Source organism: Gossypium arboreum, chromosome 13 (genome assembly GCF_025698485.1).
Source record: "Gossypium arboreum isolate Shixiya-1 chromosome 13, ASM2569848v2, whole genome shotgun sequence".
NCBI classification, from domain to species: domain Eukaryota; kingdom Viridiplantae; phylum Streptophyta; class Magnoliopsida; order Malvales; family Malvaceae; genus Gossypium; species Gossypium arboreum.
In genome coordinates, this window is record NC_069082.1 from 608,902 (window position 1) to 880,685 (window position 271,784).

The 271,784-nt window shown below is 32.7% G+C and overlaps 30 protein-coding genes, 2 long non-coding RNA genes, 1 other non-coding gene and 3 pseudogenes across 44 annotated transcripts; 21 read left to right on the forward strand and 15 right to left on the reverse strand.

Moving 5' to 3' along the window:
- Window positions 1-13,603: 13,603 nt before the first annotated feature.
- On the forward strand, window positions 13,604-14,693 carry LOC108461784 (uncharacterized). The gene is made up of 2 exons (XR_001867857.2): window positions 13,604-13,930; window positions 14,364-14,693. It is a non-coding gene; the product is annotated as an uncharacterized LOC108461784 (long non-coding RNA).
- A 4,106-nt stretch (window positions 14,694-18,799) lies between these two features.
- Window positions 18,800-20,515, forward strand: LOC108461719 (expansin-A8-like). The gene is made up of 3 exons (XM_017761642.2): window positions 18,800-19,019; window positions 19,279-19,591; window positions 20,003-20,515. Exons 1-3 carry the CDS (start codon window positions 18,872-18,874, stop codon window positions 20,304-20,306), a joined length of 765 nt encoding a protein of 254 aa, XP_017617131.1. The 5' UTR covers window positions 18,800-18,871; the 3' UTR covers window positions 20,307-20,515.
- Window positions 20,516-21,526: 1,011 nt separating this feature from the next.
- On the reverse strand, window positions 21,527-23,949 carry LOC108463064 (uncharacterized). The gene is made up of 4 exons (XM_017763002.2): window positions 23,820-23,949; window positions 23,318-23,710; window positions 22,694-22,810; window positions 21,527-21,752 (listed from the first exon to the last, which is right to left on the reverse strand). Exons 2-4 carry the CDS (start codon window positions 23,663-23,665, stop codon window positions 21,675-21,677), a joined length of 543 nt encoding a protein of 180 aa, XP_017618491.1. The 5' UTR covers window positions 23,666-23,710; window positions 23,820-23,949; the 3' UTR covers window positions 21,527-21,674.
- Window positions 23,950-24,594: 645 nt separating this feature from the next.
- Window positions 24,595-27,357, forward strand: LOC108461832 (uncharacterized). Its single transcript, XM_017761785.2, has 7 exons — window positions 24,595-25,042; window positions 25,834-25,882; window positions 25,979-26,081; window positions 26,158-26,253; window positions 26,340-26,414; window positions 26,903-26,972; window positions 27,091-27,357. The coding sequence occupies exons 1-7, from the start codon at window positions 24,698-24,700 to the stop codon at window positions 27,157-27,159; spliced, it is 807 nt and encodes a 268-aa protein (XP_017617274.1). The 5' UTR covers window positions 24,595-24,697; the 3' UTR covers window positions 27,160-27,357.
- A 1,418-nt stretch (window positions 27,358-28,775) lies between these two features.
- Window positions 28,776-31,234, forward strand: LOC108461715 (40S ribosomal protein S26-3-like). The gene is made up of 5 exons (XM_017761638.2): window positions 28,776-28,923; window positions 29,028-29,120; window positions 29,221-29,305; window positions 29,395-29,528; window positions 30,972-31,234. The coding sequence occupies exons 1-5, from the start codon at window positions 28,921-28,923 to the stop codon at window positions 31,041-31,043; spliced, it is 387 nt and encodes a 128-aa protein (XP_017617127.1). The 5' UTR covers window positions 28,776-28,920; the 3' UTR covers window positions 31,044-31,234.
- Window positions 30,653-30,754, forward strand: LOC128287277 (small nucleolar RNA snoR99). The gene has a single exon (XR_008277974.1). It is a non-coding gene; the product is annotated as a small nucleolar RNA snoR99 (small nucleolar RNA).
- A 1,061-nt stretch (window positions 31,235-32,295) lies between the features above and the next one.
- LOC108462918 (aldose reductase) lies at window positions 32,296-34,016 on the forward strand. The gene is made up of 6 exons (XM_017762831.2): window positions 32,296-32,463; window positions 32,674-32,724; window positions 32,827-32,988; window positions 33,060-33,338; window positions 33,422-33,664; window positions 33,767-34,016. Exons 1-6 carry the CDS (start codon window positions 32,320-32,322, stop codon window positions 33,854-33,856), a joined length of 969 nt encoding a protein of 322 aa, XP_017618320.1. The 5' UTR covers window positions 32,296-32,319; the 3' UTR covers window positions 33,857-34,016.
- Window positions 34,017-35,517: 1,501 nt separating this feature from the next.
- On the forward strand, window positions 35,518-37,885 carry LOC108462358 (uncharacterized). The gene has a single exon (XM_017762315.2). The coding sequence runs from the start codon at window positions 35,717-35,719 to the stop codon at window positions 37,718-37,720; it is 2,004 nt and encodes a 667-aa protein (XP_017617804.1). The 5' UTR covers window positions 35,518-35,716; the 3' UTR covers window positions 37,721-37,885.
- Window positions 37,886-39,477: 1,592 nt separating this feature from the next.
- Window positions 39,478-41,244, forward strand: LOC108462357 (aldose reductase-like; annotated as a pseudogene).
- Window positions 41,245-42,791: 1,547 nt separating this feature from the next.
- On the forward strand, window positions 42,792-45,171 carry LOC108463141 (uncharacterized). The gene is made up of 2 exons (XM_053024659.1): window positions 42,792-44,929; window positions 45,003-45,171. Exons 1-2 carry the CDS (start codon window positions 43,006-43,008, stop codon window positions 45,008-45,010), a joined length of 1,932 nt encoding a protein of 643 aa, XP_052880619.1. The 5' UTR covers window positions 42,792-43,005; the 3' UTR covers window positions 45,011-45,171.
- A 2,091-nt stretch (window positions 45,172-47,262) lies between these two features.
- LOC108462356 (aldose reductase-like) lies at window positions 47,263-49,039 on the forward strand (annotated as a pseudogene).
- Window positions 49,040-50,199: 1,160 nt separating this feature from the next.
- Window positions 50,200-52,485, forward strand: LOC108462355 (uncharacterized). The gene has a single exon (XM_017762314.2). It carries the CDS (start codon window positions 50,329-50,331, stop codon window positions 52,342-52,344), a length of 2,016 nt encoding a protein of 671 aa, XP_017617803.1. The 5' UTR covers window positions 50,200-50,328; the 3' UTR covers window positions 52,345-52,485.
- Window positions 52,486-57,635: 5,150 nt separating this feature from the next.
- On the reverse strand, window positions 57,636-58,372 carry LOC108463570 (uncharacterized). The gene has a single exon (XM_017763494.2). It carries the CDS (start codon window positions 58,308-58,310, stop codon window positions 57,915-57,917), a length of 396 nt encoding a protein of 131 aa, XP_017618983.1. The 5' UTR covers window positions 58,311-58,372; the 3' UTR covers window positions 57,636-57,914.
- A 36,656-nt stretch (window positions 58,373-95,028) lies between these two features.
- LOC108464476 (mini-chromosome maintenance complex-binding protein) lies at window positions 95,029-99,739 on the forward strand. The gene is made up of 12 exons (XM_017764795.2): window positions 95,029-95,589; window positions 95,744-95,860; window positions 96,607-96,651; window positions 97,321-97,437; window positions 97,560-97,718; window positions 97,970-98,044; window positions 98,152-98,265; window positions 98,349-98,551; window positions 98,668-98,803; window positions 98,941-99,168; window positions 99,241-99,308; window positions 99,410-99,739. The coding sequence occupies exons 1-12, from the start codon at window positions 95,185-95,187 to the stop codon at window positions 99,522-99,524; spliced, it is 1,782 nt and encodes a 593-aa protein (XP_017620284.1). The 5' UTR covers window positions 95,029-95,184; the 3' UTR covers window positions 99,525-99,739.
- Window positions 99,740-108,526: 8,787 nt separating this feature from the next.
- On the forward strand, window positions 108,527-109,653 carry LOC108462354 (uncharacterized; annotated as a pseudogene).
- A 3,915-nt stretch (window positions 109,654-113,568) lies between these two features.
- LOC108463357 (WRKY DNA-binding transcription factor 70-like) lies at window positions 113,569-115,892 on the reverse strand. The gene is made up of 3 exons (XM_017763302.2): window positions 115,432-115,892; window positions 115,243-115,344; window positions 113,569-114,083 (listed from the first exon to the last, which is right to left on the reverse strand). The coding sequence occupies exons 1-3, from the start codon at window positions 115,785-115,787 to the stop codon at window positions 113,624-113,626; spliced, it is 918 nt and encodes a 305-aa protein (XP_017618791.1). The 5' UTR covers window positions 115,788-115,892; the 3' UTR covers window positions 113,569-113,623.
- Window positions 115,893-120,082: 4,190 nt separating this feature from the next.
- LOC128286509 (uncharacterized) lies at window positions 120,083-122,448 on the forward strand. The gene is made up of 2 exons (XR_008277091.1): window positions 120,083-120,454; window positions 122,233-122,448. It is a non-coding gene; the product is annotated as an uncharacterized LOC128286509 (long non-coding RNA).
- Window positions 122,449-123,180: 732 nt separating this feature from the next.
- LOC108462353 (protein ENHANCED DISEASE RESISTANCE 4-like) lies at window positions 123,181-125,199 on the reverse strand. The gene has a single exon (XM_017762312.2). It carries the CDS (start codon window positions 125,197-125,199, stop codon window positions 123,529-123,531), a length of 1,671 nt encoding a protein of 556 aa, XP_017617801.2. The 3' UTR covers window positions 123,181-123,528.
- Window positions 125,200-132,903: 7,704 nt separating this feature from the next.
- Window positions 132,904-135,338, reverse strand: LOC108462352 (uncharacterized). Its single transcript, XM_053024715.1, has 2 exons — window positions 134,933-135,338; window positions 132,904-133,729 (listed from the first exon to the last, which is right to left on the reverse strand). The coding sequence occupies exons 1-2, from the start codon at window positions 135,184-135,186 to the stop codon at window positions 133,180-133,182; spliced, it is 804 nt and encodes a 267-aa protein (XP_052880675.1). The 5' UTR covers window positions 135,187-135,338; the 3' UTR covers window positions 132,904-133,179.
- Window positions 135,339-138,185: 2,847 nt separating this feature from the next.
- On the reverse strand, window positions 138,186-140,478 carry LOC108462350 (uncharacterized). The gene has a single exon (XM_017762310.2). It carries the CDS (start codon window positions 140,353-140,355, stop codon window positions 138,358-138,360), a length of 1,998 nt encoding a protein of 665 aa, XP_017617799.1. The 5' UTR covers window positions 140,356-140,478; the 3' UTR covers window positions 138,186-138,357.
- Window positions 140,479-141,028: 550 nt separating this feature from the next.
- Window positions 141,029-144,647, reverse strand: LOC108461294 (protein NETWORKED 4B). Of its 2 annotated transcripts, XM_053023685.1 has the most exons (4): window positions 144,370-144,647; window positions 143,040-143,154; window positions 141,691-142,659; window positions 141,029-141,621 (listed from the first exon to the last, which is right to left on the reverse strand). In XM_053023685.1, the coding sequence occupies exons 2-4, from the start codon at window positions 143,134-143,136 to the stop codon at window positions 141,296-141,298; spliced, it is 1,392 nt and encodes a 463-aa protein (XP_052879645.1). In that variant the 5' UTR covers window positions 143,137-143,154; window positions 144,370-144,647; the 3' UTR covers window positions 141,029-141,295. The 2 variants fall into 2 exon arrangements, with proteins under 2 accessions (XP_052879645.1, XP_017616584.1); XM_017761095.2 differs by having other exon boundaries at window positions 141,029-142,659.
- Window positions 144,648-149,153: 4,506 nt separating this feature from the next.
- On the reverse strand, window positions 149,154-151,143 carry LOC108461592 (cytochrome b-c1 complex subunit 8). Its single transcript, XM_017761476.2, has 2 exons — window positions 150,847-151,143; window positions 149,154-149,423 (listed from the first exon to the last, which is right to left on the reverse strand). Exons 1-2 carry the CDS (start codon window positions 151,014-151,016, stop codon window positions 149,375-149,377), a joined length of 219 nt encoding a protein of 72 aa, XP_017616965.1. The 5' UTR covers window positions 151,017-151,143; the 3' UTR covers window positions 149,154-149,374.
- A 1,032-nt stretch (window positions 151,144-152,175) lies between these two features.
- Window positions 152,176-154,269, forward strand: LOC108462349 (EP1-like glycoprotein 2). The gene has a single exon (XM_053024312.1). It carries the CDS (start codon window positions 152,507-152,509, stop codon window positions 153,947-153,949), a length of 1,443 nt encoding a protein of 480 aa, XP_052880272.1. The 5' UTR covers window positions 152,176-152,506; the 3' UTR covers window positions 153,950-154,269.
- On the forward strand, window positions 153,955-154,932 carry LOC128286682 (G-type lectin S-receptor-like serine/threonine-protein kinase SD2-5). The gene is made up of 3 exons (XM_053024057.1): window positions 153,955-154,136; window positions 154,211-154,519; window positions 154,605-154,932. The coding sequence occupies exons 1-3, from the start codon at window positions 153,955-153,957 to the stop codon at window positions 154,930-154,932; spliced, it is 819 nt and encodes a 272-aa protein (XP_052880017.1).
- Window positions 154,933-154,944: 12 nt separating this feature from the next.
- Window positions 154,945-155,801, reverse strand: LOC108461986 (uncharacterized). The gene is made up of 2 exons (XM_017761990.2): window positions 155,586-155,801; window positions 154,945-155,498 (listed from the first exon to the last, which is right to left on the reverse strand). Exons 1-2 carry the CDS (start codon window positions 155,727-155,729, stop codon window positions 155,055-155,057), a joined length of 588 nt encoding a protein of 195 aa, XP_017617479.2. The 5' UTR covers window positions 155,730-155,801; the 3' UTR covers window positions 154,945-155,054.
- A 1,221-nt stretch (window positions 155,802-157,022) lies between these two features.
- On the reverse strand, window positions 157,023-159,936 carry LOC108463630 (uncharacterized). The gene is made up of 6 exons (XM_017763543.2): window positions 159,552-159,936; window positions 159,368-159,476; window positions 159,034-159,125; window positions 158,503-158,761; window positions 157,767-157,910; window positions 157,023-157,286 (listed from the first exon to the last, which is right to left on the reverse strand). The coding sequence occupies exons 1-6, from the start codon at window positions 159,884-159,886 to the stop codon at window positions 157,191-157,193; spliced, it is 1,035 nt and encodes a 344-aa protein (XP_017619032.1). The 5' UTR covers window positions 159,887-159,936; the 3' UTR covers window positions 157,023-157,190.
- Window positions 159,937-170,881: 10,945 nt separating this feature from the next.
- On the reverse strand, window positions 170,882-174,717 carry LOC108464119 (uncharacterized). Of its 2 annotated transcripts, none has more exons than XM_053023953.1 (6): window positions 174,328-174,717; window positions 174,138-174,246; window positions 173,367-173,458; window positions 172,817-173,054; window positions 172,472-172,605; window positions 170,882-171,736 (listed from the first exon to the last, which is right to left on the reverse strand). In XM_053023953.1, the coding sequence occupies exons 1-5, from the start codon at window positions 174,660-174,662 to the stop codon at window positions 172,510-172,512; spliced, it is 870 nt and encodes a 289-aa protein (XP_052879913.1). In that variant the 5' UTR covers window positions 174,663-174,717; the 3' UTR covers window positions 170,882-171,736; window positions 172,472-172,509. The 2 variants fall into 2 exon arrangements, with proteins under 2 accessions (XP_052879913.1, XP_017619709.1); XM_017764220.2 differs by having other exon boundaries at window positions 172,472-172,615.
- A 342-nt stretch (window positions 174,718-175,059) lies between these two features.
- Window positions 175,060-178,075, forward strand: LOC108464118 (uncharacterized). Its single transcript, XM_017764219.2, has 6 exons — window positions 175,060-175,264; window positions 176,241-176,718; window positions 176,798-177,110; window positions 177,195-177,293; window positions 177,408-177,528; window positions 177,640-178,075. The coding sequence occupies exons 1-6, from the start codon at window positions 175,060-175,062 to the stop codon at window positions 177,852-177,854; spliced, it is 1,431 nt and encodes a 476-aa protein (XP_017619708.1). The 3' UTR covers window positions 177,855-178,075.
- A 2,165-nt stretch (window positions 178,076-180,240) lies between these two features.
- Window positions 180,241-183,806, forward strand: LOC108461169 (uncharacterized). Of its 2 annotated transcripts, XM_017760899.2 has the most exons (8): window positions 180,248-180,985; window positions 181,832-181,979; window positions 182,084-182,234; window positions 182,367-182,492; window positions 182,592-182,672; window positions 182,776-182,968; window positions 183,043-183,313; window positions 183,389-183,806. In XM_017760899.2, the coding sequence occupies exons 1-8, from the start codon at window positions 180,788-180,790 to the stop codon at window positions 183,643-183,645; spliced, it is 1,425 nt and encodes a 474-aa protein (XP_017616388.1). In that variant the 5' UTR covers window positions 180,248-180,787; the 3' UTR covers window positions 183,646-183,806. The 2 variants fall into 2 exon arrangements, with proteins under 2 accessions (XP_017616387.1, XP_017616388.1); XM_017760898.2 differs by having other exon boundaries at window positions 180,241-180,985; window positions 183,043-183,806.
- An 8,455-nt stretch (window positions 183,807-192,261) lies between these two features.
- On the forward strand, window positions 192,262-198,082 carry LOC108463861 (uncharacterized). 4 transcript variants are annotated; one of them, XM_053024205.1, is made up of 12 exons: window positions 192,262-192,391; window positions 192,519-192,617; window positions 192,891-193,091; window positions 193,183-193,294; window positions 193,376-193,409; window positions 193,725-193,762; window positions 193,899-193,933; window positions 194,035-194,187; window positions 194,364-196,882; window positions 197,119-197,196; window positions 197,711-197,804; window positions 197,906-198,082. In XM_053024205.1, exons 2-11 carry the CDS (start codon window positions 192,556-192,558, stop codon window positions 197,761-197,763), a joined length of 3,285 nt encoding a protein of 1,094 aa, XP_052880165.1. In that variant the 5' UTR covers window positions 192,262-192,391; window positions 192,519-192,555; the 3' UTR covers window positions 197,764-197,804; window positions 197,906-198,082. The 4 variants fall into 4 exon arrangements, with proteins under 4 accessions (XP_052880165.1, XP_017619320.1, XP_052880164.1 ...); XM_017763831.2 differs by having other exon boundaries at window positions 197,711-198,082; XM_053024206.1 differs by having other exon boundaries at window positions 192,291-192,617.
- A 379-nt stretch (window positions 198,083-198,461) lies between these two features.
- On the reverse strand, window positions 198,462-206,369 carry LOC108463862 (uncharacterized). Of its 2 annotated transcripts, none has more exons than XM_017763833.2 (14): window positions 205,982-206,369; window positions 205,812-205,898; window positions 205,659-205,730; window positions 205,089-205,284; window positions 204,642-204,748; window positions 203,530-203,862; window positions 203,292-203,426; window positions 202,351-202,494; window positions 200,684-200,839; window positions 200,295-200,522; window positions 199,799-199,965; window positions 199,455-199,569; window positions 199,275-199,355; window positions 198,462-198,823 (listed from the first exon to the last, which is right to left on the reverse strand). In XM_017763833.2, the coding sequence occupies exons 1-14, from the start codon at window positions 206,252-206,254 to the stop codon at window positions 198,611-198,613; spliced, it is 2,307 nt and encodes a 768-aa protein (XP_017619322.1). In that variant the 5' UTR covers window positions 206,255-206,369; the 3' UTR covers window positions 198,462-198,610. The 2 variants fall into 2 exon arrangements, with proteins under 2 accessions (XP_017619322.1, XP_017619321.1); XM_017763832.2 differs by having other exon boundaries at window positions 204,642-204,760.
- A 566-nt stretch (window positions 206,370-206,935) lies between these two features.
- LOC108461582 (protein transport protein SEC23-like) lies at window positions 206,936-217,081 on the reverse strand. Of its 2 annotated transcripts, none has more exons than XM_017761465.2 (13): window positions 216,690-217,081; window positions 215,366-216,122; window positions 215,121-215,294; window positions 214,866-215,027; window positions 214,592-214,734; window positions 214,177-214,252; window positions 213,703-213,878; window positions 213,524-213,605; window positions 212,139-212,216; window positions 210,090-210,251; window positions 209,698-209,961; window positions 208,092-208,196; window positions 206,936-207,317 (listed from the first exon to the last, which is right to left on the reverse strand). In XM_017761465.2, exons 2-13 carry the CDS (start codon window positions 216,086-216,088, stop codon window positions 207,177-207,179), a joined length of 2,286 nt encoding a protein of 761 aa, XP_017616954.1. In that variant the 5' UTR covers window positions 216,089-216,122; window positions 216,690-217,081; the 3' UTR covers window positions 206,936-207,176. The 2 variants fall into 2 exon arrangements, with proteins under 2 accessions (XP_017616954.1, XP_052879738.1); XM_053023778.1 differs by having other exon boundaries at window positions 215,366-216,127.
- A 3,124-nt stretch (window positions 217,082-220,205) lies between these two features.
- LOC108464567 (chaperone protein dnaJ 10-like) lies at window positions 220,206-227,018 on the reverse strand. Its single transcript, XM_017764924.2, has 10 exons — window positions 226,806-227,018; window positions 226,097-226,156; window positions 225,168-225,250; window positions 224,892-225,051; window positions 223,721-223,850; window positions 222,941-223,099; window positions 222,540-222,718; window positions 222,364-222,444; window positions 222,134-222,292; window positions 220,206-221,250 (listed from the first exon to the last, which is right to left on the reverse strand). Exons 1-10 carry the CDS (start codon window positions 226,890-226,892, stop codon window positions 221,149-221,151), a joined length of 1,200 nt encoding a protein of 399 aa, XP_017620413.1. The 5' UTR covers window positions 226,893-227,018; the 3' UTR covers window positions 220,206-221,148.
- Window positions 227,019-228,868: 1,850 nt separating this feature from the next.
- On the forward strand, window positions 228,869-231,831 carry LOC108461605 (uncharacterized). Of its 4 annotated transcripts, none has more exons than XM_017761498.2 (5): window positions 228,914-229,000; window positions 229,077-229,110; window positions 229,241-229,303; window positions 231,336-231,528; window positions 231,611-231,831. In XM_017761498.2, the coding sequence occupies exons 4-5, from the start codon at window positions 231,361-231,363 to the stop codon at window positions 231,677-231,679; spliced, it is 237 nt and encodes a 78-aa protein (XP_017616987.1). In that variant the 5' UTR covers window positions 228,914-229,000; window positions 229,077-229,110; window positions 229,241-229,303; window positions 231,336-231,360; the 3' UTR covers window positions 231,680-231,831. The 4 variants fall into 4 exon arrangements, with proteins under 4 accessions (XP_017616984.1, XP_017616986.1, XP_017616987.1 ...); XM_017761496.2 differs by having other exon boundaries at window positions 228,915-229,000; window positions 231,330-231,528; XM_017761495.2 differs by lacking the exon at window positions 229,077-229,110 and having other exon boundaries at window positions 228,869-229,000; window positions 231,330-231,528.
- An 864-nt stretch (window positions 231,832-232,695) lies between these two features.
- On the forward strand, window positions 232,696-236,131 carry LOC108463057 (uncharacterized). The gene is made up of 7 exons (XM_017762994.2): window positions 232,696-232,923; window positions 233,015-233,090; window positions 235,066-235,149; window positions 235,248-235,287; window positions 235,420-235,488; window positions 235,604-235,713; window positions 235,815-236,131. The coding sequence occupies exons 1-7, from the start codon at window positions 232,806-232,808 to the stop codon at window positions 235,951-235,953; spliced, it is 636 nt and encodes a 211-aa protein (XP_017618483.1). The 5' UTR covers window positions 232,696-232,805; the 3' UTR covers window positions 235,954-236,131.
- Window positions 236,132-257,044: 20,913 nt separating this feature from the next.
- On the reverse strand, window positions 257,045-260,065 carry LOC108461568 (protein SMAX1-LIKE 3-like). Its single transcript, XM_017761441.2, has 3 exons — window positions 258,750-260,065; window positions 258,437-258,620; window positions 257,045-258,355 (listed from the first exon to the last, which is right to left on the reverse strand). Exons 1-3 carry the CDS (start codon window positions 259,901-259,903, stop codon window positions 257,330-257,332), a joined length of 2,364 nt encoding a protein of 787 aa, XP_017616930.1. The 5' UTR covers window positions 259,904-260,065; the 3' UTR covers window positions 257,045-257,329.
- Between the last annotated feature and the right edge of the window lie 11,719 nt (window positions 260,066-271,784).

The following is a 271,784-nucleotide window of genomic DNA, read 5'->3' on the forward strand; positions in this document are numbered from 1 at the left end:
TGATCAAATTGAAAAATATAGACTAAATCTACAACTTTACCCATATGAGGTGTTTGGTTCATGGAACCTTACATTCTCGATGGTAATATAAGGTTCCGAGAATGTAATTACCGTATTTGGATTTCAAACATTCTCATGAGGCAATAATCTCACAATCTCAACAATGCTAACTTTCCAGAATATACAAGTAATCTCAATACCACTTTTTCCTTAGGTAATCTTATATTCTTGGAAAATTCTTAAATTTTTAGACAATTTTAGCTTTTACTTTCATTATTTTAATTGTCGAAACCATTTTTTTTTATTTTTTTTAAAAATGATGGATCGACTTTTTGGAGAGCTAAAATGGAGTCGCCACCAATCTTTTTTGTTTAGGTGTGATCGGATCACCTAGAAATTTGGGTTGTTTTAATAAAACATTTTGGTTTATTAAAACAATGATTTTGGTCTACGAAAATATGAGAAAATAGGCTCGGGAGTCGGTTACGTATGAGGAAGGGTTAGCACCCTCACTACGCCCAAAATTGGTACCAAATTGATTAAATATTGTCCTTATGTCTAAAATTGAAATGTTTTTGAAATGTGGTTTTTTTCTAATAACATTTGAATAACCTGAGTTGGTTACCAAAAATCTTCCTGTTTTGACGTTTGAAAATTTATAATTATAAAATCACAAAAGGATGCTCAACTATTTAGTCCAACGAAAAATCAAAACCCAGCACAGTAGGGCACGATTCCTCGAATTTCCAAACATTGACCATTGCCTTACCTTGGAAAAAACGAGTGAAATTCCAGAGAGATATTCGATCATTTAGGACAAACGAGAGATTGCAGCCCAGCACGATAGGACACTATTCTCAAATCGCCAAATATCGAACATCCTTTGTATTGAAAGGTTTTTAATAAACATGTGTGAAAACCTAAAGGAATATTCGATTGTTTTGAGCAGACGAGGAATTATAACCCAACACGATAGGGCATGATTCCCGAATTGTCAAACGCCAAATATTACATTCGTTTTAAATGATTTTTAGAAGATATGCGTGAAATTTTGAAGGGATATTTGATTATTTTAAGCAAACGAGAAATTGCAACCCAGCACGTTAGGGCACTATTCCGCGAATTGCCAAATATCGAATATCGTCTTTGTTTTAAAGAATTTTTAAAAGGCATGAGTAAAATTTTGAAGGGATATTCGATTATTTTGAGCAAACGCGAAATTGCAACCCAACACGTTAGGGCACTATTCCGCGAATTGCCAAATATCGAGTCTCGTCTTCGTTTTAAAGAATTTTTAATAATAATTATAAACCGGCTTGGAATACACTAATTTAACTTGAATTAGATTTAGAGAATTAGAAATCATAAAGTGATATTTGTAAATCGAAATAAAATAAAAAACGGATAATATACATGAGCATAATAGATGCATTAATATAAAATAAAATAAGAGACGTGAATAACAAAAATTAGCTAACACGAGAAATAATCACAGATCAAATATAATGAAAAGTAAAATAAAAACTTAAGTAAATGATATATACGTAAATAAATAAACAACACGAACAATGATAAAAATAATAATGACAATAATAATAATAATAATAATAATGATAATGCAATGATAATGTAAATATATACAAAAAGAAAATATATAATGTGACAAAATCAATATGAAATTAATTAGTTTAATAATGTGATGATAGCAATAGTGATAATATAATTATAAAGTAAAAATAATAATAATTCATTAATAAGAATAATAATAGTATATTAATAACAATAATAGAAAATAATGACAAGATAGTAATAATAATAATGAACTAAAGAGTACTAATGATGCTAACACTAATATAAATAATAATGAAAACAACAAGAGAAATAATAACAATAACAGAATAAAAATAATGATAATAATAATAGCAATAATAATAAAATTAATAAATAAATATAATTAATCAATTTCAATAATAAAATGGCAAATTAACTAAAAAGGATTAAATTGGATTGAAAACAAAAATTCGGGGCAAATCTGAAATAAAGATAAAGAGGATAGGACCACATCGAACATGCGAATAGTAAGGAGGGACCAAAAGCGCAAAATTATCCAAACTCCTAAATGTAGCACCTGGGCGCGGGCCAAATTGGGACAGTATGCAAATTCCAGGGTAAATTTACAAGAATATAAAATGCGAACTGGGCCAATTTAGAAGCTGGAGCGAAGGAGGGGGACTAAAAGTGCAAATCCTCCATCTAAAGGGACAATGCACATGGCCCAAGCCGCATGCTGACTTTTCCCTTTCCAATGTTGTTTTATTGTGCTATTTAAGATAAAAAAAAACTATTTTAAAATTATTTTTACTTTTGCCACTTTTTTTTAAAAAAAAAAAAATGTAATGCTCTCTAACTCTCCCCATTTCCCCTTTTCTTTTCAGCCGAAAGGCTCATCTCAAGCCCTCAACCACCCTTCAAAATCTGATTGTGACCAACAAAGCAAGACCCTTCGATAGCGAAAACACGATGCAACTCCGGTAAGCCTCTCGTCCTCTCTTATATTTCGTATTTGTGTCGAATGAAAGAAGAAAAATAGAATAAAAAAAAATTGTAACAAGTAATCACCTTAGAAATATTTTTTATTTTATCTTCAAAAATCCATACCGTTTCTCTTGAAAACAAAGGAAAAAGAAAGCCCCTATTTACAAACGGTTCTCCCTAAAATACGATCGATTCTTTTCTCCAAAATCCCCTCAAAATACAATCCCTTCTCCCTCGAAATATCAAAAAATCCCCTCAAAATACAATCCCTTCTCCCTCGAAATATCCGAAAAATCCTCCTTTACAACCGATAGATTTCACTTTTAAAGCCAATGTTTTCCTTGTTCCTTTTGTTTATTATTCCCCATCATTCGCATGCTTCTTCTTGCTCGGTTTTTGTCTCATTGCTGGGTGTGTCGGATGTGGGTGGTCGAGGTGGCATGGCGTGGAGGCAGCGACAAGCGGTGGTAGCATGGGGCGAATGAATCTTGGTGACAAAGGGAGGAGCGGCTGGTTTTTCTTTTTTGTTTCTTGAAAATTAGTTAAGGTTGTGGGCTTTGGGCTTTTAGGGTTTTAATTTTTTGAAATGTAATTGGGTTGGATGGACTATTAATTATTTTTATCTTGGTTTATGGTTTATGGGCCCCGGGCAAAATTTGGGTTCTACAGCTGCCCCTCTTTGCTCATTACTGTGTTAACAAGAATAGAGCAAAGACTATAAAAGGACCAATTTTGCCCGGGCTCACCGAGTCTTGAGTTCTTGATCCTTGATCTTCTTTAAATGGCCTCTTGACAGCTTCAATCTGCTTCACTGCAACTTACGAAGGCGATATTTGCTATCTTTGATCTGCTCTCTATCAATACAGAGACGCCAAATCCGTTATCTTCGATCTGTTCCCTATAAGCATAGGGATGCCAAATCTGCTATTTTTGATCTGCTCTCTACCAACACAGAGACGCCAAATCTGTTTTAATCTACTCTACTGTAACTTTAGAGAGATAAGATCCGTAATTTAGCTTTAATCTATTCCACTGCAACTTCAGGGAAATAAGATTTGCTATCATCAGTCTGCTCCTCTACAACTTCAGGGAGATAAGACTTGTAACTTCGACCTACTCTACTGCAACTTCAGAGAGATAATATCTGTAATTTGATCTTCTTCCGTTGAAACTTCAAGGAGATCTGCTGTGGCTTTTAACCTATTCCACTGCAACTTTAGGGAGATGAGGTTTGTGGCTTTAATATGTTCTTCTACAATTGTAGCTTGACCTGCTCCATTGTAACTTCAAGGAGATAAGATCCGTTGTCTTCAGTCTGCTCCACTGTAATTTCAGGGAGATAAAACTAGTGATTTTCAGCCTATTACCCTATTGCTTATAGGGTTAAGGCTTGGTGGCTTGAATCTGCTTCACTGCAACTTCAGGAAGGCAAGATTTGTAATTTTCAGCCTATTACCCTACTGCTTAAGGGATTAAGGCTTGGTGGCTTGAATCTGCTTCACTGTAACTTCAGGAAGGCAAGATTTACCGTCTTCAATCTGTTCCACTGCAACTTCAGGGAGACAAGATCTGTTTTGATCTGCTCTACTGCAACTTCAGAGAGATAAGATTTGTAATTTAGCTTCAATCCGTTCCACTTCAACTTCAGGGAAATAAGATTTGCTATTTTTAGTCTGTTCCACTGTAACTTTAGAGAGATAAGACTTGTAACTTCGACCTGCTCTACTGCAACTTCAGAGAGATAAGATCTGTAATTTTAGCTTTAATCTGTTCCACTGCAACTTCAGGGAAATAAGATTTGCTATCTTCAGTCTACTCTACTGCAACTTCAGGGAGATAAGACTTGTAACTTCGACCTGCTCTATTGCAACTTCAGAGAGATAAGATCTGTAATTTAGCTTTAATCTGTTCCACTGCAACTTTAGGGAAATAAGATTTGCTATCTTCAATCTGCTCCACTGCAACTTCAGGGAGATAAGACTTGTAATTTCAACCTGCCCCGCAGCAACTTTAGGGAGATAAGGTTTGTTTGGATCTGCTCTACTGCAACTTCAAAGAGATAAGATCTGTGATTTTCAATCTACTCCACTGAAACTTCAAGGAGATCTGCTGTGGCTTTTAGCCGCTCCAACGCCATTTCAGGAAGAAGAGGTTCGCTGAAACTTCAAGGAGATCTACTATGGCTTTTAGCCGCTCCAACGCTATTTCAGGAAGAAAAGATCCTCTGAAACTTCAAGGAGATCTGCTGTGGCTTTTAGCCGCTCCAATGCCATTTCAGGGAAAAAGAAATTTGTAATTTCCAGCCTGTTACCCTACTACTTAGGGGTTTAAGGCCCATCATCTTCGATCTATTTCCCAACTGCTTAAGGGGTTAAGATCTGTAAATTCAGCCTGTTACCCTACTGCTTAGGGGTTTAAGGCCTATCACCTTCGATTTGTTTCCCTACTGCTTAGGGGTTTAAAATCTGTAAATTCAACCTGTTACCCTACTGCTTAGGGGTTTAAGGTCCATCGCCTTCGATCTATTTCCCTACTGCTTAGGGGGTTAAGATCTGTAAATTTAGCCTGTTACCCTACTGCTTAAGGGTTTAAGGCCTATCACCTTCGATCTGTTTCCCTACTGCTTAGAGGTTTAAGGTCCATTGCCTTCGATCTGTTTCCCTACTGCTTAGGGGGTTAAGATCTGTAAATTTAGCCTGTTACCCTACTGCTTAGGGAGATAAGGCTTGTGAATTCAACCTGTTACCCTACTGCTTAGGGGTTTAAGGTGCAGAATTGACTTGTTACCCTACCGCTTAGGGGTTAAAGCCCATCATCTTTGATCTGTTTTCCTCTCGCTTAGGGGGTTAAGATCTTCATCTTTGATCTGTTTCCCTACTGCTTAGGGAGATAAGATCTGCAATTCGGTCTGTTACCCTACTGATTAGGGGTTTAAGACCCTTCGTCTTCAATCTGTTTCCCTACTGCTTAGGGGGTTAAGATCTGTAAATTTTTAGCCTGTTACCCTACTGCTTAGGGGTTTAAGGCTTGTGAATTCACTGATTCTAGGGACATCACCTGTAGAATCAGTTCCATGTATCTATGCTTATGTCAAATGATTAGGATGCTATGATCGAAATGAATCAAATGCTCCTAACTAAATGTGATGTTTTATGTCAACTAATTAGGATGTTATGAAATGAATCAAATGCTCCTAACTAGATGTGTTATTATATGAATGTAGAAATGTCATGAGCCCCTTTTTTTTTAAAAAAGGCTTAAGGTATCATCGTGCGTTGTTCATTAGGACATTATCGCTGACGTATTATGCTGGCATCTTGTTCGGTTGGTATTCTTGACAGAAGAGTCAAAGAAATAATCACATTTTGCTCAGCAAGCTTGCCCCACTGTAACTTCAGAGTCTCTTCCACCGTACCTTTTGGGACATAAAGTTTGTGCCTCCTACTACAATTTCGGAGGAATAACATTTGGTTTCTTCCATCCATTCCGCTGTAACTCAAAGGCATAGGATTTGTATCATCTTCAATCAGTTTGATCTGTTACACTATTCCCTGGGTGTAATGACCAGATGTATATGAATGCAAAGTATCATTTCTTTTCTCAAGAATGACCCTCTTTTACACTTAGGTTGACATTACTCGTCATTTGTCGAGGTTATATCACTTACAAAATGTCTTGTCTTTTGGTTCAACCAATAAAGAGTCCAAAGGGATAATATTTCCAACCCTTAGGCTTGGTGAGTTCTAAACAATAGTCCTGTTTCAGGTTCTTGTATTATTTAGAAACTTCCAGAGTAATATGCAAAACTTCTTTTGTGAAAGTGTTATTGGTCCATTAATCGTTATTTCAATACAAAATGCTTGAAAAATATCAAAACGATGGACAAGAAGGAAATTGATTGGGAGCATAGCTCGAAATGAATAAATTAATCAAAGATTGCAAATGCAATAAGAAGGAAATTAACTCAAAATGAATAAGTTAATTAATAATAGCGATGCAATAAGAAGAAAATTTATTCGGACATATCTTGAAAAAAATCAAAGATAACAAATTCAAGATGGGCAAAATGGAAGCTAGATGCCCCAGATATCGCAGCTTGAGCTTCTCTGTACCAACTTCGAGGACCTTCGAGCTCAATATGTGCTTAGGGGATCCGGAGTACTTTGTCGATGCCCCAAGATGTAGCATACTTCTTCATTGTTAATTCAGGCATGGCAAGACTGCCCCACTTTGATCCAAATTTGAGCCGCCCTTTTCGGGTTTTCAACTCAAATCCCCTTTGGTCTCAAGGCGCCATTTGCTGGCTTTCGCCTTGGCCTCTCCTTTTTTTCTTTTTTTTTTTTTTTTTTTTTGGGAAAATTTTTGATGAACTTGAATTCATGAGATTAGGCAGGTTCTTGCCATCCATCTCAGTTAAAATTAACGCTTCTCGAGAAAAGGCCTTCTCTGCCACATAAGGTCCCTCCCAATTCGGTATCCATTTTCCTCTGAAATCCTAGGATCTTTTTTTAACACTAGGTCTCCCTCGTGCAATTCTCTGGTATGAACCTTCTTGTTATAAGTTTGCATCATTCATTTTTGGTACATTAGACCACAACAGATAGTTTCAACCACTTCAAATTCAACTGGTCCTATCGGAATTGGATCCATTCTGCCTTATCCAACTTCAGCTCTAATAAGACTTGAAGAAAAGAAATATTGTCTTCAAAACTGTTTTATCCCATAGACTAATGAAATATGTTGCCCTGGCAAAGGTCTTGGCCAACGTTCGATGAGCATAGAGGGTAAATGATGACTTCTTACGCTAATCTTTACAAGTCTTAGTTATCTTTCTATGATCCCCTCTTTTTCTTTTTTCTTTTTTTCTTTTTCTTTTCTCTCTTTTTTTTGGATTGAATGATTGGCATATAAAACGACTCTTACCCTCTTGGCAAGGTAATTGATGCCTGCTGGAAGCTTTCGACTAGATTAGCCCAATAACCTCCATGCCCTACATAGAGCAAATTGAAAGAATGAAGGGACACATGAATTTTCTCTCCATACATTTGGCATTTACGGCATACTGATGCAACCTCTTTCTATGATGGACCAGCAGAACCCAAATCCCGTGATTAGCCTGGCCATCGTAAAACCATTAGCATATGTCATTCAAAACCCTACAACATCCTCGTATCTTAGTAGCCAGGCGTATCTTGATACGATCGTGCAAAAAATCTTTAAATTCTTGGAAGTGACTCAATGACGTCTTGCTTTGCCTTTGTGGTGATGCAGACTCCGACGTTTTGCCTCTTTCTCTTGTCCTAGGCTTACTGTCCACTGACTTTTTGTAAGAGAAGATCTGTTTTCATCTTACTCTACCATCTTTAACAAATCAAGGAGTAGTCTACATCTCTGTCATCTTCAAAGTGCTGAGATCCCTTTGGGCCCATATTTCACTCCAAAGAAGACTCGGAGTCAGTGACAGAGTTACTCACATCATTGATATCTGGGGACCCGCTGAAGGCAGGTTCCAAAGAATAAATGATTCCAAGGATGATTATTTGTATGGTATGATCATGAATGAAGTATACATAAATATTTGAAAGAAAGTCTAAAGAACAAATGAATCTAATAACAATTATTTGTACAGTATGAAATGAAATCAAAGAATATTTGCTAAAAAAGATGCATTTTATTGAAATAAAGACTTAGGACACAAGCCTATTTCACAAAAGGAGTTTAATTGCTTCTAGGCTTAAAGCAACAAGCGTGTTTTGAATATTACTCTAGATTAGCTCTAAAAATAAATGAATCTCTTCCACAGTCCCATTGTTCAAAACACTTCCAGGTAATGCAAGGGTTTGGAAACTTTCATTCCCTGATTTCTTCTTCGGATAAGTCATTCAGATTCCCTAATATTCTTTCTAAGCTCTGTTCAAGGCATTGCAACTCTCTTAGCCCCACTTTCAAATCGTATTTACTGCATTGTCAGAGCGATTTGGTTCTGAGGAATCGTCAAACTTTACAACTCCCATTTCAATGAACCTTTCGACCAACCTTTTAAATGTAGTGCAGTTTTCGATTGAGTGTCCTGCTATGCCCGCATGGTACTCGCATTAAGCATTCTCATTATACCATTTTGGGAACGAAGGTTGCACAGGTTCTGAGTAGAACAGAGACACCACATGTACATCAAAGAGATTCTGATACAACTCCTTGTATGACATCGGGATGGGTGTAAACTGGAGCCTTTCTGTATTTGGCCTCGAGTTGGATTCTTGCCTCGGCTGGCCTATGTTGACCAATTTGGGGTACCCTTTGCTCATATTATTCACTTCATTTTCGTTTCTATTTGGGGTTGACCTTTTGGCGTTTTCTCTTGCATCTATCTTCCCGCTTCTGATTGCATTTTCGATCATCTCGCCGGACATTACTATATCTGAGAAGCTCATGGTAGCATTTCCCAACATATGGGTAATGAATGGGGCTTTCAGGGTGTTGACGAAAAGCATCGTAGTTTCTTTCTCTAGAAGAGATGGTTGGACTTGAGTCGCTACCTCTCTCCATCTTTGGGCATATTGCCTGAAGTTCTCACCTTGCTTCTTTTCCATATTCTGTAATGTAATTCTGTCGGGTGTCATGTCTCTCACGTGGCCATATTGTTTCATGAAGGCTTGAGCCAAGTCCTTCCATGAACCAATTTGGGCACGGCTGAGCTGGTTATACCACTTGGCCGCAGATCCGATCAGACTGCCCTAGAAACAGTGGATCAACAGCTGATCATTGTTAACATACCCTGTCATCCTTCGACAGAACATCGTAATATGAGTTTCAGGGCAGCTCGTCCCGTTATATTTTTCGAACTCCGGAGTTTTAAATTTTGGCGGGAGCACCAGATCTGGGACCAAGCTTAAGTCCTTAGCATCAATCCTGCCACAGTAATCAGCAGCTTCCATTGCTTTGAATTTTTCCTCAAGCCATTTGCACTGATTATCGAGTTGTTTTGCCATGTCTACTTTTCCTTCTGCCATGTCCTTAAGGTCCGGGACAAATGGATTAGCTGGATTATCCCCGGGATTAGAGCCTGATCCTATAGGAATGTTTATTGGTGTCGAGGCATTGGCCTGGTATTGCTGGGGCTTAATAGTGACGGATACCGTTCGTGGATGCACCTCCGATCGTGGTTGGGTGTTTATCGGAGCAAAGCCTGGAGGATAGATAGGGTCTTCATTATCGTTCCCCATGGTGCTCTTCCCTTTTTCGCGTTCTCTAGCCAGCAACTGCACCAACTGGCCTATCAGATTATTTTGGGATTCTTCCATTTTTTCCTTCATATCTTGTTGTATCTTAGCCAGTTGCTCTTGCATCTATGCTTGTAATTGCTCTTGCATTTCCCTTTGCATTTGTTCTATTCTCTCTAATCTCTAATCCATTGCTTTGGTTTTACGGCGGGTATAGTGGCTGTGTTCGGTTGCTTGATTCTCGTTGGTTTCCAGATTAACTGAAATAATTTTGTTTAATCAGGGTTCTTTAGTGAAAGTTTAATGCAAATGTTGCAATGTAATGCAAATGTATGGAATGAATGCAAAAGAAAGGAAGATGTTGATCTTGAATTCAATTCCATTAGAATAACTTTTCTAGAAAACATATTTCTTTACATGAAAATAGATTACATATGCGGTATTGCCCTTCATATCCCAAGTAAACGCTGATCTTTTCTTCATGGTCGAATCTTGTAAATTCTCTAAAAGATGCCTTTACTAGTTCCTTGCTGCTTAATCTGAGCCTCGATCTCTTGCTCACTTATCTCCATGATACTCATCAAAAGTGCCGGCTCTTGAATAATCTTCGTTGGCAATTAAATCAAGTCATGTATTCCTTCGTGGACTTCCGGCTTTCTCTCGTCATGCCTTTGTTGGCTTGAATCTCTGGCAATTACATCATGTATTCCTCCGTGAACTACCAGCTTTCTCTCATCGTGTTTACTTGGACTATATTCAGGCGATCGCACTATAATCTACTTTATCAAGAAATTCGTTTCCTTATGACAAACTATTCTATTTAGGAATTGAATTTCGAATCAACACATTCTTTTCTTTGATGTAATGTAATGCAAATGCATGAACGCTAAAAAAAATGAAGGCATTGATTCTAAATTTAATTTCATTAGAACAACTTTTCTAGAAAGCAAATTCTTTTACATAAAACGGACTACATATACGGTTTTTCTCTTGTATTCCAAGTGAAGACACCTATCTTCCTCTTCATATCCAGATCTTGTGGTCGAGTCTGACGAATTCTCCAAGAGATGTCTATATTAACTCCTTTTTTGCTCGATCCAGGCTGCGACTCGTTGCTCACTTATTACTGTGATACTTGTCAGCTCCTTTAAGAAGGTCAAGATGTGACGGCTCTCGAATAATCTTTGTCAGTTTCTGTCTTCAGGCAATGAAGCGAAGTATTATATTTCTTCACGGGCTATCAGTCTTCTTTCATGTGTTCACTTGGATCATATTTAGACAACCGTATTATAATCCACTTTATCAAAAAATTCGTTTTCTTATGACAAACTGTTCTATTTAGCAATCAAATATGAATCAACACCTCCTTCCTAGGATGATGTAATGTAATGCAATTATAAACAAAACAAAAATAAAACACGTTAGTGCAGGATAAATAAATAACAAATAAAGCAATTCGGGTGACCACTAGGGGTTCAGAGTGGCTCTACCTAGGGTGGGCTCCTAGGTCTCTCTATATGTGGTTTGGTTCTAGAGTAAGGGTCCCTGAACCAGCAGATTCCTCGATCCTCACCCATTATAGGCTCATACAGACCGAGTTCAGTTCAGGGGAATACATTTCCTTATGCCCATGCGGAGGTGATAACCTCACGAAGACATAAGTACAGATGTATTCCGGAAGCGATCCCCTAGCCCATGCGGAGGTGAAAACCTCACGAAAGCATAGTTTCTCACTCCCACTTAAAAGGTGTGACCACAACGGTCATGCAATGCAATGCAAAAGTATTCTATAGGACTTGAACCAGAACAGTAAAAGGATCATCTATTAAAAACCAAATTTTAAATTTTCGACAAAAGGACAGTAAATAATCAATTTTGCGGCTTGACTCTCTTATTGTCCCCAGTGGAGTCGCCAAGCTGTCGAAACCATTTTTTTTTATTTTTTTTAAAAATGATGGATCGACTTTTTGGAGAGCTAAAATGGAGTCGCCACCAATCTTTTTTGTTTAGGTGTGATCGGATCACCTAGAAATTTGGGTTGTTTTAATAAAACATTTTGGTTTATTAAAACAATGATTTTGGTCTACGAAAATATGAGAAAATAGGCTCGGGAGTCGGTTACGTATGAGGAAGGGTTAGCACCCTTACTACGCCCAAAATTGGTACCAAATTGATTAAATATTGTCCTTATGTCTAAAATTGAAATGTTTTTGAAATGTGGTTTTTTTCTAATAACATTTGAATAACCTGAGTTGGTTACCAAAAATCTTCCTGTTTTGACGTTTGAAAATTTATAATTATAAAATCACAAAAGGATGCTCAACTATTTAGTCCAACGAAAAATCAAAACCCAGCACAGTAGGGCACGATTCCTCGAATTTCCAAACATTGACCATTGCCTTACCTTGGAAAAAACGAGTGAAATTCCAGAGAGATATTCGATCATTTAGGACAAACGAGAGATTGCAGCCCAGCACGATAGGACACTATTCTCAAATCGCCAAATATCGAACATCCTTTGTATTGAAAGGTTTTTAATAAACATGTGTGAAAACCTAAAGGAATATTCGATTGTTTTGAGCAGACGAGAATTATAACCCAACACGATAGGGCATGATTCCCGAATTGTCAAACGCCAAATATTACATTCGTTTTAAATGATTTTTAGAAGATATCGTGAAATTTTGAAGGGATATTTGATTATTTTAAGCAAACGAGAAATTGTAACCCAAAGACGTTAGGGCACTATTCCATAATTGCCAAATATCGAATATCGTCTTTGTTTTAAAGAATTTTTAAAAGGCATGAGTAAAATTTTGAAGGGATATTCGATTATTTTGAGCAAACGCGAAATTGCAACCCAACACGTTAGGGCACTATTCCGCGAATTGCCAAATATCGAGTCTCGTCTTCGTTTTAAAGAATTTTTAATAATAATTATAAACCGGCTTGGAATACACTAATTTAACTTGAATTAGATTTAGAGAATTAGAAATCATAAAGTGATATTTGTAAATCGAAATAAAATAAAAAAACGGGATAATATACATGAGCATAATAGATGCATTAATATAAAATAAAATAAGAGACGAGAATAACAAAAATTAGCTAACACGAGAAATAATCACAGATCAAATATAATGAAAAGTAAAATAAAAACTTAAGTAAATGATATATACGTAAATAAATAAACAACACGAACAATGATAAAAAATAATAATGACAATAATAATAATAATAATAATAATAATAATGATAATGCAATGATAATGTAAATATATACAAAAGAAAATATATAATGTGACAAAATCAATATGAAATTAATTAGTTTAATAATGTGATGATAGCAATAGTGATAATATAATTATAAAGTAAAAATAATAGTAATTCATTAATAAGAATAATAATAGTATATTAATAACAATAATAGAAAATAATGACAAGATAGTAATAATAATAATGAACTAAAGAGTACTAATGATGCTAACACTAATATAAATAATAATGAAAACAACAAGAGAAATAATAACAATAACAGAATAAAAATAATGATAATAATAATAATAGCAATAATAATAAAATTAGTAAATAAATATAATTAATCAATTTCAATAATAAAATGGCAAATTAACTAAAAAGGATTAAATTGGATTGAAAACAAAAATTCGGGGCAAATCTGAAATAAAGATAAAGAGGATAGGACCACATCGAACATGCGAATAGTAAGGAGGGACCAAAAGCGCAAAATTATCCAAACTCCTAAATGTAGCACCTGGGCGCGGGCCAAATTGGGACAGTATGCAAATTCCAGGGTAAATTTACAAGAACATAAAATGCGAACTGGGCCAATTTAGAAGCTGGAGCGAAGGAGGGGGACTAAAAGTGCAAATCCTCCATCTAAAGGGACAATGCACATGGCCTAAGCCGCATGCTGACTTTCCCCTTTCCAATGTTGTTTTATTGTGCTATTTAAGATAAAAAAAACTGTTTTAAAATTATTTTTACTTTTGCCACTTTTTTTTAAAAAAAAAAAAAATGTAATGCTCTCTAACTCTCCCCATTTCCCCTTTTCTTTTCAGCCGAAAGGCTCATCTCAAGCCCTCAACCACCCTTCAAAATCTGATTGTGACCAACAAAGCAAGACCCTTCGACAGCGAAAACACGATGCAACTCCGGTAAGCCTCTCGTCCTCTCTTATATTTCGTATTTGTGTCGAATGAAAGAAGAAAAATAGAATAAAAAAAAAATTGTAACAAGTAATCACTTTAGAAATATTTTTTTATTTTATCTTCAAAAATCCATACCCGTTTCTCTTGAAAACAAAGGAAAAAATAAAGCCCCCTATTTACAAACGGTTCTCCCCTAAAATACGATCGATTCTTTTCTCCAAAAATCCCCCTCAAAATACAATCCCTTCTCCCCTCGAAATATCAAAAAAAATCCCCCTCAAAATACAATCCCTTCTCCCCTCGAAATATCCAGAAAAATCCTCCCTTTACAACTGATAGATTTCAGCTTTTAAAGCCAATGTTTTCCTTGTTCCTTTTGTTTATTATTCCCCCCATCATTCGCATGCTTCTTCTTGCCTGGTTTTTGTCTCTGTTGCAGGTGTGTCAGATGTGGGTGGTCGAGGTGGCATGCGCGTGGAGGCAGCAAACAGTGGTAGCATGGGGCGACTGAATCTTGGTGACAAAGGGAGGAGCGGCTGGTTTTTTCTTTTTTGTTTGCTGAAAATTAGTTAAGGTTGTGGGCTTTGGGCTTTTAGGGTTTTAATTTTTTTGGGCTGTAATTGGGTTGAATGGACTATTAATTATTTTTATCTTGGTTTATGGTTTATGGGCCCCGGGCAAAATTTGGGTTCTACATTAATTAATTTCTACCTTTTTATGTAAATAATATACAAATCCAATAAAAAAAAGAACAACATCATTTTACCAACATGCAAGTTAATTATTATAATTATGAGTTATAAATTTGTTTAACATTATATATTTATAAATTGTAATAAAAATAAGTAAAATATTTAATAATGTGCTAAGTAATCTTACATTCCAATAATTCTATTATCAAAAGTAATTTTACTTTTTTGAATCAAATACACTCATAGTACAAGATTAATAGTGGAATTTAACCAAACGGATTAAACTGCTACCATTTGGGTTAAGATTAAAATTGACCAATTTGAAATATATAAAGCCTAAATTCATAATTTACACCTAATATAAGGATTAATGTTGGGGATAAACCCGTGTAAGCAATGAATAAAAAAAATTGAAAAATAAAACACACAAATCTTATGTGGAAAAACCCCTCCGAAAAGGATAAGAAACCACGGGTAAAGATAATTTCACTAAATTGGCAAAAGCGAAGAGTTCAAATATGAAGATAAAAATTAAACTTCGAACCCGAAAATAAGAACTCTCAAAACTTAAATACAAAATCTTTGAAAGCTTGTAAAAAATAATACTTAAATGTGTTATGGGTTAATCTTTCTAAGGTAGAAAAGTGCCTATTTATAGTCAAAATTCGTAGGCCAAATAATCTTGAAATAATCTACACTACAAATAATTAGAATTTGACTTGAAGAAGAAAATTAAGAAAATTATATGACACGTCGCCACGTTGTTTCTGCTTCTCTCCTATTTCATTGTAACGACATTACCCTCTATTTGTGTCTTAATTTCACTAGAATGCGAGACATACTCCACAACTAATACTAGAATTCGACCTTTTGAATATAAAAATAATTGCAAAATCAATTAAAGTAATCATCGAATCATCATATTATTGTCCTTTAGTGTATTAATCAACATCTGGCGTTCAAATCCCATATTATGAAATTTTTTATTGCTTTTAAGTGCTTTTTAATTTTTATTTATCTTATTTCAGTATCAGATTACAACTGAAAACCACTCAAATTCATATGAAAATGATGCATAAATACAAAGGGATCATTGCATGTGCTCACTAACATGGTAGGGACCCTTAGTTTGTATTCAAATCTTTTCTTTTTTATCACAAATCTTTAAGCTTTACTTCCTGTTTAACACATGAAGAAAATTTGGTCAAATTGTGCTATTAGTATCTCTACTATATATAAGTTTTGATATATTCTAATTTGGTCAATTTTTGTCATATAATTTTTAAATTTTGAAATTTTAGTTCCGAACCAAATGATAATAGTTAAATTCGTTAGGTCGAATTTTATTATTGGTCTAGTAAATTATGGATTTAGTCATTGTTCTCCAATTTGATCATTTTTAGTTAATATGCTTTTCGAACTTTAAGATTCCAATCTTAACTCAGACAATAACTATTAAATCCGTTAAGTAAAAAAATGTGGTTTTTCTGAGTATTATGTGGAAATAGCAAGTTGGCGTAACATTAGATATGTGATAATAAGTTTGTTGCATAGTATTTTGAAAATAATAGATTTTAACTTACGAGCCAACCTTACTGGTCAACCTTACGAGCCAATGACATATGTAAAGTTAACATCTGCAAGCTCAAGACCTCGTGAGCGCACATCACATGAACAAAATACATTCTACTCATGCATAACATTTATCTATTATCCAAACATGATAGCTCATACCTACAAGAGCATGACATAATTAGGTGAGCTCCAAGGAGTACGAAACCAATGCAGGGACAACATATGACATTTTGAGAATGACCAAAAGTACCCTCTTATAAACTCCACAAAGATCGAAATAGAACAACATATCTCTCTCCTCTCAGTAATCTTAGTTATCTCTTTTTGTTCTCTCAAACTCCAAACTTCTCAAAAAATTCAAATTTCGATTACCTTCAATGACCTACGACTCTCCACCCACCAAATTATCACAAACCTTTATAATCCCAACATTATATCAACAATAAACTAAAAGTAATCAAATTAAAATATAGAAACCGAATCTACAATTTACGCGCATAATATAAAATTAATACCAAATTTTAACATTTTAATTAATTAAATCATTAAAAAACTACAAAATCTCACTATCTAAACAAAAAATCCTCACGTTTGCCAATGATTTAATTAATAATTAATGAGAGAAAATAATTAATATTGTAGACTGATTAATAAATTAATTTTATTAAAGTTACATTAATGATGTATTATTTAATTATTTGTTATAATTGCCGACAAATTATACTTTAAGTCACCATCCATATAACTATGGACGGATCCTCAATTTTATACTAAAAATTTGTTGGCATGTGAACAAAATATATCAAATTATAAAATAATATTTTATAAAGTAATGGTTGTAATTTTATACTATTATAGCTATTTAATTATATTATCAATCGTGTTCTAATTGTGCTAATAAAGTCGGGTGTAATGGTAAGGCATATTACATTTTTAAAGGGACAATGTAGGTTCGAATTTTAGAGAAATATTGTTAAAAATAACTATTACGAGTATTATATATAGATCGTAAAATAGACATGAAAACACCAAATAAAACATAAAATTGAGGTCTTGGGACTTTGTTGTATCAATTTATTGTGTTCTGTTTTTAGTTAATTATAATTAATTGAATATATATTATTTGTGATATGTATCGTGATTATATTTGGACTTTCCTTAAAAAAATGAAGTGAAGGGTTTTGAGGTTCAAATAAAATTATAAAATTTTAAGGATTAAAAAATCATTTTAAATTGAATTTTAAGATCAAAAATGTAATTTTTCTATTAGACGAAGAGTTAAAAAAGCTTACATTTTATACTTAATTGCTAAGAAAGGTTAAATTCGAGATAGTCAGTACTATATCGGTAGACACATCGATTTTGTTTTTGTACCGGTATGTGTCATTGTCTGTGTACCGTCTCAATATTTTTAAATGTTTTTCATACAAATATCTCTCGGTTACAAACATATATATGTGCAAATATAAATCTACTAAGTTGAATAACTTAATTAAACGAATTATAGTTTATTATTAATTATAATTTTAAAATAATTATTTTGAGGAGAGGTCAAACTTTCTCTAAAGAAATATTTTCAATGTATTTGTTCGTTTAAGAGTTGACAAAACCCCTTAAGTTAACGATACTTCAAGGATTTCTCCTAAGTGAGTTCGATTTTCTTTCAACAAGTTGAAAATTAAAAATTAAAAATAATTAAAATTTTGCATTGATAAAAATTGTTACTACTCAAAATTGATTGAAATGCATCAAAATTTTAATTAAAAGATAAGATTGAATAATACATTTCTACGGACTCGAGCTCGATATCGAAACGACACCGACTATCATAGGGGAAGATAAATGCATGTGCAGATGGGGTCGTAAGGCGTAGCGGCTTGTGTTCTCGCGGTCTTTCACCGAAAACATTTGCATGTGCATTAACTTTGATCCTTGTAAAATTATCTTAAAAATATATTTGAGTGGCCCTTCTTTTGCTTTTCAACGTGAGGATTACTTGGGTAAATGTACTTGGTAGGTCACTTAATTATAGAAATAGATCAAATTAGTCCTTCTATTATTAAAAAAATCAAATAAAATATTAAAAAATACCATCTACTATTTAATAGAGTTATGTTTTAAAAGTTTTTTTTATGACTCTGCAAATAAAATCCGGGGCAAAGTCAAAAAAAAATTATGAGGGAACGAAGTTAATTTGTATATTTTACGAGCTAAAATAAAATTTTACTATTTTAATAGTTTATATCTTTTTTATTTTTGTAAAGGACTAAATCAAAATTGTATTATTTTAGGGGTAAATTATAAATTTACCATATACTAACTTAAATTTTATAATTTAGGGTCAAAAATAAGATTTCTCATTTTAGGGGATCGGGGACCTTGCCAACCCCCTAGAATTGTTCCTGGATGAATATTTGTCTGTTCCAATTTAGCTTTATTTGATCCTTTTTCAATAGTATATGAATTAAAGTGATACATTAAAGGACTAATTCGATCTAATCCATATAATAGAGGGACTACATAAATACTTTCACCAAATTGTTTCTCACTTGTTGCTTGTTCTAAGTCAACATCCCACCGCTCCCCTAAACACATACAGTTTCTATATAAACCCCTTTTCTCCCATCCCTATGTCACAACCCCATCAAAGCATTAAACACACCACCACACACCCTTTACAATGGCGCCAAAATCACCATTTTCTACTACTTCTCTTATCCTCTTCATCCTCAACTTTTACCTGAGAACCACCATTGGTGACTATGGTGGAGGATGGCAAGGTGGTCACGCCACCTTCTACGGCGGTGGTGATGCATCCGGCACAATGGGTAAGTTTCAAATGTTCCACATAAAATTTAAGTTGGTAAAACTACTATGAAGGTCCTTTTAATAGTAACTGGTTCTTCAATGAAACTGGTCATTGTACCTCAAAATGAGGTACACCCGACATATCAGGTATAGCTGGCTGGTTAGTTCATTAATCAGTAGAAATGGATAAAAGTTTTAACAAAAAATAAAGTTTGCTGCAATCTAACTCTTCTTATTCTTACAGTGAACTAAGAGTGTTTAATGCTATTATTTTTTCAGGAGGTGCTTGTGGATATGGTAACTTATATAGCCAAGGGTTTGGGACCAACACAGCAGCACTTAGCACTGCATTGTTCAACAATGGGTTGAGCTGTGGTTCTTGTTATGAAATGAGGTGTGATGGTGACCCAAAATGGTGCTTGCCTGCTACCATTATGGTCACTGCCACCAATTTTTGTCCCCCTAATTTTGCTTTGTCCAATGATAATGGTGGGTGGTGCAACCCTCCATTGCAACACTTTGATTTGGCCGAGCCTGCTTTCTTGCAAATAGCTCAATACCGTGCTGGGATTGTACCCGTTTCATTCAGGAGGTAAAAAATAATGGTCAAATTCTATTTTCAGTCCCTTAAATTAACTCTGAGATTTAGTCTTTAGTCTTTACACTAAAAAGAAGTTAAAATTGGTCTAATTACATCCCAGTCCTTGTACTTTTCAGACTTTCGAAATTTAGTCCATCTCCTTTTAATTTTAGGAATTCAATCGCTCTACTTATTAGAAAAGCCAAATTTAACAAAAAATTATTAACAGTGTTATCAATTGGACTTTAATTTTTAAATCAAACAAGTAAAGAAACTAAATTCCTTGAAATAAGAATAGAGGACTAAGTTTCAAAAGTTTGGAAAGTACAGGGACTTAAAAGGCATATTCAAACCTTACTTCTCAATATAATGAGATTTGAAAGTGAACATAGTTTTTATTATTTTAATTTTACTTTAAAACAGAGTCCCATGTATAAAGAAAGGAGGAGTCCGATTCACAATCAACGGCCACTCATACTTCAACTTGGTCCTAATCACTAACGTTGGCGGCGCCGGAGATGTCCACTCGGTGTCGATCAAGGGCTCGAAAACTGGGTGGCAAGCAATGTCAAGGAACTGGGGCCAGAACTGGCAGAGCAACACCTACCTCAACGGCCAAACCTTGTCTTTCCAAGTCACCACAAGCGATGGCAAGACTCTAACCAGCTACAACGTCGTGCCAGCGAACTGGCAGTTCGGACAAACATTCGAAGGTGGTCAGTTTTAGAGGTTCAGCCATTGTTAAGGTTAAAAGAGAAGCTTAGTATTGTTGCTGAGGTGGCTTATTGGCACCCGCTTAAGGCCTTCATGTATTTTTTTTTTACATTATTGAAGGATTGTGTGAGATATAAGTAAAGAGGGGATAGTCCATTGTTTTTGGGTTTTGTTTAATTTTGTAGCCATTAAAGACTATGAATTAAAGATTGCTTTACTTAATTCCAAAGTAACTTTATAGTTTAATAGTTTAGTTTATAGATCCCAAATTGGATCTCTAATTTACCAATGAAATAATTTAAACTATCCCAATGTTAATATTAAATGCAAGAGCGAAATTAGAAATTCTTTTTAAATGTCAAAATTCATTTCAAAGTTAAAGTGTAATTTCATCGCATTAATTCGTAACTTTATAAATCTTGGAGGGTTTGAAGGGCAAAATTCAATACCAAAATTTCACCATATATAAACTCATACCAATTTTGGGGGCCAAAGAGTAAATTTACCCTAAACTCTTTGTGAGAATTATGAATTATGCTATCCCATGCATAAGTCATATACTCAATTAAGCCCAATAGCTTAGTACATTGAGATGTTTTTATCATTGACATATCAAAATATATGAGTAAATACATATGTAGTCATGTTTGCCACGCCAACAAGTCTCGACTTTGTTTCGATGAACTTGGCATAGGTCAATGGGTTTGCCGAAAAATTTTCACCGGCACTTATCTAACTGACGGTAAAAGAACTAATAATTTAGCAGCATTCTGCCTCACACATCAAAGGTTGAGACACACCAATCTTCCTAACAATTTACCAAATACTATTTTTTTTTAACTATATTATTAATCACCCAATTATATATATATTTATCACCAAATTACGAAAAGTTATAAAAATAGACACCCGATTAGTAAATTTCTTTTTTTGTCACTCAATTTTCAATTGTCTTTTTTGATCACCCAACGATCTTGGATTTCTGAGTGTTTCTATTTTTACATTAGCCAGTTGGTGACCAAAAAAAGATAAAATTGAATAGTTGGGTGATATTTTGTAATTTTTTATAATTGAGTGACCAAAACAAAAATTTACTAATATGGATGACCATTTTATAACGTTTTATAACTAGATAACTAAAAAACATAGTTGAGATTAATGTAGTTTTAACTTCTTTTTCTTGTCATTCCATTTTAATTGCAAAATGAAGAATATATAAGATCAACAAGGCAATTAGCAAGTAACAATTCCAGACTTATTTACCTCAAAAAAGAACATGACTTTCTTTACATAATTAATGGTAAGGCATTCAATTTCCATAGACAAAAGTTCTAGACGATGAATACATTACAGTGTCAATGGCAATTTGTGCCTTTTGGCTTCACAAAAAACCATCCCTCTTATCTTGTTCCTCAGCTTCCTTGTTAGCAGCTTGAACTGATTTGAACCAAAGAAATGCCTGAATATGTTGAATCACATTATTACAAGAACTTGGTTAGATTGAGTTAATAAACTTCAATTTATACATTTCATTAGTATTTCATATCAATCACTTTGAAAATGAATTTTGTCACCAAAATCAATGAAAGGACTACTAGATTACAGGATATTCAACAAGTCCGGTATTATCCCTAGTCAAAGTTTTATCTTTCGACTTTGAAGAGCTTGTACATGGATCGTTCCATCTGTTTAAGTACTCCCACTTTGTAAACCCAGAAATGTTCTTGATAGAGTCATGAAGATTAACCCGCAACAAAGAACAAAGTAGGACTTGTTTGAGGGTTCAACCTCTCAACAATATGCATCTGAGTTACACGAATCATATTTCAATGGTAAAAAATCTCTTCAATCCCTCTCAATTTCGAAATTGAGTAAATTAGTTCATCTCAAAAAATTGTTGTAATTTAATCCTTATCAATTTCGAAAGTGAATAACCAAGGATAATTTCCATTTGATATAATAAAAAATTTAACCTTCAATGTTTATATATTATGTCATTTCGGCCTTAAATAAAAAAAATTAACAAATTGAGCCTCAATATTTACACACATATTGAGCGGACCATAACAAATTATTGGTAGTACACACATGTTGAGTAATATATAATTTTGATAGTAAAATTAAATTTTCTATTTCAGCAGACTGAGAACCTTGCCAGCCTTCCCTAACTACACCCCTGACCATATAAAGCCTGAGTTCAGAATGTACCCATACTGGACATGATCTTAAAAATTGCGAGTTCGAAAAGATTTAAATATTTAATGTTCTACTCAATGAATGAAAGGGTTAATCATTCGAGTTGAACATTAAACATATAAACTCCTAAAACCAAAATGGAATACAATTCCATATTCGAAAACAGTGATATCAACGCCAGAAAAAGTAGAGAAACAAACTCACCGAAGTGGGAATTCCGGTAAATGCGAAGAAACCAAGCAAGGGCGCATAGAAAATGCTGTCTGAGTTCAAAACTCCAAAAACAGGCCTTTGGTTGATATACTCAAAAATAGAACCAACCTGCAGGATGAAGAAGAAAAAGGTTTAGCCATCTTAAATTCGAGTGTCTCAAGCCGCTTGGACTTTCATTTTTCTTTAAGTATGAATCTGACACTTATGTCAGACACAATATAATCTTCAAAGACTTTCAAATTGAGAAAAAGATAGCCAAATGAGTTTTAGTTCGGTTGATATTGATATTATTGTTTATATTAAAGGACATGGGAACAAACTTGTTAAAGCTTATTTATCCTCCTATTGAAGCGCATGTTGATTGAACTATTCTCATAGCATATGATTAACGAAAAATAAATATAAGAAACTGAAAAATTTTAATGAAAACTAAACCATTTTAATACAAAATTTTAGCTTTTAAATCTTAAATTTTATAATTTAATCAGTCTAAAACCATTATCTAAGCACATCCACCATCTTAAATTTTAGTTAACTTTTTCGATTAAAAGATTAAGTAATTAGTAAAAACCAGCGCGAAGCATTAGTAATAGAGTAAAGAAGACTTGAAAATACCGCAGCAATGGCGGTCACCGCTGAAGCAAGCAAGTAAACGAAGAAAGGAACCTCAAAACTCTGCTGTGCTGTGGAACTCTTGCCTTCACCTTGAGCCCAAGGTGGAGGTTCGTCGGAATCGGGTTTAGCCCAAGAAGGTATACTTTCTTCGGACTTACTTGAATCGGCTGAACCTTCGGTTGCATTAAGCTGCACAAGCAACCCACCACGAGATAACCTTTTGTTCCGATTCAGAAACCCGTCTCTAACGCTTATAAACAATGGGGGAGATGATGATTCGTTTTCTCTTATGGGAAAACCACGGACTAGAATTGAATTGCAGGGAGACAATAAGGTCGCAACCACCATGGCGATTTCTTCCCTCTTAATCCTTGTTTTATTATTTCGATTTTGCTGGTGGAGACGACAAAAATAAACGTAATTAATAGAGGAGATAACTCAGAATCTGATGACCCAAAGTAGAAACCAATCTTCAAATTAAGTTCAGGGTTTCAAAAATTACCTTACTGGCTGGCAAGGGACTGGAGGAGGAGGACAGGGATAGGGAGGAAATATTTCAAAGGGATAATAAAATAGGCGGGGATGTGTGGAGAAGGTTGAGAGTAGATTGGGAATTTTCAAAAGGAAAGGTCAAATTTATTATTAGTCCCAGTCTTTTTTTAATTCTAAAATTTCAGTCCTAACTCAAGCTAAAACAGTTAAATTCGTTAGGCCAAATTTTAAAAATTGTAGCAAAATCTGATATTTAAATATAATTAATATTTAACTAATTATTTTATATTAATTATAGTTAGGGTTTTTTTTCATATTTATATTTTTATTGAATTATTTTGTATTTGTTGTTTTTTGAGTAATTATTAAGCAAATCGAGATTAACATTAGGCTTAATTAGACTTGCATGTGGGTTAGGCGATTTAGTCTAGCCCAAAGGTTCACTCGAAAAGTGAAAGTATTTTGATAAAAATATAGATCTAAAAATAGACTTAGGTAAAAAGTAAAAGGGTAGTGAAAAACAAGATGGGCCTCAGGTAAAGTCGTTTTTTAGCCTAACCCAACTTGAATTTTAAAAAAATTGTAGTTTTGTTATTGTTTTGTTATCATTTTACTATTGTATTATAACTGTTTTCTAAGTTTTTTTATATAAAAGGTAAATAAAAATTTCAAAACAGATAAATTAGACCGAACTTAAATTTTAATATTTTTATTCGAGTTAAATTTTTAAAAAAAATTAAACCTAATTTTTAAACCGAACCAAATCTAGACGTATCAATGGGTCTAGAATTTTGTTAAGCCCCACATGGAGAACTCTAGGCACATTACTATTTCTGTTTTTCTTTTTGGGGTTCAGATCATCAACCAAATATAAATAAACAAAAATAAATGATTAGCACTTCGATTCTCTCCAGAGGTGGCCGAGGAATAAGGTTCCTACCGTTTCATCGCCATTTAATTCCTGCTACTACTACTACCTGTTCCACTACTACACTTGCCACTCTTTCCTCCCACCCAAACCCCACTTCTTTCAAAATCGCCACTAAAAACCCCGCTCCTCTCCAAAACATCGTGAAATCCTCGTCACCAGTTCCTGGGATTGTTGGGTTTTCAATGATGGCGTCTGCAACTGCTGGAGAAGATGGTCATTTCAAGTTGTCTGAAACTAGTGTGCTTAAAATCAACAAGGGTGATATTACTAAGTGGTTTATTGATGGCTCCTCTGACGCTATTGTTAGTCCTTTCTCTTTAATCTTTAGTTTCTTTCTGTTATAGTTGTTTCTGGGTTTTTGATGATTTGTTTTTGTTTATATTTGTTTATCGTATTTGAAGTATGTTTGTTTTTGGAATTAGTGATCCAAATCTCTGTTTAAGTAGGATAATTGATTAATGTTATGGGCAAATGGAAGGATTGTTGAGTTGGATTTTAAAAAATGGAAGGATTTCTTTAAATCATAACATTTGATCGGGATTTTTCTCTTTACTCCGTCGAGAGAGCTCCAGTGGGGTCACAAAATAGGAGTGTTTTGGGGTGCCTGAATAGGTGAACATGGCAAACGGAAGAGTTTGCGCGTGGTCTGACTCAACCCTGAGTAGGAGAACCATGGCAAACTGAAGGTCTAACTCGATTTTATGACCTATGGCATATAAGTTATTGATGAGGGAGTATGATGAGCTCGTAGTGCTCTAGGTAGAGCCGAGGCATATCAACAAAAATTATGTGTTCTTTATGGATGTGCCACGTGTTGCTTGAACAAGCAAAAATCATTTTCGCTGAAGAGCGAGTGCATAGCTCCCTCGAGATCCTCTATATTGTAGAGGTCTTGAGTTTGAGCCTTGCCGTGAGCTCGCTCTTCAGCGACTATGGCTTTTGCCTGTTCAGACAATACAAGGCACATCAACATCATGCTATATATATATATATATATGTATGTATGTATTGATGGCTATATTTCTTTGATGGGATTCTATGTACATTGATTAAAATCAAGCACGGTGATAGTTCTGATGATAATCACCTGCAGGTTAATCCAGCAAACCCGAGAATGCTCGGAGGTGGTGGCGCTGATGGAGGTAGAATACCTCTGCATATTTTTCTTCTCCTCATTTTGAACCTTGTTGATGTCTTAGAAAACTGAACTTATAATGACCATTGATGAATTTTACTAGCCATACATAGAGCTGCTGGCCCTGAACTTAAAGAAGCATGCTATAAGGTACCAGAAGTTCAACCTGGTATTCGTTGTCCCACCGGAGAAGCAAGGATTACCCCGTAAGTTCTTCGGTTTTTACTGCCGGTTCACCTGAATATTTGCACATTAACGTGCTAACATGTTGAGATTATGCAGAGGATTTAAACTGCCTGCATCTCATGTGATTCACACTGTTGGACCGATTTATGATTCCGACAAGGACCCTAAAGGCTCACTGAGAAATGCATACAAGTATGCTATGATGTTCCTTTTACACCATTCAATTTGTAGTTTAAGTTTATCATTCTCAATAAGATATCCTCTTGAAATTGTTGCAGAAATTGCTTAACTGTGGCTAAAGAGAACAACATTAAATACATCGCGTTTCCTTCCATATCTTGCGGTGTATACAGGTAAGTAATGCAATAGAACCACCAAAGTATTTTGTGGAAAGTTGGCTAAATTATATCTGTTGATGACATGTTCTTTAAGGACTGGTTTTCAATTTGTGATATTTGGAGGTAAAAGTACCATGGAGACCTTTGTACCAAGAGTCAATTTGCATTTTATCTATTGTACGAAAAAATGGGCAAATTTGTGTCTGTATATTAGATTAAAAAATGGGCAATCTGATTCCTATCATTAAGGCTTTGATGGTACTTTTACCAATATTGAATCATTACGTAACTTGTGTAAGTTTCTGGGATTGATTTTGTCAAAGATCATGAACTCATAGACATAGTAGAAATGTTTTTTATCTTTTCACTTTCGGTCATGGAAGACAGTTCTTTTCTGTAAAATTCATTGTTATTTAAGTAACGAATCCGTACCGTGTTCATGGATTTCTTTATTTTTCTACCTTAGATTATATGTTTTCTTTTCTTTTCTGAAAATCTTCCAGGTACCCTTATGAGGAAGCAGCTACAGTTGCTTTATCTACTATCAAAGAATTTGCCAATGACATTAAAGAGGTAAGTTCCCTTTTCAATGTATTTTGAGTGTCCTTGGAGGCTTATATTTTCATACTCATTTTCCAAATATGTGTCGAATACGGAAATTTCGAGAAAAATAAAGAGTTGGTGTTTGCAGGTGCACTTTGTTCTATTTGCTGATGATATCTACGATATTTGGACGAAAAAAGCAAAGGAATTGCTCTAGGTTTAGTGCATGCTAGGAACTAGAATTGAGACCTTCTTCATGCTTGAGGGTGGATTGGATAATAAATGTACCTGAATTGGCATGGACCAATTTACTTTCCTTTGGATTATGTATTGTGAGGGATGCATAGATGCCATATGCCAATATGCTTAAATCTGGATTTTATATATGTTTGGTGCAGTTTTCTTTACATAACAATCTCATTATCGGGGTTGATCATATTTGTTCTTTTTAACAATGTCTAGAATTACCCATAATCACTCCTCAAGGATAATGCTCTTTAGCATATTGGAACTCATGTCCCCCAACATTGATAATAATATCAATGCTCATTGAGCTAAGACTCAATCGACATGGTCAGTGCATTTATGAAGTATTACAAATTGTTGCTATGATGTGTTATATTTTTGAAATTTTATTTTCTTAAAGAATTTAAGTCGTCAATTTTAAATAAAAAAATATTATGTAATGTAACTAAAAAATGATATTGTAGTGACTCTAAATTTAACAAAATAATTTTAATAATGTCAATAGTTGAATCTGAATTTTAAGATTTTAAAATTGTAGAGACTAAATTTTAAATTTATAAAGAGTACAGAGACTTGTGGCATATTTCTTTATCATAAAACTATGTAATTTTGTTAAGATTAGTATAATAAATTTATAATAAAACTATTTAAGTTAATTAATTATTTAATAGGTCAAATGAAAAATTATGTTTCTTCGAAAATTATTTTAAATTATTTAAATGAAATTAATCAAATAACATATAATTATATATTTTTTAAAAATAACATATATGTTATAGAATTAAAATACAATTATTACTATATAAAATAAAATTTTAAACTTAAAATAATGTATAATCGTGTTTGGAATTTGTTTATAATTATCCACTTAATTATTTCAATGCTTAACCTTGAGAGTATAATTAGAGTACTCCAATTACACAAAACTTGCTAATTAACTAATTATTCAAATATGAAACATGTATAATTACGATAATTTACATCCAAATCCAATTGCTAGATTACTTTTCAAATCGTACCTACAATTTTTGTAAAATAAAAGATAAATTTTTGATAAATTAAACTAAAAGAACTAATGTATTAATTCCCCAAAGTAGAGGGATGAAATTTTAATTATTGAACCCCATGTATTGGCTTGATAGTTAGGGTGTTCACCATCCCAAGTGTAATTTGGGTTCGAGTCACACTAGTCGTGTTGTTGTTAGGGCTTTGTCCTCCCCTTGTAATTCAAAAAAAATTAATTATTTATTTGATTATTATTGGTCTAATAGTTGAATCGGTTAAACTGATAGAATTTAAAACCAACGGTGTAACCGGTTCAACCATTGGTTTGATTATTAGAACATTTTATAGCACACTCTAAAAGTATAGCATATTATCACTCGAAAATTTATATAATTTTTAAAATTTTTCTACTTATATTATGGCAGAATCTTAGAGTGTCACGTCATTCAACTATTTTTTTAAAAGTTATCAAATTTTTTTAGTGATAAAAATAAATCTAGTTGCTAAATTCAATAACAAAAGTAGGAAAAAAAAATACATGTACCTGATAAGACCTCTTTGTCAAGTTAAAGGGCCAAAAACTAAATTATCCCATCAATCAAAGAGTTAGGGTTTCAACACTAAAGTCGCCCAAGTATAAAACCATATTTTTTCCCAAAATTTTATTCTTCCTCTCACAAGCCAAAAACCCTAGTTATTAATCGGCGGAAGCAGAAAGCCTCTAGCCATGGTCAGATCTTCATTTCCTCTCCACTTTGGCCTTTTGGTCTTCATCAAAACTTAATCTTTTTCACAAATTTGTGCACTCTGATTATATCTTTTATTTTTTTGTAGACTTTCAAACGTAGGAATGGTGGCCGCAACAAGCATGGCCGTGGCCATGTCAAATTCATCCGCTGTTCTAACTGTGGCAAATGCTGCCCCAAGGTATTTCAAATTTAGCAATCTGTGTTTTTCCTCAGCCGATTCTTTCGCTTCTTCTTTTAATTTATGCTGAATTATTGGGTTTGTTTTTGGAATATAAAAGGATAAGTCAATTAAGAGGTTTCTTGTGAGGAACATTGTGGAACAAGCTGCTGTTAGAGATGTCCAAGAAGCCTGCGTTTATGACAGTAAAGTTTTTTTCTTCATTTATTTAATTTCTTAATTATAGTCGAATTTTTTCATTCTTGTAATCATTGCTTTGGTTAATTATGTGTAGCTTATACTTTGCCTAAGCTGTATGTGAAGATGCAATACTGTGTCTCGTGTGCGATCCACTCCCACGTTGTGAGAGTCCGATCCCGCACCGATAGGAGGAAACGTGACCCACCCGCCCGCTTCATCAGACGCAGGGTACGTGTCTTTTATAACCGGTGATTCAGTGCTTTTCTTGTGTTGCTATGAAGTATTTCAATGATCCATGTTTGATGTGAATATTGATTTGAGTTCTATAAATGTTTTTGTTTAAAGGTATGATTTTTGTTACCATCTAGTGTATAGGGTTTTTAATGGAATTTCAGCTATTGAAAAACCTATGGCTGTCATTAGAATTGTTCTTTGCTTTATGATGTATAGGATGATATTAGGGTATTTTGTTAATTCTCCATGTATGCTTAATAGCCGTTTGATTCACTTTTTCAATTGCCTTTTTTGGTGTCTTATTGAGGTAAAAGTACTATGGAGGCCCTGTACTATGAGTCGGTTTGTATTTTGCCCCTTCTACGATAGATTAAAGAGCAAATTGATCCTTCTCATAAAATTTTTATCCATTTTAGTTTCTAAAAATTGCTCCTTGTACCTCAACATGAGGTACATGTTGCATGTTGCGTGTCACTATCTAGCACTAGTTTTTAATAGTACTAATAGATGAAAGTTTTAATAGAAATGACCAATATGCTCTTTGACCTAATACATAGGGACTAATTTGCGCATTTTTTAGTACAGGGGACAAAATGTAATTTTACTCCAAATACAGGGGCTTCCATGATACTTTTACCGTCTTATTGAGCATTATGGATAGAGAATACCTTGAATCTAGAATATTTGATATATGGAAGTCGTCAGTAAGACTAGTAGAATTTGGTATTATTTTGCTACTTATGATCCGTCACCATCATTAGGATGATTCCCTTTTCTGTGTTATGCATGATGCAATTCTTTAGTGACTTATGGCTGCCTCTTATGCAAAATTTTAATTGCTCTCAGGATGTGAGAGTCCCTCGTATAGTTATTAGACATTTATACCAGACAATTGTTTGTCATTGTGTTGCGTCTCATTTTAGACATGACACAAAAAAATGGAATGCGAACACGACATGAATAAACGTATCAAAACTAACAGACTCGGATCTTTGATCGCTTGGGATGGTAGATATGTCTTAGAACTAATGTAACTAAGATAGTGATTGATGGTCATCACGTAGCAGTACTTTGCATCTTTTGAGGGACCTGTCTGCCCCTTTAGCTGAAATTTTCAAGTGCTCGAGGGATGAACTGGTCCCTCATATCTAACATCCATCTGATCACTTTGTCAGTTGCCTTTCCCAGTGGCATGCTGATCATTATAAGATGGAAAATGTTATGTATATGCATAAAGAATTTAGCTGACTCTTGAATTGAATTATTTGCTTTACGAAGTTATTTTATTTTCTAAAATAAGGAATAATGTGTAAAAATACCATTTAGATCCTTGTACTATGAGTCTGGTTCCAATACGTAATTAAAGCTTTCCTTTTCTTGTTTCTTAAAATTTTGCTTGCAATCAAGAGCTTCATTAATTATATATTAAATTTTCAGGATGATATGCCAAAGCCTGGTCAGCCTGGTCAAGCACCACGTCCAGGTGTTGCAGCTCCAGCTCGTGCTTAAGGCCTGTGAAAGCTTTTAAGATAAATTTTCTATATTTTTATTTTGGTTTTAAATGGTTGCATTAAATTTAAGAACATGGAGACATGTAGGAAGGTTTTGATTGCTTAAAAGTTTAATACCATTTGATACCTTTTTATTATTATTTTGGAAGCCTTGAATGGTTGAGATTTGAGAGTACTTGTTCATCAAAACTGTTGCTTGTGCTTCTACTTATTTCTCATTATTTTGGATAAAAATTAAAAAAAAAAAAGTATGAATTACATATGACATGTTGAATTTGATTTTTGAAGAAGTTGACTAATTTGCATCAAGAATACTATGTATACCTTTAACCTTACCATTACTACTAAAGCATCATTTCAATTTCATGTGTTATAAATTTGGTTATATATTAATATTTTATTAAATTGATATCACGAGACTAGGATGAAAATATTTATCTTAAAAGCATTACACGAGATTATATTTTTGTTATTTTTATAAAAAATAAGAAAAAATAGTAAATTACATTAGTAGTTATTGTATTATTAGTAAATTTTTATTTATCACCCAATTATTTAATTTTATCTTTTTAATTATTAACCGTTAAGATGACGTTATAACTTTTAAAATTGACATGATATTAATTTTAATCGTTAAAATTTGTATATGGTGTTAACTTGTTCTTGATTTTGAAAAACTAACTTTTAATGTTTACACATTAAAATTTAAGATTTTCATTTTCTCTCATTTTAAAGTTTACCCTTAATGCTATGAAAAAATTATAAAAAATAAATAAATTATACAATGTGCAAATGTAGAGGATTAAATTTATTATTACATCAATTTTAAAATTTATCAAGTTATTATCTATGTATACACAATGATTTATCGAGTATTCAATAAATTTTTAGAGTACAATTAAAATACAAATATAAATATATATCAAATAATTAAAAATACCAAACTATTGCAACTCGGACCGAATATAAACGTGTACTTTAAATTAACTAGACTTGTGTCTTGTATCTGAATCCTCAAAATTCAGGACCTCGTCTTTACCAACCGAAGCAAGTTTCGTCTGGCTGTAAACCATTCAATCGGCAGATGAACAGTGATCGGACACGCCATGTTTTGAAGTGTCAGAACCCAAACATACCACAAACTTGGATCACGACATGTTTTCAAAAGTTATTTTTTTCAGTACGTGGCTGACATGCATTACGCCATGTACCCCTCAAACCCCATATATATTATATAGAGTTGCACCTAGAAACAAGTAGAAGCAAAAGCAACAATGGCTCAAGCAACTTTCACAGCCGAAGATCAAAAGATTGAGTCTTTTAGGTTACTAAGTGGCCACAAAATCCCTGCAATTGGGTTAGGCACTTGGAGATCCGGTTCACAAGCCGATAACTCCGTCAAGACCGCCATTGTTGAGGTACTTATATATGCTTGGACTTTCTTTCAAGTATCTTTGTATATATTTGTCTTTGGGAGCTAAGTTATATTTTTATTATTTAACTAAATTTATAATTTTAAAAATCTTGAAGGATTAATTATTTTGAGGAGTCAAGGCCCCTACGTTTCCTCTTGGCGCCGTCCCTGTTCTTTGTATTAAATTTTCATTAACATTTCACAATGGTTGCAGGGTGGTTATAGACATATAGATACAGCTTGGGAATACGGTGTTCAAGAAAGTGTATATATCTCTTCTCCCCCAACAATATGAAAGTTGTAAATTTTCAATTTTCATTAAACAATAATTTTATATTCCATTAAAACTTTTCATTTTATTTATCAGGTTGGCCATGGAGTCAAAGCAGCAATACATGCAGGAGTAGAAAGAAGGGATCTTTTCATTACATCCAAGCTATGGTGCACCGAGTTGAGTCCAGAACGTGTTCGACCTGCTTTATTGAACACCCTCCAAGAACTCCAACTTGAATACCTTGATCTTTACCTGGTAATCTGATCAAAATGTCATTTACATCAACATGTTCGACGATGAAATGCCTGAAAGACTTTTCATTACAGATACATTGGCCATTTAGGCTAGCAGATGGAGCAAGCAGACCACCTAAACCTGGTGACGTACAAGAAATGGACATGGAAGGTGTTTGGAGAGAAATGGAGAGACTTGTAGAAGACAAGCTGGTTAGAGATATTGGTGTGTGTAATTTTACACTGAAGAAGATGAACAAGTTGCTTGGTTTTGCTGAAACTATGCCATCTGTTTGTCAAATGGAAATGCATCCTGGTTGGAGAAATGATAAGATGTTGGAAGCTTGTAAACAGAATGGCATCCATGTCACTGTAACATCTGATCTATCTTATCATATATTTGGAATGAATAAATTAATCATTGGATATTCATGATGATGTTGATGGATTTGCAGGCATATTCACCACTTGGTTCACAAGAAGGTGGTAGGGACCTAATCCATGATGAAACAGTGGATAGAATAGCAAAGAAGCTGAACAAAACACCAGGACAAGTGCTGGTAAAATGGGCTATACAAAGGGGAACAAGTGTCATACCCAAATCAAACAACACTGATAGGATCAAAGAAAACATTAAGGTGTTTGGGTGGGAATTGCCACAAGAGGATTTTCAAGCTCTTTGTAACATCCCTGATCAGGTAATAATAACTACAATACATATCAGTTTAGTTTTGTAATAAATAAAACTTGGTTTGAAGGTTGATTGATGAAAGGGTTTTGTTTTTTTTTTTTTTTTGCAGAAGAGAGTGTTGCATGGAGAACAATTGTTTGTGAACAAGAATGCAGGGCTTTTAAGAAGTGTGGCTGATGTATGGGATCATGAAGATTAGTAATAATATAATCCCATTTTACAATGTTGATGTTCTTATCAATAAATAAGATGATGGGGATGAGGATGAGGATGATGATGATTCCATGTGTGTTTGTAGTGATGATGATATGTTCTTATAAATAAATTATGCTGTTTCTATACAGTAGTTTTTCTAGAAATATTTGGTGGCCAGACCTGGATAGAGTTCTAAGCTGCTAATCACTCTGTCATAGACATCGTTTACAACACTTACAAGAGAACTGGAACTCAGGTGGTATTTGGTTTCTTAGCAACAAAACCAAATTTCTACCTGTCTGAACAACACTTACAAATATTGATATTGTGAACAATAAATATGAATATTTATTTCTTAAAATTAATTAATGAATTAGATACAACATGTTTTTTTTTTAAGTAAATTGTGGTAGTTTTAAATTTGCATAACTCACAAATTAAACTTTCAACATTTACATGGTTTCTCTTTGGTCTTGATATCAAAAATTTGACCTTCAAATATTTTATAATTTGATCCTTATTTCAAACATTTTATAATTTGATCCTTATTTCAAAATGATACTGAATATTAAGAATTAAATTTATTATTATGTCAATTTTAAAATTACCTCTTTTCTAAAATTAGACCAAATTAATAAATTTTATAATATCTAACAAAACTACTTAAATTTGAACTAAAAATAACTTATTTTAGTGTAAGAATTTTAATTTTATCCCTAAAAATTCTCTTAGTTTCAAAATGTGAATACCTTAAAATAAAAAATAAATATAAAGTAAAAGATAAAGAAGGAATGATATAATCTTTGACACCTAGACGTTCACTTGGTATTTGTACTTTTTCTTTATTCACTTTGGTATTTAACAGAGGCCGGCCAAAATTAATTTTAATTTTCATAGATAAATTTTTTTTATTATGTATTAATTTATAATTTCATCATTTTTAAAGAGCTTAAATAGAATTTTTTCATTTTTGGAGGCTAAACTAAATTTTACTTTATATTAATTATAATTTTATATTAATTATAATTTTAAATAAAAATTTTTCATTTTGGGGTTAAAATGCAATTTCACTATCTATTAGTTTATAGTTTATCTATTTATAAGAAGACTAAATTGAAAAAAATCATTTTGGAAGAGACAAGGCCCCTGCCCCCAGAAGATTCGCTTTTGCACATTTGCACCTAGTTCGTTTTGGTATCTAAACTTGAAAATTATTAAAGTTTGATAATGTAACACACTGATATTATGTCACATCATCATGAATATTAATATATATATATATATAATTTTAAGTGATAATATAGTACAATCTCATAATCTCACATTCAATGTTTTAATAACCGAGCTTAAATAGATCGATCACTAATTCTTGGTTCAATCAATTGATTAATACAACCATTAAACCGAAAATAATTACATAAATAACTAAAATTCATAAAAAGTACAAGTATCAAGTTTAACTATCAAAATAAATCTAATTATCAAATTCAAATACCAAAAAAAAAAAAATACTCCAATTCAAATTCAAATATTAAAACACATTCAAATCAACCTTCGTTATCTAATACACAAAGCAAAGGATAAAAGAAAACAAAAAGTAAAACATATATTTTTAGTATCAACTAATATTCTCTTACTTAGAGAACACTCAAACCCATTGCATCCCATTCACAGTAATTATAAAGAAAAAACATGCATAGGTATAGGCAACCCACCGTTGAAGCAAAGTACCATAGCAAGTTCAAATAGACTCCTACAAATAAGCATTTGGAATCTCTCTCTTCTAATTTTCTGCTTTGTTTAGATATTCAATTTCAAATTTTTTTTTCTCTACCACATCGAAAGAGACAGAGAGGAAGGAGAAATGGAAGAGCTAAAGTACCATGGGCATCAACATCCACTGTTGATGTTAAATGAGGAGCAGTTGATTGGCAATGGCAATGGAGTTGTTGATTGCTCAAGGTGTGGGGAGAAGGTGTCAGCTCCATGTTTTAGCTGTGCGGAGTGCTGTGGGTTTTACCTCCATAAGACATGTGCCGAGGCACCTTTGGAGCTTAATCATCCTTTTCATCGCCACCATCCTCTCCTGCTTCTGCAGAATCCACCTTACACTTCTGACACAAGGTGCGTTTGCGATTTCTGCGATGAAACATGTGAGCAGTTCATTTACCGTTGCTCTTGTGACTTGAACTTTCATATTAAATGTGCGTTGTTTACATTTAATATTGCTGAAAGAAATTTGAAAGAGGTTGAGCATGTTGCCCTTGAGGATCCATCGTTTTCCTCTAGAAACGATAGTGGAAACCTGGGTAAGTGCTTTGTGTGTTGGGAACCATTAGCAATTTATACATACTTCTCTCTTGATTGTGGGTTTAACTTGCATAAGAAGTGTGCTGAGCTTTCTCTCAAATTGGATCATTTGTGCCATCGCAAACATCCTCTTGTTTTGCAATTTAATAGTCAACGGCGTGCTTGTAAAGTATGCCAAGTAACTCAACGAAGAGGATTTGTGTATGGTTGTTCACTTTGTGAGTTGGCTATTCACATTGATTGTGCATCGCCATTACCAGTTATCGAAGATAAAAGTCATCAACACCCATTCACCTTGTTTTGGAGACAAATTCCATTCATTTGTGATGCTTGTGGCACTGAAGGACATCATGTTGCCTATACATGTGGTACATGCAGTATTATGGTCCATAAAAAATGCATTTCATTTCCACGCATTATCCAACACGCGTTCCATAGCCATCGTGTTTTTCACACGTATTTCATTCGCAAGGAATATTTTGAAAGTTTGAATTGCATATGGTGCCATGAAGTTGTCAATACAGAGCACGGTAGTTACTTCTGTGCAGATTGCAATGTTATACTCCATGTGAATTGTGCATTGAAAGAAAAAGATTTGTATTGCATAGTTTCACAGGAAAATGAAGATGACAAGTCTCTTGATATACCTGTTAACTCCATCACTAAGGTTCTTGAGACGAATGATGATGGAGAAGCCACAGTAATAGAACATTTCAAGCATAAGCACTACTTGATGTTAAGTGACAACATCAGAGAGCATGGTGATAAATGTTGTGATGGGTGCTTGTTATTGATCTCCGCTAAGTTCTACTATTGCTCGCGCTGTGATTTCTTTCTTCATAAATCTTGTGCTGAATTGCCTAAGATGAAGCTTTTTTCGACACATATTTGTGAAGAAATGGAATATTTTTCTGGATCAAAACCCCACATCCTTACTTCAGACTGCATGTTCAAATGTGATATATGCAGATACTGTTCTAATGGATTTTCTTATAAATGTAATAAATGTGGATTTGACATGTGCCTTCGATGTCTTGATCTATGTCTCCAAGATGCTGTAAAAATTCCAGGGCATAAACACCCTCTTCTTTTCTATTATGATTATGAGGAGCAGTGTAGTGCTTGTGGGAGGGATATCATTCGCGCATTTCGTTGTAAGGATTGTAATTTGGAGTTATGCAATCGGTGTGTTCTGCGACCAATTAGAGTTAAGCACAAATGCGATGAACATCTTCTTACACTCACTTATGACAAGATTAGTGATTATGTAAAATGTCATTATTGTGACATTTGTGAGAAAGAAAGGGATCCAAAGCACTGGTTTTATCATTGCAAAACTTGTGACACTTCTGTTCATGTGGATTGTGTTCTTGGAAAATATTCATTCATCAAACTCGGGAGCACCTACAATGAGGGAAACCATGAACACCCTCTCACTTTTGTCAAGAAGATTTATTACTACCCTGAATGTGTTGAATGTGGTGATCCTTGTGAAGATCTTTCTCTTGAATGTGCAGAATCAGGATGTAACTATATTGCTCATTGGAAATGCAGATAACCAGCAATCCGTGATAGGTCCTAAAAATTGCGGCTTCAGTTTCACAATAAGACAGTGTGTGGTTGTTGTTAATAGTTGCTATTTTTTATTTGTGTGTTTAAATAATGCAATGTTTTTAGGTTTGAAATGTAAATATATGAGAATAAAATTGATATGATTTGCCTATTTCTTCTTTAATTTTCATATAATAATTTTGTTGCATGCTAAGTAAAATCATAATAATAGAATGTTAATTATTATTTTCCTTAGATTCCATGAATAATTAGTCCTTATGTGCTACCTTCCATATTTATATAAGTTGAATATAGTTAGATATAATAAAATTTGTTTACAATCCATTTGTTTCACTGAAACTTTTGTTTAGAATTGATGTAAAATATTTTTATTAATTTGACAATTTTTAAAAATATTTCATAAAAAAATATTTTAAAGAAACAAATATATATATTTCAAAGAATAAAGGGTTGATTTATAAGACGAATATGGACCTTGATTAAATGGTACAATTTAATTTTAGTTTTTCTAAAATATTAAAAATTCAATTTAATCCTTTTTAATTTTTTTGTTAAATGAAAATTTTTCATTTTGATCCTTTCAAAACTTTAATATTTATTTTAATGCAAGAATTTTAGCTTTAACCTCTCAAAAATTCTCTTAATTCTCTTAATTTCAAACTGTGAATACCTTGGGATGAGGGATGAAAATGAGCGCCATTTTATCTTAATTAAATGCCAAGAATTGTAAAAAAATAGAAAATAAAAATGAAAGATAAAGAAGGGATAATATAATTTTTGACCCCTAAACATTCACTTTGGTATTTTTACTTTTTTTTGTTCACTTTGGCGGTAATTTAGAAATTTTTTAACAAGGCGAAATTAATTATAATCTTTCATAGATAAAAAAAAGTTTATTATGTATTAATTTATAATTTCATGATTTTTGAAGGAATTAAACATATTTTTTTCTTTTTAGCGGGCTAAAGAGAAATTTTACTATATATTATTTTATAATTTCTTTATTTATAAAAGGACTGAAATGAATTTTTTCATTTTGGGGGTCCAAAATAAAATTGTACTATACATTAATTTTAAGAATGTCAAATTTAGTGCTTTAATTACCGAACTTGAATAGGTCAGATCATCGATTTTTGATTTGATCAAGACAACTGTTGGACCTACAATAATTAAATAAATAATTAAAATTCATTAAATGTTCAAGTACCAAGTTTAAGTATCAAAATGAATTTAGTTGTCAAATTCAAAGACCAAAGTAAAAAAAAATACAAGTATCAAATTAAATTTAATTATTAAGTTTAAGGGATTTAAAGAGAATTTTCAAAACAAATTGAAGGGTCTTAATTAAAATTCTAAATTTTTTAAGGGTATAATGAAAATTTTCCTAATTTATATATTTACAAAAACTTGCTGATAACCTGCGAACATGAAAAAGGAAGCACATATAAATTTATCTTGAAATGGATTAAATAGAAGTTCTTCTAATTTTGGTGGCTAAAGTGTAATTTTACTATATAAAAAATTATAATTTAATGGTTTTTAAAGGGGTTGAAATGTAATTTTTCATTTTTTGGGGGCGCCTAGGCACTACTTACCCCTTTGCATTCACCCCCTAGTTGTATTAAAAAAAACGTAAAATTCTGCTATTAATCCATGTACTCTAGTAAGTTGTGGATTTAGTCCCTATATTTTAACTTGATTAATTTTAGTTCATTTACTTTTAGAATTGGTCAACTTTAGTCTATGTACTTTCTATATTTTGAAATGTCAGTCCTGACCAAATCGGTATTAGTTAAATCCATGTTGGTTATATTTTTTTATTAGTCCTATACTATACGTAAAGTTATAAATTTAGTCTATATTCTCCAATTAGATCATTTTTAATCCCTGCAATTGGGTTAGTCACTTGGAGATCCGGTTCACAAGCCGATAACTCTGTCAAGACCGCCATTGTTGAGTTGCTTATATATGCTTGTACTTTGTTTCAAGTAATTTTGTAAATATTTGTCTTTGGGAGCTAAATTATATTTTTATTATTTAACTAAATTAATAATTTTAAAAATTTTGAAGGATTAAAATGATAATTATTTTGAGGAGTCAAGGCCCCTACGTTTCCTCTTGGTGCCGTCCCTGTCCTTTGTATTAAAATTTCAATAACATTTCACAATGATTGCAGGGTGGTTATAGACATATAGATACAGCTTGGGAATACGGTGTTCAAGAAAGTGTAGTATCTCTTTCTCCCCCAACAATATGAAAGTTGTAAAATTTCAATTTTCATTAAACAATAATTTTATATTCCATTAAAAATTTTCATTTTATTTATCAGGTTGGCCATGGAGTCAAAGCAGCAATACAAGCAGGAGTAGAAAGAAGGGATCTTTTCATTACATCCAAGCTATGGTGCACCGAGTTGAGTCCAGAACGAGTTTGACCTGCTTTATTGAACACCCTCCAAGAACTCCAACTTGAGTACCTTGATCTTTACCTGGTAATCTGATAAAATGTCATTGACATCAACATATTCGACAATGAAATGCCTGAAAGACTTTTTATTACAGATACATTGGCCATTTAGGCTAGCAGATGGAGCAAGCAGACCACCTAAACCAGGTGACGTACAAGAAATGGACATGGAAGGTGTCTGGAGAGAAATGGAGGGACTTGTAAAAGACAAGCTGGTTAGAGACATTGGTGTGTGTAATTTTACATTGAAGAAGATGAACAAGTTGCTTGGTTTTGCTGAAACTATGCCATCTGTTTGTCAAATGGAAATGCATCCTGGTTGGAGAAATGATAAGACGTTGGAAGCTTGTAAACAGAATGGCATCCATGTCACTGTAAGATCTGATCTATCATATCATATATTTGGAATGAATAAATTAATCATTGGATATTCATGATGACGGTGATGGATTTGCAGGCATATTCACCACTTGGTTCACAAGAAGGTGGTAGAGACCTAATCCATGATGAAACAGTGGATAGAATAGCAAAGAAGCTGAACAAAACACCAGGACAAGTGCTGGCAAAATGGGCTATACAAAGGGGAACCAGTGTCATACCCAAATCAAACAACCCTGATAGGATCAAAGAAAACATTAAGGTGTTTGGGTGGGAATTGCCACAAGAGGATTTTCAAGCTCTTTGTAACATCCCTGATCAGGTAATAATAACAACAATACATATCAGTTTAGTTTTGTAATAATTAAAACTTGGTTTGAAGGTTGATTGATGAAAGGGTCTTGTTTTGTTTTGTTTTTTTGCAGAAGAGAGTGTTGCATGGAGAACAATTGTTTGTGAACAAGAATGCAGGGCCTTTAAGAAGTGTGGCTGATGTATGGGATCATGAAGATTAGTAATAATATAATCCCATTTTACAATGTTGATGTTCTTATCAATAAATAAGATGATGAGGATGATGATGATGATTCCATGTGTGTTTGTAGTGATGATGATATGTTCTTATAAATAAATTGTGCTGTTTCTATACAGTAGTTTTTCTAGAAATATTTGGTGGCCAGACCTGGATAGAGTTCTAAGCTACTAATCACTCTGTCATAGACACCATTTACAACACTTAATAGAGAACTGGAACTCAGGTGGTATTTGGTTTCTTAGCAACAAAACCAAATTTCTACCTGTCTGAAAAACACTTACAGATATTGATATTGTGAACAATAAATATAAATATTTATTTCTTAAAATTAATTAATGAATTAAATAAAACATGTAACTTTTAAGTAAATTGTGGTAGTTTTAAATTTGCATAATTAACAAATTGAACTTTCAATATTTATCAAAAAAAATTGACCTTTAACGTGTAGACATTTTGTAATTGAATCCTCATTTCAAATGATATAATGGGTAAATATTAAGAATTAAATTTATTTTTATGTCAATTTTAAAACTACCGCGTCATCTTACTATTATCCGTTACTGAAATTGGACCAAATGAATAAATTCTATAATATCTAACTAAAACTCCTTAAATTTGAGCTAAAAATAACTTATTTTAGTGTAAGAATTTTAATTTTATCCTCTCACAAATTCTCTTAATTCTCTTAGTTTCAAAACGTGAAGAACTTGGGGATAAGAGATGAAAATAAGCGCCAATTTTCTGTTAATTAAATACCAAAAACTTGTTAAAAATAGAAAATGAAAATGAAAGATAAAGAAGGGATAATATAATTTTTGACTCCTAGACGTTCACCTTGGTATTTACGTTTTTTCTTTATTCACTTTGGTAGGGGAGAATCCAGAAATTTTTAACAGGGATGAAATTAATTTTAATTTTTCATAGATAACAAAAAGTTTATTATGTATTAATTTATAATTTCATCATTTTTAAAGAGCCTAAATAGATTTTTTCCATTTTTGGGGCTAAATTGAATTTTACTTTATATTAATTATAATTTCTATATTTATGAAATGACTTAAATGAAAATCTTTCATTCGGGGTTAAAATGCAATTTCACTAGGTATTGTATTAATTTATAGTTTATCTATTTATAAGAGGACTAAATTGAAAAAAAATCATTTTGGGAGGGTCAAGGCCCATGCCTGCCCCTGCAGATTCGTTTTTGCACATTTGCACCTAAACTTGACAATTAAGTCCACTTTGGTCTCTAAACTTGGAAATTATAAAAGTTTGATAATAACATTAAATATATATATATATAAATTTTCAGGCGATGATGCGATACAATTTCATAATGTCACGTTCATTGTTTTAAAAACTGGGCTTAAATAGATCAAATCACCAATTCTTAGTTTAAACAATTTAATTAATACAACCATTAAACCGACAATAATTACATAAATAATTAAAATTCAAAGTACAAGTATCAAGTTTAACCATTAAAGTAAATCTAATCCTCAAATTCAAATACTAAAATAAACAAAAATAAAAATACACTCAAATTCAAATTCAAATATAAAGACACATTTAAAATCAACATTAGTTATCTAATACATAAAGCAAGGAATAAAGGAAAACAAAAAGTAAAACATATATTTTTAGTATCAACTAATATTCTCTTACTTAGACTACACTCAAACCCATCGCATCCCATTCTTTGTAATTATACAGAAGAAACATATATAGGTATAGGCAACCCACCATTGAAGCGAAAGTACCATAGCAAGTTTAAACAGACTCCTACAAATAAAGATTTGGAATCCTTCCCTTCTAATTTTCTGCTTTGTTTGAGTTATTCAATTTCAATTTTTTTTCTCTACCACGTCGAAAGAGACAGAAAGGCAGGAGAAATGGAAGAGCTAAAGTACTATGGGCATCAACATCCACTGTTGATGTTAAATGAAGAGCAGTTGATTGACAATGGCAATGGAATTGTTGATTGCTCAAGGTGTGGGGAGAAGGTGTCAGCTCCATGTTTTAGCTGTGTGGAGTGCTGTGGGTTTTACCTCCACAAGACATGTGCCGAGGCACCTTTGGAGCTTAATCATCCTTTTCATCGCCACCATCCTCTCGTGCTTTTGCAGAATCCACCATCTTCTTACACAAGGTGCGTTTGCGATTTCTGTAATGAAACATGTGAAAAATTCATTTACCATTGCTCTTGTGGCTTGGACTTTCATATTAAATGTGCTTTGTTTACATTTAATATTGTTGAAAGAAATTTGAAAGAGCTTGAGCATGTTGCCCTTGAGGATCCATCGTTTTCCTCTAAAAACAATGGTGGAAACCTGGGTAAGTGCTTTGGGTGTTGGGAACCATTAGAATTTTATACATACTTCTCTCTTGATTGTGGGTTTAACTTGCATAAGAAGTGTGCTGATCTTCCTCTCAAATTAGATCATTTGTGCCATCGCAAGCATCCTCTTGTTTTGCAATTTAATAGTGAACGGCTTTCTTGCAAAGTATGCCAAGTAACCCAACAAAGAGGAATTGTGTATGGTTGTTCGCCATGTAAGTTGGCTATTCACATTGATTGTGCATCGCCATTACCAGCTATTGAATATAAAAGTCATCAACACCAGTTCACCTTATTTTGGAGACAAAATCCATTCATTTGTGATGCTTGTGGAACTGAAGGACATCATGTTGCCTATACATGTGGTACGTGCAGTATTATGGTCCATAAAAAATGCATTTCATTGCCACGCATTATCCAACACGCGTTGCATATCCATCGTCTTTTTCACAAGTATTTCATTCACAAGGAATATTTTGAAAGTTTGAATTGCAGATGGTGCCATGAAGTTGTTGATACAGAGTACGGTAGTTACTTCTGTGCAGATTGCAACGTTATATTCCATGTGAATTGTGTATTCAAAAAACAGGAGTGGTATTGCATAGTGTCACAGGAAAATGAAGAAGGCAAGTCTCTTGATATACCTGTTAACTCCATCACTAAGGTTCTTGAGAGGAATGATGCTGGAGAAGCCACAGTAATAGAACATTTCAAGCATAAGCACTACTTGATGTTAAGTGACAACATCAGAGAGCATGGTGATAAATGTTGTGATGGGTGCTTGTTATTGATCTCCGCTAAGTTCTATCATTGCTCGCGGTGTGATTTCTTTCTTCATAAATCTTGTGCTGAATTACCTAAGATAAGGCTTTTCTCGGTACATGTTTATTGTGAAGAAGAGCCTTTTTCTGGATCAAAACCCCTCATTCTTACTTCAGACTGCATGTTCAAATGTGACGGATGCGGGTACCTTTCTAATGGATTTTCTTATAAATGTAATAAATGTGGATTTGACATGTGCCTTCGATGTGCAGCTCTAGTTCTCCAAGATGTTGTAAAAATTCCAGGGCATAAACACCCTATTCTTTACTATTATGATTATGAGGGGCAGTGTAGTGCTTGTGGGAGGGGTACCATTTCCGCAATTAGTTGTAAGGATTGTAATTTTGATTTATGCGGTTCGTGTGTTATGCGACCAACTAGAGTTAGACACAAATGCGATGAACATCTTCTTACACTCACTTATGACAAGATTAATGATTATACAAAATATCATTATTGTGACATTTGTGAGAAAGAAAGGGATCCAAAGCACTGGTTTTACTATTGCGAAACTTGTGACACTTCTACTCACGTGGATTGCGTTCTCGGAGGATACCCATTCATCAAACTTGGGAGCACCTACAATGAGAGAAGCCATGAGCACCCTCTCACTTTTGTCAAGAAGATTCATTACTATCCTGAATGTGTTAAATGTGGTAAGCCTTGTGAAGATCTTTCTCTTGAATGTGCAGAACCAGGATGTAACTATATTGCTCACTGGAAATGCAGAAAACTAGCAACTCGTGGTAGGTATTGAAAATTGCGGCTTCAGTTTCACAATAAGATAGTGTATGGTTGTTGTTAATGGTTACTACTTTTTATTTGTGTGTTTAAATAATGTAATGTTTTTATGTTTGAACTCTAAATATATGAGAATAAAATTGATATGATTTGCTTATTTCTTGTTTAATTTTCATATATTAATTTTGTTGCATGCTAACTAAAATCATAATAATAGAATGTTAATTATTATTTTCCTTAGATTCCATGAATAATTAGTCCTTATGTGCTACCTTCCATATTTATATAAGTTGAATATAGTTAGATATAATAAAAATTGTTTACGATCCGTTTGTTTCACTGAAAATTTTGTTTAAAATCAATGTAAAATATTTTCATTAATTTGACAAATTTTCTGAAAATATTTCATAAAAATATTTTCAAAGAAACACATATATATTTCAATGAATAAAGGGTTGATTTATAAGAAGAATATGGACCTTGATTAAATGGAACAATTTAATTTTAGTCTTTCTAAAATATTAAAATTCAATTTAATCCTTTTTAATTTTTTTTTGTTAAATGAAAATTTTTCATTTTGATCCTTTCAAAAGTTTAATATTTATTTTAATGCAAGAATTTTAGCTTTAACGTCTCAAAATTCTCTTAATTCTCTTAATTTCAAACCGTGAATACCTTGGATAAGGGATGAAAATGAATGCCAATTTTCTCTTAATTAAATACCAAAAATTGTATAAAAAAAAAGGAAAAAAAATGAAAGATAAAGAAGGGATAATATAATTTTTGACCCCTAAACATTCACTTTGGTATTTGTACTTTTTTTTTTGTTCACTTTGGAAGGCGAATCTAGAAATCTTTTTAACAAGGCGAAATTAATTATAATTTTTCATAGATAAAAAATAGGTTTATTATGTATTAATTTATAAGTTCATGTTTTTGAAGGAATTAAACATATTTTTTTTCATTTTCAGGGGGCTAAAGAGAAAATTTGCTATATATTAATTTATAATTTTTATTTATAAAAGGATTGAAATGAATTTTTTTTCATTTTGGGGGGCTAAAATAAAATTTTATTACACATTAATTTTAAGAGTGTCAAATTTAGTGTTTTAATAACTGAACTTGAATAGGTCAAATCACTGATTCTCGATTCGACGTTGGACCAACAATAATTAAAAAATTAATTAAAATTCATAAAATATTCAAGTACCAAGTTTAAGGATCAAAATGAATTTAGTTGTCAAATTCAAAGACCAAAGTAAAAAAAAAATAAAAGTATCAAATAAAATTTATTTATTAAGTTTAAGGGCCAAAAACTATATTATCCCAATAAAGAAAGGTAGATAGATTCGTAGGAAGATCTTATTGGGACGGCAATGGCCTTTTTTTACCAAGAAAAATAGGTTTAGACAAATTGCATCAATTTTTTGAGACCTTTTTTGTGGAATGGTCATAAAAAGACTTTGGCCATTCAAATAAAATTGACTTTATGTTTTGTTTGGTACAAAAAATTGACTTTATTCTAATGCAAATTCAATATTCGAATTATATTAGCTTATTGAGTTTTAGCTCGATTGATATGGTATTGTTCCCAATACAGGAGGATAGGGTTTAAGTGCATTGAAGCGCATTATCCCTATATTTATCGGTTGAGAAGGGATATTGGTAGTTCTAGGTATTGTGTCAAAAAGAGTAGAGCAGATATGATCAAAACATTTAATGAGATTGTTAAAAATATATTCAAAATATATTAATAATTTTATTTGATTTTGAAAATATATTTTATTTAAAAACCAATTTTTCAAGAAAATGAAAACGGAAATAGTCTTTATTTATTGAAATCAAATGGAGCTTAAATTCACAATATCACACTTTAGTGTTTTAATTAAGTTCTTTTAAAATAGGGATTTAAAGAGAATTTTTAAAAATTTGAAGGGTCTTAATTAAAAGTTTTAAAATTTTTAAGGGTATAATGAAAATTTTCCTAATTTATATATTTACAAAAACTTGCTGATAACCTGCGAACATGAAAAGGAAGCACATATATACAAGGGCACATATAAATTTATTTTGAAATGGATTAAATAGAAATTTTTTTTTTCATTTTGGTGGCCAAATTTAATGGTTTTTAAAGGGGTTGAAATGTAATTTTTCATTTTTTTGGGGGCGCCTAGGGCACTACTTACCCCTTTGCATTCACCCCTAGTTGTATTAAAAAAAGAGAGTAAAATTATGCTATAATTAATTCATGTACTCTAAGTAAGTTGTGGATTTAGTCATTATATTTTAACTTGATTAATTTTAGTTCTTTTACTTTTAGAATTGATCAACTTTAGTCTATGTACTTTCTATATTTTGAAATGTCAGTCCTAAGCCAAACTGTATTAGTTAAATTCTTGTTGGTTATACGCAAAATTATAAATTTAGTTCATATTCTCCAATTAATTCATTTTTAATCACTGCAATTGGGTTAGTCACTTGGGGATCCGGCTCACAAGCCAATAACTCCGTCAAGACCGCCATTGTTGAGGTACTTGTACTTTGTTTCAAGTATTTTTGTATATATTTGTCTTTGGGAGCTAAATTATATTTTTATTATTTAACTAAATTTATAATTTTAAAAATTTTGAAGGATTAAAATGATAATTATTTTGAGGAGTCAAGGCCCCTACGTTTCCTCTTGGCGCCGTCCCTGTTCTTTGTATTAAAATTTCATTAACATTTCACAATGGTTGCAGGGTGGTTATAGACATATAGATACAGCTTGGGAATACGGTGTTCAAGAAAGTGTATGTATCTCTTTCTCCCCCAACACTATGAAAGTTGTAAATTTTCAATTTTCATGAAACAATAATTTTATATTCCATTAAAACTTTTCATTTTATTTATCAGGTTGGCCATGGAGTCAAAGCAGCAATACATGCAGGAGTAGAAAGAAGGGATCTTTTCATTACATCCAAGCTATGGTGCACCGAGTTGAGTCCAGAGCGAGTTCGACCTGCTTTATTGAACACTCTCCAAGAACTCCAACTTGAATACCTTGATCTTTACCTGGTAATCTGATCAAAATGTCATTTACATCAACATGTTCGACGATGAAATGCCTGAAAGACTTTTCATTACAGATACATTCGCCATTTAGGCTAGCAGATGGAGCAAGCAGACCACCTAAACCAGGTGACGTACAAGAAATGGACATGGAAGGTGTCTGGAGAGAAATGGAGAGACTTGTAAAAGACAAGCTGGTTAGAGACATTGGTGTGTGTAATTTTAGATTGAAGAAGATGAACAAGTTGCTTGGTTTTGCTGAAACTATGCCATCTGTTTGTCAAATGGAAATGCATCCTGGTTGGAGGAATGATAAGATGTCGGAAGCTTGTAAACAGAATGGCATCCATGTCACTGTAAGATCTGATCTATCATATCATATATTTGGAATGAATAAATTAATCATTGGATATTCATGATGATGATGATGGATTTGCAGGCATATTCACCACTTGGTTCACAAGAAGGAGGTAGAGACCTAATCCATGATGAAACAGTGGATAGAATAGCAAAGAAGCTGAACAAAACACCAGGACAAGTGCTGGTAAAATGGGCAATACAAAGGGGAACCAGTGTCATACCCAAATCAAACAACACTGATAGGATCAAAGAAAACATTAAGGTGTTTGGGTGGGAATTGCCACGAGGATTTTCAAGCTCCTTGTAACATCCCTGATCAGGTAATAATAACAACAATACATATAAGTTTAGTTTTGTAATAATTAAAACTTGGTTTGAAGGTTGATTGATGAAAGGTTTTGTTTTGTTTTTTTTTGCAGAAGAGAGTGTTGCATGGAGAACAATTGTTTGTGAACAAGAATGCAGGGCCTTTAAGAAGTGTGGCTGACAATAAATACGATGATGATGATGATGATGATGATGATGATGATTCCATGTGTGTTTGTAGTGATGATGATATGTAACCAAAAATACTTAGATTTGAAATAAAAATAAATAAATCCTGTTTGAGAAAAGAAGGTCCACAGATTTTATAGTCAACGAATAAAGGGTTGATTTGTAAGAAGAATATGGACCTGGCAGGCAGGTAGGCTTTTTGATTAAATGCTACAATTTAATTTTAGTTTTTTTAAATATTAAAAATTCAATTTAATCCTTTTTAATTTTTTTAAATAATTTTTTTTTTCATTTTGACCCTTTCAAAGTTTCAAAACGTGATAAGAGATGAAAATAAGCTCCAATTTTCGCTTAATTAAATACCAAAATTTGTTAAAATAGACAATAAAATGAAAGATATAGAAGGGATAATATAATTTTATCCATAACTAGGTTTATTTTGGTATTTTAAGTTTTTTATTCGGTGAATCCATAAATTTTTTAACAGCGCCAAAATTAATTGTAATTTTTATAAATAATAAAAGTTTATTATGTATTAATTTATAATTCTAACATTTTAAAGGGTTTAAACTGAATTTTTTCATTTTAAGGGTTAAACTGAAAATTTTTATTTATATTAATTATAATTTCTTTATTTATAAAATGACTTAAATGAAAATATTATATTTTGGGGTCAAAATGTAATTTCAATAGGTATTAATTTATAGTTTATCTATTATAGGAGGACTAAATTGAAAAAATCATTTTTGGGGGACAAGGCCCTTGCTTTGCCCCTTCCAGTCCGCTTTTGTACATTTACACATGAACTTAACAACTAAGTCCATTTTGGTGTCTGAACCTAAAAATTATAAATGTTCGATAATGTGACACTTTAATATTATGACATATCAACACTTGAAAATTAAAATATATATGTATATATAAATTTTTAGGTGATGATAGCAGTACAATCTTTCAGTATTTTAATAACTAGGCTTGAATAGGTTAGATCACCAGTTCTCAATTTAATCAATTCGATCAATACAACCATTAAACCAACAATAATTATATAAATAATTAAAATTCATAAAAAATACAAATATCAAGTTTAACTATCAAAATAAATTTAATTATTAAATACAAATATTAAAATAGACAAAAATAAAAATACACTCAAATTTAAATATCAAAACACATCCCACATCAACATTCATTATCTAATACACAAAGCAAGGAATAAAGGAAAACAAAAAGTAAAACATATATAGCTATAGGCAACCCACCATTGAAGCAAAGTACCATAGCAAGTTTAAACAGACTCCTACAAATAAACATTTGGAATCTCTCCCTTCTAATTTTCTGCTTTCTTTTACTTATTCTATTTCAACTTTTTTTTCTCTACCACATCGAAAGAGACTGAGAGGAAGGAGAAATGGAAGAGCTAAAGTACTATGGGCATCAACATCCACTGTTGATGTTAAATGAAGAGCAGTTTGGAGTTGTTGATTGCTCAAGGTGTGGGGAGAAGGTGTCAGCTCCATGTTTTAGCTGTGTGGAGTGCTGTGGGTTTTACCTCCACAAGACATGTGCCGAGGCACCTTTGGAGCTTAATCATCCTTTTCATTGCCACCATCCTCTCGTGCTTTCGCAGAATCCACCTTGCGCTTCTTATGAAAGGTGCGTTTGCGATTTCTGTGATGAAACATGTGAGAAATTCATTTACCATTGCTCTTGTGGCTTGAACTTTCATATTAAATGTGCTTTGTTTACATTTAATATTGCTGAAAGAAATTTGAAAGAGCTCGAGCATGTTGCCCTTGAGGATCCATCGTTTTCCTCTAAAAACGATGGTGGAAACCTGCGTAAGTGCTTTGGGTGTTGGGAACCATTAGCAATTTATACATACTTCTCTCTTGATTGTGGGTTTAATTTGCATAAGAAATGTGCTGAGCTTCCTCTCAAAATGGATCGTTTGTGCCATCGCAAACATCCTCTTGTTTTGCAATTTAATTGTGAACGGCGTGCTTGCAAAGTATGCCAATTAACTCAACGAAGAGGATTTGTGTATGGCTGTTCACCTTGTGAGTTGGCTATTCACATTGATTGTGCATCGCCATTACCAGTTATCGAACATAAAAGTCATCAACACCCATTCACCTTGTTTTGGAGACAAATTCCATTCATTTGTGATGCTTGTGGCACTGACGGACATCATGTTGCCTATATATGTGGTACATGCAGTATTATGATCCATAAAAAATGCATTTCATTGCCACGCATTATCCAACACGCGTTCCATGTCCATCGTGTTTTTCACACGTATTTCATTCGCAAGGAATATTTTGAAAGTTTGAATTGCTTATGGTGTCATGAAGTTGTGGATACAGAACTCGGTAGTTACTTCTGTGCAGATTGCAATGTTATATTCCATGTGAATTGTGCATTGAAAGAAAAGGATTTGTATTGCATAGTTTCACAGGAAAATGAAGATGACAAGTCTCTTGATATACCTGTTAACTCCATCACTAAGGTTCTTGAGACGAATGATGATGGAGAAGCCACAGTAATAGAACATTGCAAGCATAAGCACTACTTGATGTTAAGTGACAACATCAGAGAGCATGGTGATAAATGTTGTGATGGGTGCTTCTTATTTATCTCCCCCAAGTTCTACCATTGCTCGCGATGTGATTTCTTTCTTCATAAATCTTGTGCTGAATTGCCTAAGATGAAGCTTTTTTCGAAACATAATATTTGTGGAGAAACGGAATTTTTTTCTGGATCAAAACCCTTTATCCTTACTTCAGACTGCATGTTCAGTTGTGAATTGTGCGAGTACCTTTCTAATGGATTTTCTTATAAATGTAATGAATGTGGAAGTCAGATATGCCTTCGATGTCTTGATCTATTTCTCCAAGATGCTGTAAAAATTCCAGGGCATAAACACCCTCTTCTTTTCTATTATGATTATGAGGAGCAGTGTTGTGCTTGTGGGAGGGATATCATTCGCGCATTTTGTTGTAAGGATTGCAATTTTCATATATGCAATTTGTGTGTTATACGACCAACTAGAGTTAGACACAAATGCGATGAACATCTTCTTATACTCACTTATGATAAGATTAATGATTATGCAAAATATCATTATTGTGACATTTGTGAGAAAGAAAGGGATCCAAAGCTCTGGTTTTATCATTGCAAAACTTGTGACACTTCAGCTCACGTGGATTGCGTTCTTGGAAAATATTCATTCATCAGACTCGGGAGCACCTACAATGAGGGAAACCATCAACACCCTCTCACTTTTGTCAAGAAGATTCATTACTATCCTGAATGTGTTGAATGTGATAAGCCTTGTGAAGATCTTTCTCTTCAATGTGCAGAACCCAGATGTAACTATATTGCTCACTGGAAATGCAGAAAACTAGCAATCCGTGGTAGGTACTAAAAATTGCGGCTTCAGTTTCACAATAAGACAGTGTATGGTTGTTGTTAATGGTTACTACTTTTTAATTATGTGTTTAAATAATGTAATGTTTTTAAGTTTGAACTCTAAATATATGAGAAAAAAATTAATATGATTTGCTTATTTCTTGTTTAATTTTCATATATTAATTTTGTTGCATGCTAACTAAAATCATAATAATAGAATGTTAATTATTATTTTCCTTAGATTCCATGAATAATTAGTCCTTATGTGCTACCTTCCATATTTATATAAGTTGAATATAGTTAGATGTAAAAATAATTGTTTACAATCCGTTTGTTTCCTGAAAATTTTATTTTGAATTGATGTAAAATATTTTCATTAATTTGATAAATTTTCTGAAAATATTTCATAAAAGATATTTTCAAAGAAACAAATATACTTCAATGAATAAAGAGTTGATTTATAAGACGAATATGGACCTTGATTAAATGGAACAATTTAATTTTAGTCTTTCTAAAATATTAAAAATTCAATTTAATCCTTTTTAATTTTTTTGTTAAATGAAAAGTTTTCATTTTCAATCTTTTCGAAAGTTTAATATTTATTTTAATGCAAGAATTTTAGCTTTAACCTCTCACCATGAATACCTTGATATAATGGATGAAAATGAGCCCCAATTTTCTCTTAATTAAATACCAAAATTGTAAAAAAAAAAATAGAAAATAAAAATGAAAGATATAGAAGGGATAATATAATTTTTGACCACTAAACGTTTACTTTGATATCTGTACTTTTTTTTGTTCACTCTGGCAGGGGCAAATTTAGAAATGTTTTTAACAAGGGCTAAATTAATTATAAATTTTTCATAGATAAAAAAATAAGTTTATTATGTATTAATTTATAATTTCATGATTTTTGAAGGAATTAAACATATTTTTTCATTTTAGTGGGCTAAAGAGAAATTTTACTATATATTAATTTTAATTTCTTTATTTATAAAAGAATTGGGATGAATTTTTTCATTTTGGGGCCAAAATAAAATTTTACTACACATTAATTTTAAGAGTGTCAAATTCAATGTTTTAATTACCGATGTAATGGCCCATTTTCAGTAAAATTGGAATAGTGGTTTCGTGACCACAAATCCGATCTAGAAAGAAAATTTATTCTAATATTGTGGCATAATCTATATTACGATAGGAATATTGCATGAAAATTTTGATAGGAAAATTTTATTGATTATATAGTTAAATTGATAAAAAGAGAAAAGAAAAAAATGCATTCTCGGGACTCCGTTCCAATAAATCGGATTCGTAAATATTTATTATAAATATTTAGGAAGCTAGTTGTGTGTCTAATTAGGTTTTGATTAGGTGAATTCGACTTAATTAGAATTAATTAGGAAAAGGATTAGATTGAAATAAGTATGAAAGTTTAATTATAGATTAAAGAAAATAAAAAAGACTAAATAGGTAAATATGCTATTATTATAAAATGAGGCGGTTTAAGTTAAAAAAAAAATCTAAGATATTTTTGATATAAAATATATATTATATATTATATTAACTTAATATTTAAGTATTAATATATAATATATTATATTATTATATAATATATAATATAATATATAAAACATAAAGTAAAGTAAAGTAAAGAAACAGAATAAAAAGAAGAAACAAAACAGAATAGCAAGGAAGAAATAGAGAAAAGGGAGAAAGAAAAGAAAAGAAAATTTGAGATTTCAAGGGTTCAAATTCAATTTGGTAAATCAATTTAATTCATTTTCTTGTAATTATTGAGTTTTATAATCCTAGAACAAAATACTATTAGGTATATGTTGAAATTTTGAGAGTTAGTAGATTTTTTTATATAGTTTATGTTGAATTTATGGATAAATTAGAGATTGAGCTTATGAAAATTCAAATTAGAGATTGAGAAAAAGATTGAATTGTGAAATAGATTGCAATAAGGAGTAAATTATAAGAAGTTTGAAATTGGGGTTTATTAGTGAAAATTTGGGAGTTAAACTAAGTTTTAAGTAGCATTTAAATAAAAATAAAGTATAGATTGTAATAGAAATGGAAATAATTTTAGTTATGGAATAAATTGAAATGTAAGTTATTGTAAGAAATGATGAATTTATTATATCATACATGTTTATTTTTTTAATAGCATAGGAAAGTCATTTAATTATTTTTCTCTAACATATAAATGTTATATGTTTTATATGAAATTGAAGAGAAAGAAAAGAAAGGAGAGGACCTAATTGAAGAAAAAGGAAAAGAGAAGGCTAAGGAGTGAAGGAAGACATCATCTCAATCTTTTGTTGTAAGTACTACAAGATTTTTTTAAATTAATTTTATTTAGATGTATTGTTGTATAGAATTATTTAGAAATAAAATGTAATATATATGTATATATTTAAATTTATAACTAAATAAATAATAATAATAATAATAATAATAATAATAATAATAATAGATTATGGAATTGTGAAATTATGAAATTTGAAAAGAAAATTATAATTGGAGAATATAAGAAGTTGTATTGTTTGAACATTAAGTAATAATGTTGTGACAAAAGTATATGTGTGAAAAAGATGTGATATTTGTTAATTGTGTAATATGCACTAAATTGTAATGATGAAGAAATGAGAAATCTTTTTCGAGATATTTATGTAATGTATTTAAATGTATGAAATTCAGTTTTAATGCCCAAGTAGATGAGTTTAGAACTACTAGGATATTAGTGGCATGCCATTAAGGAACTCTAGCGCGCTCTCTAATTATTAGCACATTAGTGCTCTCCGTTCTATTATTAGCACGTTAAGTGCTCTCTGTATAGCACTTTAGTGCTCTCTGTTCGCTTGTGCATAATAATATGCACTTCTGTATTTGTTCCGTATATCCAGTGTGTTCTATAAAGTCTACTTTGGGTTAAAGTTATAAGTTGTGAACCAAAGCGAATTATCAATGTACTAAGGTAAGTTTTATAACTTCTATGATAATAAATTAAATTTTGTTAATATAAGATACAACTAAAGAAACTTATATGCATATAAATATATATTGATCAAATTATAATATTTTAATAGGATTTATTTGCCTATTTATTCTTGTAGTGCTTGCTAAGTCTTCACCGGCTTAACGCGTTTAATTTTAACGCGTAGGTACAGTTAGACTCGAAGAGGTAGAGTCGGCTAGAAGATCTCTCATCTCATCACATCCTCAAGAGCTTCATAAGTAGGTACCATATTTTGAATTAAAAGTGGCATGTACATAGGTGTTATTTTGATCACATTAGAATGTTACAAGACTTTTGTTACAAAAAAAAAATGGTATTTAGTATTTTAATGTTTATACTAATGAAATGGTATAAAAGTTTATATAGTATATATATATGGAATTGGTTGTTTTTGGTTTGAACTTGCAGGGGGTTTTATACAAAATAAGCAGAAATGCTGCCGAAATTTAAAAAAAAAATTACGTTCCACTCCTAATACGTATTTTGGGCCTCAAGGGTTTATTATAAAGACTTAAAAGTTAAACTATGCTATGAATATTATTTATTTATGAATTATTTCTAAGTTGTCCAATATGTCCGATAATGCTCCGTAACCCTAATCCGACGATGATTTAGGGTTAAAAGGTGTTACAACCGAACTTGAATAGGTCAGATCACTGATTTTTAATTCAATCAGTACAACCGTTGGACCAATAATAATTAAATAAATAATTAAAATTCATAAAATGTTCAAGTACCAAGTTAAAGGACCAAAATGAATTTAGTTATCAAATTCAAAGACCAAAGTAAAAAAAAATACAAGTATCAAATAAATATTAATTATTAAGTTTAAGGGCCAAAAACTATATTATCCCAATAAAGAAAGGTAGATAGATTCGTGGGAAGATCTTATTGGGACCGCAATGACCTTTTTTTTACCAAGAAAAATAGGTTTAGACAAATTGCATCAATATTTTGAGACCTTTTTGGTGGTATGGTCATAAAAAGACTTTGGCCATTCAAATAAAATTGACTTTATTTTAATGCAACTTCAATATTCGAATTATATTAGTTGATTGAGTTTTAGTTCAATTGGTATGGGTATTAGTTCTAATGCAGGAAGACGTGGGTTTGAGTGCGTTGAAACGCATTATCCTCCTATTTATGGGTTGAGAATGGGCTATGGATAGTTCTAGACATTGTATCAAAAAGAGCAAAGCAGATATGATCAGAATCTATCATGAGATTGTTAAAAATAATATTCAAATTATATTAATAATTTTATTTGTTTTTTGAAAATATTTTTTATTTGAAAACCAGTTTTTCAAGAAAATGAAAATGACAATAGTCTTTATTTATTGAAATCAAACTAAGCCTAAATTCACAATATCACACTTTAGTGTTTTAACATTAAGTTTTGAGGGATTTAATTAAGTTATTTTAAAATTAGGGATTTAAAGAGAATTTTCAAAAATTTGAAGGGTCTTATTTAAAAGGTTTAAAATTTTTAAGGGTATAATAAAATTTTCCTAATTTATATATTTACAAAAACTTGCTGATAACCTGCGAACATGAAAAGGAAGCAAATATATACAAGGGCACATATAAATTTATTTTGAAATGGATTAAATAGAATTTTTTTCATTTTGGTGACTAAAGTGCAATTTTATTATATATAAATTTATAATTTAATGGTTTTTAAAGGGGTTGAAATGTAATTTTTCTTTGTTTTGGGGCGCCTAGAGCACTACTTAGCCCTTTACATTCACCCTTAGTTGTATTAAAATAAATTTTAGTTCCTTTGCTTTTAGAATTGGTCAACTTTAGTCTATGTACTTCCTATATTTTGAAATCTTGATCTAAACGGTATTAGTTAAATCTATATTGGTTATATTTTGCTATTAGTCCTATACTATATGCAAAGTTATAAATTTAGTCTATATTCTCTAATTAGATCATTTTAATCCTATACTTCTAATTTCAAAATTTTAGTATTGACTCCATTAATGGAATTTTTATAAATATTATTTGAAAATAACAAGCTAACATGATATGATACATATGATAATATGTTTGCCACGTAAGATTTCTGAAAAAAACATAACTAAACTTAATGAATTTAACGCTACAGTTTAGTTAATTAAGACTAAAATTTTAAAATTCAAAAATAAAGGGACAAAATACCAAATTATAGTGATATAATCACAACTTATACATAATATAGGGACTAATAGTAAAATATAACCAAAAACCAAATTACAATAAACCCCCAAAAGAAAACAATAAAACAATAAAATGTATGAATATTTCAAAATTTATACATAAGGTGTAAAAATTCTATATATTACCTTAAATAATAACAAATACAACCTTTGGTAATTGTTTTCTGCAAAAATAATGTGAATATATATATATATATTTATTGCTAAAAATCATAAAATTAAAAAACCAGACAGCCTATGATTCTGTAATAATTGTATGTACATTATATAACCATAAAAACTAACTGATCTAAAAATTGGGAAAAATATATATTTTTTTAAATCTATACCAAAAAATGAAGAACAAATTCGTATAAGTGGCAGCTAGTTGTTGATGTCGTTGATTCCTTTGCTAGGTGCCGAAGGTGGTATCGGTACTCCCTTGGGAAGCATGCTGAAGATCATCGGACCATATTTTCCTGCGAGTCTTTGAGTCGGAGACTTAAGGATTCCGACGTGGGGTTTCTTCATGGGAACCATATGAATATCACATGGCTGAGGTTGAGGCTCAGGGTCTTGTTTCGATACGTCGAGAACGACGTCGGTTTTGTGGTCTTCGACTTCGACGAGATCGGCTAAAGCAAGGTCCAAGGTTGTCTCCGTGGTGGACGGCGGCGAGTCGCTCAAGAGCCTGGCGGAAGATGGCGATGTAGAGATGGTGAAGATGAAGAATAAGAGGAGCACGGCCGCGAGGTATTTGGATTTATAGAAGGTAGCCATTAATGGACAATTGTTGGAGGATTAATTTGAAAGTTTTTTTGGGTTTAAAGGGCTTCTTTTTTACGATTAATTTGAAGGGGTTTTGAGGGTTTATATAGCACATGAAATGGAAATTCGCTGTCTTCAGAGTTGACAAAGTCTGTTTGGGTTTCGAGAAAACTATGACAAGTTCACGCGCTTGACATTTCTTTCATTTTCTTGGTAAGCAAGTCACCTAATTTGCTGATTTTTTTCCTTTGGTTAATTGACATGGAAGCCCTTGTATTAAGAGTTGAATTGCATTTTACCTTACTTAAAAAATAGACAAATTAATCCCTATACGTTAGATAAAAGAGCAAACTAGTCATTCTGTTATAATTTCCTTACATTCCTACTATTAAAATTTTATATATGTACGTCAACGTAAATTACAAGTGGCACGTTACATGTTACTATTCAATTATTCCATCGTAACGTCATTTTTTAGCGGTGCAAATTAATGAAATTTTTAATATAAAGGATCAATTTGCTTTTTAGTCTAACATACAAGGACTAATTTGCTCATTTTTTAGTGGAGGGGAAAAATACAATATGGTTCTTAACATAGGCCTCCATGGTACTTTTACTTTACAAAGTATTAATATCTTGTCACAATCAATTTTTTCTGTCAACTTAGCTATTAGCTTGGGTGTTAATTGTCGGCTTAAATCTAACATAGAGTTTATATCGAAACATGTGAATCAAATTATAAATATGTTTATGCCTACTATATAAATAATTTGGATATGATATGTTAAAAAATAACTTTATTAAATTTATTAATATTGCATTTTTTTAACTTGTTATATCTAAGTTGCTTACGTAAGTATACTCATTTTTTAGATATACTCTACGTCAAATTTGAATTGGTATTTAAACCTTAAATTGATGATTAGGCTAACAGAAGGACCTAATTGATGCAAATATTAATACATTGAGAACTCGATTAAAACAGTTTGAAGCATAATGGTTGTTTTAAAATCTATATGATAGTTTGAGGACATTTGGTGGTATAGAGTAATCTAAATATCAAAAGCTACGGAAGATAAATTTTTACTAGTTTCGAAGATACATCACACAAGTCAAGTATTATTTTATGTCAGAGTTTTATCTCTGAATTATACAGAGAGCTCGAATGAGTTCACAAATTAGTAAAAACACTGTAAAATGTTTTGAATAACAAACAAAACCATAGCCATCTAAAAGGTTTTTACATAGTATATAATCAAATTAAAACCTTGAGTGTAAACAATATTTGACATATTGAAGATGATAAAAGTATCATGGAGGTTCTTTTATTAAAAGTTAGATTGCATTTTATCTCTTTTACTCAAAAAAGGAGCAAATCAGCCCCTGTACATTATATTAAAGAACAAACTGGTCGTTTCTATTAAAAGTTCTATCCATTTCTTCTTTTAAAAACTAGTGTGACTGACAGAATAACCAAATAGTTACACATGATATACCATGTATACCTCATTCTAACATATAAAGACCCGTTTTAATTGAAAATACACCCTTCAACAAATATGAACTTATTCTAATTTGACTTTTAACAATAAAATATTTTTAGATTAAATTTAAATTAAGACTTCATTAGAATCCCTAATTAAAAAAATGGTATTAATATTTTTATAAGGCACGACTTGGTTGACATTTATTATGGAGTCAAAAAAAGCAAGTTCAAGGTAATAGACCCCTTGTTTACTGGAAATTAATTGGGGGAGGTGCAGGCGCGTGAAAAAAATTAGAGTGGGGAAAGTAAGAAGAAGAAGAAGAGATGGGAAGACCGTAAGGGAAGACGTCAGGGGTTGACTAATGAGAAACACGCCAGGTTTGGTCCAACCTTGGACTGTCAATGCTACGCGTTCCCCACTGACTTGTCGTCCACGCTATCCGGAACACTTCCTAGTATTTTGCCACTACTTAAATTTGAATTTCCACCGACAACTATAACTAGAGGTGTGATGACCAGGTTGGTCCGAGTTCCGAGATCCGATTTTAAAAAAAATTCAAGTCTAAGTTTATTTTCGGTCCGACCCATATTTATAAATAATTAATTTAAGCTTGTTTTATGCTCATACATATTATTTTTAATTTAATATTTAATGTTTTAGATGATTTTTTTTGTTAAAATTTTAAATTTAGACAATTTAACATATTTTATAATGTTCACGTAGTATTATATTATTATATATAATTTGTTGTGATATAAATGACATAATATATAAAATAAAATAAAAGTATATTACAAAAGTATAAAATGACTTAGTCAGGCTCGAGTATTGACTGTTGAAGCTCAAGCTTGAATCATATTTTAAACAAGCTTAACTTTTTTACCCAAGTCCATTTTTCAAGCCTTGTATTTTTACTTAAGCCTTCCCATATTTCAGGTGGGCTTTTGGGCTTGAGTAAATAACCGGACCCATGAATAGATTTCAGTAAGACTCATCAACCACAGGCTTTGAAGTCGGATTATTCGTCCAAGTCCAAAGATTGACTTAATACTTGAAATGATTTAGATAAAAATACTAGAATTGAAATTGTATTTGGACAAAGAAATATTATTCTTTGTTTAAAATATGAGTTAGCTTCAGGCTCCAATATTCAAAGCCTAAATATATTAGAAATTTATAATGTAATATATTAGAAATTTGACAAAAAAGATAAAATTACTAAATACTAATAAAAATAATAGGAAGGGTCTAAACACTTTACTGAGTTTATACATATAAGTGACTTTAGCAAAATTTGAGAAACACATTATTGAGCTTGAAAAACCGAACTAAATATAATCGATTCAATCCATGAGTACCTCTACTGAATCATAATCTAAAGCTTGTTAATCAAAACAATGTCGTTTTTAGGTCCAACTTCATTAAAGTTTTTATTTATTTATTTATTTATTGATACAATATTAGGGGTAAGAGATAGGGATAAAACAGTTTGAATCCGTACAAAATAAGTGTCTGACAATAATTTTAACCACCATTCTATATAAATTCAGACGAAATTTTTATTTATTTAAATATTTAAAAGAATATTTACTTCATGAATAATTTGAAAAACTCCTTCATACATTTAGGTAAGTGATCTTTTGGTTTAAATTGAGAACCTTTTAAGTAATTTAAAAGCCTTCACATACATCATCACTAATTAAATCTAGAGATGATAATGAAGCGAGATGGGCTGGATGTTGTTAAATTCATCATCTCTTCATAGTTGGCATGTTCTATTCCATCACTTGCCTCGCTTAATTACGAATGTATAATTTTGAAAACCACTATCACATTCTATTACTGTTGGATGCATCCGTCCTCACCTCACACCACTTTTCTTCAATTTATTTTTTGCTACTTATTTATCTTTAATATTTTTTAAAGTCAAGTAAAATTTAAACATAATTATCTTTAAAAAATTAAATATAAAATATACAAAATTTTTCTATAATACATTATGTTAGCAAAAAAGGGCATTGCTGAGAGCAGAAACAACACAACGAAATTAGTGCCTAAGTTGGTGGGCACTTCTCCAGGCACTAAATGAGAAACAAAAAACACACTTAACATAAAAAGATGATTATGCAATTCGGTTTTCCTACATCTACAGAGCCTAGCTCAGTAAGAAATATGTACTCTCTTTAACAATTATAAAGTGAACTTACTCAATCGCACACACCATGATCGTTTCCATTACCTTTGCACTTTAAAGATAAAGTACTCTCACCACTGTGTACATCGAAGTAATACAATATAATAATAACATATAAGATAAATATGGACTCTTGGCAACTCAACATCAAAATCACAATCCATAACCCTCCCCAACCTATAGATAGGAGGATGATACGCTTTAACGCACTCGAACTCATGTCCTCTTGTATTGGCAATAATACCCATACCAATCGAACTAATACATAATCGACTGATTTTATTATCTTTGATTAAATCAAGAATTTGTTGATTAATTTAAAGTTAACTACAAATAGAAAATGCAAACACAGGACAAACAAAATGAAGAAAAAAAATAGGACATTGGATAAGCTTACCACCAACCATATTAAATATCCAGTCACTGCCACGGCTAGAACTGTGTAATAAGATAGATGGGCAAGAAATTGGAAATAAGCCTTTGACATTAACGCGGCCTTTTTTTTTTTTTTTTCTTCATTCAAACTACTCTGTTGTCAAAGATAAAACAGAGGAGCAACCAAAATTGAAAAATACAGCAAGCAAGTTAAGGACACAATCCCACTAACTAACAAAAGCCCTGAGAGATCACCACCAAGCTTTAAACACTTCTGCCCGATTAACACCTGCCATCGCTAAGGAGAAAGTCATATCATTACTATTCTTATCCGCCAAAGAGAAAACGACAAATCCGGCCTTAAGCATAGCAATTTCAATTTTTGAAAAAATTGCATGAAGCGACCAAGGTCTCAAAACTTTGTTAACACACCATGAAAACACCACCAATGATCCTAACGTAGTTTTAATTTTATAAATAAAAAATCTAAGGAAATAATTCTAGAAAAAAAAATCAAAATCCAGTGTAATAATGATAAGAAATTATTACCCGTTAAAAAAATCTTTGGGGTCGTTGGCTACATCATAGTCAACCATCTAAAAAAGCACTTAGCCACAACATACAAGAATTAATGAGAAGCTTGAGTAAAATCCAAAACAATCAATCTTATCAATACCTTTTCTTTATTTTTTTGGTCGAAATCAAGGTGTCCACCGCCGATAGTAATGACTAATCCCCTTGTCATAGGTGCTCTCCAAAGAGGTATCTGGTTAGTTATGAAATGTGCTCTATTCTCATGGGTAGGGATTGAATCCCAACCTCATGGTTAAGAGATGAGGTAAGCAACCACCACATCATAACTTATAGTTTATTAATATACATTTTCCAGACGTTTAATGTAAACTAAAAATTCTTTTCCCATCTTTTTTTTCTGTATTGATTTTGAATTATTATTTTTCATTAAAACACTATCAAATTCAGTACTTGTCTCATTGCTTGATCTTTACATGAAATTTTAGAAACATCATATTGTATTTTTGAGAAACTGTGAACCTTGTTTTGTTAATCTGGGTTCACATCAAATTTTATTCCTGTACTTCTACTCATATGGTTTATTTGTGGTTCTTTTTTCAGCTTCTTGTGCTTAAAATGGGTTCTACAAAATTTCTTTTTAGGTGTTTGAGAATGGGGTATTAATGATTTGTCAGTATTGCTACTAGTTAAGTATAAAGTTGTTTAAATTTGTGTGTTTAGCCGAAGGGTAGGAGAATCAATGGCATTTTATCATAATAATAATAAAAAAACTAAAAGTTTAATTAACAAAATAGGATGCATACAATATTTTAATGATTATTTTTGTACTTTACTCTTATTTTATCTTAATCCTTAACCTAATGCCGTGATCCTAAACCCTAAATTAGAACATTCGATAAATGCTGAGAAAAACTATCTTCTCCACCATATTCAAGTTCAATCCTTTGTCGAGTCAAGGGTTTTGATTGAACTATAACTTCAACCAAAGTCGACAATAACTCTCCTAACTCAAATGTCTTTCATGAGAATAGACTTTCTCAAGCGTTGTAGCATCAACCAAGTACGGAGACATCCTTTAGACAAACCTTAAGTAGGAAGGTTTATGATGAACCATATTTACGGACAGTCTAGAATATTTCTTTATAGTTGAACAATGCTTCAACACATTTAAAAGATCATGGTCACGAAAGCCATCTAAATAAGGAGATTCAAAATTATCTTTGGTTGAAATTCGAGTTGGGTTGAAATCCTCGACCCAACAAGTGATTGTAGCCGAAATAGGTTAGAGGGAAAAATTGATGAGCATTTATCAAATATTTTAATTTAAGTTTTATGGAAATAAGTTAGGATTTAGGATACAAAATGTATCGGTTTAGGGTTAAATTTAACATTCAAATTGAAGTTATTGCACTTGATGATCAATTGGGGACATACATTATTCACATACAATCAAATGGGTAGTTCTCAAATCTAAAAGAGATTCAAGACCTTGCTAAGAATATGGTTGATACAAAAAAGAACATTGTTTATCTTTTGGTATATGGCCTAATTAAGTTTCTATTGATTTTTCGAGTTGTTACAAGTGTGTAAAAGGTATTTTCTGCAATGAAAATTGTGAAAGATCGTTTGAGGAATTGGAACGGAGATTAATAAATGAATGATTGTTTTGTTACATGCGTTGAAAAATATATTTTTAACAGCATTAACAAGACAAACACAACCCAATAGTTTCAACACATGAAAAAGCGTGATAGACAAAGAGTACGACTTATTGAAATTTATTTGATGTGCTTTTTCTTTTAGTTACCATTTTAATTGTCCTATATTTAATCATATTATACACTAGTTTATCAAGTGTTCTAAATACAAAGGAATTTTTTTTTATATAATTCCTACTACTCATAATCTTCAAACTCTTAAACTAGAAGATAATATATGCTTGAGCGCTCTTGAACCCATGTAGATCAACGGTATGAAGTAAGGGTGTGCATTTTTGAATTTTAACCAAATTAGCTAAGCGAACCAAATTAGTTCAGTTAATCGATCATCCATTGAATCTAATTCGGACAAGATCGATTAAAATTTTTTAAAATTTCGATTATCGATTAATTCAATTCAAAATCAAGGAATTAGCCAAAATTATAAATAATATACTATAGGCCCAATATAATAGATAAGTCCAATACATCATATGAGCCTAAAATATATATAATGGGCTTAAAAACTATTATGAAAACAAAAATCATTTGAAAAATAAAATAAAGCTAGAAGTAAACAAAAAGTAATATATATATATATATAATGTTAGTTAATTTCGAAAATTTCATTATATTTTAATGATAACACAATTTTTTAATAGAGAAAATTGATTTAGATGATGGATAATGACGTTGGTCATTTGTTGTTATTTATTTGAATTGGTGGGTCAACGAGGAAGTCTATTCTTCACCTACCAAAACGGTGAGAAATACACCGACTTAAATTAAATTTCCTTAAATTATTTTCCAAAAGAACTAAAATATCAAAATAGTCATTTTTGTTTATTTCAAGTTACATTTTAATCATTTATGTTTGAAATGTTACGTTTTAGTGATTAACGTTATCGTTTTGTTGTAAAATGATCACTTTGCCGTTAAGATCAGTTACCTCCAAAATGGCAGTGCGACATACTAATACTTGAACTAGAAAAAAAAAAAGAACTCTTGGTCTCCTTTTTCTTTTAGCTTTCATTTTCATTTTAACAGAGAAAACCATCCATTTTCATAGTCAACAAATTGTTGAATCGAAACAGTAGAAATCAAATTGAATGTTCTATCAACCAATTGGATTTTTATTCAAAATGGAAGAACAAAAAATTGATTTAATGGAGGGTCCAGGTATGGATTACATTAAGTAATTGGGTTAAGATATTATGGGTTTTCTTTTTGCAAAAAGGTGTTCCATCTTTCCATGTTTTTCTGTATGCACCGTGACAGACAAAAATGACATACTTCATCTTTGTTTATTTGTGTATTGTGGGCAACCACAATAAAAAACATGTATAAAGGCTGGTGTGTCCATTTTTTCTTCTTCTCTTTCGTTCTTCTATTCTTTAATGGTAACAAAAAAAAAAAAACCAATTGTTGCTTCTTTTTAAACCGGAAAAAATTGAGTTTTAAGGTAAAATTTTGTATTCTATTTTTATAAATTTTTTTTAATTTTTCTCATCTCAGTTGGACATCCATATTGGCATTTAAAATCCATTTTAGCTGTCATGTCAATCTATCGTTTGGAAAATAATAGATCTTAACGACAGAGTGATCATTTCATAACAAAATGATAACGTAAGTGACTAAAATATAACCCGAGATAAACAAAAGTAAGTATTTTAATAATTTACTCGAAAAGAAAATCAAATTTCGTTAAATTATTAATAATTATAATGAGTCAAGCCTCACTATTAATGCCTCTAATTCGCTGCATTAAAGCTCACAATACTTCCTACTTACTGGTTAATTTTAAAGCTTTCCTCTTTGCATGTCTTCGACGTACCCCATTTATATACTTTCATAAATAAAAACGTACCATCGTACCCATTATTTATATATCTATATATAAAAGGAAGGTGGTGCTCGTCGTCTTCGTCTTCGTCTTCGTACACGTGTTGGATTCTAATTTTTTTATTATTATAAAATAATAGTAAAACTTCAGTTTGATTACTTTTTTATGTTTATATTTGAGATTTAATTTTTATATTTTAATTTGACATAATTAATATATGAATATTTGTAGTACAAGTGCAAATGTTGTATCAATTGTAATAAAGCTATAAGAGGATATCATCCGCACATGGACCGAATTTTAAGATGCTAAATATTAATTATTCAATTTTATCTAATCTAGATCAAGAAATTTGAATCTAATTACTACTAAAATTAACTAACATAGTATAAAGATTTTGTTAAACTAAAACAATGAAAATCTCTAAATTTCTCGATCAATTTTAAAATCTTGGAACTCTTACTTCATCTATTTTGGTTAATCAATTATCTCTCGTTCAATTGTTCAACCTATGTGATTACTAACGTAGGATTCAATGGTATTAACTAGACCCTTCTGGTATCTAAATTAATCCCTCGTCCTCTCTGACTATATTCCTATGCTAGGCAAGTTGGGGAAGTCACTACAAACAAACCTATCAAGTTAATTAGGGCATCGGGTTTATTTCTATCTTAGCTGCAAATTAACTTGTTCGTCGACGATACTAAAATTAATCTTAATCTATTCAATCTAGATCTAAACCTTAATTTTCCCTTCCAAGATAAATCAAGATTATTAAATTAACACAACTTGGTGATCAAGTAAGCATGTTAAACAAGCACAATAATTAAATAATTAACAAAAATTGAAACAATTGAAGAGAAAATAATTAATCAACTATAAAAGCGATCCATCATTGTTCCAAAAATAAAATAAAATTTTGCTCATAATGATTTGAAAAAACAACACAAAAAGTTCTTCAAACAAGTTTTTTTGTCACAAATTTGAGTGTCTTGGCTTCAAATTTTGCGTTGTTATAGAGTTCTAAGGCGTAACAGTGTCGAGGTTCAAATTTAAGGAGCCAATTTGGATGACATTGGTTAAATGTTGTCAAGAACTCTTCCCGATATATCTTCTATGAATTCCACAGATCCTCTTAAAATCGTGTCTGGACAAGGGCTATGCATCACCCGTTTCTTGTGGTGGTCAATTGTTCTAGCAAGGGCTCAACTTATATTTTATTAATTAATTATAAAGATTATATTTATGATAACTTTTTAAGATTATTTACAAATATTATATTTAACAACTATTGCATGTGTTTGAGCTTTAAACCAGGTAACCGAAAGGTGCAAAGCATTTGGATTAGAAATCCTGTGGGAGGCAAAAGCCATCTTTTAAGCTTAAGGGGATGAAATTAAAAAGATTAAGAAAAGCAAAAAGTGATTGAAGAAAAAAAAAAGATGGTGAATTGGGAAGAGACAAATAAACATATGGTAATGGTGAGTAGGTGATCCTATGGCCCATGCCTTTTGATAACTTTCTTGGTTATCATATTATAATATGCATGTATAGATGTATGTGTGTGTGTTTCCTTTGATCTTATCCTTCAATTACCACCAACTTTTTCAAAGATTGCAATGAATTACTACTATAAATCTTATAATGGCCATGAAAAAGTTACTTCTAATCTTTCTTTTAATTAATGGAATGGTAAAAATTTTGAATTTATTAATAAGTATATCGGAAGATGATATTGTTAAGAGGAGTGTAATTATGAACTTCGAAAGAATTAATTTTCATGAATTGTAAAATAAACATAAAAGATATTTTGGTCATATAAAAAATTATTTTCAAATCTTTAGTTGACATCAGTTTTAGTTTCAATATCGGGATAATTCTTACTTCTTATACCCAAGGGTAGCGGGAAGGGGGTAGACAAGTGCCTTGGCCCCCTTAATATTGGAAAATTGCATTTTTTTACCTTTTAAATATATAAAATTATAAGTTAGTAATGATAAAAATTACATTTTGACTTCCAAAAAATGTTAAGATTTTGATTTAATTATTTAAAAGTTATAAAGGTATTAGCTAATACAATAATGAAATTGCTTTTAACTCTTATTAAAATTTATAACTTAATTCGCCCTCCAAAATTGTTTTCTAACTTTGCTCGTGCTTATTCTTTTAAAAGAAATTATAATTGAATTTTTTTTGCAATTTTTAAATTCACAAACCTTCAAATCTTTTTGTATAATTAATATTTTAATAGTCCAACCGTTGAATTTATCAATATAATCGTACTTATCATCCATTAAAATTTTCAAATCGATTCGATATTTTTATCATGTCAATCTAAAATACTATATATATTAATATTTATTGAACGGTTAAAATTTCTTACATAAAGTAAACAATTAAAAAATTTTGTTTACGCCAAATTTGACATGCATGATCTATATGAATGAAATATAAAATATATATAACAGTTAAATCGTTAAAATATTAATCATATAAAATATATGAAATGGTATTTTTCTTATTAAATATTAAATAACTAAATGAATATATCCAATTAACAAAGCAAAAGTTTAGAAGAATAAAAATAAATATCAAAGCAGAAAGGTCTTAGTGACCCTCAGAGAATCCACATGGCACTAAATTTTATTAAAAGTAGTCTAATTAATGTTTATAAGATTTGGTATTATTTTAGGGTTGAGATCTCTCTTTTTAATCCCTTACTTTTTTAAAGTTTTTAATTTACTATTTTTTTAATATACTAACCACTACCATTCATATGTTATAAGATTCATCTTTAAATTATTTTTAATAGATAAAAATCAGAAATAATTACAATATTATTCCAGTATCATCATGCAAAACCGATCATCTAACCGTAAATGCTCCACGATCGTTTCTAGGGGTTCCTAGAATATTATCGGATCATAAGGGAAAGCTTTCATAATTCTAACCAACGTATGTGTAGCTACATTAACTTCTTTTGGAATCTGCTTTATGACCACTCTCCACTGCCTTTTGCAAAGCTCCTGGATTCTCAAGGTTCGGTCCCTGTACAATTACCCACCTAATTTCTATTAAATATTAATGAACAGAAAATAATAAACGAGAGCTTCACCTAATTTTTACTTGTGCAAATCAATTCGAAAAAGTTGATTTTTTTTTTTGTAATTTTAAGTTATCTAATTGAGTTATTCGTTTTTTTTAATAAACTCAAATAAGTAATTCGATTTTTTGAGTTCAAGTCAAGTTAAATTTTACAACTTTATTAATTGAATAATTCCAATAATAAATTGATATAAATACTCCTTGGGTCCTTGATAGTTTCGAAAATGTGCAAATTGGCCCTCTAAAAATTACAAAATTCAAAATTTTTATAAAATATTTTTCCAAAATTTTATAAATATATATTCGAAAAATTACTAGAAAATATATAAAAAGGCTAAATTATAATTTTTAAAAAATTCCAAACTGATAAATTTGAGGCCTTAAACAAACAAATTATCAAATCAAGTTTATCATACTAATTATCTTCTTTTTATTCTCTTATTTTGTTTTAAAAGACTTTTCAATTATATATAGTATTTTATTTTATTCGACTTGACTCGAATCTCATTTAACTCACCTTAATTGAGATAAAATAAGGTTTGAAATTTAATTTTTGTTATCATGCTAAATTTGTTTCTATTTTGGCATCAAAAATTAGGTAAAAATGGTTATTCTACTAAAAAGATGGTAATTTGAATGAGGTTGCCTGTGTATATTACCAATGTGAGTGATCTAAATCATAAATCATAACTTAGTTTATGGTCCTTTGAAAAAACATAGTTTATGTTTTCCCCCTTTTTAACTTTTGCTTAAATTATTCTTTGTCCTTTGTAAGATTTTCAACACAATGACTTTTTTTTCTCCTACAATTTAGGCTCTTACTTAGGAGTTAGCATTTGCCCATGTTGCCTTTATTTTATATTTCGCTTGTGATGTTTACAATTTTTTTTATACAATTACAGTATCAGAATGGGAAAGGATTGTTGAAACAGTGATGCCACGTTTTAATGTCACATCAACATTTTCATCTTGAAAAAATTCAAATGAAAATGAAAATCTTAAAACTCAGGATGAAATTATTGATATGGTATATTAAACTATTGGAAAAAGATAATATCCATGTTTCATACAATTCTTTCTCTATTAGAATTTGAACTTCGATTCTTGAGGTGTCAACTAGAGAGCCTCATTCTCTGCTTTGAAAAGTAATAACGAGTTGTCTACAATGAAGCATCTGAACTTTATGATTGAAATTTAAGTTGGATCAGCAAAATTCTATTAACAAGCAAGGTCGGCGACAGGAGGGCTGACAAGGGCCTTGACCCCTTAAAATGAAAAATTACACATTTCGCTTTTTAAAATTTATAAAATTACATGTTAGTTCATAGTAAAATTATACTTTTCCCCCAAAATGATAAATTTTTAATTTAATCCTTTAACAATTATAAAACTATAAGCTATTAGAACTGCTAAATTACATTTCAACCCTCATAAAAATATGTAACTTAAGTTCGACCCCCAAATATTTTTTTTGGCTTCATCTCTATTAACATAGCCATATTGGAAGTCACTACTTCTACAAACTTAATCTTTTCACCTTTTACACATAATCCTCAAAAGTTGTCCATGGAAATGAAGTGTTTTCAACTAAATAGCTAATCAAGTGATGAAGTTTCTAGTAGTGTGAATCATTCTCTTGATTAGCTTTTTAAACCATTTCATTTTAGGTAAGTAGATGAATTTAATTTTCTAAAGTTCTAATTGAAATCTTGGGATTTTCCTTTTTCCTTTTGGGACTCATTTTACATTTTCTTATCATTTTCTTTTCTTTGCAAGTGGGAAGGCTCCACTTTTTGAATACTTTTGGAATGAATGTCATGAATGGAGACTTATGTTTATAGTAATTGATTGCTTGCTTTTAACTTGTCAAAATTTTGGCCCTTTTTAGAAAATATCACATTGTTCTTTGTCTTTAATTGACTCTTTCATATGGTGGTCCTTGACATTTTACAGCTACAATGCTAAGTTCTGTATATATTGTCGTCTACATGAGGGATTAGATCTTCAAAAATTGTTGGTATCATGGTTAGGAAAGTATATCAATGAGTCTAGTTCATGCCTTGAATGAACAAATAATCAATTGCAAAGGCTTCAAACCTTTCTTTGTGTTATACTATACGTTGATAATGGTAGTAGGAATGATTGCATAGCAATAGGAAAGAAAAATAATAACACACGGATTTTACGTGAAAAACCTTTATCAGGAAAAACTATGGGTAGAGGAGGAGAAATACACTAATGTTGAAAAACAACCATATAAGACGTTTTTTGCTACATACGTTTTAGGGGTTAAACAACTCTTTTATAATCTACATCTAATAGAAGAAGTATAGTTCTATACGAATTTAACTTGTGTGGCAAGGTCCCCACAGATCCCCAATACTTTTTTACCTATAAATACCTAGATTTTAGGTTGATCCCAAAATTTCAAAATTTCAAAATTTTCTAATTGGGTCCTCAAAGTATTAATATCATATCAACAAAGTTCTTCCATTAGCCTAGTCATTAGTTTAGATGTTTAATGCTAGCTCAAATTTGACATAGCGTATATTTAAAAACATGTAGGTCAAAATGGTAAGCAAATGTCTACAAACACATGAATAACTTGAATTTCACAAGTTTAAAAAGTAAACCTCCTAATTTTAATGGCATTGTCTTTGCTTTTAACACGTATTCTTAAAGCTATCCATCTGATAAGTGATAACACACGTGTTTATAACTTGGTACACATGTTTCATAAATATTTCAAGTTGGATTTAAACTGGCATTTAGCACCCTAAACTGTCGTCTAGGCTAATAAAAAAACTTGATTGATATAATACTAATACTTTGAAGACTCAAGTACAAAATTTTGAAATTTAAGGACCAATTTAAAGTCTAAATAGGGACATCTGATGAAATTTTATTATTAATTTGTTCAAGTAAATGTGATAATATTGAAAGTATTATTCCATAAGAAGTTTATGCAATTGTGCTTTTTGTTTAATTTTTAATGAAAAAACTTCCTTAATTATGTGTTACAAAATAAGTGTTTTTGAATAAATGTTACTGTTATCCACAACAAAGGGACCAACCATATAATAAGGTTGCCAAATCTATACTACATATATAGCTTTGATGATTAAGGCAATATTTCCTGTCTTAAGTAGTATAATGTTTACATCTTTGACCATCAATCTTTCAAAAAGAGTCATTAATTTTGTAATGAAAATATTTATTAAAATATTAAATTTTCAAATATAGTAGCCTGAATAGTAATTTACGTGTACTTTATGCTAATTATTTTTATTTTTATTTGTATAAATTTTAAATTATTTGTTGACCTGACATAGAAGATAAATAGTGTCTACATATCAGCATGAAATACATGTGAACTCCCACGCGAGTTGCCATGCCAACTTTAGCTTTTAAAAAAATAAAGATTAAGGGTGAATTTGGATAGGCTGTGCGTTTTCTTGCTATTAGTTTAAAAATAACGATGACAGTGAAATTAGATACTGTAATGATATAAAATTAAGCTAAACACACTGTACAATTCAAACCCACCCTATATTAAAAAAATTGTAAATGTTAAGAGTTAAATTTACGAGGAATAGGTTGAGCAAGCATTTTGAAAGCCTGTATAAACAAATAGGACTGAAAGGCAACCAAAATGAGACATTAGAGATAGAGATTATGATTAGCTTTGTCACGCCTGCAGCCAGTTTTATCCTATCTTGCCATGAATATCAGCTTTTACGCACCATATATATATATATATATAATGATGTTATCTATATAGCTTTTTGTTTTTAGTAATAGTTATATATCAAATTTGATATCTCTCTGAAGTTAAATTTTGAATAATTCATAATTAAAATGGTACTAAAACTGTTATTTTACCCTTTAATTAAAGGAGTACCAAGATTACTGTTTACCCTTTTAACTATGCCTCTAGTCATTGATGGGAAGTATGGTACTACTTGAGTTAGCTATAGTTCATAGGATCGGTTCAAACTCTTCAATTTATCATGATTTTTTTTATTCAAACATTATGAAATGCTCTCACTCTATTAATTCGTTAAAATTCTTAATAAATTTAGAAGATAAAAATTCGATCGAGAACAATACCAAATTATTGAAAGTAGATTTACAAAATGAAATATGTCGAGTCATTTTTCTCGTGTGTTCTTGAGGTGCACTTATCATGTCATGGATGTGCTGTAGTCAAAAGACAACAAGCACTAATGAGTCATGATAGTAGGCATATGTAATATTTTCCTTCACATAAATTAAATACATATAATTTCACATTTACCAAAAATTAAAAAATATAATAGGGTAAATTATACTTAACGTTACTAAACTGCTAGTAAACTTACATTTTAGTCATTCAATTTCAAAAATTATAAAATAGTTATTAAACCATTCAAAAGTTTTTATTCAATTCATTGAGTTGTTAAGTTTTATTAAAAAAAAATCCATCGACAACTAGAAGAATATACCGTATACCCAAATCAATCTGGCTTTGGTTCACACATTCGTTATGTTCAATGTTGTTTCATGAAAAGAAACCGGACTATAGAAGAGAAAATGAGGGAGAGCTTTCAATTGATGTAGGTGGTGCAAAACAAAAAATGTTGAGTTAAATGAAAACTTTCGAATAGTTTGGTGACCAATTTAAAACTTACTAATAATTTAATAACCGTGAGTGTAATTTACCCAAAAACAAAAAAGCAAAAGTGATACAAAATTCAATTTGATCTTTTATCATTCCATACTCCGACCCTACTTCTTTTCATGAATTCAAAACAAATACTATTTTATAATCTTCATTAACCATAATCATGAGCCTCTCCACCAAGCAATGGTGTGTGCTCCTTATAAAGTCACTGAGTTGGGTATATATATATATATATATATCTCAACTTTCTTCAAAAGCTTGTGAAAATTATGGCGATGAAAGAGCACAAAAAACCCAGTTTTTTGCTGGGTTTTGCATTGTTATTGCTTCTATTGATGATGATGATGATAAGCTCACAATCCATGGCAGATGCTGAGATGATGAAAGTGAAACCCACAAAAGCAAGAACAAGAAAGGTATTGGAGATGGAGCAAGATTACCCAGGTGAAGTGCCAAGCATCCCAAGTGATTATGATTACAATGATTTCTATAGAAGGCAAGGTGATGTTCCAAGCCCAGGGATTGGTCATTGATATATATATATATACACATATGTATGTATATGTAAAGGGTACTGCCATGCATGATTTTCTTCTAATTCATATATATGGTTTATTTATAGAATTTTGTTTTAATCATGTCATATCAGTGAAATATTAGTGAAATTTGAAGTGATATATATATTTATTATATGTGTATGTATAGGGATTATTGTAATTGAATATGCTTTTATGATAGATACATTTATGTGATTTGTGAGGGTGAATGGAATAAATTTGTGGTGAATAGTCGGTTTATTTAGTTTGTATTATTTATTTATATATATATATATATATATATTCATAGGTATCAACGGAAATTGAGAATGAGTGATGTATACTCTTTTATGGGGATGATTGAGACCCTATTTTCGCTCCTTTTTTTCTCTACTTCTTCATCCTTTCCTTTTATCCCATTTACGCTGATATCGTGTATCAACAATATCAATAATTTTTATAAATAATTTCATTAAGTTAATCAACTCAAATTTAGTCTATTAAGTCATTTCCCCTTGTTTCAATGGTTTTCTAAAAAGAAATTAACCTAAAACTATAACTTTTTTTAAATTTGTTAATATAAGTAAAAATATAAAATCCCTTAATTGAAAAATAAGAGGAAGTTTTGGTAATATGAAAAAGTTTAAATTCTACTATTAGTCCCTATATTATACGAAAGTTGTGAATTTAGTCCTTATATTTTTCGAATTTTGAAATTTTAGTGTTAACCTAAACAATATTAATTAAATTCAATTACTAGTATTTGTAGCGACGTAAAAATTTTGTGGATTCGGGTCGCTAAATTGTGGCGATCTAAAAGGTTTGGAAACCGAAGTTCGATTTTGAAATAAAAGGAGTCGCCACGGTCCTTTTTATAGGTGTGATCGGACACCTTATAAATTTATTTTTTGAAATGAAAAGAAATGAATTTAAGTCCACGTTAAAATCCAGAGAAAGATAGGGTTCGGGAGTCAGTTACGCGCGAGGAAGGTATTAGCACCCTCGCAACGCCCAAAATTGGTATCTCATAAACAAGTGTTGTCTTGATTTTCAAAATATGAGTTCAAAGTAATATTCGATCGTGATCCAATTCAAAAGACGAAAACTTTCAATTTTTATTTTGAGAAGGATATACCGTGTTAACACGGGCCTAAAAATTCCATCCAACATAGCGATGAAACTTACGGCCTAATGTCACATCGATATATTGCCTCGCTTATTTAAAAACAAGAATAAGATTTTCGAAATAATGCTAAGCAAATTGATGTGAAATAAAGATAACTAAAGGATCTAGAAATATATTGAGGCGAATAACGAGTGTGACAAGAATATAAGAAAACAACAATAATACATGCAAGATTAAATGTAATAGTAGTATAAGATACGAGAAAACAATAAATATACGTATATATAAAAAAATGATATTAAAAGTATGTACGTAACGTCACGTGAGAAATATACATATATACATAATATATTTAATATGAACATATACAATATACATGAAATAGTAAAGAATACATAACTAATAATATAAAAGATATATACACATACATAAAAATGTATGAATAGTAAAGAAGTATACAATAAAGAACATTAAAAATATATATGTATAATATATAAATATAGAAATATACACATACATTAGAAATAATAATATGAAAGAGAAAACCATTAGTATATTTACAAGCACATACATGCATATATATAAACAACAGTATTAGAAATATATAATATAATATTAGAAACACACATAAAATAGTATATAAAAATATAACTAATAATATTAAAAAATATGTATAACATATAATATAGAAAACTTATATACATAACATATATAAAATATATATAGTATAATATTAAGACATTTACGTAATATACATATTAGGAATAAATAACATCTAATAATATTAATAATAACATAAAAAAATAATGAAATATATAAAACAAATACGATATAACAATAATATTAAAATAAAGTAATTGAAATAGTACCATAGAAATGTATGAATATATACATATATAATATACATATATTAATATTGATAATAATGCTAAAACTAGAAACAACAACCATTAATAATAATAATACTTAAAAAAAAATAATTAATATATTAATAAAAATAATAGTAACAATATTAGTAATATGTAAAAAGGAAAATAAACGAAAAAGGATTAAATCGGAATAAGAACAGAATTTCAGGGCGAATTTAAAAAGGGATAAAGAAATAAAGGACTAAAATGGACACGCGTGAAAACAACAAGGACCAAAAATGCAATATTCTCTATTACCAAAACGCGGCGCAGCACGGAGGGACTAAATTGATGAACGGGCAAAAACTCTGGGGCCAAATTAAAATATTAAAAACCTGATCGTAAAATAGCAAAAATGCGGAAGGGCCGATCGCGCAATTAGCCCTTCAGCTTCAAAAACACGCGGACCCTGGCCGGACGGTTCGGGTCGACCCGACCCGCATCAAAACGGCGTCGTTCTTTTGTTTAAATCTGGGTACCAAAACGGTACCGTTTTACTGGGCTATAAATAGCCTAAAAACCTGAAAAAAAAAATCATTTGAAGGGGAAGAAAGAAAAAAAAAGAAGAGAGAAAAGGAGAGGGGAGAAAGGAGAGAGGGAGAGGGGAGAGGAGAGGGCTCCGGCCGTGGGGGCCGGTCACCGGACGGCCACCGGAGGTCCGCCGGCGCCGGCGGTGGCCGAAAAGGTAAAAATTCTATTTTTTTTATTTTTTTATTTTGTTATTTTTATATATATTTTTTAATATTTTTAAATATTTATGTATGTAGAAACGAAACAGTAGCTAAAATGAAAAAAAAAATTTACCTTAGATTTTTCTTTGCCCTTTTGATTCCTCAATTTCTAGTGTATTCTTGTCTGATCTGGTGATGTTATTGTATTAAGTACTAATAGAAACAAGATTTTCTCAGAATTTGAATGGATCTTTAGTATATTCGATAGAAAAATTTTTCCCAACCCCTTTACATCAGTTTGAATGGCCTTTTATAGCCGAATGTTCCAAAGAATAGTACAAAACTATTGTTTCTTCTATTGGCTCTTGTTCATTCTTCTTTGTTGTTTTATTTTCTTCTTGCAGTCTGAGCATGCCGAGCATGCGCACTGGGTGTGGCGACGAGGACCTGTGGCGGTATGGGATTGTTGTAGTGGGGGGTATGGGGCTTGTTGTAGTGGGGGTATAGGGCTTGCTTCATGGTTGCGGCGCATAACCAAATGGGGGGGCTTAGGGTTTTTTTGTATTATTTGGGTCTTTTAGTTTTAGGTTTGGGCCTTTCAATGTGGAAATTGGGCCTATTTTGATTTTTGGGCTATTGTAAAATGGACTGAATTTTGGTTTTGCTTAGGCCAAAATTGGCCATTCTGTTGCCCTCTTTGCTCATTGTCGTATAGCGGAATGGAGCAAAGACATAATGAAAGGCCAATTTTGCTTGGTCTTCTTGAGTCTTGACTTCATTGGTGCTCTTCTTGTTCAGATAGTCTTCTTCCGGTCCTCGCATCTTGTAGCTTTAGTTCATTCTCGGTGACTTCAAAGAGATAGAAACTTGTATCTTCAATCTACTCGTATCTTTAGGGATGTAAGATCCGTCATGATCTGCTCTTCTGCAATTTCAGAGAGATGAGATCTGATATCTTCAATATGTTCTGCTACAACTTCAGGGAAGTGAGGTTTATGGTCTTTTCTTCTGCAACTTCAGAAAGGCAAGATCTTATATCCTCGATCAGCTTCACTGCAACTTCAGGGAGACCAGACTTGCAGCTTTGACCTGCTTCACTGCACTTTAGGGTGTCCAAATCTGGTGTCTTTCATCATCTCCAATCTTTATTCTTTGCTTGGCATGTGATCCTCTCGCAACATGAGTTGATTTTTGAAACAACAATAATTAAGAATACCTCAGCGTGACCTAAGGCTCGTCTCACTTCTCGCAGTTTGAGTCAAAATTTGAAACATAAACTAAAAGTACTTCAGCGTGTGGCTTGAGGCTCGACTCACCTCTCGCAATATGAGTTGATTTTTGAAAAAAACAAAAAGGTATAACTCAACTCTCGCAATATGAGTTGCTTTTTGAAAAACAGAAATTAAAAGGCTCAACTCACCTCTCGCAATATGAGTTGATTCTTGAAAAACGGGAATTGGAAAATAGAAATTGAAAATACCTCAATGTGTCCCGTGACTCAACTCACCTCTCGCAATATGAGTTGATTCTTTCAAAAACATAATAATGAAAATAGAAATTGAAAATACCTCGGCGTGACCTGAGGCTCAACTCACCTCTCGCAATATGAGCTGATTTTGAAAAAGTAGAAATTAAAAGGTTCAACCCGCCTCTTGCAATATGAGTTGATTTTTTGAAAAACAAAAATCGTGTCCTGAGGCTCAACTCACCTCTTGCAATATGAGTTGAAATTAGAAACATAAACTAAAAGTACTTCAGCGTGCCCCGAGGCTCAACTCACCCCTCGCAATATGAGCTGATTTTTGAAACAAACGGAATTCAAAATACCTCAGCGTGACCTGAGGCTTGACTCACCTCTCGCACTATGAGTCAATTTTTAAAACGTAAACTAAAAAAACACCTCAGCGTGTGACCTGAGGCTTGACTCACCTCTCGCAATATGAGTCAACTTTTTTGAAACATAAATTAAAAATACCTCAGCGTGTGACCTGAGGCTCAACCCATTTCTCGTAATATGAGTTGATTTTTGAAAACATGAATTAAAGATACCTCAGAATACCCAAAACATATCATCTGGTGGAAATCATGTGTCTTTTCCTTTGATTCAATACAACTGTCATCACGTCCTTTGCTCTGTATATGCCATGCACGATGTTATCATGATATGCATGTGTTTGTCTTAAATGCCTTCATGCCTACATGATTATGCAGTGTTCCTTAAGCATGTTTGTCGTATGTCCTTTTCGTCACGATTCTTGTGATGGTCCTCATTCATTACTTCGGCTCTTGACTTTCTCTTTACGCCATGTGTCCGTCTTCAAGTTTCACGAGTAATCGACGTTTCTCCGATAATACTCTTTTTCCTGGTTGAATTTTGTCCTTGCTTTAAGGCTCTTGTACTTATCAAATTTTTATCTAGGTCATGCTTAACCTTTCCTTTTGTTTAGAGCATGTCATCTCACTATTTATCATTAAATAAACACATAATGAGATGCATGAAAATGGTCAGGTAGGGACAAAAAGGATATCTCATATTCCTTTATTTCAAATGTGGCAAACAAAGAAAGTTAACCAATGATAGTACAAATGTGCAAAGAAGAGATCGTATTCACGGATACAAATGCTTTAGATATTCGACACATGAACTCTTCACGTTCCTCAATCAAGAATCTTTTAGAGTCCGGCTCCTTGCGTAGAAGATTTCGAGCTTTCAGAGATGCTTCAAATACTGTAGTCTCACTGTTTGTCGTACAGTTTAAAACGCCTTGCCTTGTAAGCTTCATTAGAACGCCCTCTTGGGTTTTCATCCTAATCTTTTATGTTTAACCAAAGCGCCCTTTTAGGGTTTTCGCTCTGATTCCTCCTTTTTTTTTTTAATTTTTATGATGCCCTTTTCGGGTTTTCATCTCAAGCATAATATTTCTTCACTGCATCTGAGTTTACTGGATTCGGTAGCTCCTTCCCATCCATCTCGGTAAGGATCAGAGCTCCGCCTGAGAATGCCTTTTTTACAACGTATGGTCCTTCCCAATTTGGTGCCCATTTTCCTCGCAGGTCTTTTTGTATTGGGAGAATCTTTCTCAGCACGAGTTCTCCTTCATCGAATTCCCTTGGTCGTACCTTCTTGTCATGGGCTGCGATCATCCTCTTGTCGAACCCATTCTGCTTCTTCTAACTTTGATTCCATCAATACTCACAGAGAGGGGATCTCGACCTCGATAGGTAGCATAGCTTCCATTCCATAGACTAGAGAGAAAGGAGTTGCTCCCGTAGATGTTCGCACAGATGTGCGATATGCAAACAGAGCAAATGGAAGCTTCTCGTGCCAATCTTTATATGTTTCAGTCATTTTCCCAATGATCCTTTTGATATTTTTGTTGGCTGCTTCAACAGACCCGTTCATCTTTAGGCGATAGGCGAGGAATTATGATGCTTTATTTGGGCCGCTTCGCACACTTCTTTCATCATTTTATTGTTGATTCGTGGCATTATCTGAAATGATTTTTCGAGCAAACCATACCGCAAATGATCTCCTTTTTCAAAACTTGCAAACTGCGATCCTCGTCACATTGGCAAATGAAGCGGCTTCTATCCATTTTGTGAAGTAATCGATAACCACAAAATGAATCGATGTCCATTTGATGCTTTTGGAGAAATTGGCCTATAACATCCATGCCCCACATAGAAAAAGGCCACGGAGAAGTCATGACGTGAAGGGCGAAGGGCTACATGAATTTTATCGCCATAGATTTGACATTTGTGGCATTTTCCGCAAAACTAATACTGATCGCTTTCCATCGTCAACCAGTAGTAACCGAGTCTTATAATCTTTCTGGCCATATTGAAACCATTGGCATGTGTCCCACAGATTCCTTCATGGACATCTTCAAGTATCTTTCTGGCTTCGACATCATCCACGCATCTCAAAAGTACTTGATCCTTTCCTCTTTTATACAGGATATCCCCATCAAGAACAAATCCATTGCCATTCTTCTGATTGTTCTTTTGTCGTTCTCATTCGCTTGTTCGGGATAGCTTTGATTCTTGATATATTCTAAGATATCATGGAACCATGGCCGTCCGTCTGCCTCTTTCTCAATGCTACAATAGTGTGCAGGGACCTCGCATATGCTCATGTTGAGGGGCATTATTTCTGCTTCTTTACTCGCTTTGAACATTGAAGCCAAAGTGGCCAGGGCATCGGCCAGTTGGTTCTCTTCTCGTGGGAAGTAATGAAAAGTTATTTTTTTGAATTCCTTGATCAATCTAGCCACTAAATCGCTGTACTTAATCAATTTTGAGTCCCTCACTTCCCATTCTCCACGGATTTGGTAAATCACTTGGGTTGAGTCCCCGTACACCTCCAAGATCTCGATGTTTCGTTCGATAGCTGCACGAAGCCCCATGATACAGGCCTCATATTCTGCGATATTATTGGTACAGAAGAAGTTCAGTCTTGCAGTGAACAGATAATGATTCCCGTCTGGTGATACCAGGATTACTCCAATTCCATGCCCTAGAGCATTTGACGCACTATCAAAGCACATCTTCCATGACTTCTCTTTCGATGACTCGGATTCTGTTTCTGTGATACACATTAGGTCTTCATCTGGGAAATCAAATCTTAAAGACTCATATTCCTCTGTCGTTCGAGTTGCTAAGAAGTCAGCCATTGCACTCCCTTTTATCGACTTCTGATTTACATAGGCAATGTCATATTCCGAAAGGAGGACCTGCCATCGCGCCATTCTTCCTGATAGTGCCGGCGATTCCATCATGTATTTTATTGGGTCCAGCTTTGAAATTAGCCATGTCGTGTGATACAACATATATTGTCTGAGTCTTCTAGCTACCCAAACCAGAGCGCAACAATATTTCTCAATGGACGAATATTTTGCCTCATATTCAGTGAACTTTTTGCTGAGGTAGTAGATCGCTTTTTCTTTCTTTCCGACTCGTCGTGTTGCCCCGAGATGCAACCCATTGAACTTTCGAACACGTTAAATACAATATCAATGGTCTTCCAGGAGTTGGCGGTACTAGCACTGGAGGACTAGACAAATATTGTTTTATCTTATCAAAGGCCACCGGCATTTCTCGTTCCATTCTCCGGGTTATGTTTTGAAGAAGCGAAAGATTGGGTCGCATTGGTTGGTAAGTTCTTGCGATAAATCGGGCGATGTAGTTTAATCTCCCTAAAAATCCTCTAACTTCCTTTTGCGTGCGCGGAGGTGGTAATTCTTGGATGGCTTTTATTTTATCCGGGTCAACTTCGATACCTCTTTTACTGACAATGAAGCCTAGCAACTTTCCTGAGGTAGCCCCAAATGTACATTTGGCTGGATTAAGCTTTAGTTGAAACTTTCTTAGCCTTTCGAACAACTTATTGAGGTTCACTACATGCTCTTCTTCCCCCCGGGATTTGGCAATCATGTCGTCGACGTAGACCTCTATTTCTTTGTGCATCATGTCATGGAATAACGTTACCATAGCCCTCTGATATGTTGCCCCAGCATTCTTTAACCCGAGTGGCATCACTTTGTAGCAGAACGTTCCCCACATTGTTATGAAGGTAGTTTTCTCCATATCCTCAGGGGCCATATTGATCTGATTATACCCCGAGAATCTATCCATGAAAGAAAACAATGAATATTTTGCTGTGTTGTCCACCAACGTGTCAATATGTGGCAAGGGAAAGTTATCTTTTGGGCTTGCTCGATTCAGGTTACGGTAATCCACGCACATTCGTACTTTGCCATCCTTCTTTGGTACCGGAACTATGTTAGCCACCCATTCTGGATATTTGGAGGCTTGTAGGAAGCCAGCATCAAATTGCTTCTTGACTTCCTCTTTTATTTTCAACAGTATTTCGGGTCTCATCCGTCTTAATTTTTGCTAGATGGGCTTGCATTCTGGCTTTAATGGGAGCTTATGGACCACTAAATCTTCGTCTAGCCCTGGCATGTCCTGGTATGACCATGCGAAAACGTCTTTGTACTCGCGGAGTAAAGTGATCAAACTATGTCTGGTACTCTCTGAAATAGAAGTCCCAATCTTCACTTCTTGTTTCCTCTCTTCAGTGCCCAAATTTATTGTTTCTACAGATCCTTCATGAGGTAAAATCTGTTTATCCTCTTGTTCGACCATTCTTAACAATTCAGGAGACGAGACATAATCTTCAGCATTTTCTTCGGCTTCAAATTCTCCTACGCAAACAGCCTTCTCAAAATCAATTTCAAGATTTGTAACGGGCTTATTCATGTCGTCAATATCTGAGCACCTGAAAGTTGAATGGAAAAGGAAGCTATAGAGGGACATCCAAGTTTTGGAAACAACAAACAAAATATTATGTTGTGGCAATGAGGCAAATGTAAGGATAGGCTATGAAATGAGAAAATGATTAGTGATAATGCGAAAATCGTGACAAAATGCATCTCCATTGATATTCATGATAAAGAGCGAATGCAAGCTCTTACAAAAGAATTCTATTATATCTAAAGGACACAATAGAAGGTTAATGTTTAGCATTACTCTGAAAACTTATAAACTACAAGAAGCTCCTCGACAGTCCAATTGTTCAACATGAAACCAGGAGGGCAAGGGCGTATCCTCGAGACATCTTTACTTGCACCAGCCCCTTTGTCAATGACATTTATCTCGACATTCGAAAACCCTTTCAATTAACCCTTGACATGTTTCGTGGATCATCTTGTCCAGGGTACATTATTCCCGCAGATGTAAATGTTTTTGACAAAGGAGGGTACTCTATTGGTTCCCATTCTGGTTCTCGGCCCAAAGTTCTTGCAATTCTTCTCTCTTGATCCTTCTTCCACTGTCTTCTTCTTTGGCGCATGTCAGGTTGGAACCCCAAACCGTATCGGGCCTTGTGATGCACTGGCTTTAAAGCCCTAACTATACCTTGTAGATGTCTCCCTAAACCTCTTCTCGCACGAGCTCCCCTTCCTACGGTCAACTTGACACCCATTTTAGTATTTTTTGACAGTTTTGGCATCGGAATCCTGTTTCCCCCAGCGACAAAAGTGGCATTGACGAATTCAAGGGATCGAAAGGAACATTCCACTGCGTCCTTGCTTACTTCCAGGTATGGCGTATCAGTAGAGATAGATGCAACAATGTCTTCTTCGCCCTCGACTGTGACCAAACAGCCATCCATGATAAATTTCACCTTTTGATGGAGGGATGATGGAACTGCTCCAGCAGAATGGGTCCAAGGTCTTCTCAAAAGACAGTTATAAGAGGGTGTAACGTCCATGACTTGGAACTCGACATCATAAATGTAAGGGCCCACTTCCAAAGGGATTTCAATCTTTCCCATGACTTGGCGCCTCGTCGTCGAATGCCCTTACCGTGGAATGACAGGCCTTAAGTAGGACAAATCCATCGGTATTCGGAAAGCGTGGCCAATGGCATAACATTTAATCTTGACCCATTATCGATGAGTACGTTTGGTATTATGTATCCCTTACAACGAGTCGTGATATGCGCGCTTTCACCAAGCCTCTACCATTTGGCGGTATCTCATCGTCACTAAAAGAGATGAAATTGTCGCATTCAGATTGTTTACCCACCTATCAAGCTTTTCGATGATATGTTGTTGGCCACATAAGCTTGATTTAACACCTCGAGAAAGCATTCGGTGTGGCTCAATTCAACAGATAAAGATAGAATCGAGATTCGCTACCGGTCGCTTGCTCAATTGTTCCACCACACTATACTCATTGTGCTTAATAAATTTCAAGAATTCTTGAGCTTCTTCCTCATTCACGTGCTTTTAGTTTCTTGCATGGGTGGAATTTCTTGCTCGACTTCGACTTCAGTACATCACCGCTTTCCTTTTTGCTTCAAGTCGCTACTTTTCTTCACCAGCCCACTTCTTTAGAATAGCACCAAATCCCTTGCGGGTAAAATGACCTACTTCCCCAATGTCTTGATTGTGGCTTCAAGCTTTTCACCTTTAGGTGTAACGATGTTGACATCGTACTTCCACAGATCTTGTTTTATTGTCCTTATAAGGGAAAGAGGATGGTACTTCAATTATCATTTTGGTTTCACCGGCTCCTTCTTCGCCATAATAGATTATTAACGATTCGATTCGGCGCTATATGGGAAACGATGATTGATTGTCGAGGCACATATTTCTCCACTATCGGCCTCTTTGGCTTTACAAAAAATCCCAATCTCCTTATTGTCCATCATACTTTGCAGTAAACTTCTGAATTCCTCGCAGGACTGAATGTTATGCTCCCCAATACCATGGAGCTTGCAAAAACTGTGACCTTTTGCATCTTTTCCTTTGGATACTCCGTTAAAGCGACAGAGCAACCCTTTCTCACTTAGTATCTCCCAGATTCTCTGCAGAGGTGTTCGTACTTCAGAAACCCATCTTCTATTTTGTTGTTTATCCTCCTCTCCTCTCAAGGCCACATTCCCTTCATTGTGGTTTGGGAATGGATTCCCGGTCATACTGCCAGTACCATCAAATCGCAAAATGCCCGCATCGATGAGCCCTTGAACTCTCCTTTTGAAAGCGAGACAGTTCTCAGTAGAATGCCCTTGGTTCCCCGCATGGTATGCACAACTAGCGTTTGGATCGTACCATTTCGGGTATGGAGGTTTAAGGGGGCCATGTAATGGGAGATATCAATTGTTTCTCCGAAGTTTTGGGTACAATTCTCCATATGATCTGAGAATAGGGGTGAATTGTCTTGTCTCTCGGGATTGGGCCTTGTTGGTCTTGGCTCATTTCTGGGTTGGCTTTGAGTGGGTAGAGTGTTTTGTGGGAATGTGGTGACGGGCCTTTGGTTATTCATGGCGTATACAGGGTAGGAAGGAGGTGATGCTTGGTAGTAAGGGGTTTGAGGAGGAAAATAGAAATTCGGGGGTGGATAATTTCGAGGTCGGGGTTGGTTAGGATACGAATTGGGAATGTAACGACTTCCAGTTCCCACCATGTGGGCTTCTGGCTCTTTCTTCCTTACGGGTGCTGCTTTTCTTGAGCCTTCTGATCCTTTCATTCTACCGCTCTTGACGGCATTTTCTATGAGTTCACCGGATATTACGATATCCAAAAAATCCTTCGTAGCACTTCCCACCAGCTTGTCATAGAATGGTGCTTTCAGAGTATTGATGAAAAGGACTGTTATCTCAGTCTTAGTCAGTGGAGGTTCCACTTGGGCCGAGATATCTCTCCATCTTTGCGCATACTGTCTAAAGGATTCTGCTGGTTTCTTCTCCATCATTTGCAAGGTCATACGATCTGGTACCATCTCCGATACATGCTTGTACTGATCGCAAAATGCTGACGCCAAGTCCTTTCAGGATCGAATCTTTTCTCTACTAAGTTGATTGTACCACCGGAGAGCTGACCCTGTTAGACTATCTTGAAAGCAATGTATGAGTAGTTTATCCTTGTTCACATAACCAGTCATTTTTCGGCAGAACATGACCAGATGCGCCTTTGGACATCTTGTCCCATCATACTTTTCAAAATCAGGCACTTTAAACTTCAGGGGCAAAATCAGATCAGGTACCAAACTGAGTTCTTTGGCACCTAGTCCGGAGAAGACTTCAGTGCCTTCTATCGCTTTGAGTCTTTCCTCTAGACTCCTATATTTTGCGTCATGGTTATCCGATTTCAACTTGGCTACCTCTGCTGGGTCATCCAGATCCGAACTAGTGGATCGGCAGGACTAGCCCCGGTTTGACGCGAATATTCCTTGCCCCAAATTAGCGGGTGGAGCAGGTGGCATAGGTCGATGTTCCAAGCCAGTGGGTTCCCCTTGAGTATACCCTCTTTGTGTTGTATATGCGGCGGTGGAGTGAATCACGGGGATAGAGTGGATCCCGATCGTGGTGAATTCTTGATCGAGATTCCTCAATGTCGAGGGCTCGCATGGGTCCCTTTCCTTTAACTAAAGTCGACATCATCTCCATCATCTTGGCCATTTGATCTCTTTGCTCGAGTGATTCCTCTCGAGATCTCACCATTAGGTCTCTCGTTTCTTGTTGCGATTTGGCCAGTTGCTCTTGCAATTCCTTTTGAGCCCTTTCCAACCTTTCAATTTTCTCATTGAATTCACCTCCATCATTCTAGCTTGTCGGTAGCGTTTTATCTTGATGACGTGGTTCCAGTCTTGTGGTATTACAACTACGAATTATATATTTTGTCTTCAGTGACCGAGTACGGAATATGCAATGTATGGATGAATGCATGAATGAATGCACGAATGTCAAAATGTTAGTTATGCAATGAATGCAAAAAATTGGTGTTAATTTCAAGATAGCCCCATATTTAGGCATTTCATTTATCAACATAGCCTATTACACAAAGTTTCCATTTTTCCAACGGTTACACAAATTTCCTAGCCACATTGCCTTGTTTCTTCACTTGCTCTAAAAACTCTGATATGTTCGATCTTTGGCTCGGAGGGAATTGGCAACTGAGAATTTCGGCTTCATCTGATAACTGAACAACTTGCATAGCCGCTTTGCGAATTTCATTGATCAAGAAGTCGAGTTGCATTTCTTTTTCTTTGAGAGTTCCTTCATACGCGTGAATGTCCCTATCGTACTGCTCACTCTTTTCTTCTAGAGCCTTCAGGAGGTTATCTAATTGTTGTTGACGAGATTGCAGCATATTTTTTAGATCTCGTGTTTTCCTTTTTAATTCCTGATGTTCAGACTGACTATTCGCCAATTCTGCAGTCACTATTTCATACTCGGCGTTTTTCCTTCTTAACTCTATCACGGTATGCAGCCTTTTCCCTCCTCTTTCTTTGCTTTTCCTTCCAAAACTCCATTCTTCCCTTGATATTGCTAATCTCTTCCTTCCATTCTGCTGTCGACTTGCCCAACCCGCTATTCTTTATAGTGTTTCTTAATTTCTTGTTTTCCAAATGAAGGTCCCTTAAATCGTTTCCCACAATCTCGGCTTCTCTTTGTACTTTTTCAGTTCTGGATCTTTCAACCTGAACTTCGATCTTCAGTTGATAGTTTTCTTCTTGAAGGGCACTAAGGTCCCGAGACATCTTGGCCTTTTCTCGTTCGAATTCTTGTCTTGCCATTTCTAGCTCAGACGGCGTTTCCTCCGAGAAAGGATTCTGAATGGTGTAGTTTGTTAACGAGATTTGCTGACTATTTACCCGTTGCTTCCTCCATATGTTGTAATCTTGGGTAAGGGTATCAGCATACAAAGCTAATTCCATGAAATGGATTTCCTTCCAAGACTTTGCAGTGTCTCGGACTCTCTTCATATATCCTTCACCAGTGAAAGTGAACTCGAATCGTGCTAATCCTCCGCTATGGGAGGAATTGTCGCAAGAAAATTGCCTTTGGACCAATAGCGGAGCATATCCAACTCCTCCCCATAACCCAAGTAAAGGTACCCAATCTTGGCTTCCACCTTTGTACAGCAGAATTGAAGGACGGATCCAGGGTGCTCTCCATGTTATATCCTCGGCGCGAAGATTCTGAAAGACTGATACCCAATGTTGCTTGGTGACTTCCTTCGGCCATTCTTTCTTGAGGTAAGCTTCTAGCGGGGAGAATGTTTTAGAAAACATATGAAACGGAGTGCGCTCTACCTTCCAGAAGTGACTCAAAATCCAAACATTGAGCAACTGCGCGCATCCGATAAATCGTCCCTCCCCTTTTCTTCGACAACTACTCAGGGACCTGAAGGTCTCAGCTAGGATGGTCGGGACGGGGTTGATTCCTTGTTTTAACCTTTCGAAGAAATCAACTACTGCAACTTCGAGATGTCCGAGAACTTTTGGGAAAATGACCAAACCATAAATGGTCAAAGCGAATAGATTTACCCTTTTCAACATGTCGGGATGGTTCAGAGTCAAATCTCGTAGGGAGGACCATGGAATGCAAATGGTTTCATTCTTCTTCTTTATCTGTTTTTCAGCCCATGCATCGATCATGTCATCGGTCTCACTAACTTTTTCTTGAAGGTCATCGGCTTAGGCTCCTTCACATATATTTTGTCGAATTGTACATTGTCGATGCGAGTAAAGCAAGATACTCTTCTATGGTTGGAGTCATGTTTTCTTGATTGAAGGTGAAACACTGATAAGCTGGGTCCCAGAACCGAACCATGGCTTGAATCAACTGTTCGTCTACACGGATGGTGATCAGGTGAGCTATATCTCCATACCTCTCAGTGAAAATGTCTCTAGTGTCTGAATCCCACTGATTCCAAATTTGAACCAAATCTTCGAGGTTATTTTGGCGAACATTCACAGTTATTTGTTCGGCAAATTGGCAGCACACCCTTCCACAAGACTATCCCCCTTGTTCCTCTGAGTTTTTAGAGACCAGTCCCGAACCACGGCATTCTTCTCGGTTATTTGTGTAATTGACTCCTCCATCAGAAACCCGTTTTTTGGCAACCAACCTTTAATCAACACCTTCCTAATATGATGCCTATGATGCATGATGAAAATAAAAAATAAAAACAAACAAACTTGGTTAGTAAACACAACAAATATAATTTGAAAAATAAATTAAACTACCCAATCCAATTCTCTTGCATAAAGAGTGTAAATGAAAGGTAAAAGGCATTTTCCCCGTGTACTTATTTTGGTGACTATAAGCGGACGAAGGTTCGGCATGGCTTTGATCGGATAGCTCGTATGGTTCATTATATGCAGTCTCGGTTCTAGACAGGTACTCGAATTGCTCGTGCTATCCTCTGCTAAGATCGACACGAAGCCTCGGTCATAACCCATCACAGGCTCACGAGTTCAATTCGAGGGATTACATTTACTTATGCCTATGCGGAGGGACAAGTTAGCTCACGAAAGCATAAGTCATATGTAACCCGAAAGTATTCACTAGCCTGTGCGGAGGGACGAGTTAACTCACGAAGGCGTAGCGCTTACTTTCACTTAAACGGACAGAGCCCGGGTAGAGAACTCATGTTATGCGAAAATGCAAGTGCACGGTGTGTGGGAAAAACTCATAAACCTTTACGTTTATTGAAAAACTAAACCAAAACTAAAACCACAAAAATTTAAAGCTTAAAAACAACCAGATAAACAAGTTAGAAGAATATGTACAACACGATGCAAATGCATGATTTTTTTGAAAACAAAAATTTGAGGATCACGACTAAATGTTAATTTGAACAATGAACTTTGAAAACTTTGACAACGCGAGTTTAATTCCAGACACGACTCTCAAAAAGGGGTCCCCAGTGGAGTCGCCAGCTGTAGCGACGTAAAAATTTTGTGGATTCGGGTCGCTAAATTGTGGCGATCTAAAAGGTTTGGAAACTGAAGTTCGATTTTGAAATAAAAGGGGAGTCGCCACCGATCCTTTTTATAGGTGTGATCGGACACCTTATAAATTTATTTTTTGAAATGAAAAGAAATGAATTTAAGTCCACGTTAAAATCCAGAGAAAGATAGGGTTCGGGAGTCAGTTACGCGCGAGGAAGGTATTAGCACCCTCGCAATGCCCAAAATTGGTATCTCATAAACAAGTGTTGTCTTGATTTTCAAAATATGAGTTCAAAGTAATATTCGATCGTGATCCAATTCAAAAGACGAAAACTTTCAATTTTTATTTTGAGAAGGATATACCGTATTAACACGGGCCTAAAAATTCCATCCAACATAGCGATGAAACTTAAGGCCTAATGTCACATCGATATATTGCCTCGCTTATTTAAAAACAAGAATAAGATTTTCGAAATAATGCTAAGCAAATTGATGTGAAATAAAGATAACTAAAGGATCTAGAAATATATTGAGGCGAATAACGAGTGTGACAGTAATATAAGAAAACAACAATAATACATGCAAGATTAAATGTAATAGTAGTATAAGATACGAGAAAACAATAAATATACGTATATATAAAAAAATGATATTAAAAGTATGTACGTAACGACGTGAGAAATATACATATATACATAATATATTTAATATGAACATATACAATATACATATATAATAATATACATGAAATAGTAAAGAATACATAACTAATAATATAAAAGATATATACACATACATAAAAATGTATGAATAGTAAAGAAGTATACAATAAAGAACATTAAAAATATATATGTATAATATATAAATATAGAAATATACACATACATTAGAAATAATAATATGAAAGAGAAAACCATTAGTATATTTCAAGCACATACATGCATATATATAAACAACAGTATTAGAAATATATAATATAATATTAGAAACATACATAAAATAGTATATAAAATATAACTAATAATATTAAAAAATATGTATAACATATAATATAGAAAACTTATATACATAACATATATAAAATATATATAGTATAATATTAAGACATTTACGTAATATACATATTAGGAATAAATAACATCTAATAATATTAATAATAACATAAAAAAATAATAATGAAATATATAAAACAAATACGATATAACAATAATATTAAAATAAAGTAATTGAAATAGTACCATATAAATGTATGAATATATACATATATAATATACATATATTAATATTGATAATAATGCTAAAACTAGAAACAACAACCATTAATAATAATAATACTTAAAAAAATAATTAATATATTAATAAAAATAATAGTAACAATATTAGTAATATGTAAAAAAGGAAAATAAACGAAAAAGGATTAAATCGGAATAAGAACAGAATTTCAGGGCGAATTTAAAAAGGGATAAAGAAATAAAGGACTAAAATGGACACGCGTGAAAACAACGAGGACCAAAAATGCAATATTCTCTATTACCAAAAGCGCTAGCGAAGACGGAGGACTAAATTGATGAACGGGCAAAAACTCGGGGCCAAATTAAAATATTAAAACCCGATCGTAAAATAGCAAAAATGCGGAAGGCCGATCGCATAATTAGCCCTTCCGCTTCAAAAACACGAGGACCACTGGTTTGGACGGGTCAGGTGTCGACCGACCCGCATCAAAACGGCGTCGTTCTTTTGTTTAAATCTGGGTACCAAAACGGTACTGTTTCTTCGGGCTATAAATAGCCTAAAACACGAAAAAAAATCATTTGAAGGGAAGAAAAAAAAAAAAAAGAGAGAAAAGGAGAGGGAGAAAGAGAGAGGGAGAGGGAGAGGAGAGGGCTCGGTGGTGGGGGCGATCCACGGACTGACCACCGGAGGTCAGCCGTGGCCATGGTGGTGGCGGAAAGGTAAAAATTCTATTTTTTTATTTTTTTATTTTGTTATTTTATATATATATTTTAATATTTTAAATATTTATGTATGTAGAAACAAACAAGAGCTAAAATGAAAAAAAAAAATTTACCTTAGATTTTTATTTGCCCTTTTGATTCCTCAATTTCTAGTGTATTCTTGTCTGATCTGGTGATGTTATTGTATTAAGTACTAATAGAAACAAGATTTTCTCAGAATTTGAATGGATCTTTAGTATATTCGATAGAAAAAATTTTCCCAACCCCTTTACATCAGTTTGAATGGCCTTTTATAGCCGAATGTTCCAAAGAATAGTACAAAACTATTGTTTCTTCTATTGGCTACTGCTCTGTTGCTGCTGTTGTTTTATTTTCTTCTTGCAGGTACAGAGCATGCCGAGCATGCGCACGGGGTGTGGCGTACGAGGACTGTGGCGGTATGGGATTGTTGTAGTGGGGGGTATGGGGCTTGTTGTAGTGGGGGTATGGGGCTTGCTTCATGGTTGCGGCGCATAACCAAATGGGGGGGCTTAGGGTTTTTTTGTATTATTTGGGTCTTTTAGTTTTAGGTTTGGGCCTTTCAATGTGGAAATTGGGCCTATTTTGATTTTTGGGCTATTGTAAAATGGACCTGAATTTTGGTTTTTGCTTAGGCCAAAAATTGGCCATTACAGTATTGAACTATGTATATAGTTGTAGATTTGGTTCATATTCTCTAATTAGATCATTCTAAGTCCTTATACTTTTTATATTATGAAATTTCAGTATTGAATACAAATTACAGTCGTTAATCTATTAACTGAATTTTTACTGAGTAATATATAGAAATAACAAATTGATATAGCATTACACATAATAATAAATGTTTGGGGTGCCATATTTTAGAAATAACATGACTTAATGAATTTAATAGTTATCATTCGGTAGGGATTGAAATTTCAAAAACCGAAAAGTACATAGATTGAAAATAATCAAATTAAAATATATGAATTAAATCTACAACTTTTGCAAAGTATAGGGACTAATATATGAATAAAGGGCAACTTTACCTTTTGTCTTTTGAGCGGCAAAAAAGACAGTTCCTAAGGACTACAATGCAAAAGAAAATGAAAAGTTGGGTAGGATTTTGATTTGACTTTAGTGGGAATATAGTCAATATTATTGTAATATAGATTAACGGTTTTGATGGTGAGTTCAAATCAATGTTACATCTTTGCACTTGGTTAGTTGTTGAGTTGTCCCTGGTTGATGTTGGAGAAAATTTATATTACGAGTTAGATTGTATTTACTTTCTATACTTGAAAACGAGTAAATTAGTACATGCACATTAGATCAAAAAGTAAATTGGTCCTTTTATTAAAAAATTCATCCATTTCTACTGTTAAAAACTGATCTTTGTACGTCGATATGAGGTAAACGCGGTACGCCACGTGTAATTATATAGTTATTCCGTCAGCCATATCAGTTTTTAATAGTAGAAATGAATGAAAATTTTAACTGAAAGGATTAATGTGCTCTCTAATTTAATGTATAAGGACTATTTGCTCATTTTTTGAGTAAATGGGCAAATGTAATCTGATTGCTAGTAAAAGAGTTTCCATGATATTTTACTTGAATTTACATTTTTAGAAAAGATAGATTATAAAAAATGTATAATATATTTTGATAATTTATATAAGGAATAAAATAAATTTAATCTTTAAATTTGACATTTATAATAATTTTAATATTTTTGTTTTTTTATTTTAGCTATTTTATATAATTTTCTAGCATTTCCGTCATATTTTAATATTTAAAAACATGTATAATTTCTTGAGAATTTTTATATAATCCCTAAAAGACAATTAAGTTCTTCTAAAATAATTAAAAATTAATTAAGCCATTTACATCAATCATCGTGTTATCCGCCCGACACTCGCCATGTCAACATTAATGGTTTGTCGAGGGTCTTAACTGAAATGACAATTTCAAGAGTTCAATTAATTATTACTTTTGAATTAAGAGTTCAGTCGATCGCACTTTTCAACAAAAACTCAATTGATTTTAGAATTTATTTTCGAGCCGATAATATTCTAAAGACATAATAAAAGCTTTAAAGAAAATGTCTTCATACTGGGCGTAAACCCAATTGTCAGCCTATTTTATTTTTAAATAATTAAACCAAAAATCTTATAATAAATATGATACAATAAGTTTAAAAATTAATTACATTGATTGTTAAATCGAAATTTAATTTTTATATTTTATTAAAAAAATAATGATTTTTTAATCCAACCGATTCGAGGATGGCTTGATGATTTGGTTGTAAAAAGATTGTTGAAAATTAAACACAGTGGAATATCCACTAGCCCATCTTCCTTCTTCATTACGTGGGCCAAGCTCCACCAATATTTGGACTGTTATAAACATGGTTTCCCTCAGGCCCTCACTTGCCGAAATGGCGGGAAGAACTGGCGGGAAAACCCACCTACCTTCTCCCTTTTAACGCGGGAACTGAGAATCCCTCAAGCAAATCGGCCAATCAGAGAGAGTGAGAGATAGAGAGATGGGAGGTCCACCGTACGATTGCTTGGCGAATCCCCTAGGAGCCGTCCGATTAACATTCGAGAAGGCAATATGGTCAGAATCGGAGACTCCTCCGATCCATCCCTCCGCCTTTAACGGCAAAGATTGGGGTGCCCTTGAACTCTTCCGCCACTTCCTCTTCCAAGGATCAGGGCTTTCCCAGGTTCCCATCCTTAATCCCAAAACATTAAGATGGGTTCAACCCAACAGTCTTGTACGTTACCGTGGTATGATCCAAGACATGTTGGGAAATGAATTCTATGCCGGCGCTTATAAGGATGGGAATTTATGGCGGACCAACAAATTCATGGATGTTTCTCAATACCCAATGGGTTCCTCTCCTGATATGTGTATTTGGGAACGCCGCTTGCTCTACTGTGTTCCTGTTAGTTCTCTTCTACTTATAACTTTTTTAGGGTTTAGGGTTTTAGGGATTAGTGTTTAAATGTTGATCAATTGGTGGAAAAATCATGGTTTAAAGTTGTTTTATACTCCATTGTTGCATTGTTCATTAGTTGTGATTTTATTCCTTTCTTCAGGTTCCAGGACAGAGTTCATGGACTGAACCTTCTAGTGAAATGGAACCTAATTGGTCATCTCAAACCAGGGAGAAGCGGCGTAGGATGGATGACGAAGATGATGATCCCATGGATTTGGTTGGTCTTTTCATTGTTTCTCATTGTTTTAACTTGTGTTACATGGACTTGGTTGTGAGTGTCGTGTTCAGGTATGTATATGGTCATTGACGAAGCAGGAAGTTATTTTTGGAGGTTCAAAATTAAATTATAAAATTTTAAAGGGGTCAAAGTACAATTTTATCTTTGTATATGCTTGTTATTTTAGAATTTAAGGGATTAAACTATAAATTTTTCATCTTTGGAGAAGGGGTAAAGTGTATTTTTACCAGTAAAGTAACTTATAATTTTAATGGTTCAAGTGACTAAAATAATAATTTTCCATTTGGGAGGAGGGTTCCCCCCCCCCCCCCGACGCTGTCCCTATATCAAGCACATGAATGGTTAGATTTTTCTAAGGTTTTCCATGTTCAGAAATCCTCGGAGTACATATCTCGATGTCAATGATTCGGACAATAGAGTCTAAGCAACATAGCTTGACACAATCATAAGAATAGGCTAGTTTCTATACTATGTGTTCTGAAAATGAGGTGATGATCTTGCCTATAATATGTGTTTGTTTTTGCCCTAAACTAGTTAGGGTTTTGGTTATATACTTGGTTAGGTGAAAATGTTTCTAGTGAAGGGTATGGTATGTTTAAGTAAAGTTGTTTGGTTAGAACATTTAGAACTCCTCAAGAACAATGCCTAGTTATTTGGTTCCTTTAGTACTGGGTTTTAATGTATTTGTAGTTTGCCTACCTAAACTTGGATGCTGTATATTTCAGGTTCCTGATGATGAGATTAAAAGCTCTCCAATTACCAAGAAGATGGTAAGAAACCCAAATATTTAGTTCCATTGTTATCGATATCCAATAAATACTTTAGCTTTTATGATTGAAGACTGTGGGATGATGTTTGATTTTTGGTTGATCATATGAGCTTAAAGATCACTGCCTTCAACAGTATACTGCGTTGTCATTATTGTTGTAGTTGGAGCAGTATGTCTTCTTGGCCCCTTGCTAATTGCCATGGAAATTCACATGATTTTACTGAAGCCATTTCTTGAGAGGTTTAGGAGCATTCGAGAACGTTATCAAACCTCAGTGAATATTCCCTTATCTTACTTGCTTTTCACATTGTTACACAATTTGCTTTTAGGGATTTTTGCAATGTTGAAACATACAAATTTCTTTTATCGGAATTGAGTGACTGAAAGAAAATGGAATAGAATATTAGGTTTTGCCTTTTTGTCTGGTGCTTGACATTAGTTTCTGACATCAGCATATTAAGTGTCTTTGAATTGGACTAAATTTGTGGCTTCAATTACCACATTTAGTAAAACTAGAACCAGAGGCCGAATTTCACATTTCTCGAGAGTACGAGGAGTGTTTTGGAATTGTCAGTTGAATTTTGCTTCTTGTCCCTTTTCTTAATGTTATCTTGCATGCTATTTCAGAGGGAAGATTGTACTTACCAGATTTTTTTTCCATTTTTTTTAGAGAGAAGATGGACTTCCTTCCCCTTCACAATCTATGGATGCTAAAACTACAAGCTCTTCTTCTATCACAAGTACATTTCAATCTGTTGACAAAGATAACCTTCCTTGCCTAGTCAAGGTAAACCACTTCATGTCATATTTTCCATTATACATCCAGATCTACCGAAATGGTCTGTAAATGAATGTTTTTATTCGTCCCTTTTCAACCAAGTTTGATTATTTTCTGTTTTGATAATGCAGATATATGATTCTCCAGAATCAGAATTGAAGCTGAATGATGTTTTTGAATTTATTGGGGTCCTCACTTTTGATTCAGAGCTTGCAGTTGAGAAAGATGACAATGATGAGTTATCAAATAGTTTCTATGATGATGCCCTGGTCCATTTGCCCCCTAATAAGGTATTTATCTGCTCCTAGCTGTTAAATATTTGTGGCTTCATTATCGGCACAGATTGTTTTGGGATCAGTTAATTTTTTTTGGTAATGAAACTGAAGTTTTTTGGACGAATTTATTGCATAAAATGATTACTCAAATAACAATTGTTAGGATATTTGTATCTTGACATGCAGTACAAGTTAATGATGTCTTTTTGTAATAAATTGGTTTGATTTCTGGTCTTGTTCGGTCTTCCCACTTGTTCCTGTTGCAGGTCCCTCGCTTGCACTGTCTTATACATAGGAAGCTTGCAGTGCAGGACTTTCTGCCAGGTTCCCCAATCATAGAGGTAAATTATAGGAGAAATTTATCAATCATGCACTTTCCCTCACGCTGACTAGTTGTAGTTCAGTTGTCTATTGGTTTCTCATGTGCTTTTAATCTTCATTCTTACAGCCAAAGCCACATTTGGTGAAAGAGACAAGGGAAGCTCTGTTCAGGCATCTTACTGCTGTTCTTGGAAATGATGAGGTAGCTGCTCATTTTGTGTTGTTGCATCTTCTGTCCAAGGTAAAAATCTTATGTTTTGTTGAAAACTATTACTTTCAACTCCCATCTTAGATTGCGAGAAAGTGATAAGATTGGTTGTGCAGGTTCATGCTCGAGTAGATGATGTTGCAGTGGGGAAGTTGTCACTCAATCTGACAGGTTTAAACAAAGAAAGTGTATCTGTTTTTGGTACTCGACTTAGCGATACATTCAAAAACCTCCTACCATTCACGAATTGCATGCCTCTCACACTGGAATATCTGAACACTGCCTCGCTTGCCCCAAAAAAGGATTATCAAGCCAACAGGTATCCCTTTATTCATATCCCTACAACTAGGGAAAGTTATTGCCTGCAAGCATTAAGAAAGCAACTAGTAACCATCAAATTTTCAGTATTTATAATAGCTTCACTTTGTGTTTCAGATTGGTTCCTGGAGTTCTTCAGCTACCCGAAGGCTCACACTTGATGGTAGACGAGACCCAACTAGAATCAGGAAGCCTCAATTCTACTGGAATTGAGAATACAAAGTTGCTGAAAAATCTTATCGAGTTTCAAAAAGTAAGTTGCCACTTTGTTTATTGGAAAATGTGTGCATGTTAGGTTTTGATTTTGTTCTATATATTGGAAGTATACCAGAGTAATACTGGTCTGATCTCAGTTTGAAGTGACGCAAAATCAAAATATACGTGTTTCAGGTGGAGTATGACTTTCAGTACTATAAAGTGGAAATGGCAACGGATGTCCAGTTACTTATCTTCTCGGAGGGGAAATCTAATATTGTTCCTGCTGATGTTAGTGTACCTTTTCAACCTTCTTGTCTTGAATCCACTGAAATTCCAGTTGCTGAGGCACTAGAAGCTTGGAGATGGTACTTGGCTACTGTTAGATCGTTACCACATTCCATTGGATCAGAAATACAGAAGGTATGACTTGGTTATGTGCATTTGTTGGCTGAACACTTGCATTACCCTTTCTTATGGATGTTTGGTTTGCAGGTGGTAGAAGATGATTTGGTTGCAGCAAGACAAACGGATAGGAGCTTGGGAAGTCGAGATTTTAGCAGGTAAGAAACAAAGCTTTGATCATGCTGTATTTGCAGCAGACATTATACGTTTTGATGTTGCATTGAACTTAGAATGAGTTGAATATATTTATGATATGTAGATGGTTGACAATGGCTCGGCTCATTTCGTCAAGTTTTGGAGAAACCAGTTTGTCAAAGGAACATTGGGAAATGGTAAAAGAAATGGAGAGGCTAAGGAGGGAGAGACTGAAGTAGAATCCAAAAGTCCACAAGATTTTGAAGCTTTGGTATTTGGTAAATGATTGTTGCCCCAAAGGGTGAAGAAAAAAGCAAAAAAACCAAAATAGCAAACATGGGGATTGTGATGTATGAATGTTGCCCATCACCACTCTTAAATATAATATATCATTGAATTTCTTATGTATTCTAATTGCTGCCAAAGTTGAACTCAAGTTCTTGTGGAAATACAATGCAATCCGAGTCTAAATCCAGTTCATTTTACTGGCAATTGCAGACAAGTGATTCCTTATCTGCAACATCAAAGACCATTTTTTTTTTCATTGTTCTGTCCCTGTAATTTTTGCTTGGAACTGGTGCAACTCATTTTAAAAAAGACACCAAAAAGCAGGCAGCCAACATTTAAATCCCATTTTAATTCAGTAATGAGAGGGTCCACTAAAAGATAAAATTAAACATTGAATCTTTCAAATACTAAAACTAAGTTTATTATTACACTTAGGGACTCATGAAGAGACCTTGTCTTTCATAATTCATGGGAATGATAAAATAAATCTAGGAGAATCTAATGAAAAGAATTTGAGTTAGGTGAAATAATGAAGATTATTTAATCAATTTAAATTTTAAGTTAATTTTTTAACGAATTAAATCAAGTGAAATAAATTTGAATATAATCAAATTAATTAAATTTGTTCAAAATTAAATTATAATAACTTGAGCAAAATTAAATTAAAAATCATATATATTTGAAAAATGTCAAGTAAAATATTTCAAATTTTAATTTTAAAATTGAATAATTTAATTTAATTAACTCAAAAAGAACCAATTTTTCATGCATAAGATGAGGTGATAAAAGGTTGGTTTTGTTTGAATTTGTGGCCTTCCTTTCATAGCTTTGCAGGTGCAGCCAGCTATCCTCTTTACTTTTACAGTTATTAGTGGGGTTTGCAAAAGCAGTGCCCTATTCTGTAGGTTACTTCTTGTCCAAGTTTGGGCTCTAATAATTCACCTCCACTTGCAAATTGTTTCATCTTTTCAATTCTATCCATTTTGTTTTATACCAACAAGTATGTGTCGTCGTTTGTCCTGTCTCACGTAAGATCAAATGCAATACGGATGGCTAAACAATCTGAATTCCATGGTTTTGATTTCATCAACCCCATTGGCATATATATATATTTCATCAATTTAGATATCATTTTTACCAATCGAGTCTTAGCTCGATTGGTATGAGTATTATTGTCAATATAGAAGGATATAGATTTCAGTGCAATAAAGTACAGTATCTTCCTATTTATGAGTTTATTTTCCCTCTCTTCTCACCATCCAATCACCACCAAAATCCAATCACACAAGTTTCAAGTTTTTCCTCTACATAATCCATGGAAACCTGTTTAAGTTATTTTCCTTGTCGAAACTATCCCTCGATTTAAAAATTTTAAATCTAAAAAAGGGGGGAAATCGACTTTGAAAAACAAATGCATGGAGTCGCCACTGATCTTTTTGGTGTGATCGGATCACCTGAGAATTAGGTTAGTTTAATAAAACATTTTTGGTCTACTAAAACAACGATTCTGGTCTATGAAAATATGAGAAAACGGGCTCGGGAGTCAGTTACGTATGAGGAAGGATTAGCACCCTCATTAAGCCCAAAATTGGTACCGAATTGATTAAATACTGTCCTTATGTCTAAGATTTAAAAAAAGTTTTTGAAATGTGGTTCTTTTTTATAACGTTTGAGTAACCCGAGTTGGTTGCCAAAATCTTCTTGTTTCGATGTCCGAAAGTTTATAATTTGAAATTAACAAGAGGATGCCCAACTATTTGGTCCAAAAAATCGAAACCCAGCACAGTAGGGCATGATTCCTTGAACTTCCAAACATCGAACATTGCCTCACCTTAGAAAATATGAGTGAAATTCTAAAGAGATATTCGATTATTTTGGAGAAATGAAAAAGCGCAACCCAACGCGATAGGGCTTGATTCTCAAATTGCCAAACATCGAACATCACCTTTATTTTGAAAGATTTTAGAAAATGTGAGTGAAATTCCGAAGGGATGTTCAATTGTCTCGAACCAATGAAAAAGCGCAACCCAGCACGATAGGGCACGATTCTCAAATCGCCAAACATTGAACATCGTTTGTTTCTAAGAAAATTTTTTTATAAACATGAGTGAAAATATAAAGGAATGTTCGATCGTTTTGAGCAAACGAGAAATCACAACCCAGCACGATAGGGCATGATTCTCGAATTGTCAAATGCCAAATATTGCCTTTGTTTTAAATAATTTTTAGAAGATATGAATGAAATTTTGAAGGGATAGTCGATTATTTTGAGCAAATACGAAATTGCAACCCAACACGTTAGGGCACGATTCCGCGAATTGCCAAATATCGGATCTCGTCTTCGTTTTGAAGAATTTTAAGAGACATGCGTGAAATTTCGAAGTGATATTCGATTATTCGAGCAAACGCGGAATTGCAACCCAACACGTTAGGGCACGATTCCGCGAATTGCCAAACATCGAATCTCGTCTTCGATTTGAATAATTTTTGAATGAATGATTATAAAGCTAGTTTAAGACGTATTAATTCGATTTGAAATAAGGCGAAGTTAATCATAAATCTTGGGTTTTAGAACCACATTTCAAAAATCGAGTGGAAAACAATGAACGGGGTAATATGTACATGCGAGATACAAAGCTTAACGAACGAAAATATTAATCAATTAGCAGAACAAGCAATTAAATATAATTAATCTAAGTTAACCTAATTTCAACCGCGATAATAATAATTGACATATCAACATGATGAATACCATGTGATGATAATGTATATGCCACAATATAGAACAACCGACGAAATATATACAAAGCGGAATAGAATGCCAAAACATTAAATGATATTGGTTTTTAAAAGAAATGAGGATTGATAGTATGAAAATTTTAAAATATGTGTAAAACATATTACAAATAATAATAATAAAATGTATAATATGATATAGTCTGTAAGAAACATAACGGTTCTACAAATTATGTGTATATATAAATAATTTTCAAAAATAACTATTTGTGAAAACACGGAAATACATGCATGCTTAAATGAATGTTTTAAAAAAATAATTTTATATAATGGTTTCAAGAATGTGCTTATATATGTAATAAGGAAAACAACGTAAAATACATAAATTAAATAATATCTATCTAAATCAAACATAAGTATTAACATATACGCATATACATATAATAGAAATAATTTGAGAGATGCGTTTAGAGGATCATATAAAATACGAGGAAAAATAATTGATAATAGTATATATACATATGAAATGAAACCAACTTTAGTACAAAATATACACGTACATAAATAAAATAGGCTAAAACATACTAATGTGTGCAAAGTACATTTATTTTTAATGAAAATATATCTAAGGTTTATATATATATATATGCACGCATGGATTTAAAAGAAAGAATATATGTGTTTAAAGGTAAGTACATGCGAATTTATAGATAATGTATATGCATTGTAATATATACATACGTACATACATAATAATATAAATGAAACCAATATTTAAAATGTACAAAACATAATACTAGGATTGCTACAAGAAACAGTTTACAAATAATAAAATAATGATTACCCAAGGTGGTTTAAAAATTAAAAAACAATTAATTACAGACATAAAGGACTAGGAATTAAGAGGGTTTAATCAAAATTAAACTAAACAAGAAGGGAAAATTAGGAAATAAAAACTATAATAACGGCAGGGACCCATATGTCGTGCGCGCGAAAGGAGAGGGACTAAAACTGGGAATATGCCAAATCTTGAAGTGCTGCGTTTGAGCATGGACCCCATTGCAAATGAGCGCTAAAGACAAGTCTAAATTTAAAGAAATGAAACAAGAATGTGGGTTGATTTAAAGAAGGCGCTAAAAAAAGGGGGGACCGATATTGCAAATCGCCCTCAGTGACCAAACGCGCGGATCTAGACCGTGTGCGGGTCGGGTCATCGGGCCACAACTCCTCAAACACTGTCGTTTTGAGACCATTAGTCTGGCCTAAACGGCGCCGTGCAGAGATCCACTATAACTACCGAAACTAAACCCTAAGACACTAGCAACCATTCACAGAAAAAAAAGGAAAGAACTTAGGGCGCTCTCTCAATTCTCCGCCGACCAACAGCCTTTCAAAGGTCTGTTCCTCTGCCCATCCTTTTGACTCATGTGAGAGTCAATCAAGGCCTCCTTGAGTTGAAGGGCTCATGAGTTTCGTTTGTAGCCCCGAATTGCCACTTAGCTTCAATCATGGTGAAACAAGCATGGATTCAAGGGCCTCAAATGCAGGTGAGCGTCGTTTTCCATTTTTATTTACATTCAATCAAGAAAGGGGCAGATGAGAAGATAAGAGAGAAATAAGGGACGAAGATTGCGAGTAAATCACCTTCTTTTTCGTTTTCTATTGCTTCTGTTTGCGTAAATGCGCTTAACCCGTTACAAGTAATTCTCTTCAGGCTTTATAGCCGAGAGACAAAAGAGAAAAGAAAAGAAAAAAAAGAAAATGAAAAATCATTTCTTTGTTTTCTTACACGTATTTGCTGTTGTGGTTTGTCCTTTTTTTTGGCAGGTACAGGTGTGCGCTGGCGTACGGGGATTGCTAGCTGCTGAGACGCTGGCATCATACGGAGGGCAGGCGTGGCACGACGTGGTTGCTGTTCGTGAAGGCTGCGGCGCGAGGACCCCTTTTTCCCTAGGGTTTGCCGAAGCTTAGCTTGGGTTTCAGGCTGTTTGGGTCTGTTCCAGTTATTGGGCCCTTATATTTGGGCTATGGGGCTACTGGTTTTTTTTGTAATTGGACTAAAGTATTAGTAATAGGGTCATGCAATTGGGCTTATGCTATGTAATTGGACTTTAAGTATTTAAGGGACTGTTATAATTTTATTTATTTTATGATTTTTTTGGTTTATCTGGGCCGGGAAAATTTGGCCCACTACATTCCTCTTCAACCTTTTTGAGTTATTTTCCTTTTCACTTCGGGTTCTTTATCGCTCTTGAAGTTTTTACCTGATCAAGAATGTAAAATTGATTTTTTTTTTTTTTATGTTTGATGCACATGTTTATAGAAAATCTTGAACCCCAAGACAAAATCAATGTTTAAAATAAGATCTTTGAAAACCTTTTTCGAACATTACAAAAACTTGCAAAACAATCAAAAACTATCAGAACGAAAAAATAGAAAGTATTAGAATATCAATCGACTACACAATCTCAGAACAATCTCTGAACAAAAAATAGAAACTCAAAAAATCAACAAAAAATAGAAACAGTATATAAGAATACCAATCGACTACACAATCTCAGAAAAAAAAATAGAAAGTTGCATGCATGTTAAACTTTTGGGGTTTAGGGGATTTTAAGCTCAGTTTTTGAATGACAAAGGGAGGAGGCTCTGGTGATAGTGGCCTCACTTAGGTTTAACCCTTAAGCCGCGAGGAGGCCACCATCTCCATAGATTTGGTGATCCCTAAAAGAAGAGAAAATTTTGGCTATTTAGGTTTCCAAATTTTTCTTGAAAGAGAACAAAATAAAGATTTTTAAGGAGAAAAAAGAACAAAAAGTAGAGGATGGAGAAGAAATAAAATTTTCGAGTAGTTGCTGCTACTGTTGTTATCTTCATCACTAAGTAGCACCAGTTGTTGAGCGGCTACTGCCATGTTTGTACATTGGGAAAAATTTTTGGAGGGGGGTAAGGATGAAAGAAGAATGCAAAATAAGAAAAGAAAAGAAAAAGTGGAAAAGGAAAAAGAGGGAAAAAAACAAAAAAAGAAGGCTAAATAGGATACCACGTAGCGGTGTGCGATTGATCAGCATTGCCACGTCAGCAAAAAAATTAACGCCACTAGTATTATGTACCAAACTAGTGGATGGAAAAAGAGTTCAAGTACCAATCTGGGACAAAAAAAACCATAAATACTAATTTGTAAGAAATGGACAAGTTTGGGTACTAATTTTATATTAAACCCTTTCCAAAACGTATTCGAAAGTCATATAATTTCATCACATAAAGGATTCCTGAGCATAACATGCTCCACGGAAAATGTACTTTTACCCTACGGGGAATAGGAAAATTGTTAGAGAAAGCTCATCCAACTAGACGCGCTTTCCTGCCATGTCAACAGGAAGGCCCCCTCAACAGGGCGAGCTTCCTCTAACAATTTTCCTATTCCTCAGTGTGAAAAGCCTGACGCTTCAAATAATTCAGACGCTTTAAACACGTTTAGAATATTTGGTTTACGTTTGAAGTATTCTTGAGTCATCAGTGATGCGATATCGCTCCAAGCCGAACACATTTCATATATCATACTGAGATGAGATCATTGCCTCCGAAACCTATCTTGGGAAAGTTGGTTTTGGGGTGATTTTACTTTCTACGATTAAAGGTGGAAGTCTACGCGGAGGTCTCAATCGACGACCGTAATACAGTCATGGATCGGGGTATAACGGGGGAGATAGTTGACTGCCGTTATGCGGTCACGAGCTCAAACTTTTCGGATACTCGAAAATGTTGCCTTATAAATACCATACAGAAGTTTGAGGGCATGATCATATGGAAAAACTCTGGGGCTTCCCACTATAATCAGCGTAATTTTTTTCTCCATTTCCAAGCAGTCGGTACCTTTAACCTTTCTTCTTATTCTAAGGTCGGCACCGTGATGAACACAAGAGAACTCTTAAGCGGGGAGAGGCTATTGCAATATAGTAAATGTGATGCTCGTTTCGGGCCTACGATGGTTGTTGTTATTGAACAACCTATTAATAACTACATTCACTGTTGCACCAGCCCAATTCTAAACTCTATTATGTCGGAACATCCGCTTTCCTCCTAAGAGTCCTCTTGTGTCCACTTTAGTTCAGCCTTTGGATAAGAATGAAAGGTTAAAGATACCGACTACTTAGAAATTGAGAAAAAAAATTACGTTGATTGCAACAGAATTCCCTAGAGTTTTTCCATATGCTTATGTCCTTAATCTTATGTACGATATTTATAATGCATCATTTGCAGGTAACCCAAAAACTTGAACTTTTAATTGCGTAACAACCGTCACCGGCCCCAGGTTATACTTGAACCTGTGACCGTATCACGACTATTGATGGGACCTCCACCTAGACTTTGACCCTTGATCGTATCAAGTACTATTGCCCTCAAAACCAGACTTTCCGATGATGGATTTCTCAAGTGATGGTCCTACCCTGTTATGACAAATGAAATGCATGTGTTTTGAGGCACGTTATCACATCCCCAACCCCTCAAAACTACTTAAGAAATTTTATCATTTTAGTCAAAAACCTTAAATAATTTCAAAATACCCTAATCCCCCAAAACTCAAAACCTTGAAAAATAAATTAATCTTAACCTTAAAAATTAAAAAATCCTAACTCTTGAGAGAAAGCGCACCCAATTGGACGTACTTTCACTTTCTATCTCTTAAAAATGATCCATTTTCTTAATTAAAGTTAAAAACAGCTTAAAAGCCTAATTAAAAAAAAGGATATATTTCTCTTATTTAGTCGAAATTCAGAGAAAAATATAAAACACTAAAAAAAAAGGCCACAACAAATATATGGAGAAATAAAAATTCTCCCGCATATCAATTTATAAATTCAACATAGGAAAGTGGGAAACACACTGATCTGTGTAATCCAAACAGCCTTAAAGTGACAGTTGGATTCACCAAAAAAAAAAAAAAAATGGTGACCATTGGAGATCTAAAAAAATCTTCGATTTTGGGGTAGTAACGGATAGGAGAAGAGCCTTGTTGCCCGTTTTCCTCAGTGATGTCTTTTCATATCCTACTTCCTAGTCAATTCTCTCTCTCTCTCTCTCTCGATATTTACTGTCTTTCCACGTCCGACTTCTTCCCCATCAATCTAAAATTAAGTGCTCATTAGATATTTATCTTCCATTCATAAAAATTAGGTTTCATTAACCAAAAAATTGAAGAATTAGCTTTGAATTTCCACTTTAAAAGAATTAACCATAGAAGTTAATAACTTTTTGCAGGAAAAAATTATTGAATTAGTTTCAACTTTATTTAACTAATAAATATAATTTCAAAGCTCAAAAATCAGATCCACCATAACCAAAATATCAGGTTTGATGCAATTTAATCAATTAATAATATCAGTTCAAATTAAAAATTAAAATAATAATTTTAAATATTCATTTCTCTTTATAATTCAAAATTTTAGGTTATTTTCTCTTTTATATTTTTAAATATAAATTTTATTAATTTTCTAACAATAAAATTATTTATAAATTTGCCTTAAAAATATATAGGTAATAACAAATTTGACATTTAATATTTACATTTTTTCAAATTAGTGTTAAATTGTTATTTTTAATAAAAATATTAAAATATTAAACATAACAATTTATATGTATTTTATATTAATTTTTATGATTTATATATATATTTGAATCAGTCAATTAGAAGCAAAAAATTTCACTATAGGCCAAAAACACGCACACAGGACAATAGGAATAGAATTTTCGTGAGAGCAACTGAGTCACTTCAGGTACGAATCTTTACTACAACTTTGTCTTTTCCTTTTCATGTCTTTTTTTAGTTTTCTGATCTATTCTTAGCTACTTCTATTTCAGTGGGTTTTTTTAGGGTTTTCAACTTTAGAACAAGTTTGTCTTTGCCTTTTTCATCTCTGTTTTAGTTTTCAGATCACTGCTTCCTTACTTAATTTTTCAGTGGGCTTTAGTGTCAGAACTCGGTCTGGTTCTTTTTGTTTTAGTGTCATTCATCTTACATTCTTTTCCTAATTATATATACATATATATTTTAATGAAGTCAGGTCTTCCTGGTATTCTAGATGATAGTTTATTTTTAATAGAACTTTGGGTATGCGGTAAATATTTTTGTTTTGGGAATAAATTTTGGTACAGAAATTGCATATTAGTCCAACATTATTGTGTATTCAATTGAATGTGTTTCCATCTTTTTAGTATGTTGCTTATGGATTCCTCGACGAAGATATCTTTCAATCGTTGCATTAGAGATGGAGATTTGATTATTGTTTATGAGAGGCATGATGCTAAAAGCTGTTAAAGTGTGTGAGAATTCGGTTCTTCAAAATCGTTTCGGTGTATTTAAACATTCGGATTGGATCGGGAAGCCATTTGGTTCTAGTTTTCAGCAACAAAGGTGGATTCGTTTACCTATTGGCTCCGACACCGGAGTTATGGACTTTGGTTCTAAGTCATAGGACTCAGATTCTTTATATTGCGGATATTAGCTTTGTGATTATGTACTTGGAAGTAGTTCCGGGTTGTTTGGTTCTTGAATCCGGGACCGGTAGTGGCTCATTAACAACATCGTTTGCAAGGGCTGTGGCTCCAACGGGACATGTGTATACCTTTGATTTCCATGAACAGAGGGCTGCCTCAGCTAGGTAAGTCTTAATGTTTATCATTTGCCAAAGTGCATTGTGATGAAATATGATATAGTAACTGCTTAGGTTGAACTTGAATTCTGGGTAGATTTCAGAAGTCTGTTTAGGTTGATGTATTCTTTGATCGACATTCTGTTGCTTTCATGGAACCTTGCTTAGGACTCATTTATGACGCATATTTTATCCCATTATATGGTTTCTGTTTGTCTAATTGATAATAGAAAGATCCAAGGATGGTTGTTTTTTTTTTTCCTTTGATTCTTCTATGTGTTGGTTTGCGAAAGAAGGAATGTTGTACGATTTTTCACTCCTTCAACAGAAAGGATTTCGAGAGGACTGGAATAAGCACTTTAATCACTGTGGGAGTCCAAAATATTCAGGGTGAGGGATTTCCCGATCAGTTTTTTGGGTTGGCTGATTCCGTATTTTTGGACCTCCCGCAACCTTGGCTAGCCATTAGTTCAGCTCGAAACATGTTGAAACAAGATGGAACTCTGTGTTCCTTCTCACCGTGCATTGAACAAGTGCAACGTTCGTGTGAAATTCTTAGATCTGACTTTACAGGTAACATATTAGAAACGAGTTGTCCTATCTTGTTCAAGCAGTTTTTTTTTAAAGCATCATGAACTTTGCTTGTAATATGCACAGATAGGGTTTTATTGAACTTCCATTGTTAACCAAATAGGGTTTTATTGAGCTTCCATTGTTAACTAAATAGGGTTTTGTTATATACACATGCATAATTGTGCCTACTGAAATGTGACAAGACAAAAAGTCTGCTGCAACTTTGGTGCAATCTACCAGCATACATAGTTGTGAATTGCGATAGATACTTATACTGCAAAGCTTGTTGCAAAACAGGAAGGGCTGGAAGATGGCTTCAGGAAGGGCAAAATTGACTTGTTGATGAGTCTGTTGGCTTCAAACAAATGATAACTTGATTCGAAAATCCCTTAACAAAAATGATCTTTATTTAATTACATGAAATAGGAAAATAGTCATTGTTACAACACACACACCACTTCCATCAAATTCAAATGCATTCACAAAATTCCATTTCGAAATTCCTAAGCTTAATTCCAGTGCAAGAATACACATTCGAGATCATCACATCAGGCTTCGAGCAGTATTCAAACTCCATAAAATCCTTTCACATGGCCGAATCCAAGTTCGTAACATTGCTCGGCATCCCTGACATCTCTTCCTATGTTTCCCGCTTTACGATCGAAGTTGTCAGAGCCAGATTCGAACGTCGATCATTGTGTTGTTTGATCAGGGCCATGCAAGTTTCCCCACATTCGGAATCTGAAATGATCTAAGTAGTTCGTGCAAGTGTAGGCTCCGATGTAAGTGGTTTGATACATCTGGGAGCCATCATCTTCTAATCTTTGAACTTGTTTGGTGAGTGCATATAAAGTAACTCCTGTTTTTAATTGGACCAGAAGGAGTTAGTGAACTTCCTTTAATGTGGGATGTGCTTGGTCTTGAGTAATACATGTCACATGATATTTCCACATGCATTGAATTTTTGCCACTTTTCTATTTCTTTTCTTACTAAAAATTGTATCTTTCACTCCATTTATTTACTTACAAGACAAGATATATTGAGACTTTGTTTACAATCTGACAATTATGAGATATCTAAAAAATTAATTTAAAATTTTTTTATAAAATTTGAAACTTTAAATCTTAAAGCACGGAGAGTTAATATTTAAACTATAAACTTTCTTAATAAGAAGGACAATTTTTTTTTTTGAAAAGAAATAAGAAGGACAATTATTTGATATACGAGAGGTGAAATTTTTGATGAATTACAAGAAGAAAACAAAATCCTAACAACAACATGACTAGCACGACTCGAACTCAAGTCACACCTGGAACGGTGAGCACACTAACCATCAGGCCAGCATATGGGGTTCAAGAGGTGAAATTTTTAATTCCACAAGTAATTTTAAAAATGAGTCATATGTCCTTAATTGATATTTAAAATAAATAATGAATTAAAACAACTTTACCATTAATATATCAAATAATAATACTTAAAAATAGTAATAAATATATATAAAAAAGTCACTCATGATAACTTCTTTTTTAAACATTAATCTTATTATAAGTTCTTAACATATCCACTCTTTTGTGTCTTGAAGTGTTCTTGATGTGTATGTATAACAAGGAAAAAGTTTGAGACTGTTTATAGTCGTTGGGGATAATTTCTTGCCACTGTTGCCACTGGAAGCATTGTAGGTAGACTTGTATTGATACAACCCATAAGATGTATGGGTAGAAGTGGACTTGTATCGATACATTGCACATAATGTATAGGTAAAAGGTCCCCCAGAGTTTCACAATTTTTCTTACTGACTTAGTTGTACCGATACAACTAGATTAGGATATCGATATTACATCCTAGACTTATATAAAATAAGTTTAAAACATTTAAAAATATTTTGGATTGACTCAAAAGAATATAGATAAATTAAAGCACATTCAAAACATGTTTTTAAGTATTTTTACAGTTCTTTGAAATGCTTTAAAAATGTTTAACAAAATTTTCAATAATTATTTTCACCAAATGACTTAGGAAATATATATAAAAATTTATTTTAAATATTGAATATCAAAAGCTTGGAACATCAAAACTAACAGCAACGTGCAACGCAATTGGCATATCTAATTGCTAAATTATGCTCCAAACTCGAACACAAATCTATAATATGATAGCCATCCATATTCTCCAAATCTATCGTAATTCCATCAATGTGAAGTTACTCTAATCATTTCATAATAATTACTTGATTCCAATCTAATGAAAAAAACTTGACAACATAATATATTCATTGAACTCGAGATTTATAAATGTTGAGATATCCTAAAAACACATTATTTTAAGGGGACTTATGTTAATAAATAATAATAAATGGGTAAATTATACCTAATGTCACTAAGTTATTAGTAAGTTTACGTTTTAATCACTTAACTTCAAAAAGTTACAAAATAATCATTAAATGACTTAAAAATTTTATTTAAGTCATTGGGTTGTCAATGAAAATTTTCAAATAATGCAGTAGCATTTTCTAATTTTGACATTAATTACTATATAAATTTACTAATAATTTCATGAAATTCACCTTTAAAAAAATTACTATTTTTAAATTAAAAAAAAACCCAAAAATGTAATACAAATTCACGAACTCCCATGAGATGACATAGAAAAGGTTGGTTCATTTCCTTTAAACTTGTGGCTTGCCTTTCACAACCTTCAATAATTTCCTTATTCCCCCTTTTCGTACGTTTCCATTCCATAGCTTTTGTTTTAGAAAAAAACAAGTCAGGAAAGCACTATCCTATTCTTTGTGCTACTTTGTACAAGTTTGAGCATGCTTTGATTAAATTCGGATTTAGAAAAATCTTTTATTTTAGGGTGGGGCTATTGCGAACATCCTTGGTTCCTCCCTGGGTCCACTCATATTTAAAGATAGCATCAGGCGGGTTAATAAGGGCCTATTCTCTTAAAATAAAAAATTATACTTTTAATCATTCGAAATTGATAAAATTATAAGTTAGTATATGATAAAATTATATTTTTGTCTTAAATGATACAACTTTAATTTAATTAAATTTATAATTAACTCAAACTTTAAATATTAGAAATCCACGTTAATTTGAATGAATATTCATATCTTTTCACATATTTGATAAAATAATTTTAAACTTGGATGAATAAACCGATGTTTAAACTGGTCTAATTCTGCCATCCTCCATCAACATGCAAGCAATGTTTGATCTGTTCAGCTACTATATTGGTTTCTTATGAACAATTAATTTGTCTCTTGTCTTTGTCCCTTGCAACTTGTAATGCCAAATGAACACTGAATCAATGCATTTAGAACACCTCTGACCCACATCTTTTGTTTCTCCAGTAATTTTCTTGCACGTTAAAGTTTGAAAGTTAATGTTTGTCGGGCAGTTACAGCTTTAATTAAATTCAAGCATTTTTTAGGCTGTTCAAATCCACATGTGATGTTTCGATTGACAAATCTTTGGATTGCTTTTATCTTTTTAAGTTTGGTATATTTTTCTCGATTGAAACTTAATTCGGTTGATATGAGTATTATTATTAATATAGAAGGGTTTAGATTCGAGTACGCTGAAATGTATTACCCTTCTATATATGAATTGGAGAGGAATTATAAGTAGTTTTAGGCATTATTAAACAAAATTAATATCATTTTTAATATCATCATAATAAAATTTTTAAAAGAAATTGTTGAGATAAAGTAAAAATCATGACTCACACGATGATAAAGTGATAAAAAGTCGTTAAATCAAGTGGTGGGGTACAGTCTTACACCTTATCAAGCACAAATGTTCATATTTCTTTGATAGGTGGTTGTGCACTAGGCACAAACAACCATTGCTTGAGATGAAGCTAAAAAATTGTTTTAAGAGGGACTAGAAATGACTGCATGCTTCCCCTCCCTTTGCTCGAGTTCTCATCAGAATTAGGAGACAAAACCCCAACTGAGGGCAAAATTGATTTGTTGATGAGTCTGTTGATTTCAGACAAACAACATTTTGAGTCATTTTGAGTCGGAAATCCCTCAACAATAATGATCTTTATTTGATTACATGGAATATGAAAATAAGCATAGTTACAACACACACTCATCACTTCCATCAAATTCAAACCCATTCACAAAATCCATTTCGAAATTTCGAAACTTAATTCCAGTGCAAGAATACACATTCGAGATCATCACATCAGGCTCCGAGTAGCATTCAAACTCCATAAGATCCTTCCACATGGCTGAATCCAAGTCCGTAACATCGCTCGGCGTCCCAGACATCTCTTCCTTCGTTTCCCGCTTTATGACCGGAGTTGTTGGGGCCAAATTTGAAAGTCTATCATCGTGTTGTTTGATCGGGGCCATGCAAGTTCCTCTAGATTCAAAATTTGAAATAATCCGAGGACCATTGAACGAGCGATTCGTGCAAGTGTGGGTTCCGATGTAAGTGGTTCGATACATTTGGGAACCATCATCTTCTAATCTTTGAACTTGTTTGGTGGCTCGACAACCTTGATCATACTTGCGAGTGCATCTAAAGTAACTCCTGTTTTTAGTTGGAGCAGCAAGAGTTAGTGAACTTCCTTTAATGTGGGATGTGCTTTGTCTTGATTAAGACATGTCGCATGATATTTCCACAAGCATTGAGTTTTTGCCACTTTTCTATGTCTTTTCTCACTGAAAACTGTTTCTTTCACTCCATTTATTTACTTACAAGACAAGTTATATTGGGAATTTGTTTACAATCTCTAGAGTTACAGACAATTATGAGATATCTAAAAATAAATTTAATAATTTTTATAAAATTTGAAACTTTAAATCTTAAAACCTAGTTAACATTTAAACTTTCTTATTAAGAAGGATAATTATATGATATACGAGAAGTGAATTTTTGATGAATTACAAGAAGAGGATAAAGTCTTAACAACAACGCTACTAGTGTGACTCGAATCCATGCTACACCTAGGGCGACGAACACCCTAATCATTAGGCCAGCACACAGGGTTTGAGAGGTAAAATTTTAATTTCAGAAGTGATCTTAAAAAGCAGCCATATGTCCTTAATTGGTATTTAAAATAAATAATGAACTAAAACAATTTTACCATTAATATATCAAATAATAATCCTTAAAATAATAGTAGTAATAATGAAAAATATAAAAAAATTCACCCATGCTACTTTTTTTTTAACATTAATCTCATTAGAAATTCTTATCATATTTGTTATTTTTTTTATAAATGCCTAAAGCTACCCATAATCTCTCTCCGGCCATTAACTAGGAGGATAATATGCTGAAACACACTCAAACCCACATCCTCTTGATAACAATAACGATATCAATTAAATTAAAACTAAATCCACAATTTTTTTAATCAATTTTTTTAGTTATATGTGTTGCAATGAAATCTCAAACTCCAAGAACACGAATGATTTAAAAGAAAAAAAATTATAAGTGATGTATTTATATTATCATAAATTAATAATAAATAATTTTAAATATTATTAAAATAAATATCGTTATTACATTTTTTAAACAAACCACCCACTGTAATATTTTTTATTTACCCTCAAAGCATTAATTATAAATTTCATCATTACAAATCCTAACTTTTTAAACTGTCGGTGCATTTGTTTCATTAATTACAAAACAGGGAAATAAAATGAAAAAAATAAAAATAAAAATAAAAATAAAAATAAAATATTACCTTGGGTGTTTCGAATTGAGGATCTCTTTTTGTCCATATTTCCTCCAACCATGACCATCTTGTGTTGTAGCTGAAACAACTGTCCATGCTTCTTCTGCCCTCCTGCAATAAGCCCCATTTCCATTACAATCCATGTAAGAAATTACAATCCAACATTTAAAAACATTAACAAAGGAAAGTAATGTATACTTTCTCTTGTAACAGCCTCTCTTATCCTTAGGTCTCAGCCGGCGGCTCTCACTACAATCTTCAGATTTCACCAGTTGGTCATCGTTAGAACCTGTTTGGTTGTGGGAAGAAGAAACATTAACTGATGTTAACTCAGCAAGTGTTTGGTTGAAAGATGACAAGATCTTGTCTACAAGCTGTGCTTTAGTTGATGAGAGATGATGTTCAGTTTGTTGTTGTTGAGAAGGGTTGTTGTTGTTGTTGTGGAGAAGGATTTGCAGCTGGTTGGCAGAATCTTGGCCTTCAACAAGTTGTTTTATTACCTTTTTCTTCTTCTTGGTTGATAAATTTTCAGACCAAGCTGAAAGTGTACCCATGGTTTGGGCTGCTATTAATGCAGTAAATATATGTGTTTATATATATATATATGCAAGATATCACGAAAATGGAGATAAGGAAGGAAATGAAAGGGGAGGAAAATGTGAGGAATGAGGGCAGAAATTGATGAAAACTTACTTTAAATGGTGACAAAAATTAAAGGTGACGTTTATGCATGATGGAAGCATGATGTCAACATCTCCCCCACTTTTCTTTTGTTAATTTTGGTGTACGGATTTCTTAGGATAAAATTCGAGATTTCTTTTAATTGAATATTAAAAGTTAAAAAGATGATTCAATTATTTAAAATTTTGGACTTTTAAAATTATTGACTTATGGTCTTATATGTTCGTACCGTCTACATCAATTGAAAGTTTTTATTCAATTTTGAATGTTACGAACTTGTAAACTAAAATTTAAACAGCATTCTTCTCCAATTTTCGACATTGATCATCAGATCAACTTATATTTAAATTATATTTTTCTACTTGTAATTGAGTACTGATCAATCGTACCAATCATTAAATCGCCTTAGAGCTTGCTAGTTAGACTTAAAAAAAATACTTAACAATCTAATGACTTAATTAAATAAAAACTTTCACATAATTTAAAGATCATTTTGTAATTTTTTGAAGTTGAGTAACCAAAACGTAAATTTACTAATAATTTAGTGACTTTAGGTACAATTTATCTTTAATATTATAAGAACAAAATCAAATTAGTTCATAAACTATTAAATAAATTAATTTAATTTTGTATTATTAAAAGGAATCAAATAAGGTTAAACTTCAATACGATTAACATTTCTTGTTTAAAATTGTCATTTATTGTTTAACAGAGTTAATATTATTAAAAGGTTTTTTTTTTTATAATTCTGCGATTAAAATTTTTTCTTTGGAGTTAAACTCAAAATTTAATAATAGAGAGACTAATTTAATTCGGTTTATATAATAGAAGAACTTGGCAGGTCCAAACCCGTTTTCAAGATCAACTCTCGACAACCTTTGAATCAAAATCAAATCAAATTCTCACATTTAATAACAAGTCTCAACGATCCATTGAAAGAAATCACATCCTTCCAATGTCAAGTATAAACGACCCTTGGATTGAAACTCAACCGAAGAGAAGAATCAAAAGAATTTTCTTTATAATCAAGAAATATCTAGAGATAATAATTTTGTTCAAAATTGATAAATGAAATTCGATGCAAATCTCCAAGCCAATAATGCACAAAATTATAATATGAGTTTAAAAGCATAGTTTGCAAATGTGATGGTACAATGGTAACGCGTATTATCTTTTCAAGGGGAGACATAGATTTAAACTTTGAAGACAATATTGTTGAGAGGAGTAATCACAGACCCAGAACATAGACCGGAAAACATACATGAAAAATGAAAAAAAAAACTTCAAAAAAGGAAAAGAAAAACAACGTGCTTGTTTTATGAGTAGAAGCCATCGTTTGACCATTAGAAAGAGCGAAGAAAAAAAGTATTTTATGTATGGAAATTTCAAGTTGGGTACCTTAGTTCTCAACTTATCAAAGATTCTTCCTTTATTTTCTATTTTAAAACCTTGTTGTAAGAAACTATTGTTGTTCCAAAGAGAAAAGAGGAAAGAAGACAGAAAGCGACCAATGAATGAAACTGGTCGTGCATCTCGTTGTTGTAAAATAAAATCATCTCCAACTAATATTTTAATTATTTTTTAAACATCAAATTGGAAGATATTTTTATTAAATTATATAATAATCTAAGCATCACATCAATGATTCAATATAAAATCGTGTTAACTATATAATAATATAATTAATTAATATCGCGATAATCTTTTTACTCAGTGATAAGAGTATTATATTATAATTTATTAAAAAAATTAATGAATTTAAAATCTTTTGAGGGATAGTACGTTCACCTGCGACTAGTACAAAAACAACAATGATTGTCTAGAAAAAAAGCTAAACGCATATCCAAAAGACATCCTTAGTTTAAATTGTTATATATATATATATATAAATGGAAATGTCAACCCTAACTAGTTGTAATAACATATTATCCATGACTACTATTATTAGTCATAATCACTATTGTAAAACAGTAGATGGATTAGATCTTGAGGAAATCAATTATTTAATTAATTTTAAGAGAATTATTTATAAAGAAAAATTATTAAAATAATAATTGGTAAATCGGTTTAGCCTACCACAAATAAAGTAATAATATTTAGAATAAGAGTTAGAATTTTTAGTTGACTGATATTCTTCAATATATTTTTGGGTCTAAAAGGTACACAGTAGGATATTTAAGGAATATCTCTTCGATCAATGTCGATCGACTAGTCACCAAGAGATAAAGTGGCCTAGAAGGCTTGGTTCTAGTCAACCTTCTTTTTTCTTTGAAAGGGTCCTAGTCGATCATCCTCGCGAAATAGTCACTTACTTTCTACGAAAAGTTTTCGTTCGGCACCTGCTCTTCTGTACGTGACTCTTTAGGCCACCAAACTCGATGTGGGTCTAATCACTTTGTATCATAGTGTAGAAGGAATGACAGAATACGTTCCATTAGAAAGATACTTACAAGTTCACCACGTTAGTACCATCAAACACAGAACCTCCTCTACGTGTGCCCTTTCTCGCGATGAAGGTAGGATCGACCTTTTAAGCATCGTAGATATTGCTCTCATATCTTTCCTTTGTATTCTCAACTCCTTTGCTTAATTCCTATGGCTCTCCGCTCCCACTAGGTGAACCTGCCAATTCCATTAGCACCACCACATCCTCCTTCATGTCTCCTCCCTTGTTTGATCCCAACATTAAAAATTTTAAATTTCAAGACATGGTTATCGGATTAGAAATTTATTTGAAGGCAATAATAATAAAGGATGGTTAAAAAATTCAAAATACTCGACTGAACTGAACAGAACTCGCCCTTAACTATTAACAATTAAATATGTATTTAATTAATAATTTATTTATATAAATTATTTTTTCACAATTGTCGGCAACTTCTTAATCTAATGACAAACATTATATTGCAAGACATGAGAACTTGAATTCAAACACCGAGCAATTTTATGCCCCATCCCAATTATCAGAAAAGCACAAATACTATATAATTGTAAGAATCATTTAAAAATAATATTTAATATTTAATTTATTTTTAATATAATTTAATATTTAATTTAAGCCTATATACATTGGGGCCTTTCGCTTTTACGTGGGTACTGGACAAATGGGCTTAAAATGAATCTCTTTTACCCAATACACCTAACACTATATCCATTATACATTGCACAACATGTCAACAGTGCTATGGTGTGATCTCTGCTTATTAACCACAAGGTATGGTGCGATGATTATTCACCTTATTGTTTAATTATGTGATCGGAATTATATTTCTTCATGAGAATAAAACACATTTCATAATCAGCTATTTATCTCTTCTGAAAAGATTTATGATAAAGGAATTATCCTTATTGTCGGCGATGGATACCCTAATTATGATAAAAAAAAATTGCTAACCACGAAAATGTTAGAGTTGAGGTAGGTTTAATCAGTTTTATAAAATTTTAAACGGTTTATAATAACTTTTATATGATTTTGGGTTTTGAGTTTTTTCTTTTTGACAAAATGAGATTTGTTTTATATTTCGTTTTATATTATTTAGTAAAGTTTTAAATTTTTTATAAATGTTTTTAAAAATATAAAAATTTCAAATAAATAAATAAAAATCTTATATTATTATTTTACCTTGTAAAAGATTAAATTTAATTATAAATTAAATAAAAATTTGTATTTAGTTCAATTCAAGAAAAGGTATTCATAGGTTGGACTAATATCCAATTCTAAGAAAATTCCAAGACCAATGAAGTTCGAGCCGTCCAAATGACCCGTTTTATTTAAATTTAATATAAAATATATCAATATTAATTTAAAATTTTAAAAATAAAATCAGAAATATAGATTTGATGCGGAAAAGTGTATAATAATAAATTCCATCCTTCTATTTTTCAAAAATAAGTCTTCTATTTTAAATTTTTATAATTTGATCCTTATACTTTATAAATTTTGAATAGTTATTTCAATTAAGTAATATTGTTAAACCTTATTATTAAATCATTGATTAGAGAATTAATAGTTCAACAATTTATATGCAATAAGTTAACGAAACTCAACAATTCAACTTCATGTATTTACTCAACAATTACAAGGACTAAATTTTGATAAATTAAAAGTAAATGGAGTAACATTTCAACTTTTATAAAGTAGAGGGGCAAAATTCAGAATTGAACCCGAAAAAATGATTGAAGAGGTGAGGAGAGCTAATATCGACCGTGGATGAGAAGTGAGAAAACAATCGGAAGGTTCCAAACAATTGCTTATATATAGAAAGAGAAAATAAAAAAACATTGAAATGGCGCATTAAATCAATCAAGAACATTCCACTTTTTAGATAGCAAAAGAATCGAAAGTACGAGAATTCTGTCACAATTTGTTCTTTAAAAAGGTTAGGGTTTCGAAATCGGATTGAAAGGGATCAAAGAAATGGCAGGGGAAGGTTCCATGTTCAAGTTTCTCAAGCCTAGGCTCCGTCCACACCCTATTGACATCCAGGCCGCCGCCGCGTGGGGCGTCGCTGCCACCACCACTGCTCTTTGGCTCATACAGGTAAATTTCTTTCTTTTGAACGGTTATTATTTTATTACTATTAGATCCATATGAAAATCTTTTTGATTTGTTAATTTAAAAATTCTGCCTTGGAATAGATCTTTGATTCAATTGATGTGATTGAACTGTTGATGTTAATGATATGTTATTTAGTTTTTGGCCTATTAACCTTTAATTTTTTAAGACTAGTATCATCTTTGAATGTAGGGTTCAAATCATTATTATGGCTATGCCGATATATAAATTGTTTAATTCTGGTTTTAGTCCCTCTATTATGTTGAAATTTAAATTTTAGTGCTCTATTTTGGTAGAATTTTATCCCTCTCTATGATGTTATTTGTAGCTCCGTACTGATAGCCGTCAAAGTGATCATGTGAAAGTAGAGAGATTGAATCTTAATTTTCAGCATAATTAGGACACTAAAACCATAATTATACCTTATTAATAAGAAAATTTGCATTTTCCTGCGGAACATAGAGACTCAAAAACTTGCATGAAAGAGTTGGTGCTCGGAAATGGTTCCAAAATATGGGCTTTCATGTGGGATAACATTTAATCAATTAGGGGCAAAACCAGAATTTTTTTTTTAAAGGTGGTCGGAATTAAGTTTTATACTTTTATAATAGCTTAAATGCAATTTCACAATGTTAATAGTTTATATCTTTATAAAATTTCAAATATTAATTTAAAATTTTATCATTTTTTGGGACTAAATATAATTTTACCATTTACTAAATTAAAATTTTGTAAAACTTAAAAGGACCAGAAGTAAAATTTTACATTTTAGAGGCAGGCCCCTGTCAGGACCTGGCGCCGCCTCTGAATCAAATGATAAGAAAATAAAATCACCTTTGTATTTTTGGAGTATTTAAAACATTGGCAGGAACTTGTGAAGCTTTGAATGTGGATATGATTTTTGATTAGGGTGTTATTGCAGTTTATTATGGTCATGTTTTGATTCAGAATGATTTAACATCTTTAGAAGCTGAACAGCTTTTGTTTATCAATAAATGGATTCTTACAGTTGTTTTTTTAGGAATAATATGATTTTTGGGCCCTAAACTTGTCAACTAGATTCATTTTGGTCCTTAAACTTGGGTTCTGTTAAGATTTGATTCATTTTGGTCCTTAAACTTGGGTTCTGTTAAGATTTGATGATGTGATCAGTATTCTTGAAACATGGCTGGATGGTTGGTTGGATCGATTGGATTGAGAACCAATCGGTATATTAGTCTAAACAAAGAAATTGAATCAATTGAATTGAAAACTTCTCAAATTTGTAAAAATAAAAAACTGAGACAAAAACCCGTAGTTTATCAGGTTGAACCGGTTTAATAATTTTTTTGAAAACACTTTATGAATTTTTAATTATTTATTCAATTATTGTTGGTATAGCAATTGAATCGATCAAAGTGATTGAATCGAGAACTATTAGTTTGACCAGTTCAACCAATAGTTCGATTATTAGAACATTGCATGTGACACTCTAAAGTTGTGAGAGTGTCACTTCATCAAACTTTTATGATTTTCAAGTTTAAGGATCAAAATAAATCTATTTATGAAATCCAAATACTAAAGTAGACTTAATTGCCAAGTTTAGACACTAAAAATTATATTACCTCTATTTTTAATTTGTTGATAAGGTTTTGATTAAATACTGATAACTGTTTTCCATGATTGATGGAGTCTTTTCATTAGAGATTACAGTTGTTGATTAATTTTTGAATGATTAGCTAATGTATTTGGTATTTACTTTTTTCTATTTTTCCTTTTGCCAGCCATTTGATTGGTTGAAGAGGACCTTTTTGGAGAAACCAGAGTCGGAATAGAGGTGAATGTCTATGTAAATTCTTAGAACGCTTTGAGATTTTGTTTATATTGTCTATGACAGAATGATGAAAAGAGTGAAACTTGAATGATGATAATAATGTAGTATAACTTTGTGGTTTATTGATATGAGAATGTGGTCTCTTTTGGCATCAGTTCCTTGAAAATGAGTACGTTTGAAAGATTACAATTTTTATTATTGGTTTTCATTAGTTCCTAAATTTGGTAACTTTTTTAATTATAGTTTCTGCGATGACTTTATCACTTTGAGATTATTTCGTGGCATCATTTAATTTTTATGTCGGTATAATATCAGAATGTCACATCATCACATTAGCTAAAGTTGGGAAAAATTATCATTGATCAGAAGAAAATTCAGAGATTAAATTAAAATAAATTATCAAATTCAGATATCTATTATTCGTAAAAAAAATTATATATTCATTAATTGCATAATTAAAATATTCATATACATCTGAATCCTGATGTGATTCCTAGTTGTTGTCACTTGTTGCAACCCAAAATAAACTACGGAGCAAGAACACAAACTTTGAAAGTGGTTCGAATCCAATGGAAGATGATATATAAACAATATTAATTTAGTTTTTAATGTTAATGTTAATTTTTTATTTATTAATTAAATTTAATATTCAATCTTTTAAAAGGAGATAAATTATTTTTTTAACGAAAATATTGATAAAAATATTTATTTTTTAATCATATTGACATGACGGTTGACATGATATTTCACGTGTACTTCGTGTTAATAAAATAATATTTATTTTAATATTTATTTTACATGTCACTGGCTTATAATGGAGAGTTAATCATGGTTAGATATTTAACCATTTACTTAACATTTCCATTAAAAACATATAAACCTTAAGAGCTTTAACTACTTATTATTTCAATAAAGAATAGTTAGTAGAAAAGGTAACACAAAACCAATAAAAGGCAAATGAAACAAAAGCAACATTTAGAAACCTTAAAAAGGGTAGCAAAAGACCAAAACTCGTCTTCAACATGGTCAAAACCATTATGCAAGTGCTGTTTGTGAGGAATCATCCAATCCCAGTGTAACCCAAAAACCTGTTTCTAACAATAGAAACAAACAAGGGTTCATTTTTTGTCTTCATGTTTGTATCTATCTATCTATCTATCAATGTCTTGATTTGACATTTTCATTACAGAAGCAACCCAAACTGGTTGTTTTGAAGCACAAATCTGTTCTTGAATGACTACGGTTTTCAACATGCTGGCCGCATCACTGCAGGCCTCGACTTCACTTGGTCGACGTTCCTGCTACCGACTGGTTCGTAAGGAATGATATGAATCCCGTTTCGAAGAGAAAACGTAAGTACCTTTAAACAAGCACCACATCTTAGCTGATGGAACCTCTTTTCGGAAAGTTGAAAATCAGTAGGTAACTCCAATGGTTTGAAGCAATGATAACATGTTACGAAAGGTGCTCCGCCGGCCATGGCCCGACATTGTCGCTTAACTGAATTATGTTTCTCCTTCGGGTACCTCTTCGACTTGTGATCACCGGATATAAATTTGTGGCTCCAACGAGAAAAATCGGACTCGAAATATCTTTGGGGACTAGAGGGGTAATAGTTGTTGCAATTATAACAACTAAGACCGGAGTGATGTCTATAAAATCCCCGGTTATGTCTAAACATCGGAGGAGGCAACTGTTCTGATCTTGGCCATGGTCGAGGATAAAAATTTTCTTCCTCAGGATAGTAATATGTAGGAAAATGCTTTTGCCTACAAGGTATATCGATGGAAGCCCTTCCTCGAGATATTCTTCCGTTCAGATTGCATGTTTTGCTAATTTGATCCTGCAGCTCGTGCACCATTCGTAACAATTTCATGTTCTCGTGTTCACGGTACTCGTGGAACTCATCGTGTGAAGGACCAGCGCTTTCGTAAGCCCTTTGAGAGAAAGGTATTCGAGACCGATATTCATCTCTCACTAGTTTGGTCTGGCTTCTGGGAAGACGCTGATGCATTGCAGGATCTAAGGCTTCATCTCGATGACATTTGCTGGATTTCGTAGTGCCATAACGCTTCTTAGCGGATAAATTTAACGAGCGGTTTCTTGCATTACAAGTCATCAAGCCATTGGCAAGCATTTTATCCCTTTTTAGCGTTTCTACTGGAACAAGGAATTGATCATCCATTCCATCATATGAAGACATACTACCATCATAAGCATGAGAGGTTCTTGTGGCAGTGGATTCCAGATCTGGATCACTGAGCTCCGAACTAGGGCTGAAATAATCCAGGGATCCGAGAGAATCTATAGACCTTACATGGTCAAAACCTCGATGTTCACTACTCCAAGGTTGCTCCATATGTTCATTAGGAGAAGAGAAAAAATTATCTGATGAAGTGACTTCCCCTGCTGCTTCTCGTGCAGCACACGGGTCGTCAAAGCTCGATCCTCGGATGTTGGAAGCGATCTCGTTAGTAGTCTTCAATTCCAAATATGCACCTTCTAACCGCAATGTCTTGTTGTTTTCCTCTGCTTCAATAGAAACTTTGCAATGTTCCGAAGGTTCCAACTTCAACCGCCTGCTTCCATTTTGCAGCCCTTCATTCGATCCATTTTCATCGAGCTTTTCACGTTTATAATCGGTATCACCGGACTTATTTTGATCATTATAATGCCCTCCAGTGGATAAGTTCTCATCAAGTTTCCCACTTCGAGAGCCAACTTCACGACTCAAGTGAACCTCTTGAGGAGACGAGCTGCTAGATTCTCCATCTTCAGACACTTGAACCAATATATCCGAACCAGCAGCTGGTGTTTCTTGCAAGAGGGACGTGTTTTCAACAATAGCTTTTCGATTTTTGGCTGCAAACACGAAGAAACCAAAATAAGGAGCAAAATCAGGAAGGTAATCTTCCATTATCCATGAAAGATAGTCTAGCTATATAAGCCTCTCATTAATGTTTAACCATTCTGCGTAAGTGATAAACATCAAAGCTAAAGCTGAACCTCGAGAGCACGGGTCCAAGTTTGAGATTCAAATACGAGCATTTGTGAGTTCCATATTCCGAAAGATACTTACCTACAAGAATCGTATCGCATCCTCCGCACTTATATACGGGAACATCTTCGACTTCAGGAAGAAGCAACCGACATTTTGGACATTTAACTAATCGAACTCTAGGAGCTGTTCCTCTAGCCATATTGCTCCAGATAACTATTACTTCTGCAACAATCAACTGTGCTTTTGCAATAAACAATAATCTCCCACAGTCTGCAAACAGAAGAAAACAATAAAACATAACATGTATGCCGACCAGATGAAGAATATAATGGAACATATTCAAAGTCATTTCTCAAAGGGTTTTAGTTGCAATTGCCATACAAATGAGCGAGAAGAACAAATGGAAATAAAATCATGGATCCATGACTTTAATGATTACCCAAAAAGGAAAAACAAAACAAAACAAAACACCCATCAATTCTAACATGCATAGTATAATGCTCATATAACAGCAGCTAGAAAAAAAAAATCATGGAAAGAGGTAAAAAGATGGAGATTGAGAGAGTCAACAATAATAACCTTTAGATTCAGATGAAAAGGGCTAAGCCAAAATGGGTTGAAAGAGTGTTAGTTTGAAGACATTAAAGGAAGAAGGAGGGAAGGAAATGAGTAGGGAAATGGAAACAGTGTGTGTATGTCTGTCTATCTGTACGTATGGAGGTGGTCTTTGAGGTCTTTAGTTTTACATGGAAGGAAAAGGGAAAGTTAAAGGTATTTGGTGTTTGGGTCATAATTTCTTGCTGTTTACGGCAAAGGTTTTTAGATTGAGGGTTAGAGAACCATTTATGGTTGTGTCTGGTTTTTTCCACTGGTCTGAACAAAGAAGATGGGAGGGAAAGTGACACTGAACGTGTGTTGTGGTGTTGGTTTTGTCTTTATACGTGGCTACTTTTCATACCCCTCTTGTCTTTATTATATTTGAAAGACAAGAAATCACTCCCGTTTAATTAATAACGCGTGACTAAATTTTTGGTAAATTGCAACAAAAGTCATTAAACTATCAGTAAATTTATCTTTTTGGCCATTCACTTTTAAAAAGTTACAAAATAGTCATTAAACTATTCAGAAGCTTTCATTTAAGTTACTTAACTCTTCGAAAGTTTTTTTAATTTAAGTCATTAGGCTGTTAAGGTTTTTTTTTTTAATTCAGATAGCGAACTCTAAGTAACTATTTGACGATCAATAGGTGGATCAATACCCAACGATAAGTAGAACATACCTTACCTTAGATCAAAGCTAATCTGACGGTCCATATTAGAGATCGGAGAAGAAAATTATTTGGATTTTGGTTTACAAGTTCGTGATGTTCAAAATTTTTTCATTGAAAAAAATGAATTGTAGAAGAGAAGAGAAGAGAAATGAGAATTTTCGATTGGTGCAAGCAGTGCGAACGGAAAATACCATACAACATCAATTTTAATAGCTCAGTGACTTAAATGAAAATTTTTGAATAATTTAGTGATCATTAGTTTTTTTTTTTTTTTGAAGCATGGATTTTTCGAATCAACTCATTATGAATTTAAAATAATTTAAACTTTATTAGTTTTTCTAAATTACAATAATAAGGTAAAGCTTGAACAACAAATATAATTATCGCGACTCGAACCCAGACTACACCTAAAACGGTGAACACTTTTGATCATCAGACAATCACATGAAGTTCAAATTTTAATCGTTTTAAATTTGAATTATTTTTATTTTATGTGAATTCGAATTTGACTTAAATATATTTGAATTATTAATTTTTTATAATTAAATAAATTGAAAATTTGAAGTCAGGTCAAATTGACCGACCAAATTTATTATTGCATTATTTTTCCCTTTTTTTTTGGTGGTACTATTCCTTTTTTGTTTATGAATACTTTTCGAAATTTGCGGCTTGCGTTGCGCTCTCACGTTAAATGTATAAACGAATTGCCGTTTTAAGAGTCAATTTTAATTTTAATTTTATATTTTTCACATTTTATAAATGAAATAAAATACAATCTTACTCTTAATATAAAAATTTTATGATACTTTTATCCCTACAGAACAATAATTTAAAAAAATAATTGGTGCTTAGTGTTTTTGAATGTTATGCTTTGTGGAATGCGATTATCAAGAGAATTATTTTACATCATTTAGTATACATCATAAAATATTGATTAAAATCTAGAAAATTACAGTAACACATTTGATTTAGAATTTATGAAATTACTTTTATTAAATAAAATAAAATATTTATATATTATAATAACTTTTTAATATTAACAATTTTATTAAATAATTAATCATAATATTTAAAAATATCATTTTAATTAACAACAAAAACATTTAAATTGTTAGAGTCTCTTTCAACATTTTCTTTATTTTCTTTCATGGAAAACTTTTTTAGAAAGTATAAAATTTCAAATTTTCTTAAAAATGTAATTAATAAAATATATTTTTCCTATCATACTCAATTCATGTTCCACGTTATATTTATATTATTTTCTTGAATTATTATGTTATGCACTCATAGTTGTACTGCAGCTTTTAAAAATAATATATTTTATTTATTATTAAATATAAATTAAGGATTTTTGAGAAAATTTAAACTTTATCCATTCATGAAATTGAAAATATATATTATCAAAAAATAAATTGATCATTTCTGTTAAAAACCAATATAGTTGACAGAATAACCACAAAGTAACGCGTGGTATACCTCATGCTGACGTACAAATACTAAGTTTTAACAGTAAAAATAGATACAAAGTTTAATAGAAGGGTTACTTTGCTTTTTAATCTAAGGTACAAATAATATAAAATGCAATCTAGCTACTTTTACCTTTTATAGGATTTGAATCGGACCTGACCAACTAAAGTACCCGATCAAAAAATGACTTTAAATTTATTAGAGTAGAAATCGATACAAACTAATTAAACCAGCGAAAAAATTGATTGAACCGATAATCTAACCAATTCCACCACCTATTAAATTCATTTGTTACCGTTGGAAATCCATTCCCCCACCAAATTCCACCATCATGTAACACATAATTTAAATTTAAAATTAAATAATCACAATAAATTATGAAACATATGAGAGATTATTTGAGATATGATTAAAATATATGAAAAACAATTAAAACATGTCTTGTCTTAAAATAATATATGTACACACTAAAAACCACATTATTAGCATTTAAAATTTTATATAAATTTAAAAATATGATTATTTTAGATTCTTCTATTTAAAAATTTTGAAATAACAATTTTTTTTATATCCATTTTACGGTCCATGCTTAAAGTTAATGGCTACCCCTCTTAAATAATGTCGTCTCCAAATTTCGAACTTAAATTCTCCCCTTGAGACTACAATTTACCTTACTATTACATCCTACCACTTGTCTGTTTCTTTTAAAAATATCTCTTAGGTTATTCTCCATTTTTTCAATTAAATAAATTTATCCCTTTTGAAAAAAAAATCATTGTACTTGTTTAGACTTTTATAATATTATAGATTTTTATTTTTAAAAAATAAAAATCAACCAATCATATTTCGACATGTGTCATGTATTAACAAAAATAAGAAAATGTAATTTCATCCTTGTATTGGTTTATATATTGACAATTTTCAAAAGGACTAAATTGAAATTCTAATATTTTTATGAGGCCAAACTATAATTTTACCATATATTAATTTAATATTTTTAAAATTTGAGAGACTAAAGCAACAATTAGAAAGATATAAATTCCAACATTTTAAGCAAATATTTTTCTTTAATTTAAAATTTTGAAACAAATTATAAATAAAAGTTAATTATATTATACTCGAAAGTCTATTCATAGTCATAAATTATTCAACTTTTGCAGCCGACAATATTAAGAAAAAATTGTTCCTCCAACAATCACTTTCTTTTATAATTAAAAATTGAAATTTGATTTTCAAAGCGCTTAATATTCCAAACAATTTGGTGGAAATTTCCAAATCAGCCCTTTATTATAAAGATTTGTTTGAATTAATCTCTATATTATTAAATGAATTGATTTAGTCCATGTACTATTAAAAAGAATTAAATAAGAGAAATTTTTAATTTGGTTCAGTCCCTATAATACAAGGAGCTCACGAAACAAACACAATAAATTTGATGCTAACCTATGAAGTTTTGAAAATTAAAGTATGCAATTATAAAATGATACATGCCTAGTTGACTATGTCAAAATGGGAAGTAAGTGAGATAAATTTTAAAATTATACATGAACTTTGATTCAATATGTAATTGTATACATGAACTTTATTTTGGCGCAATGATGCATGTGTAACACTAATTGTGGTTCGAATGTATATTTAAAATTTTAATTTTGATTTAACCATACACATTTAAAGAAATAACTACATATTTCATTTTATATTGGATAAATATAATTATTTATGTATGCAAGATATAAACATAAAATGATATTATATCAATAATCATGTTAATAATTTACAAGAATTAGATCAAATTAAAATTTCATGTATATAATTGCACATTAAATCATAGTTCATATATAATTTTGAAATTTATTCATAAATAAAATTTTAATTGGATTCAACCTCTCTTTTGTGCATATTATAATTTATTCATAGAGGTTCACAAAAAAGCATGATCGTAATCAAAATCAAGATTATGGAGTTTTAAATGATAAAAGTTTTTTGAAAATCGTGATATTTTAGATTTAAATTTCATCAGTAGTAGGTTTGATGTTTTAAGTCTATTAGTTCATGATACTAACTTGATTAGAAATTTTCACTTGGAACAATTTGTCCACTTCAATTGTACAAACTACTAAAAAAACCCATAAATATATAAATATATATTCAACCATAAATTTATATCGATTCATAGATCAATCGATCCAACCTCTTATTTCGAACTGATACATTAATTAGAAGTGTCCATGGGTCTTGCAATATACATCTTGCAATATACATGGCGTATCTGCACAGCTCACTCCCGATCAAGCAAGCATCGAATTTTTCGAAACCGTGCAGCATTAGTAAGGAGACATTTTTTCAAAGCGAGGCATAAGAACATTCGGATTCTTTGTGGTCCCTCATGCAAGCAACCATAAAGGATAATGTTGCTTCCAAGAGATCTTCCTTAGTTCGTTATATGCACTCTTAACAGTGAAGTCACCATCAAATGATTGCGAAGTAGGTCCCAATTCCATGAGTTATCATCCATTATATAGTGTGCACAACACCGCTAAGTTATGACCTTCATGAAGCAGGGAAAGCGCTATCGAGGGCGGAACTTGAAGGTGTTCTGTTTTTTGTTGAACCTTTTTTGTTTCATGTCAATGGGACCTTACCCAATTGGCAATGGTGGGAAAACAAAGTTTGCCATTTTGATCCATTTGTAAAGGCAAGTCACTTGGCAGTGGGGGTTTCGCAGTTGAGTGGCAAGGGCTATAGAGGAGGAAGCTTCCTTTTGTCTGTATTTTTTTAGTTTTATGTAATTTCGTTGATAGGATAGAATGGTTAAAGTGATATGTTCAGGGTGAGAATCCAACTTGAGTAATTGTTCTCCTGTACTGAATAACTTGTATGATGAATGACGAATGATATAAATTTATCTATGTTGAAAATTTGAGAGTTAATGATATTTGTGAAAATTGTCATTGTTGAGAAATTCAAATTCTTAGTGTTATTTTGTTGGGTTGAAGTTTGATGTTAGATGTATGTATTTGTGTATGTATGTTTTGTATGGTAGATATTGAATATGGTTGATATTTTAAGTTGTATGGAATTTGGCTCTTTTGGAAGTAAATGATTTAGGTCAATTTGTTGAGTTGAAATATGTAGGATATGGCATTTGAAATTTATGATTCCTAATTGTGGAGCAAGATGAATGTATGATTTGATAAAGGTTGAATGCTAATGTTTGAAATGTGGTGTCAATGAGGGCTATATTGGTTAGGCTCTTAGATTGTATGAAATTGACATATTTTGACTTGTTTTGAGGTATATTTGATGACATTTTTAGAGTGGTTATAGGCTTGGTTTGGTAGCCAAGACAGGTGTGAAAATTGCTTTGTTTTGGAAGCAAAAATTGGTGCACATGACTAGGGACACGGGCTATACACAGTCTACCCACACGGGCCTGTGTTTTAATGATTTTAGGTGCAGGGCACACACAGTCTAAGACACAGCCAGCAACATGGTCGTGTGACCCACCATCAAATGCACATACGGGCAGGCACACGGCCGTATGACCTTAATTCGAATATACACACGGGCGGACACACTAGCTAGGACACGGTCATGTGTCTTGACTTCGAATGACCACACGGTCTGGACTGTGACACAAGGCCATGTGTCCTTTGTTTTCAAAATTTTCATCTTTTTCCTAGCTTTTCCATTTTGTTTCAAATTGACCTCAAAATGTTTCCAATTTATTTTTAGGGCCCTGTAAACTCAATTTAAGGCTCGTAAGTGTATGTTTATTGTGATTTAATTAGTTATAATTATACTGAATAATTATTTTTAAGTAGTGTTAAATGTTTGAAATGTTATCGTAATACTCCGTGACTCCAATCCGGTGACAGACATTGGTTAGGGCTGTTACATATTTTTCTTAAGTTTAAATTGTCTTTTATAAATTTTAAATAAATGCATGAAAAAAAAAAAAAACACTCTATAATAATATTTATTAATCATTAAAACTTGGTTTTTTAATACTTTTCTTGATCTAGTTAGTGTCGAGCTAATGTCATGATACTGTCTAAATTCATGACGCCAATTCAATCATACACTTAAATAACATTATAAACGTTATTGTTTATGAAAAGATCAAAATATCAATGTTGAATCCCAAAATGAAATCAACAGTTAAGATTTGAAATATAAGTAGAGATGGTAATGGAGTGGGGCAGAATGGTTTTTTGTCCACCCGACCCGATACAGCTCTAACATAATCCGACTTTGATCCAACTCAAAATAAATATTAATTTACTTATCTTGAACTTGACTCGAAAAAACAAAGTTATAACCAATTTCGATCGATATACCACTACTTTTAATTGTTTTATATATTTTTATTAAAATAGAAAATATTTTTATAAATTTTATTATCATATATTATAATCTAATATTATATATAAATGGTTATTTTGGTAATTACGGGACAAATTTTTTAAATCGGAGAAAGAATTGTATGAAATTGTGATTCCACATCATCTATATCCTTTTTAATCTGAAAATGATAAATCAGAATTTAAGATTTAATCCATATACTTTAAAAGTTAAAATTTCAATTATCCTACTTCTACGATTTAAAAATTCTAGTCCAATTATTATTTTTGTAATTTTTTGTCAAAAATTCAACTTAACATCATATGAAATGTTATATGATGGCAATCTAATCAACATGCCAAATTGGAAGATTTTGATGGAAATTATTAACAATGTTAAAGATTGGAATGATTGGAATGAGATTTTTAAATCAGAAAAGTAAGAGGACTAAATTTCAAATTTTATCTAAGTCAAAGGACTAACAACATATTTTCACAAAAGAAATTGATAGAGTAATTTAGGTTTTAGACTAAGCAAAATTTTCATATCCAACTATATTCAACTTGTATAAATATGGAAGGTAGCATATAAGGATAATAATTTTTCTTGGAATCTAAGGACAAAAATAATTAACAGACTAGTAAGCAAATCATATAGATTTTATTATCATATATTTACAGTTCAAACCTCACAATTTTCAACCTAAAAATATTACATTGTTTAAACACACAATTGAAAAGCCAAATAAAAGTAACAACCATTAACAACAACCACACATTACTTTTTTGTGAAACTGAAGCCGCAATTTTCAGCAACTACCACAGCATTGCTGGTTTTTTGCATTTCCAATGAGCAATATAGTTGCATCCTGGTTCTGCACATTCAAGAGAAAGATCTTCACAAGGCTCACCACATTCACCACATTTAGGGTAGTAAGGAAATTTCTTGGCAAAAGTGAGAGGGTGTGGATGGTCTCCTTCATTGTAGGTGCTGCCTAGTTTGATCAATGGATATTCTCCAAGAACGCAATTCACGTGAGCAGAAGTGTCACAAGTTTCGCAATGGTAAAACCAGTACTTTAGATCCCTTTTTTCCTCACAAATGTCACAATAATGATATTTTTCATAATCATTAATCTTGTGATAAGTGAGTTTAAGAGAATGATCATCGCAATTGTGTCCGACTCTAGTTGGTCGTAGAACACATTGAAGGCATAAACCAAAGTTACAATCCTTACAACGATATGCGCTATTGATATCCGTCCCACAACCATTACACTGCTCCTCATTATCAAAATAGAAAAGAAGAGGGTGTTTATGCCCTGGAATTTTTACATCATATTGGAGAGTCACACATCGAACGCACCTGTGAATTCCACATTCATTACATTTATAAGAAAATCCATTAGAAAGGTAGCTGCATAGATCACATTCGAACATGCAATCTGAAGTAAGGATGAAGGGTTTTAATCCAGAAAAAGGCTCTTCATCACAACGATGATCCAAAATAAGCTCCATCTTAGATAATTCAGCACAAGATTTATGAAGAAAGAAATCACACCGCAAGCAATGGTAGAACTTAGCGGAGATCAATAACAAGCACCCATCACAACATTTATCACCATGCTCGCTGATTTTGTCACTTAACATCAAGTAGTGCTTATGCTTGCAATGTTCTATTAGTGTGGCTTCTCCAGCATCATTCGTCTCAAGAACCTTAGTAATGGAGTTAACAGGTATATCAAGAGACTTTTCATCTTCATTTTCCTGTGATACTATGCAATACCACCCTTTTTCTTTTAATGCACAATTCACATGGAATATAACATTACAATCTGCACAGAAGTAACTACCATGCTCTGTATCGACAACTTCATGGCACCACATGCAATTCAAACTTTCAGTATATTCCTTGTGAATGAAATACGTGTGAAAAACACGATGGTAATGGAACACGTGGTGGATAATGCGTGGCAATGAAATGCATTTTTTATGGACCATAATACTGCATGTACAACATGCATAGGCAACATGATGTCCTTCAGTGCCACAAGCATCACAAATGAATGGAATTTGTCTCCAAAACAAGGTGAATGGGTGTTGATGACTTTTATCTTCAATAACTGGTAATGGCGATAAACAATCAATGTGAATAGCCAAATTACAAGTTGAGCAACCATACACAAATCCTCTCTCTGGAGTTACTTGGCATATCTTGCAAGAAAGCCGTTCACTATTAAATTGCAGAAGAAGAGGATGTTTGCGATGGCACACATGACCCATTTTAGGAGGAAGCTCAGCACATTTCTTATGCAAATTAAACCCACAATCAAGAGAGAAGTATGTATAAATTGCTAATGGTTCCCAACACACAAAGCACTTACCCAGGTTTCCACCATCGTTTTTAGAGGAAAACGATGGATCCTCAAGGGCAACATGCTCAAGCTCTTTCAAATTTCTTTCAGCAATATTAAATGTAAACAAAGCACATTTAATATGAAAGTCCAAGCCACAAGAGCAATGGTAAATGAATTTCTCACATGTTTCATTACAGAAATCGCAAACGCACCCAGAAGTGTAAGGTTGATTCTGCAGAAGCACGAGAGGATGGTGGCGATGAAAAGGATGATTAAGCTCCAAAGGTGCCTCGGCACATGTCTTGTGGAGGTAAAACCCACAGCACTCCACACAGCTAAAACATGGAGCTGAAACCTTCTCCCCACACCTTGAGCAATCAACTACTCCATTGCCATTGCCAATCAACTGCTCCTCATTTAACATCAACAGTGGATGTTGATGCCCATAGTTCTTTAGCTCTTCCATTTCTCCTACCTCTCAGTCTCTTTCGATGTGGTAGACAAAAAAAATGAAATTGAATAACTCAAAGAAAGCAAAAAATTAGAAAGGAGAGATTCCAAATATTTATTTGTAGGAGTCTGTTTAAACTTGCTATGGTACTTTGCTTCAATGGTAGGTTGCCTATACCTATATATGTTCTTCTTTATTTATAATTACTATATGAATGGAAAGCAATGGGTTTGAGTGTATTAGATAATAAATTTTGAGAATTTTTTTCCTTTATTCTTTGCTTTGTGGATTAGATAATAAATATTGATGGCGAAAGTGTTTTGGTATTGTTTGTGTGTGAAGAATAAAATAATATGACGAAAGGTATTTTTAAACCTTACGAATCAATTAAGAATGATATAGAATAATCAAATTATTCTAAAAAATTGAATTAAATCATTTATCTAATTGGAAATTAAAACCTATTTAATTTATTATGGTGATTAGAATAAAATTTTATTGTACTAATAAAATATTGATTTTAGATTACTTTATTAGTTGTTTCCCATTTTTAAAATATTAACTTTATAATAAAAATTAATAATCTAAAGAAAGAATATATCTTCAATCAATTCTTAATCTAACCGACTAGCTCGGCATTCACTATTCTGAAGTACATTGTCTGATTAAAATTGAAAACATGGTTCATATTTGTCCATTGCAATGTTCAGATGTTCAATAATATGCAAAAACAATGGTTGTTTTATATCTTTTATAAGAATGTGTAAAAATATAAAAATACTCTATAATAATATTTATTAATCATTTAAATTTTGAGTTTTAGTACTTTTCTAATTTAGTAGCAACATAAAATGTTTGAAAAAATGGTTATTTGTAAAAAAATAATTTTGAAGACAATTAAATTACATCTCATTATCATTTCTTATAAGTTTTATCTCATTAAAAATTTGACGATCAACCATAATAATAAATGACATGAAAGCTTATTAACCAATGGATATACCCAAAAATTGAGATCCACATAGATCACAATGTGGGTGATAAACAATTTTTTGTAAAAAATAAAGTCATAAAATAAAGATTTAAGATACTTGACACCTTGCGTCTAATTCTTAAGTTTAAATTGTCTTTTATAAATTTTATATAAATGCATGAAAAAGAACACTTAAATAATATTTATTAATCGTTTAAAACTTTATTTTTTTTGTACTTTTCTTGATCGACTTAGTGCCGAACTAACTCGTGATACTGTCTAAATTCATGATGCCAATTCAATCATATACTTAAATAATAGTATAAATGTTATTGTTTATGAAAAGATTAAAATATCAATATTGAATCCCGAAATGAAATCAACAGTTAAGATTTGAAATATAAGTATAGATGTTAATGGAGAGGAGTGGATTGGTTTTTTGCCCACCCGACCCGATATACAATCCGACTTTGATCCAACTCAAAATTAAATATTAAAATACTTATCTTGAACCTGACTTGAAAAATAAAAGTTATACCCAACTTTGACCCTATATACCACTATTTTTAATTGTTTTTATATATTTTTATTAAAATAGAATAATAGTGATGGTAGGGAAAGTATTTTAATAAACTTTTATGATCACATATTTTAATTTAATATTATATATAAATGGTTATTTAGGTAATTACAGGGCAATTTTTTCTAAATCGAAAAAGTGATTTGACTAATTGAAGAATTAAATCCATCCCACCTATCTTGAAATGTTTTTTTTTTTTGTAAGAAAACACGATCCTATTAAATTAAAGAACAAATAAGTAATTCATATCAGAAAATGGATTGTATAAATCAATGATTTCATGTCATCTCTATTCCTTTCTAATACGAGAATGAAAAAATTAGATTTTTTATTCTGGTTTTTAGCATTTTCAGTTAGATTTGAATTTTCTGAGGAGGGAAAATCAGATTTATCATTATCCTATTGAAAAGAAATAGAGATGAAGTGAAATCTAAGTTTTATACAATCCTTCCTCATCCATATTAATTTTATTATCATATATTTACACAAATAAGCAACCCAAATCGCTAAAATCATTACACACAATTGAAAAGCCAAATAAAATTAACAAATATAAATATAGCAAGCATTAAGAAAATAAGTGTGCATTTAAAAATATCATTCCACAATATCAATGTTAAATCCCAAAATGAAATCGACAAATAAGAAATTAAAATGTTGAATCCCAACTTGATATACCTCTAAAAATTAAAACATGCTATTAATTTATGTACTTATTCAAAATTTAAGATTTAATCCATATACTTTAAAAGTTTAAATTTCAATTTTCTTACTTCTACTATTTAAAATTCCAGTCCAATAATTATTATTCTTTGTAATTTTTGTCAAAATTTCAATTTTAACATGTTAATTTTTTTTTATAAATCATATGAAATGTTATATAATGACAGTCTAATCAACATGCCAAATTGGAAGATTTTGATGGAAATTATTAACAATATTAAAGGTTGAAATAAGATTTTTAAATCAAAAAGTAAGGTGATTAAATTTCAAATTTTATCTAAGTCAAGGGACTACCAACACATTTTCACAAAAAGAAAATTTGATAGACTAATTTAGGTTTTAGACTAAGCAAAATTTTCATATCCAACTATATTCAACTTATATAAAAATGGAAGCTGGCTTACAATCGCGGAGCAAAAAGAAAAAAAAATTGGGGGAACTGGAGTTAAATTATATTTTTATTATAAAGAAATATAATTTTATTATTTTAATAACTTATATATTTATAATTTTTAAAAAATTAAATCAAATTTTATCATTTTAAAAGATCAAACTATAATATTATTATTACTAATTTAAAATTTTATAAATTATAAACAACTTAAATTAAAATTTTACTGATAGCTTCCACCATGCTACGCCACTGTTAGCATATAAGGATAATAAATTTTCATGGAATCCAAGGACAAAAAACAACCAACATACTGACTTTAGTTAGCATGCAAGAAAAAGAAGAAATAAGCGATACATATAAATTTTATTATCATGTATTTACACATACAGTCAATTTAAATCTCACAATTTTCATCCTGAAAACATTACATTATTTAAACACACAATTGAAAAGTAGCAAGCTTTAAGAACAACCACACACTGTTTTCCTTAAGAACAACCACTGCATCCCTGATTTTTAGCATTCCCAATGAGCAATATACTTGCATCCTATTTCTGCACATTCAAGCGAAAGATCTTCACAATGCTCACCACATTTAACACATTCAGGATAGTAAGGAAATTTCTTGACAAAAATGAGAGGGTGTGGATGGTCTCCTTCATTGTAGGTGCTCCCGAGTTTGACGAATGGATATTTTCCAAGAATGCAACCCACGTGAGCAGAAGTGTCACAAGTTTTGCAATAGTAAAACCAGTGCTTTGGATCCCTTTTTTCCTCACAAATGTCACAATAATGATATTTTGCATAATCATTAATCTTGTCATAAGTGAGTGCAAGAAGATGTTCATCGCATTTGTGTCTAACTTTAGTCGGTTGCAAAACACAATCAAGGCATAAATGAAAATTACAATCCTTACAACCAAATGTGCCATCAAAATCCGCCCCACAAGCACTACACTGCCCCTTATAATCATAATCGAAAAGAAGACAGTGCTTATGCCCTGGAATTTTTACAGCATCTTGGAGAGTTATACATCGAAGGCATACGTGACTTCCACATTCATTACATTTATAAGAAAATCCATTAGAAATGCACCAGCATGATTCACATTTGAACATGCAGTCTGAAGTAAGGATGAAGGGTTTTAATCCAGAAAATTGCGTTCCTTCACAAATATGATTCGGAGCAAATCTCATCTTAGGTAATTCAGCACAAGATTTGTGAAGAAAGAAATCACACCGCGAGCAATGGTAGAACTTAGCGGAGATCAATAATAAGCACCCATCACAAAATTTATCACCATGCTCTCTGATTTTGTCACTTAGCATCAAGTAGTGCTTATGCTTGAAATATTCTATTACTGTGGCTTCTCCAGCATCATTCCTCTCAAGAACCTCAGTGATGGAGTTAACAGGTATATCAAGAGATTTGTCATCTTCATTTTCCTCTGAAACTATGCAATACCACATCTCTTCTTTCAATGCACAATTCACATGGAATATAACATTGCAATCTGCACAGAAGTAACTACCGTGCTCTGTATCGACAACTTCATGGCACCATATGCAATTCAAACTTTCAAAATATTCCTTGTGAATGAAATACGTGTGAAAAACACGATGGTTATGCCACGCGTGTTGGATAATGCGTGGCAATGAAATGCATTTTTTATGGACCATAATACTGCATGTATCACATGTATTGGCAACATGATGTCCTTCAGTGCCACAAGCATCACAAGTGAATGGAATTTGTCTCCAAAACAAGGTGAATTGGTGTTGATGACTTTTATCTTCAATGTCCGGAAACGGTGATGCACATTCAATGTGAATAGCAAACTTACAAGGTGAACAACTATACAGAAAGCCTCTTCGTTGGGTTACTTGGCATGTCTTGCAAGAAAGTCGTTCACTATTAAATTGCAGAACAAGAGGATGTTTGCGATGGCACAAATGGTTCAATTTGAGAGGAAGCTCAGCACACTTCTTATGCAAATTAAACCCACAATCAAGAGAGAAGTATGTATAAATTGCTAATGGTTCCCAACACACAAAGCACTTACCCAGGTTTCCACCATCGTTTTTAGAGGAAAACGATGGATCCTCAAGGGCAACATGCTCAAGCTCTTTTAAATTTCTTTCAGCAATATTAAATGTAAACAAAGCACATTTAATATGAAAGTCCAAGCCACAAGAGCAATGGTAAATGAATTTCTCACATGTTTCATCACAGAAATCGCAAACGCACCTTGTGTCAGAAGTGTAAGGTGGATTCTGCAGAAGCAGGAGAGGATGGTGACGATGAAAAGGATGATTAAGCTCCAAAGGTGCCTCGGCACATGTCTTGTGGAGGTAAAACCCACAGCACTCCACACAGCTAAAACATGGAGCTGACACGTTCTCCCCACACCTTGAGCAATCAACTACTCCATTGCCATTGCCATTGCCAATCAACTGCTCCTCATTTAACATCAACAGTGGATGTTGATGCCCATAGTTCTTTAGCTCTTCCATTTCTCCTTTCTCTCTTTCGATGTGGTAGAGAAAAAGAAATTGAAATTGAAGAACTAAAAGAAAGCAGAAAATTAGAAGGGAGAGATTCCAAATCTTTATTTGTATGAATCTCTTTTAACTTGCTATGGTACTTTGCTTTGCCTATATATATTTCTTCTTTATAATTACTATGAATGGGATGCAATGGGTTTGAGTGTATTCTAAGTAAATTATCAAAAAAAATTCCTTTATTCTTTGCTTTGTGGATTAGATAATGTATATTGATAGTGAAAGTGTTTTGATATTGTTTGTGTGTAAAAAATATGATAATATCATGTTAACAATCAAATTATTCTAAAAAATTTAAATTAAATCATTTATCTAATCAAAATTAAAATCCTATTTAATATATTATGGTGATTAGAATAAAAATTTTAAACAAAACTAAATAGACTAATTATACAATTACCGAGCCACCAATCGACTCTCTTAAAATAATCTGTTACAGAGACGACTCTAACTCCCTCGGTATTTGCCCAACCACTTCAATCCCAATGGGGTCATCATTCATTAAACTAACCATATAATTATATGTGAACGAGACATCCCTATTATAGGAATGATCCACATTCACTGCGGTACAAACTGAATCTACAAGCTAATGATAGAAACATAAACCAAAATATAGAGTACATTGTTTGATTAAAATTGAAAACATGGTTCATATTTATCCATTGCAATGTTCAGATGTTCAATAACATGCAAAAGATATATATATATATATATAGTCTAATGACAGCTTCAAGTTTATCTAAGCAAATACATATATCACCCAAAACTTCCCACAGAAACTCAAATTTAAGTACTAACAAGTTCATAAAACAAGTTAAACGAAAGATTACATCAAGGGAAAAAGACAATCAAGACAAGTAACTATACCGGTACTCGTATTTAATCGAACTCACAAAGCGATAACCGCGTGTCGTTTGTGCTTGAGGAATGTCTGAAAATCTTTATAACCACTCCTGTAATGGTCCAGACTGAAAGTAAGCTGTCTTATTACCTCTCTTTTCTCTTCAGACACATCTAAGATCATGTTCCTTTGCTTATCCACTTCCTTCTCAAGGTCCTTTATCTTCATTTTCAACTCATCTTCTAGATTCTTTGTTAGCTGCATATGTTCCTTGCTTAATTGTTGTAAATGGTCCTCCATTTGTCTGATCTGTAAATCACGAGAACGAACCTCGGCTACGAGATTGTTTACTGTTGCAGTAACACAATCTTTGTCTGTCATAAGCATATCATATTTCAATTTCATTTTGTCAAGGTTCTTATTCAAAGCTTCTATGTGTATACCTTTCTCATTAAGTTCTGTCCTCAATTGATTGATCTGACCTTGTAAGTTGGTTTCTTGTACGACAAGCAAGCTTTCGATTTCAGATTTTTTGGTCTCACATTGCCTTATTTTTTCCTCCAATACATTTCCATGTAATTCCCATTCCTCGAGTCTTGCTTCTAAGAGAGTCTCTTTTTCTAACAAACCGAAAATTTCGGATTGAAAACTTGCTTTCTGTATAGAGAAATTATCTCTAGCATCACATAATGCACCCTTTAGGTCTTCAACTTCGTGACTGCGGTTCAATAGATTGTTTTCGTACCTCAAAATTTGTGCATTTAACATTACAATCTCTTCTTCTGATGCTTTGATATTTTCTTTACTTGTAGAAAGCTCCTCCATCAACCTCATAACTTCAGAGTTCGAGTTTGAAAAACAAGCTTCGAGCTCAATTATCTGTTTTTGCAACTCCAATTCAAGTGATTCACTCTTCTTGAGTTTTGTATTCAACTTCACAATTTCCTCTTCTGCAAGTAAGAGTTTTAGGTTCGAATCCCTTAACTCTTCTTCATACTTAGTGAGCTTTTCATTCAATTCTTCATACCTTCGGTTTTCCCTCATCTTCGACTTATCAGTATCCATCGCCGAACTCAAGTAAACGTTGACAGATGAGATGAAAGATTCAGAGTCAGAATCTGATGAAAACGAAGATGACTCAGTCCCTTCTTTCTCAGAACTACCACCAACAGAACTGAAAGACGAAGCTTGTTGAACAGGCTTATCAGGTGTAACCATTGGAGAGATTTGATCCAAACCACTATCAGGGCCTTGAGTTTTACGCAGTTCCCCGGTCAAACGATCATACCGCTCGGCCAAATTTCGATAAATACGGTAGAGTTCTTGAACTTGGACAATCACCTCGGATTTAGTCACATCTTCACTGTTGTCTTCCACCAATTTCATTATTTGTTTAACATTCAAGTCCATTTCTGCAAGTCAAGAATCATTTTATCATTTACAAGATACCAACAAGAATCCATAACAACAAGAAGGGTGAAACATGGTAAAAGTACCAAGACCCCTAGGATTCAAATTGCAATTTGCCCTTTTTACTCAAAAAATAGGTAAATTAATCCTTTTTGTGCCACTTCCTCATGCTGACATTCGAGGATCATATTTTAATAGTAAAAATGAATGATATTTTTAACAAACGGATCAGTTTACCTTTTTATCTAATGTGCAAAAAACTAATTTGTCCATTTTTTCAATAGAAAAGACAAAATGCAATCTAAGTCGTGGCATAAAAGCCTCAATTATACTTTTACCTATAAAACATAAATGCAAGAACTTCAAAAGTTAATTGTTTTACCTTTTGAATTTTCAGCTAGCCATTCAGAATTTTCAGGATTGAGATGACTATCCCACCAACATGATTTCAAGTTCTTTGAATCAACTTTGTTCATCATATCTACTTCCTTTTTTGTCTTCAAAACAATATAAACATCGTTGTATAAGATTTCCCAAAAATAAACTCAGTGAAGAACAATTCCAAAAGATGATAGATTAATTATGTTCTTGGTGTCACATTATTGAAACAACAAACACATCTGATAAACCATAAAATGCCTCGAAAAGGAAGAAAAACACAAGTTGGCACCTTAGAAACTTCGAAACATTATAGCAATAATACTCCATAAAAACAGCCATGCTCAATAAGAGAGTAAAATAACAATAACAACGAAAATAAAAAATCGAGCACACTCCTTAGCATCACACCTTAAATGCAAGATCATATCTTAACGTAGACAACATAGAAACTCCGAAACATTATAGCAAGAATACTCCGTAAAAAAAACCAAGCTCAATAATAGAGTAAAACCAAAATAACAACGAACACTCCTTAGCATCACACCTTAACATAGACAACCTAGAAACTCCGAAACATTGTAGCAAAAATACTCCATAAAAACAAAAGAAACACAAAAATTAGAAATCGAGCACACTCCTTAGCATCACTCCTTAAATGTAAGATCATACCTTAACACAGACAACCTAAAAACTCCAAAAAATTGTAGCAAGAATACTCCATAAAAACAAAAGAACGACGAAAATTAAAACGAAAATTAAAAATTGAGCACACTCGTTAGCATCACAAAACATCAGATCCTGTATTTTTTTTCGCAACACTAAAAAGAAATTGCAGAATGCAGACAATACAGTACAGATGCTTGAGCTGACCATAGCCCACGGTATATAAACATGAACAAAAAGCTCAAGGGTTTAGAAGAAAACACCCCCACAATAGTAAATTAGAAACCAAACAAGCAATCTAAATTACAAACTTAAACTTTCACAGAAAAAAAAAAGGCTATAAAGGATTTGTATACAGCTACTTCAATTCATAGATAAGGTGAAAACTTGGAACCTCGTAGAAGATTTGTACTGATGAGTGATGATTATACTTTATCTTAAAGGAAACGATTATAAACCCCAACAAACAAGTATAGCCTTCAGCACAAGCCTTTTTCTTTTTGTTCATACATAGAAAAGAAATCTAACAGAAACCCAGTTTTTGTTTCAGCATTCTCTATATCAACTTCCATAAAATTCAATCGAAGTAACTCAAATAACATGAAATCTAAACTACAATTAGAAAGAAAAAAGAAAACTAATAAGTGTATCATATAGGGAATAGATACCTTAGTGAAAAGAATGAAAGTAAGAGCAGAGCAGAGCAAAAGTGAAAGATAGGCTTAGAACATGGCTTTTGAATTAACTTTGAGAGAATTACAATTATAAAGAAACAAATAAATAACATAAAATGGAGAAAGAGGACAAGGAGATGAAGGGTGTGAGAGAGAACAAAGGCTATTGAAATTGAAAATTGAAAGACAAGCAATTTTGGACTTTTCTTATTTTCCTTTTCTTCACTTTTCAAATTTCCCTCTTCTTTTCCTTTCCTTTCACTCTCTCTTTCTTTTCCAAATTTCAAAACTTCCAATTTGACTATAAATTATTTGCTTTGCTTTTGTCTAAGAATTATTATAATAGTTGATTAAGTCTTTAACTTAATTAGCATCGGCATTATTGTTAGCACAAAAAAAAGTGAATTTTGAATGCGTTAAAACGCATTATTTTCCTATTTGTATTGTATTAAAAAGAACTGATACCTTAAAAACTTATAAATATTAATTTGCAAACAACGATTATTAAAGTTTTTATTAAACACTCATTTGACGTTGGTTTAATCCGTATTACCCATATAACTTAATATAAAAAGAAAGTAGTTAATGAAGTTTTGTCATTACTTACAAAAAGTAAGTTCGAGTTTCATACACAAATCTCATATGTGAGTACCTACTCATTTTATTTTGGGTTTAACTCTTACCATGCATAAATGTTTTCTAAATTTACAATAAGAACAATTACTTTTTTTGGGGGTTTGAAAACTTACAATATCGAATAATCACAATAAATTTAAAGTTCTGTTAAATTTTTAAACGTGATAAATTCTCCCAACGATATTTTCTTTTTCTTTTTTTACAATCTAACACGATTATAAAATCTTTAATTAAATTTAATATGGACAATTAAATATCATCAATTAATTTTAAATAAAATTATATTTGATATATATATTTAAAATAAAATTGAATTAAGTAATAGCCAATAAATTAATTCAAAATTGAAATAATTGGAAATATATATATGTTCAACCAACCCACCACCTAATGAGTTGATTAGAAAAGAAGCGGGAAAATGTAGGGCCCATGTGTTTGATATTTAGCATTTGGAAATATAATAATTACAACTGTAAATGGGCAAATGGACAAATATCCCCATCACTCACCATACAACTAGAATCCTAGGCCTTAGCTTTGAAATTTTCAACTTCACTTTATTACAAACAAATAGTATAGATTGAATGATTAAAATGATTTTTTTTAATAATATTAATAAAATTGTAAAGATTCTTTTGGATAATTAAAATGAAAATATTTTAAAAATTAAATGATTGATTAAGTATTTTATTCTAAAAATATCGTAAAATGGACTAAATCATCGATTTTCAATTCAAATGGTTTTGAAAAAATAGAATCTAGATAATAGTTAAAACCACCATAAAGCAAAAATAAAAAATTATTACCGCTATGTATTTTATCTACTAAAGAGGTTCGACAAGGGTCTTAGTCTCCTTAAAATAAAAAATTGCATGTTTGGCCTTTCAAATTTTATAAAATTATAAGCTAATATATAATAAAATTGTACTTTGCCCTTTAAATAATGAATTCTTAATTTAATCTTTTAAAAATTATAAAGTTATAAGCTAATAAAATGGTAAAATTACAATTTAGCTCTCATAAAAATATATGACTCAAGTTTGGTCCCCTCCCAGAAAAGAAATTTCTAGCTTTGCCCCTGCCACTAAAAGTCGAGATATAAGTGTGAGAGAGAATAGATAATCCCAAAAATCAAATCTTAGAAGCATGGGTAATATAAAGCAAAGAGACGGCAAGAAGCAAATGGTAGCAACTAATGATGAGGACAAGCTAGAAGCAAATGGTAGCATGTTATACCTTGCTAGAAACATATCTTACCCAAAGCACATTTTGCTCACCATAGATATTTTGCCGTATCGATTATACCTTATTAAGGAGTTATGCCTAAGATTGTGCAATTAACATGCTTTGCAAACCTTAAGACTTATGAGCTTCACTTGGCTCCATCAGAATTTACTACTCAAGTAAACATGACCACCCATAGCTATTGAAGATAAGCCTAAAGGACACCATGTCTTATCAAGCCAACGAACTAGAGGACAACTAGCAGAACGGGTACTATTGTAATAGACATAATCTTAGTGTTTGATACAACATGAATTCTAGGATTGATAAACATGCAATTAACATGGCATTAGAGTCTATTTACTCACATTGCCTATCTCATTAGAAAGTCCAACCCAGTTGATTTATTTAGCCAAACCTCTTCATTGGAAAGTTGTGCATGTGACTCACACACGCTATCAACTTTTTGCTTCTTTTATATTCCGACGTGTGAGCACTTTCTTGCCCACTTTCTTCTATTAGCTTTTTTCCGATATCTTACACAATGATTTTAACTCTAGCAAAACCCTCAATTTAGTGTTTTAACTCTTCTTAATTTTTTAGTATTTCTCAACATGCTCGAAATTTTAGGTTTTCTTGGACCTCTATTCTCTACTGTTCTTGGTTCACATGCTATTGCTACCATCAAATAACAAGGTAGCAATAATTATGTTTCTTGGGTCACTTTTATTGGTTTATAGGGCAAGGATACAAGGATCATTTAGAAATAAGATGCTAGTAAAATTAATAAATATAAATGGTTAGGCCAAAATTGATGTACTACCATGTATTTTTATTGTGGAATTCTCTTGAGCCAAAGTTACTTCGTTTCACTCTAACAAAACCTAGTATGAAGTTTAAGCTAAGTCCGAGACTTCATAAACTGATTTTAGTCGGCAAAATTATAAAGTTGTCTCAAATCTTGTTCATTTGCAGCAAAATCAATAGAATATGGCTTGGCATTTGGGTCATGTTGAAACTTTCAAAGATGAATCCAATGTTATCAATGGTGAATCTAGAAATAAATTCAGAAATAAATTCAGAATAGACTGAAATTGAATCATAAATTTTTGAGAGGTGAATACATAATTTTATTATATATTAGTTTATGATTAAATTATTCTTGAAACGGACTAAATATATATTTTTTTCATTTTGAGGATAAAGTATAATTTTGTCATATACAAAATTATTATTTAATAATTTTAAGAGGATTAAAATGTAATTTTTTATTTTAAGAAGAAGAGAAGTCAAAAGCCTCTACCTGCCTCTTTGCAATTGCTCTTGAATATTGTCATGCAATCAACAGGTACATTTTTCAAAAAACAATTGTTCTTCAATCAAAATGTTTCCATTCAAAATTCATCAAATTGCCACCATCATAAAAGAAATAAAAGTGGAAAATGCAAATTGCAAAAGTAGCACTGTTTCGCACTCATGGATACAACCAAACATGGCTTCACTCCTTTCTTTGCTGCACACTTTACAAGGTATTATATACATACACCTCAAATTGAGCAATTAAACAAGCAACATGGTCCACCAGCAAGATGTCGAAACCTAAAGTATGGATACAAAGATGTGACATACATACCAAGTGATATCAATATTATAAAAAAAATTATACAATCTTTAGAATTAAGTATAACCTCTCTCTAAATCTTAAATAAGAAAATAATAACACATCAACGTACTTAAATTTACATCATCTTATATAGAAAACAATATTAATACCAACATTCAATCACCTTACAAATTTTTTATACATTATAATGCTCTTAAAATAAAATGTAAGAAGAAAATATTTTTTTATATAATAGATGTGACATTATTTGAATGAAGTAATAAATATTGGTGTTACAAAACCCGATTGACATGCAACCTCAACAAGTTGTCAGCCTCACATCAAATGCTTTCTTAGGATTCCCAATTAAGATCCTCTTAACAGTTGAACAAAGAAAGCAATTGGCTTGAATAATTTCCAAATCAGTAGCTTTAACATTTAGTGCATGGAAGGCTTCAATGTCTAATCCAATTTTCAGCTTCTATCTTCTTGTTTGTAGGCTTTTCATTTGCATTATTAATTTAACAAGATCATGGCCTGCCTTCCTTTTTGATAACCACCCTAATCTTTATCACTTGCATTTTCAGCCATATATGCAATGGTTTGTAAACTAAATATATATTCTACCAAAAGAATCACACAAAACAATTTCAACTTACTTCATATCTATGTTTGTTACTCCATGTATTTGGCTGATATCCTTATTCCAAGATTGAACAAGTTAATCCTTCTCATAAAAATTGAATCAATTTAAACTAGATCAATTTCGAAACATTAATACTTTTAGTCAATTGCACATAATTTTAATTTGTATAATAATAAACTTAATCCTCAAAACTTACACATTTGGTCAAATTGGTAATGATGTATCAAATGTAGCCTAAAACATTTACATAAAATGTGTAAATAGTGAAGCCAAAGGTTGATTTTTTAAAAATCTAGATCAAATTATACCAATCCAAATTATATACAATTGACTGAAAATATTAATGTCATCCTTAATTGCCCACTTTCAAAATTGACAAGGATTAAATTACTCCGATATTCTTGAGAGGGGCCAATTTGTTCAATTTGAAATTGAGAAGGACAAGAGAGGTCTTTTTACCCATGCATTTCATTATGAAAAACTTTTAAAAAATTCAAAACCCTCACCCGAATCCGAATTTCAATTTACATGAATATAGAAAACATTGATATCCATAACCTATGTTAAGGTTTGCCACAACCGATAGATTAAAAATGTTTCCTTCCTTTCTTCTCACTTTTATTTCTACCAAACAGAAAGATGGTCAGACTGGATACAACATGCACACAATTGAAAGGGTGAATCAACAAATTTATTTTACCGAAAATGGAGACACTGTTCCATATTCATTTATTCCATATGAATAACAAAACACCAACTCAAACAGTCAGATACTAATCAGATCCCAAACAAAAAACATGGTTCATAATTGGACCGAACCACAATAAATTTGCATCTAAAACGTAAAGGCTCAGAGTTACTCTGATAAAAAGGGACGCTTCCTGAGGTTTTTAATACCTGTGTTCCAATTTCTCCTTTTCTTTGAAGTTCTGGACATATCTGCACCCAGTTGCATAAAACATGTAAATTGACTGAGAAGATACGTGAAAGCAGTTATTGTGATTAAATGTGAATGCTATGCATGTAAGTCGGCTCCAACGGAGCTCAACAATCATCATTAAGTATTCTCAGGTCACGCAGAAAATACATGTAAAATGATGCCGAAACTGTTGCCATGCATAAGCAAGAGCAATCCGTTCCATACTACTCAAGAAGACAGAATGGTTCCTACACACTATAACAAGATGTCATCCCATGCTTGCAGACATGTTCCAACAAATGCAGATGGAACTAGAAACAACAAACTAGAAAGTTATTGCTCCACTCTGAAACAACAGCTCTAAAACCATTTCTTTCTTCGTTCTTTAGTTTGAAGAAATCAATGCCTCAAATATAAACAACTATTTACTATAATTAGTAGCAAGAACTAAGTTAGAAATTACTTTTTGTTGCAGTTAAATTAGATATATCTACAGTTACATCATCATTAACCACCTTTTACTTTTTCCTCCACTTTAGTTCCCCCAATAAGAAGACCAACAGCCAAAGAATGTAAAAGCACTTAACACCTTAAGCATGAAAAACATATTTCAATGGAAACTGCCAAAGTTGTGTACAGAAGGCATGTTCCCAAGTTTCAAAAACAAGTGCAGTGGCATCTGCTTGGGTAGAAATTCAGTATACCCCATCAAACTCTTCTCCTGTCCAAAGTCTAAACCCTAAACCAAATGAGAAGCAAACCAAGCAACAAAGTCTACTTATCTTATCCATCAAATAAAACCCTAAAATCAGAAGTCCAAAATTAGACTTTGTACTGACTCCGGATGTTGGTCGAACAAGAATAGAGACAATCTTCTACATATATAAATAAACTAACTAGGTAGACAGCGTTGGGACTGAACCAAATAGAAAGAACATAAACTTGATAGTTATATTCTTCTATAAATAGGTTTGTTGAGCATTACGAACCCTCAACATATCCAGTATTATCCCTTATCAGGGATGGTTTTATTCAAAAGCCCTAGTGGATTCACAGAGTAAGACCCGATGACCAATGGCATATACGGGAGCATGCTACCACTGGTGTGCCTCGGCTCCGCCTAGGGCCATACAGGTTCACAGGCCAAGGAATACATCAACAGGTTCATATTTAACTACGACTTTCTTTTTTCATGAATAATAGCAATTGGGTATGATCGAATTTCAAATATAAGAAATCATCAGAGGCAAAATCATCAAAGAAATCCATAAAACTAATAGATAGATGACAGATCCATAAAGCGATTTGATGAAATGAACCCTAAATGAAATTAAACAAAACGAAAGATATGTTAAAAACCCTAATTTTTTTTAAAATAAAAGAAGAGAGAATGATTATATTACGGTAGTATTCACTCAATAGCAATAGAAAAAGGGAAATTACGTGTAGGTTCCAACGAGAGGAGCAAGGAGAAGAGTAGCGCTGATCCAGTTCTCGGAAACTTTGTGAGAGATCTTGCCCGGCAGATCCTTCCACAGCCCACTCATAATCTTCTGTTGAAACGGCGACAAAGCGTATACCACCGCCCTCATCTTCACCGGCTGTTTCCCCATTTTCCTCTCAAAGTAATTTCACTATTCGATTATGATTTGATCGAAGGCAAAAGTCCAATGGTTCTCAATAAATTCTAGGGAAAATTTGTAAAGGCGTGCGGTGCCTGCTTGTTCTTGGACTTGGTTAATTAACCAAACAAATCATGGGCTTTGGTCTTTGGGTCCAAACCTAAACTAAGGCCGGTGTAAAAGGGTTCATAACGTTGTTGCTGATTTTTTGGATAAAATAAAAATTAGTTACTTTGGTAATTTTTTATTCAGCCCTTTTAATTTTGAAATTGAGTAAATTGGTCCCTCTAAAAAAATCGGAGCAATTTATTCTGTGTTAATTTTGAAAGTTTAGCAATTAAGGATAATTGATCATGGTGTTATTGTTTTCCGTTAGTTGTATATAATTTTAATTGGTATAACAACAAATTTAGTTATTAACATTTACATATTGTTGATTTGGTCTTAGTTCTAAAAAGTTCAACACATTTTAGCCTCGACATTTACACATTTACACAAATTTTGTAGGCTAAATTTGTTAAATAGGGGCCATATAAACCGAATGTCTAAACTTTAAGAGCTAAATTTCTTATTATGCCAATTAAAATTATGTACGATTGATAAAAATCATTAAGATCGAGACTAATTATCCTTAATTTATCACTTTCGAAAATGACATGGATTAAATTGCTTCAATTTTTTTAGATGGACCAATTTGCTCAATATTTAAATTGAGAGGGACTTGAGAGGTCTTTTTACCATAATTTTTTAATTTTGGTCTTTGAATTTTTGTTATCAACGTTAGTATTTCCTAATTTAGTCCTTGCACTTGGATTCCATTAAAGTATGATCACCTAATTTTTAAAATTATTTTTAAATTTTATATAATATTTTTAAATTACTAAGTGATGATGTGTCACAATGTTAAACGTCATGTTCTCAAGTTTAGGGACTAAATTAAAAAAAGATATCAAAATTTGGGATTAATATGAAAAAAATTAGGACTAAATATATATTTTATCTCTTTCTTTGATTAAAGTTATAAATTAAAGAAGAAATTTCAATTATAATCCATCAGTATATTCATGATCGGAATTATTGAACTGATAAACTAGAATTCTTATGGGAAATTATTACTCATGCATAGTGAAATTTGAACTTTTCAAGGCCTCATTAAGTTAAAGTTCCATAAGTGTGTTTTGCTGACTTATACACACTTTAGCCATGGTTAATATATATGTATATATTATACATACATTTATATCTATATACTCTATTTGAAGGGTTGATTGGTTGACTAAAAGTAAACCATTTGCGCATCAAGTATTCAAGTGTTCTATCCCTCACCCTCACCCCCACCACCACACCTCTTTTCTTGGTGATTCCTTAAAAGAACAATAATGAATCTTTTTCCACCAATATGATACCATGAATTCTTTAGTTTGTCGTTGTTGCAGCTAATTTGTTCTTCCCTGCAAAGCCATTGCCTGTCTTACTTTGCAATGATCATGAAGACGAATGTCAGCAGCTACTTTCCGATGATCACACTTTTAATTCTCCTCGTCATTCCGTCGTCATATCTTGGTGACGCTGAAATCATAGGTTATCCATCATTTGTTAATGGCCCCAATTCATGGAGAAACACTCCTTCATCCGACTTTAGTTTCTGGGAATCAGCCGGTGTGAGGCCGATCCTTGTTTATGGGAAGTTTGTCTTTGGCTTCCAATGCAGCTTTGAGGGTGACAACTGCCTAATTGTTGTCTCCATCTTCAAGACCAGTTCTGATGGCAATTCTAGATTTTCTCCACAAGTGGTATGGGCCGCTGGTCGGAACAATCCAGTTGAGATTCAAGCACTGTTGGAGCTTACTTCTCAAGGCCAACTTATCTTGAAAGACGCTAATGATACTTTGGTTTGGTCCCCAAGCACTGCAAGCAAGTCCATTTCAAGGTTAACCTTGGGTTCTGAGGGAAGCCTCAAGTTGTTAGACAAAACCAACCTCACGGTTTGGCAGTCATTTGGCCACCCTACGGATGTTTTATTTCTTGGTCAAAAGTTAGCATCAGGGCAGAAGTTGAGGTCAAGTGTATCGCCATTCGATTCTAGTGAAGGTTTGTTTGCATTTGGTATCATTGATGGTGTATTCACTGCTTATATAGATTCAGATCCTTATCAAATGTATTACAGATCGTTTGTCTCCGAAGATCAATCCTATGCTGAATTCCGAACTGGAGGCTTCGGGAGTTTGATAATGGCAGCCCCAGCTAATTTTATACAGTTGGGAAGTGATGGCCACTTGAAGGCATATGAGTTCAAAGAACAAGGATTGAAGTGGGTGGGGACTGATATGCTCGACATTGATCAATGCAGTTATCCATTGGCATGTGGAAAATATGGCGTTTGTTCAGAAACGGGATGCAGTTGCCCTGATGATGCAAGTGAAAACGAAACAGCTTATTTTAAGCCAAATAATTTTACAGCAGATGATGGATGTCATGCCATTTCACCAATCTCTTGTGAGCTATCTCTTTATCATGGTTTTCTGGAGCTCCGAAGAATCAATACTCGATACTTGGATTATATCTTGTCCTCCAAGACATTACAATTAGAAGATTGTAAGGAAGCCTGTTTAAAGAATTGTTCTTGCAGAGCTATCATGTATAATGGAAGGAACAAATGCCTTCTTCTATCTCAAGTGTTCTCCATTGAGAAGAAAGAAGGTTTTGATTATGCCACAACTTTTATAAAGGTGCAAAGTTCTCCAATATTTTCACAGAGCCCTAGCAGGAATCCTTCATCACCCAATTTCCCTCGAAGGAAAAGGCAAAATACAATAGTTATTGTGGGCTCACTTCTTGGAACCATCTTTGGTGTGTTTCTAATCTTCTCTTTCCTTTTTCTAAATTTAAAAATGGTTTCCAAGAATATGAGGAAGATTATCTAGACAACATGCTGGGAATGCCAAATAGATTCTCTTACGAAGAGTTGAAGAACGTCACCAACAATTTCAGCAACAAGCTTGGCCAAGGTGGATTTGGGTCTGTTTTTCGTGGAATCCTACCTTCAGGTTCTGAAGTTGCGGTGAAGCATCTTGTTGGTTTTGGTCCAGTTAAAAGTCCTTCACAGCTGAAGTTCAGACAATTGGAAGCATCCACCATTTCAATTTGGTAACTTTGGTTGGATTTTGTGCTGAAAAATCCAATAGGCTTTTAGTTTACAAGTACATGGCAAATGGCTCCCTAGATCAATGGATCTTCAACAAAAACCAAGAACCTGCTCTTGGATGGCAAATTAGAAAGAAGATAATTCTAGATATAGCCAAGGGATTGGCCTATCTTCATGAAGAATGCAACCAAAAGATACTTCACTTGGACATCAAATCTCAGAATATTCTTTTAGATGAGAATTTTAATGCTAAAGTTTCAGATTTCGGGTTATCTAAGCTAATTGGAAGAGACCAAAGTCGAGTTGTAACAACTATGAGGGGAACCCCTGGTTACATGGCTCCTGAATGGTTAAGCTCGGTCATAACTGAGAAAGTGCTATAGCTTTGGTATAGTAGTCTTGGAAATTCTGTGTGGGCGTCAAAACTTTCACAGCTCTCAACAAGTGGAAGATAGACATTTAGTCGGACTTTTTAGGAGAAAGCAAGAAATGGGGCAACTTATGGATTTAGTCGACAAGTGCAGCGATGATATGCTATCGAATGCAGCAGAAGTTGTAGAGATGATGAAGGTTACCGCATGGTGTTTACAAACTGAATATGCCAGGAGGCCTTCTATGTCCATAGTTGTGAAGCTTTTTGAGGGCTCAGTTGATGTTGTCAGTAACATGAATGAAGAAGATCTTTTAAATGGATTAACACATGAAGCTATGGAGACCTTTGCTTCAACAGTTCTACCCTCAATGTTATCTGGGCCAAGGTGATGATCATGGAGATGGACATCAATCTTCAAATATATTTCATCCAGATAGGATGTAAGTTAAGGTATGGAAACTCTTAATCAGCTTAGTAAATAAAATTACAAAAAAAAGGACAAATATGAACATTAATCAGCTTCTTGTAAACCACCCAATACAACCGACCCCACAAACAAACCAGCTGCACCGACGACAAGTGCTCCAGCCACCACCACTTGCACCGCCACTAAACCCACCGAATCATCCGGTATGATCACGATCGCTGCCAACGCTGCCACTAAAGCCGGGAGTGCAGCAGAAGCCAACGTCGAAGGGGATACACCGGCCACCTTCTCCAACAAGCTGAGCAACCCAAGCTCCTCTGCTTTAGAGAAAACACCGAGTTTCTCTATCGATGAAAGGGTGAAACCAAGCTCCTCCGCCTTCGATAAAAGCCCAGCTTTTTCAACGTTGCTTAGAACTTTTCTCTTCTCAAGTTTCTTAAACACATCCACTTCAATTTCTTCACTTCCTTCGTAAAAAATCCCTGCTCCGAACCATTGTTTTTCCCATTCTGAGTCGTATTTGTTTACCTGAAAATGAATAAATAAAACCAAATAAAAAAAGAATTGATGGAAAATTTTCTTTATTTTTTTTCTTGGGAACCAAGCGGGGGGTACCTTCTTTTTGGGAGCCATGGAGACGACTGTTAATGGATTTTTGGCGGGAGAAAAGGGGTTAAATTGGAGTTTTTTGGAAGGAAACAGATTGGTGTGTTCGATTCTTGTAAGGTAAGAGACTGGGGATGGTGTAGAGACCGCCATTGATGAATCAAAGGTGACCTGAGTAGGGAAACTTGTTCTTTATTATTTTTTATTGGTGATGGTTATTGCCACGTTGGATGATATATGTAATCTCCACTTATGTCATGTCGGATTCTCGGCCAATCAAAATAGTCTTATCTGGGAAACAAAGATTTTGTCAATTAGGTTAAATATGTCATAGATCCCTATAGTCTTCATAAATTTGAAATTTAGTCCCTGTTTTTTTATTTCTAGGACTTTAGCCTTAGTTTTCAAGTTTCAAAATTCAAGTAAATTTTTCAACACTGTTAAATTTGTTGGTATGAAATAAATTTAACAAAATAAATTTAATAGTATTAATAGTTGTACTTGAATTTTATAATTCAAAAGTAGAGTGACTAATTTTGATATGTACATTAGATTAGAGATGGAAAAAATAGTAAAAAACCTCGGATCCATCTCAATTTTGATATTGAGTAAATTGGTCCCTTTCAAAAAAAATTAAAGCAATTTAATCACAATTTCAAAAATCAGCAATTAAGGCCAATTAATCACAATTAATTGTACATATTTTTATTGATAAAATAACAAATTTAACCCTCAAAATTTATATATTCTATCAATTTAGTCTTAGTTTAACAAATTTAACTCACAACATTTACACATTCTCTCAACGATTACATAAAATACATAAACATCAAGCACTAAATTTATTATTTATACCAATCAAAATTATGTACAATTGACAAATAAATTAGATTAAGGACTAATTCAAAAGTAGAGGGACTAATATTGATATGTACAGTAGATTGGGGATGGAAAAAATTAGTAAAAAACCTATCAAATCCTCTCAATTTTGATATTGAGTAAATTGGCCCTTTCAAAAAAAAATTAAACCAATTTAATCACTATCAATTTCAAATACGAGCAACTAAAGCCAATTAATAACAACATTAATATTTTTTATTGGTAAAATAATAAATTTAGCCCTTAAATTTTATATATTCTATCAATTTAGTCTTGATTTAACAAATTTAACCCACAATATTTACACAAAATTCATAAAATTGTTATTTATACCAATCAAAATTATGTACAATTGACAAATAAACATAAATGTTATGATTAATTGTCTTTAATTGTTTATTTTCAAAATTGACAATTTTTTTATATTGAGTTTCAAGACTAATTTAATTGTAAAACTAACCGAGCCCCATGATAATTATCGGAACACCTTATATGTAATTAATTTATAATATATGATGACAAAATGTATTAAGATTTACTCCGCATAATTATATCTAGAAAATAATTAATAGTATCATTAAAAATAACAACTTGAAGTGACATGAGAGCAAAGTCTTGAACTTGTTTTAATCATTTAATCATCTACATATGATGATTAAAATAAGCTTGCATAATTGTTTCTTACTGAGATCTTTAAGCTTAATACAATCATTGATGGTTGAGTATGTAAATCACTTAAAGCTTAGAACTTGCATTTCCCTTATCATCAAATACAATCATAACTTTTCCCATTGCTTTTCTATCTTTAATTGCTGAGAATGCAAGGTTGGCCTGTCATACACAAGTAATCCATAAGCTTTTGATATTTCGACCCCAAAGTAGAATACTCGAAACTACGCCTCTTGGAACACTAGTAAATGCATATTTTCAGGGTGATGTTTGGTTCAAAATAGTTTCGAGAACTCATCACGATCTATGTTACTCGGACTCTTCATTCTTGTTGAAGTATTTGTGTCTCATAATGATACCGTGTTGGACACAAATTAGTGTATGATACTCACAACTGAATCCGAGTAACGTAGATTAGGACACTGGAAACAACATGGATCCATCTGCCCAAAAATGAACACAAATGAGTGCTACTTCACTTGGATCAAGTTGTAACTCTAATGTGATGAATAGTACTTGGTTGGTCCCAAGGCTCTAAGTAAGTCACTACGTGCAACTCAGCTAGTGTCAGCTTCTTTCACCAAAGAACGAAAGAATAATTCATAAAGGAGGAAAAGGAGAAGACCGGTGGGAGCCCCTCACCTCTGATAGACTGTAAGTATGAGAAACGTGAACGGTAATCAAGCCCTTTTCCATCCAGGAGAATAACTTCCGGACCGAATCCTCAAGCACAGCCGGTTGATGTATTATATAGCTACCCCAATAGAACCCATGGACTGTCCAATTCTGCAGAATAATAAGATAGACGCTTGAGAAGGCTATTAGAAATTGAAAGATTTCGTTGAAATTGTTCGTTTGGAAATTTCCTGAAAAGCTAATCATAGGTTCTTCTCTCCATCGGAGCAATAGGGCTGTTATGCTCATTACTAAACTTGTTGAAGAGATGAAATATAGCCAAGGTATATCTTTTTGATCAGAGGTTGAATCGTCCAATTGTCAAGGATTCTCGACAACTTGGACCACCAAAATCCTCGATGGGTCAGATGTACAAGCAACAATTGATGAGTGACTGTATTGTACAACTAACTCGTTTAACACATTTGCCACCGAGATCTGCTGCATTAAAGCTATAGACTCATTGCTGGTACTCGCGTCTGAATAAGTATCAGACACAGGTAAACATTTAAGAAAACAGGTGACATGCCTTGCCTAAACATTAGCAGACCTATCTTCCTCGTTACTATACCATTCCGTAATAAAGGTACCATATTGGACCAAAAAGTAACACAGTAGAAAAAAGTGTCAAACTTGGGTACCAAATATTAAGCATTTGGAATATGATGCATCAATTTGAGAAAAAAGAGAAAAGGTGAAGTACCTTAACAAGAATAATATTAGTTGGGATGATAGGAATTTCACCGCTGGCGAATCCAATGACAAGAATCTGAGCACCCCAGTTCAAGAGCTTCATAGTTTCTTTAGCAAGGTTGCCACCAACAGGATCATAGAGAACGTCAACCCCTTTGAGGTTCCTTGACTTGAGGAACTCCTTTACACTTGCGGTTACATTTTGATTCATCAAGTCTACCACATGATCAACACCCAAGGACTTTAACAACTGCACCTTTTCAGCTCCCCTGAAAAAAATATGCAGTTTTGATATACCCTTGGCCTACAAATCCGCAAGGCTCTCAGCCAAGCTGAAGCACATTAACTTAAGTGATAGCATGCTCCTCCATCAATAACCTCTATGCCATTGGGTTAGGGATCAAGTCAAACCACGTGCAAACTCTTCAGTTTGCCATGGTTCTGCTTACTCAAGCACTACAAAACATTTATGGGGATCCTATCTCTCAACAGATACCAATGAAGCTAATAATCTAAGGGAGAAAAAAAGAGAAAGAGGCACCTGGCAACAGCAATGACAACTGCACCGCAAATCTTGCCAATTTGAACAGCAGCAAGGCCAACGCCTCCTGCAGCACCAAGAACCAGCAATACCTGCAATAGTTGCTATCTCCTTTAGCAGTAAAACCCAGAATTCTTTTTCGACGTTACAGTTACATTATAGCCTCAATCAAAATCAATCATTACAAGCACTGAACTATCTCTTTCCACAATAAATCCCATGACTTCTTTAAGTTATAACATATCTATAGTTTCAATCAAAATCATTACAAGCATTGAACTAATTAACTTAATAACTAACTAACCAAAAGCAAGTAAGAAAAAGGGGGACATGCCTGAGAAGATGTCAAGTTAGCCCTATGAACAAGAGTTAAATGCGAGGTCACAAAGGCAATAGGGAGTCCAGCAGCAGCCACCAGATCACACCCTTTCGGCACTTCAAACCTAATCAACAATCAACATTAATTAACCATTTTCTTTTTCAAATTAGAAATGAAGCCGAGAAGGGCAGAGACTGACAGTTGGGATTGATCTTGGACGATGAAGGTGGCATAGGAGCCTACGGGGACAAAGGCACAGACGTAGTCTCCAACCTTGAACTTGCTGACGGAAGGGCCAACAGCATCAACAATGCCGGCATAATCAGAGCCTGGGATGAAAGGCAAGGAATGCTTCTCCTGGTACTTGCCTTGTATCTGAAGGTAAGTACCGTAGTTCAAGCTGGTCGCCTTAACTTTGACTCTCACTGCTGTGGGTGAGTCCAACTTTGGGATTGGATGGTTCCTGCTTAACTCAATAGGCGACTCAAATGAGGATGTTGGATCACCCAATCTCTTGCACAACAGAGCTTCCATTTTTTCTTTTTTCTGTTTATTACAGGTATTTTGGTTCCTACAAAGATTTTGACAACAGGGTTGAAAAAAAGGGGAAATATTTTATAAACACAATGAAGTAAATAAAATACTCTAAAAGTATCTCCACTGAATCCAGTTAGTATCTATCTCATCGCCATCAACCTCGGTATATCAGGAATTGTGCCAATGCAAAAATAATTGTTAAAAGTACCATGACAGTCCTTGTACTACACCTTAGATTACATTTTGCTCTCTCTATTGAAAAATAATGGCAAATTAATCTCTATATACTTAAATAAATGAGCAAAATGGTTCTTAATTATCTATGAACAAAAATAAAAAAAAATGGAGTGGCATGCTTGTCTTGATGAATATGAGATGGACAGTGGTTCATGGATGGTAAGCTGAATTTTTTCATGATAAAGATTTTGAGGATGAAATTGAAACTATTTATAAATTTTGAGAGTTATTTTTTAAAATTATTACTAAATTGATATAATATGTAAAAGTTTAGGGCTAAATTGTAACATTCCGAAATAGGGCCTAAACGGAACAGTGGTTGCGAAACCACAAATTCGAGGTAGAAAAAAAATTATTTTATTATTATTTTGAGGTTCATGGTATGATTACATGATTGTGCGAAAATTTCGTGATAAAATTCTATGCATAAAGTGCTTAAATTGAGGTTAGGGACTAAATCGAATAATTTGCAAAACTTGTATTCTAGAAGTTTTAGTATGAAATTATTTTGGAATATTAATTAGGAGATCTTAAATGGTAATTTGACCAATTTTAAGTTCATGGACAAAATTAGGACATGGAAGGAATTTTTGAAAAGTTTAGTAAGGAGGGCATTTTGGTCATTTGGTTATTAACATTAATAAAAGGTAAAAGATGATAAAATTGTATCATCTTCTTCAAGTTACCAGCAGAACCTTACCTCTCTCCATAGCTGGGGTTTCTTCAACTTTCAAGCTTCATAGTAAGTGATTCCAAGCCCGCTTTTAATGATCTTTACGTTTTGAAGTCCCTAGCTCGATAAAGCTTATGCTAGCAATAATTTAAGTTAGGAATCAAATTCGGAAAAATACCCATAGGTGAAATTTGTGTATTTTGATGTTTTATGATGAAATATGAAGTTTTAAATTATGTTAGACAACTTGTGCTACTTGGTTTTAAGTGAAAACGAGTAAAAGGCTTAATCGGTAAAAATACCTAATAGTCATAAGTACATGTTAGTGTGTGAATTTGATGTTGCCATAGAAGGAAAAATGATCAGCATGTCATAAAACATAAGAAAATAGGATGAAGTTTAATTTACGAGCCTTGGGGCAAAAGTGCAAATATGTGAAAGTTTAGGGCAAAATGTAATTTTGCCAAAGTTTGAGTAAAGGGTTGTTTTGATAAATGTTGATATTAAATAAGCTAAATTTGCTATTATAGATCAAGAAGAGCGAAATTCGAGAGTAGATCGGGAAAAGAAAAGTAAAGGACTAAATTGTAAAGTTTAGTCACATGTTGTATCGAGGTAAGTTTACAGTAAATAAATGCAATATTCTTTTATTTTACATTATTATTGTCAATTTCCAGCATTTATATATTTATGTTATGAAAATATTTAAAGTCGAATTTAAGGTGAAGTGACAGAGGAAAAGTGTTAGAAAGCCCGGTTGAACCCTAGGAATGTTAGGATATTAGGGTTGATGTGATGTAACGAAATGAGCCATGTAAGCCCATATTAGAAATATGGCTTTGGAGACAGATTGAGCCATGTAAGTCCATATTATATATGGCATTGGAGCAGAATAATTCATGTAAGTCCATGTCAAAGACATGGCATTGGCGAGATAATATTGATAGACAGAGCGACCCTAGTATCCTTAGTATTCCGAGTGGTTCAACGGGTCAGGATACTGAGTTAAATTACAGTGAATTAACAGCAAGGGAAAAGTAGATTATATTTATGAAAAGGAAAGGTCGTAAGAAAGAAGGTAAGGGAATAAAGAAGAAGATAGAAATTGAGAAGTAAAGAAATTTATGATGTTAGATGATATTATGCATAATTATCCATTATGTTGAATGTTGTGATTTATTTGCTTGTAAGCTTACTAAGCCTAGTGCTTAATCTCTTTATTTTCTTCTTCTTATAGTACTTATCTAGTCACTCGGGGATCGAAGGAAACGTCGGAGGCCGATCACACTATCAAAGAAATAACTCGGTATAATTAGATGTTTTGTTTTGTGTATGGCATGTATAGAAACTTAGCTACTTTTGGTATAATATGAGCAATGAATGATGTGTAAATACTTGCTAGTGATTAGCTAATAAAATAGCCGATGATATACATATTTATTAATATGTATGATTGATTGATGATTATCACATGAAAATTATGAAAAATGTGAAAGTAACCTAAAAACAGATTCAAGTAACAGAAATGATGTAACTTTGAAAATTCACTAAAAATTGTAGAAACATAGTTTGAAGATGAATAATATATGAAATTAAAGCTTATTATGTATATTTTCTTATGGAATAAGCAAAACAGGTAAAGGTATTATATTTTATGAGATATCTGAGTTTTAGTGAAACAGGGTCAGAGTGATTTCTGGATCCCCTGTTTCAACTTTGGAAATTCACCATAAATTGTAAAAAACTAATTAGAAGGTGTAATTTATATGGTTAGAATCCTTATTGAATCTAGTTTTTATAGAAACAAATGGTTTAGTCATATGAATTTTGTACAGGAAGAAACATGGCTCGTAGTAAGAAGAGGTCAGTGTAGTTGAGTTTTGAAACAGGGGAAACTTTAACTAATAAACTGTACTAATTGGCCAAGTCAAAAATTCTATAAAAAAATTAGTAGATAGATATATGAGTCTAGTTTCAGGAAAAATTTACGGATCTTAATTTCGAGTTTCGAAACTCAAAATATGAATTTTAGGCGACTACGACGCAGAATGGCAGCACATTCCGAAATCTTAAATAAATAATTTAAACCTATTTAAGTGATAGATTAAGTTTAGTAATGCCTCGTGCTCGATTCTGGAAACAGTCTCGGGTAAGGAGTGTTACATTTATTGGTATCGAGCAGGTTTAGTCGATTCTCGGAAGCAGTTAGTGTGAGAAAAGTCTAGCTATACATGCCATACTTGTATTTTGATAGTGTGACGACTCGACGATTTTTTAAATATTTTGTTTTATAGTAATGGATCCCGGCAGCCGGTGATGATGATGTAGAAAGTAATGCTACTGCTTCCACTGAAGGCGGCGCCATCCGAGAATAGGCCGTAATAGTTGATCAGGAGGAGTGACTCGAGAAGCTCTCTTCCGAGCTTTGAATGATTTGTTTGCCGAGTTCGCTTAAATGCGAATCCGCGATTAGACCTCCACCCCTCATGATTCTCGGGCTACCCATGTAGCTCAAGCTTCCCGATCCACAGTACAAGTGGTAAGAGAAAAACCACCAGTTGATAGAATCAGAAACAAGGCGTAAGAGTTCCGAGCAACAAAAGATGATGATGCGAAAGAGCGAATTTTGGTTAGAAAATACTATCGAGTCTTTGACGAATTATCTTGTACACCGAGGAATGTATGAAATGTGTAGTATCACTTCTTAGAGACTCAGCCTACTATTGGTGGAAGACACTTGTATCAGTTGTACCGAAAGAGAGGGTCACTTGGGATTTCTTTCAGGAAGAATTTCGTAAAAAGTACATCGATCGAGGTTTATTGACCGAAGAGAAAGGAATTCTGGAATTGAAACAAGGCAATATGATTGGTGACCGATTATGAGCGTGAATTTGTCGAGCTCATAAATATGCTCAAGAATGTGTGTCCACAGAGGCTATCCTATGTAAAAGGTTTGAGGATGGGTTAAATGATGATATCCGACTGTCAGTGGGTGTCCTAGAAATAAAAGAGTTCGTTATTTTAGTTGAGAGAGCCTGTAAGGCAGAGGAGCTATTAAAAAGGAAAGGCAAAGTTGAGACAGAGACACAAGATACAAAGAAGAGACAGATGAGCAGATCATTTGGGCTACATCCAAGAGGCCCAGAGAGTTTTCTACGGATCTAGCTTTTCAGCAGGCAATCTAGTCGAATAGAGGTAGCAGATTTAAGGATCCAAGGCTCGGACCACCTCGACTATGAGTGTAGGTAATGTCGACGGGGTAGATCAGGGTGTCTACGATGTGGTAGACTTCATTATGGTCCTTGTCGGGCAAAGCGAAAATGTTTGCTATAAATGTGGTGCTCCAGATCATTTTGTACGAGAATGTCCGAAGTGGCTAGCCGAGAGGTAACACAGAGTGCTAGATCCTAAATGCTCCTACTAGAGGCGATCACCGAGGCAACCGGAGTAGGAGCAAGTAATGAGGTACCTTTAGAGATTCTACTGTGAGACCGGATGTTAGAGCCCCTGCAAGGACTTATGCTATTCGTGCACGCGAAGAGGCATCCTCCCGATGTGATTACGGTACATTTTCTCTACATGATATTAATGCCATTGCTCGATTGATCCGGTTCGACTCATTCTTATGTTTGTATGAAATTGATGCCTAGTATAAGTATGCCTATAGAATCTCTGAATTTGTGATTAAAGTATCGAATCCATTAGGCAAGCATGTATTAGTAGATAAAGTATGTAGAAATTGTCCTTTAATGATTAGAGGCTCTTGCTTTTCCTACTGATCTCATGCTATTACCATTTGATGAGTTTGATGTGATTCTTGGTATGGATTGGTTGACTACACATGATGTGATAGTGAATTGTGGAAAGAAATTCATTGAGTTGAAGTGTGAAAATGGTGAAATTCTTGGGTTAATTCGGAAGAGTCGATAGTTTATTTCCATAATTTCGTTATGTCCGCTCGTAAATGTTTGAGAAAAGGGTATGAAGCTTATCTTGCTTTTGTGTTAAACACTAAAGATCCAAAATTGAAAATTGAATCGATGCTCGTGGTATGTGAGTTTCCGATGTGTTTAGGAAGAACTACGGTGTTTGCCTCTGTTAGGAAGTTGAGTTTGGTATTGAGTTGATTCGTGTACCACGCCCATTTCTATTGCTCCTTATAGAATGGCTCCATTGGAATTGAAAGAATTGAAAGCTCGATTTGAGAATTAACAGATAAAGGCTTGGTAAGACCCAGAGTTCACCATGGGTGCACCGGTGTTATTTGTGAAAAAGAAAGACGGATCGATGAGATTATGCATAGATTATCGGCAACTTAACAAGGTAACAAGAAAGAACAAGTATCCATTGCCTAGAATTGATGATTTGTTTGATCAATTGAAGGAGCTCTGTGTTTCGAAGATAGATTTGAGATCCGGATACTATCGCCATGAGTTAAAGAGTCGATGTCCTCAAGACGCTTCCGGACTAGGTATGGTCATTATGAGTTCCTTGTGATGCCATTTGGCTTGACTAATGCTCCTGCCATTTTCATGGACTTAATGAACCGAATTTTTAGACCATACTTAGATAAGTTTGTAGTTGTGTTCATTGATGATATTTTGATTTATTCTCATGATGAGACTGAGCATGCAGAGCATTTGAGAACAGTTTTACAAATTCTGAGAGATAATCAGTTGTATGCCAAGTTCAGTAAAAGTGAGTTCTGGTTATGAGAAGTTGGTTTTCTTGGACATATTGTCTCAGGTGAAGGTATTAAGGTTGATACGAGTAAGATTTCAGCCATTGTTGATTGGAAGCCTCCTAGAAATGTATCAGAAGTTAGAAGTTTTCTTGGTCTTGCTGGATATTATAGACGATTTGTAGAGGGATTTTCCATGATAGCTACCCCGTTGACGAGACTGCTACGGAAGGATGTTAAGTTTGAATGGACTGAGAAGTGCCAACAAAGTTTTGATAAGTTAAAGGCATTGTTGACGGAAGCTCCTATCTTAGTACAGCCGGAACCGAGTAAAGAATTTGTGATTTACAGTGATGCATCCTTGAATGGGCTCGGTTGTGTACTCATGCAGGAAGGAAAGGTAATTGCTTATGCCTCTAGACAATTGAAGCCACATGAGAAAAATTATCCGACACATGATTTAGAGCTAGTCGCTATTGTATTTGCATTGAAGATTTGGAGACATTATTTGTATGGTGAAAGGTGCTGGGATATTTACCGATCATAAAAGCTTGAAATACTTGATGACTCAAAAGATTTGAATTTGAGGCAAAGAAGATGGTTGGAATTGCTTAAAGATTATGAGTTAGTGATTGATTATCACCTGTAAGGCAAATGTAGTTCTTGACGCTTTAAGCAGAAACTTTTATTTACATTGCGAGCTTTGAATACCAATTTAGCCATGTCGATGATGGTTCTATTTTAATGAATTTAGAGCTAAACCGGTATTTCTTGAAGAGATTTGTGAAGCTCGAAAGATGATAATGAGTTACAAGCTAAAAGAATTCAATGTGAGAGTCGCATAGAATCGATTTCGGATTGGTTCGATGGTTGTTTGATGTTTAGAGACGAATTTGTGTACCAAAGAATGATGAGCTTATTCGGAAGATTTTACAGGAAGCACATAGCGCTTCTTTATCTATTCATCCAGCAAAGTACAAAAATGTATAATGATTTGAAGAAATTGTATTGGTGGGTAGGAATGAAAAGAGATATTTTGAGTTTGTTTCTAGATGCTTGATTTGTCAACGGTAAAGGCGAACATCGGTACCCTCGGGATTATTGCAACTGTGCTAGTTAGGAATGGAAATGGGACAGAGTTACTATGGATTTTGTGACAGATTGTTAACACTCGAAAAAGAAAGATGCAATATGGGTTGTGATTGATAAGCTAACTAAGTCGGCTCATTTTATCCCAATCAGTATGGATTATTCACTTGACAAGTTGGCCAAGTTATACATTTCAGAGATAGTTAGACTACATGGAGTGCCATTATCGATCATTTCGCATGAGATCCAAGATTTACTTCACGGTTCGGAAGAAGTTACAAGAGGCTTTAGGTGCGAAGTTGAGTTTTAGTACGGCTTTTCACCCTCGAATCGATGGTCGGTCGAGAGAGTTATTCAGTACTTGAAGATATGCTTAGATGTTGTGTATTAGAATTTCAAGGTAGTTGGGAAAAATACTTACCATTGGTAGAGTTTGCCTACAATAATAGTTATCATCAAGTTTGAAGATGGCACCTTATGAAGCTTTGTTTGGACGTAAATGCCGTACACCTTTATATTGGATGAGCTTAAAGAAAGCCGATTACTGGGTTGATCTAGTTAAAGAAACGGAAGAAAAGTGAAAGTTATCGAAATTGTTTAAAAGCGACAGACAGATGTGCGTAAGTCGTATGCGATTTAAAAGAAAAGAGATCGAATATCAAGTTGGTGACAAAGTTTTTTGAAAGTATCCCGTGGAAGAAAGTTCTCGATTTGGCAAGAAAGGCAAACTAAGTCCACGTTTTATTGGACCGCTTGAAGTGATTGAGAGAGTCGGACCATTAGCATATCGGTTAGCTTTGCCGATTGAGTTAGAGAAGATTCATAATGTATTTCATGTGTCTATGCTACGTCGTTATCGTTCAGATCCGTCACATGTGATTTCTCGAGAGAGGTTGAGATTCACCAGACATGACTTACGGTGAAGAACCCAGAAAGATTCTAGCTCGAGAGGTAAAGCAATTAAGGAACAAAAGTATTGTACTTGTGAAAGTACTATGGAATAGACATGGGGTAGATGAGGCTACATGGGAACCCAAGAGGCTATCTGAAAACAGTACCCATATCTCTTCACGGTAAGATTTTGGACGAAAATCCCTAAAGGGGGAGAAATGTAACATTCAAATAGGGCCTAAACGGAACAAAGTGGTTGCGAAACCACAAATTCAGGTAGAAAAAAAATATTTTATTATTATTTTGAGGTTCATGGTATGATTACATGATTGTGCGAAAATTTCGTGATAAAATTCTATGCATAAAGTGCTTAAATTGAGGTTAGGGACTAAATCGAATAATTTGCAAAACTTGTATTCTAGAAGTTTTAGTATGAAATTATTTTGGAATATTAATTAGGAGATCTTAAATGGTAATTTGACCAATTTTAAGTTCATGGACAAAATTAGGACATGGAAGGAATTTTTGAAAAGTTTAGTAAGGAGGGCATTTTGGTCATTTGGTTATTAACATTAATAAAAGGTAAAAGATGATAAAATTGTATCATCTTCTTCAAGTTACCAGCAGAACCTTACCTCTCTCCATAGCTGGGGTTTCTTCAACTTTCAAGCTTCATAGTAAGTGATTCCAAGCCCGCTTTTAATGATCTTTACGTTTTTGAAGTCCCGGTAGCTCGATAAAGCTTATGCTAGCAATAATTTAAGTTAGGAATCAAATTCGGAAAAATACCCATAGGTGAAATTTGTGTATTTTGATGTTTTATGATGAAATATGAAGTTTTAAATTATGTTAGACAACTTGTGCTACTTGGTTTTAAGTGAAAACGAGTAAAAGGCTTAATCGGTAAAAATACCTAATAGTCATAAGTACATGTTAGTGTGTGAATTTGATGTTGCCATAGAAGGAAAAATGATCAGCATGTCATAAAACATAAGAAAATAGGATGAAGTTTAATTTACGAGCCTTGGGGCAAAAGTGCAAATATGTGAAAGTTTAGGGCAAAATGTAATTTTGCCAAAGTTTGAGTAAAGGGTTGTTTTGATAAATGTTGATATTAAATAAGCTAAATTTGCTATTATAGATCAAGAAGAGCGAAATTCGAGAGTAGATCGGGAAAAGAAAAGTAAAGGACTAAATTGTAAAGTTTAGTCACATGTTGTATCGAGGTAAGTTTACAGTAAATAAATGCAATATTCTTTTATTTTACATTATTATTGTCAATTTCCAGCATTTATATATTTATGTTATGAAAATATTTAAAGTCGAATTTAAGGTGAAGTGACAGAGGAAAAGTGTTAGAAAGCCCGGTTGAACCCTAGGAATGTTAGGATATTAGGGTTGACAGGACTGTACAGAAATGAGCCATGTAAGCCCATATTAGAAATATGGCTTTGGAGACAGGATTGAGCCATGTAAGTCCATATTATATATGGCATTGGAGACAAGAATAATTCATGTAAGTCCATGTCAAAGACATGGCATTGGCAGGATAATATTGATAGACAGGAACGACCCTAGTATCCTTAGTATTCCGAGTGGTTCAACGGGTCAGGATACGAGTTAAATTACAGTGAATTAACAGCAAGGAAAAGTAGATTATATTTATGAAAAGGAAAGGTCGTAAGAAAGAAGGTAAGGGAATAAAGAAGAAGATAGAAATTGAGAAGTAAAGAAATTTATGATGTTAGATGATATTATGCATAATTATCCATTATGTTGAATGTTGTGATTTATTTGCTTGTAAGCTTACTAAGCCTAGTGCTTAATCTCTTTATTTTCTTCTTCTTATAGTACTTATCTAGTCACTCGGGATCGAAGGAAACGTCGGAGGCCGATCACACTATCAAAGAAATAACTCGGTATAATTAGATGTTTTGTTTTGTGTATGGCATGTATAGAAACTTAGCTACTTTTGGTATAATATGAGCAATGAATGATGTGTAAATACTTGCTAGTGATTAGCTAATAAAATAGCCGATGATATACATATTTATTAATATGTATGATTGATTGATGATTATCACATGAAAATTATGAAAATGTGAAAGTAACCTAAAACAGATTCAAGTAACATAAATGATGTAACTTTGAAAATTCACTAAAAATTGTAGAAACATAGTTTGAAGATGAATAATATATGAAATTAAAGCTTATTATGTATATTTTCTTATGGAATAAGCAAAACAGGTAAAGGTATTATATTTTATGAGATATCTGAGTTTTAGTGAAACAGGGTCAGAGTGATTTCTGGATCCCCTGTTTCAACTTTGGAAATTCACCATAAATTGTAAAAAACTAATTAGAAGGTGTAATTTATATGGTTAGAATCCTTATTGAATCTAGTTTTTATAGAAACAAATGGTTTAGTCATATGAATTTTGTACAGGAAGAAACATGGCTCGTAGTAAGAAGAGGTCAGTGTAGTTGAGTTTTGAAACAGGGGAAACTTTAACTAATAAACTGTACTAATTGGCCAAGTCAAAAATTCTATAAAAAAATTAGTAGATAGATATATGAGTCTAGTTTCAGGAAAAATTTACGGATCTTAATTTCGAGTTTCGAAACTCAAAATATGAATTTTTAGGCGACTACGACGCAGAATGGCAGCACATTCCGAAATCTTAAATAAATAATTTAAACCTATTTAAGTGATAGATTAAGTTTAGTAATGCCTCGTGCTCGATTCTGGAAACAGTCTCGGGTAAGGAGTGTTACATAAATTTTTTTATTATACCGATTTTTAACCGTCACCTCACCCTTCCTTAAGGGGTTTAATGGTTAAATCTCGAATAATTTGGTGACCAAATTAAAAAAAATGATAATTGGGTGATAAAAAAGAAAAGAGGCAATAATTGGGTTATTTATGGTGTAGCTTACCCAGATATTTTCTTATACCAAAAATATATGAAAATATTTATATATGTACTAGGGTTTATATTCAAAACATGTGGTAATTCCTATCAATAATGTCATCTTCAATATTTGAACTCTTGAAAATACAATAATCACACTATTGCACTCAACGCTTGTTGATAATGTTATCTAATAGAATCATTTTACTTCTTCGTATATGTATAAGACAAATCTATCTATTTTTCAATAAAAGGACTAAAATGCGATTTGTAATATAATGTAGGGATTGCTATGTACTTTTATCGAAATTGTTCAATATTATTATAATTTTACCGCTAGAATGGGTGATGAAATGTGTATTATTAGAGGAATGTTGATGAGTTAGATAGCTCGTCCGACTGGAATTGAATAATGATTTTCATGTTTTTATCCGACTTGGCTTGATTCAAATTTTGGAACCAGCCTGGTAGATGATTATATGAATTTTTTTTAATGAAGAAGATAAGGGTTGTTTAAGGATTGAATATAATTTCTTTCCTTAAAAAAGTATTCTTCTTTCTCTCTAGGAAGTCCCTATACTTCTATCTTGTTTTACAATCTCAAGGTGGAGAGCATCGATGCCGGCATTAGTCAATTCTTCCGGAAAGGGCTCTGTTCCTCTGTTGCTCAAATTTTTGATATTTTGACACTTTTGTTACCTCAAACACCTCTATTTCACTCGCTCTATTGGTTGGAAAGGCCCTCCGGCGACCTGTTGTTGGTTTCTCCATTGCTGCACTGGAGGTTAGCTAGTGACCCACCCTACCATCACTCGGATCTCCAAGCAAAGATCTTGAGTGGTTGAGTCCTCGGGGTTTTAAGCCTTAGTTCTTGATTATTGTTATGGTGGTGGTCAATTCCTTGGCTGTGGAACAACTGACCGCCATCCCCTTGCAACCATGAGCTTCACTTGATGCCGAACTCCAGCCATTTTTTTATAGGATGAAGACTAAGCTTCGGAATAATAATTTTTGTGGTCTAAGTTTGGGTTAAACTTGAATCTTGTGGGGGCTTCACCCTTCCCAGCAGCTAGGAGTGTGGTCATTTGGGGGGCTTGTTTTCCCTCCTATTTTCATTCAAGCACTATTTAACAGCATTTATGGAGAGGTTAGATATACTGAACAAGAACATACGGTATACGCAATTTTTCAAGTTCTTTTTCTTCTTCTAATGTCATATGAACTTACATTTTCTTTTGTACCAAACAGATCTATAAAGGATTATAAACATTAAAGCTTAGATCTTACAGTTCCCAAATCATCAAATACAATCATAACTTTCCCAATTGCTTTTCTATCTTTAATTGCAGAGAATGCAAGGTTGCCTGTCATAGACAAGTAATCAATAAGCTTTGATATATCAACCCGAAGTAGAAAACTTGAAACTATGCCTACAACAGTGAAATTTTCAGATTATCTACTAACTTGGAAGGAAAAAGATAAAATCAATCGAATAAATCAATTAATCCCTTGTAAGCACCCATCATGAGATTAAGCTTATGAGCCTCTGACAAACTACAAGCTTTCATCTTGGAGCACAAGTAAATTATGATAGTTCCAGGAAATCATCAGGACCTATGCTGCTCGGACTGTTCATTCTTTTTTAAGTACTCGTATCGGACACTTGCGTCTAAACTCATGGATACGGAGATATAACCTCCAAGGATCCTCCAAATATATGGACAAACATAGAAAAGCCTAACCATATCTGTTTAGGATACTCACACTCAAGTCCGAGTAATATATATCTGGACGGTTGAAATAAAACCGATCCATCTGCCCCAAAGTGAACAACCCAAATGAATGCTACTTCTTCGCTTGGATCAAGATGTAAATCTAATGTGATGAATGGTACTTTGGTTCGTCCCAAGGCTCTAGTCACTACATGCAACTCTAAGCATTGGTTCAACCGGCTTTCAGCAGAGCTACTAGGCTTGTATCAGCTTTCAGATTTAAGACATCAATTTCGTACTTCCTCTATATCATTTCTATAATTTTCCTTTAAACAAAAGAATAATTCATAAAGGAGGAAAAGGGGAAGACTGGTGAGAGCCCCTCACCTTGGATAGGCTGTAAGTATGAGAAATGTGAACAGTAATCAAGCCCTTTTCCATCCATGAGAGTAACTCCCGGACTGAATCCTCGAGCACAGCCGGTTGATGTATTCTATAGCTACCCCAATAGAACCCATGAACTGTCCAATTCTGAGAAGAATAAGATACACACTTGAAAAGGCTATTCAAGACAAGCAACAATAATGAGTGAGTGTATCGTACTACTAACTCGTTTAACAGGTTTACCACTGAGATCTGCCGCACTAAAGCTATATTTACCGAAAACTAGTAAGGTAGCATAGTTTGGCATGTGATGGATCGATTTGAGAAAAAAGAGAAAAGGTGAAGTACCTTAACAAGAATGATATTAGCTGGGATGAATCCAATGACAAGAATCTGAGCACCCCAATTCAAGAGCTTCCTAGTTTCTTTAGCAAGGTTGCCACCAACAGGATCATAGAGAACATCAACCCCTTTGAGGTTCCTTGACTTGAGGAACTCCTTTATACTCACGGTTACATCTTGATTCATCAAGTCTACCACATGATCGACACCCAAGGACTTTAAAAGCTGAACCTTTTCATCTCCCCTGAAAAAAAAAAATATAGGATTGATGTACCCTCTTCATGTAAAATTGTAGGGCTCTAGGCAAAGCTAAAGAACATTAGTTCATAGGTCAAGGGTCGAGTCAGGTCATACGCAAACTGTTTGGCTTGCCATGGTTTTGTCTACTCAAACACTATCAGAAGCCCTACCTCTATGAACCTATGAGAACTGAAGACAATATCTAACATGTAAAAGGCGCGACCCCTCGACAGATAGCAACACTCAAGTCTTGACATGAAAGAAAAAGTTCAACGCTACTAATAATCTGACAAAGAAAGAAAGAAAAAAGAGGCACCTTGCAACAGCAATGACAACCGCGCCACTAGTCTTGCCGATTTGAACAGCAGCAAGGCCAACGCCTCCAGCGGCACCAAGAACCAGCAATACCTGCTATCTCCTTTAGCAGCAAAACTCAGAATATCCACCAATCAAATCAATCATTATAACTACGAAATAACTCAACTCAATAACTAACTAAGCAATGAAAATGCACACATGAATTCTCGAATTTAGGTGCTCAAAGTCTAATGGCCTCAGTCTTGCAACACAAGCAAAGTCCCATTCATAGGACAAGCAAAATTAAATTTGTTAGGGGGAGGTAGACTCTTTCCGGAAAAGTCTTCAAAATGTCGTTAGTTGGGAGTTGAAAAAACTCCTCAATTACTGGTATTGTTGTCAATTGAGGTTTTGTCTCTCAAATCCACAGAGATCTCCAGGGTCTTGAGAGGCTAATGAGGCTGCTCTCGCTCTATGAACCTAGAGCCGAATATGAGACGGGGCAGGCAGGTGCCTTGGCCCCAGAAATTCAAACTTTCAATTCAATCCTTTTATAAATAGAGAAACTATAAATTAATATATAGTGAAATTGCACTTTGATCCTATAAAATGAAAAATTTTTAATTCAGTCCTCTTATAAATAAAGAAATTATAAATTAAAATATAATAAAATTGCACTTTAGCTCCCCTAAAAATGAAAAAAAAATTATTTAGTCCTTTGAAAATGATGAAATTATAAATTAATACATAATAAACTTATATTTTGATCTATGAAAAATGGGGGGCATGCCTGAGAAGAAGTCAAGTTAGCCCTATGAACAAGGGCTAAATGCGAGGTCCCAAAGGCAACAGGAAGACCAGCAGCTGCCACCAGATCACATCCTTTGGGCACTTCAAACCTAATCAACAGATCAACATTAATTAACCATTTTTTTAAAAAATTCACATTAGGAATGAAGCAAGGAAGGGCCGAGACTTACAGTCGGGACTGGTCTTGGACGATGAAGGAAGCGAAGGAGCCTATGGGGGAAACATCGCAAACATAATCACCAACCTTAAATTTAGTAACGGAAGGGCCAACGGCATCGACAGTGCCGGCATAATCGGAGCCTGGGATGAAAGGCAAGGGATGCTTCTCCTGGTATTTGCCTAGTATCTTAAGGTAAGTAGCGAAGGTCAAGCTGGTGGCTTTAATTTTGATTCTTACTGCTGTGGGTGAGTCCAACTTCGGGATCGGATGGTTCTGGGTTAACTCAATTGGTGGCTCAGATGAGGATGTTGGATCACCCAATCTCTTGCACAACAGAGCTTCCATGTATGTACTTGAAACTGGACTCAACCTTTCTTATTAATTTCAATTATTGCACGGTAAAAAATTAGAGTAATTATTGAGTTTTACTTCAACATCATCGAGATTATTGTCAGTCGTGAATTTAAGTGCCACGAAACTTATTATCCATTGACTACAAGTAACTCTATGCATCGTATAAAGAAAAATAATGGATATTAAAAAAAAAGGACACACTCACTGGTAGTTGTGTTCTATTCTGGTTGGTGTTATCAATTATTAGACATCGACGGGTGTTGTTTCGGATTTGGTTCCAGTTTTTTCAGACCCTACAGTTCAGACAACAACAATGGTGGACATGGCTTTCATCTCTTGAATCTTTATAAAAAAATCGGCTTTAAATTGAATTGAAGAACTCAGAATTATGAGTGTAGCAGCAACGGTGTTTCAGTACTACTTTCAACATATACCAAATGGAATCGCCATTAGCAGAAACACCCAAAGTCGTCGAACCTATAATGATTTTTCCCATCCCAGTTCCGGTCACCGGAATCTAACTCTAGCGACCACCGTCCCCCATGCTTTTTCTCTTTCCGGCTCCGGCGCCGGTGCCCAATACTCGTCAGCAGGTACGGTTACTATCCTTTGTTTTCCTCTTTTTTTCCTTAAAGCATGTTGTCATGATACACAGGGAGTGGTTTCGGATTGTTTAAGACAGTTGAGAGGATTTTCAGACAGAGTGAACAGTATGGTATCTTGAGAGTGCTTTCCCATTTCCAGGTTAATTAAAGGGTGAATATACTTGAGAGGTCCCTCTATTATAGAGACTTGATCCAATTAGTCCTCTATAATTAAAAAATCAATTTAGTTCCTATATTATTAAAAAGAATCAGATAAGGATAAATTGGAGTATAATTAACATTTACTATAAAAAATGTCATTTACTTATTCATAGAGTTGATATTTTTAAAGTCTTTATGTTTTTGTAAATATAATCTTTTATTTGAAATTGAAGTGCAACTGAAAAAATAATTTTCATTACATAACTCTGTTACAATTTGGTACAAGAAATTAATCTATTTAATAATAAAGGGACTATTTTGATCCGGTCTCTATAATATAGGAACTTCACGGTGCTTTAACCTTAATTAAAGGTACTTAGTTCTTCATAGCTCCTATGAAACTAGTTAGCTTACTAAGTAGGAGATTTGTTGAGTTATGGTAGTCTATTGACCTGGGGAAGCTAGAAAGGTTTCGGGCGAGAAGTAAAATATAAATGTTTGGAGGGGTTAAAATGAAATTTTATTGCTGTATTAACTTATATTCTTACAATTTCTAAAAGGGTCCTAAAGCTATTTTACTAATTTTGGGAGAGTTCAAGGCTACTACCAGCCTCCTTTAGCTTCGCCACTGCTTTTGACAAGTGTGTTTGAGTTGTCAATAACCACGTAACACGACCCAAACGAGTTGTTTTTAATAAACGAGCTTCTCTGATTAAAGTCGTTGATTTGACGAGAAAAGCAGTTCTTTTGTAACATACAAAGTGTTTATCTTTGTTTGAATTCCTATACTAATGTCTCGGAACGTACCGTTATATATTTGTAGGCGAATTAGTGGATACCGGAAGGAACGAGAGAAAGAAGAGAATTGCAGGCGTTGATCAAGATGAGTTGTTGGATCCAAAACAGTTAGCTGATCCAGACAGTTGCTTTTGTGAATTTCAAGGGGTCGAAATTCATCACAAGCTATATGAACCGGAGTCACGTTCTTTGGATAACTCCTTATATGGCCAACACGAGGCTCAAACACCATCGTTGGAGCTCGGTCTTCCTATGATTCTTCTACACGGTTTTGGAGCTTCTGTTTTCTCGTGGAACAAAGTTATGAAGCGTTTGGCAAGCCTCACAGGCTCCAAAGTTCTTGCCTTTGATAGACCGGCATTCGGCTTAACTTCGAGACACAACACTTTCGAGACTCAATCTAGTGATGCAAAACCTTTGAATCCTTACTCCATGGCATTTTCGGTGTTGGCTACCTTATACTTCATCGATTTCTTGGCTGCTCAAAAGGCAATTCTGGTGGGGTATGTATCGTTCTTGTTCGTTTGTTTCTGTTTTTCAGTTTGAAACTTTCATGAACACTAATACCCTTCGGCGTACCAGGCATTCTGCCGGTTCTCTTGTAGCAGTTGATGCATATTTTGAAGCTCCCGAACGTATTGCTGCTTTGATACTCGTTGCCCCGGCAATATTAGCTCCCCGTGCTATTCCTAAGGTTGTTGACATTAAAGGAGACGGATTGGACTCGAACGATCAGGGGAAGCCGCAGTTCAAACTTTTCGAAATTTTGCACAAGTTCATCAAATATGTCACACAATCAATAGCACAAATGATGAAACGTATGGTGGATATGCTCAATTCTCTTTATAAGAAAGCGCTTTTGTCTGTTCTTCGATCCGCCTTCGCTGTAATGCTGGTATTATGCACCATACTCGAATCACTTACAGGCTTTTGGCTAATGGAAGTGCAATGAAGCTTACTGTATATATTTTCTTTCTAGGTAAGGATGATAATCGATAAATTCGGTGTTGCTGCTGTAAGGACTGCATGGTATGATTCTAAAAAAGTCGATGAACACATCATAGATGGCTATACGAAGGTGATTTATTCTTTATCCCGGGTAGATGGAATGAATGCTTAGATGATTGGTATTATTATTTGCTGTTACGGTCGTCGAATCGTAGCAGTTAAATCTCGATTTTTGTCTATGCAGCCATTGAGAACTAAGGGTTGGGATAAAGCTCTTGTAGAATTCACTGCAGCAATGCTTGCAAAAGGCGAGTCTGAAATGAAGCCACCATTGTCGAAACGACTGCACGAAATCTCCTGCCCTGGTAATATTACTCGAAACCATAAACTCATATACTGCTAATTGTTTCTGTAGTTCGACACAAATGTCCAAATATTACCGGTTTCACTCTTTTTACTATCTGAATGAAACATAGTTCTGATTGTTACGGGCGACACCGATCGAATAGTTCCTTCTTGGAATGCCGAGAGACTTTCACGAGCCATTCCTCATTCGAAGCTCGAAGTAATTAAGAATTGCGGTCACTTGCCTCACGAGGAAAAGGTCGACGAGTTCGTTAGAGTGGTCGAGAAGTTTCTGCAACGAGCTTTCGGTGGTTTAGAGGAACCATCTCTACAAGCAGTAACCTGAAATCTGTATTAGGATAACATCATGTCTCTTAGAATTAGACATCACTGTGTTCATGTTATAGAATACATCATGTATGTAGATGCTGAACATTTTGTAAACAATGGCGGATGGCCATTGAATGAATTCTCTTAACGATAGCATTGTAAAACATAGTAATGGAGGGAAGTATTGTCCCCTACCCATGGATGCCTAAAATAAACTCGAAAAATGAATGATAGAAACCGGCAACAACATCCAGTATATTCGCACTCATATATAATTTACTTTGTAAAACAATGATATTTTAATTATTTCTCAATTGAATTGGTGTAGCTTACAAATATGGTTTATATTTACAATCTTATTTTATTTTGGTTAAATTTTGTAATTAGTCCTTGTGTTTTGTAAAATTGTAGATTTAATCCGTGTTATTTTATTTGGTCATTTTAGTATTTTTACTTTCCAATTTTAAAATTTCATTCCTTATTCCACAATAATTTTAAATTTATTAAGTAAACTTCTGTTATTTTTAAAATTTGAAGTTTTAGACATATTATCATATGTGTAATGTTATGTCTACTTATTATTTTTCGCATATTATTCACTAAAATTCTAGTTAATGGATTAACCACGGTCATTTGCATCAAGACTAACATTTGAAAATTCAAAAAGTATAGAGACTTAGAATGATTCAATCGGAGAAAATGGACTAAATCTATAATTTTACTCGTAGTACAAGATTAGTAATTGAATTTAACCAAATAGATTTAATTGCTATTGTTTGGATCAAGATTAAAATTTCAGAATTTAAAAAGTATAAAAATTAAAAGTTACCGATTCAAAAAGTATAGGAACTAAAATAGATCAAATAAAAGTACACGAACTACGAGCCCGTTCTGCTTAGCTTCTCAGATGAGCTTTTACAATAAAAAGCACTTTTTCCTTAAAATCATTACCAGCCAGACATCATTTGAGAAAATTTTTTAATTTAAAATAAGTACTTATTGACAGATGAAAATTTTAAAATTTTTAACTTTTTCTCAACCAAAAGTGCTTTTGGCTAATATTTACATTTTTAAGCTTATTTTTGTCTTCTTCCAAAAATGTTAGAATACCATGTCTAACTAAATTTAATAGATAATTAATATTAATTACTTAAAATTTTAAAATTAATATTATATATTAAAATATTAACAATAAGTTGTAATAAATTATTTTTATATTCTTGCTAAAATATCATAATACTAACTAATTTGAATATTATTTAAATGTATATTTGTTACTTTATAATATCATGTCTAAATAGACATTTTATTTCTCAAAAGTACTTTTTGACAGCAATACTAAAGATTTAAATTTTAAACCAAACTTCTCAAAATCACTTTTTTCATAGCACTTTTCAAAAGCATTACCAAACTAGCCATATATCTACAACTTTTGCAAAGTACGAAGGCTAATAACAAAATTTTGGACTAAAATTTAATTTTTTTAAAACAATATATTTATTAATTAAAAAACTTGAAACAACATGAAATAAAAATTATAAATTTAGTCGAAGGGTGGTTAATAATTATTTGGAAGTACAATTATCGTTAATTCAGTTCGAAATTGGGTAATTAATTAAATTAACCAAAATTAATGATTAATAATACAAATTATGTGTAGTTTTAATTCACTTAATTCAGATAATTCGTCAAATAAACATTATCAATTTTTTAAAATATGTTTTGTACTTATTTTAACAAAAAAATATAAATTTCGATTAATTCGGTTAACCGACCAAATTAACTGAAATATTTCGATTCAATTATTTTTAAAAAAACATATAAATTTCGATTAACGATTAAATGATTAAAAAATCACTTAATACTAGTTCAATTCAATTAATGTTTGAATATCTCTAATTATTTCAAACTTTAGCTCATTTCGATAAATTATATGTTTGCGACCATAAATACCACCTTCTGCCATCTGGTGATTATTGGAAGTCTATGGTCTGCATAATATAAACGAAATATGAATCTTTATTCATCAACATCTATAATCATTACATTACCAATAAGATGTCGTAGATCGATGAGAATATTTCACATCGATTGAAAATGTACATTTTAGTAACAAGTAACCATAAGACTGTTCATAAATATATGTCTCAACCTCCTTACGTAGATTACTATCAAGGCTTCTCCTTCACATCATTAATGGCGAGATCTGCTAAATTGTCATAGATTGATGAGAGTATTATGTATCGATTGAAAACCTACACTTTAACAGTAAGTATCCTATAAGAGTGTTCATATGTAATTGTTTCAGCCTCCACACGTAGATTGATCTGTCAAGACTTCTTTTTCACATCATTAATGGCTAGACCTGTTAAATCTTCCATTTTTAACCATAAAAAGAGTCTATAAAATAATTATAAGAAGAAAAATAAAAGAGAGAAAAATTAATACAAAGTTAAAATATAATAATAAATTTATCTTAAGATAAAGCAAAATAAAATATAAAAAAAAAAATTGAACTTTTTGTCAAACAAAATTTGAAATTTTAATTTACACATTAACCCATGTAAAAGAATGGCAGCGGCAGTATATTTGAATATAAATATGATTAATTTATTTAGTTTATTCATTTTCCAATTCGAAAATTGAAAAGGAGATCGAAACGGTATGCTAACGGGAATCTGAGAAAGAAGAGAAGATAAGAAGAAAAATTACCTCTTTATCTTCCGGTACGCACTACATAATCGCTTGCTGTACATAATAGTACTAAGCAAGCCCTAGATTTGGAGGTTTTAGGGGGTGGAGGCGGCGGCGGTGGCTGTTAATTTTGATGGGTGCTCAACTGGCAGCACCACCACCAGCAGCGACTATTGGGTGTTTGCTGAATTAGGGTTTTTTGTGTAGACCTTACTTAGATTCGAAGGATAAAACCACAAAAAAAAAGGGAAAGATATGGATGGTGGGCGGAGATTAGCGGTTAGCCCAAGGCCTTGTAGCGGAAGGAGAATAGTCGCATCGAAGAAAAGAGGGAGAGCCGATGGGTTTGTTAATAGCGTCAAGAAGCTTCAACGAAGAGAAATTTGTTCAAAGCGACACCGTGCTTTCTCCATCACCGACGCCCAGGAGCGTTTCCGTAACATCCGCTTGCAGGTTCTTTCTTTTTTCCTTATTTAACCTAACCTTATTACTTAAGTTCTTTTGCTATTGCACAACTTTAGCAATTTAAGCTTGATTCTTTGTGTTCTATTTATATGAAATTAGGTTTTCGAATATAAGATCTCAGTTGAGGTTTTCATGCTTCCAAAGAAATGACCATTTTAATTGTGGTAGGAATAAAGGGAGTAAATCTTTTGCATCATTAGTGTTCAAATTGGTTTAATAAACATAATCTCTGTTTAATAGTGTACGCTCTAATCACAGTCATAGATTTGGTTTATAGTAGATGACTAGATTGGAACGCTACCCTTTCGATTTACCTTATTATTCCTACAAGCCTGATCCAATTTCGTTGTTTTTGAAATTTTGATGCTTTTTATATTTATGGCTGTTTAAGTTTTTAATATGATTAAAAGCAAAAGAAAAAGGCTTGAAACCTTGGAATTTTTGTGTCAAAGGTTCCTGATGTCAATTTTAAAATTTCCTTGAATGATAAAGCTGAATTGAGGAATTTAAGTAATATAAGCTCGAATACTTAAACTTAGATGCTTCGTTTCTATTTGCTGGTATTCAGATAATCATGTTACATTCCTGCTATTTAAACTGGTTCATCTTTGGTTGAACAGTGATCTTTGTATTTATCTCGATATTAAGTAGGAAAGCATAAAAGGGCATTTCTTTCCTTTGTTTTGCTTGAAGTCTATCAAGCAAAAGGATTAATTTCAAAGTCAATGGATGATCTGTTACTTGTGTAGTCATGGGGTAGACCTTTGCAGTGCTGTTCTTATTGAGCTTGCTTAATAAATTCCTGTCGCTGATATGTTGCATATATATTTATAGGAGGAATATGATACTCATGATCCGAAAGGACATTGTTCGATGGTATTACCATTTCTGAGGAAGAGGTCAAAGATTATAGAGATTGTAGCTGCACGAGACATTGTCTTTGCTCTTGCTCAATCTGGTGTTTGTGCAGCATTTAGCCGAGGTGGGAACTGTGCTGTACACTTCTAAACTTGTTTTGGATGGTCTCTTTTCTTTTGCATCAAGAATTAAATTGGAGATCTTTTTATTTATTGTTGTTGGTTGCAGAGACTAATCAAAGAATATGCTTCCTAAATGTCACCGCTGATGAAGTTATACGGAGCTTGTTTTATAATAAAAACAATGACTCACTTATCACGGTCTCAGTTTATGCTTCTGACAATTTCAGCTCCTTGAAATGTAGAAGCACAAGGATCGAGTATGTCTATCTTTTTTAACCTCTTACAAAACCTTTGTCTTATCCTGATTTTATCTAAAAAGAGAAAAAGGGGGAAATTCCTGCATTTGGGGATGTTTTCATTCTGAAACAATACTTCTTATTCCTCGACAGATACATACGGAGAGGTCAACCTGATGCTGGCTTTGCTCTTTTTGAATCTGAGTCACTGAAGTGGCCAGGTTTTGTTGAGTTTGATGATGTAAATGGGAAGGTTCTTACATATTCTGCACAGGATAGGTAAGTACTCACCTATTGAATTTTCTTTTAGGCTAAAATATAACTAGATCTTTAACTAGATTCCTGAGTTTGATACATACTGTTTTTAATTTTTATCAGCATATACAAGGTGTTTGACCTAAAGAATTATACAATGTTATACTCCATATCAGATAGAAATGTTCAAGAGATTAAGATCAGGTAATGCTCCTTTCATGATGGTTATATGCTTTGATGGTGCCGTTTTGCTTTGATAGTGTCACTTTATGTAATTGACTTTATTTCCTTTGTTTATTTTTGACAGTCCAGGGATCATGTTATTGATTTTCACTAAAGTTGGCGGCCATGTTCCTCTTAAGATTCTTTCAATAGAGGATGGTACTGTTCTCAAATCTTTTAGTCATCTTCTTCACCGGAATAAGAAAGTGGATTTCATCGAACAGTTCAATGAAAAGCTTCTTGTGAAGCAGGAAAATGAAAACCTCCAGATTCTCGATGTAAGTATCTTTTGTAACCATTCCAAAAATAGAAAAGCTCGAAAGCTAAAAAAATCTAAACTGCAATCATGCAGGTACGCAATGCTGAGCTAACAGAAGTTCCGAAAGATGAATTCATGACCCCATCAGCATTTATATTTCTGTACGAGAACCAGTTATTCCTTACATTTAGAAATCGGACAGTGGCCGTGTGGAACTTCCGTGGAGAACTTGTAACTTCATTTGAAGATCACCTTTTATGGCATCCTGACTGCAACACTAATAATATATACATCACAAGTGATCAAGATCTTATTATCTCTTACTGCAAGGCTGATTCTGATGATCCATTGTCTGAAGGAAATGGTTCGTATTTTCTTAAATTTGTTTCACCATTATGCGTGCATACAATGAATTTGTTTGACATTCCTCGTGTGACAGGCTCCATTAATATCAGCAATATATTGACCGGGAAATGTCTCGCGAAAATACGAGCAAGCAACAGTTTCCCAGTGGAAGAACAATGCAGCTGCAGTGACAAATGTGGTTGCAGTTCAAAAACGCAGAGCAACGCGTCGAGAATTAGAAGCAGGGTCGCAGAAGCATTGGAAGATATAACTGCACTTTTCTATGACGAAGAACGCAACGAGATATATACGGGTAATAGGTACGGTCTAGTTCATGTGTGGTCTAACTAAGGGTTTGATTTTGGTTAGGATGTTATGTAATATTAGTTGAGTGGTTTGTGAATTGGGGCATTGTGATTCGCATGGAACTGTACCATTATTAACTATTATTTGTATCGAAAATTCATTTAGTTTCTGCTCTAAATGATATTATTATTAGGCTTTATTCACAATTTGGTCCTCTAACTATACCAATTTTCCCAATTTGGTACCTCAGCTTTTTTTTTTGTCCCATTTTGGTATCTAAACTATCATTCCATTAGATATTCTAGTCCAAAATATCAGGTATATATACATTAAATGTTTGAAATTTACTCTATTGTCAACCCCTATCTCTGGCAAAAGCTTTTGTTTATCACTGCGGCACTTGAAGCACAAATGTGCCGGTACTTTATTCAAATTCTAATATTAAACTAGTTCTTCAGTAGAAAAGGTAATAGTGCCTAATATGTTACAAGGATGAGTGGTGTTAAGTTGAATGTAGGTTTCGAGTTTCTATGGCAAACTGTACTGTTTATACGTACATTCTCAAAGATTGGCTGATATGCAAGATGGATTAGATGGGGACATAAACCAGGTGCTAGTGTTTGTTTTTTAATACAAACGACCGCAGCTTCACTTGTTATAGTCATCTTGGGAATCCATCCTTTTCTCCACCTCTTTCTTCACGTTGTGAGAGAACGTGGGGAGGTAGGAGAGAGAGTTAAAAAATTGTTCTATTTTAATTTAATTTAATATTTTTAACAATCATTTGTTCAATTTTCATCAACCGAAATAGTCAAGAGGGTGGTTTAGCCTTGTTGCCTATTCCATTAAGGTAGTTTTTCACAATTAGATTTTCTCAAATTTACTAATTTAATAAATCTTTGATGACAAGACTTAAGCTTACAACTTTTTTAAGATTTTCATCCAAATCTTAAGACACAAGCCTTCTTAAAAGAGCAAACAAAGAAACTATTCTTACAATATTAGAATGTTTGTAAATGAAGTATACAACTAATAAAAACACTTGGGCTAAGAAAATATAATGAATGCTCATAAGTGTTTGTAAGAAAAAGATGAAAAATTTAAGCACAAATGGTTGGCAATAGATTTTTTTTTTATGTTTCTTGATAGCTCTTGATCTCTTATAATCTTTCGTTGTTGTAGAAGCTTTGAAAGCTGGTATTTATAGTCTCTCATTGATTTTCGGCCCTTGGGAATGTTGGAAAAATGAATTGAGTCGTTAGAAGTGTAAAAACTAAAGTATTAATGATTCTTACAACAAAATGTATCGATACATTTAAAGGGTATCGATACTTTGACATTTAATGCCTAAATTTAATTATTGTTAAGTTTATATTTAGTAATTTGACAAATAACATAAATTTAAGAGCTAAAAAAAAAAAAGAAACTAAAACAACTTATTTTTAAATCAAATAGCGTTAATTTGTGGTTATTTATCATAATACTTTTGCCTTTTTAATTAGGTAGAGACAATAGGCCTTTGTGTTATCTTTAATTAACATGGAAGAAGATGTTTATATAAAGATAAAACAATTTATAATTTAGTAAAGGATTTAATAGTTTAATAGATATAACCTCCATATATTAATATATAATAAAGTTATAATATGAAGAAAATAATTCAACAGATGAGGATGAAAATCTAGAAGTCCCTAACCTATGGATACCGATCAAACAGTATCCTTATGGTAAAAGAAAATTAGAATCCATAAGGATCTGATTTCCAATCTTTGATCGTAATCCATAGGTTCGGGACTTCTATATTTTCATCCTCATCTGTTGAAGTATTTTCTTCATCGATTTATAACTAGTTACATTTAAATCTTCTTGATTATCGTAATTACTAGAACTACTACTTTCTCGTAGTATCATAATTTAACATATAGTGATAATTAAACCGAGTAAATAGATCTTTATGTTTTTCATAAAGTTCTTCTATTAATTTTAAGTATTCTATTCTTTCATTTTTATCAAGATTTTAGTAAATTTGACTTTCCAATGTTCTATTAATTTTATAAGATTGGAAATCATATTTTGTTGAGTAATATTTTTCTTCTCTATTTTCAGATTTTTATTTCTATTAATAGTAGAAGATGACTCTTCCAAGAAGTTTCTTCTTCTTCATCCGATAAAGTTAAAATTATATTACTATTACCATAATATAATGGACCTAAATCTATATCTGATTCCATATTATTATTATTAATAACCCGATCCGATTTATTATTGACTTGATAAAATTTCTTTAGATTTGTTGTTCAAATCTAATTTTAATATCTCCCATGTAATTTACTTTTTCTTCTATATTACCGATTTTATTATATATTTTATTATAATATATGGAGGTTATATCCATTAAACTATTAAATCCTTTACTAAGGGTCAAATATTATTTTCTTGTTTAGAATCTATATGCATAATATGATTGCGTGTTTTATCTTTATATAAACAATCTGTTTCTTCCATGTTACTTATCTTTGGTACCTAAATCGCTCATATATTATTTTGTCTTAACACACAAAGGCCTATTGTCTCTCACCTAGACTTAAAAAGGCAAAAGTTAGACAAAATAATGTATATATGGGTTTCAAGATAAATAACCACTTAAATTAATCGGATTATAAATTAAAGATAAGAACTTACAATGAGTATTATGATATGAATTCCTCCAAGAACCGTAACTCCGGAGGCCTTTGATACCAATTACAAGACTATTATATCTGAGTGCGGAAGATGGATATTTTATTAAAAGGAATGATTTTTACAAGGAAAAGTTGTTTACAGAGAGAATACTGAAAGTAAAAGGAAAGACTTCTAAACTATTTTTCGATGATCTGTTTAGGCTTTTTACATTGCTATTTATCGTAAAATTTCTAAACTCTATTTGATTTTTCTTCAATCCCGCACAGTGTTTCTAATAAGGATGAATTTATTGTTGCCTCCACGTATGTTGTCAGTTGCCTTTGTCATATCTTTGATCGTACATGGAGGCCTTGAATTTTTGTTTACCACCAATCTTGAAAATCAGCTTGAAAGTCTTCTTGACTTTCCACATGGTCTTTGTTTTGTCTTTATCCTTCTTGGATGTTGTCCAGGTTTCATGTTTCTATTTCATCCAGGTGTATGGTGATAGTCTTGGTGAATTCCAAGTCTCCCACGTGTTCTTGATTTCTTCAATTATTTTTGAAGGGAAATCGTCTATTTCCATATCTGCTATTTTCTTTAGCAGTTGTATGGATTCTTCATCTCTTGATTTCTGAATCATGCTGTTTTTATCAGCTACTATTCTTCTTCCATCGGTAGATAGTTTGTATGTTTGATCTTGAAGTACATGTCGAGCTGTTGACATTAAATCAATTCCGGCTTGGATTTGAAAATATTTTGGATTATTGTAACACTTGTCAATGGTTTTGGTCAAGTGTTTTTATCTTCTTTGGTGGCGATAAATAAGGACTATCAAACATTCGTTGAATAATCCATATTTGATATGGTTGATAGAATCGCTTTTTCAAAGAATTCCAATAAGACTACTTATTTGGATATAAAATAGTAATAAAATCATCTTGATATACTAAAAGTGACAATATAGCTTTTATAATAGCAAGAAAATCTTTTAATAAGTGAAAAGAAAAGTTTTGTACTACAATTTCTTTAACGAAACCCCATTCAATACTGTTTATATCAAATGGTTCATGATCTAATCTGAATTTTATAGTAGGAATTTCTTCCCCTATATCATTTAGATAGACATATGATTGTAAAAGTTATTCAGAAAAGATTTTTTTATATTGAGTCTGCTGGTTGCAGATAATTTTATTGATTTTTTCAAAAAATTTTGCTGGTAGTATTTTCCTAGCTTTATTATATAAACATATTCTAAACATTTTATTCATAATGGGACTATTTGTTCCTTTATGAATAAAGTATTGAAATATATCAATAAGATTATTTATCTCATTGATATTTGTATACTCTATTTCGAGTTCTTGCCAATCTCAGTATAAAATGACTTTTAATAATAATTCATGTGCTTCATTTTCTTTAGTTGTTTTTCAACTAGAAATTGTGAAAACTTTGTAAGAGCTCGTCTAAAATTTGCTCTTTGTTCTAAAATATGGGTTTTCCATATTTCATTAATATATTTATAAATTTCACTTGGTAATCCCGGATTATAAAAATCTTTTATTTCGGAATTTGTTGTTGTTTCAACAAATTTTCGCTCCTTTATAACTTCGAATAACGGCTTGATATGTCAATTCGGATCTTGAGACCAAGGAGATTGAATTATTCTTTTGAAGGGTATTCGTTTACCATTCTTGATGCATATGATGAAGGAGATCCAGTTGGTTGTCTTACCATTGGATAAGGAACATAATATCCTTGATTAGGATAGAATCGTTAATATAGGAGTAAATCCACGATTGGGAGTCAATCCTTGATTTGGAGTAAATCCTTGATTAGGATTTATCTCGCTTTCTTTTGTTGGGTTTTTATGGACGATGAGTCCATTCCCGACTTGTTCTAGAGGTTTTTACCTCTATCCATAAGGCCTGCTAAGATAATCAAGAATAATATTATCAAGACATTTGACATATAAAACTTCAAAATTGAAACTACATAAATCATTGTACCATCTAATTCTTCTTGGTACACTTTCTAGAATATTATTAGTCAGAAATTGTTTGACTGCCTGGTTGTTAGTTTTTATAATAAAATTTTCAGATGCTAAATATATGAGAAAGGTTTTTATTGCCTTTTTAATAGCTAATAATTCTTTTTCATATATAGCATAATTAACTTCATTTAATTTAAATTTTCCAGAACTATATCCACATATTAGTTCTTTGTTTTTTGCTGTTTTAGCTTTTAAAATACATCCCCAATAATTTTCTGATGCATCGATTTCTAAAATTAATCTATCACCTTGTTTTGGTAAATAGACTTTTGGGATATAATTTATTTCTAATTTTATATTTTTAATAATTTCTGAGTCTTCTTTAGACCAGTTAAAAGTTTTATCCTTTTTAATTTTTCATATAAATCACCTAATTTTTGAGATAAGTTAGGAAAGAAGTTTCTTCCATAATTAACTATTCCTAAAAATTGTTGAAGTTGTTTTTGGTTTTTAATTTCTTCTGGAAATTCTTTTATTTTTACTATAATATGATCTTGTAGTTTAAGACCATCAGCAGATATATTTAAACCTAAAAATTCTATTTCTGTTTTTTCGAATTCTATTTTCTTAGGGCTCAAAATAATTCCATGTTTTATGAATTCTTGAGAGATAATATTTAAATGTTTTCTATGTTTTTCCAGTGTTTCTGAAAATATTAATATATCGTCTATATAAACTACACAAATTTTTTTATATTTATTAAATATAGAATCCATCCATCTTTGGAAGATTTGAGGTGCATTACATAACCCAAATGGCATTACTCTCCATTGATAATGACCATTAGGTGCACTAAAGGCCGTTAATGGTTTAGATTCATCAGTTAGCATTATTTGCCAAAATCCTGATTTACAATCGAATTTACTGAAGTATTTTGCATGTTTAGCTTGATTAATCAAAACATCTTTTCGTGGAATAAAATATTCATAAAAAATAGTGTTTTGGTTTAGTCTTTTATAATTAATTACTATCCTAGCTTTTCCTCTTTTATTTCAAAGATGGTTTCTTACCATAAATCTTTGGACTTGAGTGTGGACTATTAGTTTTTCTATTAATCTTTTTCCAATAATTCTTTAATTTGTATATCAAATTCATCTATATCTTGTTTAGTATAGATCATAGGTTTAATTCTAATTATTTTATTAGGATTCTTTAATTTTATTTCACAATATCTTGGACTATTTTCCCATAATTTTAATGGTTCTTCACTAAAATTATTTTCTAGAATTTTAAACAACCAATGATTTGTTTCTAGTTGTTTAATTTGTTCTTTTCTTATTGGTCTAAATCCTTTATCACATACAAATTTATGGTTTTCTATTAAAGGTATATCTACGAAGTTTTTTCATTGATAATATTACTAAATTTCTATCTATAGTAAACGGTAGATGATGATATATAAAATTATTTCCTAATAATATGTCTCCATGTATTTCAGGAAAACACAATATTTTAGGAATTACAAATCTTACATTATTTATGTAAATTGGTATATTTCTGGCTTTAAATTGGATTATGGTTTCTTTACCATCAATTCCTATAGCTCTGATTGGGTTTTTCATTAATTCTCATTTTTCTACAGAAATGGCATTTTCTCTACAACTACTTGTGGTAGCTCCAGTATCTAATAAAGTATGCAAAGAATATGTTTTATAGTCTCTAAATTGAAGTATAATTTCTATATATGTATAATATTTTCTAGGTTGAAAATTTGAAAATGTAATAATATCATTTTTTCGATTTAATGTAAATATCCACATTTATATATAAATTGATTTAATTCAAATAAATTTATTCAACTCACAAATGAAATTTCTCTTCATTCGAATGAATTTAATAAAATTCAAGAAATTAAAATTTACCGATTAACTCATAATTTCTTACTCAATGCAACTTGATTGGATGAAGTAAATGCACTCAGTTGTGGTGTGAGTTGAACTCGACTTGAGTGTGATGGAAGAATAAGAAGGCAATGGGCCATGCAATGATTATGAAATACCCTCTTCTTCTTTTTTGTTTGTTTGTTGTGTTTTATAACTACTTTACTATATAAATAAATATAAATATAATATAAACAATTAAATATTAAAAATATAAAAGTAATATATATTAAATGTATTTTTGTTAAAAATATTCTTTTTACGTATACCTAGAATTATCAACTCATAAATAAGAGAATAATGCGCTTCAGCATACTCCAATTTACGTTCTCTTATATTAATAATAATATTCATATCAATTAAACTACTACTCAATCAATTTTTAATTTAAATATTAAAATAATAATATATTGTATTAATTATGGTATAAGGTAAAGCTTATTATGAAATCTAAACAAAGGAAAAAGATGGTTGTCGGTGATGAGATATGATGATATAATTGATCAATTATTAATAATAATAATATTATTTTGTTTTTATTTATTGTAATAAAATCACGTGCTTCATCACCTTTTTTCTTTTCATAAAAGTGGTGGTAATAATAACAGAATTTGAAGTTGTTAAAAGATGTATTCAATAAGTTTGGTATTGGAATCCTTGCTAACGCTAATTTTCAGAACAGTTTTAAAAAAAAAAGGTTAAATTTTGATTTCAGTCCTTATATTCTTTGAACTTTTAAACTTTAACATTTACTTGAAAACATGGTTAATGAATTTCTGTTAAACTTTGAATCCAAGTCATTTTAATATTTAAAAATTTAATGAATAACATATATGGTCAACCTTCGTTTTTATAATCTCATTTGTTTGTTAAGATTTTGGCCGTTATAAAGAGATGGATGTTATACAATTATAACTGGTAAAAATAGCATAAAGACTCTTGTAGTAGGAGTCAGATTACATTTTGTCATATCTTTTCAAAAAATGAGTAAATTAATCATTATATGTAATATTAAAGAATAAATTGATCATTCTTTTAAAAATTTTATCTATTTTTTATTGTTAAAAATTGGTCTTTGTACGTAAGTATGACGTACATATGTCACGCCACGTGTTACTATTTGGTTATTCAGTTAGGCACATCAATTTTTAACATTACAGATAAATGGAATTTTTAACAAAAATGAGTAATTTGCTTATTGATATAATGTACAATAGACTAATTTTCCTACTTTTTAAGTAAGGGCAAAATGCAATATGACTACTAGTACAATTGAGATTTAAATTATATTTTGATAGAAATTACAAATATAATTTTATTTATTAGAAAATATTTTCATTTAATAGATTGTGGTTAATATTTTATTTATAAAAAATTAAATATTTTATTGAAATAATATCTTAACTAAAATTTATTATTTATATTTTATTTAGAAATAAAACTAATTTTACTAAAATTTGAGATAAATGATTGTTATAGAAAACTAGTTTTAAAAATAATATAAGCTATTATAAAAGGTAAAAATAAAATATCTAAAATGATAAAAGTATCATGGAGGCTATTGTATTAAGAGTTAGATTATATTTTGTCCATTTACTAAAAAAATTAGGCAAATTAGTCATTTTTATTAAATCAAAGAACAAACTGATCCATCTGTTAAAAATTTCAACCATATCTACTATTAGAAATTAGTTTATGTACGCTAGTATAGGTACTTGTGGCACTCCATGTGCAATTTTTTGGCAATTCTATTAACCATGTCAATTTTTCAACGGTAAGAATGGATGAAATTTTTAATAGAAAAAATTGATTTTCTCTTTGACATAACATATTGGAACTAATTTTCCTATTTTTTGAGCAAAAGGGGTAAAATGCAATATGAATCTAAATGCAAGAACCTCCATGACACTTTTAGCCATAAAAAAGTTCAAAATTCTAAAGAAAACAGGGATTGAGAATAAAATTAAACCAAAAGGCATTTACCCCATCCTTCCTATCCGCGTTTGTTTTGCTTTAAAGTGACTTCGAACTTATTGCATATATTCCCACTTTTACAAGTGAAATACCGATAATGGACATTAATTATTCTCACTATTACAACTATAACACTACTCTCTCTCCCACTCTCACAAAATTAAATTCTAAATTTTCATTTCAAAAAATTCTAATTTTCCACTTCAAAAGCTGAAAGCTGAAGGTGTGAAGAATCTGCATTCTTTTGTTTTCCGATTCTCTTCAGATCTGTTCAGCTTTCAAATCATTCTACGTTTAACCTAATCTAATTCTCGATTTTTACTTATTTTTTTGGGATTTTCTTTTGGTAGAGAAACAAAAAAGAACAAGAAGAAGAACCCATAGGAGATGGACGGAGGAGATGCGATTTTAGATTACGCTACCATTCAGATTCTGCCTTCTCAAAACAGGTTATTTCTCTTTTTTTTTCTTTAAATTTTCTAAAATGTTGCTACTGTTGGTAAGTTGAATCATGGGATCTTAAATGTTCAGTCTCATTATGTAAAAAAGATCGAGTGTAGGCTTGTTAGTTAGTCGAGTTTGGTTAAATTGAGTTAATCTAGTATTTTAGTGCTTGTAACGGTTGATTTCGATAGTTGTCAAATCAAAATCAAAATCAAAATAGAAAATTGTTTTAAATTTTCTGCAATTTTTCAATAAATTTATCTGTTTATTTTTTCAAGGTATGAGGCATATGCATGTCGTGGTAACAATGTAGAGAAACTGGGCGTCGGGGTTCTTCGAAAAATCTTGCCTCATTTGCCCGAGTTAAACAACTTGTACACCCATGGATCCAATTCTAATTCCAATGCTGCTAATTACAAACTGCAACCCCCCAACAATCTCAAATCTCCCACATGGTTTACTCTATCTACCTTCTCCAGGTTCTTATAAATTTTCTTATTCTACAAGTTATGTTGTTGGAAGAGCAATGGGTTCCTTCTTATTTTCCATTCACCCCTTTTACTTTCTCAGATTCCTGTGTTTTGTGGGTTCTATTGATTGTTTGGATACTGCTAAAGTTATTGAAGCTGAGATGTCTCAGTTGGAGGAGGCCAAAAAATTTCATCTTTCTCTATATGCTCAGGTAAATATCCTCTGTCTTTAAGCGTTTGGATTTGTTTATTTTATGTAGGAGATCTCACTTGTTAATCTTTCGTCTTCTCAGGGTCATCAAGATCATAATCGAAGTAGCGAAAATGGTAAAATCTCATGTTCAAGGGAATTTATGGAGAATCCTTGTTCATGACCTTGATATATTCTCTGTTATAATGTTCTTTAAATACTTTGACATAAGAGAAGTACTATTCCTTGTTTTGCTGATTTTTCTTACGTATTCATATAGAAAGTAGACCAGAATCTGCAACTTTAGTTTTTGATTGAGGTTTCTTTTTTAAACTAATTGAGGACAGAAGTAGTCTCCCTTGTTTGTCTTGCCAATCTCCTTAATGTTGTGATGCATCCATGCTATCTAAAAGCCTTGAGAATCTTAACTGTTCTCTTTCCTTGTTCAACAGATTTCCACAACTCAATAGACATGGTTCCAACATCCAAAGTAACCTCCATTCTTCACAACTTTTCTATTTGGTCTATTTTTCCTCTAGGTCCTTTAGGAGGTGATCTTATGATTCTACATTTATTTCACATGATAATTTATTGTGGCCACTAATATATGCATTTGACCTTAGCAGTTTGAAGTCCAGAATTCATCATCAGAAACGTCAAAGTATGTTCTCTCCATTAGTACATATGTGTAATATTTAGTTAATGTGTTTTAGACTTTTAGTTCTCCTGCAAATCCAACCAACCTTTGGCATGCTTTGCTAGGAATGAGCTTTTGCGTGCTATGGACTCGAGACTTGCATCATTAAGAAGTAAGTTAGTTGCAGCTTTTAACCAAGCGGTTGGAGAAACCTGCTCCGATGAAGAAGTCAATCATCTAGCGAAGTTTTCAGAAACTTTTGGGTCAAATGATGTAAAGTAAGTTGCCTCCCAAAAGAGAAGTGCATGGATCCTCTGAATTCTGATTTGCTCAAAGATTTTCCTTTTTTGGATAGATACTCAAAGAATTTTTAAATGCATACATCCCTAAACTTTTGCAACACTTACTGAGATGAATTTTAAGCAACAAATAATCTTGTTAATATCTACTGCAGGAATTTTTTATGCATGATTCTGGAGCTGAGAGACAAGTGCGAAATTGCTAATCCTCTGAATGATGTAAAGTCTTCATGCACTCATGCTTCAGTTAATGGCAGTATAAACAAGACTGATGGAAATAATAAAATTTCAAAGCCAGCAAGTTCAGAAACACCAGTTAAATATGGTGTTTCACCAGCAAAAGTTGCACAGATTGAACGTCAGAGCTCAACAGAAAGTGAGGAATCTTCTGACTCAAGTGACGAGAATCAAATATCTGCAGAAAGAAGTCGAGCTCTTATAAGATCTGCATCTCCTAGACGGTCTGCATCTCCAATGAGAAGGGTTCAAATTGGGAGAACTGGCCCGCGTAGAGCCCCTGCTCTGACAGTAAAGAGCCTTGGTTGCTTTCCTGCTAGAGAAAAGATATCATATCAAAGAGATGTAGCTTCAGCTGATAGTGAAGAGGAAGGATCCGGAAACATTAAGAAACCTGAGAATAATGTGCAGCGTATGAGTGTTCAAGATGCAATAAATCTTTTTGAAAGTAAACAAAGGGATCAGATTACTGATGCTCCAAAAAGGAACTCATTAGCGAACATCTCTCTTGGTCCAACTAAGTCTGCATTGAGAAGATGGAGTGCAAGTATGGGTGAATCAGCCGTCCAATGCCAATCACAAAATGGTTCTGAAGATCCTGTACCAGAGCCTTCTGATAATATCATTGATAATGATATTATGGAAAGGTCAACAGAAGTTAATTTGGAATCTGATACTAGGACTAGAGTGGAAAACATCAACGAAACTATTGATGTGAGGTTAGAAGGGCTGGAAGAGAGCTCATGTAGTCCTATAGATATTCAAGAGGTCACAGATATAATACACGAAGTGGAAGCTAATGAAACGTCAAAAACCGCAGTTGAATGGAGTCAACAGAAGGAAGAGGAGTTGAACCAGATGCATGAAAAAATGATGGTAAATCAGCTTGTTAGCTGTAGGAAGCCTCAATCTAAAGTCAGACAAAATCTGCCTCCAGAGCAGAGAGGTGGATTTTATCACAATTACAAGGAGAAGAGGGATCAAAAACTTAGAGGTGAGAATGCTGGAAAGCATGCTGAGAAAGAAGCAACATTGAGAGCAATGCTAAAAAATCTTGATGAGAGGAAAGCAAGAATGGCTTCCAAAAATGTGAATAATACTGGTAAAAATGAGCCTTCAACAAAAACCCAAATTTCTGTCAAGAATTCCCAAAAGTTACTTAAGAATCCTTCACAGCCTGCTAATACAAGGAAGGAAACCTCAAAACTTTCAATTGCAAAGAAGGCTTCAACTAGAGCATCCCCCTTGCCTGCTGTTCGTAAGTCTTGGCCTTCGACACCATCACCGAGAACAGCAGGGGCATCACCAGCTAGAACTTCTAGTGCAACCTCTTCTGCTGGCACTATGTCAACACGTCGGAAGCCTCAATCAGCGCAACCGGCAGCTCAACTGGGTCCTAAAGTGGAAAGTTCCCTGCCACAACGAAGAAATGCAAAGGCAACCCAGACTGATACACGAGGTTTAGTGGGTGTGAATGAGAAGCAGCAACAAAAATTGATCAAAAGCAGCAAACCAACAAAAAAAAAAATTGCAGCAGCACCTGGGGACTCTTCCAATATGCTTCGGGCAAAGCCTAGTTTGTATAACAAGGTAACGAAGAAAAGTAGTGTAGTTCCATTGGAATCAAAGCCATTTCTCCGTAAAGGTTCAGGATTTACGTCTACAGATCTTGTTAACAAGAGTAAAAATCCTTCTCAGTTGGAGGACTCTTTGAAAAACACTGAAAATTCTATTGATCCTCAAGAGAGTGATGTGATTGCTAATGCTTCTGTCTTGGTGAGTGAGCATCAGGATGCTTCATCACCGGACCATTGTGATGATGCTATTCAGTCAGAAACACAGCCGGATGGCCCTCCGAAATGTGACCTGATTGAGAGTGTTAAAGAACTTGCTCCTGATTTTGATGTTGGCTTAAAAGTTGTTGCCGGCCCTTCCCAATGTGAGGAAGAATCAACCATCTCACCAACTGCGTGGGTGGAAGTAGAAGAGCATCGAGACCTACCAAACCTATCTGATGTGAAAACAGCTGAAATTTCATCTTCAGCTGACATAGCACCCATTGTATCAGCAAGTCCACGTGTGCGCCACTCTCTGTCACAGATGCTGCAAGAAGAAAGTAGCGAAGGTTATATTACTGACTGGGGAAATGCTGAAAGTTTGCCTGCAATGGTCTACCAAAAAGATGCACCCAAGGGATTGAAGAAGCTGTTAAAGTTTGCTCGGAAGAGTAAGGGGGATGCAAATATAACTGGTTGGTCTAGTCCGTCAGTCTTTTCTGAAGGAGAGGATGATGCAGAAGAATCAAAAGTCAATACTAAGAGAAATTCTGATAATCTACTGCGAAAGGCAGCCCTTCACACAAAGAACCATGGGCAAGAAAAGACATTGTTGTCTGATGGCTTTGATCGTAATTTGAATTCTCATGAGCTTCCATCTGGTATATTTTCTCTTTATGATAATTACATGCTTATTTTCTGTCAAACTGTTTTCAGTTTTTCTCATATAGGTAGAATCTAGATGGTTATAGGTCAAAAGCATATATGAAAATTGCTTTAATGCTTGTGTCTCTTCTTTGCCCAACTTTCTGGAAATGCCAAAATATTTGTTAATATTCAAATTGCCCAACTTTCACCAAGTCTCATTATGAAAGTACTGTGGATTTTGTGTGTGCAGCTCAATCAGGCATCAGAGCGTTTAATACCCACAAATTGCACAATGGCAGCGTTTCAGCTGCAGCCTCAACTACTAAAGGTCAATTTCCTTCTTTACTCTAGTAGTTTCCTTAGTTCCTTTCTCCTTTCTGTTCTTTTTGGAAGGGTTAATATAACTTTTAGTCCATGAACCTGACAATTAGGTCCACTTTGATATTTGAACTTGACAATTAGATCTATTTTGGTCCCTAAACTTGGATTCCATCTAGAATTGATAATGTGTCACTCTGACATTGTCATGTCATCACTTGAAAATTTTTAAAATATATAATTTTTCTTTTTAAGCGATGATGTAGCATAATCTTGGAGTTTCATGTCATCGAACTGTTTACAATTGCCAAGTTCAAAGACAAAAATGGGCCTAGTTGTAAGTTCAAGTACTAAAGTTGACCAAAAAAAAAAAGTATACATACCAAAATGAACCTAATTGCCAATTTGAAAATCTAAATCCTATATTAACACTTTCTGGGATAATATTTTAATTTTCTTTTCACTACGACTGCTTGTTTTGTAGTTTAGAATTACATTCCTTTTTTTCGTCATTTTTTTACCAGGGACAAGGTCATTCTTCTCCCTTTCTGCATTTAGGGGTAGTAAGCCAAGTTAGATGACGCATCGGTAAAAGCTAGGACGATTATAAAGATCAAGGTTATTGTCGTTTGCGCTCCGATAATAGGCTACGCAAAAATATTTCCTCTGCATTTCTCTTATTATTATTTTTCTTTTTGTTGCATTCTTTTGCATGTCAGCTGTGAAGGTTCATCTCTATGTTGGTGGAGTGTTCTTGTAGATACCAGTTCATTGCGGTATAGCAGGATTTCCATCCTGTTAAACATATTGTTCCATGTTAATTACTATGTTGAGAACATAAGAACAATGATGAATTAATTGATTTTTCTTTTCTATGAGCACACATTATAACAAAATTGAATAGTTTCAAGCCTTGTACTCTGGAGTCCTCTATACATCATCTCTCAGCTAACTTCTTATTTCAGTCCATGGAAAGCTTTGGATTCTCACTTTTTGATAACTTCTAGCTTTCTATGTTGGGTAAATATATATGAAGGTACCTAAACTTGGCAACTTTTATCTACTTAATAATTTTTTTTTTTGGACCTAATTGATTCTTAAAACCATAAGTCAACTTCGTATTTTTTTTTTTTTTGGGATTTGAATAAACTGTTAAAAACTTAAAAATATGCTGACGTGGTTCCAAGGACCTCACATTTTAACATGTGAATTTTTTTTAAATTTTTAGATTTTTTGAACTGTTGAATATAATTCATACTAAAATAATTAAAACAATTTTACCATTTCAATCAAAACTTCATTTGATATGAGATTGACATCAAACCCAGCTGGCACCAACATATCAAGGAATATATATATATATATATATATATAGTGTTGGATGGCATATGGCTATGCACATGAGAGAAAAGGATTTGACATTTTCATTGTATGATTCGGCTCCTTTCTCTCTCAAGAACAAGTAGATAAGGAAATATAATGCCTGCTTGTGGTCCATAATATGTAGAAAATATGGCACTCAGTCGATTTATGTTATAGACAGCAGTACAATCACCCAAAGCTAGCTGAATGGATGCCAGCTTTGCCAATTCATATCCAATTGCAATGTGATTGGGGCCATAGAGCTTTTCCAGTATCTGCAACCAAGAACCAAACCATTATGAAAATCTTATTCAAAACTTGATAAATAGCCAAATGACTAAAGTGTAGAGCCAAATTATGTTTCCGAAAGGGTTTTGGGGTTGACTGTTCATACACAGAATAACAGTTCAAAGTAAAAACATTAATTCAACTAACAAAATTAAAAGCCTTTAGAGATATGGAGAACATGAGATCACTCCCCCCAAGATTTCCATTTCCTTCCCTCGTCCTCTTCTCGTAATCATCATTACCTTTTTTTCATTTGATAATTCCAATATAACATTTGGTACCTTCTAAGTTTTAACTACACAAATACGGAATTTAACAATTATCATTAACATCAAAAGCAGTGAACAACAAGACAAAGTAGTCACAACTGGTCAACATAAACTAATGTTTCATCAAGAGTTGAACCACAATATTATTCTTACACTAGTAAACGGTTACCTCTATGGATGCTTTACAATGGTCTCTAGCTGGCTCAAAATCACCAATGAAACAAAATGCCTTCGCAAGAATGTCCTCTGCCTGCACAAGACAATTTCATAGATAATTACATCCTGTATTACTGGTCTCGGATCAGCAGAGCTTTGATTAAGGTGTTAATAACTAGTTAATGAAACTTACTTCTGCAATGCCTTTGTTATAAGCATGCAGTATTGATCTTAGAAGACCAAGAGATCTCAAAGCATCTGTAAGGTTAGTACCGCACGTATCTTTTGAAGCTATTGAATCCTGCAACCTATCAAGCAATGAACAGGCTATAGGTAAAACATATGTGCTTCTCTGCAGCAGGGTAGTACACGTACATGCATACATTACAAATTAAAGCTTTACAACATAATTTTAATTGAATGTGAAAAGTACAGCCTACATGCAGAGACGACAATCCTTATGAGTTTTATATTTCTAAAAATTTAAAAATATAATCATGAACAACAGAAAAGCTTTTATAAATATTAACTGTGTACCTTCTGAAATCAGTCCAAGCTTTTTCAACTTCTTTGCTCCTAGAAGCAAAATTGCAATAAGAACCGCATTTCAAGCAAAACCCAGAACCAACATGGAAGGAACTTTGTGTTTGATCAAGTGAAATGTTAGCCACTTTCTTGATGTCAATATCCTTGAGCTCGTGTACCTGGAGGTAATAATAACAAGGTTAAATGGTCCATCTGATTAACTCTGCAGAAACCAACAAATTTCTCTCCATAAATGGCCTAAAAGCTACATAATAAAGTCTACAAAATGTAAGGTGTGCTATAAATTCATTTTCCACTAAAAGTGCAGTAATTAATAACAATCATTCTCCCAGCAGTATTCATATTTTATTCGCATTTGTGAATTTTTTATTAGAATGTCCCATAAAGAGTTTAGAAAATATATATTTTTAGCACAAATACACCAATGAAATCTTGTGATGCAGCAGCTAGACTGTACTTGTTCCTGCACCAAAAGAAATTGAAGTACCTGCAAATGAGACTCATTGCTTATTGTTTCTGGAACTTTAGGCTTCTGCTTTTCACAATTAGCCACAAGATTGTCTAAAATCACTCCAGAACAATTTGGATTAACACAACAAAATCCACTAATTACAAGATCAGATTCATTCACTTCTGAACAACCACGGCACCAACATCGAAAAAAGTACTCTTCTTCAAGAAATCTAAGGCGGTCTTTACAGTCCCATTGGCCAACCTGTAAAAATGAACTTCAATTTAAATAAATTGATCTCGCTCTGTCTACAAAAGACTAGATGTAACACAACCCTAGAGAAAATAGTAACATCACCATTCCACTACGAGAAATGTGTGTGTGTATGTGTGTGAGTGAGTGAGAGAGAGAGAGAGAGAGAGTACCTGAGGACCATAAGACAATTCCAGGGGACACCCTCCAGACACAAACTCTGTTGTTCGTAGTAAGAGGGTACGTGAAATAAAATATGCATGAATGTTTGGCAGGCAGGAATGGTTGAACAAACTGGCTGCTTTGTAAAGAGCCTGACCTACTCTGACCTGGGCATGAAACAAACTAATGAAAAGATGGCACTGCTTAGTAACAAATGCCAGAGAGTGAAAGTAAGAATGATCAAGTGGGTGACAGTATATATCAATTTAAACCAGTTTGCTTTGGTTGGTATGCCATTCCATTGAGGCCTTTTATTTGCATTTTTTTTTTCTTTCAAGGCCTAAATTTTAAAATTCTACAATGTCAATGCTATAATCAACTGTAAAAACAAATAAAGCATTAGGATACTTGAATTTGCGAGTAAAGGAGTCTCGCTTACACCCTTAGGCTAAACAGAGTCAAGGAAGCATAAAAGCTTTTTGATTCTGACATTGAGTCACTTTCCAGTGCATTCATGTTTACATAGTTAATGTTTGAGCATGACACCAAAAACCATCATATAATTTAGAACTTCTTATGGAACCTTAAAACTCAAATCTGAATGACAAGTCCAAACCATATCAAATATTTGAAAATTTCTTTATGATTCTAGAAACTTGTCTGTTGTGGATGCCTTTGTGGGAAATATAAGAAGTTAAAGAGGCACAAATGAAAAGAAAGTAAACAACTTTATTTTAGTAATATTCTTGATTAGAATAATTTATTTAGGAAGTATTTTATTTCAATTAAAAGTACTTAATTTTAGTTTCCTAAATTATAGTTTCTTATTCTACAAGTTAATTTTAGGTTCTTGGTCTACAAAAATAAAACCCTATCTAACCTCTATTTAAGGAACAATTCTTAGTAATAAAATGAGAGACATTATTCCAATCTATAGAGATTTAAAGACTCTCACTTTCTAACAAGTCTAAGGTCAGGAGCACCCTTTGACAAGATCCGAACACAAGGAAGTCGAAACCAAGGTCTTAAAATCAGTATTGGTAACGTATTACAACCTTCACAATAAAAATATATTGATGGACGCAAAGATATATATATATATATAAATTTTAAAAATAAAATATATTCAAAATGTTGAAAAAGCTAGACTTTTAGGATGGGCATATACTTGTCTTAAAATCATAGTAGTACATATATAATACATGAAAAGATAGTCAACAATGTGCAGAACAGCAATATATAATACTTGTCTTAGAGAAGTTAGAATGGATTTAATGGCCCATTACAGTTTATTATTAGGAATTCCCGGAAATGAAAGGAAATATAATTGACAAGCCCTTAAAAGTTTTAATCCATGTTGTTCTGACTCTTCATTTCTTTAAGTACTCATGTCAGATGTGGGTAGGGATATGACCCTCAAAGACCCTCCACATAGATGAAAAAACTTAGAAAAAGTTGAACATAGCCATGTCGGACACATGTTAATAACCGACACGCACACTCAAATCCAAGCAACATAGCTTTCAACTCCTTGCAACATCTTTACAAAGGAAATTGAACGAAATGAATGAAAAGCAGGTTATTAAAGAATATGAAAAAGAAATTAATATATATATATTTATATATAAAAAATAAAGTGCTTGAAGCAAAATAACAAAAAGCATACAGTAAAATATACCTGTTCCACACTACTAGCTGCTTCTGCCTCACCAAAGGAGAAGTTTTGAAACCAATCTTGCTGATCATAAGAATCATTGGTATTGGATTTCATACGGACAACTGCAATAGAATTCACTCTAATTTGAGATAGAAGTATGACAATCTGCATATGACATGGAAAACAAAACCCAATAATTAACGATCAGTTATGCAGTCAAGAAAATGGGGCCATATTAACACTGCAAACATCTAAAATAACAAATCTTTGGGAAGAAGAGTCAAAATGCCGCAAAGCACTGTATCACTCTGAAGCAACATATGTAATCTGATGCAGAACTTACGATTAAATTGAAAATGGGAAATACTGAGACATAAATGCATCTTAAAAAGTTGTTGTAACTAGTATGGGTATGTAACAAATACATGGAGTGCGAGGATGAGATCATTTAACATTTAGAAAACTTATATGCAGATTCCGGGTTATTGAACACATTGAACATATGCATAGCATGTGTGTGTCTTCAAGTATTTCTATGGTGTTTTTTTTTTTCTTATCTTTTGCACTAAAAACATGCACATCAGCCACATTTACCAAGTCATGTCAAGCAAACACCTTGACAGAGAATGTACAGATAACTCTTGAAATATCTCCTAGTGATACAAGAAAATAGAGAGCTAGATCCAAGAAGCTCCACATTAAGTAAAAAGTATTTCCATCCCTTCTCTTGCTTTCCGAATTGTTTGGGATTCAATTATACTTCAGTTTTTAGTTATTTACTAAAACTTTTAGGGTTTGGTTCAGATTTAACAAGGTAGGAAACTTAGTCTTATAGTCTCACTGCAAATGTGAAAAGATGCAAAAATATAAAGGTGGTCAGTATTCTTAGTGGTAGTAAGAAAAAATCGAGATCGTAGTACAATTTCTGATCAAATATAAATGGATATCAGAGATGAGAGGACCTGTGATGCAGAGTCTCCATTAATTGACAGTTCAGAACTGAAAGAGTGATGGAGACAAAATAACAATACAATGGAATATATGTGTAGTTCCAATTTGCTTTCTGGCGACATTTTTGAATAACTTTCACAAAGCCCCTACAAGGAGAAATAAGCCATAAGCTGGAAGATCAGCCCTTGACATTTAGTTATTCATTAACAGAATTAAAGTCAACATTCACATTAAACTTGAGAAATATACCAAGGTTTCTGAAAGATTAGGAACATCAGTGAATTGTCCCTTCTGCTCCATGGTTTTCACTACTACTCGACCAGCCAGAACTACATCAGAAGGCAATATTGCAGGCCAGTGCACACCTTGACATTCGTGTTTATGTTCTGGAATGCACTCAAGTGTTGGCTTGAAATTACTGCCTACCATTGTATCTGGAATATGAATTGGCCCACCTGCTCGCACTTGGCAGTGCTGGGAACAGTACAATGGCAATGAACATGAAAAGCAGGGGATTGTATCTGCAGGTAGTTCATTCAAGCAATAATGGCAATGAGTTTCTCGGCAATGCTTCAAAATAACCTGCCCATAGTATGGTCAAGTAGAAGTTATATTCCCATTACCAAATTGGAAGTTCTCACAGTCAGATGATGAGGGCTTTATATACGAACCAAGATATTAAATTTTTATTACTTTTAGGATGTATGTTATTTTACAGCCTCATACATTGCAACAAACTTCACTCATGCTTAAACCAATGAGAAATAACCTCTGAGTAGAAGTAAGGCTGACCTGTATCTTAATTTAATTTCTGTCCTCTCATTCTAAGGCCTAAACCCTTCTACAATACAAGATTAACTGAAGAAAAGATAAAAAAAAAAATATACACAAACAAAGAACAAAACTGAGGGATCCTCTCATTTTAATTCCATTTCTTCACAGGAACTCTACATATGTGCCTTATGTGGAGGCTAGAGCTTAGTAAAGTACAACAAAACGAATCGAGGTGAGGTCAAGTATAATCATTCCCTAAACTCGTGTGGTAAACAATGGTGGAATTGAAGTGAATTTGTTATATTCAGACCTCAGGTAATAAAGTTAATAATGATTAAAACTACTTAAGGTAGCAAATTGCAATACTTGAAAAGTAGTAAATACCAACCAATATTATTCTACCAAGTGAAAGAGTCAAAGATGACACTGTACACTATAACTAATGATATTTCCCATGGCCAAAGCTGTGTATAGAAAATAAGTACATTTTGGTAAACTATATTATTAAGTACTCATTAAGCTATGCCTACTCAAATTTAAAACAACATAAAATCAATGACAAATTCAACAATAAAATATGTACATACCACAGCATAAGGTTCTTCAGCATGAATCAAGGAAGCTTGAGGAATGTCAAACTGAGAAACCATGCCCCTTCCTTTGTCTGGTGTTTTTACACACTGAAGTTTTATTTCTGAAGGCACATCTGACAGATTATTTGTAATGTTATAATAACTTAGAAAAGAAAATGCAAAGTGCCATGCGCTACAAGCATATATTCGGAATACAATCAAGAGCAATAAACAATCATTAAATTTTATAGGTCTGACACAGCTCTAAATGCTTAATAAAAAAATCTAATCAATCTCCAAAGCCTCTAGATAAAGTCTGCAGGCAGGCAGCAATAAAACCTGCTTAAGGATTTAAATGCAAAAATAATTCTTCTCTGCAAGAGATTGCAACAATTACAACAAATGAGCAGAGCGTGTGGTGAAAATAAGAAATAGGATGCTGAGTAAAGGTTACCATCTTACCTGGAATTTCTACACTTTTCTGGCTGGCTGGTTTAGGAATTTTTTTCTCATGATGCCGTGCAAGCATGTCCAGCTCCCTTTCTATCTGTTTCTTTCCCCCTATTGATGGCTCCATATCCTTAGCAACACTTAAGTCATGGACTGAATCTTCGTAGTTCCCCAGTGTAGCATTCACCTTACCTCTCCTATACCACACCTACAATAAAGATATGTTACTGCCACCAGAAATTGCTTAGTTTGGTGGAATAAGCACAAAAAAGAAACAAAAGATAAACACAAAAAGGAAAGGAAAGGAAAGGAAACGAACGGTATCTACATCCATGGCAAGAAGATGGAGAAACATCCATACAATAGGAGATATAAATTTTGTGTCTCAAAACACACAAGCCAAGCCAACAATTGCACAAACCCTCCTACACAAACATTACAATCTTGTGTTTTACCCCTCAATCATATGTTTCTTCTCTTGAATGAAAAATCTGAGAGCTCACTTTTCATATTTTGATATTCAGAGAGAGGCCATAAGCAATTAACAATTGAAAAGTATTTGAAGAAGAAACTAATATGTACCTTTGGATAGGAAGGAGAAATTTCTAGTGCCCTGCTGCAATCTCGAAGAGACTCCATTGGCAGGCCCATTTTCTGTTTTTAGGGTTTTAGATGAGATAAAAGATTAAAGGTTTGGGAATGAGAAATCAGAGAGAGAGAAAGAGAGAGACTCACGTGAAACAATGAAGCTCGGTTTAAATACAAAGTAGCAACAAGATTCTTGCCAGTGTGGTGGGCGTCAATGGGAGCAAGACGAAGCGCCTGTAACTTTTTCCATTAAAACCACCAAAAAGGAAATTCAATTCATTGATTGTTTTGGTAATAAGTAAAAGAGAAGAAGAGACCTGAGAATAGCAACGCAGAGCCTGGGAATGATCTCCAGAGGAATAGCATTGGTTGCCCTTTTCTTTCAAGTCCAAAGCGGCACCCTCGTTCTTGCCACAAAGACCGGCCTGGGTCGCTGGCTCTGCTGCCAACTCTGAGATCAACTGATGGAACTGCGGCAAACTGAGGAACAATTGGAGCAGAGAAGAGGATAGTGAAGGAAGATCATCAACATGGCTCTCCTCCACCCTCCGCTTCAGCCTCTCTGGAACCACACATTTAAGCTTCTCCATTTACCAACTCTACCTTTTTTTCCTGTCCACTTCACTTCAGTGCCTTTATCACAATTGGGCATGTTTTGCCTTCTGTCACAATAACTCCAATCTCAGTCGCCTAACTTCAGCAGAATCACTTAAAAGGGAAAATTCAATGTCTAGTCCCTCCACTAATAGTAAATTTGTTTTTAGTCCCTCATCAACTTCTTTTTTTTTTTGTCACCCATAGTTAAAACAGATAAATTTGATAATTTTAAATTTAGCCCTTAATGTTTACATATTTTTAATTTTATCTTATTTTTACTTAGAACAAAACTAAAAATATTTTTAATTTTTATGATTAAACTAAATAATCCCAAATACATTAATTTTCTTACACTTTAAATGGTTAATAACGTAATATCTCTCAATGAGAATTAACTCTCTTTTTTTTAGCTTGAGCTAGCGGCTATTGATGAAGCAAATAAAAACATTAAAAAAGTTTAAGTTGTTAGTTGGGTAATTTTTTTTTTTTGGTGGAAAATAGAAAAATACAAGAAATAAACTCCGCTTTGGCCTAACTCCCTAAAAGGGTTCTTTCAAACATTCGCAAACCTTAACTTCCCGAGTTAGCTATCTTGACAAATCTATCAACTTCTTGATTTTCTGCTCTGGGTATATAATAAATTAAATTGACTATTGTTAAATAAAACAGGCAAATGATGAAGAAGAGAGTGAGATTCCTATAATTTACTTCAATTTAAATGGTAAAAAAGAAAAAAAAATCATAAAATGCAGCATGAAATCACTACTAAAATAAAAACCATAAAACATCTAATCATCCTAATTTCTCCTGATTCAGACAACTAAAAAATAAAAGCAAAAATCATTGGAATTACTGTACAAAAAAAATTAAAGGATGGATTTTACAAAATTGCCTATAGCTCTCTGCTATCATACTTTATTGAACTGCTAATCTCTGGAGATGATCCAAGAAAACCTCAAAGCTTACATCGTCTGTAAAGATTATGTCTCCACCCGGACGATGACCATCGGAGTTACATGAAGCAGAAGGATTCAACTTCGCAAGAAGAAAACGGGCCTGATGATCAAAACAGACTTAATTAATAACTATGCATTGAAAAGAAAAGAAAATAATAATAAAATAGCTAAGAAGACAGGGCACCAAGCTGTTCACTTTCTCGTTTTTCCTCCATTTTTCTATGCACTGTGATTCAGCATGTGTGTAGAAATTGAAGATCGTATGTGCTTATACATTCAAGGTTATTAAAGCTTCATTTTTGTGATTTTAATTGCAAATTGACTAATCCGTCCATCAATCATATTCCATTTCTTTTCTTTTTTTTTTTGGGAAGTTTACAAGTAGAATTATAAGCAATACATATCTGAATAAACTATAATAAGAATCAAGTGTTATAGAGTGCAATCGGACCCATATCCAGAGCCAAATTAGAATAGTTCTAGATAGGACCTATACATGGTGCGATTTAAGCAATAATACATCTGAAGACTATTCACATGATTTACACAACATTGGAGTTGAACATAGGGCATCAAGGTCCCAGGGCCTCAGCCTTTGCCACTGGTGCAAGGCCTTATTGGCATCATCTTCCATTTCTTTAGTATAACAATTCAAATCGAAAAGAATACTAATGAGCTTTTATAATACTACTTGCAATGAAGCAGGATTTGAGCCTAATTTTCTAAACAGGTAAGCACCATAGCTCACAGGTGGAGGAAAGCATGGATGAACTACAGCGTGATTGTTTCAGAAGGGATAGGGCAAAATAAAATCATAATATTCTCAATCAGAGCCTTGACTTCATCTGTATACAAATTAAGAACAGCTACTAACCTGTGAGCCATACTGGTCACAAATGACCAGTCGAGGAACCGGGAACCTTTCCTTGATTATTGCATCTGCATCATCACGAGGAGCTTGCAGCAACTGGGCAAAAGCCTACATGGACAAATATGATGATAAGAACAATGTCTTGAGATACTACATGGGCAAAGGCTCTGTTTGTTCTTTTTAAATATTCTAATTTATGTAAAAATAAAACAATATTCGTTAGGACTACACTTTCTTTTTTCTTTCAGAAACAAAGAAAATATAAGATTTCCCATCATGTATTGTATGAAGACATTAAATATTTAAATTACCTTTTCCCTAAGCAAATCTTTAGGAAAACGTGATACAAGGGTTAATATGTAATTTGGTATCTTGTTATATTTTTAGCGATTAATGAAAATTTTAAGTTTGATAAATAAAGTAAGGGTCCGTTTAGATTGATTACAATTTACAATATTTCATACAAATTAGTTTTCACTTAATTTCCGAGTACAATTGCATTATGATTATATTTAACATCTTTCCTTTATATTAGGTCCCCCTTTAAGTTCTACTTGTTGCAGTTCTAGTGATTTTGGGTTTAGGAATATCAAGATTTAATAGTTGAGTGATTGGGAATTGGATTCCAGTCTCTTTGTTCTTATATCACTCTTAATTCTTAAATTTATAACTAGCTTCTTCTTTTGTTTTCCCTTCCCACTAATTTTTCTGCCTTCTACATCATTGATGGTGAAAAGGCGGTTATGTTATATTGGCATCTTCTTATTTTCTTACCATCTAATTTGTAGCACTTTTACACAAGAAATAAACTTGCTATACATAGTCAGTTCCTACATCCTAAAACAAACAATATTCAAGAATTGCAGGAAAAATGCCTAATAGAACTACCATAGTCCAGTGTAACTATAAGCAAAACACAGGCTAATAGTGTTTCCTATGCATTAAAACAGGGGGAAGAAAATAAAAATTAGAAATTCACAGCCAACGGCTAAAATGATTTGCAGACCAGCAGTATTATTCTTCTTGTTTATTAATGAAGACATGATAGAAAAAGCTGTACAATTCTCCATTATGATGATGACAGCATAATATTCTATTCAGATGAAACAATGACAAAATACAGCCTTTCCTAAACTTATGGATAGCGATAACAGGATATAGTATATCATAGCAACATGGCGGCCCTGTCACTGCATGAATGTCAGGCTGGTAACTACATTTTCACTACAATTAAGTGTAATTGGAGCACTCCAATTACTTGCTCCAATTCTAAGGGGAGGGCTGAGAATTGGGGGAATTACAAAGGGTAATTAACCATGATGACTTTCAAATTTTTCATTTTTCATTACCTTTTTAAGACGTAATTATATTATGCCAGCCAAACATGTCTAGGAATTAGACTTGTAATTACAAGAGGGTGTAATTACACTTTCTTGCAATTACTTTGTGATTCCCAAACATACCCTTAATGCCTTTTTGCTATTACAAATTGCCCAACATCATAGCTCCAACATATATAAAGTTTGGCTTGTCCATATTTTGGTCAAACGTAAGTGTTTTTTTTTTTTTTTGTTCAGCCTGTAAATTCCAAATTCAAGAAAAAAGTTACCTGATGCTCAGGTTGATCATGATACCCAGCTTTTCGCCACTGTGCAATAGTTGAGCCGTGAAAAATAACAACGGTGAAATAAGAGTCCAAAAGCAGGATCCTGTCAGCTGCAATGGCAGTCACATCAAGCAGTGCTGGCTCTGGAACAGACTGAAACGAGTAAGAAATCAATGAAGGTTGAATCATCACAACTGAATTGGCAACATTTTCCCTATTCAGGATCATTCTGAAGTATGCCGTCTCATCAGGACTGTTATTGAAGACCTGTAAAATAAGAAACCAACCTAATTGAAGTACGTTACCCAATATTATGCATAACCTATATTGATTATATAATTTTCAATGATTTGATTGAAAGGAAAATGTAACTTAAAATGTAAGATGGATAATACCTGGACAAATTGCGATCGCCGCAAATGAAACATGAACTGAGGAAATATTGAAAACCTTGGAGACAGGCTGAAAGAAGATGGGGTATCCTTTTGGTAATCCCCAAACCGAGAACATATATGAATCAATGCTTTATCCAACCATCTTATAGGGTCGAACTCGGCCTGCATGCCAACATCATGTTACAGAATAGTACACATCACAACCATACAGTTCAAAATTTTCATGAGGACTTGAAGCATCACTTCCAGGAGTAATTGAAAGGACTGTGGAAAGTCTCATGTGATAAAATTCTAGTTTTTTTCATTTTTATTGTTTAGCCTTGCAAATTATCATTGTTCAAAGCGTCCATGAGTAATACCAAATTTAAGCAAATAGAGAAAAGTTTTTACTTGGTCCAAGAGGGAAAAAAATAGTAAGAATATGAGATGAAGTGAAAGGATCGGACAAAGAAATGACTGTAATATACAACCTCAATATATGTACAACTGCCATCAAGATAAAGAGAAACAATTAGAATTATTAGGAGATACAAACACCAGATCATATAAAAGTCAAGCATCTTTCAACTTACAGGATAAAATCTTAATAAAATCTCTCAACAGGATTAGCAGTTCTCAGCTCCTTGCATTGTTGCAAGAGAATTATATTCTCTCTGTTAGCGGTTTACAGCATATTGCAGAATGACTAGAACAGTGTTCTGATTCTGAAATGTGTATACCTTTCTCTTGAAAAAAATCTTCCGGAACCGTGCCACGGTCTCTTGTTTGCACTTTCAGGTATAAGAGGGACAAAGGATCTTGAAGTTGAGTAGACAAAACATAATCTAACTCTTTCATTTCCCTTTTCTTAAATGACTTGGATTGCTTTACAATCACACTTTTTCCCTTCACAAATTTGGGGAATTCTAGGAAATCCTATATATATTATATAAAGAAGGTATGGGAGCATATATGGAAACATTGAGTTCTAGAATAGTTCTTTGGGTTCCAAAATATTTCCTTAATTCTTAGCCTATCATTATGGAGCCACTATCAACTTAATTTAATTACATTATATAACATTTTAATTTAATTTGATCACATTACGTAATAATTAATTTAATTTAATTACCATATTATATACCTCAATATTAATCACATCATTTAATAATTTAATTTGAATTGATTTAGGAATCAAATATAAATGTAACACTTATTTTTATTGAATTCATCGGGCAAGAAATGGGAAAAGAGTAATCTTTTTTCTTTATATATATATATATATGACAACATACATACACATATCATATCATATATGTAATAAAATAGAGTTTTGGAATAATTTTAGTAACAATTAGTTCTAAACCAGTTCTTAGACATCTGCCACCTATTACATGCTAACACATCAACATGGTTTAATTTCATAATTAAGTGCATTTTATTAATACATACAATTGGTTCATGCATCGCACGGGTATACAAACTAGTACTTCCAATATAATGAGGGAAAGCTCTTTTAATGATTTCTTTCTGTTGTGATAGTAATCTCACGTATTTATTATGACCTAATTCTAGGGATCCACTAGCATAACATTAGGCATATCATATCTTTGACTTTCTTTGACTTTCCTTATTTATGTATCCAGTTACTAGTATAAATAGGTTGTGTAACATAATGTAAATATGCAAGTAGTATTTTTCACACAATTCTTTCCCCTATTTCTCTCTTATTTCTCACAGCCAGCAACTTTCTTCCTTCTTCCTCTCTCTTTCTCACTCAGGTTTACACTTTCATTTTCCTAGTAATTATTACTTCTTATGAAGGGAACATGGAGGAGGCAGTCCCACAATCATAAACGATATTCCCTCAAAAATCCTACTTATTAAAGGCCCTCTAATAGACAAAGGCATTATGGTTAAAGGTGAGTGCAAGGTACAGTTTTGGTGCTAGAACCCATATATCAATCAATGACCAAGGTGCAAAAAGATCGTTCACCTGACTGAAGAAGTACATACATAACCACGAAACCAGAAATACTATCAAAACATCATGTATAACACAGTGATTACCTCAATTTCCATTTTGAAAGACACTAGGCGTGCCATCGCTGCAGCAGCTGCATCTTGGTCAAAGCCAGAAATCAAATCCTACATTTTTTAAAGGAAGCTTGATTAGGTGAAACCTTGTAAATATTGCTAACTAAAAGTAAAGTTGAGAAGCTGGTCGTATATCATCCCAATAACTTAATAAATTCCCATTCTCAGTGGGGATTAGGAATGAAAAAAGAACAGACAAGAAGAAGAAGAAGAAGCAAAATCATTCATATTTATCTGAAGAGTGGGACAAAGGGGACTAGCAAGCTTTGGCATTCACTAAGAAAAATGTCAATCTAAGATCACCGAGTGACAAAGGATCATCTAAAACTATCATTTTCTTTAATATTTCATATATAAGTTTGGCTAAACTCCAGTTTTAGTCCTAGTACTAAGATTAATGTTCACTTTAGTCCATTAAAGTTTAGTTTGCAATTGCTAAGTAGATCATGTGTTGGACACATTAATTTTATAACTACAGAAATGAACTTAAGTCTTTAAGGTCATGTGGCAAGTTGCATCCAAGATACAAAATTTAGATTACGCCAAAAGAGAAACAGCATTTATATCATAATCTGATGAATATAAAAAAGGAAAATAGAAGGGAAGAAATGTGCTGGACAAAGAGAAAAAGAACAAGAAAACAAGTGGAGGCATGGGGAGACACTATCAAAGAGGAATTTACTGAAAAAGCAAGGGCCAAAATCATTAAATGCATGCTTCATTGCCATCTCCGATAAGTATAATCTGTTTTCTAGTTTAGCTTAGACTGAGAAAAGCTGTGGTTGGGTTGGGTGGAGGAAGAGACAATCAAGGATAGGCATCACGTCATCGCTTTAGAGTGATGAAATCTTGTTGATACCATGGCTATTTGCACACCTAGGTACTGCAACATAAGGTCACTCTGCAACATACTGAAATCTTATTGATCCGTGTTCCATCAATCAACCTACATATTCATATTTTTCAAGTATTTCAATGTAAAAATGCTAGACGCTTTGCAACGGATTTCATATGTTGACCCCTTCTTCAAACATCCAAGCAAAAACATAAAGAAGACACACACAAATAAAAAGAAAAAAAAAACAATTGTACAATGCTTAAGTCCATCTAAGTCCTTAATTCTTGTCTCCGATAAATGACTATCAGATAAAATCACAGGAAAATTCACCATCCACATTAACTCGGATTTCTGTTTCTGAGAAGGTTACATAGGATACTTCAGGGACAAATTACATGCCTGTTGTTTTCTTTTTTCCTCATATGATTATCGCGTATTGAAAAGAAACATGAAACAGCAGGCAAATCTTTTATGGGAAACAGAATTGACTCCATTAACTACATTAGGAGCCAAAGGCTACCTGTATGCTTCCAGGTCCAGCAACCCATCTTCTTGAAAGAGTTGTAACACGAAGTCTCATTTCGCCGGAGCTATGCTGGTAACTGAAGAAAAATAACATTAAGTCCAAGCTGTTAGAATGATACCGACACAAGAAAAACAAGTATTTATGTAATGTGTATAAGGTAAGAGAGTTCATACAATGTTAGAAATTGGAAATAAAATTGACTGCTCGAGGACTGAACAGTAGCATCAGGGATGTCCTTCCTAACAATATCAAATACTAAACACAAAGTTGTAGCTTGATCAAGGCCACACATTTTCCATGCACTGGTGTTTCCCTGCCCGATGATGGTGTCAGAGCACAAAGGACTTCTCTGCACGTAGCTATTAACTATTAAATACCTTAAGTACAGACAGTAGAAAGCGGAAACCATGTAAGACTTTCAAGTTAGGGATAGGGAGGAGAGACAGGCCGGAGTTCTAGCCCCCCCTCCCTTTCTTATTCTCTTCCATTCTTTTTTTTTCTTTTTTTAAATTTGGTATTTTTATACTTAAAAGAAGTAAAAAGAATAATTATTTGGTCCCCCATAAAATTTATAATTTGATCCTTTCTATCCCCCCCTGCCCCCTCAAATATAAAATTCTGGGCTTCATCCCTACTTTGAGTTATACCTTTTCAAGAGATGCACAGGGCCCAAGAACACCCTGAATTTTTAAGTCCTTTGAACAGTTTACCTCAAATATACCACTGCAAGCCAAGCAATACTTCATCAAGATTGTTCATTGTATACAGTTCTCATGAATTTATAAAATAGAGAAGTTATGGAACTTGTAATAGACAGCTCAATTGAACAAAATAAGGCATCCCAGAGAAATGAAATTTGGAAAACAATTAACCATGGTTCTCAATAGTACAATGAAAACTATTTGGGGTCAAGCCAAATATATGCTTTCAATGCTTACACATAATGAACTAATAAAGCTAATAAAGGCAAGAAGAACAAATAGTTCAGAGCTGGCCCATGTTACATACTATGCAACTGTGTAAAGGAGAAAGTCGCACAAGTCTAAGTTCAAAAGGCCTTACTTTGAAGATAGTCCGAGACCCTTGTCCCCTGACTGGAAAACACGCCTAAGCGTGTCCTTAAATACTGAATGGCCAAAACTTTCAGCAAGAACAACAAATCCGCCAGTTCTCTCAACAACAACTTTAAGTTCTGCAACACCAACCTATTGCAAAAAACGTAGCACAACGCAAGAATGTTATTTTAGCCAACACAGGAAATTTGATGGATGAAAGTAAGAAGCCACCACTAGAATGCTTGTAGAAATTATTATTAAGAATGTGTGCAAACACAAACCTGGTCAACGGCACAAGCAAAGAGATCGAGTACATGTCCTTGGTGCACAAGCTGCTTTGCAAGTGTTTCATAGAACTTAATAGCTTTATGATAATGGGGAGCAGAATCCTTATCCAGGTCCTTGTGGGAACGTATGGGTTCAGATAAATTCTTTGAGACAATCTAGAAGGAGATTAGTAAACAGGTAAATAAAATTAGTAGGAATCATGCATGTTGTCACGATGAATGACAAAATAACAGAGTAGCCATCCTTACAGCACCAGGGCCTTCAGTTGAGGGGCCACCAAGAAATGCCATGATTCGGGCTCCAGAACCAGGAAAGCATGCACCCAACAAACTGGCAGCCACACTCAAAGCAGTGCCTGTGGACCTGCTTGCCCGTTGATCAGCAGGAATGGGCCAAGGATCCTTTTGGAGCTCCTCCAAGACCTAGAAAAGCGAACAACTCGTTTAACATTTAATTAGACGTTGTTAAAAGGAAAATGTTGCTAATAACCTACAGAATTGATGGCAAACTCGCATTCAGAGGCAGGTAGAAGGAATCGTGCAATGCTATCTGAAGACAAGCCATCCCTGGCACCAGCAATGACACCAGTGAGGGGCTTGGGCTTGTTAAGGAAAAAGCCCATTTGCTCAAGAAGCTGGCCTTTTGGGACATCCTTGGAGCCTTTGAAGACATAGGTCTTAGGAGCGGTACTGAAGCCAATCTCATGCAAATGGACAAGCGTGCCAAAGGTTATCAAACCAACAAGAGAGTTGTCGGGGAAGAGGCCAATGGCCTGGGACAATGCAGATTTGAGGAATGCCATTTCCTCTTCAATAATGGAAGTGTCAATCACGAACATGAAGACAGATTGAAGGCAGGCGGCCTCCCTAGGGGATTTGTACTCAATGGTGGTGTACTGAGGGAAGAGCTCAGCAGGTAGATTTTCTTCTGAGACAGAGGCATAGTGGGCAGGAAAGTGGCTGCGATGGAAACAGAAGGGGCAGATCCAAATCTTGGCGGCAAAATCCATGACACAGAAGGGGTTGAGGACGGAAGAGCAGTTGCGACAGCGAAGAGGAGCATAGGTTAGGACCAGCATGTTGGGGAATGGCTTGATTGGGGTGTAGATGGCAGAGACTGGCACCACACAGTTACCCGCCTCTTCCTTCGTCCCTGGCACCACATTCCACGTCATCCGAACCCCGTCTTGTGCTTCCAGCTCCATGAATTCTGCCATATTTCTTTTAGGTACGGTATGCAAGTAATGCAGCCTACTCTACACCGCAAAAAAAAAAAAAGAAGAAGCGATTTTCTATGAAACAACGCGCAAAGTACATATGCAAATATTATGAGAAACAATATGCAGATGATTCACAAAAATAAAATTATAAATGAATGGCTAAGTCTTCTTACTCTAGAAACTAATGTCCATCAAAATGGTATGAATAAAGTTGCTGAAAGAATCACAAGTTAAACAAACAAAATCAAGCGGTTAGCAAATTACTCTACACCATAGTTCACTGAATTTAGAAAGAAGGCAAAGCAAAGTGGAAAATCAGTCTACAGATAAGCCAAGTTGGAGAATTCCATATTCATCAAAAGACTTGCAATAAGAGCTACGCAGACCATTCAAATATCTTATAAGTTTCAAAATTAAGCCACATAAATTCATCAACCTATGTTCTAACTCGATCTACGCCAAATCAACAACTGAATTATACAATGCTTAAGATTTAGAGGGTATTTGGAGAATGAGATTATCATCTGAGTCTAGAGAGACAAGCTTCAAATTCCTTCCTTTTTTAAAAAATTAAAACAAAAAGCGGAAATCAAGTCACCTGAATCAACTTGAAAGCAAGCCTCTGATGGAGGAACCGGAATCGAATGCCCCACGATAGGAAGATGCCGAAGAACAATCACGATTCCTTGAATAATTATACATAATCTTTGATCTTTAATATAACTAAAATCATTGTGAACGTAAAACAATTTGTTTATGATAATTTTATTTTATTTTTTCAATGAATTAAAAATTGAAGTATAAAAAGAAATTAATAAAAGGAAATATAAAAAATCAATGAATTTTTTAATAATTCATGAAGTATTATAAATTAATTTTCAAAACAAAAGAAAACAAATAAATCTAATTAATTGAAGGAAAAAAACGCAATTAATGTTAACTATAGGAGAAAAATTCTAAGAAAAAAATGGTAAGGTTTGCAGTTTTACAATGTTCATGCATAACATTAAAATTTGTTATATCTATAATATTATTTTTTGGATTTTAATTAATTAAAATTAGGAATATATTATTTTATAATTAAAATAAATTATGGTAATTTAACTTTTACACTTTGATCCTTCCTAAAAATAATAAAAATTAGAATTTAAATTCAATGCTTGATAAAAAATTTTGATTTCGCCCCTGCGCTAACTAGGTAATGAACTGACAATACTCAGCAGCAGAATCCTTTTCCTTAGCAGCTCACGAATCTCATCCATAGGCTGAGGATTTGGCCAAATAGTCCTCTGGTAAATTAGATTCCCGATAAACATGCTTGATCCTGATGTAGTCTATGACAGCCATCAGGTTCTGTATTCGACCTGCTAACACAACAGTCCCAATCTTCTTTAATGGCATATTAACCACTTGGAGACTATCACACTCAGTTACCAGCCGATTGAATCCATACGTTTTAGCAAGCTTTATTCCATCAAACACCAGCTTGAACAGCAATGCAACATCCTATATTCCTCCCAAAGCCTAGTAACCATTGCCCATTGATCCATGAGCAGAACTAGGCTGCATGGCACCATCCACATTCAACTTTATCCATCCTACAGCCGGCTTCTTCCAAGTATTAGCTCTGTCATCTCTTGAATGCAAGTTATTCGAAACAACAGGCCTGTAGGCAGAGTATGAAGCCCACCTACACGCCCATTCGATGACCTGTTGGGAATTTTCTCCAAAGAAACCAGCAAAGATAACCAAAAACATAACAGCAGTTAATCTAATCCGTTCCCGAAGCGACAAATTGAAGAAAACTTGCTTATAACTAGCAGGAACAGATTGATTCCATACATGGTGGCAACTGGACAATCTCTTAAAATATGAAGAATGGATTCAACACAACAGCCGCAAACTTCACAACTAGTATCATCCGTCATATGCCTTCGATCACTCTCCTCATTGGATAAAAGCCGATTATACAATAATAACCATAGGAAAAGTCGTACTCCTTGAAATCTACCAAATTTCCATGCTAGGGACCAGCTCGAGTCCTTTGGCTCTAAATTATACGCACAGGTAACTGATATGCGTTTGCCACCATGTAAACTCCAGTAGCAGTGTCTGTCCAGACGCAATTATTGGAATCTGATGGAGAAATACCTGCAATATGACATAAGTCTCCTTCCGGAAGTACATTCCTCAGAAAATCCCATCTCCAATTCCCGTCCTCGTCAACCAAGTCTCGAACTTAAAGTTGTCTTTCAATCAAATTAGGTGACACACAATGAGCGGCAAGAGGGCCTAAAGCCGATAACCAATCGTCCTCCCAGAAACTCATGCTTCGGCCATTACCTATGGACCAGTAAACATTCGTCCAAACATAAGAGGATGAGACGCGATTTATAGTAGTCGGGCAAGCATCAATCATCGTATACGTTGTGCGCATAATTCGAACCCACAACGTCTCTGTATTGGTTAACAGTGAAAGCCCAACTTCATAAGGAAAGAACGATCGTTAAAAGCCAATTTTCGAAATCCCAAGCCACATTGATCCCAATTCACAAGGGTCGGCTTCTTCATGTCATTCTTAGCTCCCCAAATAAACCTCTTAACAATCCTCTCAATTTCAATGCAAATGCTTATAGGATTTTTTTTTTTAATAATTAGATTATTGATGTAAAAATACAATACAAACAAATATTTTTTTAATAAAAAATAAATAAGTATATTATTGATGTAAAAATATAATATAAGCAAATAAATAATTTTTTAATAAACATAAAAAATAATTTTTGATAAAATATAAATAAGTAGATTATTAATGTAAAAATACAATGCAAATTAAAAGTTAACAAACTAAATGATGATGTATATGACAAAAATTTAAAATAAAAAAATCATCTTCTTCGTCGAGTCAAATGTGTGCTACAACTCAATGGGTGTCGGTTACGAAGAGGATTTCGTCACGGTTGGAGTTCCAGCTGATCATCTTAATCTCCATCTCCATCTCCACCTCCATTTCCATTTTGATCTTGATCTTCATCTTCAACATTATATTCATCCTATTCTTCCATGCTAGATTGCATTTGCACCCAAAGTTCCCATCGTATATCATCGATTGTCTTAATAGGTGGTTGCGAAGATAGCTCACCTCTAAAGAATAATGATTCTAGTGGTGTTTGCAACACTATTGGAGGAAAAATATATGATGTTGAATAACCATATTACGCATAGAATGCTGGAATTGTAGAGGGCTAAAATTGCATATCTTCATCGTTTTAATGAAAATGCATCCAACAAATTATGTTTTCCACACGTGACACCTAATCTTTCAAAATCGACAAAATCCCCTAAATTTGGAAAAAGAAAACCTAAATCCCTAACTTTTTTTTAAAAAAAATAACATATTTCCCTTATAAGCTCAAGAAATATGACTATTTTTTCGTCTTAATATAAAAACAAAAGATTCCAAATTAGAATGATAAAAATAAAATAAAAAGAGATGCAAATTTTAAATTACTCATGTTTCAAAATTTTATTTTCTTTCTTTCATTTTTCTAACTAATATTTTTATTTTATTTTTTCCAAAATATAGAACTTTCATATTTCCATTTTTTAACTCTTCCAAATTTTCCAATCTCTTTCTCACGCTCATCTTCTTCAAATTGCACCTCCATAACCATAATTTGAATACACTGACGCTAGTTTTACAATTTTTCCCATCCTTAATGAATGTCATAATGCTTCACCCGTTCTTCGTTTTAATGAAAACGCATCTCGTTTTACAAAGAAACCTCTTGTTTTTTTATGCCTTTAAGTATATATATTAACTTATTTTTAAAAACTATTTAAGTTGCATTAGGAAATGAGATGAAGAAAGCAAAAGCATTATATATTATTATAGCTACACATGTGAGAACGAGAATAATGACAGAATAGCATAAACATGTTCGATGTGATTGCAATTTTGTTAATCTTATAATTATGAAAAACATTTCAATTCAAGGCAATTTTAATGTAAAATATAAATACAACATGAACACACAAAATCTAAAATATTATATATACCATAAGAAATTAAAATAAAAATTTAATTCATATTGATTTCCCTCACTTATAGTCATATGAAGAAATTGAAATTCATATCATAGAATAACTTAGTATCATTTAACATCATCCAGAAAAGATCACGAATAACTACGACACTTGTAATGTTTTGTATAATTATACAACATTCTCCGATATCACAAATTATTATAAATCCTGTAATATTTTGTATAACATTACTCAGCAACACAAACTATTACAAAAAGCTGTAATAATTTGTGTAACATTGACACTAATGAAAAGAGTATGGTAAGGGAGAAAGGATTGTATGAAACAAGGACGTGAAGTCATCTGTAATTTAAATTTAATGCCACATCAACATTTTCATCTTGAAAAAAAATAATATCCAAATGAAAATCCTGAAATTCAAGATGAAACTATTGATGCGACATTAAATTATTGAAAAGGAATAATATTCTTGTTTCATACTATCCTTTCTCATGTTAAGCAGCATTTATTAGGAAAAAGAAACAGAAAGCTTACCTCAAAGAATACAAAGGCTTTTAGTATTTTAACCTTATTACTATACTGGTACTATGTTATTAAATAAATAATACTGCTAATATGATGTATCACAAAGTCAATATTCGATACTCTGCTTCAAATAATAAGGATGTCAAAAGGTGTATGTACTAATTTACATTGTAAAACCACAACACAACAAATGCAAATTTAAAAAAAAAAAAAAAAAAAAAAGAGGCAATCTAAGCCTAACTGTGAAATAGAAATACCTATATTCTACAACCATCTTTCTTTCACTCTATACATATAGATCTAATCTGTCATAAATAATTAAATATATTAAACACAACAACACATAATGATCAGATCACTCAGAGACAAGTATGCCTGAACAAATATGATATGACATTCAAATACCTGTGACAGCTGCATCCACAAATATGGTAGCTGTAGAATACAAAGCACGAACCTTTAGGGATGAACCACCTCATTCGCGGCTAATTCAAGGATGTCCTTTGCGCACCAGGTGGTGCTGTTGGCCTTGGAAAGTTGTAGGTGAACTGAGTATCCACAAAGTTAGGGGCCTCCACATAAGGGCTCTACAGTGTCAAATGGTTTCAAATAAGTCAGAAAAAGAAATAATGTTTGAAAAGAAAAGAAGCCAGTCAAACCGCCTAAGAACAGCAGTAGCATTGGTGAGAAAGAAAATTTGATTCTCTAGCATTCACCTTCATTTCCCATCCCCTACCAAATGAGAAGGGACATATTCGGGGTATTTCTGGAAATTAAAAAAGTTCAGTATTTGCCTGTTTTTAACACTTTACATCTTATGTACTGCTTCAAAGTTAGTTTGGTTCGGAAATTTGAGTCTAAAATCCAAAGGTCATGTGAAGATAGATCTTAAAGTTCCCAGCTTCTGTTTAGCTATTTATTGCAGTGAGTCATTCAAAGAAGAAACACATCACTGATAAAATCAGATACTTTTGCTTGCCTGCTTATATCCCAGGTAGGTAAACTCTACTAAGAGTCAGATTGCATTTTGCCCCCTTTACTCAAAAAATAGGCAAATTAGTAACTGTACGTTAGAACAAAAAGCAAACTGATCCTTTGGCTAAAATTTCATCCATTTCTACCGTTAAAAAATAGTGTGGAATAGTGTGGCTGACAGAATAACCAAACAATTACACCTGGAATGTCACATGCACCTCATTCTGACGTACAGGGACCAATTTTTACTAGTAGAAATGGATGAAATTTTTAACAGAAGGACCCGATTGCTCTTTGATCTAAAGTACAAGGAGTAACTTACCCATTTTTTGAGCAGAAGGGGCAAAATGCAATCAGACTCTTAATACACCTTCATAGTACTTTTACCGATAACAGCTAACCTTGAGCAGTTATAATGCCATATGATGAAGCATGAAAGGGTCCATGTTTACATGGATAGAATAAAGTGTACACTGATCAGTATAATAATCATACCTGTGACGCAAATGTAGAATGAGATAACTCTTCCTGGTTTAGAGACCTTGATGATGCATTAAGAGAACTGCTGTCATAGCTCGGTTCACTTCCATCCAATGTATGTACTGTACTGCTTTCAACAGTTTCACTCTCACTTCCATTGGCAGACTTGGCCCTCTACATTCATACCATAAAATCATAAAGGTTTCAAATGAAAAAAGGAAAGTAAACAAAAAAAATATGCACACCTGGAAGATTCTACCCAAGGTTTTCAACCCTTTTGCTCGTGCTCGAAGTTCTTCCCTTTTGCAATTGCCATCTTGGAGAACCTAAAAAAAAGGTTTGATAAATTACTGGAAATATATAACAAATATTGAAATCAGTGTCACCTAACAGCCGTAAAAGAAGAAACAAGTGAAACAACCATTTGACAAACACGAGAAAGAGTAGCTTCTATGTCAGCTACATTAAGCTTCCATAAGGAATCAGTCAGTATCTTCTTGTGAGATTGCATGTACTCTTCAAGCTCCTCCTCAGTGTAGTTTCCTTCTGCATTAAGCTGCTTCTTCATTTCCTCCTGAAGCTGAAGTAAAGCAATTGCACCTAAACCGAGAAGGCTAGAAAATGGTTAAGCACACATTTTTTCCAACAAAAGGAATATTATTTGTAAGAAACATTAACGGTGCAATTGATGTTATCTTTGTTAAGGATTCGGCAAAAGGCCCATCCTTAGTCAGGCAGCACCACAGCAGTACAAAATCAAAGAGCTATCAACAGAACATAATCATTGTGTACTAATAATCTAATTTAGCAGCATTTGCTAACCTGTAGTTGCTGTTACTTGGGATTTAATATAATGGCCTTTGTCTCTAAACCACTCAGCAATGAATGGCACACCCAAGTATATCGCTTTCTTCCCAAGCTCTTTTGCTGCTTGCCTTGCATATATATAACCAATTGTATTCAACATATCAACACCATAAGCTGTAAAACATATATCACAAATCAGTCAGAAGAGAAAATCAATTATATGATCAAACATCCAACAAAAAATAAAGGTTATGAGGGCAGAAGAGTAGCAAGACATACAAAATAGATATACCTATCCTAACTAGGAATTGTAAGCCACTGTATCCAGTTTCAATCACCAGTTTTTGAACTTTCATGAAAGCACCCTACTAATGACTATCAAGTTCACACCAAAATGACACTAAAGTTGACCTTTGTGTGTGTAATGCATGCATGTATACAAGGGTTTCAAATTGGAAAACCATTTGAAATCATCCTGAACTAGATCAAATCATCAAATTTTATAATTACCCATACGTGGACAAGAAAAATTGGAGCCAAAATGCAAGGTTCAACTGATATTAAAAAAGGCAAAACAGTTGAAGAGCATAAATCAGTTAATTTTATCTTCAATTTGGTACTAAAGGCTGCTCACTTTGGTCATTAATGCAAATTTCAAAAGGCCAAATAATAGGAGTGCTGAGGAACCATGAAGATGTTTCATTGTTACTATGTAGAAATTCATCCAAGAAAATGAAAAAAGATTTCCAGTTTTCTCTTACTCTAATGCATCATTTTAAGAGAACAGGAAACTACCTGCATTAGAGAGCCTCGACACTTCAGCTTCCGCATGATTAGCAAAGTCCTCTTTGCTTCCTTGCACATATTGATTTAGTCGATCTTTCAGTATTTGTGCAAGCTTTTCTTCTCTCTCCTTCTGAACAACCTATAGACAGGACATTTGGAAAAGGTTTATAATATCTGTGGTATGTACAAGGGGAAGCAATAGCAATTAGCAAATGCTTGTTCCACCTATGAAAAGATTGTATTACATTGCACTGGTTATGAGAACCAGGGGATAAGATTTTATCAGTAGGTAAAAGAGAACTCAACATCAATGAATAAAATAAATAAATAAATAAATAAAAACAAAATCAAACTAACAATCTTTCATAATACTAAGAATAATTTATCTACTGTAAGTTGATCAATTTCTTATAACTGTCAAGATATGCATTGCCTTATAAATGCTGGTGTTTAAATAATACATGACAAAATTAACTTTAACACCTGCTTCTTTTTATTTTTACTATCTCAGGAAAACCATGTATGGAGGTCAAGAACAAGAAGGTGGAAGCTAGGGGATGGTAATACCGACTTGTAATAAATTCAGTAGCACCTCAATAAATTCAGTAGCACCTCACTGGCAATTAAAACAAGAAAAATATCTCTATTATTAAAGAATCAATTCCATGTTTTGTGACTTATTCAACCAAATATTCTCTCAAACCTAGATCACTTGAGATATCAAAGCATGTTTGTATTTTCAGAAAATAGATTAAGATACGACACCCCTGCCCCCCAAGAAAAAATAAAAATATATACATCTCTTGAAAAGCTATGTAGGATTTAGGCGTATGTGCCGCCTTAAAAGTTTCAGGGTGCTTTTTGGAACCTTGTAAACTCAAAGCTAGTTTTGCCCCTCTACTATATTTCAGTGTCTATGAATTACAATGATTGAGTTACATAAATTGACAGCAGTGCTATACTTGACACACAACAACCTTACAACAATAAAACAATAAAACAATTTCAAATCGAGGCTCAAATAATAATGGGAGTTAAAATGAAACAGAACCTAATTCATTGTCTATTGAATTGAGACTTTGATTTCCCTATTTCTTAGGTCAATAAGTCGCCCTATCACAATTGAAGAAATTCTTTATACAAGTCTCTATTATCTAAATGCATAAATAAGAGTTCTTACCTTCATTTTCTCCTGCAACTTTTTAGGATCAACTTGCTCCCCTTCTGTAAAAATGTCTAGTGAAGCCATTGAGGCCATAGCAAGCTGTCCTATATATTCCTCAAAAAGCTCACTACCAAAAAGCATTGCAAATATCGCTGCAGGATCTATAATTGCTTCACTGCAAGTAAACAAAGCCATCAAAAAAAATCCATAGAGAATTATACTTTTAAATTTTTTAGACAGCCTATGAACATAGAGATTTATAAATTAATAGAATAAAAAGAGGAAACTAACGCCGAGATTCCTGATTTCCCGTAGGCATCATATGCTTGTCGTTGTGTCGGATCACTTAATACTTGGTAGGCCTCTCCCAACACCTGAGCAGAACTTAAAAAATAAGAACTCTCAAGAAAGATTCAGAACTAATATTGAGGTCAAGAACAGATACAATGAACACGACAAGGATAGAAACTGAAGCAGTCAACACCTGATACAATATTCAGAAGACTGACTATATAACTGTATGGTTAAACAATTTTGGTCTTCCTTTTTTTGCTCTTACTGAGGATATTTCCATATGGTCTTAATTAAAGCATATTAAAAATAATATAATTCATACTGTTAACCTTGTATGGTGCAAAAGGGCTTAGGTTTGTTGTCATTGTTCAACAAGAACACTAAGATTCAGATACAGGATAATTATTCTTTACCCAAACAGCTTTCAAGAATTTTAAAAACAATAGCAGACAACTAAACAATTTGTGGCTTGATAATGAAGGTGATTAATTCTGGCTCGATTATGGCAATGGAACTTTTAAGTAAAGGTCCAAAAAAGATGTTATGCAGAAATTGAACTTCATTTTGAGATTTAAATTGACCTTTTATTTCTTCAAGAGTACAAAGCACACAAATTATGGAGTTACGTGATACAATACAGCCATTTACACAAGCGTAAAAAACTGTAAATAGATTAACGGTATTCATGTTACAACGCATGGCCTTCCTGATGACAATTCCATTTTCCAAACACAGTCTACTTTATTCTGCTCTTAAATAAATGGCATATAGAAAGTCGTACAAGCTTTGGCAGTGTCACACGAGTTTGTGGTGCTGAATGTGATAGCAAATACTAACAACAGACTACTAGAAGATGAACCCATTATTTTAACCACCAAATTTTCTATGTGCTAACTGCTGAACATATAAAAAAATGTAGGACTTACCTGAAAATTTTGTGCTGCTAGAGGATCATTGGGGTTTTTATCAGGGTGAACCTGCCGTGCCTGCATACAAATAAATAAATAAAAAGTGTAAAGCTTTTATCTTAAAAGACCATGAACCATAAACTGAAAAGTTAAACTCTAAATAAAGAATATAGCGAAAATTCTTAGCACCGAGTAAATAACTGCAAGAGAAATCGACATTAAGGGTAGGAATTTTTTCAGACGGATCTACCAGCAGGGACAGCGCCAGGGGCAGGCACTGCCTAGGCCCCAAAATAGTGAAATGCTAGTTTAGTCCCTCCAAATTTATAAATTTTAAAGTTAATACAAAATAAAGTTCCAGTTTAGCCCCAAAAAAGAATTTATAACTCAATTCTATATTTCCAAAAATGGTGAAATATTAGTAGTTTTGTCCCTCCATAAACTATAAATTTACAACTTAATAGTAAAACTACATTTTGACCCCTCACAAAAAATTAGAATTTAATTCTGGTCCCCAATAAAAAAAAGTTTCAGGCTTCGTCCCTCTCTAGTCTCTAGTCTCTAACCATTAAATCTGAAAAAAGATGACCTAATCTAGCTGAAAAAAGATGATCATAAGTAAAGGTAACTCTGATTATTGAGATCAAAGATATTTTTCAAACGGATCTACAAACATTAAAACTGCAAAAATAAAAACCTAATTAAGCTGAGGAGAGAAATAAAGCACCTTGATGTAATAAGCTTTCTTGATTTCAGCCTCTGTAGCAGAAGGGCTAACCCCTAGAACATCGTAGTACTCCGTCTCCTTCACCATTCCCGATCGACGATAACTTGCAGTGTTCTTTTTTTCTTTTTCTTTACTACAAAACTTTCAATGGACTTCTTTTTAAAGAAATACAGTAGTCTTTATTTTTGGGGAAAAAATAAAAATAATATTAATTTCGATGGAAATGAGGTAAAAAAGAAAAATAAAAAATAAGTTGTAAAATGTGCAAAATTTTTGGTTAAATTTTTCTATTAGTCTCTTCATTTTACGAAAATAGTATATTTAGTCCTTATACCTCAAAATGGTCAATTTTAGCCTCTTTACTTTTCAATTTTTGAAATTTTAGTCTTGATCCAAACAGTTACAGTTAATTTTGTATGGTTAAATTCAATTAGTTGTCTTTTTACTATGTGTACAATTGTAGATTTAGTCTATATTCTCCAATTGAATTATTTTAAGTCCCTACACTTTCCGATTTTTGGTCTTAGCCTACTAATATATTCATAAGTGTTCAAATGTAGCCTTAGATACATTATGAAAATCTTAAATTGCTTTGTTAACTCATCTATTACATCCATGAAAAATCATATACCTAAACTCAAGTTTATAAATTATAACTCATTGATCAATCTTGTTGTTTGATACATATTCTTTTAATATGATAATCTTTTAACATCTTTAACCTTAGAATATGTTATTGATTTATAGTCATAACTACATCTTATTAACAAGGTTTTAGTTTAATTAACCCATAATAAACTTTAGGGAAATGACTCAGATACATGAGAACCATCCCACATAACCAAGAAGCACATAAGTGCTAGGTACCTTTATCACATACCTTCATCCCAACCAAATTGCACATAAGTGCATCCATCCCTACACAACCAAATTGCACCGAAATGTAAAGCTTGAAGCAACAAATCTCTATATACAAAACTCTGGGTACAAAACTTCATGTTCGCATCTATCTCTATTAACATGTAATCGTATCTTACTATTTTGCTAAGTTTACTAGGGCACTTAGGGTGACATATAATATAACTTGTTTTTATGATTAAACTGGAACTCGTCTTAATTTTTATGACTTAATTAAAACCCTTCCAAGTTACAATTGATGATATGAAAGAAAGTAAATAAAGAAACATCTATTATACACAAAGTAATTTATCCATTTTTAATGAAAGGATTACATTGTAATTTAAGATATATTACAAAAAAAAATTGTGGTACTCTTACAATTTTTTTCACTATCATAATCTTGCAAGTTACTTGCAGTACACGAATTCTGTAATTTTAACTGCAACTTCGCCTACCAACAACTAGCATTTCCAACACTAAAATGATTAAGATATTGCATGACTTTGTTTTATTATTAACTTTCTTACTATTCTAGAGATATTTTTCTGTTAAGTTGTAATTATTTTAGTGTTATTTAAAGTATAAAACTTTTTTAATGCATTTTTAATTTCTTGGGAAACATTTATTTTAATATTTTTAGTGTATTTGATGTATTATAATTTTTAAAATTTTTATATAAAAATTTAATATTGGTGGACCCGATCGAGCTTGGGTTTAACATTTTTTATCTAAATCGGATTTGGACAAAACTTTAAACTCGTCTTTTAAATCAGATTGAGCCCAAGCTTAAAAAACGAACTTGAATTTTGACATTGCCCATTTTTAGGTATACCTTCAACTAAACCACCACATTACCGTATAAATTTGACATGGTAATTTTATGCTACCACTCAAAAATGTGAATTGAACTTTATTTAAGGGTTGAAATATATTTTAAATTTAAATTTCATTACAATATTCAATTTTGCAATATTTATTTTTATTTAAATTTTTATTTAAATTTATTTCACATAATAAGATCTAATGTTTCATTTAACAGATAAATTAAAGATTTTAATAACAAAATGACCTTATTGATATAATATTGATGATTTGGTATGTAATCGCAATGTTTTAAAGTTTAAGGACTAATTTAAAATGAAACTCATAGTTTGAGCATGAATGGTGCAATTAATTAGAAAATCTCGGTATATAAATTTAAAAAGAGAAAAAAAATAAAATCTCTCAGGTCTAGAACCAAACAGAGCTCTCTCCTTCTAGGCCTAACATTTCGTTTGGCGTTCTCCTATTTCCAGGTTTGATTTCTAGATTTTCTTTTCTCTATTCCTTTGCTTTGATTCGATTTTTATATTTATTTTATTATTTGAAAAGATTCTGGTAATTGGTGGCGTTCTCCTATTTCTAGGTTTGATTTCTAGATTTTCTTTTCTCTATTCCTTTGCTTTGATTCGATTTTTATATTTATTTTATTATTTGAAAAGATTCTGGTAATTGGTGGCCTTTGATTTAAAGAAAAGCCTTTGCTTTCCTTGTAGCGTCTCTTTGCGGCTGAGTGGTCTTTTGAATTCTTTGGTGGAAACTTTTGAACAAAATCGAAGGTATGCGTTATCTATTTCTGAAAGATGTAATCTTGAAAACGCGAAATAACCTAGCATGTTTTTCAACTTTGAATTTGTAGCTTTCTTCGAAACTCTAAATGAGTTGTTTTGTAATCCTATTGAGTTCACTTCAATTAGCTTTTTTAATGACTTGATTTTGTATTGTTACATCGATGGTAAGAGGTAGAGCAAGTAATTGAATTGTTCCAATTGAATTTGGGTGAATGATTTTTGTATTGAAAACAAAAAAATTAAACTGCATATTATTTGATTAGATTGAGATGAATAAGTTTAATTTTTTTATTTGGATTAATTAGTTGCTCTTTCTAGTCAATTTATACCCTATGTTACTGGGTTTTCTCTTTTTCATTGAAATACAATATTCTGATATATTTTGCGACAAATAAGTCACAAAAATTTATTAGATACTCAGCTCGAGCTCTATCGATCACCTACTTTTAAGCTCGGGCGCAGCTTGAGACATAATTGAGCTACTCGAGTTCGTGCTCGATTAAGCTTGTTTACCAATTTTGTGCTTAAGCTCGAGCTCAGCTCGATGATTAAGCTTAAGGTTAATAATAGATATTAAGGGCAATAATATAGTTTAATAATATAAAAATATGAAAAGTTCGATAAGGCTCGTGAGCTGTTCGAGTCAAGTATTATTAAGCTGGAATTCAGCTCAATCGATAGCTTGAGCTCAGCTCGATAATTGCCAAATCAAGTTTGAAGTTTTTTCAAGTTGAACTCAAATAGCTTGAGTATCAATGTGTCATTTACACCCCTATATCTAACTATCTCTCTCAGTTATTAAATGAAGCATTTCCTTCATGAAAATGTAAAGAAAGGCAAAAAAAAATTGTATCATTCTAAATCCACTAACCTGAATATTTCTGCTATACATTTGCTTTCTTTCTCTTCAAGCACCTATTTTCAAAGAAGAAAAAACGTTTTTTAGTCAACCTATTTCTGGTGATTTCAATCATTAATGCTGTCATATTGTTGCCTTAAAATGTTGGCATGGTTGGCCATGAGTTAAGTAGGAGCAGTGGCCTTGAAATGTTCATTCTTGAAAAGGTCCAACAATTGGACTTGGCTTTAGGTGAAATTGAAGGCTCAACAGAAGATGAGCGAGATTGAGCAAAATTCCTGATCATCCAACGCAAATGCTCACGTTTTAAGTTTGCTACTTTCTAGGAGACCAGCGTAGGTTAGAAGATTTATTTCTATCCACTAAAAGATTATGGTCATGGTGATAGGTTCTTGTAACTTTTTGTATATGTAACTGTAGGATGAGATAGTGACATTTAAGCATGTGATAAAGGGTTCTAACTTTTTGTATCTTGTACTAAAACTGAAGATCATGGCACATAAGCATACCATATTAGGTTGTAACTTTTTGTATATTTAATTGTAAGGTTAGATAATGGCCTATAAACATGCCATATTGTATGGAACAATTTATATTTCGAGCTATGCTGGTTATAGTTGGAACGTATATGTTAGTATAGTGCTTGTCCTTATTTGATCATTCTGTTTCGAACGTTTTGTAAACTATCTTTTGTAGAGGCTTTAGCATACTGCAGGTAAGTGATCTTGTTCGTCATGTCCTCAAATCTCTTCTCGCGTTCAATTTTTGAAAAGGTTTTGGCTCGAATGCTTTGAATTTTATCTTGGTTTGATGTTATCTAACATACCTTAAAATTCAAAATTTGAAATTTGCATCATTTAATTATCAAAATTTGATATAGGTGAATGAAATAATTTTGCCATGTTATAGTTTCCCCCAACTACTCTTGTCTGTGGTTCTTACCTGAATTGTTGAAATATTTGGCCTTAGTTGCAGATATTCTTTGCTATGGCTAAACCCATAGAAAATAGAAAAAATTTGTTTACAAATAGCGATGGTACTTTGTTCTTTGTTTGCTCCATTAGTTGAAATGGTTGAATAAAAATTTCTGAAGATTTTTCGTTACTTCAAAACATCTTTTTGTTGATGGATGCTTATTTACTGTTACTATGTTAGTTACAGAGACTTAACGATTAAAAGAGAAAGAATGGAAACACAAAAGAGCCAGGCCGAGAAACAAGCGACGATGGCTTCATGTAGAAAGAAAAAGAATGAAGAAGCCACCTTCCTTGAAGACTTGAAGGATCACATCGATGAGTTTGTTAATGCATCAATGGATGAGCATAAAACTTGCTTTAAGAAGACCATCCAAAAGGTTCTGTCCTTTGTCCTTTGTTTCGCTCCCATTGTACATTTGGCTAATGTTCAGTTTTCGGTTTATTTTTTCTTTTTTCCAGATGTTTGGAATGTCAAAAATTGTAGCTGAAAGGAATGCTGAATCAAAGGAAACAACAGTATCAAAATAAAGTATGTTCATCTTTAATAGCATGATATGTAGTAGCATGATTTGGTTTACACTATATTTAAAACAAAGCCTTCGGTACTTTTTGATCATATGTTCATCGAATACCTCTTTTGTCGTTTGAAATTTGGTTATCAATATTTGCCTTTTTGATTATATGTCTTACTATGTTCGTTTCACTGTAAATGAATTTTGGTTTCAGTATAGTTTGTGACAAATAGGGGGACAAATCATATTTTTTAGGTAAATTTTTTGCTATTAGTCCCTGTATGATGTGTAAGCTGTGGATTTAATCCACGTAGTTTAATTTGGTCATTTTTATTTCTTGTATTGTATGAATTTTAAAATTTTAGTCATAACTAAAACAATAAACAATAGTTACATTCATTAAATAATAGATTTTAGACAATTTCTAATTGAAGTAATATTCAGTTAATACCAACTCATCTCGCACATTATAGATATATAGATTTAAATTAACCATGGTAAATTTAAATCGACAAAAAAAAGAGAGTAAAACTACGCACAAGTCACAAGGTCATTAAACTATTAGTAAATTTATAATTTGATCATTTAAATTTAAAACATACAAAATGGTTATTAAATTATTTAAAAGTTTTTATTTAAGTTATTGGGTTGTTAAAATTAATGTTGTCTGATTTTTTTTTTTATTTGCGTTTGCACCAAAGGTCTTCTCTATTTCTCCTTTATAATTTATTTTTTATGAAATAATTTTGAATATCACAAATCTAAATCAAATATAAATAATTTTCTTTTTAATTCTCAACATTAACTGTTAGATTAATTTGAATTTAAATTATGTTATTCTATTAGTTGATAAATAGTGATTTATTATATTGATCATCAAATTATCATTTGAAACTCGTTGATCAAGACTTTTGAAAAAAATTTTAATTTAATAATTAAATAAAAATTTTAAATAATTGAATTAATTAAACCAACGAATTATTTTAAATAATTCAGTAATTATTTAGCGGTAAGCGTTACCTTCCAGTTACAACTATTCAACCATTAAGAAGTCGATCGAGTGTCCCCACCGACTCTACTAACGTAAAAAGGAAAAACCACGCTAATGGAGAAGCTCCTGCCACGTCTCCGTGTCAGAAACCATGGCCATCTCTCATGTTCCGTATTACTTGTCAAAATTGCCTTCTCCATTGTTCACTTGCCGTTTGGCGGCCAAGAAAATCTCAGAATTTTCCATGGAGAATCCGCAACATCCCGAAGGTTTCTCTCTCTTTTCCTGATCTTCTTCTTCATATATCATCCATAATTCTTTACTGATATATGAATTATGGTTTTTTTTTTTTTGGTAAAGGCAAAGAAGCATGTGAATCCAATCCAACCAACGTGAAGCGTGTATCCGATGATATAATGCCTCACCTTCTTAACTTGTTAGTTTTCTCTCAACTTCATTGATTTTCCTTTTAAACTGTTGCTGCAATTTATTTATATAAACTATAAAACAAAAACAGTTTGAAAATTGAAGAAGTCTGATTTTGTTTCTGTACCCAAATCGATCCATAATCTCAGTATCTTAAACTACTAAGAGCAAAGATGTATGAATATTTACTTCGGTACATTAATCATTCACCTTCTATAAGTAGGTAAAATAATCACGGAAAATTGGCACTAAAATTGTATTTAGTTGAGTGGAAAAATGGAGAGATAAGAAGAGAGAGCTGAAAGTCCGAAAGAAAATAAATTTAGATTGTGCTTTGTTAAGAAGAAAAGTGAGAGAAAAAAAATGGGAAAGCTTGTTAATTTAAAATTATACATTTTTTAAATGCTTAATTTTTTTTTTCTTTTCAATTTTCATACTTCTAGTTTTAACTATTCTATCAAGTAAAGCTTAAAGGTGTGTTTGGTTGGATGAAAAAAGCTTAAAGGTGTGTTTGGTTGGATGGAAAAATGAAGGGATGAAAGAAAAGAAAGGAAAAGTGAAGAGAAAGAGAGAAAAGGAAGTAAGAGAGTAGATTATTTTTTATTCTAATGCATAGAAATCAATCATTTCAATTAATTAATCATTTCAAATTGGAATGATAAAGGAAAGAAAATGAGACATGTGTATGTTAATTTAAAATTATGTATTTTTAAATATTTTATTTTATTTCCTTCCATTTTTCACTTCTACCAAGCAGTAGATAAAAAGAAAATTATTTTTTCTTTCCATTTTTTCATCTTTCCTACCAAGCAAAAGTTTTCTATCCTTCAAGTTATCTATCTCTTCAATTTTCCATCCTTTAAATTTTCTTTCTAAACTACCTAGTAAAGCCTAAGAGGGAGGCTCCATTTTGTCCCATTTACTTACAAATTAAGTAAATTAGTCTCGGTACGTTAGATTAAGGAGCAAGTTGACTATTTTTGTTAAAAAATTAATTCATTTGTACAGTTAAAAATTAATATGAATGATAGAATAACCGAATACTAGCACATGGCGTACCATGTTTACATCATGTTGATGTACATGAACCAATTTTCAATCATAAAAATGGATGGAATTTTAATAGAAAGACCAATTTGCTCTTTGATATAATGGAAATAGACGAATTTGTCTATTTTTTTAATAGAGGAGCTAAATGTAATCTGACTCTAAATATAGCGACTTTTATAGTACTTTTATATTAATAAGTCTCATATAGGATGACAATGAAACTTCGCAAGGTGAATATTGTTAAATCTACCATTGCTCTACAATTGACACGATCCACTCTGACACTGGTACCAATATGACTATCAATAAATAATTTCTTTTATACAATAAATATATTATAAATAAGGTGAAATGATAATTTTATCATTTTAATAGTTATGTATGGTTAAAAATATGTCATAAATTTTATACTTCTCAAAATTTTGAAATTTAGTCATTATATTTCTATTTTCAAGAATTTAATTTTTTTATTTTTAGATTTCAAAATTTAGATTCAATTATTAATCTGTTAAATTTTTTTGTTAAATTTGTTGGTGTGACATTTTGAAATAAAAAAAACAAATATTCACTTAGTAAGCCATGTAATTAAAAAATGAAGTTGCAATTAACTTAAATTTAACAAAAAAAATTTACTAGTGTTAATAGTTGAATCTAAATTTTAAAATATGAAGTTAAAAAATTAAATTTATAAAATAAAACTACAAAACTAAATTCCAAAATTTTAAAAATATAAAAACTTATTACATATTTTATAAATTACTAAGAATTCAGGGACTGAAATTAATGTTTATCTCCAGGTCATGTTTCTTCACCACTACCAATTAATATTTACTAGTTTTCTTTCCAAAAATTCCATTTGTGTAAGTATTTAAGTGAATGGCATTACCATATTGAATGAAAATATAAACTTGTTCTTCTTATTTATTCTGGATTAGATATGGATCTCGTGCCACACCACGCGACTTTGAAATATATGCCGCGAACGCTTCTTTTGAAGACCCTCTCATGTGTGCTCATGGGTTAGTATTAAATGTTGAAAATTTTCATTCAAAGTGAATTTATGATCGTGTTAAGGATTGACCATTTTCTTATACAATGATTTTATTTGTTTCCACAGAGTGAAACAAATCAAATCATCATTTTATTCACTTTCTAAGGTTTCATCACTCCATCACTTGTCGTTTCTCGATTTTTCTATTTATTATCTGAAAGATATTCAATTCAGTACTTGTAATGATTAATTCTGATTGTCACTGTTGATATAATCGTAATTTGTTTTTTCTTATCAGGTTTTTAGTGAATCAAGAATCGTTGAATATAGCATCAACGAAAAAGAAATTTCAGCTGGAAAGCATGAGGTTTGAAATTTATACTTGATTCGTTGAATTTTTTATCCATTTCCTTTTCTTTTTTTTTCCCGAATTTATCAATGATATGGCTAGAGGTTTTAGAGCTGTGCATATGAATTTGCAGATATTAGTTGACAACAAACAACAATACAAGTTCTTGGGAAGAAACATAGATATGATATCATTGATCAGGTTGTATGTTAAGGACGGAAAAGTTGTTCGTCACGAAGATTGGTACGCACGTTTAGCCCTATCTCGCTGATAATTGTTGGTAGCTTGACTCTCAGATTTCGGTTTTAATTACCGTCAATGAGTGATTTACATTTCGTTTGTAGGTGGGATAAGAAGCCTCTTCGGAATAGAGAAACAGTTAAGCTTCCATGTGTCGGCCGAATGATTGAACTGACTCGCAGGGGTTCGATGTTCGTAACTCATGCTTTAATGGGGTTCGGAAAGGATCCTCCTACCGGATGATGCTACAAGTCGACTGTATGCAAGTCTGTCTCGGTGTCATATTCTTAGTTATATTCATATCAAATCTCATATTGTTAAACTTTTTTTTATTCTGATCACGTGTAAATCTTGAGATTTTAATTAGCCGTTAAAAAAATAAGAATCAAATTGATAAAAAATATAAACATTACGAACTAAACTTTGCTTTATGCCAATATGTAAATGCTTAGTGTAATCCAAGCTACCCGTTTGGCTCACATGAACTAGGCCTTGAATGAAAATAAAAATATAAAGTTTATAATATTTTATTATTTTTAGGATGAATTAAACCCAACATCACTACTAGTAATTTATGTTTCGGTCACTTTACTTTAAAAAATTAGAAAATAGTCATTAAACTATTCAAAAGTTTTTATTTAAGTCATTTGATTGTTAAAATTACAGTTGTATAGCTTTTTTTGTTCTCTCCGCTGCTGCACCAATTCAAACCTCTCTTTCCTCTTTTTTTCTATAGTTTATTTCTTTTCATGAAACAATTTTAAACGTTACGAATTTATAAACTAAAATTCAAACAACTTTCTTCTCCAATATTCAACATTGACTATCAGATCGACTTAGATTTAAGGTATATTCTTCTACTTGTTAATGGGTACTAATATATTGTATCAATCATGGAATTATCGCTTGAAGCTCGCTAGCTGAACTTTAGGAAAAAAAAACCTTAATATCTTAATAGCTTAAATAAAAATTTCTGAATAATTTAGTAACTTAAATGAAAACTTTCGAATTATTCAATTATCAACTTTGAAGTTTTTAAAATTGACGTAACTCCTAACTTGCAACCTTGTAAAAAATAATATAAATTTTAAAATATTTTAATATTTTTAAATAATAGATGATTGACAAGTTAAATCTAATTTTAATTTGAATATAAATATTTTTAGTAATTTGATCGCTATCCAACTTGATCCATGAACTTTTTATTTATAAATATATTACCAATTTAACGAAAACAATAGTAAAAAAATATTTTTAATATAATTTCATAATAAATAAAATATTTTTTATATAAAATTGTAATGCTGGTAGTATAGGTTTAGTTTACAAAAAATTATCGAAGTTGGGCTTGGGATATAAATTCCATTTTCCCAAAGTCCAACCGAATTCTAGTTGAACTTTGGGTTACTCTTTAACTATGAACATCGGTGAAGCCTTTCTATTTCTAAATATAAAATAATAAAAGAGAAAAAAAATACTGATAGGGTTAATATATTTTTTGATATCCGAGTTTAGTTTTAATGTTTAAATTGGTACCTAAGCTTTTTTTTTTCTAATTTGAGATTTAAGTTTGGCTTCAAATTTCAAAATGGCACTCAAACCAAACAACATCATATGGCCCAATGAATATTTGACACGTGTGCTTTAGTAAAAAAATATATATACTTAATTAGGACAAAAAAAAATTCAAGTTTGGTTTCAATGTATCAAATGAGACAAAGAAAAACTCAAGTATCAAAAGGAACTAAACTGAGCATTGAAGCCAAACTCACGTGCCAAATTGAGACACACACACACAAAAAACCCACCCAAATATCAAACTCAAGTATCAAAAGGAACTAAACTGAGCATTGAAGCCAAACTCACGTGCCAAATTGAGACACACACACACAAAAAACCCACCCAAATATCAAATTGAGCATTTAAGCCAAACTTAGATTCCAAATAGTATATTAATCTTTTCAGATATTATTATTATTTAATAAAGGGTTAAATCACATTTTGGAGCTTAAACTTGGCAACTACTCCCACAATGAGGCCTAAACTTTTTTTTTTGTCCAAGTGAGTCCCTAAACTTGACAATTGCTCCCACAATGTGGCCTAAACTTTTTTTATTCAAGTTAACTTTTGATATTTCCTTAAAAACCCTAAAGTTTATGCCTTGATGCTAGAATAATTACCTAATTTAGGCCCCAATATGAAAATAATTATCAAATTCAGAAATTAACTTGAATAAAAAATTAAGTCCAATGTGAAAATTATTACCAAATTTAAGCATGTTATTCAAAATTTGAGATTCTCGAATAATAAATCAGGTTTTAGTATCTCTTTTATTCTATATTTATTGTTGTTTTTGGTATAAGAGATTATTATCAATTTTTATTAAAAAACATTGAAACAAGAGTGGACAAATCTATCAACCAAAAATTTGAAAAAACTCAGAAACAATCCATTTAATTAGTAGTTTTGGTGTCAGAAAGTTTGACTCAATCATTGAACAACTACCTGACAAAATCAAACTTATAATCTCAATCTTAAAAGAGTAACCCCAAAAAAAAGAAAGAAGTTTGCTCTCTTTCTCACCAAAAAGAAAAACAAAGAAAGCATAAAGACGACAAAAGACAATGATTGAAAGTAAACACCATATCAAAATGGTTACAGCAAAATCTTTTGCCATAACACATTTCTTTTGTCAAATTTGATGCTTAATTGCCAATGCCAATGTCCTCTTTTTGACTGGTCTTTTTACTATTATGTTATATAGCAGCAGTCTTTTGAAGGATCCAAGGCAATGTTGCTTAGGTTGGTTGGTTTGTTTCAATTATTCAGTGATTATTTGGTGGGGGTTTTTGAGGGATCCCATAATTTATTTTCCCTTACTTTCATGCAAATTTTCACTTCTCATTCAACTAAGAAAAGTTAAAGCATATACATACATATATATATATATCTTAGTTTTCCTTTACTTTCTTTTCCTTTTTCACCCTAAAGACTGCAAAAGGCTTAAATGTGTGGAAACTTTGTCTCCATTTCCATGCCAATCCTTTTGGGTAAGCACCTCATCTCATGATCTTCTCTTCCTTTGGCTTTAACTCTTTTATCTTTTCAAAGTTTTTGAGGTGTGGAAGGAAGCTTGTCTTGGATGAAACAATGAAAGCTAAGAGGTGGAATTAAATACTTTATAACTCAAAACAAATTATTTCATATAGTATTGGATTCGAATTTGAGCATTTAGTAAGGATAATGTTAGAAAATTGTTTTAAAGAGTAGAGATTAATAATAAATTATGGAGGGTATATTAATATATAATTTTATAAATAATTAAAAAATTAAATAATAAATTTACTATTTTTGGAAGGCCAATGCTACTACCTACCCCTTTGTCCTGGTTATTGGCACTCAAGGCCTTAGATCTTTAAGCCCTGCCAACATAATCAACGCCTCATTGGCAATTATCTTATTTATATATATATATATATATATATATGGAGTTTTATGATGTCATGCTATTATTCACGAATGTTGCATGAGACTCATTCACCAACGGGGTATCAATGTAATTCCTTTTAGATACATAAAAATTGTATTTTATAAGATTGAGTTTTAGCTCAATTGCATGGGCATTATTGTCAATACAGGAGGACGTGTGTTTGAGTGCATTGAAGCGCATTATCCTCCTATTTATGGGTTGGGGAGGGGCGTCTATGGGTAATTCTAGGCATTCTATAAAAAATACTAGATATGATCATAACCTATAACGAGATTGTTCAAATTTTGTTAGCTATCTAACATAATACCAATTATCACATACTTACCAAAATAAATGCTTTTCTATTTTGATTACTTAAAAAAAGTTAATCTACACAAATGGTCACCCGACTATGTCTCTATTCCTGTTTTGGTCATCTAACTTTAAATTTTTTTAATTTAGACATTAACATTTGAATTCTTTCCTGTTTTAGTTACCTGTAGTTAAATTGATAATGAAAAACCTTTTTCTAATGAGTATAATAACACATTTAGTCCTCAATACTTACATATTCTATCAATCTGATACTACATCTAAATAATTCAATAAATTTAACCCTTCACATTTACAAATTATATCAAATTGATCTTCAAACTTCCTAAGCAAAGCTTTTAGCTTTTAAAACAGAGACGTTCCACATCTACAAAATTTGTAGAACCCACAAAAGAAAGAAAAAAAAACTTTTCTCAACTAATGAGCCGTTTTTCGAGCCAATTCCTGGATACCAATGAGTTTATCTTGAAACTTTATTTCCTTTTTCTTCTTCTTCTTCTTCTTCTCCTTTTTTTTATTCCTTTTTCTTCTTCTTCTTCTCCTTTTTTTTTGTTTCATTAGTTTTCCTCTAAATATAATATTTTATAACCCTTTGGTTGATAAAATTTTGGCTAAAGAAAACGAACAAAAAACACTTTAGATTTACTCTTGTTGTTAACAGATATTTTCTTCAAGGTACATAAAAATAGTTCTCGAAGTTGGTCCTTGACATTGAAAAATAAATCCAGAGTTAAAAAATATGGCTTTGAAAAATCCAATTGTTTAATCAATAATTATACAAAAATTATGAATTTAATAGAGGTGGAGTGCCTTTGTTTTAAAAGCTAAAAGCTTTGATTAGTAAGTTTGAGGAACAAATTGATAGATTTTGTAAATATGAAGGATTAAATTTATTGAATCATTTAGAATTAGGATTAAATTGATAGAATATGTAATATTGAGGACTGAATGTGTTATTATACTAGTTAGAAAAAGACTTTCCGTTACCAATTTAACCGTGGATAATCAAAACATGAATGAATTCAAATGTTAGTGCTTAAATTGAAAAATTTTAAAGTTGGGTGACCAAAATAGGAACATAAGCATAGTTGAGTGACCATTTATATAATTTACCCTAAAAAATTCTATTTTAATTTTTAAAGAAAATTGCACACACATATATTTATTTATAATAATTAAACAATTTTATTATCCAAATGTATTTTATTTTTACTTTCAAAATAAAAAGCAAAAGGAAAAGCTAGCAAAAAATAGTATATTTTAATTACCAATAAAATAACAATTGATATTATATATATATATTTTAATAATCTCATTATATGTTCTGACCATATCTGTTTTTTTTAATACAATGCCTAGAACTATCCATAGCTCCTTCTCAACCCTTAAATGGGAGAATAATATGCTTTACCGTACTCAAATCCACGTCCTCCTGTACTAGCAACAATGTCGATTCCAATCAAATTAAGATTCAATCGATTATTCTATATTTTTTTTATAATTGCGAGAAACACTTTAACACCTATTTTAGGTATGAAAAAAGAGTATATATAATATAACAACTTTTAAATTTTAATTCAATGATAGTAGCCATTAAAGCAAAGTACTAAAGTGAATATTTTGACTAATAAGGTCTTTGCTTAATGAATATTGAAGTCTTCAAAATTTTAAATTTCAGATTCCATCCTAATATTTATAAATCATATCTGGATGAATTAATTTGAGTTAAATTAAATTTTAATTTTAAAACTATTAATATAATGGTAAATTGTAACTTAAAAGAAAATTTGAATATTTTAGACAAAAGTTAAGCTTGTTACCTAATTTTGTGTCAATTTTTTTTTTTAAATTGTACACTAAACCAAACCAATGATATATTTGCCTCCTTAGAAAGCAACCCAAGTGTTGATGAAGTAAAATTAAGAAGAAAAGTATCATGCTGATTGAGTCTTAATTCAGTTGACATTGATATTGTTGTTAGTGCAAGAGTATGTGAGTTCGAGTGTAATAAAGTATATTATCCTCTTATTTAAGAATCGAGGAGAGAGTACTATTGATAGTTTTAGATATTATATAAAAAATAAAAATTAAGAATCGTGATACTATACTCATTTGAAAGGAAATAAATAAAACAAGAAGAAGAAAAGTATCATAATCTAAAGGCAACATAAACAAAAGGAGAGAAAGAACAAAAAGAGAAGAGGGAAAAGAAAAAAAGAAGACAAGAATCTGCATTTTTCACTAAAGATTAAAGTATTGAAAGTTGTTTAAATCATGTTTGAACTGAGCTTTGAATTTAAAAATTTTAAAAAAGAACTAAAAAAGGAAATGAAAAGAAGAGCTAGAATCTTTATGAAGGTTACTTGAGTTTGGTTTAAGGATCACTTTAAATTATTATTTAATTAATATTTTTAAAATTTAATTATAAAATATATAATGAGTGTGTTTCGACATTATAGAGTAATTAGATGGAAATATAATTATTAGAATAATAGTTACACTATTTATAATTCGAGGAATTCTTTAAAATTGTTTGGCTGCTAGTGAACTATCACATCGTAATTACATAACTATAAAATTTTAAAATTATTACAACAAATAACCAAAAGTAAAATTAAATTATAATGCTAACATGAAAAAAAATATTTTGTATAATTTTGTCGTCTAATTATTCTAGTATTCTCTATTTGTTGGGCTATTCCTCTCTAACATTAAACATACTTATTGTCATCATCGGGTTGGTCCTTAATTAAGTATAAATAATTAATAATAAATTCTATGCAATTTAATTAAATATTTAGTATCTCAGAGAAATTATTTTTCCCAACAAAATTTTCAGATTATTTAAATGATATTAACAAAATAAAATATATGTCCTAAAATTAAAATATAATTATCATTGTATAAGAATAACTTCGAAATTAAATCATATACGAATGTATATAAAAATTATAGCATAATTAAATTTGAGTATAATTATTTATAATAACCCCAATTTTTATCCACCCTAAAAATTATTTAATCAAAGTAACTCAATTATATTAAATTCATTACTATTATCTAATTACAATAATTATCTAAATATATCACACAAATAGAGGTTTTCATGGGCTGAGTCAGGTTTGGGTCGAGCCCAATCAAAATCTTAAACCGGTTTGATAGGCTTAAGTCCAGGCCTAAAATTTTACCAAAGCTCGACCCATATAAAAATGCTAAAACCCGAGTCTAGTTCGGCCTACCCCTATTAAATTTTAATTATATAATTTTTTTAAATATAATATATTAAAAATACTAAAAATATTAAAATAAATGTTTCCTAATAAATTGAAAATAAATTAAAAAATCACTAAGATAGATACAACATAACAAACAAATATCTTTAAAATAGTGAAAAAATTAACAATAAAATAAGAGTTATACAATATCCAAACAATAACAATATAATAGTAAAATAGTAGCAAAATAGTAAAAAAATAACAATAAAATAATAACAAAACAATAAAAAATAATAAGAAAATTTACAATTTATGGTCGGGCCAGGTTTAAGAAAAAAAAACTTATCTGAAGCCCGACCAACTTTTTAAACAAGTTTTACTTTTTTTGTCGAAATCTATTTTCCGAATCTATTATTTTACCCAAAATTTTCTTACTTTTCGAACACCCGAACCATATACATATCTACGTATAAATAACTACAAAGAATTACGCCGGAAAGTCAATTAAAAACCCTTGTGGCATAGAATCTTACGAAGATTTTCCATTTGCAATTTATTTATTTAATTTTTTATCATCCAAATTGGTAATGGGAACAGAACTCGAGATCATGTCTTAACAATAAGGATTAAATATATGTTTTAAGTAACAAAAATGGAATTTTATCTGTCTTCCCACCATCAAGTATGGAGATTGAGGGCATATGGGATTTTCGCCCCCACTTCTCCAATTCTTTTTCTTACTTAAAAGTGAATTATTATTATTATTATTATCATGCAAAGATGAAATATAAATTCTTATAGTTTTTTTATTAAGTTAAAAAATAATCAATAATAATTGTCGATTGAGTCTTAATTTGATTAGAATTGATATTATTATCAGTATAGGAGGACGTGAGTTTGAATGCGTTGAAGCGCATTATCCTCTTATTTATGGGTTGAAGAGGGATTATGAATAGTTCTAAACATTATCTTAAAAAGAATAAATATGATCAAAATCTATAATGAAATTATTTAAAGCAACTCATTCTCCCATCATTCTTAATCCAATTAGTTATACAGCTCGGATCTAACCCTACATATTTAAGCTCAACTCACTCAATTTATTGCAACCTCACTCCCATATAACTATACTCTTACAATTATTTTCATTTCAAGCCATGATTTAAAACTCCTACATCACTCTTTATTGTGCATTACATATATGGAAGTGCGTTTTAACCTTTAAATCTTCCTTTACTTCAAAAACTCAAACAGTTATGTGATGGCTAAATTCTATTTGTGCATATTAGTCTTTCTTTTTGCTTTTCTGCATCTCATCAAACTAAAGCACATTGAACAAATTTTCTTCTTTGGTTCCAACAAACCTCTTTTCCCATATTGTTGGGAAAATAAATTAAATTCTATGGAGGTTGCTACCATGTTGTCTAGTAGTGCTAAGCCTAATGATCATCGGTTGTGTAGGAAGGCTCGCAAGTACATGAATAAGAAATGAGAGGTTATTATTTAACATACCTATAGAGAAGGTAATAAGCTCACCGATGGATTAGCTTCAATGGTTTAGAATCAATCGCTCCAATGTTCCATCTTTCACTATCCACCGAATACAATTCGTAGCTTACTAAATGCAAATGTAAATGAAGTTGTAACACCAAGATTGATGGTTGATTAGTCATTGTTTTATGTTCTCTCTTATTAATAAAAATAAAATAAAATGTATGATTAGATTATTCCGAAGAGAATTCTTTTTGGTTAATTATCATTTTATTTTTTATTGAAGGAATAAAATTCTACTTGACAATTTTTAAAGTGCTTTTGGAATAAAAAATTACAATGTCAATATACCAAATACTAACCCTTTTATAATTAACATCTTTTCAAAAATCCAACATTAAATTAAATTTTTTGTTGAAACCCAATTAATTCATACAATATTTTTATAAAATAATATTTAATAAATGTTGAATTTAAATATTAATATCCGTAATTCTTCTATTATATTTAAAATAGATATATCTTTGTTTTCCTTTAAATTCACGTATATATATTTTGAAATTACAACTTTACAAGTATATCAACAATAATCATTATAATCAATCATTAAAAGTATTGAATTAAATAACTCAGTCAAATAACAGTTATAGCAATGTTGATGATGTTGTCACTATAGGAAAGGCTTGGACTACAAGCATTTCAAATTCGAGGTCGAGTGAAATCTATTGTGTTCAGAGAGTAATAGGCGCATATTGGGTGGCACCAGAGCGAAGGTGGATTAAACTCAAACACTGATGGTGCAATTTCAATTTCTAATAGTTTTTTCTTCAATTAGAGGGGTTTTTCAGGATCATTGTGCTAAATGGATTAGTGGATTCACTATGCAGACTGGGATGAATCAATGTTCAAGATTGAGGTTAAAACTGTTTTAGAAGGTCTAAAGATAACATGGGATTCTAGATTTCGACAATTAGAGGTGGAGTGTGATAATAACTTGGTAGTTGAATGTGCTGCAAATAGTAAGACGTAGAAATTGCGTCTGATTCACCAACTCTTGAGTCGTGATTGGAGGTCCATTTTTAATATATTCTGAGGGACCAAAACAAAGTTGCTAACCATATAGCTACAAATCTCTACAAAAATTCTGATTTCGATAGAAAACTTACTCAAGTCAAACATTAGCCATTTAACTAATATCACTCAGTAGTACAGTGTTAACTTTGAAATCGCATTAGTACTGCTTTATTTACCCAAACATAATTCAAACGTGAAAGATCAAGGTTTTTAAAACTTGAGTCATATCATTGAACCAAGAACTCATTATTACGAGATAACTTTTATAAAAAGAAAAGTATAGGAAGAGCACTTTCAAGTATGAAATCCCTTAAAAAGCAACAATATTCCCTAACTATGGTAATTAAAGATGTAAAGTTGAAGTTCCTTTTGTGATGCTAAAGTAACAACATCTTTATGGTCTAAAGATTGGATATTGTTGTTTCTTTGTTTATATAAATATATAAGTGTGTCTTCTTTTAGGTTTCTGATCCCGCCGATACTTTTCAATGTTGGGAATGTTAGGTTGTAAATACTAAACTGAAATTAAAAAGCAAAAGACAAAAGAAAAGTTCAATCACTCGTCAAAAGAAGTGATGATCTTTATTTTCTCATTATAATTTCATTTTATGGAAGAAGATGCTTCTTTTATTTTAAAGTATGATCGCTACTTTGCATAGCTCTTACGGCATGAATCTCTCTCTTTTATTTTCTTTTAGTTTTTCCCACTATTCTCCTATGTATTTTATAAGAAAAAAAAAATCCAAATGCATATACTATGTTACACACAAAAATCGTGATATATGTATGAAAAATTCAGAGTGATTGGTAGGGTTTAAGTTAGAAAATTTTTAGGGTTTAAAATTAAATTGTAATTTTATAATAGTAAAATTGTAATTTTAAAGGATTAAATCAAATTTTATAATTTTAGGGGTCAACATATAATTTTACTTTTACAAATTTAAAATTTTAAAGGACCTGAATAGAATTAGGGGTGGGTCGAGTGAAAAAAATTGAGTTGATCAGTCAGTCTTAGTTTATCATCCTAACTTGATTTAAAAAAAAATTCGAATTGAGTCGAGTTGAATCGAATCGAGTGAAATTGTTCGAGTTAACTTAAAAAGTAAACATGTTAAATTGAAATCTTGTTACAGTATATAACTAATTACATGTTAGAGTATGTAAATTTGAAACCATATATATTTAAAAACTTTTTAAAGGAAAATAAAAAAAGTATATGATACTTTAATATGATAAACTTGAATAATTAATTACCTTATTTAGGTCCCAAAGTTATTATTTTAGAATCTTTTAAAATTTTTAATTTTTTTGTAATTTTTGTTGAAAGATCAATTTGTTCATTTTCAAAATTGACAGGGATCAAATGGGTATTTACACCAATCTGTTAATCGGATTGTAAAGTTCAACTTGACTTGAACTCGAAACTTGATTTACTTATTTGAGTTGACTCGAATAATTCAATTAACTCGAAATTTGAATTTTTTTTAATTTTTTCAAATCAAATCAAATTTTACTCATACCTAACAAAGACCCAAAAACAAGATATCATCTGTCCCTACATTCACATTCATTTCGGACTCTAACATAAAATATCCGAATTCCAAACACACATAATCATCTATAACTCTTTACCCACCAAATCAACCGATTATTTCAACCTTGCATCAACCTATTGTTAACCGACAAACAAACATTTTGAATTGATCAAAATGTGGCATCCATGATATAAAGGGTGAAGGTTGGGTCAATATATAACTTAATATTTTAAATTATTAGTTAAAATTTATAAAAAAATGCAAATTTTAGTATTTCACAAAGCATAAGTAAATGTATGTGATATTATCATTTTTGGTGAAAACTATTAAATAACTTTTAAATATATATCATATTCAAGCTTCATTATTATTTAATAAAATGTGAATCTTAAATTTATATTTTATATGAGTAATTATTTAGGAGTTTTTAATTTTATAAGTGAGATCAAGAAATCATATATATTTAATTAGTTAATATTTTAAAAATTAAAAGCTAAATAAAAGAAACATAACAATTTTTAATGCTGCTACTAAAATTAAAAGAAAAATTACATTATAGCAAATAATAATCTTTTATATATATATATATATATATATATATATATATAATCTATTTGAGATTTATTTTGAGTTTAAAAAAATTACCCAAAAGATCATGTAATTTGAAGCTAACTTTGGATGAGATTCGAGTATTCTTGGAGTTGAGTAAGATTATCAAGATTTTAAATCTTAGTTTCAAAAAAACAAATTTTTGTTTAAAATGACAAGTTTAAAGAATTTGTGTTTTGAGAAAATTAAGCTATGTGATATTTTAGGCTTGTCAAATTGGCTTGGGCTGAAAATTAGGTCTATACTTGTATAATCCGCCCTTGTACTTATGATCTTTTTTAAAGTCTCTTAGTATTTTTAAAAAAAAAAATTGTGACATACGGAGAAAGGTATTAGGGATGTGCTAATATTTTGAGATTTTGTTTGGTCCTACGTTAACATTCTGAGATTTCACTGCTTGCACCAACAGTTCTCGCAAGGGTAAAAGGGGATAGGAAATTGCACTGCTTTTGTTCTTTCACCTAGTTGGTCTTCTTCGCATCATTCTAATCGGGGATGGTAGGATGCAATGCCAGTCATACCTTCACCCCCACGAGAGTTCTTGATAGACTTGTTGGATCTAGTACTTTGAGTGTAGTATATTCATTTGTAAATTTATAATTTTTTTCGAACAGATTGGTTAATAAAACAAATTTGTTGATTACAATTAATATACTTTATATTATTGTCTTCATGTTGTTTTTGCACACAAATCAAAATGGAAACAAATGTTTCTCATTGTTTGTCTAATGTTTAACTAATATTAATCAGTATTACGTGGTCGAATCATAATACGAAAAAATAAGTAGATGAATTTAAACATGTCCTTAGTTTAATCGAAAATGAGCAAATCAATTGAAAGACTAATATGTTGTCTATCAAGTCCAATTAAGGAGATGCTTTGTCTTGAGCATTGGAGCGGATGACTCCCAAAAGATAGAGATATAAATGTGATTAACTGGACTAACAGTACATCAGACTGGACCCAGGAATAATAGATTCTGAATCTGTTTATTGATGATGATTCACTTAACTAACTAAAATCATGACAAAGGCAAGCGCACATATCAGATAGTAGTATAACTATAGTGAGTCGGGAATATCGTATCCACGGCGACTAAAAGTACTAGTAATGGCTAAAAGTACTAGTAATTACTATATTTTTATTATCTAGCCTATAAATTGAAAGGACTGTTTTAATCTAAAATTATCTAAACTAATTATTAAGATGCAACAGAGAATTAGGTAAGAAAATATTCGAATGAAGCAATAAGAGAGACAATACCCAGGAAAGAATCCACCTAAACTTCACTTATTATTCTAAATCTAAACTATTTATTCACTTGCCTTGATCCTTGGAAATCCCTAAATTATATTAATATCTCTTTCGAGAGTAAAAATAACTGACTCTAGGTTGATTAATTGAAATCTCTTTCTAATTAAAACCCCTATTATCGCATTAACTCGATCTATGGATTCCCCTATTAGATTTGACTTTAATTCGGTAGATTTATGTTGTCCTATTTCTAGGATTGCATGCAAATCCACTCAATTATGCCAGATCTACTCTTAAACAGGGACTTTTGCTCCACTGAAATAAGCACATCAATCATGAATTAATATCCTGAAAACATTAAAACATGGAATAAGTACACATAATTGAGATCAAGAAATCAAGTATTTATCATGTAATTCAGAAATTAAATAACAAGATCCATCATAGGTATCTTCCCTAGGTATCTAGAAAATTTAGTTCATAATTTGAAAGGAAAACATCTCAAAATTAGGAGAACAACAAAACATAAAGAAACCCAAAAACTTCTAGAGAAAGTGAATCGAGATTTTTAATCTTGAAGGAGATTCTGTTTCTGATTTGAATCCGTTGGTGTTCTTCAAGTAAATTCTTCGTTCTTCTCTGCGTACCCCTTTAGGTCTTTTTTTAGTGTTGATGTATGATAATCTCGTGATAAGTTTTATATTTATAATTGACCGTACTTGAAAATCAACTATTATCACAATAAATGCAAGCACACCTATTGAACAGTAGTATAGCTTATAACAAGACCGGAATGTCGAACCCAAAGGAACTAAAAGTACTAATATTAACTTTCTTTTTATTATCTAGCCTAAAAATAAAGGGGTTTGTTTTATCTAAACTAATTACTAAACTAAGAATGCACAGGAAGTGAATTGGGGAATTACTTTTGTGAAAATTGATTGATTTAGACAATACCCAAGGGAAAATCCACATTGACTTCACTCGTATTCGACTCTGAATTAGACGATTTATTCACTTGACTTGATCCGTAGAAATCCCTAATTTATATTATTATTATCTCTTTCGAGACTAACAACGTCTAACCCTAGGTTGATTAATTGAAATCTCTTTCTAATTAAAACCCCTAGTGTTGCATTAACTCAATCTACGGATTCTCTTCTTAGGTTTGACCCTAATCCGGAAGATTTATGTTGCCCTATGTCTAGGGGTGCAATCAACTCTGATTAATTATGCTAGATCTATTCTTAGACAGGGACTTTTACTCATCTGAATAAGCACATCAATACTTGAATCAATATCCTAGAATATTAAAGCAAGAATTAAGAACACATAATTAAGAACAAATCATGTATTTATCATATAATTCAGAAAATAATAACAAGATCTGTCTTAGGTTTCATTCCCATTAGGTATTTAGGGAATTTAATTCATATTTGTAATGGAAAACATCTCAGAAGAATAGTAATAACAAAACAAAAAGAAAACCCAAAAATTCTTGAAGGGAATTGAAGGGAGATCTTTGAAGGAGGATCCGGCTTCTAAGATGGAACAATCGACTTTCTTCGAGTAATTCCTTGCCTTCTACTCCGTATGTCACTTCTAGGTGCCTCATCTGGTGTTTAAATAGACTTTAGAATGCTTCCCAACCCTCAAGAGTGGCCTTTTCCGAATAGAACTAAACTTGGGCTCGACAGGGACACGCCTGTATGACACGCCCGTGTGCGATTGCTTCAAATCGTGTTAAAGGCTATTGAATAGACACGAGCTTGTGGTCTACCCGTGTAAGGAAGTCTAGGCCATGTTAGAGTCTGCTAAAACTACACGGGCGTGTGGTCTACCCGTGTAGGGAAGTCCAGGCCGTGTTGATTTCCCACATTGACCCTTTTTCTTCGTTTTTGGTCTGTTTCTCGCTCTTTTTACTCTCCTATGCTCACCTAAGTATAAAATATGAAATTAAAGGATTAGGAGCATCGAATTCACCAAATCTGAGGAGAAATCATCCATAAATGTGCTAAGCATGGAATAAAAATATGTATAAATTATGGTTTATCAAGTGTGTATTTATAAAATTTAGAATGCTCAGAAACCTTAAAAATTGGCTTTTTTCGTGTGTTAGGGAAACAGTGTTCGAAATCGACATGAATTGGCATATAGGCGTGTGGCCAGCTCATGTGGCTCACACAGGCGTATGCTCAGCCCATGTGGGAATACCCAGGCTGTGTGGTTCCTAAAAATAGCTCGTTTTATCTGATTGTGGCCCGTTTTTCCGCTCCTTTTGCTCCCCTATGCTCTTCTAATTATAGAAACATGAAATTAAAGGATTAGGAGCATCAAATTCACTAAATTATATAATAAATCATCCAAAACCGCATCAAGAATGAGATTAAAACATGTTACTTTTATGGTTTATCATTTATGGATTTATTCACTTGTGACATTTATAGTGTGGTATACCTAAATTCTGAGTGGATGGCGAACTATGTATGATGACTCGTACACTTTGATGTAAGTAAAAACTTAAGTTTGAATAGATAAGGAACCGAAAACTGGTGCGTTGAGTGTACAACTTCTGTAGTATGTAGCATCATTCACAACAGTGGAATTCATAGACCAAGACTTGAGTAAATGATATCCTCTCATTGGCATTACATGGTTGATGAAAAGTAAACATGACCACAGGTCATTCATCTTTGTGATGAATGACTTAATTACTGTTTGATAGTAGTTGACTTTTTAGAAAGAAGATGTAATGGTTACCATGAGACAAAATAGAATCATATTAGGAGAACAGATATTATCTCAACCTTTGAGTTTCCCTCCTCTCTAGATATGGTGATTGTTAGAATTAAGTGACCCAAATTCTTATTTAAATAAAATACGATGGAAAATAAAATAAAAGTAAAATCCATATAGAACTAGACTTCTTTTATTTTATTTTCGAATAAGGTTTTTAAACCTTATTAAACTCCATCTATTTTATATTGATTAGGATAAGGTGTTTCAATCCTACTAGAATATGGCTTTGCAAGCCTATAAATAGACATAGTCTATTCCTCTTGTATTAGAGTAAAAAATTTTCGACATAGTGAATTTTCTTCTCTCTGCCGTGGTTTTTTTTCCGAAAGGGTTTCCACGTAAAATTTATGTGTTCTTTATTTTTATTTATTTTATTCTATTTTATTTTTCACAAATTGGTATCGAGCTTAGGGTTATTCATCTCGATCACGGTAATGGCGTCTTTGAAGTATGAAATTCTGTCTTTGGATCGCAACACCAGTTGCGTTGTGGCAAATTAAGATGCAAGCGCTTCTTGCAGATGGATCTAGAGGATGCCCCGCTAGGATAGATAAGATGCCTTCGACATTAACAGATGAAGAGAAGAAGCGTAAGGATCGAAAGGCATTAACACAATTACATCGCATTTGTCCAACGAAATTTTGCAGGATGTGATGAAAGAGAAAACCGCCATTGCATTATGGAAGAGGCTAGAACAAATATGTATGTCGAAAACTCTAACAAGCAAGTTGCATATGAAGCAGCGTCTTTATGCTCATCGTTTGGAGGAAGGTGCGTCTGTACACGAACACTTAACAGTGTTTAAAGAAATTCTCTCAAACTTGGAGGCCATGGAGGTTCAGTATGATAAGGAAGATCTAGGGTTGATTCTACTTTGTTCGTTGCCCCCGTCTTATTCAACCTTTAGAGACACGATTTTATATAGCCGCGAGTCTCTCACAGTTGATGAGGTTTATGATTCTTTAACCTCGTATGATAAGATGAAGCATCTTGTGGTTAAACCCAACTCTCAGGGAGAGGGTCTCATTGTTCGTGGGAGACAAGACCGGAATGTTGATGATGATCGTGGTAGAACACAGGAACGGAATCCTCGTGGTAAATCTAAGGGTAGATCAAAATCTTCAAACAGAGGTAAAACTTGCAACTTCTGCAAGAAGAAAGGGCACATTAAATCTGAGTGCTATAAGCTACAAAATAAGATTAAAAGGGAGGCTGCGAATCAAAAGGGAAAACAGCCAGAAAATTCCGGTGAAGCTGATGTTGTAGAAGACTACAACGATGGTGAACTTCTAGTTGCTTCTGTCAATGATTCTAAAGTAAGCGAGTGGATACTTGATTCAGTGCACCTTCCACATGAGTCCCAATCGGGATTGGTTTACAACTTATGAAACGATGTCTGAAGGTGTTGTTTTGATGGGAAATAATGCTTCATGTAAAATCGCGGTGTTGGAACAATTAAAGTTAAGATGTTTGATGGAGTTGTCGAACACTTAGTGACGTGCGGCATGTTCCGAATTGAAAAGAAATTTAATTTCGTTGAGTACTATTGATTCAAAAGTGCAGATACACAATTGAAAGTGGGGTTTTAAAGATTTCAAAGGGTCCCTTGTTGTGATGAAAGGGCAAAGAAAGATTGCCAAGTTATATGTTTCTGAGGTTCTATCATATCGGTGATGCAAATTGTCGCTTCCTCTTTCTTGTCGATGATGATATTACTAAACTTTGGCATATCGCCTAGGGCATATGAGTGAGAATGGCATGGCGTAATTAAGCAAAGAGGACTTCTTAATGGGCAAGGAATTTGCAAACCGAATTTCGTGAGCACTTGTGTTTTGGGAAGCAAAGAGAGTTCGATTCACTAGAGAAATCCATAACACGAAGGAAACGTTGGAGTATATCCATTCTAATCTGTGGGGCCGCCCAGAGTGCCTTCGAGAGGTGGAGCTAATTATATGCTAACCTTTATTGATGATTTTTCGAGAAAAGTTTGGGCGTTCTTCTGAAGCGAAAGCGATGTGTTTTCCACATTTAAGTCTTGGAAAATTATGATTGAAAAAGCAGACGGAAAAGCAGATAAAATACCTCCGCATGCACAATGGCTTAGAGTTACGTTACGATGAGTTTAATAGATTGTGCAAGTCGAAGGATCATGAGACACTTGACATTCGTCATACTCCACAACAAAAGCGGCGTTGCGAGCGAATGAACGAACGATCATGGAGAAGGTTTGATGTATGTTGTCAAATGCCAACTTACAAGTCATTTTGGGCGACGACCTCTCATCGCATGTTTTTGATCAACCGATCTCCATCCGTTGCCATTGAGAAAAAGACTCACATAGAGGTATGGTCCGGTAATCCCGCTAATTATTCGATTTAAAGATTTTGGGTGTCCTGCGTATGCTCATGTTGATAATGGAAAATTGGAACCGAGATCCATTAAATGCGTTTTCTTGGTTATAAAGTGGTGTAAAGGCTATAAGTTATGGTGTCTGAAAATAGAAAAGTTGTGATTAGCAGAGATGTTGTTTTGATGAAGCGCTATGCTACCTAACTTATCTCTTAAAGACTCTTCCAATAAAGAAAACCAAAAGCGGTGGAGCATCGATTAATACGAATCAACTCCTCAAGCCAAGTACAAAATTGAGAATAGAGTTGCTTCTTCACCGCAATACTCTATCGCCAAAAACAGGACAAGAAGAGAAATTAAACCTCCAAAGAAGTATGCCGAGGTTGATCTAGTTGCTTATGCTTTAAATGTGGTGAAGATATAGATGCGAATCAAGAGCCATTTAATTATTCGAGGCGATTAGCGTGAAGACTCGAAAAGTGGATGTTTGCTATGCAAGAGGAGATGGAATCACTCCACAAAAACAGAACATGGGATCTTGTAAAACTTCCTAAAGGCAAAAAGGCATTCGTTGTAAATGGGTGTTTAAAAGAAAGAAGGGACTCGGGAGTTGAAGAACCCGGATATAAAGCAAGGCTTGTTGCAAAGGGTTACTGATCAAATTCGAGTGGACTTCACAGATGTGTTCTCTCCGGTTGTTAAGCATAGTTCGATTCGAGCTTTGCTTGGTATTGTGGCCATGCATGATTTGGAGCTTGAGCAGTTAGATGTAAAAGCGCATTTTGCATGGAGAACTTGAGGAAGATATTTACATGCAACAACCAGAGGGTTTTATAGTCTCGAAAAAGAGGACTATGTTTGCTCTTTGAAAAAGTCCCTTTACGGTTTGAAACAATCACCAAGACAGTGGTACAAGAGGTTTGATTCCTTTATGACTTCTCATGATTTCAAAAGAAGTAGTTTTGACAGTTGTGTCTACTTTAAGAAAAACAGTGATGGTTCATTTGTGTATCTACTTCTTTATGTTGATGACATGTTGATAGCGAGAAAAGATAAAAGAGAGATAAGAAAGGTTAAAGCCCAACTAAGTGAAGAATTTGAGATGAAAGATTTAGGACCAACAAAGAAGATACTTGGTATGGAGATTCTCGAGATAGAAAAGCAAGTAAATTGTACCTAAGTCGGAAGGGTACATTGAGAAAGTTCTTTTGAGTTCAATATGCAGAGTGCTAAGCTCGTTAGTACTCCTTTAGCGACCCATTTCGGACTTTCATCGGCCTTATCTCCTCAATCGATAATGAGATTGAGTACATGTCACATGTTCCATACTCTAGTGCGAGAGGATCTCTCATGTATGCTATGGTTTGTTCACGCCCGATTTATCATATGCATCGAGGCGATTAGCGATACATGGCGAATCTGGTAAAGAACACCGGAAAGCGTTCGATGGATTTTAAGATACTTACGAGGCACTACTAATGTTTGCTTATAGTTTGGAAGAACTAAAGATGGAGTTATAGGGTATGTTGATGCTGATTTTGCTGGAGACCTTGATAGAAGAAGATCTCTCACGAGTTACGTCTTTACAATCGGAGGTTGTGCAATTAGTTGGAAAGCCACTTTGCAAACTACGATCGCTTTGTCTACCACTGAATTTGAGTACATGGCGATTCTTGAGGCTTGTAAAGAAGCTATTTGGTTGAAGGGACTATTTAGTGAACTCAATGAAGACCTTCAAATCAGCACAAGATTTTGTGACGGTCAGTGCCATCTTTCTTACAAAAGATCAAATGTTTCATGAGAGAACAAAACACATTGATATTCGGTATCATTTTGTTCGTGATGTTATTGCTCGTGGTGATATTGTTGTGAGCAAAATTAGCACTCATGAAAATCCTGCAGATATGATGACTAAGTCACTTCCTATAACCAAGTTTGAGCATTGCTTAGACTTGGTTGGTGTTCATTGTTGAAGTTAAACCCTTAAGGGTTTTTGGAAGAGGTGAAGAACTTGTTTATTGAAAGTTCGCGATGAAGAACTTGTTCATTGAGAATTTGTGTCAAGGTGGAGATTGTTAGAATTAAGTGACCCAAATTCTTATTTAAATAAAATACGATGGAAAATAAAATAAAAGTAAAATCCATATAGAACTAGACTTCTTTTATTTTATTTTCGAATAAGGTTTTTAAACCTTATTAAACTCCATCTATTTTATATTGATTAGGATAAGGTGTTTCAATCCTACTAGAATATGGCTTTGCAAGCCTATAAATAGACATAGTCTATTCCTCTTGTATTAGAGTAAAAAAAATTTTCGACATAGTGAATTTTCTTCTCCTCTGCCCGTGGTTTTTTTTCCCGAAAGGGTTTCCACGTAAAATTTATGTGTTCTTTATTTTTATTTATTTTATTCTATTTTATTTTTCACAGTGATAAAGTGATATATGTCAACCTAGAATACTGTTGAACCCGACTGTTAGAGTTGTGTGACCCAAATTCTAAGAGATTGCTTAGAAATCAAGTTAAACAAAATTATATTTTATTTCTAGAAGATTTAGTATTTATTAGTATAATATATTTAGCATTTATTAGCATAGTTTATTTGACTTGCTAATTTAGCCTATAAATAGGGTCTTTTACAACCTTAGAAAATACACCCATTAGAGATTAAAACTCATAACACATTTAGAGAATTTTGTATTTGAGTTTTGAGGGTTATTTGTTTTAGGGTTTTCGGGGTTTAGTTTTTATCTCCATCTTTTGTACTCTTCATTCTTTTGCTGTTATAGTAAATTTATTTTTGCCCATAGTTTTTTATCCTCTTTGGAGAAGTTTTTTCACGTTAAATTTGTGTGTTCAATTTCTCAATTTATTTCGTTATTTTTTACTTATTGCTTAATCGAGTCGATCCTAACACCGACTTAAATAAAACTGAATGAAGCACCCACTAAATGGATGGATTGAAAAATATCTCAGAATTTATTTCCAATATATTTTTATATAGATTGTATGGGACTCTATAAATGATGTCCAAACGATGATAAAGAAGCTACAAATGAGTATGCATCACCAAATTTTTATGGTAGTTAACCGTTCTGACGAGGATGGTTGATGTAAGCTTTTAAATTGATGACTTTCCTATATCTAAACATTTGTCATAAAAATTTAACTAAATGAGCAGGTGAAGAGTTTTAAGCCTGAAAATATTGAAAAAAGAGAGTCTATAACAGGATCTAAGATACAAAATTATACATTAATAATTATAAGTAACTATTTCTACAGTGCTAAATATGTCATTCCAGTCCACCCCAACCCCTTGATAAATGCCTATGCCTTAATTTCACTGTAAACCATGTTAGTTTGATTCTTTCTTTCTATCCCCCTCCAAACACATATATCACACAAAAAGTAAGACACAAATTAAAGCAACAAAAATGAAAGTACAAAAAGCAAAAAAAAAAAGTTTTGCCAACTAGTCCCCTTCTTCTGTTACCGTTCTTTAACACTGAAAATAATTTGCTTATCAACATGTTTCAGAATCCCAGTTTCATCATCAGTTCTTGAACTGTCTTCTTCACTGTTATCTCCAATGGCAATGTTTAAGTCTAGAGAAACAGATGGGTTCTTTTCCTGCTCCATTTCTGGTTCTTTGATCTCTTCTGGGTCATTACAGTTTGGCCTTTTCCTCGAAGAACAAGCTCTTGACAATGAGCTGAAGCTTTCACAGCTGAAAATGACAATGGCATCCATTACAGGAACTGTAACACCATCTGAAACTGTAACTTTCCCGGTTTCTATTGCATGCTTAATGCTTTTCATAGAACAGTAATCAACCTGTTCCATATCTTCCATCAAGAACACCCTGTGAGGATTCTCATTCAATGCTTCACCAAATCTTTGAAGAACATAACTGTTGCCGCCAGATTCATCTCTTTTCCTTTTGTTATCTTCATTCGAATCCGATCCGGAATTGCTCGGACTTATGGAAGCAAAGCTGGTTTGTGAACCGAAAATGATTCTTGCCAACTCTCTTGCAATCTTCTGTTTGGCTTCATTGTCGGATCCTAAGAAGAGCAGCCATGTTTCTTCTTTGTGTTCCCTTTGATTTAACCAGTTTTTAGCTTTGTTCATCCCTGATCTGCATTCGAGAATGGTGCTAACAATTTCAGGAATCACATCCTTCTGCCATGGAACCTTTTTCTCCAATGCATTGCATAAAATGTTCATGTTTTCAGCATTAACAACCTTGAATGCATTAAGACCATCGATATCCTCCTCCATCGCCTCACTCGAAGAAGCCGAATTTGGGCTCGAATTCGGATTTGAGAGGAGGTCTGGCTTTGAATCATTTTCGGATATATAAAACTGGTGCTCTTTAGGTGAACTTTTAGATTCAAAAATGACTGGCCAACTTAGATTAAGAGCTTCTTCTTCACTGTTGCAGGGATCTTTATCAGTTGAAGCACTGCTAAACGAGTTCCATTTCTTGTAAAGATCCTTCACATTCACTGAATCCTGTGAGTAACCAAAAGAAAAATGTGAATCTCAACCTGTTTTAATGATTAATCATGCAAGTGGAACTGTAAGGATAAATACCTTATCATGGGAAGGGTTCATTTTGCTTTCTTCTTTGTAGTTTTGCAGCCATGAAGGCAAACTTGAAGTACTTTGAGCTTCCTTCTTGTCAAAGTTGAACAATCTATCCCTAAAGGAACTATGATTCTTATTTGCTTCTACTTCACCAAGTTGCCAACTAATGGAATCTATAGATTCTTTGTTTCTATATTGAGATTGAGAATCACAGGTGGAATAAAGCAACAAAACAGGAAAAAAAACATGATTACCATAAGTGGACATATGTAAAGATGGAGAAAACTAAGGTAAAAAAAAAACAAAAACAATGGTTTACCTTTCAAGATTAAGACTTAGGCTTAAGCTGTCAGCTGATATTGTAAGAGGATAAAGTTCCCAAATTGACTCAAGAGAAGCTTGGCCTGTTTTACACTTCATGTAAGTTCTAAAAGTTGCAATTCCCATAAGGAACAATTTGCCTGTTTCCTTGGTTCCACTTACTAATCTTCTGAGTTCCATGATTATATGTTCCACTGGACTGTAATAGTTTCTTCTTTGTTCACCATAGGTTGACCAAAACTCTGAAACCCATTTGAGATCACCTAAGTATAAGACAACCCCCCTAGCCATATAACTTTTGACAAGACATTTAAGCTCTACAAGTTTCTGTTCCACTTCATGTTTAGCAAGGTTTCTAAGTGACAAAAGTGGGAAACTTATGAACTGAAGGTACCTTAAATCCCCAGAGACTTGGCCTTTCTCAAATTTATCCATTACTCCTCTAACAACACTCTCAGCAATGGCTACGGACTCACCAATAATGACAGTGTTTCCCCTTCTGTGAACTATTGTGTTCAAAACATTGGTTACATCTTGGTCATGAGAGTGTGTGTGGGGCATCGAAGGAGACAAGTTAGAAGCAAGAACTTGGGGTTTGGTGTTGTTTTCTTTTGGAGAAGAAGAAATCTCCATGGAAACTGTTTGTTCAACTTTGGTTTTGACTTGTGTGCTAGAGAAACCAGCTTCCCTCATAACCCTACTAACACTAGGATCATCCAAGATAGAGACTATGAGATGTTCTAATTCTATTTTGAGAGCTAAAATGGGTTGTTGTTGGTTCTCAATGGACCCTCGGCGTTGATGAGCTTGAGCACGTTTAAAAGCGGCAACCAAGGCATTAGAAAGAGAAGGATGATGATGATGGTGATGATGATGGTGAGGACCTAATAAAGGACTAGAAGTAGATGCAGGGAGACGATTAAGTGCTACATTGAAACAAAGCTCTAAAGCTCTAAATTGAAGAGGGTGAGAATGAGATTGAAGACAAGCTCTACGAAGAAGACCTGTGGAAGATGCAAGCATGGCACTAGCTACATGAAGAGGAGTGACTTGGGCATGGCCTCGTCGTCGAGCTAGCCCAAGTGCTTGCTTAACCAAGCTAGCAGCCTCAGCTGTTAAAGCTTGTTGCACAGTACAAACTCCAGCTCTCATCTTTCTTGTCTTTTAAGGATACTATGAAATACTGGGAGTTTAAGAAAGAAAAATCAGACACTTAGAGCTTGAAGCTCGGTGGGTTTCATCAGTATCAGCTATCAAACTATGACAGCAGTCCTCAAGCTTTATATATATATAAGGGAAGTTATTGGAGTTTGATTTGGTGAGATATTATGACAAGTGGAAGTGGGGGTTTATGCTTTTCTTGTTAGTGAGGGAAAATTTTGGTCTTTTGTATGGGAAAGTGGTTTGCATGTGATTTAACTTTGCCCCCTTTTTTTCTTTTTTCCTTTTTTTATTTCTCTCTCTCATGATATGTATAAACTATAAAGTTATGTAGATAAATTAAAAGTTGGGAGCTTTAATAGCAAATTTTATTTAGGGTTTAATTATTGATTTCATCCTCTACTTTATAGAAATTAAAAAAGTTAATCATTCTACTTTCACTTGTCATAATTTGATTATTGTACTTTACGAAAATTAAGAAGATAGTCTAATTGGATAACATTATCGGTTTAAATAATTTATATTCAAAGAATTAAGTAGTTCAACCATTTATATACAATAAACTAGCAAAAAGCAACAGTTCATTTCCATGTATTAACTAACTAACAACTAGACTAACTTATTAAATTTTTTAAAGCATGAGGACCACCAATTTCAAAAAATTAAAAGTAGATAGATCAAATTCTCAATTTTACAAAGTAGAAGGTTGGAATATAAATTAGACCTATATATAAATTTAATACATTAGATATGCTTTATTAAGCACAAAGAATGGAATAAGCACTTTTTATGTCTTTATAAAAATACTAAAATACCAAAATTGAATAATTAGCTCTCAAAACTAGATGATGAGAAAAAGGAAAAGAGAGAGAGAGAGAGAGAGAGAGAGAGAGAGAGAGAGAGAAGTTGGGAAAAAGGAGAAAAATGGAAATGGAAATCTACCAATAAGGAGAAGAGAAAAAGAAGAGTAGACTGTCTGTCTGTTTGAAGTTTGAAGGGAATTGGGAAATGTGGATGTTCTTTTTGCTTTCTTTTCCTTTTTATGTGAGTTTTGGATCACAAAATCATGAATTTTGCTTTAATCAAAGGTAGGCTGTAATGGAGGGATGAAAAAACAAAAGGTGCAATAAAATATTTCAAAATAATTGGATAAAAATTATTATTTGGAAAATTGGATTTAGCTCGTTGAAGCATACATGGGTTGGGTCTTAATTTTAAATTTCAAAGTTTGAGACTTATGTAGTTTTTATTTTTGTATTCGGTATGTCTATTTTAGGCATGAGTATTTGATTGAATCGAGTGAAAAATTTTCGAGTTTACGAGTCATATGTTATCATCCTAACTCTATTTAAAATTTTTTCGATTCGAGTCAAGTGAAATGAAATTCGAGTCAAGTCGAATCGAATCAAGTAAAATTGTTTGAGTTAAATTAAAAAAATTAAACATGTCAAATAATAATAGTATAACTAATTCCATATTAGAGCATGTAAATTTGAAACTATATATATTTGAATTTTTTCAAAGCGAGTAAAACAAAAATTTGAATCATTAATTAGGTCCCAAAATTATTATTTTAAAAAATTTAAAATTTAAAATTTTATATATTTTTAGAATGTTTATAATTTTTTAAAAATTTAAAATTTAAAATTTTTATAAATATTTTAAATTTTAAAAATTATTTTGAATTTTTGAAAATTATTTTGATTTTTTTGTAATTTTTGTTGGGGAGACCAATTTGCTTATTTTCAAAGTTGATAGTGACCAAAAGGGTATTTACATCAATCTGTTATTTGAATTATTCGAGTTATTTGAATTGTGAAATTTAATTCGACTCGAAATTGAAACTCGAATCGAATTATCCAAGTTGACTCAAATAATTTGAATAACTCGATTCGATTAACTCGAAATTCATAATTATTTTTGATTTTTTTAATCAAATTGAGTTTTGTTCACCCCTAGTCTATTTTATTGTTCATGTTTGAGATTCGTAGCTATCTCTCTCAATAATGCCATTTTTAATCTGCGCCTCCCTTTAAGGATTCAATAATATCCTTATCGAATCAGACTCGATCAATTGATAGAATCGAAAACCAGTTGGTATATTGACATAGGGGTTTAACTAGCCTATGAATGAACCACTAAAAATCAAGACAAAGCCAACAATTGAACCAATTTATAATTTTTATTTTTCTTTATTTTTTAATTATTGTGGGACTAATGATCGAACCGGTTGAATCAATAATTGGTGGTTTAACTATTTCAATTACCAGTTTGGTTATTAAAGCATTGTTAAGCAATATGTTATTCATGTTTAAAATCTATATTATACATAAAATGGTTGACTGAGTTGGTGTCATAAGTTAATCCGACACCAAATTAATTGTGAAATTACTAAAATACCCTTATTTTAAAGGATAATTATTCGAGTATTCTTATCTTTTATACTTTTATATAATCTTCAAATGAAACAATTAAAAATATTATTTGGAAATCAAATATAATACCAATAAATTCATATAAAATCTAGTATCACTCCCACATTAATCATTTGCTAAAGTTTTTATAAATATATTTTTAATATAAAATAATTTTATCCACCCATTTGTAATTTTGATAAAATTTAACTTTAATAAAAATAAGTATTACTAAAAATAAAAATAAAAATAACACTTTAAAGAACAAAAAATAAACCTAATCAAAATTGGTTTATTCATTTATAAATATGGATAAATTTGTGTGGAATTAAGCTTAATTAAGAGCTTTAAGTTAGTATATATTTCAAAGGCATAATGAAAATTTAACCCTTATCATTTACATCTTTTGTTAATATTTTTTTAGTTAAATTTGGCAATCACACTTTTAAAAAGAATATCAACCTTTTAAAAGAGTTGAATTACTTTTATTGGATATCTTGATTAAAACATTAAATTTTTAATATAGCAGCCACGCTTGGCAATTCATATCTACTTCATGCTAATTTTTTGAATTTTTATTAACTTTTTATATTTTATTGATTTTTTATATATATTTAATATATTTATAAATTTTAAATTGTTTGTTGATGTGTTATATGAGATAAATAATATTATGTCAGCATGAAGTACACATGGATTGCTATGTGTATTACCACGTCAAAATTGTTAAAAAAAATTAAGTTTTAATTAGCATTTCCATTAAAAAGCGATTTGACTATTAAAAATTAATGACAAAAAATTAAGAATAGCAACGTAAAAAAAAAGTGATTTAACTCTTTTAAAAGGTTGATAATAAAATTTATTTTAAAAATAAGAGTCAAATGCACAAAAAAACATTAAAAGATAAATTATTATGCCTATTTTAAAATATATTTATTGTTTTATCAATATTTTGTAATAGGCTCAAATAATAGCTTTAGAATACTTTAAAAATAAGAATAACTAATATTAAGTGTTAGCAAAAAGGACATTGCTAAGAAACAATCTGCTCAACAATAAATAAATAGAATAGAAGGATGTTGTTTATTTAGTTTAGTTTCCCTACATCTGCGGTGTAACACCCCTAACCCGTATCCGTCGCTCGATAGGGTTTTGGAGCATTACTGAAACTTTTAGTACATTTTCAAATAATTCATGTTGGTCACTATTGATTTACCGAGATCATACATATTGTCCCTTATATGGACTCTCGAGGCCCAAAACAAGTAATAGAATCAAATCGAGACTTAATCGGAATCTCTGAGAGTTTTTCGTGAGATTTCAGAAATTTTCAAGGTGCAAGGCTCACACGCCCGTGCTGGAGGCCATGTTCGATCCTGTGTAACTCTCTGACTTGCGCACACAGCCATGCCACACGCCCGTGTGCTAGGCCGTGTGGTTAATTAATTCCTTTCGAAATTTGGTGCAAGTTTCACACGGCTAAGGCACACACCCATGTTCTAGGCCGTGTAGCACATACGGTTGAGACACACACACGTGTCTCTGCCCATGGGCTCAATTCTGAGCATTATGTTTCTCAAAATTAAGGTGTAGAGGACACACGGCCTAACCACACGCCCATATTACTAGGCCATGTGTCACACACGGTCTAAACACACACCCATGTGTTTGCCCGTGTGGAAAAAATGAAGTCATTTCTAGCTTCATTTCTCACCCAAAATTTCACGCAAGGCCTGCACTTGAAACACACATCCAAAACCAATCATTTCAAGCATTCAAATTAAACAATTCCATCATTTATCATGGCATAACATTACATGCATATGTGTTTATAAACTTACCTTGGATTAACTTAGGCATTAACATCATTTGATCACTTATACTTAGCATATATTTATCTACTATAGCATGACATTACAAGTATATTAAACCAACCATTACTAGCCATTCCAATGGCTATATTACAAGCATCATTTACACTCACATGCCAATATGGTCAATATATCCTATACATGCCATTACAACCCTAATTGATTTACCATATTGTACTGACATGGGCCGATGGATAGTGTAAGTGATCTCTACTGAGCTTCCAATCCAACGAGCTTCCGATTCACTATAAAACAGGGAAAAAAAACTAAGTAAGCATATAATGCTTAGTAAGTTCGTATAATATGGTACTTAACTTACCATTCATTCTGTTTTGAGATAACTATGTAAGGCACATTCAATCAATTTGATCTCAAGCCCTACACATATCCTCATTTCCCTTGTTAGTCGTATAATCCATAATTACATCAAGAAACATATAAGGGTTCAACAACCATCGGGTTTCCAAGTACACTTACATTCCACATCACGTATTTATTCAACATACATAAATCATCTCTCTATATTACAAGTATAATTTCATTATAACTCATCTCGAGTTTAGATCATTTCATATCAGAACTTTATGCATATTACTCGAAATATTAAGGTCACGATTAGTACACTCAAGGTGTACAAGTCTATAATTAAGGATGAACATTCTCATTTAATAATTTCCATGTACAATATCATCATTTCATATTTCCATATATCAATCATCACGTATCATCATTTTCATGTATTTTAGGCCGATATGTGTAATAGCTCATTTCTTATTCATATATTCACATGTCAAGAACTTTTACTCGTTGAATTTATCTGAAATATCGATGGATATATAGGTAGTACATTTGAGGTGTACAAATCAGAATTTGTCAATTCATGTCTAATGGTACCCATAAGGTACTATTTCAAAGAGTACACTCTCGAGCCACATATATAAAAACAATAGGATTACCAATCCAGGCTAAATCTTTTTTATGACATATGCTCTAAAGAGCTTGATCTGGATTATCCGTCTGGGCTAAATCCAATCCATAACATATGCTCGAGACGACTTATATAAAGATTACTCATCCGAGCTAAATCCTTTCATACATAAGGTAAATAGGATTACTCATCCAAACTAAATCCTGTACCTCAATCATTTCGGGGAAATCACATATCCATCGATTTTCATTTATTCAAACGAAATTTAACATTTTCCGAACATATTTACTCATGTGATTATTTCATCCATTTATCACAATTGTATACAATAATTCCTTTAATTACATTCAATATTCAAACGAAGTACAAGAATAACATTTTATCATTTAAATTAGGCATTATCATCTATTTGGTATTTGTCGGATATGTTTACAGGACTTAACTTTTGTTAAGTATTCTTGATTATGTAACAAAGTTCACATTTATAACATTCAAACAATTCACACATATACACATTCAATACAAGCACATAAATATACATAATTTAGTTACAAGAATTACCTCGACAATGTTCGTCTACGTAAAATCTACTAATCCGACATTTTCCACTTTCCTCGTTCTAGCTTCGAATTTGGTCTATCCGGATCTATACAAGTAAATTTAACATCAATTTACCATATTTCACATTCAAGTGGACTTAATTTTCATCCTAGGTAAAATTACTATTTGCCCCTAACTTTTCCATAAATTTCCATTTCGTCCTTAGGCTCAGAAAATGAAATTTGTGCAATTTACTCCCTATTCCAAGCCTAACCAAAATTCCATCTCAAAATTTACAGCACATGTATTCATAAAAATTCAGAATTTTTAATTAAATTTCACAACTTTGCATTTTAGTACCTAAATCATGTTTTCATCAAAAATCACTTTGTAAAAGTTGTTTATCCATATAAATTTTTAATTTTCAGCATATACATCCATGACCCATTTTCCATACTTTGATAAGTTCTCAAATTTATCCCCCAAATAGATAGATTAAGCTATCCCAGTTTCAAAAATATAAAAATTACTAAAAACGAGGCTTGGTTACTTACCCAAATAAGCTTGATAAGTTTCTTCCTCTCTCCTAGGGTTTCCATGGAAATATTTGGGGAAGATGATATGAAATTGGTTTTTTTTTCATTTAATGAAATTGTCATCTAATAACTTTTCATTTTTCCACTTTAGTCCTTAGCCCTTTTTTATTTTTCCATGGATGAGTCATACCAAAATATCTAAATACTTTCTTTAATGGTCTAATTACCATGTAAGGATCTTAAGTTTTGAATTTCATAGCTATTTGGTCTTTATAGCTACTAGAATTCAACTTTTGTATTTTATGCAATTTAGTCCTTTCCCTAATTAAACACATAATCGATAACATTTTCGTATCAAAATTTTCACATGACATTTCTATTATATTATGGACCATATAATAAAATAAAAAAAAAATTTATTTTCGGCTCAGATTTCCTAAACCACTGTTCCGATTTCAACGAAAATGGGCTGTTACATGTGGAGCCTAACTCAGTGAGAAGTATCTATTATCTTTAACACTTACAACAAGTGATCATAATCTATCATACACTTTGTGATAATTTTCCTCACCTTTCTTCCTTGAAGACTAGATACTCTAACCATTAAATTCACCAATTGTGAATTCAGTAAGTAAAAGCACAATGCAAAGAGTTTAATATTAATATGCACTCATGTAATAAGGTTCCTCACTTAGAACAAATTAAGTGTTCAATTCTCTTCGTACATAAACCTATACAATTTCTCTCAATTATATAAAGTTTATTAAGGTTTGCTTACATAAAAAGATCTATCACAATCCCTATAAAACAACCACTATACAAGCTGAATACAAAATAATAATAAATGAGATAAGTAAGGATTCTGGCGGCAAAGTCTTTACTGAGTTAATCTAATCCAACTTTCTTGATTTAAGGGATTATATATGGGTAATCTTATTCAATCCAATCACCAATATAAGATCCCCAAGTAATATGGTCTTCCATAATAGGCTAGATATCATCCATATACTCAGCATAACCCAAATAATCAGTTCAATAAATTGCCAATACCTTAAATATGAAAATTGTCTCTATATAGATTTGGTGAGTAGCGGAGTAGGCACTCCCTTTAACACCAAATTGCCAGTTTCATATTTTTCAAAAATCTTCCCATTTGGTAATTTGTTGAACAAAACATACACAAAACATGAAACTATAACATCAAGTAACCTTAGCTCCTCATTAGTATACTCCCATTAACTCAATAAACTTAACTTAAGAAATAATTAAGTAAATTAATCATAAATACTTAGTTGGCTTTGCATCAATAACCAACCAACCATAATTATAACTAAGATAATCTAGTAATGAGATAATGCATCAAAGTAAATGAAATTCATAAATAGAATCAGTTCTTCAGCAATTCAGAATTAGTTCACCAATTCACCAATAGTATCATCATCAAAAGGATTAAGTAGTAGTAGAAGCAAATAAACTGAAAATCCAAACATTGAAAACTTCCTCTCTCAATGCAACAACATAATTTTCCTAACAAAATCTCTCCCTTTTAATAGTCCCTTTATTAAGAATAGCTTCCAGCATCATCAATCATTCTTTCTTTTCTCCCCCTTTTTGGTCAACAAAATACCAAACTAATCTTCACCATGTAAGGCAAGTAGATATTGCATCAAAGCCTTGTGTTTATCAATTAACTTCCTTACAACTTTTAGTTTTGGCTTCAGCTTGCAGTTTGCTACAATGTCTTTGATAAAATTTAATTGAGGCACAAAGATCAACAATAGCTCTAACCCTTTTGCCCTTAGGAATGGTGCTTGCAGAAGTGGGCGCTTACTGGGTTTAAGATACTTCCTCTTGCCTAGCATTATCATAATAAAGTTATTTCCCCTCAATAGTAAACTAAACAAACAACTTATCTCCCCATTAATGGTAGTTTCTTAGCATCATTTCTCCTCCTCAACAACAATACCATATCCTGATAGTGACAATTCAGGACCTTCCTTATCATGATAAGACTAAATTCATATCATTCTCCACGTACAAATATTTTATGATGTAATTTACTATCTTTGGCATAAACATTTTGTAGCAAATTAGCATAAAGTTCCATAACCACTATTTCCAAGATGTAATTCTATGCTATGATCAACAAAACTAATCTCTTTTACAAAACTTTTTTTAAGTATAATGACATACCTATTGAAACTAGTAACATCAAAGATGACTTTGTTCTTCATTTTCAACATTATGCTTAAGCAGGGCTTGAAGTAGTGGGCATTCCCTTAGTGATCACACCATCAAAATCTAAGGCATTAGATTTGTCTTCAATCTTAGCTTGAGTGATAGTTTGAGTCAAAGAATGTCGAAGAAAATCCTGAGAGATGTATCATGTTAAATGAACCATGTTTCTATAAATTTGCTAGGTTTGCCCCTTATCTTGATTCCATTATGAACATCACTAATTATGTCAGCGATTGAATAATTCTTGCCAACTCTTGTTGAAGGTTAAAGTGGCTCATCATTATCAAACTAATCATTGATCTCATCAATAACTAGAACAACTTGACTTTCTGGTCCTAATTATTCTTTAAGCTTAGCAGAGTCAATGAGAACAGACACTCCATCAGGCATCAAATCTAGAGTCTTTTCTTTATCATCATCTTTGCACATTTCATGGGCTCTAGCATCATCAACGACCACTTTGATTGACTCCATGACCTTCTGAAAACATTTTGTCAATCTCCTATGCCAGAGATGGTTATTTCGCTTATAAGTACCCAGCCTATTAGCAAACATGTATCAATGTCTTGTGTCAGAGATGGTTATTTCGCTTATAAATACCCATCCTAAGCCTTAAGAGAATTTTTTTCATCCATCTGCGACCTTTGTGCTATATATATAGTCTTTTTTTTCTTCTCTCTCAACAACTTTTAGCATCTCACCACCATGTGAACTATCGTCTTTCTCTTTTACCTCTTTTGTTCATCAACAATATTAAAAATTAATTAAATAGATATCATTTGCTTGCATAATTTGAAAAAAAGGTTAATATTTCTAATTTAAAAATAAAACATAGTAAAAATTATGCTTACTTTTTATGTAAGCTTACAAATTTCATTTTCTTGCATTGAATTAAGTATTTTGTTAATTTTAATTAAAATTTGAATACAATATAAAATTAAAATTAGGTAGTAATTGTATTTTACTTGCACACCAAAGATTTGATCATTTTGGTAATTATTATCTAATTAAATGGTTGATATATAATAAATATACTTATATTATAAGTTAGGTTAAATTTACCATTAGTTCATGTAATTTAATTTAATCTTTAGTCTTATATTTTTAGTTTTAAAATTTTAGTCTTGACCAAACAAGAATTGTTAAATTCATTAAGTTAAAGTTTTATTATTTCCAAAATTTGATGCGGCAAATATATTACTATGTATGTAATGCTATATTAGCTTATTATTTCCACATATTACTCACAAAGAATGTTAAATATGAATTTAACTATTGTCACTTGCGTCAAGACTAAAATTTCGAAATAAAAAAAAAGGACTAAAAATGATTTAATTGGATAACATGAACTAAAGCTAAAAATTTAGGGGTAGTATAAGACCAATAGCAAGATTTAACTAAACCGATTTAACTACTACTTTTTAGCTAGGACGAAAATTTCAAATTTCAAAAAGCATAGGACTAAAATTAACCAATTTGAAAAGTACAGAGAACTAAATTGACCAGATTAAAGCATAATGACTAAATCCACAACTTATGTAGGGTATAGGGACCAATAGCAAAATTTAACCTATAAATTAATACTAATATATTTGAGCCTACAAAAAACTAGCCCAATAGAGGTACGTAAAGGGCACCTCTCCTAGAGCCTTGAAAGGTTCACGGAGGGAAAGCTTCTTAGTTGGTCAAGATACAACCTACAAGGCTTACAAATTTAGTGTCAGTATAGTGAGAAATATTAATTATATAAATAACTTGAGTGTGGGGGGACTCGAACCAACAACTTAAATGACATAAGGCACTTATCTACTAGTAGGGTACCACTTGGCTAAGTGAGACGCTCCCCTTCATGAACCCTTCAAGACTTTTGACGGAGGCAAGAGACAAAACCCTAATACCAACCATACTCTTGTTTGAACTTCTTGAATATAGGCTATTTGTTAAGAGAGTTAAACAAAACACCAGTTATATTTGTTCCTAAAGGACAACAAATTCAATCGTTTATAGATTTTCGGTCAATCACTTTATGTAATGTTGATTACAAGATATGTGCCAAAGTACTGATTAACTATCTAAAATCGATTATGCAACATTTACTAACATTGTGCCGAAACACTTTTATTCAACAGAAGAAAAAAGGGAAAGGGATATGAGGTGCACTCAAAATCAATATGTATAAGCCATGTTGTTGGCTATCCTGCATGAAACGAGGTTTAGTGACCGATGGAGACAGCTTATGATGCAGTTAGTATGGTGACATATCAAATTTTAATAAATGGATTCTGACCGAGCCCATGTATCTGAAATGGGCCGGGATTGATACTGGGCGATTCTTTATCACCGTACTTATTTTAGCTATGTCAAAACGTACTTTCACTACTACTCATAAAGGCATAAGATGAATAAAATATATAGGGGGTTAGCATTGTATAGAATGGACCCCAATATCGTATATGCTATTTGCTGATGATTGTTATTTGTTCTTCAATGCTTCGGTGCTTTCTTGTCTCACAATTAAATCTCTGTTAAGTACTTTCTGTGTACTCTCTGATTTGTCAATTAACAATGTTAAGTCTGAACTAATTTTTTAGTCCTTTTGGGCATGTGAGGACGAAGCGATGAATGTATAGGAGTAAATTAGACTCAAGAGTCTCGAGAAATATTTGGGAATATAGATGGATTATCTTAATAACAAAAAATCATTTTTCCAACCTTTGTTAGAAAAGATGCAGAGCAAGCTAGCTTCATGGAAAGCATTATGCCTCTCTCAAGGTGCTAGGTATACACTGATCCGATCAGTTTTATCTTCTATACCAATATACACTTTGTCATGCTTAGGGCCTCCAAGTTTATAGTAGAGAGGGCATATCACATCTTACAAAAGTTGACTGATTCCTAGATATGGAAGAGTGTGTTGTGAGGAAGGGATATATGTAAAAAGTGCCTTGATGTCCAAATCGAGAAAGGTGAGCATGTAATGGTTAGTGGTAATAATTTCCTCCTGCATCATCCTCCCAATACCCAACTGCAATTACAGCTGTGGCTATTCAGATTTATTCATCCTATACACAAGTTATGTAATCATGATCTTATCATTCAGAGACTTGGGGAGAGTTGGTGGGAAGCACTACGTTTTTCACTTCTAAATGGTGACGATAAATTTGTTTGGATGTTTCACACAAAGGGTGAATTCCAAGATCGTAGTGCATATGGTTTACTTTGCAATGAATTTGAGTGTAGCAATAATCATTATCGTTCAACCTTTCCTTGGAAAGAACTATGGAAGATGAATCCTTGGAAACAAGAAACATCGGATCATTTGTTTCTGACATGTTCCTATGTGAG

What these genes read in the sequence shown, in the direction of transcription:
- LOC108464118 (XM_017764219.2), top strand. Translation starts at nt 175,060, where the DNA reads ATGAGTGTAGCAGCAACGGTGTTTCAGTACTACTTTCAACATATACCA. An exon ending in TGCCCAATACTCGTCAGCAG is followed by an intron (nt 175,265 to 176,240) that starts GTACGGTTACTA and finishes ATATATTTGTAG; the next exon opens with GCGAATTAGTGGATACCGGA. An exon ending in GCACGAAATCTCCTGCCCTG is followed by an intron (nt 177,529 to 177,639) that starts GTAATATTACTC and finishes AATGAAACATAG; the next exon opens with TTCTGATTGTTACGGGCGAC.
- LOC108462349 (XM_053024312.1), top strand. Translation starts at nt 152,507, where the DNA reads ATGATCATGAAGACGAATGTCAGCAGCTACTTTCCGATGATCACACTT.
- LOC108461605 (XM_017761495.2), top strand. Translation starts at nt 231,361, where the DNA reads ATGGAAACACAAAAGAGCCAGGCCGAGAAACAAGCGACGATGGCTTCA. An exon ending in TTAAGAAGACCATCCAAAAG is followed by an intron (nt 231,529 to 231,610) that starts GTTCTGTCCTTT and finishes TCTTTTTTCCAG; the next exon opens with ATGTTTGGAATGTCAAAAAT.
- LOC108464567 (XM_017764924.2), bottom strand. Translation starts at nt 226,892, where the DNA reads ATGGTGAAGGAGACGGAGTACTACGATGTTCTAGGGGTTAGCCCTTCT. An exon ending in AGAAAGCTTATTACATCAAG is followed by an intron (nt 226,157 to 226,805) that starts GTGCTTTATTTC and finishes ATTTGTATGCAG; the next exon opens with GCACGGCAGGTTCACCCTGA. An exon ending in CCAAGTAACAGCAACTACAG is followed by an intron (nt 222,719 to 222,940) that starts GTTAGCAAATGC and finishes TTCTCGGTTTAG; the next exon opens with GTGCAATTGCTTTACTTCAG.
- LOC108461832 (XM_017761785.2), top strand. Translation starts at nt 24,698, where the DNA reads ATGATTAGCACTTCGATTCTCTCCAGAGGTGGCCGAGGAATAAGGTTC. An exon ending in TCACTGAGAAATGCATACAA is followed by an intron (nt 26,254 to 26,339) that starts GTATGCTATGAT and finishes AAATTGTTGCAG; the next exon opens with AAATTGCTTAACTGTGGCTA. An exon ending in TTGCCAATGACATTAAAGAG is followed by an intron (nt 26,973 to 27,090) that starts GTAAGTTCCCTT and finishes TGGTGTTTGCAG; the next exon opens with GTGCACTTTGTTCTATTTGC.
- LOC108464476 (XM_017764795.2), top strand. Translation starts at nt 95,185, where the DNA reads ATGGGAGGTCCACCGTACGATTGCTTGGCGAATCCCCTAGGAGCCGTC. An exon ending in ACCTTCCTTGCCTAGTCAAG is followed by an intron (nt 97,438 to 97,559) that starts GTAAACCACTTC and finishes TTGATAATGCAG; the next exon opens with ATATATGATTCTCCAGAATC. An exon ending in AAGGATTATCAAGCCAACAG is followed by an intron (nt 98,552 to 98,667) that starts GTATCCCTTTAT and finishes TTTGTGTTTCAG; the next exon opens with ATTGGTTCCTGGAGTTCTTC.
- LOC108462358 (XM_017762315.2), top strand. Translation starts at nt 35,717, where the DNA reads ATGGAAGAGCTAAAGTACCATGGGCATCAACATCCACTGTTGATGTTA.
- LOC108462918 (XM_017762831.2), top strand. Translation starts at nt 32,320, where the DNA reads ATGGCTCAAGCAACTTTCACAGCCGAAGATCAAAAGATTGAGTCTTTT. An exon ending in AATACCTTGATCTTTACCTG is followed by an intron (nt 32,989 to 33,059) that starts GTAATCTGATCA and finishes TTTTCATTACAG; the next exon opens with ATACATTGGCCATTTAGGCT. An exon ending in AGAATGGCATCCATGTCACT is followed by an intron (nt 33,339 to 33,421) that starts GTAACATCTGAT and finishes ATGGATTTGCAG; the next exon opens with GCATATTCACCACTTGGTTC.
- LOC108462350 (XM_017762310.2), bottom strand. Translation starts at nt 140,355, where the DNA reads ATGGAAGAGCTAAAGAACTATGGGCATCAACATCCACTGTTGATGTTA.
- LOC108461582 (XM_017761465.2), bottom strand. Translation starts at nt 216,088, where the DNA reads ATGGCAGAATTCATGGAGCTGGAAGCACAAGACGGGGTTCGGATGACG. An exon ending in ATGATCAACCTGAGCATCAG is followed by an intron (nt 208,197 to 209,697) that starts GTAACTTTTTTC and finishes TTGTCCATGTAG; the next exon opens with GCTTTTGCCCAGTTGCTGCA. An exon ending in GTGACCAGTATGGCTCACAG is followed by an intron (nt 207,318 to 208,091) that starts GTTAGTAGCTGT and finishes TTTGATCATCAG; the next exon opens with GCCCGTTTTCTTCTTGCGAA.
- LOC108463630 (XM_017763543.2), bottom strand. Translation starts at nt 159,886, where the DNA reads ATGGAAGCTCTGTTGTGCAAGAGATTGGGTGATCCAACATCCTCATTT. An exon ending in GTTGTCATTGCTGTTGCCAG is followed by an intron (nt 158,762 to 159,033) that starts GTGCCTCTTTCT and finishes TATTTTTTTCAG; the next exon opens with GGGAGCTGAAAAGGTGCAGT. An exon ending in CTAATATTATTCTTGTTAAG is followed by an intron (nt 157,911 to 158,502) that starts GTACTTCACCTT and finishes ATTATTCTGCAG; the next exon opens with AATTGGACAGTCCATGGGTT.
- LOC108463861 (XM_017763831.2), top strand. Translation starts at nt 192,556, where the DNA reads ATGGACGGAGGAGATGCGATTTTAGATTACGCTACCATTCAGATTCTG. An exon ending in TCATCATCAGAAACGTCAAA is followed by an intron (nt 193,934 to 194,034) that starts GTATGTTCTCTC and finishes ATGCTTTGCTAG; the next exon opens with GAATGAGCTTTTGCGTGCTA. An exon ending in TTTGGGTCAAATGATGTAAA is followed by an intron (nt 194,188 to 194,363) that starts GTAAGTTGCCTC and finishes TATCTACTGCAG; the next exon opens with GAATTTTTTATGCATGATTC.
- LOC108461592 (XM_017761476.2), bottom strand. Translation starts at nt 151,016, where the DNA reads ATGGGGAAACAGCCGGTGAAGATGAGGGCGGTGGTATACGCTTTGTCG. An exon ending in CCTCTCGTTGGAACCTACAC is followed by an intron (nt 149,424 to 150,846) that starts GTAATTTCCCTT and finishes AACTGGGTGCAG; the next exon opens with ATATGTCCAGAACTTCAAAG.
- LOC108463570 (XM_017763494.2), bottom strand. Translation starts at nt 58,310, where the DNA reads ATGGCTACCTTCTATAAATCCAAATACCTCGCGGCCGTGCTCCTCTTA.
- LOC108462352 (XM_053024715.1), bottom strand. Translation starts at nt 135,186, where the DNA reads ATGGAAGAGCTAAAGAACTATGGGCATCAACATCCACTGTTGATGTTA. An exon ending in AATCAACCTTACACTTCTGG is followed by an intron (nt 133,730 to 134,932) that starts GTGCGTTTGCGA and finishes TGGAATTCACAG; the next exon opens with GTGCGTTCGATGTGTGACTC.
- LOC108461568 (XM_017761441.2), bottom strand. Translation starts at nt 259,903, where the DNA reads ATGAGAGCTGGAGTTTGTACTGTGCAACAAGCTTTAACAGCTGAGGCT. An exon ending in CTAAGTCTTAATCTTGAAAG is followed by an intron (nt 258,621 to 258,749) that starts GTAAACCATTGT and finishes ATCTCAATATAG; the next exon opens with AAACAAAGAATCTATAGATT. An exon ending in TGAACCCTTCCCATGATAAG is followed by an intron (nt 258,356 to 258,436) that starts GTATTTATCCTT and finishes GGTTACTCACAG; the next exon opens with GATTCAGTGAATGTGAAGGA.
- LOC108461719 (XM_017761642.2), top strand. Translation starts at nt 18,872, where the DNA reads ATGGCGCCAAAATCACCATTTTCTACTACTTCTCTTATCCTCTTCATC. An exon ending in TGATGCATCCGGCACAATGG is followed by an intron (nt 19,020 to 19,278) that starts GTAAGTTTCAAA and finishes TTATTTTTTCAG; the next exon opens with GAGGTGCTTGTGGATATGGT. An exon ending in GTACCCGTTTCATTCAGGAG is followed by an intron (nt 19,592 to 20,002) that starts GTAAAAAATAAT and finishes ACTTTAAAACAG; the next exon opens with AGTCCCATGTATAAAGAAAG.
- LOC108463064 (XM_017763002.2), bottom strand. Translation starts at nt 23,665, where the DNA reads ATGGTGGTTGCGACCTTATTGTCTCCCTGCAATTCAATTCTAGTCCGT. An exon ending in CGGTGACCGCCATTGCTGCG is followed by an intron (nt 22,811 to 23,317) that starts GTATTTTCAAGT and finishes TTCATCCTGCAG; the next exon opens with GTTGGTTCTATTTTTGAGTA. An exon ending in TTACCGGAATTCCCACTTCG is followed by an intron (nt 21,753 to 22,693) that starts GTGAGTTTGTTT and finishes CAACATATTCAG; the next exon opens with GCATTTCTTTGGTTCAAATC.
- LOC108463357 (XM_017763302.2), bottom strand. Translation starts at nt 115,787, where the DNA reads ATGGGTACACTTTCAGCTTGGTCTGAAAATTTATCAACCAAGAAGAAG. An exon ending in AGAGGCTGTTACAAGAGAAA is followed by an intron (nt 115,345 to 115,431) that starts GTATACATTACT and finishes GGCTTATTGCAG; the next exon opens with GAGGGCAGAAGAAGCATGGA. An exon ending in CTCAATTCGAAACACCCAAG is followed by an intron (nt 114,084 to 115,242) that starts GTAATATTTTAT and finishes AACTAAAAACAG; the next exon opens with GAGTTACTTTAGATGCACTC.
- LOC108461986 (XM_017761990.2), bottom strand. Translation starts at nt 155,729, where the DNA reads ATGGCGGTCTCTACACCATCCCCAGTCTCTTACCTTACAAGAATCGAA. An exon ending in CCATGGCTCCCAAAAAGAAG is followed by an intron (nt 155,499 to 155,585) that starts GTACCCCCCGCT and finishes ATTCATTTTCAG; the next exon opens with GTAAACAAATACGACTCAGA.
- LOC108462353 (XM_017762312.2), bottom strand. Translation starts at nt 125,199, where the DNA reads ATGGAAGATTACCTTCCTGATTTTGCTCCTTATTTTGGTTTCTTCGTG.
- LOC108463862 (XM_017763832.2), bottom strand. Translation starts at nt 206,254, where the DNA reads ATGGAGAAGCTTAAATGTGTGGTTCCAGAGAGGCTGAAGCGGAGGGTG. An exon ending in CTGAAGAACCTTATGCTGTG is followed by an intron (nt 203,863 to 204,641) that starts GTATGTACATAT and finishes TACTATGGGCAG; the next exon opens with GTTATTTTGAAGCATTGCCG. An exon ending in ATGGAGACTCTGCATCACAG is followed by an intron (nt 202,495 to 203,291) that starts GTCCTCTCATCT and finishes TGTCATATGCAG; the next exon opens with ATTGTCATACTTCTATCTCA.
- LOC108463057 (XM_017762994.2), top strand. Translation starts at nt 232,806, where the DNA reads ATGGCCATCTCTCATGTTCCGTATTACTTGTCAAAATTGCCTTCTCCA. An exon ending in CATTTTATTCACTTTCTAAG is followed by an intron (nt 235,288 to 235,419) that starts GTTTCATCACTC and finishes TTTTCTTATCAG; the next exon opens with GTTTTTAGTGAATCAAGAAT. An exon ending in GTTGTTCGTCACGAAGATTG is followed by an intron (nt 235,714 to 235,814) that starts GTACGCACGTTT and finishes TTTCGTTTGTAG; the next exon opens with GTGGGATAAGAAGCCTCTTC.
- LOC108461169 (XM_017760898.2), top strand. Translation starts at nt 180,788, where the DNA reads ATGGATGGTGGGCGGAGATTAGCGGTTAGCCCAAGGCCTTGTAGCGGA. An exon ending in ACATATTCTGCACAGGATAG is followed by an intron (nt 182,493 to 182,591) that starts GTAAGTACTCAC and finishes AATTTTTATCAG; the next exon opens with CATATACAAGGTGTTTGACC. An exon ending in GTTCAAGAGATTAAGATCAG is followed by an intron (nt 182,673 to 182,775) that starts GTAATGCTCCTT and finishes TATTTTTGACAG; the next exon opens with TCCAGGGATCATGTTATTGA.
- LOC108461294 (XM_017761095.2), bottom strand. Translation starts at nt 143,136, where the DNA reads ATGATGAACAAAGTTGATTCAAAGAACTTGAAATCATGTTGGTGGGAT. An exon ending in GCTAGCTGAAAATTCAAAAG is followed by an intron (nt 142,660 to 143,039) that starts GTAAAACAATTA and finishes CTTGACTTGCAG; the next exon opens with AAATGGACTTGAATGTTAAA.
- LOC108463141 (XM_053024659.1), top strand. Translation starts at nt 43,006, where the DNA reads ATGGAAGAGCTAAAGTACTATGGGCATCAACATCCACTGTTGATGTTA.
- LOC108461715 (XM_017761638.2), top strand. An exon ending in GTGGCAAATGCTGCCCCAAG is followed by an intron (nt 29,121 to 29,220) that starts GTATTTCAAATT and finishes GGAATATAAAAG; the next exon opens with GATAAGTCAATTAAGAGGTT. An exon ending in AGAAGCCTGCGTTTATGACA is followed by an intron (nt 29,306 to 29,394) that starts GTAAAGTTTTTT and finishes AATTATGTGTAG; the next exon opens with CTTATACTTTGCCTAAGCTG.
- LOC108464119 (XM_017764220.2), bottom strand. Translation starts at nt 174,662, where the DNA reads ATGGAAGCTCTGTTGTGCAAGAGATTGGGTGATCCAACATCCTCATCT. An exon ending in GTCCAAGACCAGTCCCGACT is followed by an intron (nt 174,247 to 174,327) that starts GTAAGTCTCGGC and finishes TCTGTTGATTAG; the next exon opens with GTTTGAAGTGCCCAAAGGAT. An exon ending in ATACTTACAGCCTATCCAAG is followed by an intron (nt 171,737 to 172,471) that starts GTGAGGGGCTCT and finishes TGTCTATGACAG; the next exon opens with GCAACCTTGCATTCTCTGCA.
- LOC108462355 (XM_017762314.2), top strand. Translation starts at nt 50,329, where the DNA reads ATGGAAGAGCTAAAGTACTATGGGCATCAACATCCACTGTTGATGTTA.
- LOC128286682 (XM_053024057.1), top strand. Translation starts at nt 153,955, where the DNA reads ATGCTGGGAATGCCAAATAGATTCTCTTACGAAGAGTTGAAGAACGTC. An exon ending in AAAAGTCCTTCACAGCTGAA is followed by an intron (nt 154,137 to 154,210) that starts GTTCAGACAATT and finishes AAAATCCAATAG; the next exon opens with GCTTTTAGTTTACAAGTACA. An exon ending in GGTTACATGGCTCCTGAATG is followed by an intron (nt 154,520 to 154,604) that starts GTTAAGCTCGGT and finishes AAACTTTCACAG; the next exon opens with CTCTCAACAAGTGGAAGATA.